General features: G+C 50.5%; 2 protein-coding genes across 3 annotated transcripts; one reads left to right on the top strand and one right to left on the bottom strand.

Annotated features, from left to right (window-relative positions):
* Nucleotides 1–118,640: 118,640 nt before the first annotated feature.
* On the top strand, nucleotides 118,641–129,512 carry S1PR3 (sphingosine-1-phosphate receptor 3). Its single transcript, XM_027615721.2, has 2 exons — nucleotides 118,641–118,832; nucleotides 126,188–129,512. Exon 2 carries the CDS (start codon nucleotides 126,326–126,328, stop codon nucleotides 127,454–127,456), a length of 1,131 nt encoding a protein of 376 aa, XP_027471522.2. The 5' UTR covers nucleotides 118,641–118,832; nucleotides 126,188–126,325; the 3' UTR covers nucleotides 127,457–129,512.
* A 7,461-nt stretch (nucleotides 129,513–136,973) lies between these two features.
* Nucleotides 136,974–230,341, bottom strand: SHC3 (SHC adaptor protein 3). Of its 2 annotated transcripts, XM_027616769.1 has the most exons (12): nucleotides 229,773–230,341; nucleotides 204,285–204,355; nucleotides 172,337–172,400; nucleotides 170,248–170,367; nucleotides 167,196–167,249; nucleotides 162,315–162,366; nucleotides 159,195–159,321; nucleotides 156,825–156,975; nucleotides 155,711–155,798; nucleotides 154,938–155,093; nucleotides 151,364–151,659; nucleotides 136,974–137,313 (listed from the first exon to the last, which is right to left on the bottom strand). In XM_027616769.1, exons 1-12 carry the CDS (start codon nucleotides 230,226–230,228, stop codon nucleotides 137,185–137,187), a joined length of 1,764 nt encoding a protein of 587 aa, XP_027472570.1. In that variant the 5' UTR covers nucleotides 230,229–230,341; the 3' UTR covers nucleotides 136,974–137,184. The 2 variants fall into 2 exon arrangements, with proteins under 2 accessions (XP_027472570.1, XP_027472569.1); XM_027616768.1 differs by lacking the exon at nucleotides 136,974–137,313 and having other exon boundaries at nucleotides 151,124–151,659.
* Nucleotides 230,342–288,358: the final 58,017 nt, after the last annotated feature.

The following is a 288,358-nucleotide window of genomic DNA, read 5'->3' as shown; positions in this document are numbered from 1 at the left end:
CTGGCCCTCCGTGCCCCAGCCGGCTCTGGTTTCACAACACTGTGATTGGCCCGTGCCACTCCTGCCCCACAGCTGGGCAGAAACCCAGTGTCTCACCTGGCGGGTGGGCGACACCGTCCCACTGGTTTCAGGCTTTGACCTTCTGTCTATAGGGACGGGGAGCAGCATTTCGCCCAGGTGTTGGGATAAGGGAAGCTTTTGCTAAAGCAGGTTCAGCTACCCGAAACTGCTAGTTTTCTGAGATATGGTAGGGTGACGGTAGCAATCTTGGTAAGGTATCAAATTCATATGAAACTGTCCATTTTTCCTCTTTTATGATAAGAAACACAGTTCTGGTGCCTGAAAGCGTTTATAGTGCCAACCTCATGGATGTTGCCAAGGACGTGGATTATAGGGTCACAGCGCTTCTGACTCCTCAAGACCATCAGGATTTCTGGTAGAGAGACAATGATAGGGTGGGGTTGTCACGAGTGATTTTTATTCTTTTATTTGGTACTTTCTGTATTCTCCACATCTTACTTAATAAACACAGCTGATTTTTACAATCAGAGTAAAACTAAGTTTAAACAAAAAGTTCATCAGATCTGGGTAAAAGGGTGACAGGTGTGTATGGTCCTTCATTACTTTCAAAATCCTATCTGACGGAGTTTGGATTTACACTTAATTCAATAAAGTAACTTTTACATGCTGTCATGGAAAGAAAGCAAGGAAAAGCAGACTCTTAACTGCTGGGACACATTTCACATAAATTCCATCTGGGCACAGCCATGTTTTGTTTGTTTGAGTTTGGACAGCTAAAAAGACAGGGTAAGTGGAAACGCGGACCGCTGCAGACCCCTCCTCCACAAGCCGGGGAGGCGTGGTGAGCTGTGTGCTGCTAGCCCGCCAATTAGGGTTTGCTCGTCTGGGCTGAGATCCAGGGTTACATGTGTTCACAAGATTCCTGTTTCCTCCCTTGAAATATTTTTCTTGTGTTTCAGAAGAGCCACAGGTCCCTCTGCTCTTGGTTTTCCGAATTCACGTGTGTCTTAGGCGGGCGCTGGAACTGCATGCTCTGCAGGTCACTGCTGGTATCAGGGCGCAGACCCCATCGGCTTGGGGAGTGACGGCAGATTACGTGGCTGTCTCTTGCCCCTCGCGGGTGTAGACAGCATGCTACCTTGCAGAGAACGTCACCCTGAGGGGGGTGGTCTCACTGTCTCTGAGCTGGGGGGTGTCTTGGGGCTCTGAAGGACACACTGTGTGCGGGATGTCCTGCAGCCCTCTGGGCCTTTGGCACATGAGACCGGTCAGAAGCAGGGCCTCACACATCCTGCTTGGCAGTTGCAGACCGCTCGCCCGCTTCAGTGTGGCCCCGATGGATATGGGCTCTTCTCGGGGGCTCCTTCCTGCAGCCTAGTATTGTCAGGGGAGGTGTCTTGCTGTGGAGGGAGACAGAACCTAAACCGCCTACCCAAGGCACGCAGTGTGTGACTGGAACCGGGCATTGGCTCCCACCCCAGAGCCTGCGCAGTGGAGGGAAGCCGGGGTGGCAGCTGGAGCTGACTTCAGGGCAGATTTTGCTGAGCGATTGGAATGTCTGTAACCCGATGTTTCTTAAAAGCTTGCTGCAAAACCGTAATTGTCATGTTGTGTACATTTTTTTTTTTTCTGTTCCCTGGAGAAATAGCACTGGGCAAATGCCACTTCAGAATCAGCGTTTACAGTGTGTAAAGTACCTCGGCAGTGAGTGTGCACACGTGGAGGGAGAGGACCTTTCTGGAAACCCAAGGCAGGCGTGCAACTGGAGGGCAACGTGGAGCCACAACATCACTATGATGGAAGCTCCCCGAGCCCAGTGGCCGGGGCGGCCAGGGGGCGGCCAGGGGGCGGGCACAGGCTGGGTCCTTGGCAGATGTTTGCAGGTGAAGGTCTATCGGTGTTAGTGAGGACACTAATGGCAGTGTCACAGGACGCAGATTTGGGGAGGACGGTTAGTTTGGGGACCACTGGGGTGCACAGCAAGCAGGGTTCTTGCTTGGAGTCCTCGGAGTGTCTGTACCAAAGCCCCAGATGGGGGCTGTGTGTGCACCCCCTCAGGGTCCCTGGCCACGCTCTCTCTGGAGGATAGGACCGAGAACTTTCTAGTAATGGAAAGGTGTTTTAGGCTCAGGATGCCTCGACTCACACCTGCCCCTTGCCGACTACTGTGATATTGGCAAGTCAGGCCCTGTGTCCATGTGCCTGTGTGAATTAGAGCTGAGGTGGTGAGAAGTCGCTTTCACTCGGTGTGCGTGCCCAGAACAAAGCAGGTGTTCAATAAACGGTAACTTTTGAAATTATCATCGGAAAACTGGGTCCCAGAGAGTACCAACTGGCTCCAGGCCACCCAGCTCTGTCCCTGGATGGCTCCTCTCCCCCCACGTCCCTTATCCTGCCCTAGGATGACTGATAATAGAAATTCTACCTGGATGTGCTCCTCTCATAAGCATAGCAGATGAAACAGGGTGTACCAGATGCTTCTGTTTCACAGAAGAATGAAGTTCGTGAACGTGTATCAGGGCTCAGACCTAAGACTTCCAGAGAGATTGCTGAACACAAACAGCCATAAAAGGTGTCTGGTTTGGCATTCTAGTATCCCAGAGCAGCCCACACGACCATTTGGTCACATCTGGTCTCCAACAGGCCTGAAGTGTTACATAAATACACGCATGGTTTATAGGGTGAGGAAGTCTACCGAGATGGCCCAGGCTTTGTTCTGAGCTCTGCAGATGGGTCCAGGGGGCGGCCTCACAGCCCAGGCAGTGCTGTCCCAAGGGACAGGGCTCTCTGCTCCCATCCATGCAACCCGGCAGAGACACCACACTCATGTGCTCATCTATTCCAGCTGCCGTCCCTCCCGTCAAACACACCCGGAAGTTCAGTCTTCCAATAGAAACTTCTGGTTACAGACAGCTGGTGGAGTTCAGTTGGTTAGACAAGAACAAAATGCTTCATGACCCTGTGAGCTCCACCCATCCATCCACCCATCCACCCACCATCCACCCATCCACCCATCCATCCATCCATCCATCCATCCATTAATCCATCTACCCATCCACCCATCCATCCATCCATCCACCCATCCACCCATCCACCCACCACCCACCCACCCATCCACCCATCCATCCACCCACCCACCCATCCATCCACCCACCCATCCATCCATTCACCCATCCATCCATCCACCCACCCATCCATCCATCCACCCACCCATCCATCCATCCACTCATCCATGTATCCCTGTTCCATCTACCTATGTAATGAGCATGAACTCTTTGCATGTGTAAAGTGCTATTTTAGGCACTGGGAATTTAGCAGTGAAAAGTCGAGTAGGGAGCTGACCCTTGTTCCCCATTGCAGAGTGAAGGACTAACACTAAATAATTGCACAGTTATTCATTGGCTGGGGTGATAAATGCTCAGAAGGAGAATTCCAGAGTGCTCTGAGAGCACAGAATGGGAGATGCCTCATAACTGGGAAGCCAAGCAGGCTTCTCTGCACTTAGAATGCGCAATGGGATAGCCTCAGAGCACTGGCTGCAGACCCCGTCCTGACTCTGGCCACTGGGTTGCATGAGGTTGAGTCCTGCTGGTCTGACTACTAATTCCTTTCCTGACAGATGCCCCCCAAACAAGGCTGTCCCTTCTCTGGGCAAAACCACTCAAGTGTCCCTAGAATCAGTTCCCTGGAGCAATCTACCTTAAGGATTGAATCCCATAAAAGCAAAGCAGAAGGAGGGAAACAAGGCAGAAGTCCCTGGTCCTGATGCCCCCCCAGGCTCTGCCGGACACTGTCAGACCACAGCCACAGAGCTGCTGACCACTGTGGGTGCCACGGAGTGGCCCAGGCCCGTGGCGGGGCGGTATTTCCTCCTGGGGCCTCATCTCTGTTTTATGCCCCTGTGTGGTCCTGACCCAGATAAGCTACAGAGGAAAAGAAGTCTCCCCGCTCCTTGCAGTGGGGGAGGTGGAGCTCTCTCCCCTCGGTGTGTGTTTGAGGTCAGGGTGGCCGCCAGGCAGGGCTCAGGCCTCTCCGAGGATGGCTGGGAATTACACCCGGGAGATGGTTACACTGGCCTTGTTTCTGCTTTCTGTGGCTTTGCCTGGATCTTCAAGAAAGGGACTGAAACCCTCTGCTTTGTGCGATGGTGTCATTTCTTCGTAGGGACAGGACTTTTCGGCTATTCCCAAACTGGCTACCTGTTAGCTATGGCCGCTCATTTCCTTGCACACAGAGTAGCAATTACACAGCCAGAGGGCATCCACCGACGGGTCTATTTTCCTCCATGACGGGCACTCTGTGAGATGGAGCGGACATCCTTTGCCTTCTGGAAGCAACTCTTAAAATAAATGCAGACTCCTCCCTCGGTTATCTGCCTGGGAACAGGACGAGGCCACCACCTTGAACTGCTCCGGAGCCTGGGCCAGTGGGTCCACCCGGGGACTGCACGGCACAGAGGGTGGAGGGCTGGGAGGGGGGAGTGTGTGCAGAGGTGAGTGCGCTCAGGGCACACTCCCTGCACGCGGAGTGGGGACAGGCTGTGCCCTGTTTTTTTTTAAACTTACCAAGAAATGGTTTCCACCCAAGCATCACAATGATAAGACACTGATGTGCATGAAGCTCGTCGCAGGACCAAGAGCCACATTGCTCGCTCATGCCAGGTAGCAAGACACTGCACAAGTGAGGAGAAAGTGAGTGTCCTTGAGAATTGGAGCCAGAAGGCGCCTTTGACACCCATCCCATAATTAATTGGAGGAAGCCGAAGGCCACAAGGTCAGCTGCATTGTCCAACGCAGTGGTCAACACCTCCTCACGCCCAGCTCCCATTTTACCTGAGACAGGCAGATTCTGCAGCTCAGCCCTGGAGTCTGGGAGGCCCCGGAACAAGGAGGCCTTGACGGAAGTGGAAGAGCAAAGGGCGGGGTCTTGTTGGCTCCTTCCTATAGGTCTCATGAAAATCGACCATGCTCTCCAGTGGGCTCAACTTCTGCCAAGCCCTCCGAGGGCCGGTGGGGGCTTACCACGCAGCGTGGGCATGCTCTGCAGGAAAGACCAGCAGGGGAGCCGGAGGTCCAACTGCTCACCAACACTCTCCACGGAAAAGCTTGTTCATGGTAATGGCGTCAGCTTCCTACGGGGTTTGCGCCACAAGAGTCCAGCCTGGGATGAAATCCTGAGAATTTCAGAAGACAGGAGCCCTCCATCCAACACCGAAAGATGCTCTCCTTTCGGACACGCCTGATGGCCCTTCCCTGGGGTCCGGCTGCGTGTTAGGAATTCCCTCTCTGTAGCGACCCACACTGATGAGCGTGGAGTGCACTGTGCTGGACGTGACGGTCCCTGCCTGTGCTCCCGTGTGTGGACAAACCAGCACCCGAGCTCAGGGCTGAGTGTAGAAAGATGACCAGGACGGGAATCCAGCCTTTGAGGGCTCAGAGGACACAGTCAGACAGACCCCACATTTTAGCTCAGCGTGGGGAAAGCAGGCGGTGGCCAGTCAGCATTCTGGGGGTGCATGTCCTCAAAGCTCCTTTCTTTCCCATGAGCTGAGTGAGCCAGATGGGGGGCACCGGGAGAGTGGGGGCTCCGGCTGGACTCCCATAGCCTGCACCCCTGCAGGGACCATGTGGGGAGGGGAAGGGTCAGGAGGCTCCTGAGGGGCCCGGAACTGCTCAGCGTGGACAGACGGTGGCTGCAGGATAAGGCTGCCAGGCTGGGAGGGGCCGCTTGCTGGGTCTTGGGGGGCATCCCAGCTTCTCCTGCTGCAGCACCCCCTCATCCAGTAGCTTCTGAAGCAAAGGGGGGCTGACTGGCTGCAAAGGAAAGACCCCAACCCCACAAGGTGTTTGGTTCTGGATTGATGATGAGTCCTCCCAGTCCAGCTTTCAGAGCTCCGTGCCCCCCCTCACCAGCCCAACTGGCCACCCGAGCCCCGCCTCGGCCTCGGGGCCCCTCACCCACCCCAGTGCCATGTGGTGAGGTGCTGTCCCTCTGGGAGCTGACGCCAAGGGCAGCCGAGGGGGCGGGACTGGCTGGGCTCCTCCCTGCTCCTCATCCCTTCTTGCTAATGCCAGCGTCCGTCACTGCACCGCCCCACGCTGTCTCCTCCCACACCTCGTCCCCCTCATGCTCGGGCCGGGGCCAGAGGACCCCCACTGTATGCACACAGCACCTTGTAGCTGGGGCGCATCCCCATCTATGACAATCGTACAGCACGTGTCTCCTATTTCACTGCCGCACAGGGCACCCCGTGCAGACAGCCCGACGGCTCCGGGCATGCGGCCCTTCAGAGCACGGTACGCTGTCCCTGGGTCCCCAGTGCCTGCTCAGTGTGGCCGGCGAACTCCCAGCAGACGCCCATGGGGGACTGCATCCGTGGTGGCCGCACAGCAGACCCCAGAGAAGGCTAGTGGCTAGAGACGACAATGTCATTGTGCCCATGGACCTGCCCTCTGGGCTGGACAGGGCCGGGGAAAATCTGTTGTCAGCTCCTCAGTGGCCCAGCCTCCCCCAGCGGGGGACGCCCGGTGCGTTCAGAACAACCACGTGCGCTGTGCTTCCTCACGCTGTGGCCGCTGGGCTCCAAGTGAGCTGGAGAGAGGGAGGAGACAGAGGAGACAAAGGAGGGAGGGTCCCACGGTGCGAGGCCTCGGTGCCCGCCTCATTCACGGACCCGAGGTCAGCCGTTCTGGGCCTCGCAATGGGAAACGCACGGCTCTCTGCTTTCGTGTGGGATGGTCACTCCACGTGCCAAGGTTCAGGTGAAACCGAGATCTTTTAGAAGGAACAAACTTGCCATACAACAAACCTTCCGTGCTCTGAAAGCTGGACAATGTGAAGAACAGCACTGGACGTGCAGAGGGGACATGATTCCATCCGAGCCGCCCAGGGCGGCGCTCTGGGAACCATGCACAGACAGCCACGCCCACAGAGCCGCAGGGGTCGTGGGGGCTTGAGGCACCTCCTAAAACTGTATTAGTTTGAAAACTGTGGGCCGAAGTTTCCGTGGACTGTGCTGGAAAGGGAAAATATGGCTTTCCTTCAGAATTTATCATCCTCCGTGCTCAGCCCTAGTCCCCATGACCCAGCATCCTGTTCTGCATTTATTTTTCTAAAGAGAGACCTCGGCGTGGGTGCAAATTCCCGCGGAGCCAGGAGGGAGGAGGTTTATCACAGGCTGTGTGGCTGCTGCTGCATTGGGAGGTCAGACGGGGGAGGGGAGTGAAGAGCTGGGGGAGGGGAGGGGGAAGTCACAGGCTTCCCAGGTGAGGAGGGGGCTCGGGGGGGCCTCATCCTGGGACCGGAGCCCCGGTCCCACCGCCCACTGTGGATGGTGCCAAGGTAAAGACACACCTGCCTTGCGGGGCTGGGGCCCAGACGCGAGATTCTGGGACTCTGCAGAGAGACCGGGCACAGAGAAACCCAGACCAGACCTCTGACGGTCACGGCCTCAAGCGATGGACCAGCTCACAGATATAAATCCCACTGCCTGCCCCCGCGCATGCACAGCTCTCCATGGACTTGCCTGGGGTCTGTGAGTTGGGGTGAGGCCCCCTCGAGTTCCCAGCACCCACGCCTCCGGACTTGGACGGCTGGTAAAAGGTCGACGTTCGAAAGGCCCTCCGGATCCTGAAACGTAAACACTGCATAATAAGAATGTTAAAAAAAAAGATGGTTTCCATCATTTTCCCAGCTGTCTGAGTTAATGGGCTGCTTCTCTGAGAACTGGGGAGATTAGCCTTAAGAGGAGATGCAGATGGCCAAGTGTGACCCTCGGGGGACCCAGCCCAGGGCCTGTCACACAGCTGTTTCCTGGTCCCCTCCCCTTCAGTAAACACTCCGTGAGCCGAGGGCCTGGACTGTCCCAAACCCTTTGATGTGTGCGGAGGACGTTGGGGGCCCAGATTTCAGTGAACTCGAAAAGCAGGCGGGAACCTCTGTGACCCCGGGGGCTCAGGAAGGCAGGCCGGGCTGTGAGCAGGCTGGAGGCCCTGTGGGAAGACCGGGGCGCAGCCCCCAGCCCACCCCGGCCTTGCCAGATCCTGTCTGTCTGAGTAGGTGGCGTACTGGGGCCCGTATGAGTGGAAACACTTCCAGTCTCGGTTTCCATAATTACAGGCCACGGCGCCCGTGCAAACTGGGGAAATGCTCCCACACAGGGACTGAACACCAAGCACGAGGAGGGGGTCTCGGGAGTGCCTGGGAAGGAGGGCCGCGGGTGGAATGGGCGTGTCGGTGTGCAGGCCGCAGCTGGGAAGGGAGCGCAGCCTCGGTGACACAGCCACGCCGGCGAGCGCCGGGCATCCACGCAGGAGACTACCACCCAGCTGAGCGGGGCCTGGCTCTGCAGGTCTGAGCTGGGTGCTGTCACGAAGCATCTCACGTCGTGGCCGGGCTGGGGAGAAGTGGGGGGCCAGGCCGAGGACGGGAGGGTTAGCTGCCCTTGCGTCTGAGTGCCGGTCGGTGTCTATCGCGTTGGGGGCGATAGTCCCCTTGGACAGCTGTCTAGAGGGTTGCAGGCGGGCCCGCAGGGCGCCCCTTGGGCGAGTGCCGCTCAGAGCGGACACCCAGTCCGTGAGGCCCCTTCCTGCAGTTTCTGTCTCCCGTGCCTGACTTGTGTGTCAGATGTAACAGCACAAACACACAGGGAACACAACACGATTTCCTGCTCTCCATTTTGCCTTCTTGCTAAACAGTCTCAGAGCATTTTCTTTTTCCTGAATCTACTGTAAAAGATCAACAAACTGGCCTCAAGTCTGGGGAACCCAGCACCTCTGCAGGCCCAGAGGAACGGAGATTTATTCTGCTTTCCCGAGTCAGGGCCAGGAGACTTCTGTGGCAAGCGGCTTAGTGCCGGCGTGAGCACTGGCAGATGCTGGCACACACCAACTCCCACTGGCCATGACACAGAGCTTTCATAAGCCCGAGGACCTGCCGGGCTGGAAAGGCCTCACCTGCTCATTCCAGCACCTTCCTTTCCCTCGTACAGAAAGTGAGGTCCAAAGATGTCACTGGCCCCTTGGAAGAAGCAGTGCCAAGGCCCTTCCCTAATCCCGCTCTGTCTCTCACCTGTACCCCCATTCGCAGCGTGGGAGTCTGTGCGGAAGGCCCCGAGGGCAGCCCCACCTACCCTGTCCTTTGCCCTGCTGAGTGGGCCCAGAAGCCAGGAAGGTGCCCTGGTTCTCCCCTCAAAGAAATGTGGGGGTTGTTTTACTAGAAGGTGAGGGAGGGGAGAGTATTGCCCCAGACTTCCTCACCCGAAGCGTGGTCTGTGGTCTGAACTCACCATCCGCCCCCCCGCCCCCACCGGCCTGTGTGTGATGCCAGTGGAGGACCTGGGCTTCTCGGCAACACGGGTCCCAACCCTATACCTGCCCAGACCGGCCAGTGGGAGGCGTGAGAGTAGAACCCTCTGAGGGGCAGCCCTGAGGTCTGTGGAAACTGCCGACATAAACCCAATGATGATTCAAACATTAATTCTGCCAGAATAACTCTGATGAATGAACCAAGGGGAAGACTAGGTGTTACCAAAGACACAGGCTTCCAGTGACAGAGTGAATAATCACGGGGATGGAAGGCACAGTTCGGGGAATAGCGTCAGGGGTACTGTAATCGGGGTGCATGGTGACCCATGGCAGCTCCCTTGTGGGGAGCACACGTAGCGTATAGACTTGTTGAATCACACCACTTGTTGTGCACCTGAAACTAGTGTAACATCGTGTGTCAACTATATCAAAAAAAAATTTTGATAATATATTTCACCTAACCCAGTTTATCCAAAATATCATTTCAACATGTAATAATATAAAAATTATTAATGAGATATTTTACCTGATTACTGTAAATCTTAGAAATCCCGTATATGGATAACTTACTTAGAGCACAAGTCAGTCCCCATGCTAAATTTTCATTGTTTAAGGGGAAATGTGGGTCTGCCAAAACAATAATGTCACATTTAATGGGAAAAAAACCCAAAAACTAGGTGCTACTGCCCTCCACCCCAAGCTTCTTGTCTTTTTTTTTTTTTAAGATTTGATTTATTTATTTGACACAGAGAGAGACAGCTAGAGAAGGAACGCAAGCAGGGGGAGTGGGAGAGGGAGAAGCAGGCTTCCCGTGGAGCAGGGAGCCCGATGCGGGGCTCGATCCCAGGACCCTGGGACCATGACCTGAGCCGAAGGCAGACGCTTAACGACTGAGCCACCCAGGCGCCCCCTGTGCTTTTTGTCTTTGACTAGCTATCAAACACCAAAAGAAGCCCAATTCAACAATTTATAATTATTTTTAGAACAGATATAATTCCATTTCAATGAAATTCATGGGATGTAAGTTTCTTGGAAGATTTCTAATTTTGAAATAATTCTGGCTTCACAGGAAGTTGCAAAAACAGTAGAGATGTCCCACATACCCTTCACCCTCTTCCCCTCAAGGGTTACACCTCCTGAAACTATAGTCTGTTATTGAAACCAGAAAGTTGACCTTGGCACAGCGTGCATGTGCAGTGCCATGTCATTTTATCACCTGTGTAGACGATCCCCGAAACCATGGGATGTCCCATCACCATGGAGATTTCCCTGTCGCTCGCTATCCTAACACCTGACACCACTGGTCTGCTCTTTGTCTCCACAGTCTTGTCATTTTGAAGTGTTCTGTAAGGGTTGCCCTGAGATCTCTCCACACCGGTTCACTTCGTTTTGCTGCTGAGTCATATTCCATGATATCCACAAGCCACCGTTGTTCAAACGTCACCTCTTGAGGTGGTTTCCAGTTTGGGGCTATCACACATAAAGCTGCTATGAACATTTGTATGGAGGTTCCCATGTGGAGATTTTTATATCCCTGGGACTGATGCCCAGAAGTGCGATTGCCAGGTTGTATGGTAAATGTATGTTTAGGTTTTTAAGAAACTGCCAGACTGATTTCTAGGGTGGCTGCACCACCTTACACTGACACCAGCGATGGATGCGAGACCTAGTTTCTCCCCAGCCTCGCCAGCACTCGGCATTGTAACTATCTCAGCTGTTGGAATATGTGATAGAGAGATAGATAATAGATAATATAATCTGATATCTAATATATATGTATTCGATATGTTATCTATGGAAACTTATGTGCTCGTTGGCCATCTGTGACTTCCTCCATGAAATACTTGTTCATGTCTTTTGCCCATTTTCTGATTGGGTTGGTTTTGTTTTTACTCTTGAGTTTTAAGAGCTGTGTAAATGTCCTGTGTGCAAGTCCTGTGTCATCCATACCAGTCCATGGCTTGTCTTTTCACCAAGAGTCTCTAGTGTGGCTGAGGTCCGGCTGAACTGATTTTGTCCTCTGATGGATACTTGTTTTGGTGCCATGTTTCTTCATCACCCTCGGCCCCGAAGATTTTCTCCTGAAAGTTTTATAGCTTGATGTTTTACATTTAAACCTATTACCCATTTTGGGTTAATTTTGTATAAGGTGTGAGGTTTAGCTCGAGCTTCATTTGCCTCTTGCATGTCCAATTGCACTTATACTGTTTGTTGAAAGACTGGGATATAAGACTAAAAAATTGTTTTAATTTGTCATTTCATTTATGACTACATAGGTGAAATTACGTTTCTTTGAGGTAGCTTTTTTTTTTAATTTCATTTATTTATTTGACAGAGAGAGAGAGAGCACAAACAGGGAGAGTGGCAAGCAGAGGCAGAAGGAGAAGCAAGCTCCCTGCAGAGCAGGGGGAGCCTGACGTGGGACTCGATCCCAGGACCCTGGGATCATGACCTGAGCTGAAGACAGTTGCTTAACCAACTGAGCCACCTAGGCGCCCTTTGAGGTAGGTTTTGACAGTGAAACTCCTCGTCAGGAAGGCTTTGGATCCAAAATGTGTGCACAGGATCTGGTGTCTATGCCTCCTCAAGGGCAGGGGTCTTACCCTGGGGCCTCGGTTTGGTGCTTTGTCGGTTTCCTATGGTGGGCAATATGTTAGCAGAGTGGCTATCTGCCACTGGTTGATGGCAAAATGAAAGATCTCCCAGTGCTCAATGCCACCAGCACGCAACCAAATTCTTCAACTAACACAGGGCCCACAACCTGCTTTCTAGGCATGTGGGTGCACATGGAGCTTGCCTGAGGCACAGGGCCACGTGGCTGCCATTGGGAGCTCTGGGTCTGGCCCCCGGAGAGTGAGAATCTGTTTTAGGAAACACATAGAATGGATGACTAAATGGCTGGGAGTTAAATCTAATAAACTTTGTCAGTATGAATCTTCTAGCACACGGCTTAAGTTTATAAGGCAGCAACTTTCATTGCATTCTTTATGAGATTTAACATAAATTCGGTTTTTTTCTTTCACCACCAAAACAAGAATGATTTTATGCTCCCGCTCTGAAGAACTGAGGTCTGGGCGTGCATATGGTGTTTGGGTTTGGTGTTGATAGAAAGTAATGAGAGTGAGGGCTTTTGTTCTATTGTCCTATCAGGCTCTCTGGGTCCTTCCCTGTGAGGGCGAGGTTCTGTTTACTTGTCGGCCATCTAGTTAGTTTATTTTCATATTTCTGCCCCTTAGGGGGTGAGTCTTCTTTTGGGAACTGGGGGGATGAGCATCAAGGCAGAGATCCAGTGACAGAACAATCCCCATGGCTGTGGTCCACCCCCGATCCGGCCTCCCCACATCCGGCCTCCATTTGAGACCACAGTGGGACAGGCAGGCAGGGAAGATGTACAGCACCGAAGCTGTCCTGGAGCCCAGGCAGGGGTCCAAGACACCCAGATGGGGTCCTGGTGGGATCAGGAGGTCACTGATGTTGGCTGCTGTTCAGTGAATCGCTCAGACCTGCAGTCAGCATGACTGCATCGTGGGGACACTGGGGTGTTGTTAGATGAGTAGCATGACCCCTCACCCCATTCTACCCACCACCCCAGGGCCAGCCACAGCCGTTGAATAACCTGTTATTTGTCTGGACCGCGTGGAACACAGGCACCCTTCCCACGGCCTTTTCCATCTTACCCCCTCTGCTTCTCCCCTACTAAGGCACTAAGAAGCCAGAGGACTTTCCGTGGGTACTTCTTGACTTTTTAAGTACCAAAACGAGTGGTATAAATGAATACTGCAAGACTTCTGGGATGAGAGACATGGTCTTGCTGTGATCTGGGCAGGAAAGCCTTCATAGATCATGGGCACTTAACTAGGGCCTTGAAAGGAGCATGTGATTTAAGTGGTGAGTCCCCCTTTCCCTTGGTACACTCACAAGTCTCCGGAAGCCCCTTCATGATGGATCGTATGTGCGAGCCAGCACTCAAGGGTTAAATAGCAGGAAGCCTGGTTGTAGACAATGAGATCCAGATTTAGGCCGAAATTCGAGTTGATACATCCCAGGCTCCATTCCCTGGGAAAATAAAGATAAAAAGGTGAATCTCATCTGGTGGTGCTGGAGAAAGTCCCCTTGGAGAGAGACCATCACACGGGAAGGGGCTGGGAGCTGGGCAAGGAAGTCATTACCATGACATTTCAAACTTGCAGCTCCAAATCCAGAGCAGATGGAGAGTGTTAGGTTGCATTTCTGAGCTGGATTATAAATCAGCTCAAGGTAACCTTGGCATTTCCTGAAAACCACTGCAGCCTCACTGGGGGACATTCAACATTCCACGGCAGAGATCTGCAACAGATCCTGCTGTTTAGGGCAACTTTAATTATAATTATAATTAAAAAGCAAGATTGGCAGAGTGGATTAAAAAATGACTCAACTGTATGCTGTTTATGAAAAACTCACTTTAAGTTCATCTGCATAGTTAGGTTGAAAATAAAAAGATTGGAAAAAGATATCCCATGAGACTATCAATGGAAAAAGGTCATGAGAAGCCATATTAATTTCCAATAATGTGGACTGCAGACCAAAGAAACTAACTAAAGACAAAGAAGGACAATTACAAAAAGATAAAAAGGCCGACCCACTCAGGAAGACACTACAATTCTAAATGTGAACACAAAAAACAGCAAAGCCCTAAAATACACGAAGCACAAACTGGTAGAGCTGAAGGAGGAATAAATAAATTCACAATATTGTTGGGAACTTTGACACCCACCTCCCATCGCCTGGAGAGAAAATCAGCATGGATAGAATATGAGCAACACAATCTACCAATAGCATCTAATTGGCACATGTATAACCCTTGACCTCAGAGCAGGAGAACGCACTTTTTTTTTTTCAAGTGCCCATGAACATTCACAAAAGCAGACCATATCCCGGACCAAAAACAAATATCAAGGGCTGTAAAAGATTGGAAGTCATACAGAGGATATTATGTGAGCATAATGGAATCAAGCTTGAAATCAATAGCACAGAGACAAAAAAAAAAAATCTCTGAACACGTGGAAGGTAAGCAGCACACTTCTGAGAAATCCATGGATTCAAGTGGAGGTATCACAGGAAATGAAAAAAATGTAGAACTGAACGATGAAGGAGAATGAAAACACAGTGTATAAAAGAACGTGTGGCTAAGGCATTGTGCAGAGGAAAAGTCATAGTACTAAGTGCTTATGTTAGAAAAGAGAAGTCTCACTTCATAAATCTAAGTCTGTACCTCCAGAAACTGGAAAAGAAGAGCAAAACAAATGGAAAGGAGCAGAAGGAAGGAACTCATCAAGTTCAGAGCAGAAATCAGTGAAATAGAAAACAGGTATACAGAGAAAACGAATAAAACTACAAGTTGGTTCTTCAAAGTAATCAATAAAATTGATAAACCTGCAGCAGGAGGGCTCAGAAGCACGAGGATGGAAACGAGACTGTCCTGCAGACATCCCTCAATCGTCAAAGGGATTACAGGGGAAACAAGGAAATGCTATAAATAGCTTTATGCTCATAAATTTGAATATTTAGAAGAAAAAGGCCGTCTTTGAAAACCTAACGCTGCTAAAATTCAACCAGGGTGAAATAATCTGAATAGCCTGAGAATGATGAAATAAATTGAATTCATAATTGAAGGTCTCCTGAAAAAGAAGTCTCCAGGCCCAGGCACTTCCACTAGAGAATTCTACTAAATACTTGGGCTTTTGGTTCAAGACATTATTTTTATTATAATGGTGCAGGAAAAGAATCCCTACTTCTGCAGAGTATTCTTAGGTACTGTTTCTTCTTCCTGGAGACCTTGGAGCAAAAGCAGCTATGCTGTGTGTGCCCGGCCCTGTGGGTTCCCCACTTTCCCGTCTCCCAGGGGCTGAACACCAGCTTCTCCTCCAGGGTTTGGGGCCGGAACCCATGAGTCTGATGTGCTGAAAGGCAGGTCCCTGGGCAGAAAATCCTGAGCTCAGAGAGACAAATCCCAGGAGGCACCACTGGAACCCTCAAGTGGGATTAGGGGCAGTCAAAAGGCCAGCCAGGGAGCTCACCGGATGGACAGTCATTTCCTGTTCTCAAAATTTCCTTTAGAATCTGCAGCCTGGCTGCCACGTGGGGAGGAGCGCCAGCCCTGGCGCTGTGGGCCTGGCTGGTGCTCCTGGCGAGACCCTAAGACCTCACACGGGGGCCTGTCCCGGCCGGGTCCGATCCCACACACAGGAGACATGGTGGGGCCTGTGGGTCAGCGGACGGGTATGCGTGTGTGTGCACATGAGGACATGTGTGTGAGAGCGTGTGCCAACATGCACGTGCATCCGTGTTTGAGTGTGTGCAGGAATGGGATGGTGTCTGTGTGTGAGTGGGTGTGTAAGTGTATGTAGAGAGCAATAGATAGATCTAAAATGTAAAGACCATTTTTAAAAAAATATAATCAAAACCCCATCATCACCTACAAATCCCAACAAAAATCCTTCACGGCATCCGCATCCGGTCAGAGTTCACTCCTCCAGCTGTCTCAGGGACGCTGATGGGGGGCTTGCTGAGTCAGGGTCCAAAAGAGGCCGTCCCTGTGCTGGTGGAAACGTCCCTCACTGTCTTGCATGTCATTTGCTGCGTCAACTACTCTTTATCCTCCAAAATCTCTCTCAGTTGGTCTGTTTTTGGGGCGCTCAGTTGGTTAAGCGTCTGCCTTCAGCTCAGGTCGTGATCTCAGGGTCCTGGGATGGAGCCCCACATCGGGCTCCTTGCTCAGTGGGGAGTCTGCTTCTTCCTCTGCCTCTGCCTGTGTTCCCTCTCTCAAATAAATAAATAAAATCTTTAAAAACAAACAAACAAATAAATAAATCTGCTTTTTCAGACTTTGCATCCAGAGATCGTCGTTCAGTGGGTTCCTCCGCCCGAGTGTTTCCCGAGGGCTGGTGCCTGGACCCCAGGCCTCACAGCCTCTGGGTGCAAATCTTTGTCAGGAATAAGCTAGAGGGTTGTGTCTTCTGGGCAAGAGGCCGCTGCGTCTGCTGTGTCCTCGTTTGGGGTCACAGGGGCTGCTGAGGTCAGGACCAGAGGGCTGGGGCTCCGGCTGGCCCTGTGTTTGCGGGCTGCACGCCCACCCTGCACTGGCTCACACAGTGGGGCCATGGTGCTGTTGCTTTTATGGGAATTTCAGTGCCAGGAGGAGGGTCCCTGTCCGCAGCCTGCCCTGGACGGGCTCATGGCCCCAGGAAGGGAGTCCCGTGAGCCTCTTGGGATTGGTGATGATAGCGGGGTCCCTGCTAGCCGTCGGGTGGCGTCTTTGGGTGACTCCTCCTCAAACGAGTGGGCTTCCCGTTACTTCAGCACTCTGCCCCATTCCCACGCTGGGCTACGGAGTGCCTCGCAGACACCGGGCAAAATCTGGGAGCTCTCCTGGCTGCTGAGAAACCACAGCACCGCGGGCAGAGCTGGACAGAGTTGCCAGATGAGTCTCAGGGCCTCGTCTTGAACGTTTCCACAGAAAGAGGTGAGACGAGGGCAGGTGGAGGCTGTGCACTGAGCTGGCGAGGGGATGGTGGGGGTAAGGCCACTGTGACGCCTCATGGCAGCGCCACCTTCCCCCGTCCCGGTGCTGCACCCGTTGTCACAGGGTGCTGCTGAGAAGCTGCCGTAAGCGAGGGGCATGCAGGGTCCAGCTCCGGCTCCATCCGTCACAGTGCCCACCCGGGCTGCTTCTCTTGGCTCTGCCACCTGCAGCACCGTATCCCCAGCCCTTAGTAAAAAGGGATCACAACAAATCAATGGCATTGTAAAACAATTTTTATCTGCTTTTAAAAGCTTAAAACCAGAGGCAGTATAAGCCGGGGGGAACCAGCACTGTCTCTCTTGCCTCGCGTTTACCTGCTTTGTACGTGGGAGCCGCTTCTGTGCGGAGAGATCAGGAAGTCTGCCGGATGCGGATGCGCTGTTGGCACTTTGAATTCACTCACTGAGACAGACAAGGGGGTGGACAACCCCAGGGACGGCTTGGGCGCCCGGCCGCTCGTGGCCAGCGCGACGTCACGGCTCTGGGCAAAGCCTCAAGGAGGGAGCAGCCTACGACCCCGTGCGGGCCGAGAGCTGGAATCCCCGAGCCCTGTGAATGCTCTAGAAATTCAGGGGACCACCCCCCCACGCCCCGCCGTTAGCCTCAGACGACCACCTACTGAGACTGCCAGCGATGTTTTCCCCCCAAACTGCAGGGATGTTTGCTGGAGGACTCCAGCGAGGCTCGGCTGAACATCATCCTACGTGAACAAACCACAGAAAAGCTCTGACCATTTACGGCCGCAGCCGCCTCTGTCCAGGGAAGCACCTGTGCGCCGTGCCGCTCCGGGTTTCCCGGAGCTGCTTTGAGCGGCAACCTCCCGTTCAGAAGTTTGCCAACAACCGTCAGCGGCGAGGAACAGGGGCTTGGGGAAGACGGAGAAGCTCCCCGCCAGGACACGTTCTCGCTCGCAGAGCTCTTCGAGGTGGCGACAGCAAACGTTTCCTCCCCACCCCAGCGCCCACCCCCAAGCCGTCCCCGCGCGCTGCCTCCGCCGAAGCCACGGCCCACCCGCCCGGCCAGCGCAGAGCAGAGCTCGGTCACGCAGGCTGTCTTCAACGACGGGAAAAGTCACCCTCTGCGGGAAGGCAGATGTGAATAGATCCTGTTTGTGAACGTGGAAGGGGGTGAGGGAGGCGTGCGTGTGCATGCACGTGCACAGTGTGCGGAAGGAGCAGAGCGGAGGGGAGCCGGCGGCCCCAGGGACACCCCCTGGGCAAACTGCTCTCTGAGGAGAAAGACGAAAAGAGCGGTAGGAGCTGTGTCAGCCCATAAAGCTCTTAAGCCTCGGGGATGGGGGGGGCAGGGAAAATTGGGCAAAGACTCAACAGTAACCTATAACAAAGGACGAGATAAACGCTCACTGAGGGGAGCACTTCAACCAATTATGTCGGATCCATAGGTGCATCATATTCAGTTATTAAAAATCAGATATGTCTTGCAGGCCATAAAGCAAACTCTACAAGTTTAAAACTACCACCTAGAAATATAAAATAACAAATACTGATGTAAATAGGGGGGCGGAGCAAGGCGGCGGAGGAGTAGGAGACCTGGATTTCGTCTGGTCTCAGGAATTCAGCTGGATAGGGATCAAACCATTCTGAACACCTACGAACTCAACAGGAGATCGAAGAAGAGAGTAGCGACAACTCTCTGAACAGAGAAGCGACCACTTACTGGAAGGTAGGACGTGCGGAGAAGTGAACCCGAGGTGATATTCGGGAGAATAGACGGCGGGGGAGGGGGCCTCCGTCGGCCGCTTCTGGCAAGTGCTAGAGCCGCGGAGCACAAAATCGGACCTTTTAGAAGTCGGCTCCGCGGAGGGACGTCGCTGCAGTGGCTAAGCGGGGGGTGGAACCCTCGCGGGACAGTGTGGTCTCAGGACCCTCGGGGTCACAGAAAGACCGGGGGTGCCTGAGTGCGGCAGAGCTCCCAGGGATCGGAGCGGGGAAGCCGGCTGCAGAGACGGAGCCGAGGCGCGGGCTCTCAGCTCGGGGTGGCCATAAACTGTGATCCGCAGCCCAGCCGGGCCACTGCTCCTGCAGCAGGGACCCAACAGGCGGCAGAGCCGGGGAGACTCCCCTTCCTCCCCCGGGAGGAGCGGCGCGGGAGCGCACCGCAGGGATCTGCTGGGTTTGGAGACTCCGCGCGGGGTCAGGTGCCAGAGATAGCAACGCTCGGTCACAGGCCGGGTGAGCATGGAGAGCGGCCGGAGACCGGGGACACGGGAGGGACTGCTTTTCTCTGGGGGCGCACTGAGGAGCGGGGCCCCGAGTTCTCAGCTCCTCTGGGCGGAGATAGGGAGGCCACCATTTTCGCCCTGGTCCTCCAAAGCTGTACCGAGAGCTTGCAGGGAACAAAAGCTCCTGAGAGCAAACCGGAGCAGCTTCCTTAGCCCGGACTCACAGGGCGGGGCAATTCCGCCTCCGGCAAAGACATTTGGAAACCACGGCAACAGGCCCCTCCCCCAGAAGATCAGCATGAACAGCCAGCAAGCCAAGACCAAGTTTACCGATCAAGGAGAACAGGAGAACTCCTGGGCTAGGGGAATACTGCACATAGAATTCAAGGCTTTTTTTTTTTTTTTTTTTTTTACCATGATTCATTATTTCATCAAAGTTAATTTTTGTTGACTGTTTTTTTTTTTATTTTTCTTTTTCCCTTTTTCAACCAACATCTTATCATCCCTTTTTTTTAAAAAAAAATTTTTTATTTTTCATTTTTAGAGTCATATTTTATCCCTTCATAGTAGTTACCCTTATTTTTGGCATATATATAGATAAGTTGTTCTCTCTTTAAAATTTTGAGATACAGTTTCTTCTAACAGATCAAAATAGACCCTAAATCACTAGTGTATGGCTTTGTTCTAGTCTCCTGCCTGATCACATTCTCTCCCCCTTTTTTTTTAAATCTTTCTTTTTTCAAACAACTTCTTATCTTATCAATTCCTTTTATAAAATCTTTTATAATTTTCATCTTTACAGTCATCTTCCATCCCTTCATTGTATCAACCCTTATTTTGTACATATATAAGTCTTTCTTCCTTTAAAATTTTAGGAGGCACTTTCTTCTAACAGACCAAAATACGCCCCAAATCCAGTTTGTGGCACTGATCTATGCACTAGCCTGATCATATTTGATCATATTCTGGTTTTTTTTGTTTTGTTCTGTTTTTATCTTTTTCTTTTTCTTTTTTTTTTCTCCTCTTTCTTTTTCTTTCCCTTTCTTTTCCCCTGGTTTCAGGTCTTTTCTGATTTGTATAGAGTATATTTGCTGGGGACGTTGTAAACCTGTTAGCATTTTGTTCTCTCATTCATCTATTCTCCTCTGGACAAAATGACAAGACAAAAAAAATCACCTCAGCAAAAAGAACAAGAGGTAGTACCTTCTGCCAGGGACCTAGTCAATACGGATATTAGTACGATGTTGGCCCTAGAGTTCAGAATCATGACTTTAAAGATACTAGCTGGGCTTGAAAAAAGCGTGGAAGTTATTAGAGAAACGCTTTCTGGAGAAATAAAAGAACTAAAATCTAACCAAGTCGAAATCAAAAAAGCTATTAATGAGGTGCAATAAAAAATGGGGGCACTAACTGCTAGGATAAATGAGGCAGAAGAGAGAATCAGCGATATAGAAGACCAAATGATGGAAAATAAAGAGGCTGAGAAAAAGAAACAACTACTGGATCATGGGGGCAGAATTTGAGAGATAAGCGATACGATAAGATGAAACAACATTAGAATAATTGGGATCCCAGAAGAAGAAGAAAGAGAGAGACGGGCAGAAGGTATATTGGAGCAAATTATAGCAGAGAACTTCCCCAATGTGGGGAAGGAAACAGGCATCAAAATCCAGGAGGCACAGAGAACCCCTCTCAAAATCAATAAAAATAGGTCAACACCCCAACATCTAATAGTAAAACTTATGAATCTCAGAGACAAAGAGAAAATATTGAAAGCGGCTCGGGAGAAGAGATATGTAACCTACAATGGTAGAAATATTAGATTGGCAACAGACCTATCCACAGAGACCTGGCAGGCCAGAAAGGACTGGCATGATATCTTCAGATCACTAAACGAGAAAAATATGCAGCCAAGAATACTATATCCAGCTAGGTTATCACTGAAAATAGAAGGAGAGATAAAAAGCTTCCAGGACAAACAAAAACTAAAGGATTTTGCAAACACGAAACCAGCCCTCCAAGAAATATTGAAAGGGGTCCTCTAAGCAAAGAGAGAGCCTAAAAGCAGCATAGATCAGAAAGGAACACAGACAATATATAGTCACAGTCACCTTACAGGCAATACAATGGCACTAAATTCATATCTTTCAATAGTTCCTCTGAATGTAAATGGGCTAAATGCCCCAATCAAAAGACACAAGCTATCAGATTGGATTAAAAAACCAGACCCATCAATATGCTGTCTGCAAGAGACTCATTTTAGACCCAAAGACACCCCCAGATTGAAAGTGAGGGGGTGGAAAACCATTTACCATGCTAACGGACACCAAAAGAAAGCTGGGGTGGCAATCCTTATATCAGACAAATTAGATTTTAAAACAAAGACTGTAATAAGAGATGAAGAAGGACACTATATCCTACTTAAAGGGTCTATCCAACAAGAAGATCTAACAATTGTAAATATTTATGCCCCTAACATGGGAGCAGCCAATTTTATAAGGAAATTAATAACAAAATCAAAGAAACACATTGACAACAATACAATAATAGTGGGGGACTTTAACATCCCCCTGACTAAAATGGACAGATCATCTAAGCAAAAGATCAACAAGGAAATAAAGACTTTAAATGAAACACTGGACCAAATGGACTTCACAGACATATTCAGAACATTCCATCCCAAAGCAACAGAATACACATTCTTCTCTGATGCCCATGGAACATTCTCCAGAATTGATCACATCCTAGGTCACAAATCAGGTCTCAACTGGTAACAAAAGATTGGGATTATCCCCTGCATCTTTTCAGACCACAATGCTTTGAAACTAGAACTCAATCACAAGAGGAAAGTCGGAAAGAACTCAAATACATGGAGGCTAAAGAACATCCTACTAAAGAATGAATGGGTCAACCAGGAAATTAAAGAAGAATTAAAAAAATTCATGGAAACCAATGAAAATGAAAACACAACTGTTCAAAATCTTTGGGATACAGCAAAGGCAGTCCTAAGAGGAAAGTATATAGCAATACAAGCTTTTCTGAGGAAGCAAGAAAGGTCTCAGATACACAACCTAACCCTACACCTAAAGGAGCTAGAGAAAAAACAGCAAATAAAGTCTAAATCCAGCAGGAGAAGAGAAATCATAAAGATCAGAGCAGAAATCAATGAAATAGAAACCAAAAGAACAGTAGAACAGATCAACGAAACTAGGAGCTGGTTCTTTGAAGGAATTAACAAGATTGATAAACCCCTGGCCAGACTTATCAAAAAGAAAAGAGAAATGACCCAAATCAACAAAATCATGAATGCAAGAGGAGAGATCACAACCAAACAATTATAAGAACATATTATGAGCAACTCTATGCCAGCAAATTAGATAACCTGGAAGAAATGGATGCATTCCTAGAAATGTATCAACTACCAAAATTGAACCAGGAAGAAATAGAAAACCTGAACAGACCTATAACCACTAAGGAAATTGAAGCAGTCATCAAAAATCTCCTAAGAAACAAAAGCCCAGGGCCAGATGGCTTCCCAGGGGAATTCTACCAAACATTTAAAGAAGAATTAATACCTATTCTCCTGAAACTGTTCCAAAAAATAGAAATGGAAGGAAAACTTCCAAACTCATTTTATGAGGCCAGCATTACCTTGATCCCAAAACCAGACCAAGACCCCATCAAAAAGGAGAACTACAGACCAATATCCTTGATGAACATGGATGCAAAAATTCTCACCAAAATACTAGCCAATAGGATCCAACAGTACATTAAAAGGATTATTCACCATGAGCAAGTGGGATTTATCCCTGGGCTGCAAGGTTGGTTCAACATCCACAAATCAATCAATGTGGTACAATACATTAACAAAAGAAAGAACAAGAATCATATGATCCTATCAATAGATGCAGAAAAAGCATTTGACAAAGTACAGCATCCTTTCTTGATCAAAACTCTTCAGAGTATAGGGATAGAGGGTACATACCTCAATATCATAAAAGCCATCTATGAACAACCTACAGCGAATATCATTCTCAATGGGGAAATGCTGAGAGCTTTTCCCCTAAGGTCAGGAACACGGCAGGGATGTCCACTCTCACCACTGCTATTCAACATAGTATTAGAAGTCCTAGCCACAGCAATCAGACAACAAAAAGAAATCAAAGGCATCCAAATCAGCAAAGACAAAGTCAAACTCTCACTCTTTGCAGATGATATGATACTGTATGTGGAAAACCCAAAAGACTCCACCCCAAAACTGCTAGAACTCATACAGGAATTCAGTAAAGTAGCAGGATATAAAATCAGTGCACAGAAATCAGTGGCATTCCTATACACCAAGAACAAGACAGAAGAGAGACAAATTAAGGAGTCGATCCCATTTACAATTGCACCCAAAACCATAAGATACCTAGGAATAAATTTAACCAAGGAGGCAAAGGATCTGTACTCAGAAAACTATAAAATACTCATGAAAGAAATTGAAGAAGACCCAAAGAAATGGAAAAACGTTCCATGCTCATGGATTGGAAGAACAAACATTGTGAAGATGTCAATGCTACCTAGAGCAATCTACACATTCAATGCAATCCCCATCAAAATACCATCCACTTTTTTCAAAGAAATGGAACAAATAATCCTAAAATTTGTATGGAACCAGAAGAGACCCCGAATAGCCAGAAGAATATTGAAAAAGAAAAGCAAAGCCGGCGGCATCACAATTCTGGACTTCCAGCTCTATTACAAAGCTGTCATCATCAAGACAGTATGGTACTGGCACAAAAACAGACACATAGATCAATGGAACAAAATCGAGAGCCCAGAAATGGACCCTCAACTCTATGGTCAACTCATCTTTGACAAAGCAGGAAAGAATGTCCAATGGAAAAAAGACAATCTCTTCAACAAATGGTGTTGGGAAAATTGGACAGCCACATGCAGAAGAATGAAACTGGACCATTTCCTTACACCACACACAAAAATAGACTCCAAATGGTTGAAAGACCTAAACGTGAGACAGGAGTCCATCAAAATCCTAAAGGAAACACAGGCAGCAACCTCTTCGACCGCAGCCGCAGCAACTTCTTCCTAGAAATATCGCCAAAGGCAAGGGAAGCAAGGGCACAAATGAACTATTGGGATTTCATCAAGATAAAAAGCTTTTGCACAGCAAAAGAAACAGTCCACACAACCAAAAGACAACCGACAGAATGGGAGAAGATATTTGCAAATGACATATCGGATAAAGGGCCAGTATCCAAAATCTATAAAGAACTTATCAAACTCAACCCCCAAAGAACAAATAATCCAATCACAAAATGGGCAGAAGACATGAACAGACATTTTTCCAAAGAAGACATCCAAATGGCCAACAGACACATGAAAAAGTGCTCAACATCACTCAGCATCAGGGAAATCCAAATCAAAACCTCCATGAGATACCACCTCACAGCAGTCAGAATGGCTAAAATGAACAAGTCAGGAAACGACAGATGTTGGCGGGGATGTGGAGAAAGGGGAACCCTCGTACACTGTTGGTGGGAATGCAAGCTGGTGCAACCACTCTGGAAACACTATGCAGGTTCCTCAAACAGTTGAAAATAGAGCTACCATACGACCCAGCAATTGCACTACTGGGTATTTACCACAAAGATACAAATGTAGGGATCCGAAGGGGTATGTGCACCCCAATGTTTATAGCAGCAATGTCCACAATAGCCAAACTGTGGAAAGAGCCAAGATGTCCATCGACAGATGAATGGATAAAGGAGAGGTGGTATATATACACAATGGAATATTATGCAGCCATCAAAAGGAATGAGATCTTGCCATTTGCAACGACGTGGATGGAACTGGAGGGTGTTATGCTGAGTGAAATAAGTCAGTCAGAGAAAGACATGTATCCTATGACCTCACTGATATGAGAAATTCTTAATCTCAGGAAACAACCTGAGGGTTGCTGGAGTGGTGGGGGCTGGGAGGGATGGGGTGGCTGGGTGATAGACATTGGGGAGGGTATGTGCTACGGTGAGCGCTGTGAATTGTGCAAGACTGTTGAAGCACAGATCTGTACCTCTGCAACAAATAATGCAATATATGTTAAGAAAAAAGAAAGAAGAAGATAGCAGGAGGGGAAGAAGGAAGGGGAGTAAGTCGGAGGGGGAGACGAACCATGAGAGACGATGGACTCTGAAAAACACACTGAGGGTTCTAGAGGGGAGGAGGGGAGGGGGATGGGTTAGCCTGGTGATGGGTATTAAAGAGGGCACAGTCTGCGTGGAGCACTGGGTGTTATGCACAAACAATGAGTCATGGATCACTACATCAAAAGCTAATGATGTAATGTATGGTGATTAACATAACAATAAAAATTTAAAAAATGCTTGTAAATAAAAGCATATCTTGAAAACGGAAAAATAAATAAAAAGGAGATTTTAAAGATCCTCAAAAAGAAAAAAAAAAGACAAATACTGTTCCCAGTGCATAACTAAGCAGAAGAATGGTACAAAGTGAGCATTCAGAAAGAGAAACAATGTTTAGAAACCAAGTATGTGACTGGTGTGGGTTTCCTGTGTTGGGAAATGAGGGCCCCCTGAATGGACTGGTCCTTGGGCCTCAGGACCGTGCTGTGTCCCCGTCCCCAGATCTGCATTGAGAGCCCGCATCTGGACTAGATCCACATCAGCCTGGGGCGTGAGCAGGAAGTCACTGTTGGTGATGTCCCACTTGCCTCTGAAAATCTGAGATCCGTGGCACTGCCTTAGTTTCGGGGGGGTGCAGGTGGCCCGGCAACCCACACTTGACCCTGGAAACAGGGAAATCCTTGTTGGTAAAACTGCTGCCCGTGAGAGTTGAGAGGCTTGTGACGTGCCTGCGTCAGTGGACTGAGCCGTGAACGGAGCTGGAGGTGTGTGGGGGACAAGCTCGGGGATGCTGGGCGGTGTGCAAGGAGAGGGTAAGGGAGCAGGGGCAGCTCACGGTGCAGTCCCTTGGGGCTGGACGTGGAAGACCAAGGGCTTCCAGGTCACGACAACGCGAGGTGGGACTTGGAGGAACAGAGGCCAGCAGGAGGGCAGCAGACCTTCTCCAGTGAACAGAGAGAAGAGGCCCACACGCCTCTGAGGGCCTCCAGCAGGTTGGGAGGCAGGAATAACATTCAGGGGAGAGCTCCGGGCGTGGTCCCTGGAAGCCAGCAGACCAGGAACCCCGTCCAGGTTTGGAGGGAATCGCATCGCCGGAGAGACCATGAACGGAGACAGCAATGGGACAGCAAACATGCTAAGACCCACAGACGACACATGGGCAGGCACAGCAGACGGCATCAGCAGCCCCGCCACCACCTCCCATCTGTTCACGCTCTTCCTGTGGGGCCAGCACCCCTGCCACCGTGGATGGAGCTGTGTTCTCTCCCCTGACTCTGGGCACGCTGGGGACAATGGCGGAGCCACCACCGTGAGACGGCCACAGCCAGGCTCTCATGGGACATCGGCGCCCAGAGCCCTGTCATCGTGCTGAGAGGAGACCCGGCATCCCAGAGACACGCCACCCCCCCAGCCCCCGGGAGGAGCCAGGCCATCTGGCCCCTTGCTCTGGGTGAACTAACTCCCGGCACCAGCTTGCCAGCCAGGAGAGCGAGCCACAGTGGACGTGAGTCCTTCAGAGGCCCTGGAGCCAGCCCAGCGCCACCACGGAGCCCTGCCCAAACTGCAGATTTGTTAGCTAAGTAAATGATGTTTGTTTTTAAGTTGCTGACCTTTGGGGTGTTGGCCACACAGCAGTGGACCAGCACAACAGCCCATGAGCAAGATGCTGGCCTGCATGCCGCCCCTTCCCAAGGATGAGTGCACCCATCCTTCCCTTCACGCTTCAGACAGCAGACGAGGGGGGCCTCCCAGGTGCTGTATCATCAAAAACAACGGATCAGGGAGCCCCCCACCCCGAGAGTGTAATTAAGGCCTAATCGAGAAATCTGCACTCCACGGGCAGGTGCCTTCCCAGGGACCGTCTAGTGGGAATCCATGACTTTGAACCAGTAACTGCCATGTGTCTCCCTTTCTTCTTTTTCTGAATGAGGGTTTATTGTAGGCACCTGCCCCACCCTGCTGCTTCCACAGGACCCATGGGGAGCAGGGCTGACTCGGCCTTCGAGTGCGTAGAGAGATTTCCCATCTGGTCCTAATTCAGAGGGATGTGCCTCCCAGGACTCAGGTGGTGCAGGGATGGCTTTCCACACGGTCTCCCTGGGGGTGGATATGAGAACATTCGAGGCATGGGCAGCGGGGGTGACCCGACAGTCTGTGACCAGCAGGGCCGAGTTCACGGAGACTCCTGGTGCTCATCCAGATCCATCTGTACCTCCGCATTCCCAGACTCTTGACGTTAGGTTGGTCATGTGACGAGTTCAGGCGAGCAGAACGTGGGCAGCCCATTGCAGGCCTGGCTCCTACAATGTCCCACACCATCATCCACGTCTGTGCTGTCTGTCCCGCGGCTGAAGGCAAAGGATCCTAAGATGCTTGAGTCACTCAGTGGAAACAGCCCAGATTCACACCAGACCAAAATTAACATTTTTTTTAAATGTTAAGCCACTAAGATTTGGGGTTATCTATTATAGTATTTAGGGTTAATTAGCCTGTCTGCAGTGATAAGCAAAGACTATGAATAGATATGTTAAAGTGGAAAAGACCCAAATGGCCTATAAAAATGAGAAGATGCTCATCACGATGAAAAGCAAAACAGCACTTAAATACCATTTTCCTGCCTTATCAGATTGGCAAGAAACAGTCCGCAGACAGTGAGGAGAAATAGAAGCTTTTCAACGTCGATGGTGGCAGCCTAGGGAGTCAGAGGTCAGGGCAGGAAACAGAAATGGATATAAGCACTTTAAGTGGAAAGATCTCCTGCAGATAACAGGGCACTGGCGAAATCAGCGGACGAGCTGGGAGGATGGGAGAAAGCGGCCGCAGGCTGCGCGTCCCAGGAACAGAGCCCCCGCCCGCCGCCCTGAGCGTGCAGAGCCCCACCAGCAGCAGGGGGCGTTGGGGGGGCCAGGACACTGCTGGATCTAGGGGCAGGGTCCTCCCCGTGTCCCCGAGGCAGGAGAGCTGGGGTGCTGGCCACGCCCAAGGCCACACAGACCGCCCTGGACTCTTGCTTGCCTCCGACAGATTGCCACTCAGAACAGCCCCCTCCACCCACAACACCCTCCTTCTCCTCCTTAGAATCACTTTCCTCTCCTGCGTTTGCTGGACCCTCCTTGTCTCTTGCAGGTTGCAACCCTCTGCCGTGCCTGCAGAAGCCCATCATTGCTGGTAAAATAGTCGGCAGTGTTATTTTTAAGCGTAACAATTCATACAATGGAATATTACAGAGCAATAAAAATAAATGGACCAGATCTACATATATTAACAAAGTAAACAGCAGAAAACATTGTAATTTAAGAAAAAAGCATGTGACAGAAAGATACAGGAAGTGTGGTATCAATGCTGCGTATTTTTAAATATATATATATATTAAGATTTTATTTATTTATGTGAGAGAGAGCGAGAGAGAGAAAGCACGAGAGGGGGGAGGGTCACAGGGAGAAGCAGACTCCTCGCTGAGCAAGGAGCCCGATGCGGGGCTGGATCCCAGGACCCCGGGATCATGATCTGAGCTGAAGGCAGATGCTTAACCCACTGAGCCACCCAGGTGCCCAATGCTGCGTATTTTTAAGAGTGCCCAGAGCAATAGATATACATTCATAGTGATTGTAAAAACATGGATTGGACCTTGGCAGTGGGTGTGCAAGTGTCTAGCACACCCTTACCTACCGGGTGGGTTAACAATGTTTGTTAATTAAAATGAAAATTAAAGAGTGGAGTTAAGGGATGAGAATGAAGGAGTGCACCTGTCGTGATAAAGCACCAGGTGATGTACAGAAGTATGACTTGAGTATGACTTGCTGTATCAGAAACAAAGCATTTCATAAGGGCTTTATGCAGCCACGGGACTCTGCAGAAATAGATGAATAGCATGGAAAGGGGAATTCAGAATCTCAATGCATGTTTATTTGTAATCAGGAGGAGAATAAACTCACTGGACAAAGCCAGACTGCTCAGAGAAAATGAAATTAACTTAATTTGCTGTCCATATGGAAACTGATGGTTTAGATTCCTAATTCACACCCACTGTGTCTTTCCATCCTCATTTAAATTGGTTTTTTTATTTACTAAGAAATAAATTTCAGTTGGATTTGAGAGCTAAATGTAAAATCAAAATTATGCAAATATTAGAGACAGTTTAGGGGAATATAAATGACAGAAGATAATCTTCAAACTTTATTGTTACTTCCGTGGCTGAAGAGAAATCACAGTGTGAAATATGTCACAGAGTATGTCAAAGGAGATGAAAAAGAAAAACCCAGGGGTGCCTGGGGGGCTCAGTCGTTTAAGTGCCCAACTCTTGATTTTGGCTCAGGTCACGAGCTCAGGGTCGTGGGATTGAGCCCTGAGTCGGGCTCCGTGCTCAGCAGGGAGTCTGCTTGGGATTCTCTCCCTCCACCCCTCCGCCTGTGTGTGCGCTCCCGTGTGTGCGCTCTCTCTCTCAAATAAATAAGTAAATCTTAAGAAAAATGAAAATTAGGAAGTATATTCAGCAGAATTATATACAAACAGAGAACGCTGAAAATAGCTCAGATTGTTTGTCCCAGGAAAAAAAAAGATGAAGTGTGGTTATTACTTTGTTTTCATACTTCCTTGCGTTTTCCAGGGATGCCTGTGTAATATTTGCGATCTGTGCACATGCGGACCAGCTAAGGGCATGCCTGCAGTTGACAAGCGAGATTTCCTGTGTGCACAAGCCGGGGGACCATGCCCCACGGCAGTTTGGTGGTGGGTGGGGCAGACGCCTTCCAGTGACATGGGGTCCCGGACCCTGGGGACAGTCGCAGGATGGTCTGGGCAGGGACTGGCCAAGTCTTGTAAATGAGGGCCTCGCCAGGAGAGTCCGTGATCCGATCCCCAGAACATTTGCCTTCATGTGCAGTTATGTTAGATGGGTTTGTGTGCCGTTAGAGAGTGTCCTGGAGAAGAGCCGCTGGTCACCGGGTGGCCGCTGCTGAGCTCTGCTCCAGACCGTGAGTAAGACCTTGGAGAAGGTGAACGCTTAACTGGGTCTGGTTTCCTCGTGTGGACTGTGGGGCTGTGTGGACGGTCTCCAAGACAGAGAGGCCTGTTTATGCTTCCTCTGTACCCCTCCACGACCTGACTCCTTTGTGACTCACCCACTGGGTATTTTAAAAGTAGCAATTAGCTTGTAGGAGCTTTTGCTTAGAGCCTATTTCTGATTTTTCTGTTCAAAGACAAGGACAGTTGAGTGGGAAAGGATGCTAGATTTCTTCTCACTTCATCTTGCTCAGGGCAAGGCACGGCTGACCATGTGGTGCCCACGTGTCCTTGTGAGAGGCACAGAATAAGCAGTGTTGTCATATGTGGTCTGGAAGGCAAGGCCCATGGAGTGACAGCTGCAGAGCCCAGACGAACAGTTTCCATGGTGCAGAAGCTAGATTCCCCAGCCAGCAAGTCCACGAGCAAGTCCCTCTTCTTCCCACGGGTACCTCTGCCACTCTCGAAGAGTCTCCACTGAGGACACCAAGCTCTGGGGCGGGGGGCGGGGGGGACTTTGTTTTATTTCATTGATTTTATTTTTTCATGGCAAAAGAATAGGCCCCTCACCAGGTCATTTCAGGCACCTCTAGCAAGCGCACCTTCACTCTCTGGCGGCTCCCCTGTGCAGCGCGGGGCCCCAGCAACCACAGGTGGTTTTCCTGGGGACCCAGGCTCATTGCCAGAGGCCAGGGAGAGGCTTCCTTCCTGTGCAAAGTGAACACGGGCGCGGTGAGGAGGGACGCGCCCAGCAGGTTGTGGGAATGCACCCCTTTGTGACCCTGGAGGTCAGCGGGTCCATCTGCTCGGCCTCCACCCAATGCCACTGAGTTCTCTGGGATGAATTCCATTATGTCACAGATCCCCGAGGATCAAAGTTTGAAGTTGAGGAACACCCCAACCCGGTATGTAGGAAGGTGGGATTAGAGCCTCCCAGGCTCCAGATCCGGATATTTGGGTATGACTTCTTGGTCAGGAATGTCTCTTGAGGGTTCGCTCCTTAACCCACATGGTCTCCAAGAAGCAAATCATCTCTAGGATTGCCAAGGAGTCAAAAGACTCGAGAAAGTAAGAGGTTGGCATCAAGCACACCTTCTATCCGGAGCCCATGTGGCCGTCCACCCTGTGGGCCAGCGTGGTGCTGCCGGCTGCCTGGCCTGCCTTTGGAGCGCCCACTGACCCCTCTGCGGAAGCCCCTGGGTGGCTGCCCCCGGCCTCCAGAGCCTGCATTGCAGGCGCCCCCGGGCATTCATCCCTCTGCCACACGTGCAGGGGCCACGGCTGTCTTCCCTGCCTGCTCCACGACACAGCCCCATGAGGCCCCTTCCCCACCTCACCAGCCTGGGACAGGCTGCGGCCAGCACAGCTTCGCCTGCCTGTGTTCTGTCGCCGGGGCGGCTGGGACCTCCCTGCCCTCCCAGAGCTGGCCAGGTGTGGGGAGTGCAAACTCTTCCAGGAGCTCGTGCAGAGCCTACACCCACCACCTTCCCTCAGCCCTCACGGTCTGGGCCACCAGCCCCCTGACCTCGTCACCCCAGGGCCCGGTACCGGACACTCGGGGACAGCCCCAGAGCTCACTGATGTCTTTCAAACTAGCCGATCCTAAGCCCGCTTCTGCTGCCTCGTCTCTTCCTTCCCGTGGAAACCACAGTAAGGTTCCGGCCCGTTCATCCGCTTGCTCCCTCTGCTGCCAGACTCCTGCTCCCCCCCCCACCCCATGCCCGGCCGGCGTGCCCCCTCTTCTCCCCTGGCGGTCATCTCCTGAGCTGCTGGTCTCGTCCCATCTCCGGTTTTCTATTAATACCCTCTACTTTTGAAGCACGGTGGCAGTGACCATGGTCCTCACGCAGATTCCCAGTTCCAGCCATACTTCCTGGGAGGGGCTCACGGTTATGCATCTTGTGTTTTAAGCTCCAGAATGTCTTCACTGAGTAGGAAGACATTGTTGTTCTTTCCATGTTTCTCCAGCCCGGGAGATACACATCAACCCAGAGTCTGGGGATGGAGTTGTTTATTATTCTTGGAAGAATAGGGAGAGAGGAGGCATCAGCGTGCTTGTCCCCGGAGAGTCGTTATGATGACGGTGGCCCCACGAGGAGGCTGGCTTGTGGGGGGGACTGCTGACCCGCTGCACCATGAATGTGCCCCTTCCGCAAGGGAAGGGAGGCAGGCGGCTGGGCCGGGGATGCTCCTGCCCTTGGGGATACAAGCCACTGGCCCTGCAGCCCCAGCCCAGCTGCCGCCCAGTCCCCCGACATGGGGGCCTCTGTGGGACGTGCCCCACTTCAGAAAGCCAGGATTGAAAAGGACAAAGTTCAAGTAGGAGCCAGCCGGGCCTGTCCACTTCCCGCACATCACTGAAGTCCACGGCAATGGTAAACTTACGTGGACGCCCAGGGACAGAGCCCGGAGGAAGCTCCCCACCCCAGCTCAAACATATTTTTCTCTGTTAGCACAGACACTGCAGTTTGCATTTTTATTACCCAGCTGCCAAACAACACCAAGATTCAAACACAGCAAACTTCCAAAAGACATCTGAGAGGCTGTTGACTTGGGAGCAACAGCGAAACACGACAAATCAAATGGAGAAAGCTGGCCCTCGCAGGGCTGCTTGCAGCCGTGTGACCGACTCAGAGAGACGGGGTGCATTTTGCACATCTTGATAAATCGTCCGTGTCACTTCAATTAATTGGCGCATAATGGTGAAACACGAGCACGACATGGAGGTTTTCCACTCTGGCTCCCCCATGAGCTCTGGGAGGACAGCCGCTGGCCAGCTGTGCGCGAGCGGCAGGTCCTCCCCGCCCGTCCACACCACCGCGCTGTGAAGCTCCACTGAAAACCGCCATCATGGACCATGGCCCCCCTTTCTACCCGTTAGCAAAGGGGATGAAACTGCGAAAGGCTTCTGAGGCGGCTTCCAGCCTCTGTGTGAGACGTCTGACACCTGCCACTAACTGAGGCCCACCCACCCACATACACACAAGAACCCTGGATCCTTACTTCGGGGGGGAGCCTGTGCCTGACTCAGGTTCACTCAATTTTCTCTCCCCTTTGTCAGGAAAAGGGGCCCTTTCCCTTGGGTGGCGACCTCTCCTAAAGAATCTGTTTTGGGTACAAGAGTCCTTCTTGGGGGCTCCTAAACAAGACAAGTTCTGTGCCCGTCACTGCCTTCCCCTCCATCCTGTGATCCCCACCCAGGCTCCTCCTGTGGTGTTTCTGATGACAACCTGCGCATCCTCAAACTCAACGCCGTCAGACTAATGAAAAGCTCCCTGACCTGCCCAGGCGGCATCGGGGGCCCCTTTTCTGTGCTTTCAAAGTGCGTCTGGGATACTGGGGTAACTGGCTGCTCTCTGTTTCCCTCGTGGGAGCTGGGAATGCTCCGGAACGTGTCCAGCCAGCCAGCCTCTACTCAATTCCTGGCTGTCTGACAAACGTTTGTTGAATGAATGAGTGAGTGGTTGTAGAATGCACTTTAAATTTAGCTGGATGGATCTGTTGTGACATTATTGGCTATTTGGTTAGATACCCCAAGGAAGCCCCCAAACCTGACCCGGCCCAATGCCCCTGCTCTTCGGGGAGGACTGTAGAAATGGCACCAGAATCTCCAGCTGAATTCATGAGTCACCCAGTGCGAGGCCAGCAGAAATCTGTGGTCAGCCCACAGAGTTGTGAGAAATAACAATCCTGGAATGGTCTGTTACACAGAGCAGATAGTTGATGTCAGATTCTTTCTCCCTAACTCCCTTTCCCGCCATTCACAGAGGTGACCTGAGCACTTCCCTGCCCCTGACAAGAAGGCACGGACACAAAGAACTGGGTGGGAGGTAAGCACCGCGTGGGACTGGTATCCGCAGAGCGATGCCAGGCATGGGCTCCACCTTCCTCTGGAGGCATGTAGTGACCAGCTTCTCTGGGCCTCCGTGTTCTCTGTCCACGGGCAGCCTGAGTTGGCGCGGTGAGTTTTCAAAGTGAGCTTTGAGGAGCAGTGGGGTGTGCAGCCAGGTGCTGGAGGGGCCAGGCAAAGGGCATCCCCGGAACTTGGGGTGTGAGACTCTCCCCACCCTATTGGAGAAGCTACTCTTGTGTAGGTTTCGTACACTGGGCTTCTGTCTAAAATTTTATTTGAGAAAAGCATTTAGCTGCTTTGAACATGTGAAAATCACTGGGCTAGATTATTTTCCAGAGCCTTTGGGGACCTCACTGAGTAAGCCGGAAGCCCATGGCTCCAGCAGGAGCTTGCTCTCACTTGGTGTCTGGACGCAAACATCCAGAAAAACCTAGCGTCCAGACACCCTGTGGTTTCACACGGAGCCGGACAGCGTGCAGGCGTGGATGGGAGTCAGCACGGAGACATAACTGGCTTGCGGGGTTGTATGCGGCACCACCGTACTCAATAGGTCACATTGCCCACATCACAATGACGTGGTTTTAAAGGAGAAAGAAATCAGCCAGCCATGCACGTGCCTTTATTTCTGGACTACAGCTTCTGCTAATGCTCTGTGCCACTCATTTCCTTCTCCATGTCCTGAGAGGCATTATTTCATGAAAGCATTAGACAGACGAAGCAATGAGATTTGTAATTTTCTTTGTCAAGCAAAAAAATAGGAATGTGCAAACCTCTGAAATATGACCACTCCAAGCCCGACGCTGAGCCAAGTGCATCCCCGGGACACTGACCACAGTCAGAGCTCCCATGGTTCCTAGGCACCTTAGCTGTTCTATCATCTATCCATCTATCCATCCATCTGTCCATCCATCCATCCGTCCGTCCGTCTGTCCATCCGTCCATCTGTCTTTATGTATTTTTAGGTATAGTTGACACACACGAATGTTACATTCGTGTTGGGTGTACAACATAGTGACCTCACAAATCTATACATTATGCTGGGCTCCCCACAAGTGTAGCTGCCGTCTGTACTATCTTTTGAGGTTCCTCAAAAAATTGAGAATAGAAATACCAGGGGCGCCTGGGTGGCTCCGTCGTTCAGCGTCTGCCTTCGGCTCAGGTCGTGGTCCCAGGGTCCTGGGATCGAGCCCCGCATCGGGCTCCCTGCTCAGCGGGGAGCCTGCTTCTCCCTCTGCCTCTGCTGCTCCTCCCCACTTGTGTGTGTGCTCACTCTCTATCTCAAATAAATAAAGAAAATCTTAAAAAAAAAAGAATAGAAATACCATATGATGTAATATTTCTACTAGTGGATATTTACCTAAAGAAAATGAAACCAGGAATTTGGAAAGATGCCCCTATTCCCACTGCAGCATTATCTACAGTAGCAGAGAAATGGACGCCTCCAGTGTCCTCCCACAGATGAATGCAAATCAATGTTCTATTGAGACACTCTCTGCTCTGGGGGCTTTTCTGGTGACCTAATGACCATATTCTTATACAGGAGGGGCAGCTTTTGGATTTAGATGAAAACTAGAGAAAACTGACTACGTTGTGAAGGAATTTGCAAATGGCAGTCCGGAGCTAATCCTGCCCCTCTGGGGCAGTCTGGATGCACCCCCCACGGTTCGTTCCTGCCAATGTGGTTTAAATCCAGAGCAAGGAATTCTGCAAACTTACATCCTGGGCCACTCCTAATAATAGACTGCCGCCGCCCACCATGCTGGCAGAGCGCACAGTCCCGGGAATGCTGCATCGATCCACTTTGCCTGTTGGGCCGCGGCCGGCAGGCAGCAGCTGCAGCTGATTACGCTTCAGCAGAGGGCTGTGTGTCCTTTGTGACCCACTGCCTCCCTTTCAAAATCCATCAGCATACACTCATGGAAGTCAAATTAGAGGCTCTGGCCAAGGTTTGGGCTTGGGAAATGCACTTTCCCCTCCTTCTGCTCAGGACAGCTGTGTCCAAGAAGGCCACACGGAGGGGGCGGGGGAGAAGGCCTGGTGCACGCCCGACCCCTGACTGTCTCCGTCCATATGCCAAGGCTGAGAAACCAGATTCTCTTAGACATGCAGTGCCTTTTTTGGTTATATTTGCCTTCTTCCTGCGGCTCGCCACCCTGCTCCATCCCCAGCTCCCAGGAGAAATTTCAGGTCCAGCACTTACCTCCCAACCATTTCTAGTTGGGCCCTTCAAAGTCACAGACTATCACCACCTACTTCCTGCAAACCCCACCCCCTTCTGTCATCTCAGTCTCTTCTCACCAGCAAGAGCCACCCTCAGACTCATGCTGACCCCTCCCCACCGATTCTCGGGGCCTGTTGTCCCTCGGCGTGTGTGGACCGGGACTGGCCCGTGGGCCCCCCCGGATGAGCCATCAGCTGGACTTCTCCACATGCATTTTGCATAAGATAACCCCGCCTTCTTTGTCCCTGGGAATCCATATTCACTTTCCAAGCCTTTGGCCCCCAGTTACAACAAGGAGACGACTTGGCGAAGGGCTTTCGGGGCAGACCGTGTCCGCTGAGGTGCTCTTCTTCCCTGCCCCGTGATGGCTTCGTCTCAAACACTAACGGTCAAGAGGTCTGTGCAGGGCGCTCACCCTGGGTTTAAAAGGAGAGCCAGGCAGGTCAGGAACAAATTAGAGAAAATTAAGAAGTGAGAGCATTCGGATGCTAGCGAGAAAAACAGCGGGGCCAGCACAATGATGCCCTCCCGCCCGCGTGGGCCTGGGCTGGAGAAGGCTCCCAGTCAGCTGGCTGCAATCAAGGATCCGCTTTTCCCTACACTCCTTGTCAGGACCCAATACCGAATGAGGGAGTGGAGCCCCTTGTTCAAAACTGGTAATAATTTCAAGACGGCGGCAGCGGAGCGTTAAACCCGGCATGAGCCCTTCTGGAGGTGTGACCCTGTGCTCCCGGCGGGGCTGTTACCTGTGGCTTCTCTTCTCTGCTCTGTGTGCTGATTTTCCTCATATAAGAACCTTGCTGTCTTTGCCAACCTTCTTTTAGCTCCCAGGAAACGGTCAACACCATGGCTGTGTGAGGAGGAAGGTGCCCGCCTGCCCTCTGAGGGCCAGAGGCCATGGGGGGTATGGAGAGGAGCCCCCTTCCTCACCTTGCCTGCCTTGCCCTTCATCTTGAGCCTGCCTTGTGTCACTTGGCTGCCGGCCCAAAGAGCTCGACTTCCTGCGCTCGGACTCCCGCAGGCTGCCTCTGCCGAGCTGTCCCTGTGCTCTGAGCAGGCTTCGGACCAGGGGCTGCGCTGGGCCACTCAAGGCACAGACCGTTCTTCCTGCCTCCGTCCTCAGTGTGGGGATGGCGGGGTGGCCTCCAGGGGCAGCGAGGGCCACCGCGGGGCAGGGGGTGTCACCAGGGATGAGGCCCCTGCAGCTCTGTGGACCCCAGGACAGGGGGGCTCATCACAGCAGGGCGTGGCCAGCTCTCAGAGCCTCTTCCCTGCTGTGCACGACTGCAGAGTCACCAGGAAGAACACGCTCGTTGGAAATACGGGGTGGTGGGAAGAAAACCTTGCAATATGTGTATAATTAAAATCACGTGATAACAAAACACAGCCGCCAGCTTTGTCAGGAGCACAGGAAAGATGGGGTGGGGGGGCCTGTGAGCTGCATCAGGCCCCCCAGCTCACGCTGCCGGCCTCCTAGGGAACAGGTTGAATGCGAGCCCAGAACTCTGACCCGGACTCAGTAAGCCCCGTGTTCTCTGTCTCTACGGCCCGTTGCACGATCGGCAGGAGCAGGAAGTGTGTGTGCACTGGTTCGGTTAGGTTGTACGCCGTGGGTGCTTGTGTTGGTTTTTCAGGGAAATACATGTTTGCAAATGAAGGATTGGGGAGCTGCACCCTAAGAAGGAAATAACGCCTCCAGCACTGGAGGTCGGCTGGGGGCACCGCCCCGTGTGTGGGGCGGGGTGGCCCAGGAGGTCCTGGGGGGCACCTGCCTGTAAGGAGGACACGCCCGAGCTGGAAACTCTCCTTCATGTGTGCGCACGGGGCTTCTGCAGGGAGCAGGCCCAGGGCTGGCGAGGAAAGCCACAGGGGAGGGGGCCTAACTGTGAAAACGCACGAGCTCGTTCTCTTGCCTTACAAGCATCCGAGCCCTCGTGGCTGCAGGCTCCGTGGCACCGGGGACACGGGCGAGGCCCACCCTGCTGTGACTGGAGCACACAGAGAGGGCACAGGGGGGTTCAGAGCAGCCACTCGGGCTGAGACCTGACACCTCAGCTGCTCTCGGACACAAGAAAGGGACCCAAAGTCCTCGGAGCAAGGGGAGGCCTGGGTCCCCCGGCGGCTTTCCAGGGCCAGGGAGCCCGGCCTCCGTGGAGGATGGATGCGCTGTGGCGCCACGGGTGTGGGCTCATCAGGCAGGCCTCGACGCCACCCCAGATTCCGCAGTTCAGCAGGTGGGTGCCCTAGGTTTCCTTTGGCAGGAAGTTGTCTGAGGGCCCGAGGGAGGGGCGTGCAGGGGCCCCCATGTCACGGGTCGGTGATCCTGGACCAGATCGAGGAGTCCGAGTGGCACCGATTCGGACGCTGGCGGATGGCAGCCCTGGCCTCGGGGTGCTGTGAGGATGCGTACCCTTCCTGGCAGCCCGCCAGCGTGTGTGGGGGGAGGAAGAGCAGGGGTCAGAGAAGGGGCATGGGAAGAGGGTCCTGATGAGATGCTAGGGGAGCGGTGGGGGGTGTGTGTGCAGGTGGTGATGAGCAAGCCTTCCGGGAAGGGCGCTGTAGCAGGGAGGAGAGACGGACCATAGCACGATGGAAATGAGGTCCCCAAATGCGTGTGCTGTGGGTGGAGGGCCGAGGAAGACACTAACATGGATGGTTTGAGAGGAACAGGAAGGGAGGCGGGAGAGGAGGGGGACTCACAGCCCCATCAGGAGCTAGGGCACCTTCTCCAGAGGCAGACCAGACTTGATGAGCATCACTCTGAATTTCTGGCTGCGATGGAGTCAAGCCGGGTGGTCATGTCCAGTTGTACAGGTTGTGAACTGCACAAAGATGGCTTGCATGGTGGAAGGCATCATTCTTGCAGCAGGTGGTATGGGTTTACATCATTTTATGATGAGGGGGACTTCTCCCTAAACTGCCGATGGGCCCTGAGTGAGGCAGGACCTTGGGTTGTCTGCTGAGCATGAAGGGAAGGGAAAGGTGGGGGTTTGAAGGAAGATGAAAACTTGGGAAAACCAGGAAAGAGATGGAGAAAGGAAAGGCTTGCAGCAAGCAGTGAACATTCTCCTCTTTCTCTTGCCCAAGTGATGCCAGGGTCTCCCTGCAACTTATCATCCTAGACTGTGACCCGACATCTTCCCCCAGGGACAGAGTCACAAACAGGAAACCTCAGAGCAGACCTCTGCCGTCAGAAAACGTGATGTGCCTGCCTAATTTTTTTGAAAATCAAAATGAAGTATTTAATTCCCTTGGTGTTTCAAAATACTCAGCAAAACCATTTCCTTCTAGACCTCATGTCAGATTTTTTTTTTTTTTTTTTTAAGTACGAATGAAATGCAGCTCCTGGCAACTTCTATATAATCCAAGCCCAGAAGGGCTCACCACCAGCCTACGGCCACCCCATCACACAGGACCTGCTGGGCCATCGGGATGATCTGTGCCAGCCACGTCCCCTTCCTGGAAAGGTGCAGCCTGCAGTCTCTGCTCAGGAGCTCACAGCATCCATTTCTGTGAATTCTGGGCTCATTCAGGGGGAAGGACCCCCCCACCCCGAGTGCACTATTGGGTTCACTGAAACCCACAGCCCAGTAGGGAATTATGGTATCGTGGACTCGTAGGCACTGACTCAAATCCAGTCTTCACAGGACTTGTGTGGCCATTAGTAACTGGTGCAAATTTTCTTTGTCACGAGTAGAGGGGGAGAGACAATCAGTCCCTCCAGGAGCTGATGCCCATTTAAATGAGATCATGTTTTTCAAGCCCAGAGCACACCCTGGCACAGAAGTCAGAAAATATTAGCCGTCATTGTTACCTATTTAGCATTTTTTCCCTATGTGTTGTATCATTACTATTAAAAACAACCACCACCTTTACAACACGAGAGTCGCTGAGTCCCCGTTGGGACGCGCTGTTGAGGTGCTCTTGAATCTCAGCACCAATGAGAGGGTCCAGGAACACCTGGTCTCCACCACGCAAGAGGACGAGAGCCAAGATAGTGAGGCTGAGAGCCCCCATGTTCCCTCAGGCCACATGCACGCGCACAGGAGGGGTGCACAGGCCATCTGGAGCGTGCAATCCGCACCCAGGATTATAGCTTCCCTTCCTCCAGTTCTGCTGAACGTGTCAGGTAATGAGATGCCAGAACAGAGTCATCCCCGGAACTAGGAGAACCCCAAACACTGAACAGTTCTGGACTGGCCAGAGTTGCAAGGCACACTCTCAGCCCCCTCAGAGCGCAATACCCTCCCCCTGCGCCCGCGAGCAGGGACTCTGTTATCACTTGTCTCTGTGCTCAGAACATTCTGATGAGCTCACCGTGGGAGCCACTGCCAGGGGCCCAGCTTGCTCTCCCTGCTCTCACTACTGCAGACAGCCATGGGGAAGGACTGCGGGGTCCTGGGCCGTCCCCCTCCATCACCGTGCGGATGACCACGGGGAAGGACTGCGGGGTCCTGGGCCATCTGTATGCCTAGGTCTCTTCGCCTGCATCACGAAACAAGCAACACCAGGCATGTGTTCCCCTTGTGGAAATGAAATGCACAGAAACAGGGAATTTTAACAGCAATGCTTGCTGAGTGCCCTAACTCCCCCAGTCCGCCGTGAGATGCCTCCCCGGCAGCTTGTCCACTGGCCTGAGTCATGAGCAGGCATAGGCTGCTCCTTGTGCTTGTTCCCATCTCTATGCCGTGGCCAAATCTCATCGGCATTTCTGCTCCCTCCCACCTCCTCCGCCTGGCCTCTGACGGATCAGGCTGTGCAGACGTCCCAGGCTGCTTTCTTCCTGCCGCAGTGCCTGCAGGGCCCATCCCTCTAGCTTTCTCTGCGCCAGTAGATCATGAGTCTCCTCTGCCTCCGAACCCTCTCCCGAGAAGCCCGGGGCACCATCCCTGTGCTCATCCATTGCTTGTGCAGCACCCACCCTGGGGGCTGTGGGGCTGGTGCAAGGGCCCCGGGACACGGAGTCAGACCTAGGCTGAACCCAATTCCACCGCTTGGCCATGATGTGCCTTGAATACCGTCTAAACTCTCATTTGTTGAGTTCGTGCTACGCTGAGCTCCTTCCAACGTTGACGAATGTGTGCGTCTCCATGTGACCACGGCTCAGGAAGAATCTTCGCAGGCTTGCAGACCCTGGCTGAGCTCACACCCGAGCCTCAGGGTTGGAGCCGGTGCTATGTCCTGTGTTCACTGTGGGTGACTTCTGTCCTGTCTTCCTGTATGAGGTGAGGTGGTTGCCCCTGCTTTTGACGCTGTCACGCGGCGCAAATGTACAGCTGCGCCCACTGGGTCGTGGGGTGGATGGGGCGCGTGTGTGGCCACTGCAGTGTCCCTAGCACCCGGAACCGGACTAATGTCCGAACGGGTGCTGATTAACGTGTATTTGAGTGGATGCTGTATGCAGACCCCCCACCCGGGACCCAGCCAAGCATGGACAAAGTGCAGTCATAGGAGGAGGGGTTTAGGCACGTGCTCAACCCCGTCATTCACCCTCCACCTAACCGTCATCTCTGCCCTCTGTCAACCACCCAGAGCCCAGGACGGAGCCTGGCTCACCCGCGTCAACTGGCAACGCCCGTCTGTGCCACTGGGGAGGGCGGTGGCCGCAGAGCAGACACAGCAGGAAGACTGAGCTGATGTCCACACAGGAACATCCGAATGTTTATTTAGTGCTTGCTGTGTGGTAGGCAGTAGAAGCTTACTTTTCTGTGATTTTTCTCACAAAAACCAAAGGGCCTGCTCCTCTTGCTCTTCCCATTGTACAGACGAAACTGGGGCTCTGGCGGTTAAGTTGCCCACGGGCATGACAATCACAGAAAAATAAGTGTCCTTTGATTAACACACAACAAGTACTAAATAAATGTTTTGGTCTTATTTACTTGGAAGGGCTGTTTGCCTTGCCCACTGGTCCTTGCAGCCACCGAGGGGGTGAGATCACAGGGCGCCCCCAGCCCCCGGGGATGACGGGAGGCCGTGCCCCCGCAGACCCTCCGGGGATCCCTCTCCCCCACACTGAGCAGTGCCCCAGAACGGCCTGAAGGAGGTTGTCCTTGCTGCATCGAAACAGAGAACAAAGAACATCTGGGGGTCCTTTCTTCTTTCCAAGAACAACACAGGCTGCAATTTATTTTTCCTTTTTAAAAAAAAAATTAATAAGAGAAAAAAATACCCCCTAAACTCCTAGGGGAAATCCAAAGACAGCTATTCCCACCACATTTTGAGGAAGTCTTGAACCTCTCGTTGGCAGACACAGATTCTCAGAAGGCGACTGACCTTCTGCAAAAGCCATTAGAAGGCTACATTTGGATGGGGTTTCCAGAACGAAATACTGTAGCCCCACCGGGCAGCACACAAACCCAGCCATCAGGGCCCATGCATGCGCCTGGAGGAGCCTGGATCTGCAAGTATGCTGCACTCGTGGGCCAGAGACCTCCCCACGCTGCCCAGGAGGGGCCCAAGCTGGGGACCCTGCACATTTCTACCTCAGCAGGCTAAGGTGAAGCTCGAGGGCAGTTTCATTTCCCGTATGGGCTGCTCCTTCCAGTAGAAGGGAGGAGGCCCGCACCAGGGCTGCTCCTGGGGTTTCCACCACAATTGGACGTGTCCCAAACAATGGTACAGGGACACGGTGCCTGGGTGGCTCAGCCGGTGAAGCATCCGACTCTTGACTTTGGCTCAGGTCATGAGATCGAGCCCCACATTGGGCTTCATGCTTAGTGGGTGGGGAGTCTGCTTGGGATTCTCTCTCCCTCTGTGCTCCCCATGTCTCTCTCTCTCTCTCTCAAATAAATAAATCTTTTAAAAAAATGTGTAATGGCACAGGGACGAGCTCCCATTTGCAGATGATTCTGGTGACTGACTGTGTTGTGGGAAATGAGACCACCTAACTAACTGGCAGACCAGAACAAGAGCCCAGGTCCTCCTCAGAGCCACATCCTGTCTGTGGCAGCGCGGGGGCCTCTAACAAGGCTCACTGCCTCATGCAATTCATCACCCACCAACACAACACAGGGGCACCTGGAAACACACCTGCGCTCTCACTGCTTACCCAGACTCCACGTGCTCGCTGGCTCAGATTAAAACTGAGCACTCTTGTGTGGCTCCTGATGCTGGGACCAGGGCAGGGGGTAAGGATGGTCCATGTCTCACAGGTCCAGACATGTTAAAGCCCTGGTCCCAGCCCAAAGGAGACCACAACCCAGGTGATTATGCCCAAAAATGTGGGCATACCAGCTGGTGCCTCCGTCTCTGGGTTAGCCCTTGGGGCCAGGGGTGCACATTGGAGGGGTGGTCAACCCCCGGGAAGAGACCTAGTGGAGGTGGGCTTGGGATGTGTCACAGGGAATTCTGTGGGTTAGGGTAACCCCAACATCATCTAGAAGGAGGAGTGGGGGCCCCGGGTGGCCCTGTGAATGCCTCTGCTGGAAGGGACCCAGCTGGGCAGGTCCAGCATAGGCCTCCGACTGCCAGCCCTGACCACAGGCCCCTCGTGCTGGGCTGAGGCCAGGCCAACATCTCCCGCCCAGCTCTATCTTCTGTTGCGTGACACCAGCCTTTCCAAGCCACACCCATCCCCGGGAGTAACATCTGCTTCACATCCCCATGAACATGTTTGTTATGGCCCACTTGCCTAGGATCCCCTCACCGTGGTCACCCATTGGACCCCCAACCTCCTCAGCTCTGGTATGGCTCTTACCACACTGTCTAATAGTCACTTTATGGTCTGCCTTCTGGACCAGACAGAGATTTTGTGTAAGCATGATACCCAACACAGAGTTGGTGTTTAATCAGTATATTGCCTTTGCTTGGTCCCCATCCTGGAGAAATGAGAGAGATCGGCTTCTGCTCAGGGTCACAAATGCCCGGGAAAAGGAGGTTAGAGCAATGTGTGCTTGGATTGTCTTCTCCCCAGCAGACCTCAGGCCAGGAGCCCAGCTAAATACCATGCTCCTGGGAGAATCCGGGAGAGATGTGTGAATGTCATGTAGCATCACCCAACAAACAGATGTGGGACACTTCCTATGTGTTAGACCCTGGCTGGACACTGACATACAGAGGAGCATCCAACTGGCACAAACGCTGGCGTCTGGAGCTCACACCTAGTGGCAGCAAACGGTCACTCGCCAACCTGTGCACCCGTGAGCACGGTGTCATCCTGACAGGCACTGTCCAGTCAGGTAGAGCAGGTCTGTGTGGCTGCTTTGTCTCTGGAGACCCGGGAGTAGGGGTGACATTATGCTGAGCCCCAGACACCAAGCAGGAGGCAGTCGTGAACACAGGACTAGAAGTTTAGGGGCAGAAGAAGAAGCCTTTCTGTGTACAGCAGGGGCACGGGGGATTTACAGCCAAGGAGCAGGGTCAGGGGATGGAAAATTACTAAGAGGAAACATCATGGGTTGGGGTGTTTCTTGCTGAACCAGCCTGACAGGAATGCTGGGGGCAGGCCAGGTGATGAGTCATCACCTGGAGGGTGAAGAAGGATGAGGGGACTTCATTAGATACTGAGGGTGATCAGACATTGAGGGCGGGGGCTTCTGGCTAAACTGACTTAGCAGGAATTTTGCTAAAATTGGGCAGCACAAAGGTATATGCAGAAGTCCGAAGCCTAGGTTTATTTGGAAAGACTGTTCAGAGGAACCAGACTGAAGTTTGGCCGGAGAGGGTCTTTGCCAGTAGCTCACTCCTGCTCAGAGCTCCTTCCCGCTGAGGCCTGGGCACAGAGAGCCGGGCAAGCCTGGCAAAATGGAAACACACTGAGCAGCCAAAGGAAGCACGTGAAAGTGTAAATCATACTGGTAAAGGCAACACTTTAGACAAATTTAGCATGCTGTCACACTGTAGTGGTCATATGTAAATTACTTTTAACCCTGATATAAAAGTCAAAATATAAACATTTGTTATTGACTGCACAAAAGTAAAAGAAGCAGACTCTGAAAACAAAAACACAAAGTTTTTGTTTTGTGTGATGGGGAGTAAAGTGTAGTTTTGTAGTTTTATATGCATTGTAAGTTAAGATGTTATCAGTTTAAAATAGATGACATATAACAATAAGATATTTTATGCAAGCCTGGAACGAACCACAAAGGAAAAAAAACCTATAATAGGTACACAAAAGATAAAGAGAAATGAATCAAAGCAAATCACTACCAAATATCATCAAATATTAAAGGAAGACAGTGAGAGAGGGAGCAAATGATCACAAAAGAAACAGAAAAGAACAAACAAAATGCAATAGTGAGTCCTTACCTATTAATAATTTAGTTTAAATGTAAATGGATTAAACCCACCGATCAGAAGACATAGCATAACCAAAGAAATTTAAAAAAACAAAAACAGAATCCAGCCACCTGTGACTACAAGACTCATTTTACCTTTAAGGACACACATCGGCTGAAAGTGAAGGGATCATATTCCAAGCTAATGGTAAGCAAAAGAAAGCAAGGATAGCCATACTACCAATAAACTTTAAGTCTAAAAGTGTTAGAAGATACAAAGAAGAATTATATATACATTTTATATATAGTATATAAAGTATATACAATATATATAATTGTATATAATTCAATATACAAAGAATTATATATACATTATATAATAATCCGAGTGCCAGTCAATAGGAAGATATAACATTTATAAATATACACACTCAACATCAGAGCGCCTAAAGTTGCAAAGCAAATATTGATGTATCTGAAGACAGAAAGAGACAGCGATACGATAGTAGCTGGGGACTTCAATATCCCCACTTAACATAATGGATAGATCATTCAGGCAGAAAATCCACAAGGAATCTATAATCAGGAGTGCTGTGGACAAATGGACCTAACAGACATATACAGAACATTCCATCCAACAGCAGAACACGCATTCTTCTCATGCACACACAGAACTTTCTCCAGGATAGATCCCTTGTTAGGACACAAAACAAGTCTTAACAAATTTAAGGAGACTGAAATCACATCAAGTATCTTTTCTGACCACACTGTGATTTCTTCTTTGACTCATTGTTTGAGTGTGTTGTCTAATTCCCACATATTGGTGAATTTTCCCATTTTCCTTCTGTTTCTGATTTCTACTTTCATTTCATTATAATCAAAGAAGATACTTGTTATGAGTTCAGTCTTCAAAAAAATTTCCCCTGCTTTATCAAGTTATAATTGACAAATTAAAATTGTACATATTTAAGGTGTACAATCTGATGTTTTGATATACCTATACATTGTCACCACTATCACCCCAATAAAGCTAATTAACCTATCCATCCCCTCACAGTCACCTTTTTCTGTCTTCATCTTGCATAAATGAAATTTTGTAACCTTTGGCCAAAAAAAATCCCACTTCTCCCTCCCCCAACTCCCAGCAACCACCAGTCTCCTCTCTGATTCTACAGGTTTGGCTATTTTAGGTTTCACATACAAGTATTTGCCTTTCTGTGTCTTGTTATTTCACTTAGCATAATGTCCTCTAGCTCCTTCCACGCTTTGCGATTGGCAGGATTTCCTCCTTTTTTAGGATTAATAATTCCTTTGTATGGACACACACACACGCACGCACACACGCACGCACACATTTTGTTTATTTATTTATTTATTCATCCACCCGTGGACATTTAGGTTGTTCCCATATCTTGGCTATTGTGAATAATGCTGTAATGACCATGGGAGGGCGAATATGTCTTGTATCAAGTAATCTTGATTTCCATTCCTTTGAATATATACCCAGAAGTAAGACTGCAGATCATATGTCGTCCTATTTTTAATTTTTTGAGGAACCTCCATACTGTTTTCCAGTGACTGTACCAATTTACATTCTCACCAATAGTGTGCAAAAATTCCCTCTTTTTTCTACATCCTCACCAACACTTATTTTTCATCTTTCTAATAGTAGCATTTCTGACAGGTGTGAGGTGGCATCTCACTGTGGTTTTGATTTGCGTTTCCCTGACGATTAGTGATGTTGAGAATCATTTTACATACCTGTTGGCCATTTGTATGTCTCCTTGAAGAAACTAATAGTCTATTGCTCTTTTAAAAATTGGGTTATTCGGCTTTTTTGCTTTTCGGTTGAAGGAGTTCCTTATATACTATGGATATTAACCCCTTATCAGATAGATGGTTCGCAAATACTTTCTACCATTCCATAAGTTGCCTTTTCACTCTCTTGCTTGTTTCCTTTCTGTGCAAAAGTTTTTGGTTTGATGTAATTCCATTTGTCTTTTTTTCTTTTTTTAACTTTTGTTCCCTGTGCTTTTGGTGTTAGATCCAAAAAATTATTGTCCAAGAAATTTTTTCTCTAGGCTTCATTTTCTCTAGTTTTATGGTTTCAGGTCTTCTGTTTAAGTCTTTAATCCATTTTGAGTTTGTTTTTGTGTGTGGTGTGAGATAATGTCATTTTTCTGCATGTGGATGCCCAGTAACACCATTTGTTGAACAGATATTCTTTTCCTATTTTGTGTTCTTAGCACCTTTGTTGAATATCAAATATCAACAAAACTACAATGATTTTTCACAAGGTAAACAAAATCAACACACACTTAGCTAAACTAAAAAGAGAAAATATTCAAATAAATAAAATCAGAAATGACAGGAGAGATACTACAATACCCATTATTATAAAGTGGGGGGTTGACTCTCCTTGCTATTCTTGTACTGCTAACTCTCTCTTCAGTTCTGTTAATATTCTTTACATATTTAGGTGCTCTGGTATTGGGTGCATGTATATTTATAATTATATTTTCTTGATGAAATGACTCTTTTGTTATTATATAATGACTTTGTTTCTTGTGACAGTTTTTAACTTAAAGACTATTTTGTCTGATCTAAGCATATGCAAGCATAGCCATCCTGCTTTCTTTCGGTTGCCATTTGCATAAAATATCTCTTTTCATGTATTTAGTTTCAGCCTTTTGCATCCTTAAAGCTAAAGAGAGTCTCTTACAGATAACATACAATTGGATCTTTTTTTTTTTTTTTTTTTTAGTCCATTCAGCCACTCTGTGTCTTTCAATTGGGGAATTTAACCCATATATATTTATAGTAATAACTGATAGGTAAGGACTTACTAATGCCATTTTGTTAATGTTTCTTGTGTTTTGTACCTCTTGTGTTCCTCTCTTTTCCTCTTGCTGTCTTATCCTGGTGTTTTGCGTACATTCTTTTACATCTTCCATCAACATATTGCCTTTTTCTTCAGTCTTGTCACTTGGTTACCACAAGATGACTGCCACAGTTCTGACTATCATAACCTCATACAAATATGTCCAAAGGCTGAAAAAAAAAAGGAAAAGGAGCTCTCCTCACATTCCTTTCTTCTGTTATCAGGGAGGACAACATCTAGAAATCTTCCAATGGATCTCTCCTTGGATCCCATTCACATGGCTATCTTTAGCTGTAAAGAAAGCTGGTAAAGTGAATATCTGATATTTTCAGCTTGAATTGTGGGAACTGGCCAAAAAAGAACAGTAACTAACAGAGTCCGACAGACCAACATCCACTATTTGGCATCATCTATTCTGACAGATTTGGGGGATTGCAGAATGCCAGGAATTCCCCATAAGACTTTCCCAAATTTCCTCATTAGTATAATAAGTAAAACCAAGACACTGGTTTCCAAATGACACCTTGAATTTAAGAACCCCAGCCAGAACATAACCACAAACATGACCATGAGTCCAATATTAGAGAGGGCAGGGAAGCAATATGCTCCCCAATTTTCCAGATGTAAAAAATGTTACAACTCAAAATAGGACAAATTCTCAAGAGTATATGGAATCAGATGCATGAAATATAAAATATTTCACAATGAGTTTATGCATTAGACAGCATGAAGTTCAAAAAATCATGTTGGCATATGCAGTTAGTTAAAAAGCCCTGTAATTGCTTTGAAACTCAGATAAAAATTTTCAACTTAGTGCCTCTAAGCTGCTGGTATTTTCACTACTTACATTAGTGAGCTCATTTGTTTCTATCAATACTCATTCGCAGCTATGCAAGTTAGTAAACAAATTTAACATCTTGATAACTGATTAATTGTGTATTTAAGTTAATGTCCATTCTCAGAAATACCTCCACGATCACAAATTTGGTCTGCAAAAATGACTTTGATTGCAAATGAGGTTTAGATTCTAATGTCAAGCATATTATGAGGAGCCCTAGCCAGAGAAATCAGACAAGAAAAAAAAAAAGCATCCAAATCAGAAAGTAAGAAGTAAAATTAATCTCTGTTTGCAGATAATATAATCTTGTGTGGTGAAAACCCTAAAGACTCCACAAAAAAAAAAAAAAAAAAAAGAAGAAGAAATCTGTTAGAACTAATAACTGAATTCAGTTAAGTTCCAGGATACAAAATCAGTTGCATTTCTATTTTTTTAAAAGATTTTATTTATTTATTTGATAGAGAGAGAGAACACAAGCAGGAGGAGCAACAGAGGGAGAGGGAGAAGCAGGCTCCCCCCTGAGCTGGGAGCCTGATATGGGGCTCGATCCCAGGACCCTGGGATCATGATCTGAGCCGAAGGCAGACACTTAACCCACTGAGCCACCCAGGTGCCCCCAGTTGCATTTCTGTAAACTAACAATGAACTATCAGAAAGGGAAGGTAGGAAAATCCCATTTATGATAGCATCAAAAGGAATAAAATACCTAGGAATGAACTAAGGAGGTGAAGGACTTGTACACTGAAAACTCCATCATCAATGAGTAGAATTAAAGAAGACACAAACAAATGGAAGGACCTACTATCATTGAGGGCATACCTCTCCCTTCAACTCTGTCAGTTGTCACCTCATGCGCTGGGGGCTCTATTGTGAGGTGCACATGTGTTTATCACTGTTGCATCTTCCTGGATATGCTGGGTGAATTCACTCTTCTATCCTTATAGAATGTCCCTCTCTATAGTAGCTTTTTTGTTCTAAAGGATTTTTTTTTTTTGCCTGATATTAGAGCAATGACACCAGCATTTTTATGGTTGCTTTTAAATGATATATTTTTCCTTATTCTCTAATTTTTAGCCTATTTTATATCTGTGAATCTAAGTTGTATCACCTGTACACTGCATATGATTGTAACTTGTGTTTTCTTTCATTACAGCTGAACAATTTCTACCTTTTGATTAGATGGCTTCATCCACTTAAATCTGATATTATTGATATGGTTAGATTTGTGTCTGCTGTTTTACATTTTGTTTTCTATATGTTTTATGGCTTTTCCCCCTTTCATCTTCCTTCATTGCCTTTTTTTTGCATTAAGTTAAATTTTTTAGTGTTAGGTTTTAGTTAATGGTTTTTTCATTACGTATTTTTTATTTACATTTTTGGTGGTTGCCCCAGGCATTACAATAGACACTTATCACAATCTGCTACAGATTCATGCTGACTTAATCCCAGGGATGTAGAGACCTCACTTCTCATTTTGTGTCATCGTTGTTACACGCATGCACCTGTCTCATTGTTACCATTATTACAAAGTGTAATTATACGTATTCTGAAGACATTCTGGGAGAAAAGAGAGCAGGGGTACACTTAGAGAGGTGGTTACGTTTACCTTATTTGCAATTTTTCTGGGTCACCGATCTTGTTCTTGTGGATGTGAGCCCCCCTGGCTTCACTTTCCTACCCCTTCCACTCCTTTGTGCTGTGGCTGAAAATAGATCACATTTCTGTACGCTACAGGCCCAATACTGCAATTACAAAACTCTGTTGTCATCAGATTTGGGGGGTTTTCAGCTGTTATTTTTTTGGACTCTTCCAATGCTCGTACGCATGGTGGTAGATGTTCATTTCTCTTCCCTCCTTGTTCTCTGCTCCTCAGATGACCTGACACCCACTGCGTACCTTCAAGTTTGCTGGCTCTTCCTTCTGTCATTTCAGAGTGAAATGTTGACTCAGATGTTGAGTCCCTCCAGTGAATTCTTCACGTCAGTTCCAGAATGTACATTTCATTTTTTCTCTAGTTTCTATCCCTTTGTTTGATTTTTAAAAAAATCTGTTTGTTCTTTATTTGATGAGATTGTTATCATGCCTTCCTGTTCTTTATGCATGGTTTCCTTTAGTCCCCTAAGGTAATTACGTACCTGATAGGCACATAAGGTATAAAGGCAGTACAAACACACATTTTTCTTTTTTCTTATCAACTACTTAAAAAACAATCACATGAAATATATTCATTATGTAATGAAGTGTAAATACATGTTACAATGTAAGTGACCCTTGAAAACGTTATGCTAGGTGAAAGAAGCCAAGTGCAGAGACTGCAGAGTGTGTGACTGCACTTACATGAAAATCCGGGAGATGCAAATCCGTGGAGATTTGTCTGCTAACTTTCACATTCGGGCTTACTCACAGGCTGCTTCTGTTGCCTGATGTCTTATCTGTGTAGAGTTCACATTTTCCTGTTTCTTTGCATGTTTTATAATTTTTTTGTTAAAAATCTAAAATGAGGATAACATATATCACCATTCTGGATACTGACCCCTCCACCTGCCAGGTCTTGTTTTTTCTATTTGTTTGCTTCTTTGTTTAATGATCTGGCTGGAGTATTTCACTGCAATCTCTTTCCAGGGTAGTAAACAGCTCTGATGTCAGTCCTCCGAGGGCACAGTCCTGGACAGTCACTCTGGGGCACAGGACTCTCTCAACTGCTCTCTCATCTCTCTGTTAAGCTGTCTTTCTCTCTTGGTATCATGCCAGTTATTATGTTCCACTGTCAGCTGATTGCTCTGTTGTTTCCAGGAATATTCTGAGGCATAGGTTACTCTACTATCTGATCCATTTAATCTCAGGCCAGGGGTAATTTGTGAGGCCAGACTTTAAAGTTTGTTCTAGTCTCTTTCCTGTTATTCTCTGTAACTTAGCCGCCCTACAGTTTAGCTTACTGCTGCCATGAAGATACCAGCTTCTGCTTTGTTACTTACTGTCCAAACCCTTGCTGTTTCTGAGAATTCCCTTAGGCTTGCTCTCCCTGCACACTGTTCCACATAAGTCCATTTCTTTGAGGAGAGTGCTGGAACTCTCTGTTCCCCTATGAGCAAAGTTTCCAGAGTCATTGACCTGGAACAGAGGCAGGGACAGTGATCTTCTCCCAGAATGACACTCCTGGTTTATAGGCAGAGCACTGGTTGGGGATGGTAGCCTCTGGTCTTCTCCACTTGCCCTTCCCTGCATGGAAATTCTGCCCTATGGACAAGCTTGGGTGAGTGTGACAAGGGCTTCGATATGCTTAGTCTGCCTGCCTGGGGTAGAGACTTCATCCTGTAAGAGAGGCTGGGGAGTGAAGCTACAAACCTCTCTGCTGTGCTCACCTAGGCTTTAGTCTCGACACACATAACCCAGAGGGCATGAGTAACGCTGAGGCCTGTCCCTCCCAGAGAAGCGCCATGGTCTTTGACGGGGTGGGGGCAGACGGAGGGACAGGTGTCCCCGTGGTCTTGGCATCCTGCCCAAAGAGAAGCTGCCATTATGCTCATCTGGGAGAAAGGAGAGAGCCCCAAACTCTTGCTGTTCTTACCAAAATCCGTTAAGTGTCTTAAATTACATTTCTTTATTTTCCATATGTCTTTTTGGAAAATTTCCAGAGACTTTAAATGGTTGAGTTTCTAAAATACTTTTCACTAGTTAAGGTTGTTGTATTGGGGAGCAGGTGTGTGGAGCTTCTCAAACTACAGTTCTGGAACAGAATCTGCCAATTATTTTTAAAAGTTCATCCAAGAGTTCTGGAAGACAAAGGAAAGGATTCTCTCAGAAAAGAGAAAAAAGACAGGGAAAAAAAAGAGAAGACAAAAGACCTATAGGGTAAATCTTGTCATCAAGCTACTGAGTAGCAGGAGTTCTAGGTGAAAAAGGCAGAAAAAGATTAGGGGGAGGAAATTATCCCAGAAATAATACAAGAAAATTTCTCAGAGCTGTAGGACATGCATCTGCAGATTGAATATACCTTCTAAAGTCTAGAGTTTACAATGTAAAATTTAAATAGTTAGTGATGTTGTAATAGTGTTGCAGGGTGACAGGTGATAGCTACACTGTAACTAGCATATGTAACTTATAGAGATGTGGAATCACCATGTTGTAACACCTGAAACTAATGTAACATTGTGTGTCAACTATACTCAAATAAAAAAATTTAGAAGAAAACAAAAACAAAGTTACATAATTATGTAATTTCAGGACATAAAAGCATAAACAAAATGGTTAAAAGTCAAAAACAGACTTAATGTGGTGATCATTTTACAATATCTAGAGTTACACTGTACACCTAAAATGAATACAACATTATATATCAATTATACTTCAATAATAAAAATTTTTAAATGTTAAAAAAAAACAACAGAAGATCTACCACCTTCAAAGGAACACAGTTATGAATGGCATTAGCTTGAAAACTGAAGACAATAGAACAATGCCTTCAAAACTCTGAAGGAGAATAATTTTGAACATATATTCTAATACCCACACCGAACATTGCATGTAACGACTGAATCAAGATACTTTAGACATGCAAAGACTTAAAATTTATTTCCCAAGTGACCTGTCTCTGGCAGATACTTTGAGGTGTATTCATCTGAAATGAGGCACTAAATCAAGTCAGAGCATCACGGGAGCCCGGAAGCAACGTCTTCAGCTGGGAGAGGGCGTTCCAGGACGCCTGCAGCAGCCTAGCGGTCCTGGAAAAAGGCCAGCCTGGGAGAATGGAGGGATTCCAGGAGGGACTGACCACTGAGGTTTGGGGAGGGAGCAGGAAGTGAGGGCCACTGAAGGGAAGGCATCTTTAGATGACAAGGCAGGTTAGAAGCAGCCAGCCCAGGAGACCACATGCACAGATGGGGAACTGTGGAACGCCCTAGTTGCTTGGGCAGGATGGCTCACTCCTTCCCTGCAAGCACTTCCACATGGTCCAGGGGAAGCAGGAGGCAGAACTAGCTCTGGGACTCTCAGGAGCTACATGATATCCAAGAGCGAATGAATCAAAAACCAGTATAAACAGTTATGTAGTTAGATAATGACTCAAAGAGACAGCTAAAACAGTTAAAATGTGGTTGCTGCTGAGAATCATGGTGGATTTCTTTCATCATCAGGAATTTTTGTTTTGCAGGCCTTTTGTGGGACTTAATATTTTAATGACCTAGGATTTTGATTTAAAAAAAAACTTTTTATATGTATTTTTAAATGCTCATGATTTTTGCTTGGCTCTTAATTTCTGTGTGGGTTTTTTTTTTTTTTTTTTTTTTTTTTTTTGGTTATGAATGCAATGTCCAGCATAGCTCCTGGAAAGCATCCAGGAGCCGCGAGGCCAGGCACAGAGACCTGTGCATTTGCCTGTGCCGTGTCCGGTAAAACTTCGGTTTATTTTCCAAATGCAATGATTTCATCTCCAAGTTGCTCCCTGACCATTCCCATTTCGTCATTGTTCCTCAGTATTAGTTGCAAACTTAGCTTTTCTCCTTCCTTTTGTGGTCTGTTAGCCAAAGACCCCAGTCCTTGTGCAGCAGCTGTATGTACCCTTTGGACTTCCGCACAGCCGGCGGGGCAGAGACCTGGAGCTTCTCCCTGTAGATTAGGAGTCCTAAACTCTTCTCTAGGACATGGCCTTTCCTGACGTAAGTAGGAAAGAAATAAGGCAAATCAGAAGCAGAAGGAAAGCATTCCCTGGGAAAACGGGAAAGTGTCAAACATCAAGAAGATTTCTAAAGCCTAAATACTCTCTACAATCCCTGTTCATTTATTCATCCTTGGTTGGTTTGTTCATGTGGTTGGAGCATCTGCTCTGTGCCTTGCGTTTTGGTAGCCATGGGGCTACTGATGTGAGAAAGGGACAGAGAGCGACGTCACGGGCTCTTTCCCCGTTCCCCCTTTGCCTGGGCTGGTGGAGAAGCTCACCTGCATGTGCTCAGGCAGCTGCTCACCCAGCTCACACCCACCACCACCGCACACACTTGCCCAGCTCTCACCTGCCACACCACACACACTTAGCTCATACCCACCACAACCACACACACTTGCCCAGCTCACACCTGCGACCACCACCACCGCACACACCCACAAGAGAGGGCATTTGCTCTGAGGCGTCCATCTTCCAAATTCCCAGTATGGTTTGCTTCCTACTCAAAACTTACAGAGTTCACAGTAGAAAGGAGTGAAGAGACTCCCACTAGCAATACATTTCTTATCAATTGCCCATTTCAGATGAAAGAAACTGAAGTTATTGAAAGTCCCAAGTTCCACACAAGTCGCTGAGCCGCGGGTAGTCAGCGTCAGGAACGAAACCATCACCACGAGTCTTGAGCCCAATCACTGATGTTACCAACCCAGAACCAGAGCTTAAAATCTCTTTTGATTTTTTTAATTAAATCTTTATTATTAAAATGTGACTAACCCAAATATTTAAGTTACAGTTACTACTTCTTTCCATTTTTGAAGAAGGACCCAGTTTCTTACTGTGTTTGGTGCTCCTGGGGTCTTTTCACTGCAGCTTTTGAAAGTGTGCAGCCACGGGGACACCCCAACCCTGGTAATCTCCAGAATTCCAGCACGTACCTGCAGGAAGCAGGGTGATTCATCTCAAGACTCACATCAGCCCTGAGATCTTGGGAAGAATGACCTACAAACAACAATATCTGGGTCTATGATATTTATAGTTTGAGCAATTACATCCACGTATTACCTCGTCTCCCCCCATGCTGCCTAAGGAAGCACATGCTGTCCGGGACCCAGGGCACCACCGTCCTGCTCCAGGGTCAAACCATGGCAGCCAGCATGCAATTCACTCCAGAAGACTGTCTCCATGCCTGTGTCTTCGAACAACAACATCGAAGAAGCTCTGTAAGAAGGACAAAAATCACATTTTTCTCTTTTACATTTGAAAGGATTTATCTTGTCATGGAGTGTGTCGGGATTATGAAAAGCTTGACATGATTCCAGGTTCCTTTTCTCTCACTTGCTCATTCGTTAAACAAAATAATTATGCGATACATCGCATATGCCTGGTCAGAGCTGGGATACCAGTGAGTGAGTGGGGGATGGTCGTAGCCTCACATTGCTTCCGGTCAAGGGCCTTTTCTAGTCGCTCACTTATGGTCCTTGATCTGCAGGAGACGCAAGAACACCAGTGAGCCAACGGCAAATGCTGAAGAAACATTCCAAGCACTGGTGCTGGTGAGTTATATTTTAAAAAAGAGAGACAATGGACGTTTAAGCCTTATAAGCGCCAGACCTCCAATCCATTGTTTGTCCCAAACCTTAAGATGCTTTTTATAAGCCAGTAGTTTCCTAGCAGGTTAGAAGATAAACTGATGTTTTTTTCTCTTGTTGGAAAGCTGTAGGAGGAGAGAAAAAATTTAGAATTTACAATCTGTTTTGGTAGACTATAGTTATAATCTCAACTCCTGGGAAACTACACTGTAGCACCTTGCAAAAAGCTCAAGGACATAGATCCTTGTCAAGGCAAAGGCTTGTAAAAGGAAATCCAGAGGTGCTCCCAAGATGGCCCTCACGCAGAGTCTCTTGTTGGGAATTTTTGGAAAGCAGCACCTTACAATAGAATCCTCTTCCTGGCGCCTCACCAAGGTGTGTGCTCTTCAGGAGGACGGAACGTAAGGGCTTGCTCAGTGGGATAAAAACCAACTTTATGTAGACCAACAACTGGTTCCTTTTCTTTTTTCTGCTCTAGAGAAGTTTGTCCAAGCTGTCAAAGCCGGAAACAGTAAACTTCTTAAGGACAGAAAATGTGTTTGGTCAATGTTGCCTCCCCAACACCTACCACAGAGTGTGTGCTTGAAAAATTAAAGCAAGGCAAGAAACTCGACACTTTCACAGGGAAAAAATGAAAATAACCTTATGTATAAACTTCTTCCCCACCCGTTGCAGGACAGTGTCTGGCAAAGGAACTAAGAGAGCAAATGAGTTGCATTGAGGAAGATGAGCCAGAACAGAGCTGCCAGTAAGACCTCTGGGGCCACGTGCAGAGAAGGAGGTGCAGAGGCTGAAGGCGGGGTCCAGAAGGGACAGTCGCGGGTCCTGTGGGGCTGGAGGAAGCCCGGTCACCCATTGTTGGAGGGAAGAGAAAGAGAAATGGGGCCTTGAGACAGGAGTGTCAAGAGAGGACTTGGGGGAGCTTTGGTCCTGTCTGTGCATTCCCTGCCCTGTCCAGGGAAGCCCAGGGTGAAGACCTACACAGGCGCCCAGGCTCTGGAGCTGGGGTTTGGATGCTGCTGGGGGCGGGTGCCTGGGGAGACTGTCCAAGAGCAGGAGCACGCTGGCCCGGCTTTGTGTGCTTATAATATTTTCAACTCGGCTGCTTCACCGTTGCCACCCCCAGACGTGTAGCCCTGTCACAGCCAAAGCTCACACGCTCCCAGCAAATAAGTGGTGTTCATGAAAAACATCTAGAGTCCAGTAACAGAAGAGTGTGCCCATGTACCTGCTTGAGCCCAGGTGATGGTCGGGTAAGTGCGTGAGGGCCTCCCAAGACAACGAAAGCTCATCGGGACCTGGAGTGCACTTTGCAGAAAATGCTATAGGATCTGTTTTAAACACCAGACCAATATGCTTGGACAAATACAGCAGTCCTGAGATGTCTGTCCATTAACAGTGCTCAGTATTTATTTAGCGTCTGAACACAATCAAGTTCCAGCAGATTCAATAGCTCCTGTTATAATAAGCTCCTCTAAAGAACACAAGGACTGCCCTTCACATCTCATTTTTCTTCACGGTGATAACCAAAGGAAAAACACACTGTGATTTCTAAATACGCGAAGAGCCCTCTTGCTTCCCTGCACATCTGGGGGCCTGGGCCCCTCGGCCTGACCGATCCCTCAGACCATGTTGCTGATGCATGCAGACCACAGGGGTTCTCCCCAGAAGGCCCAGGCTTTGCCGCCGAGCACCAGCCCGTTACTAATCCGCCCACCTGCCTCGGACCACACAGCTGCTGCGGGATATCCACAGCATCACAAAGGCCTTCCTGTGTCTGTGGTCTCTGAGCAAGCAGCTAGGAAGTGCAGCGTCTTCTTTTCCCAGAAACCAGTTAGTGTCCTCCACCTGACCGGGCAGTGCTGGTGGCTTTCTCAGCGTGCATAAGAGAAGCTGGTAATCACGCCCTGGTGAAGCCATCAGCAGGTTGTATGCAAACAAGGAATTACTCTCAGAGCACACAGCACCTTTCTTTAGAGAACTGCAGATAGCTTGCATTCAATTTCTTTTCAAAACACTACCAAAAACTAATGTATGGTGCACAGTGATGCCAATACTATATTTCTGTAGGATAAGTCCCTAGGCGGTGGAGTGGCTAGGTCAAAAACCATGCATATTTAAAATGTTGCAAATTATCGCCAAGTGGCTTTCCAAAGAAGGTGACACCAATTTATATTCTCATCAGAAAAGTTACTCATGCTTTTGTCAGCACTGGATAATGTCAAACTTTTTGCCTGATAGATATGAAATGCTCTCTCATCATTGTTTAAATTTGCATCTTTTCAGTGAGTTATGAAGTTTTGACCCTCAGTTCTTGAAAATTGCTACAGCTATTCCTGTATGGTCTGTGAACTACCTATTCAAGTCCTTCATAGGCCTGATCTAAAGGATTGTTCATCTTCTTGTTGATTTGTATGAGACTTTTATATATTAAGGAGCTCTGTGTTTCTTATGTGTAATGCAAGTGATTTCTACTTCCTGGTGGCATGGCATTCTTTGTTACTCTGTGTAAAGTTTTTACAGAGCCGAATGTATCCATCTTCCCTTTGTCATGTCTGGAGTTTATAGCATATTTAGAAAGTATTTTCACAATTTCTTTTGCTTTTGTTCATCTCTTTAGAGTTTGTTTTAACCTCTTATCAAGTCAAATTTTGTCATTTATATTTTCTTGGAAAATCACCTATTTAAATTTTTTTAAGCGGCACCAAACCGAGAGCTGACAAAAGGCACAGCGTCTCTTCCTGGAACCTCAGCTGCCAACCTGCTGGTCAGGACACAGACCTTTCACGCTCTTCCTGAGTATTGGCTTGGGAGTAACAAATACTCTTTAGCAAGTAGGGGAATTCACAAATGTGGAATGCACGAATTATGAGGATGAATTGTATCTCTGGACTGATTTCCTAAAACATCACAATTTTTGTGTCTATAATCATGGGTATGTTGGTCTGCAACTTTCTTGCGATGCCTCTATCAGGTTGGGTATCAGGAGATGGTAGCCTCACCATGAAGTAAAGAAGTATATCTTCTTCCTACTCAATTTTCTGGAGAAATTTCTGCACGATTTGCATTGTTTCTTCCCTAAATATCTGGTAGAATGCACCATTGAAGTCATCCTGACCTGGACTTAAATTTGTGGAAGGGATTTGTGTGTATATGTGTATGTAGGGGGTGTGTAGTGCCATATTATTTATCACCTTCTCTTAAAATAAACATTTCATTTTTGAAGAGTTTTAGATTGACAGAAATCTTGCAAAGATTGTAGCAGGAGTCCCCATAAACCTCACACCCAGTTTCCCCTCTTATAACATATTATGTTACTATGGTTTCACTTGCTACAATTAATGAACAAGTATTGATAAGTTATTAACAAGTAAATTCTGTGCTTTGTTCATGTTTCATTCATTTTTACCTAATGCCTTTTTTTCAGTGCTCCAGAATCTCATCTAAGATATAAAGGAAGGAGGGAAGGATTTTAATTATTACAAAATAAATGTCTGTAATAGATGCAGAGCTATTTTTATTTTTTAAGAGAGCGAGCGAGCATGAATAGGGGCAGAGGGAGAGAGAGAATCCCAAGCAGACTCCACACCTAGCACAGAGCCTGATGCCCAGCTCGATCTCACGATCCTGAGATCATGACCTGAGCCAAAATCAGAGTTAGGTGTTCAACCGACTGAACCACCCAGGCGCCCCAATGCAGATTGCCTGTTTCTCCTTGAATGACCTGAGGTGTCTGTGCCTTTCAGTAAATTTGTCCATTCATCTAAGTTGTTGAATTTATTGGGATACAGTGGTTCCTAGCATTCCCTTACAGGGTAGTATTATCTTTGGACGGTGTGCTGATAGGACATCTCTCCTTCCTGTTATTGGTAACTTACGTCATCTTTCTTATCAAGATTCAGCAAGATTCAAAGCTTATCAATATCGATTTTCTCAAAGAAAGAGCTTTTGGTTTTGCTGATTTTCTCTCTTATTTTCCTATTTTCCATTTACTTGGTTTGTGATCTGATTTTTATTATTTCTTTTTTATTTAAAGATTTTTACTTATTTATTTATTTGACAGAGAGAGAGATACAGCGAGAGAGGGAACACAAGCAGGGGGAGAGGGAGCGGGAGAAGCAGGCTTCCCGTGGAGCAGGGAGCCCGATGCGGGGCTCGATCCCAGGGCCCTGGGACCGTGACCTGAGCCAACGGCAGACGCTTAATGACTGAGCCACCCAGGTGCCCCTATTATTTCTTTTCTTCTGGTTATGTTTTGTTTCCTGTGCCCCACTTTCTCTGGTTTCTTAGGGCGGAATCTGAGATAACTCAGTTGCCACCTTTCTCCTCCCTAATATATGTATTTAATACTATAAATGTCCTTCTAACTACGGCTTTAGTATTATCCCACAAATTCTGATATGCAGAGTTTTATTCCCAATCAATTTAAAATACTGTCTTGTTTTCCTTTTGCTTTCTTCTTTGAATCATAGGTTATTTAAAACTGTGATATTTAGTTTCCAAAGGTTTGGTGATTTTCCAGATGTTTTTCTTTTGTTGATTTTAATTTAATTCCATGGTGGTCTAAGAATATATTTTGCATAAGGTTGAATCTTTTTTTCCCTTTAATTTCTTTTTCTTTTTTTCACATAAATGCTTATGTTCTCTTTATTTTATTTTGCTCGATTATTTTTTTTAATTTGAGTATACCTGACACACAGTGTTACATTAATGCCAGGTGTCCTACCTGGTGATTTGACAAGTTTATACATTATGCTGGGCTCACCACAAGTATAGCTGCCGTCTGTCCTGCTACCTCCCTGTTACAGTATCACTGACTGTTTTTCTTATCCCCTGCTTCTTAGTCCCATGACTTACTCATTCCATCACTGCAAGCCTGTTTCTTCCTCTCCCCTTCACCCATTTTGCCCAATCCCCACCCCCTTCCCCTCTGGCAACGATCAGTTTGTTCTCTGCCTTTATAGGACTGATTCTGCTTTTTGTTTATTCTTTTTCAATATTCCGTTTACAAGTGGAATCATGTGCTATTTGTCTTTCATTCTGACTTCTTTCACTTAGCATTATCCTTTCTAGGTCCGTCCGTGTTGTCTCAAATGGCACGGTCTCATCCTTTTTAATGGCTGAGTAATATTCCATTGTGTATTTATACCACATTTCTCCGTAAGTCTATCGACAGACACTTAGGCTGCTTCCGTATCTTGGCAATTGTAAATAATGTTACAGTGAACAGAGGGGTGCATGTACCTTTTCGAGTTAGTGTTTTCATTTTTCCTGGGTGAATACACAATAGAGGAATTATTAGATCCCATGGTATTTCTATTTTCAACTTCTTGAGGAACCTGCATACTGTTTTCCAGAGTGGCGGCACCAGCTTGCATTCCCACCAACAGTATAGGAGGGTTCCCCTTTCTCCGCATCCTCGACAATATCTGTCATTTCCTGACATGTTAGTTTTAGCCATTCTGACCGGTGTGAGGTGGTATCTCGTTGTGGTTTCGATTTGCATTTCCCTGATGATCAGTGAGGTTGAGACTCTTTGCACATGTCTGTTGGCCATCTGTATGCCTTCTTTGGAGACATGTCCATTCGTGTCTTCTGCCCATTTTTAATAGGAATAACCGGGGAATTTTGATGTTGAGTTGTATGAGTTTTGGTTACTAACCATTTATTGGTTATGTCATTTGCAAATATCCTCTCCCATTCAGCAGGTTGTCCTTTTGTTTTGCTGATGGTTTCCTTTGCTGTGCAAAAGCTTTTTATTTGGGTGTAATCCCAACAGTTTATTTTTGCTTTTATTTCCCTTGCCTCAGGGGACATATCTAGAAAAATATTGCTATGTCCGATGTCAGAGAAATTACTACCTGCGCTCTTTTATAAGATTTTTATGGTTTCAGGTTTCATATTTAGGTCTTTAATCCATTTTGAGTTTATTTTTGTGTATGGTACCAATAAGTGGTCCAGTTTCACTGTTTTGCATGTAGGGGTCCAGTTTTCCCAACACCATCTGTTAAAGAGACTTTTCCCCACTGTCTGTTCTTGCCTCCTTTGTTGTGGATTTATTGACGGTATAAGGGTGGGTTTATTTCTGGGTACTCTATTATGATGCATTGATCCATGTGTCTCTTTTTGTGCCAGCACAACACTGTTTTGACCACTATAGCTTTGTAGTAGACCTTGACATCTGGGAGGTTGATACCTCCAGCTTTGTTCTTTCTCAGGATTGTTTTGGCTACTCTAGGGTAGAGTTCCCCTTGTTACTGCGTCTCCCTCTCTCTCTCTCCATTCTCTGTCTCTGGTTGTTCACTAGTTGTCAGTCAGCCCTCAGTTCTTCCGGAGGAACTGTTCTATGAACAGGTGTGATTTGCCAGGTTCTGGGGAGGAGGTGAGTTCAGGGTTTTCCTACATCACCATCTTGAACCAGAACTCCCTTCCCTTTCTCCCTCCCATTAAAATGCAAGTAGCCTTTATTCATGATGTTAGATTTATTTTTCCAGCTTTATTATACCTCCAGCTGAGGTATGACTGACAATTGAAATGTATTCTTCCTTTCTTTATTTACCACCCCCTTTCTCCCTCTCCCTCTGTTCCTTTCTCTCTCTCTCTCTCAAGGAAAGTAGCAATGATAAATGTGAGGCTAATATTTATGTACAGATGTGTTGTTGAATATTTCTTGGCTCAAAAAAAAATTGGAAAGAGGGAAATTTCCTTCAGCAATTCTTTTCATGAGTATACTTGCCAGATGCTGGTGAGTAAGTGGGGTCAGATTGAATCTTCAGGTCTGTCTCTGTGGAATACTTTTGCAGGGCTTCTGCTGAGTCATCTGCCCTCAGGGCTGTGTTCCCGCCTCTAGCAGCCTACGGGGCAGGCCTGGCCAGCAGCAGCCCCGGGGAGGGGAGCATGCCCTGCAGAGTCCTCTCCTGCTTGCGTGCCTGCATTTTCTCGGACAGTGTGGTCCTCAGCTGCACAGACCAGTGTGGCCGGCCTCAGGACACTTGCGTCTTCTCTTTAGTGTTAAGTCAGCAGGGATACACTTACCCAAACCCTCTTGTACCCTCTGTCTTGTCCAGTTTTCTCCTCACAGCACTTCTGCCCATCATTCTCCCTGTTGGCTCATTCCTTTGAGTGTGAACACAGACGTAAGTACCCTCACTCTCTTCCTTTTATGGACCACATCCTTTCTGTTTTACACAGTTTTCCTGGATCCTGCACCAACCCCCCCAAGTTCTGAGACCGATCTGGATATTCACTTTGAAAAATACAGGTATTGCTCTGTCTCATCTTCATCTTCACATCTTGCCTTAGGTCATGAAATTTTGTTGGTTGCCCTTAGGTTCATAGTGGACTCTGGAGAATCTTCAAGTTGTCAAAAGTCTACTTATGAAACAATTGCTTCCGTGGGGTCAGTGGTAGAGGACAGAAAATTTCAGATACAAAGTTTACAGATATTTCCTCTTGAAGAATTTGTATGGACTTTTTTTTAAGAAAGTTTTTACTATTTTTACAGGTATACGTGCTATCAGAGGATGGCTTGCAAAATGACAAAAACAATTCTCCTTCAAGGACACAGTCAGCACTTGCCTGACCCGTTAATGGGTTAAGCAGCAGGATGACAAACATGACTCAGAGAAGTTAGATTTCAAGAAGAGATAGTTGGTGGAGGAAAGCCTGTGGAGTGAGGACTCCCAATTAGATTGGGGAAAAGAGGTTAACGCCCTACATAGAAACCAATGGAGCTGGAACTTTTGAAATTTTCTGTTAAAAGAAAAAAAAAAGCTGTAAAGAGATGTAATTGACATCAGATTCATATTTAGAATGTACCTTTAGGATTCTATTGACATATCACATATGAAACCCTCATCGTAGTCAAGATAATGATCATACACATCATCCCCAAATCCTGTCCTCTTTTAACAGGAAATCTATTGAGACTGAGCACTAAGCACAAGGAAGCTGTTTTCCTGGGTGGTTTCGGGCGCTGCGGCAGCCCTGGGCTCTAGGCTTCTGCTCTTAAGAGAGAACCACCCTCCTGGGAGGGGGTCCTGCCTCCTTTCTGCCGACACTCCTGTCTGAGCTGAGGTACTCGTCCCCCACCCCCAGGCGACCTCCCGGTACCCAGCTCCGAGGTGGAGTGCACCCTGGGCCCTAGGCTGGCAGGGATGGAGCCCTTTGGGAGGCCCTTAGCCCTTCATGTGGCTGGTTCAAGGCTGACAGTGGCCAAGCTCCTCGGAGACCATAATGTTGTTTAGAGGCACTACTTGCTCTCTTTTGGGGAGAGAGAGTTTTACTCTTTAGAGCAAACTTGGTCTTGAAAACAACCTGCCCACCCAGAGGTTGCACCTCGTGAATGACCTGCCCTCCTGTTTGCCTCGTAGAAATACTGGGCAGACGATTCCTCTGCAGCCCTAAGGGGTCCTGAAAATGATGCAGCCCATTCCTAGTGCTCATCAGGGGCTCCGAGAAGTCTCCTTGTGCAATCCCACCTAAAAACAACAGACATGCTGGTGGTTTGTGTTCTCCTTGATTCCAGAGGAGCCTGGAACAACTTCATGGAGGGGGACCAGTTACACACGGCATCCTGCAAGTGTTAAAGCCTTCAGCCCTGTGAGCTGTGGCGGCTGGACACCCTGCCAGCCAGACAGGACACTTCCCTCACCCCAGATTTCCTCCTGCCACTGCTGCCCACCCCGCCCTCCGCCCCAGGCCACCGCTGACCTGCTTTTTGTCACTAGAAGTCAGTTTGCATTTCTGGGGATTTCATGTTGCGAGAAATGAAACAGTATGTGGCTTTGTGACTGGCTGTTTCCCTCAGCACCACGGAGACACTCAGCGTCTATCAGTCGTTTGTCCTTTCCGTGTTGGGCATGACCCGTCATGCGGGTATACCTTGTTTGGGTTACTATTCACCTGCTGATGGACACCTGGGTGGCCCCCAGTTTGGGGAGATGATGAGTAAAGTTCTAGAAACTGCCTGCTTTCCCAGGTGGCTGCGCCATTCCCGTTGGCCCACAGTTTCGCCAGTACTTGGAGCAGAGAGTGTCTTTCCTTTATTCACCCCCGTGGCGAGGAATGGATCCCTTCCCGACTTTGACTTGCATTTCCCTGGTGACCAGTGATATCGAGCAGCTCTTCCTGTGCTCATTGGCCACCGTAACTCTGCTTTTGAGAAATGCCTGTTCCAATTTTTTGCCTATTTTTTGAAAAAATCGGTTACTTGTCCTCTAATTCCCCCGGGCACGCCACATAGTTGTGTTTTGTATTTTATACCAAGTCTATAGTTACTTGCAAGACTTTCAGTGTGTTGGGCGTCCACTCCACCATATTGGAAGCAGAACTCCCCACTCCCGCATCCTTGTGCAGTGATTTAATGGAACGCCACATTTAAGAGATACGTTGTTTCTTTATAATCAAGTCCTACATTCAAGAGATACATTGCTTCATTTCTAAGAAGAAAAGTTTCAAACAGTGTAGTTTTTCCTTCTGGTCAATTATAACATCAAGGTGATTTTTTTTTCCCCCAGAAAATACTGGAACACACCTTTCTCCATGTTCTTTCATTATATTTTGAATCTTATTTATATATTAATTGGTTAATCACTAGTAATTTAAATAACAACTCATTGTTTGACTCCAATCGTTGACATAAAAACAATGTATTGTTTTTATGTTTTAAATGAAAGCCCCGAACGAATTTTAGAGTCAAGCCTGTCTATTTGCCCTTTTCAAATGTGTGGTTTTGCTCACCTAATACTAACTTCTTTCGTTCCAATGCCCATCCCGGGACTAAGCAGAAGGAAACTCTGGAAATATATTCTTAACTCAGGGTTTCAAATTCGTAGTCTTACTGCTGTGTACCACATCCTGATGCAGACCAACCACCAGAAAGAGGATTCTACCACCATGACTGTGTCTTTATCAGCAGAGATCAGGGACACAGACACGCACAGAGGGATGACCCTGTGCGGCCCCACAGGTGAGAGGCCTCAGGTGAACCAGGCCCGCTGACGCCCTGAGCTGGACGTCCAGCCCCCAGGACTGTGGGGGTCTTTCCGTCTAAACTGCCCACCCTAGTGCTTTGTTACAGCAGCTGAGCTGACTGAGACCACGTCCCCAAGTCCGTGCTGCCCCGCTGGTCCGTGAGGGGCCTGCTGGGCCACCTCCTCATCTTCACTCCGAGGGTCTCACCCCTGCCGCCCCCAACTGGGGCCCCTTCATCAGTCATCGAGCCCTGCCATCTGGAAGTGAGCACCTCACCTTATTTTGAGAACACCACCACGGCTCCGAACAGCTCTGAAATGTCCTAGCAGAGCCTGAGTTACTCTTGTCTGAAGACCTTGGCGCCGGGCAGCCTACCTTGAAGGGTGGTCTGAGTTTCAGAAACAGGACCCCTGCCCTCTCTCCGGGGCCTCCTATACCTGCAGCGCCCCAGCCGCCGGTGATGGGCCGCTGTAGGGCCACAGTGCATGTGTGTCGGGGAAGCGTGTGTCGTGGTGATAGAGGGCTGACCCCGCGTCTGGCACGCCGCCCCCACAGTTCGGGAGTTACTCCCGTGTTGCAGTTGAGGAAACAGGGTTCGGAACGTTTAAATGGCCAGCCTGTCACTGGTGCCTACACATCCCCTTCTGTGGCCGCTCATGGTCCGCTGGGCACTGTGCCAAGGGATTTAATCCCCCAAGTGACCTAGTGAATATAGAATTGCTGTTACCACTTTTAGTGCTCTGGTTCTCTAGGTTAAGCAATCTGCCCAGAGCCATGTGGCTAAGAGGCTGCTGACCAGGGTGCACAGGACCCTCCCGCCACGGGTCCCGTCTGCAGACCCTCCTTTCGTGATGCTGTTCTCAGGGCGCAGCTGGGCCCTTCTCGCCCGCTCTCCTGCCAGTTCCCTCCCTCCCCCAGGGAGGGGGCGGATCCCAGCTGGGAAAGGGCTCCTGCCCGAGACTTGACTTTCCCGTCCTTGCAGGGCCCACCCCCATGGAGGAGAGAACCTTTTCAAACTGTCTTACTGAAGACACTTGAGGAGCTCTTAGAAGCCATAGCTTGAGCATTCAGCTTAGAAATATTTACAAATACTTCCCAAGAAATACGACTAGATCCACTGGAGATGTGAATACCTCCGGCTCTGCTCTCATTGCAAAAGATGCGCTCCCACATCTCAGGATCTGCAGAGTCCCCGGGAGCCCAGTATGCAAAGCCATGCAGGGGAGCAGTCTGGGGTTTGCAAATGCTCTCAGGAAACAGACGTCTTTTCTTCTATGTACCTTCCATGCACCACCCAACAGGAAACACTTGCTTTTCCACATTCTCACTACATGTACAACCCAGCTCATCCTGGGGAGCAAGCTGTCGTGTTTGCCTTGCTACAGGCAAAAAGTTTGGCAGAGCAATCATCAGAAATATGTCACTGCTGAAGTGGCTGGTGATGAATGTCCTCCATGTCATAAAGTAGATATTAAATACTTGATGGAGTAAAATGTGCTCTGCATGGCTCATCCTTCTTTCAAGACTGGGGCGTAAATGACAGGGCTGTGTGGGTCTGCAGACGGCAAGGCATGCATGTTGCCCTCGGCCCCCGGGACAGGTGTCAGGAAGTAGCAACGCCGCAGGGTGGTGGCCGGTGCAGGGAGAGTGTGAATGTCTCCCTCAGAGAGTCTCGAGGAAACGTCGAATGCTGGATGAGGAGGTCTGCGGGCTGCCTTGTTGCTGGCACAACCTCATTGCGGGTCCTGCAGCCGACCGCCGCAGTGTGCTCGCTGTGTGACCACCCTCGGCACCCCACTTCCCCCACAGGCAATGATAAACCCTTCATGAGCCAGGACGGAGCCACAGAGCAGAACCTCAGCAACATGGGGCCTGCTGAACCCGACAGCTGGAGGGTGCTGAACCCACGGTGTCATCCCGCCCGCCGCTCGCAGTGTGTCCTGAGATGCTTCAACTGGAAGCAGCAACCCCTGTGAGTCACTTCCACCAGGGTGGCCACGGAACCTGGCTTACACAGTCTCCAGGAAGGGGAACGCCAGCTCCACAGTGCGATTCTGTCTGCGTCCTCCAACCTGGCTAAGCGTCCAGGTTCCTTATCTGTAAACTGGACATTGGAAAGCCCGGACAGGATTAAATGAGACAGCAAGTGCGGAGCCTGCCCAATCGCTAGAGCGTGGCGTGGACGGATCCGGAAGCCTGCTGCACCAGAGGGACGGGCGTGGTGCAGTGTACGCGCAGGGGTGTCCCGCGCCGCCCGCCCCAGAGACAGCTCCAGGGCCTGAGCGCAGACACGCCGCCTCCCCTGCTTCCAGAGGGGAGCTCGCTTTGTTATCACAGGGCGTTCTTGGTTCGTTTTGGATAATTTTGTCTGGGAAAGGATGCGGGCACAGAGGAGTCCCTCTGTGATCCCTGGGGCTGCAGGACGGGAAGCAGGCTGGTGCTCACGCTTCTCTGGGGCCTCGCCAGCAGAATGGGAGTTTGACAAACCCGTCGGTGGAGAGGTCGTGTATGAGCTCGCGATGTTGGGAAACGGCTCTCAGAGAGAGCTGAGTAAATGATAGGAAATTTCTGAAACGCAAACTTTTCACCAACCGTCCCACCAAATAAGTGCAGCACACTAACTCTTTCTGGTTCTTGACTTTTTTTGCGCAGGATTTTTTGTGATGTAAAATGTTAATTGTAGAATGTTTGGAAAGTGCCACAAGGTATAAGGAAGGATGCTGTAGGGAACTGCGCCTCGGCGCCTGCACGTGTGGGGCAGGTGCGTGACACCGGGGACCCGAGGTTTGCCTCTGCTCAACCACTGGACGGTGGCCCCGCCAGGCACCTGTCTGCGGGGGCGATTGGCAGGAAGGCTTCACTTTGGCTGCGGGGGGAGGACTCCGCACCTCTGTTGGGGGCGGGAAAGGATGGGAGGGTGAACGCCCCTCCCAGCAAGCCCCCCGCCGCGCTCGGAAGCTTGGCTCACCAGGACCAGAGGCTGCAGACCCTTCTCCGAGGTGGTGCAGGGCGGCAATATCAGGGGTCTTGTCTGGTCCAGGCGCTGTGGGAACTCGTTTTTGAGGACAAACCCAAAACCAGTCGGGAAATGAGGCAATCGGGGTCAAGATATGTCCTGCGCCGGTGAGGGCGCCAAGCCCCAAGTGAAAGGACAGCCGTCCGCAGCCCCATTTGACCTCGGGGCTGGTGAGGGGTGGACATTCCACCCTTTGTTCTACTCATGGACACAAAATTGTTATAGCTCTGTTACAAAGTTGTAATACTTTACATATAATTTTGCCTCCATTCTCTTATTTTGAGGTCATGGCTTTGTTTTTATACTGTTTTTTCTATTCTAAATTCTCTATGACAAGCATGCATTGCTTTTATAATCAGAAAAATTCATGTTCTTAATAGAAAGAGGAGGTTGATGAGCAGCAGAGTGACCACGCAGCACCTGAGGAGAGCAGGTGGCTGGGAGGGGGCAGGTAAGGGGGGCTGGGTGGCAGGTGAGTGGTTCGTTCAGGTACCACAGGATGGTGAGCTGTCTGCAGGAGATAGCCCTCATTTTTATTGTTTTTAAAAAACAACTGTAGGTTTTACCCAATTTTTTCTCTCACTAACTCCAAGGTGTGAAACTGAAGACATCAGCAAGGCGGGGGGCAAGCTGCCAATGCCTGGAATGGTCAACAGTCATCAACCCAACTGAGCGCGTCTGGAGAGAATGAGCAGCCTGGCATCTACAGTCAGCTGGGAGCTAAGGATTCCTGCCCTCCTCTTGAAATGCCTGCTCTCTCGACAGAGGCAGCTGAAGCACTTAGCTCCGTTCGGTCACATTTGGTCATGTTGGAAGCATCAGCGGCCCGAGGTCCTCAGCCAGCAGAGATCGCCCTGCAGCTTTCTGGAGCCTCCCTTGTCTGTCTGTCGTCCCCATCCCTGCGAGGCCCTGCCACGCCCGTGCCCCGCACCCTGCCACCAGTGCAGGCTTCAGCTCTTAGTCTGGGCTGGTGCAGGTGCTGCAAGACTACCGGCCGTGCCAAGAGGAGTGTGCCCTTCCCGTCCAGGGCACTTTCTCCTGTTCTGTTGAGTTATTCTTCACATGGCAGCCACTCTTACACTTTTTCATTCTATCGCCGCTTTGAAAATCAGATGCATCATGAACTGTCTTCCCGAGGGAAGAAAATGCACATTCGTCCTGGGTGGACAGACGTAGTCTTGTGAAGATGTCGGTTCTGCAGAAACTGATCTATAGAATCAGTGCAATCCCAACAGAACTTCCTGCAGGCTTTTGCATATTTGATAAATGAATCTAAAAGCCCCACCGAAGTGCACAATACCTACAACAGCCACGATAACATTTAAACATAAGAACTCATTTGGCGAGCTCACATTATCTGATTTACAGATTATGGCGAGTTTCCAGGAGTCAAGGCAGTGCACATTCTTTGAAAGTATGGACAAACAAGATCCGTGGAATGGAAAGGGGTCTGGCGCCAGAGCCACAGAATTGGGACAGCTGATTTTGACCAAACTTCAAAGGCACTTTACTAGAGAAATAGTAGCCTTTTCTGTAACTGGTGCTGCCACAGTTGGACATTCATTCTTTAAAAGATGGCATTGTATTTTACAAAGTGAAGATGTGGTGGGGATGTGGGCCCACAAGGGACCAGCTGGCCACCACACCAACCCAGGACCTCGAATCCTTGGTAGAAACTCGCCAGCGCTGTTAGGTCGACATGAATAAAGGAGAAACGGAGAACAATGATCATAAAACACTGCAAACAAGTCTACAGTTTCAAAATAACTGTTCTCAGAAGTTCACATCAGGTGAGATATATATTTGAGGAAGATGGGGGGCTGGTGGCTTATCAAGACTCAGAGAAGCTTCTGGAATGGGAGGCGGTCCCGTGGGGAGGCGAGGCACTGAGGGCAAGCTGGGAGCCTGTTGGCAAGACCCCCAGCCTGGAAGCTCACTCTCCCTGGACATGTCCAGAGGGCCCAGCTGCAGAGCCTGAGTGCTCCAAGCTGGAGGGCTGGTCTCTCGCTTCCAGCCAACCTGTTCCTGGCAGAGAAATCCTAGGGCAGGGACGGCCTCAGACTCCTCCCACCCCTCACCCTCACCAGGTTCACTAGTGGAGTTCAAAGGCAGAGGCTAGCACCCCCATTTTGCAGAGAAAACTGGTCTCCCCAGGAAACACATCTCATCCCTCTCAGGCTAGTCTGCCTCTGGGCGTGGAAGGAAACCATTTGGCACTGTAACCCCTCAGAAGACCCCCTCTGATGAAAGCTAGTTCACCTGCCCCCCTGCCAGAGGCACGGGGTGAGGGAGTTCGGCGTGAGCTTTGCCACTGGGACTTGGCACCTGTGCCAGTCGCCCCTCGGGGGCCCTGAGCACTTGTGCCAGACCCCAGACTCAGCTTAAATCTTGAGGGGAAGGGAAATGAGGCGGTGAGTCCCCATCCTCCTTTATGTCTACAAAGTTGTTAAAATGAGAGAGACCTTGGAGGGGTTACAGGAGCAAATATAAACTCTGCCCCACGAGTAACCGAAACCAGATTCTCCAGAGGAGGTCGGGGAGAGAGGGCAGGGATGAGCCGGAGAGCGGAGGGTGGAGAGTGTTTTCTATTTGATGAAGCGGACAAATAGGAGCTGGAAGTCCTGAGTCATTTTATTAGGATAATGAGTTGGATTTATGGGGTGGCTTTCTTCTGAAGATCTAAAGCCATTTCCACACCTACTATTTTGTTTCTGTTCACAGCAACTTGAGAAACACAACCCTGTTGTGAAATAAATGTAGAATGCGGAGATGCTGCCTGAGGGGAAGACACAGGGGCCCGCAGAGGACTCAGCAGCTGCCGGGCTGGGAGCAGGGACATGCACGGTGGCGGGTGCTCCCCAGACCTGCTCACTGCCGGCTCCCGGGTCTTCCGTTCCAGGTACCTTCGTCCATCCTTTTTCCAAAAAACAGATTTTAGTCTAGGGCAGTTTTAGGTTCATGCAAAACTCGGGAAAGAACAGAGATCACATGCCCCCTGCCCACCACACACAGCCTCCCCCCATCAGCACCCCCACGGGAGTGGGCATTAGTGAGAAGTGACGAACCTACGCGGGCCCGTAGTCATCACCCAGAGCCCACAGCTCACGTGAGGCTTCACTCGGGGCCGGGCCTTCTGTGGATTCGGACGGATGTCAAAGGACACGTATCTACCGTGTAGAGTCCCACAGAGTCGATCCACTGCCCTGATCAGCCCCCACCCCTCCCCTCCAGGGAACCCCTGACTTTTCACTGTCTCCATAGTCTTCCCTTTTCCCAAACAGCTCCCACACCATGTAGCCTTTCCAGACGGGCTTCTCGCTCTTAGTAAATGGACTAACGCTTCCTCCATGTCTTGTCATGGCCTGAGAGCTTGTTTCTTTTTAACACTAAGATTCCATTGTCTAGATGGACCACGGCTTGTCTATCCATTCCCCGGCGAAGGATGTCGTGGTGAACCTTCGTGAGTTTGGATGATTGTGAACAGAGCGGCTGTGAACACCATGCGCAGATTGTTGTGTAGACATCAGTGCTCACCTCTGTGGGGTAGATGCCCAGGACTGTGATCGCTGGACTCCACGGGAAGAACAGGTTAGCTTTTAACTGCTATTTCCATCTCTAGGTTCCTAGTTCTTTTTTACAAGGTTTGTATTGAAGTGTAGTATTGTAATGCAATACCACGTTCGTTTCAGATGTATGACATAATGAGTTGACAGGTCTGTGTGTTATAAGAGCAGTTCGGTTGATAAGAAACCACCTGTGTTCCATGCCGCGTTCCCTCCAGCCACGAAGGGGAGTCCCCGTGGCTTCACTCACTCCATCTCAGGCAGATGTGGCCAGGTCATGGCAGAGCCTGGACAAGCCCGGAGCATAGTCACTACCTGCGTCTCAGACCTGGGCATGTTTGTGGTGTCCAGGAGAAGGCGTCTGTGTCCTGGATCTGCAGCGGGGCCCAATGTTGCTCTGGGGCTGCGGACACAGATGACTGGTCCTGTTGTTTTGCTCACTTGTTCATGCATTTATAACAGTGCACCTAATACGAGCTGGGCACCCCTGCTCGCGTACCAGCGTCCCTGCCAGCCCTGCAGAGATGCAGCCTCGATGCAGAGATGATGTGGGTCATGGTGCCACTGGAAGCTAAGGGGGTCATGGTGTGGACCGTCACTCGTGCCTCACAAGGGCATTAATACTCGCTCCACTCCCACAGAAATACACGTCACCGGGCTGTGGGCACAGAAGTGCAGAGACTTAAAAGCCTGACCACATGGGACAGTCTATAGGAAAAAGAGCCTGTTTCCTCCCAACCAACCAACAAACAAGTAGAGAAATAAATAAATAAATTTTGGAGAGTAAAAGAATTAAGCGCCCTCACAGTCTGTGCCTCATAGTATTGGGCCTCGTTTGGTTCCAGATTTTAAAAGCCACACGTAAAAAGGCAATTTAGGGATAATCAAGGGAGTTTGAATATCTGCCGGGCATTTGTTAGAGGTAGTGACGTCATGTCCGTGATCTCAAAGGAAAATGTCCTGTGGTTCAGAGAGGCACAGGGAAGGAGGTCGCAGTACAAGCAGATGGAGTCTGTGGTGTGCTCTGGTGAACGTCAACGAGAACAAACCATCCGACAAACGGGGTGGAGGGAAGAGACGCAGTGGTTCTCAAGCCTCACGGTCCTGGCTGGTCCCCCAGAGCTTCTGGTCCCCCCGGGTGCTGCCCACGCTGCTTCGCACCCAGACAACCCCCTGCCTAAAGGGAACGGCAAGACTGCGCATGATCACGGCAGCCAGGCTTGGGGTCGCCGGGGGTCCTTATGCTATTACCTCTACGTGTCTCTGCTTGCCATAGAAGGTGTCCGGACGTCTTTTAAACAGTGTATTCTCTACAGCGTTTTGGAGCTGAGAACACACTGGCAGTTCAGAGATCAGATTCTGGCCCCACATCTTCCTCCACCCCAAGCTTCCATGAGAAATCCAGCAGCAGCTCCAGGAGACCGGACACCCACACGGCCCCAGGGCGTCAGTCTCCCTCTTTTCACACCTGTGGGCAGAGGTTGTGGCCAGAGTGGCCCAGACCCGAACCCTGGGAGGGAAGATAGCAGGTAGCTGGTGCCGGCCACTCGCCACAGTGGGTGACGTCGTTTAGGATTGACTCCCGTTCAGATCCGTTGGCGGGGGAAGCATTTGGTGCTGTTGGAGCCCTTGCTCCTCCCCCAGCCTCCCTCCCCAGGGAAGAAAAACACAAAACAGTGGTGTAAACGAGAGAAACGTCTGCTTCTCTTCCCTCTGAGGCCTCCTGAGCTGCCGAGGGGCCAGCGTCTACTACGCGGGCCTCACAGCCCGTGTGGCAGCGAAGGTGGGTGGGACGCACGAATCCGGAAGGCTCCCAGGCTATGCGAGCCCTCGGCTGACGTCTTCCCTGGGACCCGGTCACCGCTCCTGCAGGGGTGGCAGAGACACAGTCGGAACGGGGACAGATGGGCACAGAGCAGAGAGCGTCATGAAGGACCATACTTCCGTCTTACGACTCGGCACCCAGCCTTTCAAACCTGTCCTGACTCTTCTGTCAAGTCTCTTGTAAGGCTGCCCACGGGCCGACTCAAAACACAGGACCAGAAATACCACGTCACCCGTCAGCAGAGTGGGATTCGAATTCCCATCTCCCAAACACGAAGAAATGCGGAACCCATGGCCTATCCTGTTCAGTGACAGAAGTCCTTGATGCTGGGGGCAGAGGTGGGCCCCTTGGCTTGCAGGAAAAGCAAGCATGAGTTTGCATCTTGGCTCCTCCCAAAATGGATTAAGTTGGCAGTTTCAGGAAAATCTACTTCCTGCAATTTGGTTACCTAAAAATAGCTTACACTTTAGCATATAGAATCCCTCTGAGACCGACATCTCTCAGGGTTGACAAGGCAGGAGCCGTGATCCTCGGTGTAGGTGGCAAGTCTGGAGTTTGCCGAGGGCCTCTCTGCAGGTGTACGGGTCCTCCGGTCTCAAGGGGGAGGTACCCTGGTGAGGGGGAGGCAGAGACTCTCTGTTTTGTTCTGCAAGTAGAATTTAGTCTCAAGGCCTCAGAGAGTTTTGTTTATTTGAAATGAAATGACAAAATCAATACATACACCTGTTGAAAAATCACAAAATGTAGCTAAGAAAAAAATATATTATTTTCGCATAAGGTCTGCTAACCCTGTGTGTGTGGGAAAGAGAGACTGCATGTGTCACTAGGTACATTCTCCTTTTTTGCAAGTGTGTAACCGATTTTAGAGCAAGAACCTGAAGTGATCATTTTCACACCTTAAGGAAAGATTTAAAATAATTGAGATTCTGGAGACAAGCCTTGGAAACTCACCCTTTGACTCCACTGGGCAATTCGGGAAGACACATTTTAGAAGGAATCTCTAGGTATTGGGACAAAGCAAAGCCCCGCACAGTGGAAACCCCGTTCCCCCCGCCAGTGGCTCTGGGGTCACTAAAACCTCAGAGTTTGGAGGAGAGCTGGCCGGAGGGCTCACCCTGCTTGTGGCCCCTCCAGTGGGGACCAGGGGCTCTGTTCCCACAGCCCGTGCTCCTGGCACCCCTTCCCAGGGCAGGTTGGTGAGCCCGAGCCCTGCGTGTGTGACCCTGTCCTCTCTCCTCTGTGCAGACTTGGGGAGAGAAGTTCAAAGGCCTCCGGGGAACGAGTGGCAAAGGCAGATTCAAGCCCAGGCCTGTCTGCGCCCCAGGCCCACGTGCAGCCTGAGAGCGGGGAGGGGGGCCCCCCGCAGCGGATGGCCGGCTGCCGCCCCACGCAGGAAAGCACGGAGCCGCCTCCCTCATGCGCGTTCCAGACCAGCACACAGGCTTTCCTTCAATCACACCATGCCGCGGAAATGACCTCACAGTCACAGGCAGACGGGCAACTTGACCGTTTAGGGGGCCCACCTAGAAAACCAGCCACACATACAACTGTGTCTCTAAGAAGATGGGCCCGAGTTCCAAACAGCACACTTGGAAACGAGCCTTTGAAACCCCGCACATTTGGAGGTGGGGGCTGGGATGGAAACACAAAAGCACGTTGGACTGGTTCTTCGCTCACCCCGTCCCTCTCCCTGGCCTGCCCCTGCTCTGGGTCTACTCTACCCTGGTGCAAAGAGGAACAAAGAGGAATATGGCAGCCTGGCGGTCCCCGTGACCAGCAGTCCCAGGGTCCATGTCCCTGAGTGGCCCCTTCCCCTCACACGTGGGCTGGGCTGCAGACCTGCTTTAGCCAGTGGAATATGGCAGAAATGCCGGATCCCGGACTAGACCCCAAGAAGGCCTTGCAGCTGGAGCCATGCATTTCTGGGTGGCTGGGCCACCCCGTAGGAAGTATGGTGGTCTCCTGGGGAGACCCCGCGGAGGGGCCTGCGATGGCATGGAGGGAGATTTCCCCAGTCCCCACCTGCCCACGCGCTGGATGAGACACCGGCTTGTTCTGTCCCAGCTGCTGGCCACTGGAATGCAGCCCCTCAAACCTGGGTTTCCCACCCACCTGTGGGTCTCTGCGTTTGCTTCCTCAGTCCTGACCCGGCTCAGGGGTCAGCTGTGCCTTTACGGTTGTGGTCCTCGGAGGAGAGCCGCCTCCCCACCCTGCGCCCTCCCAGGACAGGGCAGGGATCAGATAGTCTAGATTCAGACAAGGCACGCCTGAAGCAGATGGCTTACCCTGGGACCCAGAACCTCGGCCACTCAGGGAAAAGGTTAATCGTTGAAGATAATTATGAACAAGGTCAGCAAGACAGCCATCACTTAAATACCCTTTGTAAAAAAATTTGTCTTTACTTTTTTTTTTAATTGAAGTATAGTTGACGTAAGTTTCAGGTGTGCGCCATAGGGATCTCTGTGTGTTATGAGATGCTCACCCCAAGTCTAGCGACCAGATGTCCCATATAACACTATCATCATCCTACCCACTGTACTCCCCAGGCTGGGCCTGCCATCCCCCAGACTTACCCCGTAACTGGAAATCTGGACCTCCCTCCCCCTTCACCCACCCCCCAACCCCCTCCCTCTGGCACTCATCAGTGTGTTCTCTGTATTTTTGGGTCTGATTCTGTTTTTCGTTTGTTCATTTGTTTTATTTTTTAGGTTCCACGTATGAGTGAAATTGTATGGTGTTTGTCTTTCTCTGGCTTATTTCACTCAGCGTAATCCCCTCTGGGTCCGTCCACGTTGTCCCAAATGTCAAGATCTCATTCTTTTTGATGGCAGCGTAATGTTCCTGTGTGTGTGTGTGTGTGTGTGTGTGTGTGTGTGTGTGTGTGTGTGTGTGGTGAACGCACATGCCACATCTTCTTTATCCGTTCACCTACCCATGGACACTTGGGTTGCTCTCATATCTTGGCTATTATAAATAACATTGCAATAAACACAGGGGTGTGTATATCTTTTTGAATTAGTGTTTTCATTTTCTTTGAGTAGATACCCAGCAGTGGAATTATTGGATCATACCATAGCTCTACTTTTCACTTTTTGAGGACCCTGCATACTGTTCTCCACAGTGGCTGCACCAGCTTGCGTTCCCACCCAGAGTGCACGAGGTTCCTTTAAATACTTTGAATAGCAAGAGCGCTGTCCATGCTGCTGATGGCTGAGTTTTCTTTTTAAGAGCTGAGGGGGACCACATTGATCCACAATCCTGGCTGATGGTTAGAATCACCAGGAAAGCCATTTCCGGAGCATTTAAGGGCTTTTAAAAACACAGGTCCCAGATCGGAGGATGAGCATCTGTGTGTGAGAGCCCTTGACATTGGTGGCTTGTCAAGATGCCACCCCTCAGCTGGTTCTGTGATTCTTCGCTGTTACTTCTGTTTTTCTCACCAACTCAGAATGAGCCTCTACCCACAGCAGATCATCAGACATGACTTTTCCAGGTGTAAAAGGAAAATTATGGGAAACCTTCTTGTTATCAGTCACCCCATATTTGAAACTTGTTAAGTTTTCACTGAAAAATAATTGTTCTGTACAGATGCAAGTCTTGGTTTTCACATAAGTCAATCTTAATTGTTGCTAATGCTGTTTCTTAATAATAGTCAAAAGGAAAGTACTGTTCATTTGTATTTAATATAAAGTATGATTTAGAATTCACTTTCACAATAAAAACAGCTCCTTTTTATTGAGCTGTGGCCGTTACTCATGGCCAGCTTCTGTGCTGGGTGGGAAGCATTTACTTGGGCTGGTAGCCGTGGGGTCGATCCCGCCTTCACCGCGGTGATGGGGCCATCGGGGCCAGGAACAGCCCGTTAGTTCTCTCTCCCAACTTGTGCCGTGCGCTGACATAGAAGAAGAGAGAAGCCAGACTGCAGAGCTTGCGAAGAGGAAGCCGTCCTGTGCTCCGTGGGAGTCTGGGGGAGAACACATACCCCGGGGGGCACGCTCGCCACGAGCCCAAACAAGCCTAGAGCCCAATAAATGTTCGCGGGGCGAGCACCATGGCGCCACCAGCATGGTGACGTTAAATACAGCCTTGGCCAGCGAGCCAAATGCCCCCAAGCAAACCCTCCCCAGCACTGTCCCTCCAAAAACCCGCTGTGCTGACTTCTCTTCCCACACTTTGCTGGGAATGCTAGAAACGCAACTGCTCTGTGTGTGCTCTCCTGTGTCTGGATTCTTCTGCTCGGCATCACATCAGGGGTGTTCTTCTGCCTCCAAAGACCTCCGCTTATGCGGACATTCCTCCCTGGGCTGGCGGGTGGCAGGTTCCTCCTCGGGGCTCATTGCCAGGGCTGGAGGGGCCGGGTCGTCCAACAGGTGTGCATTCAGCTGCACCAGGTGTTGACAAACAGTGTTCCCAAGTGGCTGTGTATCTACCCTCCCACCAGGAGTGTGTGAGCTTCCATACACTCGTTGTTCATTGCTCATTCCTCCTTATTGATTCATAGGAGCTCTTTACATATTCTGGATAAGAGCCCTTTGACAAATATTTGTATAAACTGCAAATGGCTGTTTTATAATCTTCATGCTGTCTTTTGATAGGCAAAGCCTGTATTTGCCATCCTTCTCTGGTTTGCGGGTTACCCCGGTGTCCCCCGTCTTTTCGCCCCCAGGCTCTCTGAAGATCTATCAACTTTATCCGTCTTTTTGCATAACTGGCCAGTGGTTCTGTGGGTTTTCTGTGTCCCATGTACGTTTCTATTTTCCTGGCCCCTCATCAGGATTCCCTTCCGTCCAGTTTGGTCGACTTAAACTTGCTATTTTTTTTCTACCTTCTTGAGAGGCACACAGGAGTCATCAACTTCAATCTTTATTCTTTCTTGATCAATACCTTAAGCTATAGCACTAGCAATGAACCATGTGCAAGTCGCTCCCGAAACATGCAGGGGGGCGGTCAGGAAAGAGCGCCTCCTTCTGCACGCCGTCAGCCTCCGTGTGGCCCCGGGCCTGCCTTCTGGGGGGCTTAGCAGTGAAGAGCATCATTTCCTTTCTCAGGATTTCAGTGGGGCGGTGCCTGTGGATCCCCAGACCATCATGTCACTGCTCAGGGGAACCCTGAAGCTCCGCATGAACACAACGGCTCCTCCAGAAACAGGCCAGTGCTGAGAGGCAGGGCCCGGGACCCAGACTCACTCTGAGGGGTGTCAGCTCGTTCGCTACTAGCTCCTGAGTCCAGGTCGCTGGAGATGTCCCCCCACCTGCCCTCGTCTGATAGAACATTAGCACGAAATGGGGTGTTAAGAAGGGACTGCCCTCGTCTGATAGAACATTAGCACGAAATGGGGTGTTAAGAAGGGACATAACCCCCTGAATTGAAAGCAGGGTCTTCAAGAGATATTTGTGCGCCCACATTCATAGCAACATTATTCACAATAGCCAAGAGGTGGGAGCAGCCCCAGTGTCTGCTGATGGACAAATAGATAAATAAAATGTGGTCCATATGCACAGTGGACTATTACTCAGCCCGACAAAGGAAGGACATCTGGACACCTGCTACAGCGTGCATGGCCCTTGAGGACATGATCAGCCAGACACAGAAGGACAAATGTTGTGTGGCTGTCTCAGATGACGTCCCCCAAGGAGTCCCATTCATGGAGACAGAAAGCAGGATGGTGGTGCCTGGGGCTGGGGACAGGCAATACGGGGTTGTTTAGTGCAGACAGAGATAAAAACGTTCTCCGGCTGGACGGTGGTGAGGGTGCACTACCGTGTGAATGTGCTTAACGCCAGTGAGTCATGCGCTTGAAACTCATTAAGGTCACAAAGTTTATGTTGTCTGTGTTTTACCACAAACGTTTGTGAGCATTTTTAAGGATGCTGCAAGAACTGCATGGGTTCTCCCGCCATCAACCCCGTGCGGATGTTCGCTGCTGTGTTAGTGAAGGGCCCGGGGTTGCTGGTGGCAGGGACGCTGATGGGACTAGGGTTGCGAGCTGGCCTTGGGGTGGCCCTGCCCACACGCCCCCGGGCACGGCCGATGCTGCTGCTGGTGGTCGCACCCAATGGCAGCGACACGTCCAGTGCCCGAAGGAGACTGAAGTTCGGGACTTCATAGAGGCCACCGCAGCCGGGTTCCACAACTGAAGGAATGTGTGTGCAGAATGGAGCCGGCCCTCTCCGGAGGCCATCAGTCCCTCAGACACGGGCGTTTGTCCCCGCACCGTCTCCTCACCAGCTCCAACCTCTGTGTTCTCCAGGACTCAGAAGGCTGCGGAGTCCACGCCGCCCAAAGCCCACAGATTTCCTGGAGCCTGTTTGGGTCTCCGGGACATTCCAGGGCCGTCCCAGGTTGGATGTGCTCTGAAAAGTCTGACGCCTTCATCGGAGGTGTTCGACCCCGTGGTAGGTGTGTGGCCAGTGCCGCCGGCCAGGAAGGCAGGGTGTGAAGGGCTGGGGTCAGCCCGAGTCCCACATGCGTGGGGAGGAAGGCCAGCGAGCGTGCGGACCCCCTCAGGGTACAAAGAGCTGGACAGACGGCTCGGAGAGAAGGCGCCCTGGGCGGAGGGCCGCTCCTGCCTCACTGGCAGGGAGAAATCACAGCCCCGGGCCGGAACAGTGCAGGAAGAGGCCAGGCTGACACCCCAGCCGCTGCCGGAGGTCCCATGGGGGCGGCCCTGTCCGCACGCCCAGCCCTGCTGCAGGGACCCCCGTCACCTCCTCGGGTGGCATGTCCTGTAATGAGTCCCACGTGAATTCTAAGTTGAACATCTTCTCTCGTATGGAAGCCATCTCCAGAGATCTGCACACGTCTGCCTTTGAAGAGACCAAAGACCAAGGTGGGAAACTGGCTGATGGCGTCTGTAGGGGATGGACCCAGTGGAGGACTCCAAAGTGTGTGTGGGAGCCAGGCTCCCAACGGCACAGCCCAGCACCCGACCCCCTCGACAGCAAGAGAAGCGTGTCTTCCTGCTGAATCACAGATCTGTACTTCTGAAACAAATAATGCAACATATGTTAGGAAAAAAGAAAAAGAAGAAGATAGCAGGAGGGGAAGAATGAAGGGGAGTAAGTCGGAGGGGGAGACGAACCATGAGAGACGATGGACTCTGAAAAACACACGGAGGGTTCTAGAGGGGAGGGGGTGGGGGGATGGGTTAGCCTGGTGATGGGTATTAAAGAGGGCACGTTCTGCATGGAGCACTGGGTGTTATGCACAAACAGTGAATCATGGAACACTACATCAAGAACTAATGATGTAATGTATGGTGGTTAACATAACAATAAAAAATTAAAAAAAAAGAGAAGCATGTCTTCTCAATGGTTCAAACCAACCACATGTGTAACAGTGTCGTTTACCTTCATCTTTCTTTCATGCACACACACACCACACACCACACACACACACCACACATGTACACACACAGCACACACACATGTACGTGCACACACACACAGTCATACACGCACCACACACTCATACACACGAGGCACACACACCACACATATGTGTACACACATGCACACACGCAGACATGCACACACGCAGACAAACACACATGGAAGATTTAGAACTCCCATGACCAGCAAAAGGGGAATCCTAATGGAAATGTACAAATTCCCAACAAATTCTCACCAGCTACGCCTGGAGGCCCCACACCCGCTGAAGACCCACTCTCCCGCGGTGTTTCGTTGTATGAATCAGAACATGATGGTGATGACATTGGTGGTGCATAAGAAGCAAACTCTGAGGATGCTGTTTTATCGAAAACAAAGCAGCTTCAAGACCTCAGAGATTCTGTAAAATACAGTTGCTTCATGAAAGAGTTCCCTTCACTGGTTTCATGGTTGATGGTTGCTACAGACACTGAGTCCCTGTGGGCACGGACGGCGCCTCTGAGGCCCTGCACATGGACAGAGCTCCCAGGTCTGCGCACCTGCTTTGAGTAACAAAGGCCAAGGCATTGAATTCCCCTAAGTGACCCCGGGCGGGTGTCCCCGCATCATCCAGGCCCATCTGGATGTCCTCATGAGAACTGATGTGGTCACAGCGTCCCCAGGAGATTTGAGGGTCCACACAGGCAGTTCTGAATTCGTGGCCAAGGGGATTTAGTGCCATCCCCAAAAGCGATGAACACACAGGCAGAAGGAAGGGGAGGTGGGACGCAGGAAACCATGTCTGCCCCCGCCGCCCAGGCCCAGAGCAGGAGCTGCGAAAAAGGTGCTGCGAAAGGTGCTGCAAGGTGCTGCGAAAAAGCACCGCAGGCTGGGGGAGAGGCTGAGACAACAGAAACCCATCGTCCCCCCTCGCTCTGGAGGCGGGCGGTCCCGGGTCCCTCTGCGGCCAGGAGGGAGGTTCTTGGTCCAGGTGCTCCCGTGGCTTGCAGCTGGCAGCTGGCTGTCTCCACGCTCATACTCCATCCTCCCGGTGTGCGTGTCTCCGCCCACACTTCCCTTTTCTGTAAGGATGCCAGTCCTATTGGATTAGGACCCACCTTGATGACCACTTCTTAACTTGATTGCTTCTGCAAAGACCCTGTCTCCAAATAATGGCTCGTTCTCAAGTGCTGGAGGTTACGACTTCTGCATACGAATTTTGGGGTGGGGGACAGACGCAATTCAGTCCATAAACCTGCAGAAATGAGGTTTGGTCGGGGCAGCCCAGAGATAGTGCATGGCCCGAGTGCTGGAAACCTCTGGAGCACCCCCAGCAGCTCCTCTGGGACCCTGCGCGACCAGACCCCTTCTTTCTCCATGGCTGGGGCAGAACAAAGGAACCGCAGTGCCCACTGGAGTGGGCGGCTGGACAGGACCTTGTCTGTGGCAAACTCTGATCTCTGAGGTTTACCTGCAGAGTGTCACAGGCTGGGAAGTTCACAGGCAAGAGTCCTGTGCGTTCCTAGCACCCGAGAAAGCAAAGGGCCTGTTTCCGTCCTGTCAGCAGAGCTCTTGCCCATAAAGTTTCCAGCCGAATGAAGATGTAGAAAAAGAGCCAATTTTTTCTTTATTCTTAAGCTCTGCCGACAGGACCTCCTTGTCTCTTGGTGCGTTCCGTTGCCGTGGTTATTTCCTGTCTGGTTTGTTCCGTGTGGACTTACTGCATGTTGATAACGTGCTCTAATCTTGGACCCTGGCTCATCCATATACTCACACGTCCCCTTATGTTTGCTTCTTCTGAGCACATGCTGGTTATGAGAGTTCAGAGCAGGAAGGGTTTTTTCTTTTTCTTTTTGGCGTTCCACGTGTCCGCCTCACTGGGCTGGAGACGCAGGAATGCGGTGGCGTGGTGTCCACTCCCAGACGTGGGCAGGCGTGCAGCCCCAGGAGACACTGGCCACACTGCACGGCGCCCTGGGGGCCGGCGCTGCCAGTCGTGGGGCTGGCGCAGGTCTGCGTCCTCTCGTGCACCCTGACTGCCGGCGTGCGCCCGCTCACCGGCGTCACTGTGCCTCGCGTGGGAGGGCAGCAGAGGACATGACATCTGCGACATTCTGCCGGCTTCCCTCTGCATCCCTAACTCGGAGCCTCGAGCGGGCACGCTCCCTGTCCCTTGCCCTCAGACATTTTTCTCTCCCTGATTGCAGAGAACAGATTTCTTCATCTTCAGGAATGTTAGCATAATCCTGGATCTCCAAAACGGGACATTTTCCATTAATTATGAACAAAAGGCCAAGCTGGGCTCCCCGTGTGTGGTTTTCTTACTGCTCTGTTTGCTGGGCCCACGGGGTTAACCATGTGTGTGCTGGCTTAGCTCCCGGGGTGGTGGGGGGATGCTGGCCCCAGGCTGCTCACTCAGCACCATGGCCTCCCGGCGCTCACGGCGCTGGACAGGAGCTGGTGTCACACGTGTGACGATCGGATGGGGAGCAACGTGGCAGTGGCCCAGGCCGGTACGTCGCCGCTGCCTGTGAAGGGTAGGCTCACCCTGGCCGGGGTCCAGACGTGATCTGTGTCTGAGAGACCAGCTCCCACGTCTGTAAGGCTTCTGGGACTGGAGTACCCATGGGACCTCGGGGGGCTGGTGTCCGTGTGGCCACTCACGTCGGCTCAGCCATTGTGCCGCACGGAAAGCCAGCCATGGCCAGAAGCCACGCGACTGATTCACCACATATACACGACTATCAGAAAGGCTGGGAGCAGGTGTGCCGTATGCCTCTGAGCAGTCAAGCTACTTCCCCGGGGCAGGCCAGGAGTTGCTGCAGGGCTGAGGGGGGGCGGGAGCCTGTGCTTGGGGCTGGCACTCGCCCTGTCTCCTGCGGAGCTCCCATGCTGGCTTGGCACCAATCCTAGACGTGTGTCTCTCATGTTGATACCCGGAAGCGACACCTAAAAGCCTGATGTCGGTGACTTAGTGGGTGCGCCGGCTTCCCTTTGGTTCAGAGTGTAAGAACTAGGAAGGGTGGCCACAGGGCCGCATCAGGCTCCAGCCAGCTCGGCCGCGGACCAGCCGCCACCAGAGGCCTGCAAAGGCAGGCAACCCCGTGTCGATGGTCAGATGAGAGCGTTCGATGGCTCGGTGTCTCCTGGGGCCTCGTGGCTGAGTCACAACCGTGTGGTGCAGCAGGCTTGCAGTTCTGACAAACCCTCCCCAGGTGATGCCGTTTCCTGTCCTTTGACAAACCCCACCCAGGTGCCCTTGTGGACCCTTTCTGTGGCTGATGGACTATTTGGGGGGCACCCCACATATTTTGGAACGTGAGAGCCCCCAAGTATTTGAGTTTACAAAGAACATGCACACAAGTCATCTCATTCTGGGGGGAAGTGAGACACCAAAGGTCCATGGTTCATTCCCCAAAGGCATGGAGCCAATAAATGCCTCATGGACCCCAAGCCCAGGAGTCCCATGCCCACCCCCCAAGAGTGGGGCTTCTCTGCTGGTGCTCAGGTTCTTCCCGCCTTCCTGACCACGGCATCAACACCCCACCTTCAAACAGTGGACAAAACCACGTTCAGGCTCCATCAACCTAGATTTTCATTTTTATTCCAAGGTTAAGCCCGTTCATGTCAAGGTCAAGAGCATCTTGGTTAATAAATGTCTTAAACTTAAGATAAATAAAATCAAGTTCCCTTTGGCAAAACATGCTTTAGTGACATTCTCAGTGGGACTTGACTGGACAGCCGGGCTGTGCGTTCTGGGGGGGCAGTCTCTCCCTGGAGAGCCCACGGAAGGACAAAGGATGCTGGCTTTGGGGACTCAGGTCAGGGATTGATTCTGAGGCTGTAAGCACCCCCCAGCCCATCCCCACCTCGCAGCCTCATTCTCTGGCTGGGGAGAGGGAGGCCAGCCGATTGGCTCCAGCTCTATCTCATGTTTTCTGTGAGGATGAGACTGTTATTTAGCAAATCCCACCTTCCATAACCCGCTGTGGGAACACGGTCTACTCCCCATGCGTGCCCTCCTCGGACTCCGACAGCTCAGCTCTCTTCCCAGCTGGAGGCAGGTGAACAGTGTTGGTGACGAGAAGGAGTCTCTCCCTCAGCAGACACTCACCGGCAGCGTCCACCCGGTCCGTGCCCGGATGTCCCTCGGGCCCTGCAGGGCTTTTCTGCCGAATGCTATGGCCTCCAAGCAAGGGCCTCCTTCCTGGGGACATCTGACAGCAGTTCCAAGCTTGCCCGGAGGCTTCCCTCTCCGAGGAGGAAAGAGCCCGGCTGTGCACGGGGCTGATGGTGAGCTGAGGGCTGTGCAAATGAGAAACTGCCTGCGCCCATCCCCCAGGGGAGCCACCCCAGCTGGCCCTGGGTCCGTCTCCTGTCGACCAAGGACAAGAGTGCCTGAGGGCATCTCCTTCTGTTCGGTTCCCACCCAACACTGATCTCATGTGCAGAGGTTGGAGCGTGCCATCTGTGGACCCCTAAGGTGGTGAACCACGTGAGCTCATTCTCAGAAAGAAACGTCAGCTGGGCCAACAATAGAAATAAAAAAACTGCTGATTCAGAGAGTGGCTGAATCAGGGGTATGTTTCGGGAGGAGAAGAGTAGAGGGTGATTATGAGGTGTGCAGAGGACAGCTGTGTGCAAGTGTGTGCTGGGGGGCATGCAGAGGACAAGTGTGCCGGCGTGTGTGCAGAGGACAGGTGTGCGGAGCGTGGCGATGGGCTGTGGGGTGGGGGGGCGGAGGGGGACGAGCTGCAGCACGTTGTCTGTGGCGTTTGATGTGAGACAGGGCACAGAATGAAGGCTTTCTGTGGTTCTCCCGAAACTCACACAGTCATTTCATGTCTCCATAAACATGAAAACCCTCACATAAAAACTTTCCCTAATTAATTACGAGAAGCCTCTAAGAGGCAAGGGAGGTTTTATGGCAGCGACAATGGGAAATGCTTTGGGGGCATGTTATTCCCCCACAACCGTGAAAACTGTAAACGCACTGGTCTTAGCTGGCCTTTAGGGAGGCTTGTCACGAGTCTGCCTCATCCCAAGGGGTGAAAATGCTGAAAGGGAGAGCCTACTGAGGGAACGCAGTGGGCAGGGAAGAAAGAGAAATCGGCCCCTTTAAGAAGTTTCTGGCAGAAAATTTGGTTTAAAACTAAGTGGCTCCACTGGGAAAAACAATGTCTCCATGGAGACCCCAGTAGGGGGCCTGGGACATGGGTGAGCGGGGGAATTCGGGGACCTGCAGCTCCGGGGGGGGCACGGTGCCATCCCCTGCCGGGGTGTGGGTGCACCTGGGCCTGCTTCCCCCCAGGAGAGCCCAGCACGGGGGATGGACCGTGCCGGACCTGAGGCGGTCACAGTGAGCCAACAAGGCTACGTCGTCCTGCCTGAGAGACATGCAGGCCCCAGCCACGAGGAGCCAACTTCTGCCCACAACCACGGGAGCGTGGCAGGGGGCCCCGAGCTTCAGAGGAACACACAGCCTGATGGGGACCTTGTTCGCAGCCCTGTGAGATCCTGAGCTTGGAACTCAGTCCAGCCGAGCCAGGACTCCTGACTCCTGACTCGCCAGTGCCGTGGGATTATGAATGGTGCGTTTTTTTGTTTTAAAAACAACTGCATTGTAATATATTTCACATACCTACAACTCATCCATTATAACTCACTGCATTTTAGTACATTCACAGGGTTATGCAGTCATCCTAGAACGTTCTAGAACATTTTGATCCCTCCTGGAAGAACCCCCAGACCCATTAGCTATCACTCCATATCCCCCACCCCCCACTGTTGCCTAGCCCCTAAGTAACCATTGATCTAGTTTCTACTTCTCTACACTTGTCTATCCTGGACACTTCATATATATGGAATCATATGGTATGAGGTCTTTAGTGACTGTTTTTGTTCACGTGCCCTATATCATTTCAATGTTGTCAGACTTCTTTATATATCCTAGATACAAGTCCCCAGTCAGATATGTGATTTCAGATAACTTCTCCCATTCTACGGGTTGTCTTTTCATCTCTTTGATGTACGTTTGGGGGCACAGAAGTTTTTAATTTTAATGAAGTCTAACTTATCTCTTTTTTTCTTTTGTCACCTGTGCCTTGGTGTCATTATCTAAGAAGCCATTGCCTAAGCTAACATGAAAATCACTCCTGTATTTTCTTCTAAGAGTTTTATAGACTTAGCTCTTACATTTAGGCTGATGATTCATCTTGAGTTCATTTTTGTACGGTGTGAGGTATGGGACCAACGCTAGTCTGCAGCATATAGATGTCCAGTTGTCCCAACACCGTTTGTTGAAAAGTCTACTCTCTCCCTCCTTGAATTGTCTTGGCACCCTTGTCGAAAATTGCCCATACGTGTAAATACTTATTTCTCATCTCTGAATTCTATTCCATTGATCTATATGTCTATCATTATACCTTGATTACTGTGGTTTTGTTTTAAGTTTTGACACTGGGCTGTATAAGTCCTCCACCTTTGTTCTTCATTTTCAAGATTGTTCTGGCTATTCTGCATCTCTTGCATTTCTATATAAATTATAAAATCAGCTGGTCAATGTCTGCTTAAAAAAATGCCAGTTGGGATTTTGATAAGGATCACATTGAATTTGTAGATGATTTGGGGGGAGTATGGCGATCTTAAACAATATTAACTCTTGTCAACTGCGATATGGAACGTCTTCCCGTGTATTTAGATATTTAATTGCCTTCAACAAGGTTTTATAGTTTCTAGTCTAAAAGTTTTGTGCTTACTTTGTTCCTAAGCATCTTATTTTTTGATACTATTGAAAATTGAAGTTTATTTTCATTTCTTTTTCACAATGTCCATTGCCAGTATATAGATATACAATTTCCTTTGTATATTGATCTTATGTTCTGATACCTCACTGAACTCCTTTATTAATTCTAATGGTAGATTTTTATGGTAGATTCTTTAAGATTTGGTATATACAGTGTCATGCCATCCGTGAATATTGGTTTTATCTCTTCTCCAATCTGGATGTATTCTTTTCTCTTCTTTTTCTTTTATTTTCTTGGTTTTCATGGTCTTGGCTAAGACTTCCAGTACAAGGTTAAACAGAAGTAGCAAGAGTAGATATGCTCATCTTGTTCATGATTTTAGAAAGAAAGCCTTTAGTTTCTCAACATTAAGGTTATGTTAGCTGCGAGTTTTTCATAAATGTCCTTTTTATCAGATTTAGGAAGTTCCCTTCTACTTCTTGTTTGTTGAGTGGTTTTATTATGAAAGAGTCTTGGATTTTTTCCAAGTAATTTTTCTGCAACTATTGATAAAATCTTTTTTTGTCTTTATTCCATTATATATTGCATTACACTAATTTTTGGATGATTAAATCAACTTTGCATGAGTGAGACAAATCCTTTATGAGGTTTAGTCCATTTTCTTAAATAAATGTTCCATGACTTGCTGGATGGCTTTAGGATGATTTTCAGAGACTTTACAGGACTGTTGGTTTGTTATTGAAGTTGAAATTGTGGTTTTGTTTGAGAAAGAGTCCACGGAGCTCCTTATTGGTCATTTGGAAGTCCTCTAAGTTGTTTTAAAAAGCTACCAAACATGGCGGCCATCTGTTACATGACATCAGAAACTGGTACAAGTGTGACTTGGGTTCTGACAGCCAGTCTATTGAGAATGGAAAAGCAGTTGTAGGAAGGTGTAGAAATATACCTCTCCGAAAGGCTTCTCCCATCTGGGCCACCACCCAAGGGCAGGGTGGCCAAGGGCATGCAACCCAGAGACCCCCCTTGCCCTCTGTGCCAGCTCAAGGGCACTGGGATGGAGCGCAGGTGCAGCATGGGCCCCAGGGAGCAATGGGGGTCCCTCTACTCCTGCCCACAGCACAGGAGCACCCACGGCCCCATTTCTGACCTGAAGCATCTCTGTTCAGAGCACCTTACCCCCAGCTTATCCCCGAACATCCGGGAAAATATTCAGGGTGATGTAACTGCTAACCTGAGACATTAAATGCAGATGTGACTTTCACAGAGACTAGATAATAGTTCAATTTAATTTAAAAAAATTCTTAGCAAATAATCATCCTGTTAAGGACAATGGGTAAATTATACCTAAGTACAACTGGATTCACTACAGTCCTGTGTTTCATATTAGGAAAAGGCTCCCATCTGTAGAAGTAGGACTGACTTCTTCCAGTAATCCAACCACTGAGAAAGACTCGCGAAAACTTCTTGTCAAGAACTGTCCCAGGCTGATCAGCAAGGTCAGGAACTGTAGCGCCAACCCTACGGGGGAATTGTTAACTTATTCTGGGGAGCTGGTGTGAATCTAGACCTTCAGGGGAAGCAGATATCACAGAACATGTGGCCCTGATTCCAAACAGAATCAGAAGCCCAGACAAGACTCAGAAGCATGTGGTTGCTGCCGCCCTTCTTGGGAGAGCCGAGGGCAGAAAAGGGCCTCCACAGTGGGGCTGCGTGGGCTTCACAGAAGAGGTGCATTGCAGGAGTGCTGGTACCCCTTCGCTGTCAGGTGGGAGGGGCATGTGACAAGTAAATGATCACGATATGGTGGAAGACAACCATTGAAAATGGTGTTTCTGATGTTTTATGCTGTCTTTTAATGGCAGAAAGAAAAAATACAAGTTATTCTAACAAGCAAGACAGACGTTATGCTGTACAATCCTAACTGTACCACACAATACCTGGTGGTTCCCCATAGATTTCATTTACCTGTGCTGTGTGAACATACAAACACACAGACAGGACATGGGATCTTCCTACGTGCTGCACACATGGACACACACACACTTTCTAAGGGCCTACTGTGTGCCCACAATGCACAGTGCTAAGTGATTTAGAAACAGCATCTGGTTTACTGCTTGCAGTAAGTCTGTGAGGGAGGTACGTATTGGGTTGAGTAGTGTCCTCCCAAATTCATGCCCACCTGGCACCTCCGAATATGATCTTATTTGGAAACAGGGTCTTTGCAGATGTCATTAGGTTACAATGAGGTCATACTGGACTAGGGTGGTCTTAAATCCAATAACTGGTGTCCTTATAAGAGAAGGTGATGTGGGCACAGCCATATAGGGGTGGACAGGCCGTGCAAGGACGGAGGCAGACCCTACAGTGATGTACTGTGAGCTCAGGAACACCCGGGATTGTGGGCTACCGCTGGAAGCTCAAGGAGGCAAGGGAGCTTCCTCTCTGGCATCTTCAGAGGGAGCATGGTCCAGCTGACACCTCGATTTGAGGACTTTGCTCTCCAAAACTGAACAGACCAAACTTCTGTTGCTTTAAGTACCTGGTTTGTGATACTTGTTATGGCAGCCCTAGGAAATTAACACAAGTGTATTTATCCCCATACAATAATACATTAAGACGATGATCAGAACTAAGGGTTTTGTGGGAGCCCCCACATTTGTAGTTGGACAGGCAAAAGTATGGGTGCTCTGGGCGCCCCATTTGCAGCTGGTGTCAGAAGTGGGGGCAGCGTTGCCGGGCTGAGCCCCTAACTGTGGGATCTGCGCTAACTCTTGGTCGAAAGCAGCAGGATCAAATTGAATTGAATTGTTGGACACCTAGTTGGTGTCAGAGATTTGGAGGTTGTTACTTATAAAGTGCAAATTAAGACCAAAATGTGATACTAAACTACCCATATTTGCTTGGCCAAAAAGTAAGGAATCTGGGAATGGCAGCAGTGGGGAAGGCTGCGGATGGCCAGGGCTTCAGACACAGTCTCGGGGGGTGCAGATCAGAGGACCCCGCTTTGGAGGTGAGCTGACTGTTATGTCTCAAAGTTGGATAACCACATACATATGACTCAGCAGCTCTGTTTTTCAGTGTGTGTCTGTGGGAAACTCCTACACACGTGCCCCAGAGCATCCGCACAAAGATGTCAGTGCTAGCTAAGACTCTGAGACCATGAAAAAGTCCATATGTGGAAGAATTACTCGGTGGTCTATTCCAAACGACTGAGCATAAGCGATGCACAAGAGCATGGGCGTCAGTACAGAGTTGCATGGCAAGAAGCAAGACCCAGGGGACACTATATATAGATATAAGATGGTATCCTTTTCTGAAGTTCAAAAATAAACAAAATGAAACTGTGCATAGTTGGGTCATACAAACAATTCATCACAAAGCAAGGATCGGCCCACATAAACTTCAAGGTAGTAAATACAGTTCTTGAAGAAGTAAGCAACACTGCTAATATCTTAAATCAGGTCCTCAGTTCACTCTTTCGTCCTTTCCCAGGGAAGTCGGGCATCACTGCAGTTGGCAAATTACAGTCTTAGGCAATGCTTTGCCCCGAGTTTTTCTCCACCAAGAAGATGTATCATTTCGGTTTTTATTTACTTGCTGACGGGTATGAGAGGGTGTTCTCAGTAAATCCTTGGAGAATAGCCTTTCCTGTCCTGCAGAAATGTTACGATATTTTGTGGTATAATGACATGAAAACATTTTGTTTATACAAAACAATTAAGATTTTTACAGGGTCATTTAACAGGGGATTTCTTTTTCCCTTTTCGTGGCAATAAACCTAGCTAAGCAATTCTGTTGTTCCTCCGAGTGCCTACCCTTTGGGAGTGGGACTCTGTACACAGGAGGGGGGATGCCGGGAACAGCACAGGGACGGAACATATAGCCCATCGGCTCTGCGAGCCCAGCTGGGGTGAGGATCCCTAAAGCCCTGGTCACGTCCATCTGTGGGATGAAGCCTTAGTTAGAGAGAAGGCGGGCGGCTGGAAGGATTCAAGGTGCAGCAGCTGCGGCAGCTGGACATGGAGACAAGAATCTGGAGGGGTAGAGAAGAGGTCAAATCAAGCTGTATGAGATCTGGTTTGTGGAGAGAAGGCCGTGAAGCCATGGGCAGGGCATCAAAGGAGCAGGAAACTCTTCAAAGTCAGAGAGGCCCTCACAGAGGGAGGAAGCAGAGGGCTGGGGATCTGCTCCGAGTCAGAAGTGGCTTTAAGCCATGACAAGATGGCCCCATAGCCTGGGTGCCAAGTGGGGTGGGTGAGGTCATCACAGGATGGTCAATCTGCTTTGAGCACTGGTGCTCACAGACACTGGAGCAATCCAAGATGCTGGCAGGGGTATCCTTGGCTGGAGGGAGGATTGTGTTTAATGTGGCATTTGTCAAAGTCCAGATATCTACAAAGAAACAAAGTGAAAACCATCAATCTCTTTTTCTAATCATTTTAATTCTAGGAACTTACACCTTCCAAAAATATTATTAAGAATAAGATTTAAAAGGCACCCCATATGGCCTCCTGTATTCAGGGTTCTTGGGGCCATCACATAGCTTCTGAATCAACCCTTACCCGAACCCCACTCCTATTGTTTCAGGATTCTGATTCGGGGCCTCTGTCATCTACAGCTGCAAGTATTCCAGCAGACATGGGGGCTTTTTGCACAGGGGTGGTTTATGTGTTTCCAGCTCTTCCCCCAGTACACTAACTCAGCTAGAATAATTCCGCTGGCAGAGATTAGCCATGGATTTCTCCCCCCCAAAATTTTTGCATGCAAATCAGCGGCACCTTCAACTTAGGAAGCCCCAACGGTTTCCTTCTGAAAATGATATGCTAGGGCAACATGGAAGACAAGAGAGGGAGATCCACTTAAAGACATTTTCTTAAAATTTCACTGTGTGGGAGGCTAGGAACATGAATATTAAAACAACAATCACGAAAATGGAATTTGTTTCTATTATCGAGACCAAGCTACAGGTCATCAAAACAACTGGAAGATCAGCCATGCAGGGGGCAAACGGACATTCGCTGTTGGCTGGGGGAGACAGTGGGGGGCAGGAGATTCCAGGCCTCCTGGTTCTCTGAAGCCCGGGAGCACAGAATTGCAGAGCCAGACCTCAAGGAAAACAAAGCAAACCTGAGTTGGCTTTCTGGAGCTCAAACCCTCTGCTGATCAGCACACACATGAGCTTTTGGGTGTGGATTAGTCTTTTCTTGACTAGAAAATCAAGTATGCAACAAAAAAGGTTTCTGAGAAGCATCATTAGTATGAACCCCCCAAACGCCATTTTTAATTCCCTATCCTAAATCCAACCACAGAATCAACAGGTTGATGATGCAATAAAACTGAAGAGGCTGGCGCGAAGCCACGTCTGCCATCATACGAGGGGGACCACGGAGACGCATGAGCACATGCAGGGTAGCCAGTGCTGTCCACCACCAGGGTCAGCAAGCGGATCCAGGCCCCTCTGTTCCTAAATACCAATTTCCAACCAAAGGCGCCACAAGCCCCAGGAGACACGGCTGATCCTAGCACGGGGGCAGAAGACACACGATGAGCCTGGGACATCTTGTTGCTCCAGAAACTGAGAAAGTTCTCAGGAAAGAATGAGAAGACAACAAGGTGGGGCGTTCTGATGGCACAGGGGCCCACCTGGAAAATCCCGGAGGCCAACGCCGGAGTGAGTTGAGCAACAAAATAAATGAGGAGAAGATCAGATTGTAACCCAGAGAAGAAACTCAATATCCGTGAGTGCGTGCTGGCACGAGTAAATGACTGGAAGATCAATAAATGGGAAAATGGGACAAATCTTCTGTCAAGAATTCCAAATAATACACATATTAGGACGAGGGGAGAGGAAACCACCCTGAGAACCACAGTCAGAACTGCTGTTGGCGAGGGCCACGGCCGATGCTGAATCAGCGGGCCCTGGCTCAGCCTCAAAGTCCCTACCACAAAATGTTTATTAATGACCGTGGTGGTTTTGACATACGTGCAGATTCTTTGATCTGCCTCCAGAAGGTGGGTCCCACTTCTCCCCCCCTTTAGTGTGAGCCGGCCTCTAATTCATGGGAGAGAAAACCGACACTTCACGGAGACCCCGCCTGGACCTGGAGATCCGGGGTACCAGCGCCAGGGGGGCTGTTGGGTCACACACAGCCCCCAGTGTGAGGCCATGAGGATGCACCTGTGAGGGTTCTCCCCCCAGTACATAAGCCTGGTGTAACGAACGACCAGAAGGCATCAGAGGGACATTCGGCAGAATAGGGTGGTCACGGAAACATGACCCCAGGGGAGTAAGTCACACAGCAGATGCCATGGGGAACCCTGGATGGGATTCTGGGGCAGAAGGAGGGCATCACCGGAAAGACGGGTGGCGTCTGAATATTCTGGACTGAAGTGAATAATGTGTCCCGTGGTTACGTGGGTGGTTACGTAAGATTGCAACATCAGGGACAAGGGGTGAAGAGTAGAACTCTCTGCACTGTTTTTATGACTCCTGTGTAAATACAACATTTTATCCAAATGAAACATTAGAACATTTCTAAAACAAGAGGGTGGACCATCAGAGGCTTATTGAGGAAACAGCCATATAACCTGGTACATAAGGGACACCCAAAGTGCTGGTTCCCTTCCCAGCTCAGGGTCTCCCTCTTGCTGAGGAAGCACACCGTGTGTCCCACGTCCGCCTGGGCTGGTGGCCATTGGATGCATTTCTTCCTTAGAAGGGTTGTAACAGTCACCAGAGAGCTGTTTGAATCGGATATATGGTCAGAAGTGGCATTTCGGGCACCAGCTCGGGGAGTCACCAAAATGAAAGGCCAGTACCCCACGTAGTCACGAAGAACGTGCCTCCACCATCTGACTCGGCAATCCCATTTCCACTTGGAAATGTATCCTAGGGGAAAAAATCAGGTACCTACGAAGACACTCACTGCTGTGTGGCTTCTAATAGTCCAACAGCAGAAAGAAAGTGAACATCTATATATGAATTCCCCAAGAGAAACTGAGGTCAGACTTTCTTATTGCAAAACACACCTGGCCAACATTCCAGCACTTGTCCACATCGGTGTGCTCGGGCTCAGATGCTTGCTCTGAACAGGTTTATTTTACACCCTCCATCCAAAAAGCCACCACACCTTATAAATACTCTCAAAACTGAAGCCATCTGCCCACCGAGCTCGCATTTCTTTTAGGAGTCATCTAATCCGTCTTCGCAACATGCAGACTTGAGTGTGAAGTGACTTGTCCACATTCATACCTGTCCAGTAGAGGCCAATAAACGCTGGAAACGTTCTCATTAACTGGCTTGCCCATTCTGAAGAGGCACGTCCAGCCACCGGCCGAGGGCTCAGCCAGAAGCTGAGACCCTTCCCAGCATCATCGGCATCGGCACCCGGGGCCCATTTCCACATCCACTGCAGCCCCAGGGCTCACTTTCAACTCCACTCCTCCCTATGGCTGTGAAGTCCACCTGCCAGGCCAGGGGTCCCTGGAGACGCTGGGGAAAGCCAGAAGAACAAAGCACTTGTCCGGACACGGCTTCCATGTGCCTGTCCTGAAATTGCCGGCGACATCCCCCCAGCCAATTTCAGCAGCTGGTGCTTCTCCTCCCCTGCCCAGCAGAGCCCCATTCCCTCTGACTTTGCTCAAGAGACCACCTTCGCCTGAGAGGCTCCTGCCCCCTCAGAGTCCTCAGAGCCTCGCACGCTCCTGACGCCCAGGGCTGTCGCCCTCCCCACCCTCTGCACAACCAGCACCAATGGGACCCTGAGGAGCTGGTTTATGCTGTTCTGTGATTTGTGCATTTCACAATAACACACGTGTGAAACATTCTTGAACAAACACAACTCAGAGGCAACAACTTTCTAAAATGTCACCCACGCATACTCAGTGCTGTTATCAGTTTAAGTTGGTCCAAAGCTTTGTGAATGTGGAGCTCCGGGAGACCCATGCTCCCCCATCATTTGGCCACGAGAAAGCGTGCCCCTGCAACAGGCCCCGTTCGAGTCGGGAAGAATTCCACCGCGGAGCTCTTGGATCACTGTGGCTTTTATCCGCATCTTCTCCAAGAACGAGAGAACAGCTCTGGTGGAAAGGAAGGACCATGGCAGAAATCACAGCCCTCTAAAGGTCCAACGCTGAATTCGAACTCTTGAGATGGACGTATGTCAGACAGAAGTACTTTTTGGGAGGTGAGACCCGGAGGAGAAGACAGACAGATGCCCTCGTTGGGGATGGCCCACACGTGGTGCATCAGCGGCAACTATGAGGGTTCATGTCTCACAAACTAAGGGATTCTTGCCCAGCTCGCCTTCCACCAGTTAGGAGGGTCCAAGCAGAAACTGGCGAAACTCTGTGGGCTTTGCCTTCCCAGACCTGGCCGGGGTTCCCAGTGGTGTTCTCTGGGCTTGGAGTAACTCAGTGTCGCTTGGGACCCGCTTTGGTGAATGTGTAGCAATGTGTATATAGGAGGTGGTGCAAATCAAAGCCTCAGCATGATGATTCTTTCAGCTCAGGGAGCACTTGGGTGGACATTCCTACATCCTGTGACCCACGTGTGTGTGCGTGTGCGAGCGTGAGTGTGAGTGTGTCCCTGAGCAAACGCACATGCATCCAGCCCCGCTGAGCAACCACTGCCACCAGCTTCTTCTCTGCATGGCTCCGCGGAGCACCGTGCCCCCCCAGTGGCTCTGCTGTGGTGATTAATTTTATGTGTCCACATGGCCAGAGCAAGCATCTGCTGTGAAGGCATTTTTAGATATCCAGTCTCCACTGTACCGGTTCTTGGGCCTTGGAAGCCCTGAGGACTTTTCAAAACCCTCAGAGCTCCTGACCCAGAGGGCCTGGGCTGGGGCCCAGGAATCTGCATTTCTCTGGTGATGCAGATGCTGACGGTCCTGGGGCCACACCTTGAGAACTCCTATCTGTTGGGAGAGATTTCTGAGGGTCCGTGGTGTTCCTGGACAGAGGGCTGGGTGAACCATTGTGTATGCTCGCTGGAGGGACCAATTAATCGTCAACTTAACCTAGAATCCAAAAGAGAGCCACCCAAGAGAGGAGGCGTGCCAGGCGTTCACAGGAGGAGCAGGCAAGGGCGAGCCGTGCCCGTGCCCTGACCGCCCCCTGCCCCACCCACCCAGCCTCTGCAGTCGGGGCAAGAGATCTGGTTAGAAGGCGATCCTTCCCCTGGGACAATCCCGCAGCCCCAGGAAACTGTTCCCAAAGGTGTGGTCAGCAGGATGCTGAGGAGCAGTGGTGATTTTCCTCCCTCTCACCGCCACCTTCCTGCCTCCTCCGGGCTGCGTCCGGCTTTCCCTGCGGCGGCCACGGTGGGCGGGTGGCTGGTCGGAGGGGCCTCTGTGCTCGGTCTGTCTCCGGGAGGGCGTGCTCTCACATGCCACAGCGATCCGGGGCACCCCTTCAGCCTGCTTGCCTGCTCTCCAGTCTGAGGATGGAACCCCACAACTAAACAGCCATTCTCTGACCTCACAGAAAAATCCGTGATGCTCCTGCTTCTCAGAACACTGTCCACGGACAAGCTGGGCACATTTGCTTAAATACAAGAAGCTGCTTCCTAGGACCACGGGGACTTGTACTCGGCGTTCAGCACGTGGAGGGTTGGGACCCGGGCATCCTCACCACCTCCCCCGTGGCTCCAGACCAGGCTGCCTCCACCCATTCGGCGGACACGTTCACTGCCACTCCGGGAGTGAGACCGTCTTAGGGACAGTGGGGGAGGGAGACAGGAGAGCTGACGGGCAAGCCCACCCAGAGATGCCCAGAAGCGTCTCTGTGAAGAGCCGGGACCTCAGGCAGTGTGGGGGTGTGTGTGCCCAGGTCCCTAGGCGGCATCCAGGGGTCTGAAGTGATATTCATCCATGGGACAGTGAGCGCGGATGGTTTCTCGTCTGTGATGCGCTCACCCTGTCTTCCATACTGAATCTGACAGATCCAGGACGGGACAGTGTCCTCCGTGCATTCACACCCCTGTCTGTATCGAGCCCCCTGTGAACACCGGGATACCATCTGGGAAAGCCTGCTGAACAGGGAGTGTCCTTGTCTATGCAGACACATGTAACTGTCCCCTGGGGTCCCGGGAACTGGGTCTGGGGTCTGTGCCTGCTTGGGGGGAGAACAGGAAACTCCCCCAGCGTGCTTCCGTTCTAAGCCCTCTCTGAGCTGTCCTGGGAGGCAGCCCAGACCCCAGCGGGGCCACACACGCTCGTCGTCCCTGGGGCCTGGCCCAGCCCATGTGGAAAACCCACTGGTGTGGCCTGGAGGCTGCCCATGGCCTGCAGCTGAGAAGGGGCAAGCCTGTGGCTTCGGAAACCAGCCACGGTGGTGGGGGGACTCAGGCAGGTTCAGCTCTACTCTCTCCCACTCCGCCCTTCTAAGGGACCCCCACGTAAACTTGCAGCCTTGCGTCTGTGGGGTCAGCGTGCGACCAAGGAGCTGGGACACATTCCTGTGCAGGGCACCCGGGTCAGCGAAGGGGCCTCTGGGCCAGCCCCACACACATGGTCACACCAGTGGCAGTATACTTCTGGGTGTGTTCTGGAATTTTGATGTTATTTCCAAACTCCTTCAGAAGATCTACATCAGTGCTCCTCAACCAGATGAGACTTGGTCCCCCAGGGGACATTTGGGAATGTCTGGAGACATTTTGGTCGTTACAGCTGGGAAGACAGGGTGCTACCAGCATCTCAGGGACAGCGTCGGGGACAGAGGCCAGGATGCTGCCCCACCCAACAGTGCACACAACAGCCCCTGGAAGGAAGAATTATCTGACCCAAAATATCAGTGGTGCCAAGGATAAAACACCCTGCTCTATGGGCTTTTGAAAAACCACTGACTTGTGGGTAAAAGATTCAGTTGAGAAGCTGTCCCAAGCTTGCTGTGCTGTCTCGCCTCTGTTCCATGCGGCTTTCCCACCACCCCCCCGCCTGCTGGACAGAGCCACACACCTGGCCCCCACCTGGCCCCCCTGGATCCCACCTGGACCCGCTGGACCCCACCTGGACAGTACCCCCCCTGCCTGCTGGACAGAGCCACACACCAGGCCCCCACCTGGCTCCCACCCGGACCCAGGCTGTTAGTGTTTGTGTCTTAGTTTGGGTCCTTCCCAAGGCAGAGGCCGAGGCAGTGTGGTGGCAGTCATTCATGTGGAGGAGATTACAGGAAGCTCTTGGTGGGGGAGACAGGAGGGGTGCCGATGGAGGCTGGGTCCCTCAGCTCAATCCTGCCCGCATCCACCCACCCAGCCCTGTCCCCCATGGCCGGGCCCCTTCTCCAGATCCTGACCACCAACTGCCCAGCCTGCTCTGGAGCTTTTGCAGAAACGACAGGGTGGGTGAGGGGCAAGGGCAGAGCGCTCGACGGGTCTGCTCCAGCAGACCTCCTCCAGCAAACGTGGGCACTATAACCATTGCTGTTTCCCTATAAATTCCTGAGACTCGGTGATGGCCTTTGTTCAGCTTTGTTCCCAGAGCCTGATCCCTGGTAACCCCCAAGAAATACTTGTTGCACAAGGAAGGAACGGAATGCCTACAACATGCAAGAGGCTGAGGGCAATGGGTCACTCTGCTTCCGCTGACCCTGCCCTGGTTTGCCAGCAGAACGAGAAATGCACCGGGACAACCGATTGACCAATCCACTTTGAAATTGTTTCTGGGAATGCACTCTGTGCTCAGCATTGATCTGGACAGTCAAGAAGAGGAGAGGGTTTGCAGTGGGATCCTGGCCAAGGAGGACAGACATCTCCTCCAGAAGCCTCACACCTCACAACTCCAGGTGCCCCTGCCCGCTCCGTGGCCGAGGCTCAGCTGTGCACGACCAGCTGGGGGAGAAAATCAAAGTCATGGGGGATTACAAGGTCTTGAGCCCCCATCCCACCTCCCTCTGCCCTTTCCTCCCCAACATACTGTTGTGAAATGTTCCCAATAAACAGAGAAGCCGGAAGAACTTTGTGGTGAACATTGATATGTGTAGCACCTCGGGTCTACACTCGCGCTGCCCCCTCACGTCCCTCCCCCATCCCCCGCTGCAGCTACTGGCACCCCACCCTCCACCCCACAGCTCCTCACAAGCTCCAGCGTCCTGCTGTATTTGTTCAGGAAGACAGGGCAACGACATGAAGAAAACAAGCCTCTTATGAGAAAATTTCCTGGCAGGACATGGATCGAGAGCTTTATGCATTTTCCAGTGAGCACACCATGCGCAGCTTAGAGCAGAACCCGTTTCAGGACTTAAGAGAAAGGCCGGGCCGGTGGTCACTGATGGGACAAGCGTGTCCCTCCGTGCAGGGCCCCCAGCATCACCTGCCGCCTGCCATTTTGGGGACGGTGCCCAAGAAACCACGCCAAAAACTTACCTGTGTGCACTTCAGTTGCTGAGAATTTATTTGCTTAATATTTTGGAAATCAGCTTCTCATTTCTATGAGTACTAAGCGCATATTATTGAACTGAGTAAGATGAATGCAAGTATGTCACAGTGATGATTTCTGAGCATTTATTTACTTAAAGAAGCTTATGAATTCTTAGCAGTTATTTACCTTAATCCAAGGTTTGAGAGAAAAGAAATATGTGAGACATCACAGAAGAAACATTAAAAAGAAAGAAAAGTAGGGAAGGACAAATAGATCACAGACTAACGTGACATTTGAAATTGATAAAAATAGAGGAATAAAGAAATTGATAAAAGTTGAGACAGAAGAGTTAAACACCAGAAAAATATAGGTCAAAAACAAAAAAAACAAACGTGTAAGTAAACAACAGACTGTGGAAAATATGAAGAGCTGGACAAAGAAAACACATATGCTACCACAAGCACCGGGGAGGGCAAAATCAAATGGTTTTGTTGTTGTTAGGCGGCGGGCTGGGAGTGTCCCAACATCAACAAGATTGGCCGATTTTGACCGAGAGGGTCCTTGCAGGGAGCAGCAGGAATCCAGAATTGCAGAGTGGAAGTTCTGTCCAGTGGGCACCAGCACCCCTCCACCTGGCGCCTGCGGGAGGCCCAGTCCACACCTGCCCCCCAGCTGGACTCAAAGGCAGCAGGAACCCATTCTCCTGGCTTCCCAGGAGACTGACCTATGATGAGGCTTGGGGACCACGGTTGGTGACTGTCTCCAGGTGCACCAAAACCCACTGCACGTGTCATCCGCTCCCCTAAACAGGGATGAGGTACCAACCGAGGGCCCTCTCCAGCTCTGGACCCTGGCATCCTTGAAAGCAGCCTCCTGCACTGTTCAGGGTGGTTCTCGAACAGTGTAACAACTTCTGCCGAGTAAGACCGAGTGTGTGCCTGAGGGCAAGCTGCTGGAGCGAATTTCTAGGTTTTGGTGAAGATGATCCCTCAAACGATTTTCTTGTTTTACCAGTGAGCTCATTAACCTGTGCTAATTTACAAAACCAGTTTGCTATGATCATAGTCATTACCTGGCGCAGCCTGTGCCGGCCTCTGTAAGCAGAGGGACAGGCCAGACATCTGCACTCCCTCTCTGAAGACCATCCACTGGACTTGACGTGAATGATTCGATAGTGTAGGGTGACATGGATGACCTTAAGCTGAGTGGGAAAGCAAGCGAGACAGACAGTTGCCAAAAACAAAGCTGGGAGCCGCGAGGTTCTGGACTTCTCTCCCGTAATGTGAGGGGAAGCGGACTTATGCCACACTCTGAGGTGTTTGGGGTTCTCTGTGGAAAGCCCACCCTGCCACTCTCTGCCTGGACAGGTAGTGGGTTGGCATCCAAACCTTGCCACGTTCCACGGGCTCCCTAAGCCTTACCCTGGTAAGGACAGACCTTCCGCTCACTGTAACTCGCGGGTACCCAGAACGGCTTCCCATCGGGCCGGGAATGGCACACCCGGGAGGTGTCTCCTAGAGCCCCTGGCACCCCAGCCTCGCCTGCCCAGGGCATCAGTGGGGCCACGAAACCCAGTGTATCTGTGTGGAATCACAATGGTTTTACTTCCCAGAGGTGGTTCTCTTGTAACGGCCATATCTGAAATTAATGCCTTGTACTTAAACACTTTTTAAAAAAGCAACAAATATGTTGAAGTCACCCAGTCTGCCCCCGCGGGTCTCCCCTCGCCCTGCAGGCCAGCAGGTCCTGGCCTGGGTGGGGGTGTCTAGCTCCCACCCCGCAGACAGGAGGACAAACTTCCCCTCCCAGCACTCCAAAACATTGGATCCCGATGACTTCAGTCAGAGGCAGAATCAATCGAAGGAGAAAAATACGGTCAAATCCAAGGTAAAAGTTTAAGACATTTAGTAGCAGGGGCAGGTGTTTCACGAAATCAAGTTGGGTTATAAATGTCAGTGGACTTTCAGGGCTTTCGTGAATAAGGAGAGGTGAACTGTGGCCCTGGCGGGGTCTCCAGCTTCCCCCCTTATCTCGGGACTCCTGGGGAAGGGTCTCGGTGGGCCGAGTGCAACATGGTGGGCCTCACGGAGTCAGCGTTCTGGACACGCTGCGGTGGGTGGCCTCTCTCCAATTCTGCACCCTGACTTGGGACACAGTTTCTTCTGCCTGAGTCCATCAGACAGGCCGCCAGTGAGTGCAGACTGCCACCCGGGCATCAGCCCCAGCTCCTGCTTGCTGCGCCGTGCCGAGCAGGCTGTCTGCATGGAGGGGTCCTCCCTGCTCTGGGGGGTTCAGCATCTCCCGAAGGCCTCCTGACACACCAGCCCTTCTTCCTCTCCTTGTGTTTCTGGGTCTCTGTTCCTGCTCGCTGAGCTCAGATCTATACCGCGTCATGACCAAGAGCTGAGTGCCTTCAGGAAGGTTTCTCATGGTTCAGGTCCCCACCCCGACCACGTCCTCTGCAGTCTAGCTCCTGCAAAGGGATTCGGGAGAGGACACTACTCAGAAAGCCTAAAGCAGAAAATGTCTGCATGTCAGAGAGACAGAGAGGGAGCTTGCTAACCCAAGGAAGGAGGACCCCATCTATAAGCCCGCAGGTGAAGTTGAAAGTCAAGTGTTTGTCTCAAAAACCCCATGCCAAGCGTCACAAATGCTCTTGCTTTGAGGACACCCTTGAAAAGTGCCTGGAATGGGAACTGTGCTGGGGCAATTGACTCTCTTGCTGTTCATTTTTCCTGATGGCATTGTCCTTGACCGTCTCTCCAAGGTGCCTGAAAACAAAAAGCTGCATTCACAGTATCAGAAAGCGGGCTTGAGCTTTGCTTCGCTATGATTCTGCACATTAATAAGGCGCTGTGCACAGCCACTGTGGATAAGCGTTCTTCCCGCACTAAAAGGCCAGAAAAGGAATCCATTTTCAAATCGTCATTAGAAAGACGGGATTTCCCCAGACCACGAACCCAGGGGTTAGCCCACTTCCCCCTGCTGGCCTCCTCGGGAATTCCTGCAGAATCTGCGGGCCACCACATGGTGCGCAGGGCCTCGGGAGGCAGACTGGCCTGGGCTCCCACCCACACGGCCTGCCCCACTGACCGCATCCGGCCCTGGCCCAGGCTGTTCTGGGAGCCTCTGCTGTCTGTCAGGCCCTGGCAGCCTGGGAGGGGAGTCTCCTTCTTCTGCCCCAAGGTGGGGTACTGACCCCTACACCTTCCTGGGAGCCACCCAGGACCCTCACAGCCATGCCCCCTGTCACCTTCACTCGACCTGAGGATGCACTGGCCCATAACACACCTCAGAGCCAATGTTTTCGCCCTAATTAGGACAGCGGGGCCCTGGCTGTCACATTCCTGCTCAGGAGCAGGGTGGTGACTGGGCCCCGGCACCAGTAGGCGGCTGGCGTGGGCAGCTTCTGGAGCGTTCCTCCCTCCCAACAGGAAGGAAGTTGGGTGTCCAGGGCAGGGCTGGTGGGCTGGTGGCTGTGACGTGGGAGCACGTCTGTGTCCCTTCTGTTCCTTCTGTTTCCTAAGTGTAAGAACAAAGCAGTGAGTGATGCGGAAGGCCAGGGCATTGCGTATGGAGACGCACCGTGACAGGGTTGTCTCTGAGCAAGGTGAACAGAGGACCAGGGATGCAGGGGCCGCTCAGGGCCACATGGTGGACGTGAAGTGGACTGATCAGCTAGAACTGTGGAATTCTCCTGGCTGCCTTCGCCTGCTCGGGCCAGGAGGGCAGTCTGGACAGGGTTTGGTGAAACCCTCGGGGATTTGCCCAAGACGGCATGGGCGGCTGGCAGAGAGGGCAGGAGCTTTACAGGGCTCGAGCAAGGGCTGGGGGTGGGGGCTGACAGTGGGAGTGGACTCCTTCCTCCCCAGGGAGAGGCTAGGACATGCAGGAGATGGACCCAGCCACCCCACAGGGCATCCTGACACAGTGCTGGCAGGAGCCAGCAGGATGAGCAGGAGAGCAAGGGGAACCCTCCAAGCACCCTGAGCCAATGTCTCCCTATCGAAAGGGCGTGGGAGACCAAGGCCAGGCAACGTTGATGTCTGGCGGCTACACGGCGAGATGGGGATGCAGGCTCAGGTAAGCCAGACCCACAGGCCTGGCCAGCTGGTTCTGCTGCCGGCCTGTGGCTGGGCCAGGAGTGTGCAGTTTCCTCCAGGTGCTGCTGATGCATCGGGTGGGGTGGGATCTGCCACTCAGGACCCTCAGCCCCGAGTGTGCCGGGCCGCCTGTTGGTCGGTTAAAGAGCAGATCCCTGAGGTTCCACATCTGCATTTCTGTGGACCAGAAGTGCAAGTCACAATCTCTGTGATGTTCCCCCCAGTGACCGGTCACGGGGCTGTCCCTGCCCGCCAGTCTGCCGGCCGATTCCCTGGCTCAGAAGTGAAAGTTCTGGCAACCCCCAGTGGCCAGCCCAGGCCAGCCCCCCTCCAGGCCTCCGCCTTCCTGCTCCTTCGAGGCAGAGCACCTCCAAAAGCAGAAAGCATGGCCAACATGTGTGCTCACATGCCCACTGGCTCAGGACAGCCACCTGCTTCAAAGTCTTGTCGGGACAGCTGGAAATGCTCAGCATGGCCACCGACAGGTGTGACCCTTCCTGCCACTCTGCCGGCCCGAACTTCCCGCCCCCATGCCCACACACCCACAGGCCTCAAGTCATTTCTAACTGCGTGTGATGCCCAGAGGGCACACGCTCTCCAGGCTTGGAGCCCGCTGCCCAGCCCTCCACTGCTGGGGCCTGTGTGTTGTATCCATTCTGTAAGACAGATGGCAGGCCCTTCCTTCTAGAAGCCTCTGCCCACCTCCCAGGCTGGGTTGGGAGCCCCCACCAAATCTCGGCCCGCTGTGCCCTGTGGGAGAGCCTCCCAGGAGAGTGTCGCCCCCACTCTACTCGATCGCTGGCTCTTTGAGGAGAGACATGTGGTCCTGTTCTGGCCTGGCGCCATGGTGGTAGCTGATTGATTGACTAAAACATCAGTGAGTGACAGGTAAGAGGGAGGGGAGCATTTAGGTGTCTGAGTCCTATGTTCTAGAGCTTTTCAAAGCCCTGGAATTTACTCTGTACATGACACGGTGCAGGGAAACACGGGCCTAGTGATGTCTTTACCAAAGTGAGTCCAAAGGGGCCAAGTATGAGCCTGTGTTGGTTGGTTAATGCAAGGACCTAATCTTCAAATGCAGGATGTTCGCAGGTGGTTATTATCCTGGAGACTCAGGCCGGTGTGGTATAGATGCCACAGGAATGTTGGAAAATTCTAGGTTAACACAGAAAACACTCTGCTTCATTGTAATCCAAATCAAGTCAGATTCAGAGGGGTAAGCAAATAAGGGAGTTTTCTTCTTAAATTGTCTTTCAACACTGGTAACAGGACACGGGGTAAAGATACGAGAGACAAAGTGGTCACTGGCATAAAAGATTTAAAAATCATCGTCAGGCCCACCAGACACCAGAGATCACTGCTAAGCAAGGAGCTTGGAGGGACGACAGGGTGGCCTGAAAACTTAGCCTCCAGAGAAGGGGTCGTCTGGACCAGGGAGCTCTGCTCCACATGTGTGTGCACACACACAGACATGCACAGACACACATGTATAGTCACACGCAGACACAGGCACACACATGCAGACGTACACAGATATATGCATGCACACACAGATGTATACAGACACACGCACACACAGACACGCACGCACACGCAGACATACACAGACACATGCACACAAACAGACATGCACAGGCACACATGCATAGTCACACGCAGACACACGTACACACATGCAGACATAGACACATGCAGACATACACGTACACACATGCACACACAGACACACACACACATACACAGACGCACACACATGCAGACATACACAGACACATGCACACACATGCAGACATACACGTACACACACGCACACAGACACACACGCACACACATGCAGACATACACGTACACATGCACACAGAGAGACACACACAGAGAGACACACACACACAGACACACACGCACACACAGAGACACGCACACACATGCAGACATACACGTACACACACGCACACACACACACGCACACACATGCAGACATACACGTACACACGCACACAGAGAGACACACGCACACACAGACACACACGCACACACAGAGACACGCACACACATGCAGACATACACGTACACACACACACAGAGACACACGCACTCACACACACACAGTCACGTAGACACACGTACTCACACATACACTCCACGCCGCTCTCAGGGTCATGTGGAGCTTCGGGACCGCAGAATTACTGGGCCCACATTCTCCCATCTCCAGGGTTTGGAATCCATCCATAGAGGCCGTCTCTTTTCCCAGAGCCCTGGTTCCAAGTGCAGATCTGCCTCCTGCCCACTTAAGTTGCGCAACTGATGGTCAAACTTTCTAGCTTGGTGAATAAAAGCCTCATGACCCAGCAGGCTGTAAAGTCAATGAGGACTTATTTTGTCTCTGCACATTTGGCCCACATCCGGGGCTCTGATTGCCGGGGGAGTAAGTGGTCGGCCCGGCTGTGGGGTGACTTTCCAGGGACTCAGGGTGCTGGGTCCCAGTGTGCAGGTCACAAACACTCCCCATGTCCTGAAAGTTGACAGCCTTTATATGTGCATTTTCATCCTGTGAATGTAAAAAAAAAAAAAAAAAAAAAAAAAAGTATCAGTTCACGGAAGAGATTGGAAAAGAGAGAAATCTCAGCCTCTTCTCAAAAAAGTGGGCTTGGGAACTGCGCACTTTCAAAGCGGGCACAGTGCGTGTAAATGGAGAGGAGAGTCCTCCACTCACAGCAGGACCCTTTTGAAGGACACGGAAGCCACAGAAACGTATTGCTCAAATGCCACGGAGACTCGAGGCTTCTCAATAACGAAGCTCAGGCTCTGGTGGAAGCTGTGGAACCCATGTGGGGAGGACGATTAGGACCATTTATTTCTTCAGTGGCCGGGAGGGGACACAGAGCAAATGTGGCAGATCGAGAAAAACCTCCCTCAGGACAGGGCCCTCACCTGGAAGCCAGAGTGTGGATTTAATGAGATGCAGAGGGAGGCAAGCACTCAAGGGAGGGGGCAGGAGCAGCATGTACAAAGGCCCTGCGGTAGGCAGGCAGCCACCCCACAAAGAAGAGGCTTCCGCAGGCGGAGAGGAACCGCTGAGGGAAGACACGCATGGCCAGGTGGGGAGGTGGCAGGAGCAAACACGCTCGGGGCACGGGGCCGGGCGATGGGAGGGCTCTGCCCTGGATGCTGGGGAGCTGGCGGGGGCGAGGGCCAAGGAGAGATGTGATCTCATTTTCCCTTTCAGAAGATCCTCCAGGCTACAGTGTGAAGGGTGGATTAGGGGAGTTGTGCGTGACTGTTACAGAAATTAAAAATGGGATGGCACCAAGTCTAGCCCCGAGGAAAGCCCAGGGTGAGGTTCTTGTAAAAAGCCAGATTTCCCTGCAAAGAAGAGAGAGGGGACGTCAGAGGGGAGCATAAATACATGGCCACGGAAAGAAGGGCCACCAAAGGGTGAGGTCCACACTGACAGTTGGCCGAGGGGCCGCCGTGACCGAAATGGGTACTGGACTTAGCAGCATGGGCGTCCTCGGCGAGCCCTGCTGCAGGAGCTGTGGTTGGGGCGATGGCTCATGTCTCCTCTCCTCTAAGAGATGAGACGGTAGCTGTGGGGAGGGGGAGGGGGTTGTCAAGGGAGCGGTTGTTGTGCTGTTGTTTAGAGTCAGAGCCGTTTCCCTGCGCGTGAATGCTGTCGGGCTCTCCAGCTGGGTTTATCTCACTGAGCACACTCGCTTCTCCCCCACAGCCCCCACCAGGGTGGGGGCGCACTTATAAGCCTCGGGGGCCAGGGACAGAGAGCAACAGAGCAGGGCGCTCAGGGAAAGAGACACTTGAGCAAACTTTCAGGAGAGGATGCCCGGATGGAGCACGGAAGCTGCCTTAGCAAGGGCGGGGGAGCCACAGAGAGGGGGCTGCCGACAGGAGTCAGAAGCCTTCGAATGGGGAGCTGGGCTGAAGCAGGAGGGTCTAATTAACCACCTCCTTACCCGTGCCCAGAGGCTTGTTAATGACAGCATTGTACACCATGTGGGCATAGCCTGGCAGGTGCCCGAGGCGAGATTCCGCTGCTGGTCGGACCCCTGTAAGGTGCCCCGTGGCGTGAAGGCCAGGGCCCTCCCCAGCGAGCCTCCCGCACCACCGCCATCCTGAGACTTCCCTTGTCGGGCAGCCGGGATTCGCCTCTCGCTGGGTTGCATTTTTCACACTCAGAGCCCGTGTTGCTCTCTTTCTTCATTTCCTCTCTTCTTTCACCGACGGTCTTCCTCAAGTAGTTTCCCAAGATGGTTTGAACCCTTGCTTTGTCTGAAAACATCTTTAGGATTCCCTCAGACTTGGTGGTCAGTTTGGCTGGGTGTAGAATTCCAGGCTCCACCCAGGAGCCGCTTTCCAGAGCGGCTGCACCTTATTACATCCCCACTAGAGTGCCTCAGTTTCTCTGCACCTTCACCAGCACTTGGCTTTGGCACTAGTTTTCGTGTTAGCTGTTCTCATAGGAATGTAATGAAATTTCATCAAGGCCTGAATTTTGCATTTTTCTAATGGCTAATCATGCGCTTTCCACCCATATTCCTCTTCATGCCTTTTGCCCATTTCCTATTTGAATTATTTTTAATGTCAAATTTCTAGAGCTCTTTAAAAACTCTAGATATGGGTCCTTTGTCAGAAGTATAGTTTGCAAATATTTTCTTCCAGTGCAGTTTGTCTTTTCTCCCTCTTCGTCTTTTGCAGAGCAAACGTTTTCATTTTGGTGGAGTCCAATGTATTGGTGTTTTTCTTTTATGGATCACGCCTTTCTGTCATGTCTAAGAACTCTGCACCAGGCCCCGGGCCCAAAGATGCTCTCCCATGTTATCTTATAAACACTTTAGGTCCAGGCACGTTTTTTGCTTATGGATATCCAATTGCTGCAGCATCATTTGTTGTAAAGATAACTGTTGGGGTGCCCGGGTGGCTCAGTCGTTCAGCGTCTGCCTTCGGCTCAGGAGGCTCCTGGGATCGAGCCCCGCGTCGGGCTCCCTGCTCCGCGGGAAGCCTGCTTCTCCCTCTTCCACTCCCCCTGTTTGCATTCCCTCTCTCGCTGTGTCTCTCTCTGCCAAATAAATAAATAAAATCTTTTTTAAAAAAAGATAACTGTTCCTTCATTGAATTGCATTTGCAAATATATGTCAAATATCTATTGACCATACCTATATGGGGCTATTGCTGGGCTCTCTGTTCTGTTCTATTGATCTACCTGTCTTTCCTTCTGCCAACACCTCAGCCTTGATTAATGTAATAAAATAATAAGTCTTACAATCTGGAAAAGTGACGCCTCCCATTTTATTCTTTGTTTTCAGAACTGTTTTAGCAATTCTAATTCCTTGCTTTTCCATATAAATAGAACAATTTTGAATATTTAGGATAACTTAGAATAATTTTCTTTATTTCTGCAAAAAATTTACTGGGATTTTGTTAGGAATTGTGTTAAGTCTTTCGGAGAATTGAGTCCTTTATTATGTTGAGTCTTCTAATCCATGAACATGGCATGTCTCTCCGTTTATTGAGATCTTTGATTTCTCTCTTCAGCACTTTGTAGTCTTCAGCATGCAAGTTCTGTGCATGTTTTGTTAGATTTACACTTGAGAATTTCATTTTTTTTAGTGATTGTAAGTTGTACTCTATTTTTAATTTCAGTTTCTGTATGTTTATTGCTAGTATATAGAAAAACAATTGATTTTTATAAGTTAATCTTGTATCCTGCCCCATCTTGTTTATGAGCTCTAGGAATTTTTATTTGTGTATTTTCATAGATTCCTTAAGATTTTTAGGAAGACCATCATGCCATCTACAAATAGGAGCACTTTTATTCCTTCCTTTCTGATCTATATGCCTTTTACTGCCTTTCTTTTCCTTATTGTGCTAGCTAGGACTTCTAGGACAATATTGAATAGAAGTGGTGAGAGTGGCACCTTGTCTTATTCCTGATCTTAGGGGAAAGCACTCAGTCTTTCATCAAGTCTGACGTCAGCCATAGGTTTTCTGTAGATGCTCTTTATCAAGTTGAGGAGGATTGACTCTATTCTTAGCTTTTTGAGAAATTTATCATAAATTGATGTTAATTTTGTCAAATATGTTTTCTCCACCAATTGATATGATCATATGTTTTTTCTTCTTTAGGCTATTCATATTACGGATTGTATTGCTTGATTTTTGAATGCTAAACCCGCATTCCGTTCCTGAACATTCAACTTGGTTACAGTAATCTTTCCTTCTGTATATTTCTGAATGCTGCTTGTTAATATTCTCTTAGGAATGTATGTATCTGTATTCACGAGGAATATTGGTTTGTGGTCTTCTTTTTTTGTACTGTCTTTGCCTGGTTTTGGTATAGGAAAATTCTTGCTTTATAAAATGATTTGGACAGTGCTTTTATTTTCTGAAAGAGATTGTTAGTATTAGTGTTAATCTTTTTTATATGGCTTGGTAGAACTTTTCAGTGAAACCAGCTGAGCTGGACGTTTTCTTTTTTGTGAACTCAGAAACCATGAATTCCACTTCTCAAATTGTTTACTTCATATTGGAAGAACTGTGGAAATGTGTACTTTTCAAGGAATTGGCCTGTTATATCTAAGTTGTGAAACATATGTGTGTAGAATTGTTCATATTTTTCCTTTATTATCCTTGTGATGCCCTCAGGATATGTAGCGACAGCCTCTGCCTCCTCCCCAAGACGGCCTTCTGTCTGATCCCTTCTTTACTTTGTCCATCTTGCAAAAGTTTGTCAATTTACTGATCTTTCAAAGAACTGCCTTGGTTGCATTGATTATTTTTCTGTTTTCATTTCATTAATTTCTACTCTTATCTTTGTTTTACCGTTCCTTTATCCTGTTTTGTGTTTATTTTGCTCCTCTTTCTTGTTTCATGAGATGAGAGGCTAGACTATTCATCTGAGATTTTTTTCTCTTTCTAAACTCAGCTTTTTAAGACATTTTTTAGGGGGGCCTGGGTGGTTACAGGTCTGACTCTTGATCTCAGGGTCATGAATTCAAGTCCCGTGTTGGGCTCCGTGCTCTACATGGAGTCTACTTAAAATAAATAAGTAAAACACTTTTTAATGAAGGAGAAAGGTTTGTGCATAGTTTCAACTAAATTAATATGGAAAGAAAGCTTTTCACACATATGCATATTGTAGAAAGTTGTAGAACTTCTGTGACCCATTTAAGTACCCAGATAGTTAACACTGTACCCATTGAATATGGCACAATATACCATTCCCCAGATGGGGACTCTGACGCTCAGAAATTCAAGTTTCTTTATTAAGAATTAAGAATGATGATAGAAGCAAGATTGCCCATTCCTCTGCCCACCACAGCGGTCCAGCCTTCCCAAGCTGTCCTCATGGGCTAGAGCAGGGGCTGTCGGTAAGGGATCTGGGTACGTTCCATCCAGTCTCCCCAGACCAGCCACTCTTAGCCCAGAACCGAGAGCAGATGTGGGGGCTGGCCAGAGGGAGAGTCTGTGGATGGTGTCCCTCCTCCTCCCCTTCCTGTCCTCCAGCTTAAGCCAAGAGTGGTGGCAGGAGCAGTCCCTGGGCCACTCCACAGGCACCCCAGGTATTGGTCATTCATGCACAAAGTTCAGGCCAATGCCTTTAAGGAGGCTTGCAACCTCCAAAGAGCCCAATTAGATTAAGAAACTCCAAAGGGATGGGGCATCCCAAGTCTGCCACTTACCAGCTGGGTGACTTTGGGCAAATGTATGATCATCTCTGTGCCTTGGTTTCTTCATCTGAAAAATAGGATGATACCAGTGTGGGTCACATAGCATAGTTGAGGAGTGATTCTATGTGAAGCTCTTGGACAGTGCCTGGCCGGAGTGAGCATCAGGTCAGTGTTGATCTCTGCTCTCACAGTCCCGTCCAAACTCCTCCAGTCCTTTCTGCCCCAAACCCCCGGGACTCTGATGTTGGAGGAGTGAGGAGATCAGCAATTACTGCTGCTTTTCATGGTCACCCTGTTTCCCCACCCCCACCCCGAGCAAACCCTCGCTCAGCCAAGGAAAAGCAAAGTTATTCAGTGATGTTGCAGACACTTGTTCAAAAAGCCAGGAGCGCGGGAGGAATACACAGAACCAGTCCAAGCAGAATGCAGACAGGTTTACGCACAACCTCCCCATCCACCGCGAGCTCTGTGAATGACCGGATAAACACAACCCGGCATTTTTGTTGAGTTACGCCGCAGACGGAGTGTGCAAACAGTCTTCCTAAGCAGAGGGCACTGCTCCAGCAAGCCAGCCCCGCCGCGGTTTCCCAGGTGGGGCATCTGAGAAGACAGGACACTTTTTTGGACTAATACAACTGAGTCATATTAGCACCAGGGCTGTTGCAGACAGAGTTCCTGAGTTCGTGGGATTCAGAGGCAGGCATCACCGCCAGCCATCAGGCCCCTCTCAGGACCAGGCTCAGAATCCACGGTGCCTCCCCCAGCCTGTCCTTTCTCCTCTGACTCCCAGAACACACGGGCTTCTACGGAAAACACAAACACACCAGACCCTCGCCACCTTCCCAGGCTGAGTTCACATTTCCCCATCCGCTCCCACTGAATCTTCTGCCCAACCAACCACAAATTCGGAGTTTCCCACACCCACTTCAGAACAACTGAACAACTCCCAGAACTAGGGTAACGCTTTCCTTGTGTTCGCTGGTTTATTATAAGGGGTCCAGGTCAGTAACAGCCACGTGGAAGAGAGGCACAGAGCAGGGTGAGGGGAAGGGGCCCAGAGCCCCTCTCCCTGCACATAGATGTGTCCAGCCACCCAGGGTCTCTCCAAACCTCCCCGGAGTCTGAGGGACTGGCTGGAAGTGCCAACCCTGCGGTCTGATGGTTGGTGCCTCTGTCAACCAGCCCCCATCATGAAGCTGTCTGGGCCCCCAGCCACCAGTCACCTCGTGAACGTACAAAAACAAATAAACTCAAGAATTGTAGGACCTCTGTGCCAAGAAAGGAACAAAGACCAAATATGTATTTTGTATTTTACCGGAGGGTCCATGTGTTCATTGTCCATGGAGGGTAGAACATATTGCCTCCTTTACAGTACAGTCCCTCTGTGACACACACACGTGTTCACACACATACACCCCACACACGTGTGCACAACACACCCCCACACACATGCACTTACACCCCCACTCGTGTGCACAATACAACCCCACACACACCCCACACACGTGCACATACACCTCCACACGTGTGCAACACACCCCCACTCGTGTGCACACATACACCTCACACATGTGTGCACACACAACCCTGACATGCGTGTACACATACACCCACAGACCGCACATACACCCCCACTTGTGTGCACATATACATCCCACGTGCGTGTGCAACCCCACATATGTACACACATGTTACGCACTTATATGAACATATACACACTACTCAGGTGCCCTTACAAAATAAGAAATGTGAACAGAACAGTTCCTGGGATCTCCGCTGGCTGCCGGTGGATGGCGCAGCACGGGCGGAGACGGGGAAGGCGCAGGAAGACAAGGTGGTACCTGGAAGTCACAATTACAGTTGTGAGGTTCAGCTTCGGTTGTGTCTGTCAGCGAGTGAATACTTATTGTGCAAGAATCCAGTGACTCAGAGGCTTCCCTTGGGTCCAGTCAGGGTTATTGTACAACTTTGGATTTGCAAATCCATATCCAGACTGATGTATGAAAGCCATTTCTCCCAGCGCTGCACGAATGCCTCCATCATGGCGAGCTGTGGGGCAGCCGCGAGACCGAAGATCCTCAGGGCTCCTTTCCTCCTACCGGACACCCCTCCCTGGGGCTCACCCAGCCGTCCCCCACCTCCCGCAGGGCTCCGTCCACAGTGAGCTCACACCACACCGTCCTGAGTGCGCGCCAGAGGAGTGGCCTCTGGAAACCAAGAACGGTGGCATATGCAACATTTACCCAAGCTAAGAGCCAAAGCAGAGCTAGGAACAGGAGTGGTGCCCACTAATTCTGACCCTGAGGGTGGAGAGAAGCACCCGGGATCCAGGAGGCAGAGGCTGGGAGAGGGAAGGGAGGCGGAGAGGAGGCGCATTTACAGGCCCAGGTGTCCAGTGTTGACAGCCACTTCGCCACAATCCACTCCCACAGCACCTTAGCTCTGCTGGGGACGGCCTCCCTGTGGGTCAGAGTCCTCCAACCTCCCTGCACCTGCCTCCTGGGCTGGAGGCACCACGGCGCTCGGAAAGTAAATGTGTTTCCTTTTGTAAAATTATGAACAAGTATGTATTACACATATGTCATAATATGTAATACCTTTGTTCAAATGATAGTCAAGTTTGGCGCCAGATGGTTTTTCAAAAGCATTCACATATAAATCACGTTATCTTTTTATTTTATTCCTGTAAGCCTGGATTTGATTTGACAGCCTGAGAACAGAGGTGGAGAAATTTTTAAATTATCCAGTACCTGACATTTTATTTTTCTCCAACTTTTTATTATGGAAAAATTTCAAACATCCAGAGAAGGGGACGCATTGTAAGCTCCCTGCTGTCCCCCAGCCAACTCCAACCACTGGTTTTGTCCTATCGACTTCACGTGCCATATTGTTTTTGCCGAGTCATCTGAAAACAAGTTTTAGACACCAAGATACTGGTCTCCTAGAAATAAGGCCATTCTTCCAGGTGAGCATCGTGCTATTATCCACTCAATTCATGCTACCAGTGAGTCAGTGACGTCATTCAACACTCCCTCCATCCCGAGATGTCCTCCCGATCTCTCCTGCTGCCAGCTGTCGGCCAGGCCCATGCTGGGTGTTAGAAACGCTGCTTCTTTTGGCTGTTTTTATCCTCGGACCAATCCTACCCTTCTCTTGACCTTGCCGTGTTTGAGGGATGCCAAATGCTTGGCTCTCTGAGCCCGTCTGGTCCTTTCTTCCAGTGTCCTCACCAGATGCTCTATCCCTTCACTTTCCTGTAAACTGGAAGTGAAGGCTACAGGCCTGGCCTTTGACTCAAGGGAAGTGTTTTCCGCAAGAACACAGCATCGGTGATTTCGTGTGCTGGATTTTGCATCCCCTGATGTCAGGCTGGCCCCGCACGGGTGATGCTGAGTTTGAATCCCTGTGAAGGTGCTGACAGATGTCTCCGATGGAGGTGGAGAGTGTTCTTTCTTTCCCAGGTAGCACTGTGTGGTTGACATGCTTTCACACTGCCTCGTCGTTCCGCTCGGTAATTTCATTGAGGAATCCAGAACGCAGAGCTCCAAATTCCCCCATTCCTTCTACATTTATGAGCTGGCATTCCCTGTAAAGAGCTTTCCCTCGTTAATTAGGGAGGCAGAGTGGGAGACTTTTATCCAACAGACCCTTAGGGAGGCCTGGTTTTCTGGAGAGAATATGGTTTCTCAGGGCTGTGTGGGGGCGCAGAGGGCCCCCCAGTCAGGGTCCAGTGTCTGATCCTGATAGCCCAGGGAGGGAAGAGCAGGTGGGGTGGGGCACCGCTTCAGTGAGAGAGGTGTGTGTGGGGAGAGCAATCAGGAGGGGAATCTTTGGGGGAAAGGAGTATTTTTGAAAAAGGATTTTCCGGAATGCCTCTATGTCAGATGCTCGTGTCTCCCTTGGGGCGCCTGCAGTAAAAAGCCCTGTTGTTTTTCAGGCTTCGGGAGTCCCGTTCTGAGGCTGGTTTTGGAGGCATCCCCAGACCTCAGGTTGTTCTGTTCAGTCTGGATTTCAGAACCTGCCCAGTGAACGGAGACGGGGCGCCAATCATGGCAAGCTTCAGCCAATAACCAGTGATTTCACATATAGCGCAAAGCAACTAGTTTAAAGAATTACTGATGAACCAACTGACTGGTCAGGAGGAGACATGGAGGCCAGGGCGCTGTACTGTCCCCTGGCTCTGGCAGGTGGCCAAAGCAGCAGGTCTCTCTTCTCCTTCGCTTGGCTTGAAGCTGGAGGAGGCGCGGTCAATCCCACTTACAATTTGGGACGGAAGTGGCTCCCCAGAGCTTGCACAAGACACGCTGAGTCCATTTGGAAGGCCACCGCGCCGACGGGACTCACGGCAGATATGGCCCACTGGATTAAGTGGCAGCAAGGACAGGGCAGGGGCAGCCTCCTCTGAGCCCCAAGGGCAGGCCAGAGCTCTGTGGTGCCCCTGCCCCGTGTTCTCCAGGGCTCCGGTTTCTCCACGGGGAAAACACACAAGAGCAGCAAAGTGCCAAACATGCCAGGCGCCCATCAGGGTTCAAACTCGCCCTAAATGAGCATTTGCTCCCAGCTCTAGGGGAAGGTGGGACAGGGTTCCTTCCCTGGAAGCAGGAGGGCTCCAGATCTGGGGCAGGTGCCTGGGGGAGACCCTCCCCCGCATCCTCCGGCCTGGCCCCTGGTAGCCCTGCACCCCTATTCTGTCCGCCCAGGAAGGCGCACCCTGGCTGTGGGCAGCGGGACTGGGGTTCACTCTTGCTTCTCTCTCCTTTCCTCCTTCCTCCCTCTCCCCACCATGCCCCAAATTTCCTAGGGTTGGTTGCCGTGTGCATTCACCTGGCCTTTACTTTCTTTCTCCAGTGGAAAATTCTGCAGTCTAGTTGCCTCCCTGGGTATTCTTCTTTGGAAGCACTTTGTCAGGGCTCTTTTATGCATCCATGCAAGAGGGTCCATCTCTGTGGGGACGGCAGCCCCAGAGATGGGCCCACAGGGCCAGGAGCTGGGTTGCCCTGTGTGGGGTGGGCCTGGGGGCCACAGCCAGCGCCCACGCATGCTAACCCAGGAATCAGTGGAAAGGCAATTTGAAAAGGAAATGATCAAGATCACTTTCACAGTAAGGATGATGATGATGATGATGATGATGATGATATCATCATCAGCCCAAACCCTTGCTTGGAGCTCACCCAAGGGGCGCAGGGGCAGGACGCCCGCCTGGGGCAGGGGCTTGGGAGCAGCTGAGACGGGGGTTGGGGGTTGCTGATGGGGCGGGAAGAGGAGTGGGAATGGTGAGGGGGGCGAGCGGGGGGAAGCGAGGAGGTGGGACCTGGGGCAGGGAGATGGGGGGGCGCGGAGAGGCCGGGAGATGAGGAGACGCGGGAGGCGAGGACCTGGGGCAGGGAGGTGAAAGGGGCCGCGGGGAGCACGGTTCGGGAGCGCGGAGGAAGTAGGGAGGGGGCGCCGGGAGGGCGGGGAGCTGGGGGCGGCGGGGCGGAGCACCGCCCCGCCCCTAAGGGCCTCTGGAAAAGTTTGCGCTCTGGCTTGCGTGCGCAGAGACTGAGCCAGCCGGTCCTGGGGACACGCGACGGGGGCGCGGCGCCAGGAGGAGCCCGAGCGACAGCCCCCGGCGGGGACCGACTCCCCCCTCCAGCCCCAAGACTCTCCCGGTGCCCCGGTCCCCGCCGCCTCTGAGCGGAGGAAGGGTCGCCAGGATGCGGGTGGCCCAAGCGCCCTTTCCAGGCAGAGGTGAGTCGGTGGGGCAGGGATTGCGAGTCCGGGGCGCCCAACCTGGGTGGGTGGGCTGGGGGCCGCTGGGCCCATTTTTCTCACCAAATTCCAGCCTATCCCTGGCGTGACTGTGACCTGGCCCAAGAAGACACCACGTCCCCATCAGCCCCTCCTCCAGGCCATCCATTCCAGTGACGGCCCCAGCGGGGGAGAGGGAATGGTTCCTTTTTCCACTCTAGTGACGAGAACCATTGACCAGCCAGAGCCAGGGGAGAGAGAATGGTTCCTTTTTAACTACAGTGGAAAGGTCCAGACTGAGCTGCACCTCAGGACCTGAAGGAGACATAAGTGGCTCTTCCCAGAGAAGTCCCCTCTGTCCTTTTTCTGGAATAACTGAAAAGTTAGGCACCCTCACCCTCCCAGGATGAGGACCTGGGGGCTCTGGGAGTGTGTGGTTGTCGTCGTTCTCCTGGGGAAACCGTTCTTTTTAAATGATATTTGCCACAAAATTCCATTGCTTTCTTCCGTTTCTTGAAGTAGGCAGTCAGGACTGTCAGAATCAGGGCTGGAAGATAAAGCCCCTACTTTTGCAATCATGAGGTTCCCATGTGCTGCATTCGCAGCTGGATAAAGCCTGGAGAAGGGACGGGACATGTCCTTCTTGGGCCCCATGCTAGCTTTGCCGCTTCTAACCACCCTGGCTCCAAACGGTCTGTGTCTCTCTCTTTCTCTTCTGGTGCTGGCCACTCCCGGTGACATATTTCTTTGTGGGTTTTTATATTTAGATGTAAGAGAGGAACTTGTTGGGAGTTTAAAGGGAGCACATTTTGTTAGGAAGTTATAGCAAAGCGAGTGGCACGAACTCGGGGCTCTCCTGGGCGATTATTTCAAAAGTGGAGGGTCCACCCTGCCCACGGTACCCACCCCCAGCTGGAGCACTGACGACTTCCAGAATGAGGCATCTTTCTAAAGTCTGGAAGTCAGAGGCTGCAGACACACATCTTCCTCATTCATCTTTGCAACATTCTTGGTCAGAAGTTGCAAACGCTCAATGCACACATTTTAGTGACATTCTTGCAGGCGTGGTTAAGGAAAACAGTTCCTAGAAGTACCGGGGCAGGATTAGGTCCCGTGGGTGTGTGATGGACACGGCGGATGGCCATGCTTGTGGCTGGGGGTGGCGGCGGCAGGCGTGTTGTCCTCGAGAAGTCGTGGAAGTGTCTGGCTCTGTAGGAGTTCTCAGGGAACTGAGATGCACAGCTCCATCCAGAATGACTAATTCTGTGGCCATAGGAGGACCACACAGTGGGTTTTCTCAGTCAGCAACCTTCACATCCTGCCGGTCTGGTTGTTCTGTCACCTGCCACCAGAGACTGCACGTCAGCCCTCAAGCTTCCTGTGAAGATGCGGCTGGAGTGGATTCTCCCTCAGCTTCACCTTCATAAACGCTGCTTTCCTCTTTATGTTTCTGAATTTCGTAAAGTGCGTGGCTCTCCTAATTTTCTACCACGTGTGGATGGTAGAAAACTGGCATCTCCTGAAGAAGGAGCCTCACATGTTGGCCTAACAATGTTCTCAAAATGCAGGGACTTGATTTTCCTCCTTTCTCTGGAAATGACGGCACTGATGTGACCCTGTGGTGTCTTTTCCCTACTCCTACACACACTTCGATACCTACAGTGTGTGCATATGTTTCTATGATGGAAAAATGAGAATCTGGGCATGCCGTCATCTTGAAAATTTGGGGGTTGCCCTACTGTGAAGCCCCCTGTCCTTCTGCAGGACTCGGTGCTGTGAGCCGGGCGCTGACACCACCAGCCAGGCCAAGGGCCGCCTGTGGTGGTAGCCGGGACCACTGTGCTGGGCTTTCTGGGGACCTTTCTGTTCCCTCCCATGTGGCTTCCTCATTCCTGTCTTATCAGTTTGGAGCCACTTCTTATGATTCCTTTGCACCCATTTTCTGTTGAATTAATTAATTGCCTGAAGAGACGTTCCATGAGCTTTCAGAGGTAACAGGACGTGCTCGGTGAACTCCATCCAGTGCCGAGACTCCCGCGCTCCAGTGACGGTTGTGACTGTGCTGGGCATGGTCAGCCTCTGTTCTGTGTCATTTTCCTCCTATTTCTGTGGCTGCGTCTGTAGGAGGCCCGGCAGCAGGCCAGCCCGGTGAGCCCTGTGCGCTGTGGCAAGGCCTGAGCAGGTTGGTGCAGCTCTTGGGGCTTGCAGATGCTGCTTCATGTCCCCCCGGGTCAGGTTTCCGCTCATGTCAGCATTCCAGCTTTTGGCGAGCCTGCTGGTGACACTCTTGTCACCGCTGTCTAGGTGAAGACCATTGGGGGGGTGGACACTCTAGAAGAGTGAGCCCCTGCTGTGGTGCATGGGAATCAGATGACCCAGCCATCCAGCCCAGCACTGCCTCGGCCAAGCTGTGCCACTGAGGATGCGACCCCCACAGCCCAGCCTCGGCTTCCCTCTGTGTACACTCGAAAGGCAGATGCCGCCATGAGGACAAACGGGGTGCCTGCAAGGGACATTGTGGGCTGCATCAGCGTGGCTCCAGGAACCGGCGGGAGGGACCCCACAGTTAGGACTTCTTGGGCCAGATGTCTCTTATTTGCATAGGCCCTTAGCTGCCCGGAGGAGCTCATTCCCACACACCTTCACTCATCCCACGGCAATCTGGGCAGAAGTCCAATCCCGTCACTAAGAACAGGCAGAGAAGGGAGAGTCTGAAAAGTCTGGTTGAAGAGCAGAGGGTAAGGTCTCTTGTGTTAAGATCGGTTGCCTTACAATGGACAAGTCTGGGCACCCAGGCGAGCGAGCGCAGAGGCAGCCCCTGGGACCTGTGCCTGGACTCCTGCTGGCCACCCCATGTCCATGCACTCGCAGGATTGCACCCGATCCGTGTTAACACCCTCACCTTCCCTGCCCGAGAGAGTCCCGTGTGGGAAAGCCACCAGGGAGTGGGGAGCCTGCTCATCCCAGCGACCTCACGGGGGGCTCCGGGCCTGGGCTCCCAGCGGAGTGCAGGCGTGCGGGGCCGTGTGTGTGTGAGGCCTCTTTCCGGACGCTACCTCTGAAAGCCCCGAGGGGTTGCTCAGAAATCTGGGGCAAGGGGAAATATTCATTAGCAAAGGAATTTCCTGGGGCATCGACATGAGCAGCCCGGTCTTTCTTTCCTAAATCTTGTAAACAACAACAAAACACTGCTTTCCAGGAAATTTTGCTGTTTGGCAAATGCTTGGTGTTTCAGTTCAGTTTGAAGGATGGACTCGTTGGTTTCCCTGGGAAGACGTGCCTTTGACAAACAGCACCTTGTGTCTGACCGGGAGAAATTCCTCACTGTCCTCTCACACTTTTCTTGTTCTCTGTGACGGAGAGGGAGAGAGACCCCAGACTTTGTGGAAATATTTCCCTTTACTTTTTTCTCTTCCTTCTTTTTATAGTTTGTTTATTTTTCAAGTTGACATGTGTAGAGAAAGTGAGTCACTAGCGCAGAGAGCACATCTGGAACCCATCGGCCACCCGGGCCGCCCCTCCCTGCGGACGCACCTCCTTGGAATGGAGGGATGACGGCCCCACTGGTGCGACGCGGTCTAACCTGGGTGACGCATGGCGGAGACACCTTCTAGAAGGTGCTTCTCCCAAGTGTCCGTCCCACGCAGCAGCTTCTGCGTCAGGCCCGGCGCTCCGAGACATACAAGACTACCCTCCTCAGCACTGGCCTCTATTTCTAACTTGTTCGGGGGGAAATCAAGCAGTGATCAGACTCTTGCAATGAAAAGTCAGATGGTGGTCCCTGCCAGGCCCCAGATGCTTAACTTTTAAAATAAAGAAAAACGTGAGCATTTGTAATGTGTACGTCTTGCCCCCATGGGGACTTCTCCAGCTAGCCAAGTGCCGTTAGCCTCTGCAGGGACCCTCTGCATCAAAGCCCCTCCTAGACACCAGCCCGATGCTCAGAAATCTAAGGCAGCCCATGGATGCACTGGCACAAGCTCACAAGGATGCCCCCACCCAGGCCCCGTAGTGCTTGTTAGGACAGCAACCTGTAGAAACCCCCCTGTGTCCACAGACAAGGGTGGTTTTGCATCTGTTTCCTGACAGGAGCAGGAATTACCAGCATCCAAATGCACCTCCGCCTAGGACTCGGGTGAGCATCACGTTGGCAGAAAGACGCCAGGCACATTTGTAGGCTATGGGGCCCCTTTTACGTGGAGGTCAGAAACAGGCTCCTGCCCTCGAGGGGGTGAGAAGCCAGCCAGCGGTCCCTTTGGGGTCAGTGGTGTGGCTGGGAGGGGTGGAACAGGCTGGCTTCCCAGGAGCTGTGTTCGCAGTGCCCAGCACTCCTCAGGATGGATGTGGCCCGAGAGCTGATGCCCCACCTGGTCCCGAGCCAGGCTGGCCGCTCCGAGCTGGCGGGCGGGAGGGGCAGAGTGTTCCTTCTGCAAATTCAGGTCCTGCCGTGCCCCTGAGAGGTGGGGGCAGAACTCCTCTGTGATGCTTTTGACCACAAGTAACAGCGCTCAGACACATCCAAAATCAATCTGGCCTTTGGCCCAGCACGTAACTCTTGGGATGGAGTCTACGGTCTAATGTTGGTAAACCAAAGAAAATAAGCTTTTAGATTGTAAAGAGAGCCAGATGTCTTCCAGTTACAAAAAATGCGGAGAGTAGCATTTAGCAAGAGATGTTCTGAAAAATATGTGCTCTTTGAGTGATGAATATTTAATCAACGGAAATGATAAATCAGGCATTAGTAGGAAAAATACATTCACCCTCAAAACGCATGGTTTGGGTGGCTCTCCGGCATGTCTTACACTATTTTCATTGGGGTGGTTCTGCTGCTGGGTATCGCCTTCATTGTTGGCTTGTTTTCCTGCCCTGCTCAGTTCTTTCAAAACCCTGCCTGTGCCGCGAAGAAAAGTCCTTCACTTCTCTGTCCTTGCTCTTTACGTCCAGGAGGTCCAGGTCCAGCGGGTTTATGGGCACATGCGTCCCTGTCCTTGCTTATGGCCCCTGCAAAGGGGTGGGGTGCGTGCAGAGGGAAGGATGTACGTGGCGGGGAGTTATCCTGGGGAAACAGTCACAGCCGACAAGCCGAAGTTGTACTGTGGTTTCCAGACCTTTTGGATGTGGCTGCTTGGAGCCCTTTCTCCCCGTTGTGGGTGCAAATTCACGAACAATTCACATTCCTCGCCCTTTCAGGTAACACGTGTGTTTCTGCAATTCAGACTGTGTGGGTGGTCACTCACTCATGATTGCAAGTCATGCAGGACTAGTGGACAGAGTGGCTGCTGGCGCCTGGCACCGGGCTGCCTGGCGTGGGGCGTGTGGAGGCCTCGGGTCTGCTGCTTTCTTTCAGTTCACGTGCACGGCTTCAGTTTTGGGGGTTCAGATAGTTTGATCTGAATTCTGAGTTTTCAGCCAAGTCCAGAGTCCAAGTGGACCCAGCGCCGGCAGGGAAATAGCCGTTCCCCGGCCGCTGCTCCCTCCGACTCTCGGTGGGGCTGGCTGTGCTCCAGGCTGTGCCCAGGGCCCGGAGAACAGAATGAGGCCATGGCAGCTCCATTCGTGGCTCACAGATAAAGACTCAGCTGACAAGCAGCAGGAAAGAGCAGCGCCTTCGTGGGGCACCCGTGAGCGGACAGGCGCGGGGCCCCGATGCGGTGTGAGTATGAAGCAGGCCCCTGCAGGCGGCGGGCTCAGAGGTGGTCAGCCGCGGCATTATTTATACTCCTTAAACGACAGCCTGCGATTTGTTGTAAAAAGTGTCGAGTGGGCTCAGGGAGGTCTGGAGGGGCTGGGCTGACTCCAGAAAGTGTTGCAGAGCAGGAGGAATTTGACTCAGGGCGTGAAGGACAGGCCAGAGTTAGAGAAAGGTGCGGGAGCGGTGGTGGCAGGGGCTGGCCGGACAGCAGCCCACCGAGCTGACCCGTGCGTCTTCAGGGGCATCTACTGACCTGCATGCACTGCGCAGGCAGCCCCTGGAGGCCAGGGCCCACGGAGTTTCTGGAACAGCCGCACATGCAAGCTCCAGCACATTGGGAGAAGTCTCTGCAGCAAAGGAACGGAGCGGCTCTTTCTGACCTCAGAGAACCCGAGCCCCCTGATGGAGGGGAGGGTCTGACAGCCTCCCAGGCTCCAACCAATGCCCGCAGGGCCGGGAAACAGTGACCTAGAGGGAGCGGGGGGGCCCACGGAGTTTCCTCTCCTTCTTGTCCGAGAGCAGCCGCCCACACTGTGCCCCCGAGTCCTTCCAGGACTGAGACCCTCTTGGGCCCTCTTGGTACCTAGCAAGATCCCGCCAAACCCCAAAATGCAGACCCCATATCATTTGGGGAGCTGTCTCTGAACCCAACTTAAGGCTATGGCTTAAACGTTGTAAAAGTAAAAAAATACTCATCACTGGACACTCAGAGGGCTGTTTTAAGCTGATCTCATTTGATTGTAGCAGATATTTAATCATATATTTCTAATTTAAAATCAGTGGGTCCACTGAAAGCCACATCCAGCTGTGACGTCACACGAGGTGATGAGCACGGCCCCAGGTGAGGGTGGGAAGTATCTGGAGGGGAGGGGAGATTAAATCTGGGGCCGTCGAGGGTCTGGCGCTTGGCTTCTGACAGCGGTCTGTAGACCCCCAGGTGGGTCATTTCTTTCAGTTCACATGCACAGCTTCAGTTTTGGGGGTTCAGACAGTTTGATCTGAACTCTGAGTTTTCAGCCAAGTCCAGAGTCCAAGTGTTCATCCCTGCCTTTCCTCCCATCACCCCCGGTGGAGGTATGGGTTTGGGTTCTGCTGTGCCTTACACTGCCCTTCCTTCCGTGGCTGCGTGGCCCTGCCTCCGGCCTCTCCTGGAGGCCGTCAGGACCCGACTCTTTCCCCAGGCCTGGTCCCAGGGATGCCATCGGGGCCACGGGTGGTCACCATGTGGCTTCAGGCTCACCGGGGGGGCTTCCTGGAGGCGTCATTCTGGTTCCATCCTACTGCATTGTCCTGGGATGATTCCGTTTGTCTCCGGGTCACGGGGAATCATGGTTTGGCGGCTCCCGCGTGGTGGATCAAGGATGCACAGTTAGCACTCACGAGTGCCTTGGGATTCCCTGATGGATGTTTACTCGGTCTGTGTGTCATTGTTACATGAGTGAACGACCGTGGCGCTCACGCACTGATCTCCCTCCCAGAGGCTGCAGACACCAAGTGGCTTCCCGTGGCCGCCTCAGCGCCCGGGGAGCTCTGGGCCCCTGTGTGACCACCCTTTTTCACGCTTGCGGAGTTCGGGTGCCTTCCTCCAACTCTGCTGTGGCCGCTGCCCCTAGGTGGTCTCGGAGCCCCTTAATCGCGGGGCGCCCCTCTTTTCTCTTTGCAGGCTGCTGCTCTGCATGCCCTGGCTGGGGTCCAGCCCGGGCCACCCCTGAAGCCTGAGCCAGAGCCTGTTCTCTGGAGATGGACATGCCCAGGGCGCCCTCTGGTGGGATCCGGAGCTGAGCCTCTGCGCACCCGAGCCATGGCCACGGTCCTGATGCCGCACCCCAAGCCCGGGAACCAGACCCTGTACGAGCACTACAGTTACGTGGGCAAGCTGGAGGGCAGGCTGAAGGAGGCCCCCGAGGGCAGCATGCTCACCACCGTGCTGTTCCTGATCATCTGCAGCCTCATCGTGCTGGAGAACCTCATGGTTCTCATTGCCATCTGGAAGAATAATAAATTCCACAATCGCATGTACTTCTTCATCGGCAACCTGGCTCTCTGTGACCTGCTGGCCGGCATTGCCTACAAGGTCAACATTCTGATGTCAGGCAAGAGGACGCTGAGCCTGTCTCCAACGGTCTGGTTCCTGCGGGAAGGCAGCATGTTCGTGGCCCTCGGGGCGTCCACCTGCAGCTTGCTGGCCATCGCGATCGAGCGGCACTTGACTATGATCAAAATGAGGCCGTACGACGCCAACAAGAAGCACCGCGTCTTCCTTCTGATTGGGATGTGCTGGCTCATCGCCTTCTCGCTGGGCGCCTTGCCCATCCTGGGCTGGAACTGCCTGCACGACCTTCCCGACTGCTCCACCATCCTGCCCCTCTACTCCAAGAAGTACATCGCCTTCTGCATCAGCATCTTCACAGCCATCCTGGCCACCATCGTGGTCCTGTACGCACGTATCTACTTCCTGGTGAAGTCCAGCAGCCGCAGGGTGGCCAGCCCCCACAACTCGGAGCGCTCCATGGCCCTGCTGCGGACTGTGGTCATCGTGGTGAGCGTGTTCATCGCCTGCTGGTCCCCGCTCTTCATTCTCTTCCTCGTCGACGTGGCCTGCAGGGTGAAGGAGTGTGCCGTCCTGTTCAAGGCCCAGTGGTTCATTGTGCTGGCCGTGCTGAACTCGGCCATGAACCCCGTCATCTACACACTGGCCAGCAAGGAGATGCGGCGGGCCTTCTTCCGGCTGGTCTGCACCTGCCTGGTCCGGGGCTGGGGCGCCCGCTCCTCGCCTGCCCAGCCCACTCTCGATCCCAGCAGAAGCAAGTCCAGCGGCAGCAACAACAGTAGCCCCTCGCCAAAGAGCAAGGAGGACCCTCCGCAGAGAGTCACCTCGCCCTGCATAGCTGACAGGAACAAAACGGTGCAGAATGGGACCCTCTGTAAATGAGAGCAGCGGCCTCCAGGAACGGGGATCCTTACACATCCACGGGACAAGGGGCACTCTGCTCACAGCCACGGTCTTATTTATTGCATGCCTCAACCCTGGGAGTTCCAGAGCTGGGGCTCGGGAAACCTATTTGCCAATAGCCTGAGTAGCGTGGACATCACTAAGAGGGGACCCGAGGACTTGCCAGCTTATTCCACGGTAGACAACGTGCTTTGTCCGCTTCGGCTCCTGAGTCTTCCGAATGTCCCCGGCTGCTGACGTGGTCTGCTGCCTTCCCCCGAGTCCCAGCGGCCACTCTCCATGGTGCCTGCCGAGGGAAGGTGGTGGTGGGCCACGCAACGTACGGCGTGCTTCCCCAGACGCCACAGTGAGGTTTGGGAACTTCACACTGCATTGACTGTGCACAGCGTGGATGCTGGTGCATTCGTCACGTCTGGGCTATGGAGCCCTTGTGTTTCCGATGTCGGCCATCGGTACGTGGTACCAGTGGGGGCACGTGGTGCAGCGTCCTGCTTGAACCACCAGGTGTAAGGATGTGGCTAGAAACTAGGTACACACACCGGTCCCAGTCTCCTCAACTGACATGAAGTCTTGTGTTCAGCAGGCTTTGCCTGAATTCTCAGAAAGGGCTGCTCCCAAGTGGGGCTCGGGTGTATAGGGCTGACCCAGAGGGAACGGAGAACCAGAGAGCTTTGGGAGCGGCATCCTTGTTTCTCCTCTGTCCTGTGTCCCTGTGGAGTCTTACACACAGCCAAAGCCCCGTTCCTAAAGATCCCAGAAAAGCCAGCCAGGGTCCTTCAGGAGGCTGTCCCTAGGCCAACCAGGAAAAGAACCCACATGAGCAGAGGACAGACACCCTAGCCAGAAGCCGGAGGCTGCGGTCTCTTTAACGTGATGGAACGTTTGTCCTGAATTAGGAGAGGTTTACTTGATCCTGTGTGGAGTCTGACTCACTTTGATCAGAGAAGCACTGAGTCAGTGACCCCATGCTGTCCCCGTGGAGAAGCTGGGGCGGTTGGCAGCCCCTGCCCCCCCCCCAAAGCTGACCCTGACCGTGCCGTGTCAGGAGCACATCTGGGATCCGGCGGTGTGCACATTCTTCAAGGAAATGTAATGATGCTGTACTTCCCCTCTTCAGTATAGGTTGGCCGTGCGTCCCCGTTGGTAGGGAGTTACTTAGAAGGCGTTTCTGTGCATGCCTCCCCCAAGGATTCCACCTGCAGGACAGACAGACGAGGAGAACGTGCACACGTCTGTAGAGATCTCATAACCACAGAGTTGACATGCTCGGTTTCTGGTAGAAGCAAAACAGAGCAACCTTCAGAAGGACTCCTACTTGGGCAAGCCCACATCAGAGCCCCTGAGGTTTTCTGGTTTGCTGGATGTTTCGGCTGAGTCAAGACTCAAGAGACGGCTCAATACGTTAGCTCTCTCGAGGAGAGGTTGACTCCTGCATGCTGTCCGATGCACATTCCCCTGACGGAGGAACATTCCTGTGGGTCCTGGGGGGTCTCCACGTACCCACCAAAGACTTCCCTCACTTTTGTTATTGATGAGAGAAGTCCTGTTTGTCAGGAGACACTTGGCATGCTTCCTCACATCACTGAAAAGAGCTTATTCTCTACTCCGATAGCGTGTCTGGAAACTAAAGCGTGGAGAAAGCGAGGCAGTGTTTCGGAGCCACAACCTTGGGCAGTGCGTGTTCATGTAGTGAACAAAGTGGCCGCAGGACCCCTCCGCACTGGCCCTGAGGGGCCCGGGGACCCTGGGTCTCTGGAGTTAGTATTAGTGACACTTGCACCATAACCCAGCTTCCTGTTGTGAGAACGCAGAACTTTCAGGCAGTCTGAGTGAAAAATATGCCAAAAGAGTAATTGTGTTCGTTTGAGAGATACAGAAAACGATCAACCTTAATACCGCTGTGTACGGTATCCTCAGCAGGTGGCTGGGGGCGTGTGGGAGTTTCCAAGCCACAGAGAACTCGTGCATTAGATACCACTCGGTCAGTAACCTTTCCCTGTCCCGTGTGTGTTTGTTAACAAAATAAAACCAAAAGCCTGCTTATAAACCTGTCTCTGGGGGTCGGCGTGGGGGTTGTTTGCACCAGAGCCCCTGGTGGTGTGGAGGGTGGTGGCCCAGGATGGAAGCCACTCTCGGAAGCCCATGACCGTCCCCCCTGCGCATCCCCCAGGCATAGCTGGTGTCCAGGGAAGCTTCGGTGGCCAGGTTTTGGTAGGCCGGGCCATTTTGAGGCGGTTGAACCCTTCAACAGGGAGAAAATGATGCGTCCTGGCTGAAAGAGACGGGCCGTTTGGTTCTGCTCCATTTGCAACAGGAGGGAAGAGGTCAGAACTGGCCTGCTGCCCAGCATCCTCGTTGACAGAGGACAACTTCTAGCCTGTGTGTGTGTGTGCATGTGTGCGTGTTTGTGTGTGCACGTGTGCGCGTATTTGTGTGTGCACACGTGTGTGCATGTTTGTGAGCGTGAGCGCATGCGTGCGTGTCTGGGTGCGTGCGTGTATGTGCGCACACGCATATGCGGGTGTGTGCGTGCGTGTACGTGTATACACGTGTGTGCATGCGCGTACGTGTGCATGCGTGTAGGTTTGTGCATGTGTGTGCGTGTACGTGTGTGCATGTACGTGTGTGCATGTTTGTGTGTGAGAGCACATGCGTGTGCATCTGGGTGTGTGCGTATGTTCGCGCACGCGCGTGTGTGTGTGTGTGTCCGCGCTGCATGAGGCCTGCATTCGGCATAACTAGCCTGGGGCTGATGTTCACGGAGAGATCTCGCAGACCGCAGCCTGCAGCCACCACCCTGCACTCTGCCCGACGCGACCAGGCAGACATGACCGTGAAGCCCGCCAGGAAGACTGTGGCCAGGCCGCCACTTTGACCCCCCCGCCCCGGCAGAAGGGCGAGGTTTGGCAGGTGATGGTGGTGTAACAGGTCTGGGGATATCAGAGTACCTGCTGTCCACGGAAAGGTTCCAAACTCCCCCCTCCCTCGTGAGGCAACACAAGATCCAGCACCCAAGTAAGAGGCTTTTCACACAATCCTTTATTGCTCCCAGAGTTACACTGACAGTCGTTTAAACGGCAAGCCAGAGAAAGCGGCTGTCTCTCTGCACCCCTGACTGGAGGTTATTCCGCGCTGGTGAGGAGCCTTTCGCACACATGTAACTTGGTGCATTTTATAGAAAACGTCTAATTGAATTACCAAGTCCATGCTTTGAAATTGTATCCACGAGGACAAAACCTCAACACCCAAATGTTTTCAGCATCTAAGTCAAAATATCAAAGGGTTTGCTACCTAGTCAGAAATGCACACACCACTATCCCGAAAATGAAGGCACGTTTTCTGATAACCAGTGAGAAGGAGACTTGTGGCATGGCCCCAGCGGGGGTGACCCCGGGGGACGCTGTGCAGGGGCCTGTGCTCCGCGGCCGCCAGCGCGCAGGGCTCGGACCCAAAGCCACGTCGCTTCCTAGAAGGGTGGGGCGTATGCTGAGGGCAAGGAAGGCACGGGAGCCGCTCCCCTCCCTGCCGTGCTGTGGGGCCTCTCTGTGTCCCCCACATTGCTCAGGCGCTCCCAGCTTTCCCGAAATAGAGCTTAGCAAGCTCCAGGTTGGTTTGGTAATTCCACTCCCCAGAATCCAAATGCTGTCCCAGCATCAAAGCAGAAAGTGGCAAATTGGCAACATACCCAGACAAGAGACCTTCATGGTAATCCTCGTTTGTTCCACAAAACTTAACGGAAAACAAAACACAAAGCTCTCGAATAATATTTATCAATATATATAATTTGCCATCCAAATACTTTTTAAAAAGTAATAAATATCTCATTATTACACATGAAATTTACATGGAGTTCTCTCCTGATCCTTGGATTTTCACATCAGATGTTTAATTCTTATCTAATTCTGAATGCAAACAAACATTCACATACTTAATTTTTTACAATATTTATTCTGGAACAAATTTTATTCAAAAGGCAAATGAACAGAGAACATTCCACTTGCCACCAACACATAGTCATTACAGAAAAAGGTAATTCAGTGTTCAAAGATGGATATGCCCATTTATTTCTGCTGTGTTGATTGCTGCTTGATTCGGTTGGATAGAAAATTTGGTGGTGGGAGAAACAACCCAGGTGAGTGTGAGCTCCTTGGCTGTGACATGCAGGACCACATGTGCTCTCCCTACACACTGATCTCTACCTACAGCATTGCAAAGTGAGCCGCAACGTAATCTGGCACTTTCGTCCATGAGAATGGTCCTCCCAGCCCTCCAGGACGAGCTCAAGGGACTCCTTTCTTCAGGGCATCGGGGAGGCAGGAGGAGGCCTGAGGGGGGCACCGCCAGCCCCCAGTGTCCCTGCTGACACCAGCCACTGTGTGTGAGGGCGCCCACCCCCCCGGGGCCCCCAGCCTGTCCGCCTGCTCTGGCACTCCCACCCCACCGGCATCCACCCGTCTTCCAGCTTGCAAAGCCTTCAGACTCTCCACATCCACCTGGGAGCCCCCGCCTCCTCTGTCCCGTGGAACGTGACCACATCAGCCATCAGGCTTGTCACACTCTCATGCCCCGTGCGTGCTTGTTTCCTACGAGGAGCCCAGCACCACGCCTGCTAATAGGAACCAACGCACAGATGAGGCCAAGAGAAGCCTGGCTGGGAATGCCCACAAGCCTGGGCGGCCAGCTCACCCCCAGCACACCTGGGGGTCAGCCCCGCCACAACTGCCCCTTCGCGTCCTTCCTCCCTGGCCTCTGACAGACGCTGCACGCTGACGAAGGAAACCCTTCTTACCTCCGTCGTCCGCTGTCCCCCTCCCGTCCCTCTGTCCCTTCCACAGTGCCCCGCGCCCCGGGGTCCTGCTCCCTTCGCACACGGATCCCATATCCCGCAGCATCCAGGACCCTCCTCCATGTGTCTGCAGATGCCAAACTCTTCACAGCTGCTTAACTTTCTGCTTGTCTTTGTTGGCTGAAATACCAAGATGCAGGGGCGAGTCTCGAGGTGCACAGCCAGCCTGCACACACACGCACACACACGCAGGTGCGCAACTGTCCTAATCAGTGTAGGTTGACATTCAAAGTCCTGGTATAAAATTGCAGTTTTTCTGGCTGCTATAAAGTGTGCCAGTTTTAAAACTGTGCATTTGTTGCTTGCAAACTTATAAATATGTATAAACCCCATTATAAATAAATTGTGCCTGGCAGATGGCATTTTATCCGCCAGCAGTGATTGTATGGAGTTCTAAATGCTTATTAATGCTCCACTTTTAAAACTCCGAGGATGGACTCTGGGATCTGTGACATGAGATGGTGGGAAAACAAAGTCATAAATTGGACGGGAAAGCCCTCAGTAAGGGAGGGTTAAGGGCCGGCAGCTCACACCTGATGGTGGTTCTCCAAGTCTCCCCTTCCCACCGGCATCGCTCAATTTATTAGAAATGCAAATTCTTGGCTCCTGTGCAGACCTCCAGGGGTGAGGCCCGGGCGCCACCTCGCTGCCCGTCCACTCGGGATCTGCGTAGCCCGGAGGCCTGTCGCCCCACCGGACCCCCCGCCCCGGGAGTGTGCACAGGTGTGCACAGGGCCTGTTTTCCACCTGGGATGGGCCAGTGGCTCAATGCCGCTGGGTAAGCACTGACGTGTGTCCAGCCCCGTTTCCCGCTGCCCCTCGGCACCGTCAGTCTTCCACATCACGGTGACCTGCCCGATCACGCTCTCCTCCTCAGCTTTCTTCCCTTCCCCACCCCTGGGGCGTCACCCAGAGGATCGACATACAGTCAGACCCTCTTGGGGTCTGCTTCTGAAGGCCCTCAAACAGAAACACTTCCTTGGCGGTGTAAGACTCCCGTCTTTATGCCTTTTGCAAAAAGAATGAGCATAAATGCAAACCCAAGGAGGAGGGAAGAGCTATGTGCCATTTTCCATCAGGCGCTGAGCTTTATACCCAAACTGTAAAGGACCCTAATAAGTCCTGCGCTCTGTCCGAGATTCAGCCACTGTCGCCACACTCCAGCAAGTCACCTGGCCCCAGCTCTCGCACTAAAAAGGGGGTTCTGCTGCAGCACGATCCTAGAATGCTCCCTTGCTTGTTATCCTCTGGGGGGCCCTGGCGCGCCCAGGTTTGCAACACCTTCCTGTAAAGTGGTTTTCCCAATTCATCTCTCTCAGGACCAATTTTTAAAATTTCACTACAGACCCAGATATTATTCTGAAACTCAGGACCGAGATTTGTCTGTGACACACAGTGACCTAAGTGCAGTATTTCCACAATCCCTGTCCCCTTTGCTATTGGGCTGTCACCACCCGCAGAAAGGTGGGGATGGACTGCAGGTGTGTGAACACGGAGAGGGAGCCCACCACACCTGCTCATGAGGTGTCCCAAGAAGCAACTGTCCTTCCTGTTTCCATATATTCACCAGCACCTCCCCGCCATCTCACGGGGCGGGGGGGGGTGCAGCGGTTGGGCCACCGCTCAGAGACACCCAGCAACAAGCGTGAGGCCACGTGGCTCTGGGGGAGGCCTGTGATCTCGTGGGAATCGCCTTCACCTGGGGACCGATTCAGGGAAAGAAGAACCAGGACATTCGTCGCCACGTGTCACTTCTGAGAAGGAGCCATGTGGCATCTGGAACCGCCTGAAAGCAGCGCTGCATCCCTGCACCTGGGCTGTGGTCCACCCACCCGCCCCAACACCCGAGATGTGAACACAGGTCACTGCCACGCGGCCGCTGGGCCCCTTGGCCTCTCGGGTGTAAAAGTCCGGGAGGGACTGTGTCTGCACGGAGTCGGGGCGGGAGATGGTTGAATGTGTTACCAGACAGTGCACAGGGCGGTTCAGGGCCTCGAGAATCAGCGCTCGCTGAAACCAAGGGTGGGCAGTCCCGCATGGACCCGCAGGCTCTAGGGGGACGAAAAGGTCATTTGGAAGTCCTGCTCATTCACACGCGGTGGTGTGGGTCGGAGGGGCAGTGGGTGGGCGTCTCCGGGGCCACACCACAGCGGGGCCATTGTGGGCCTGTGGGACCTGCCGTGCACTCCCAGCACGCCCAGAGGTCTAGGCGGAGAGGCAGCAGGTCCGGTACACCGTGGGCTCCGGGGGGACCCGGCACAGTGAGCAGCGAACGTACCCGGGGATTCGGGGGTCTGGGAACACAGCCCTGCCTGGCAGAGGTGCCGTCCAGGTCCAGGCGAGGGGGGGACCCAGGCTGGGCAGGGAGGGGCCCTGTCTTTGCCTGGGAATCCTGAGCTCCAGGTGCAGCAGAGCCCACCCACCGTGTGGCTTGGGGGGGGCACTGTGCCTCAGTTTCTCCCCCTGTGAGTGGGGCTCCCCATGATGCCCATCCCACGGCCTTGAAAGGGAGCTGCGGTGACCTGTGGAGCCCCAGGAAGATGAGAGAATGGCAGCCATCTGCTGGGTCTGCTGGGCGCTCCAGCGGCTACAGGGGTTCCCACGGGCCCTGTTGTGTTGTAAGCAATCCTGGAATCTGAACTTAAAAATGCATATTTTGAATTAATATTGAAACAAATGTGATCTCCCCTCAATATTTCTAATTTTCTAAATCGATTCTCATGCAAAAAAACAGGATATATATTGCTTATCACCACTGAGATAATCACTGACTTCACAGCAGAGAGCTCTAAACCCTGCAGATGACCGTTTCTCATATCCCCAGGAGGGCAAAGAAAGCAGGTGAGCTGTCCAGGGGCTCAGGGTCCCTAACCAGCCTACTTTGCCTTTAAACATTAGCATTTGGGGTGTGCCCTTAAGATTACCCAGCGGGGCCCTGCAGGCTGTCCAGAGAAAAGTCATTTTTACCCATTTTTTTTTATATGTGTGGACACTGGCACACAGGGCTGGGACCTCTATGTATGTCTGCAGGGATGCAGGCCTGCAGAGGATGGGGCACAGGGGGGGTTCCCACAGCCGGGCCCCCACCGAACCAGCTGCTGCCCCAGCCCCGTTCAGCCCCCACTGCTTCTGGGTAATGTGGAGTGCGGTATCCACACTGCGACTGAAACCAGAACCGCACCAGGAAGAGACGGTGGTCCTACATTAGTGCCAATCTATGACAGAACATTCTAGAAGATCGAAGCCACTGTCTTCTTGGACTCACGGGACCCTCAAAGGACGAAAACTCCTAAGAAGTCCCCACACAGATCGTCGGACCTGCCCAACCCATCCTCACCCACGAGCTCCACCCCATCTACCATCCTGGACACACACCCACCCCTGAAAACAGAAATGGGGCTCATTTAACATTAGAACTTTGCAGAATCATTACTCCTCAGAGTTTGCAAAATCTACCCTTAACTCCTCGTTCCTGAAGCATTGAATTTCCTCCTGCCCCATGCCAGTGTGCAGAAAGTTCCACGGCCCTGATCCAGGGCCGCCGCGGGCTGTGGGACGGCACGGGACAGGAGCCTGGGCTGTGGTACCAGAGACGGGGTGCCAACCAACGGGTGAGTCCTTCTAGCTTTTAAAAGACGGCATCTGTTAAATCATGAGGTAACCTCAACCCAGATGTTTTTTTAAAAGTTGGAAACACTGTTGACCTCCTGACACCAAATGACCCGGTAAGAAATCCTGGGCCCTTTCCAGGGAGCAACTGGGAAATCTGTTGCAGAGACAGCCAGCCACTTTACCCACCAACCACTCAAGAGGCAAAACCTCAAACCGATCCCCCAGACTCCCGAGTCCCCCGCCTGAGGCAAACGTGGAGCAGGAACAACAGCCATTGTGCGAATGTCTCAGGACCGAGCACGCGTGTTGACAGCGCGTGCACATGCATTTTTCTCTGCTGGATGTAACGGGGTCGGGGGGGCAATTTCCCAGCAGCTACCCCAGCAGCCTGCGGTCAGCGTACTGGCTAGCAGGACACAGAAACCAAGACTTTGCCCCCACCAGCCCTCCGCACGTACTGGTTTGTCGTTATACAGGTGAGAATGAGGGAAGCATGCTCTTGGTCACTGAGGCTCACTTTGTGCCACATCTGCCTTCAAACAGACCCCTGGACAACAGCGCTCAAGGCGGACGGCATTCCTGTGCTCGGCACCACCCGAAACAGCTGGGGCACCACCTGCTCCTTAGCGCGGCAGCACCGGCTGTCGTGCGCCGTGAGCACACAGGTGTGAGGCCGACAGCAGGGGAGGGGCGCCGGCAACGTGGAGTGGCGGGCGCTGGGACCAACCGTTCATGGAGCGATACGCGCAGAGCTAAACCGCTCTGGGGAGCATCCTGCCTTCTGCTACAGCTCCACGGTGATTTCCAGCCCTCCTGCTTGCTTCTCTTCCCCGAGTGGGGCTTACCAGGTAAAACCCGCAGGTAACACATTCCTAGTGGAATTTCTCAGTAGAATGGGTCAGCTGAATTAAATTTTTGCCCGGACAACTACAGTCAAACTTTTTTTTTTCCATTAAAAACATACAGCACAGAACGTTAGTCTTACATCTTTCTTAGTCTTAAAAAATATAAATATAGAGGGATAATTTGTACAGGATGTATAGGTATGTACACCTTTAATATGCACATGAGAAAATCAGAACAAGTTTATGAAACTTGCACTTGACGGACACCTTCCTCCTGGGGCATTTGGACGAGGCTCTGAGCCCGCAGGCAGCGGCCCAAGCTTCTGGAGCCCCCATGCCCATCTCCCGGGAAGACCCAGGGCTCCTGAGCACTGGTGCGGGGTCAGGACAGGGTGGCTGGCGGCTCACAGGGTCTTCTCCACCGGCTGCTGGAGGCAGAGCTCGCTTCCGGCTGAGACGATGGGCAGGCTGTTCTCCAGGTGGTGGTTGATGAGGTGGCTGATGCTGTCAAAGACCCTGTCCTTCGTCCGGATCTGGGAGAGACACAGAGGGCAGGAGCGCGTGACGCACAGGCAGACGAGAGAGAACACGAGGTCGGAGCCAGCCAGACCATGGGAACCCGAGCGGCGCCTCCCCGGGGCCCCCACACTCTCAGAGACACATCTGCCTGGTCCCACCACTTCCGTCTGTTCCCTGGGCCTGTGCCCTGGTCCCGGAGCTGCTACACTCCCCGTGTAGACCACCCGTGAAGAAGGCAGAGGAGGCCTGGCCTGGAGCAATCTCCCAGTCTGCTCTGGATAGCAGCCCCCCGCGGCCGGCTCTTTTGGGGGGGGTGAGAGATGGGGCGGGGAGCAGGGGCGTGGCTACACCTGCTGGTCCTCCAGGCCCTTAGATGACCCTCATGATGGCTGTGGGATGCCCTGGGGGGCCTGGCCCCTCTCTCTCTCTCTCTCTCTCTCTCTCTCTCTCTCTCTCTCACACCTTATTGTTAGAGGCCACCCCTGCCCTGGGGCAATCAGCTCTCCCGACCTTTCCCCCGGAGACTCTGAGGGCACTTCTCTTCTCCTCCTCCCTGATCTGTCCCATATTCTCACTCCCACCCCCAATGTGGCCCTCTTGCCTCTCCCCCTCTACCAACCCACCAATGGGATGTCTATCTCTGGGCCTTCAGCCCTGACCTCATTCCCGCCCCCAGTCTGTACTCCAGGTGGGCCCATCGAAGCCCCCAGGCCATCTGCTCTGGGCTCTACAAACAAAGGCAACAACAGAAGCTTTGGAATGAGGATGTTTTCCTCTCCTGGGGTCCCACTCTGAGGCAGGGCCCCATCGCCACCAGTCTCTGTAAGCCCCCAAGGGGGAGGGACCCACTGGGCCATGGGGCTCCCAACTCCTGGGCATTGAGCCTCATGTAGGAGGCAACCTGATGGGCACGTTCAGAAAGAAATCTTTTTGCAAGACTTTTAGGCATTTTTTCATTGAGGTTCTTTAATCTTCCCAAGTTCCTTAGAATTCCCATCCTAGAAAGATCCCAGGGTGACATGGGCAGGCCCCTTTCTTAGGGGTAAGGGACACTAAGAACTCAGCTTGAGACTACTGTTGGGGTGTTGCCTTGATGTTGACTTCTTTTTCCCACTTTTTATTTTTTATTTATTTTTTTTATATTTTTATTTATTTAACAGAGAGAGAGAGAGAGAGAGCACAAGTAGGCAGAGCAGCAGACAGAGGGAGAGGGAGAAGCAGGCTTCCTGCCGAGCAGGGAGCCCGATGCGGGGCTCGATCCCAGGACCTTGGGGTCATGACCTGAGCCGAAGGCAGCCGCTTAACCGACTGAGCCACCCAGGCGCCCCTTTTCCCCACTTTTTAGCAATTAATACTCATTTAAGTTCTGGGGCGACAGGGGTGAATGAAGGTTCATGACGGGAAGTGTCTGGGACAGTAGTGTCCACCTGGGCTCACATCCAAACCACCTGAGTGCATTCAGTAAGCCCCATGCCCAGGTCAACTCCACCAGGAGCTCGGGGTGGGGCTCGGCCACCAGGGCGTTTCTCAAAAACCCCGTGATTCCAAAATGCCGCCCAAGCTGAGAGCCCACTGGTCAGCATCTTTGGAGTGTGTAGGCTGGCCACCATAATAAACACACGCACATGCAAATAAAGGCACGCAGAAGAGGTAAGTGATACAAATTTACTGCCTAAAGAAGTAGGCCAGTTTACTCTATTCCCATAAATACTTGCTGAAACTCCAGTCTGGCTCCTGCCCAGAGAACTTGCAGCCCACAGAGCTATGTGTACGGACGGAACCCCCTGCCATGTGGTTCAGAAAAGAAGAAAGATCTGAAATCAATAATCTAAGCTTTAACTTTGGAAACTAGAGAAAGAATAAAAAATCTAGAGAAACCAATGGCGTTGGAAACAGGAAATCAATAGAGAAATCGATGATCTCAAAGCTGGTCCTTCAAAAAGATAAATAAAAATTAATAAGCCCCCAGCCAGGCTAAGAAAAAAACGAGAGAGGACACAAATTACTAATATCAGAAATGAAAGAAGGGCCATCACTATGGATCTTGTGGACATTAAAAGGATAATAAAGGAATATTAGAAACAACTCTAGGCCCACAAATTTGGCAACCCAGATAAAAATGGGTCCATTTCTTGAAAGACACAACCTCCTAAAACTCTTACAAGAAGAAAAAAACGGTCTGAATAAGCCTAGGTGTATTTAAAAAACTGATCAGTCATTGATAACCTGCCAACACAGAAAGCACTAGGCTTAGATGGGTTCATTGGTGAATTCTACCGAACACTTAAAGAAGAAATTGGACCAAGTCCCTACAATCTCACTCAGAAGACAGAAGCAGAAGGAATACTACTTAACTCAAGGAATACTACATAACTCAATACATCACTCTTTGAGGCCAGTATTACTCTAATATCAAAAGCAGACAAAGACACTACAGGAAAAGAGAACTACAGGCCAATATCTCTTATGAACACAGATGCAAAAATCCTCAACAAAACATTAGCAAATTGAATCCAACAATGTACAGAAAGAATTACACACCATGACCGAGGGGGATGTGTCCTGGGTGTGCAAGGCTGCTTCTACATTCTGAAATCAATTAACGTACTCCATCACATCATTAGGCCTAAAGACAAAAAACTGCATGATCATATCAATAGATACAGAAAAGGCATTTAACAAAATTCAACCGATTCCTGGTAAAAACTCTCAATATACCAGGAATAGCAGGGGGACCTTTCTCCATTTGATAAAGACATCTACAAAAATCCTACCACTAGCATCCTCCTTCACGAAAAGAAACTTGAACAAGGCCAGGACGTCTGGTCTCACACTCCTTTTCAACACCACAGTGGAAGTCCTAGGTATACAATAAGACAAAAAAAGGAAATAAAAGCAAAGATAGCATTTTCAACAAACGGTGCTGGAATAACTGGACATCCACATGCAAAAAAGAAAAGGAAAGAAAAAGAGCCTAGACCAGACCTTACACCCTTCACAAAAACGAACTCAAAATGGATCACAGACCTAAATGTAAAATGCAAAACTACAGAACTCCTGGGGTGCCTGGGTGGCTCAGTCGGTTAGGCATCTGCCCTCAGCTCAGGTCATGAACCCAGTATCCGGGGATTGAACCCCACATCGGGCTCCTTGCTCTGCAGGGAGCCCGCTTCTCCCTCTCCTTCCCCCTTGTACTCTCTCACAGTCTCTCCTCGCTCTCTCAAATAAGTAAATAAAATCTTTAAAAAAAAAAACCTACAGAACTCCTACAAGATAACACAGGGGAAAGCCCAGATGACCGTGGGTTTGGTGATGACTTTTTGGATATGGCATCAAAGGCCTGATTCATGAATGAAAGAAATAATAAGCTGAACTTTATTAAAATTAAAAACTTCTGCCCCACAAGTGAAACAGTCAAGAGGGTGGGAAGACTAGCCACAGACTGGGAGAAGACATTCGCAAAAGACACATCTCATGAGCTGGTTATCCAAAACATACAAAGAAATCTTAACACTAACAATGAGAAAACAAACAACTAGATCTCACCAAAGAAGATGTACAGATGGCAAATAAGCACATGGGAAGATGCTCTGCATCACCCGTCATCAGAGAAACACAAATTAAAATGAGACACCACTACACACCTATTAGAATGGCCAAAATCCAGAGCACTGACCACCCCACACGCTGGTGGGGATGTGCAGCAGGAGAAGCTCTCCTCAATGCTGGTGGGACTTGCCACTTTGGAAGGTGGTTTGGTGGTTTCTTATAAAACTAAACATGCGTGAGGAGGAAGGTGCTGGTGGCTGAGGCTCGGGGGCGGGGCGAGCCGTGGGAAGGAGTCTACAGGGCAGTGGGCAAGGGGGTGGAGCCATACCTTCTGCTTTAGGCATGGTGGGCCCGAGTTGCCTGGGGAACATTTAAAGTAGGTGCCTGGCAGTTAGAAATACCATTTAGAGATTATACATTAACAAGTACACTCCACCAACGACAGAATGATTATACCTGTTCTCTTCCAAAAGGTCACACTGGCTCGGGCAAAGCCATCCGACAGAGATGCTTCCTAATTAAAATCTGGTTCCATTGGAATGGGCTGCACACTCAGACCTGCTGCCCTTTGTCCAATGTCTCAGCTTGGGCTGGATCCACCGGTAGACCCTCCACACCCAGAGGATCCAGCTCAAATACGACTAGCTCAAGTGGGATATAGACCCACCCAGCCACATTGCCTGGCCTCCCCCAGATTTGAAATTAAGGTGAAGTTCATGTCCTTCTTAGACCCAGTGGACACAGTGCCAGAGAATGCCAGGCTCACATCAGCCCCCAGGGGATGCAATGTCAAGAGTCAACCTTGCAACCTTGTATGCCAATTGCTTACATCCTTCCAATCAATACCTCATCCCACATGAGCACTCATTTTCCCCAACAGCTGGAGGAAAATTTAGAAACTCACAAATAACTTAACCTCCCTTAAGACACTAAAAACAGGAAGCACATTAACCCTGAAGCAAGCGGAAAAAGGACATCATAAAGATTAAAGCAGAGATAAACAGAGAATAGGAATTATAGGAAATCAATGAAACCAAAAGCTGGTTCTTTGAAAAGACCAACAAATCTGACAAAGTTGGAGGACCCACACTTCCTGATTCCAAAACTGATTACAAAGCGACAGTCATCAAAGCCGTGTGGGATGGGTATAAAGATTGGCATACAAGCCAGTGGAAAAGAACAGAGGGCTTAGAAATGAACACTGGTGTATACGGTCAAGTGATTTTTGACTGCAGTGCCAGGACCATTCAATAGGAAAGGGACAATCTTTTCAACAAATGGAGCTGGGAAGACTGGATCCACATACGAAAGAATGAAGTACCCAGAGCTAATGCCACATGCAAAAATTAACTCAAAATTGATCAAAAACCTAAGTGTAAGACCTAATATTCTTAGAAGAAAACATGGGGCAAAAGCTTCAAGACACTGAATTTCCAAGGGTTTGTTAGATATGGTACCAAACACACAGGGAGCAAAAGAAAAGCCAGACAAATTGAGCATCATGAAAATCCTAAGGTTTTGTGCATTAAAAGAACTGTCAACAGAATTAAAAGGCAACCCACAGAGTGGGGGGATAAATTTGTAAATTGTGCATCTCGTGTAATAAAGGATTAATATCCAGAATATATAAAGTTCTAAAACTCAACAATAAAAAACAAACAACCTGATTCAAAAATGGGCAAAGAACTTGAATTGGCATTTCTTCAGAGAAGATCTACATATGATCAACAAGCACATGAAAAGATGTTCACCATCACTCATCACCAGGGAAATGCAAATCGAAGCTACAATGAGGTACCATCTCACACCTGTTAGGATGGCTACAGTCCTAAAACCAGAAAACGGCAAGTGTTGGCAAGGATGAGGAGAAATTGGAACCCTCGCGTATGTACTGTTGGCGAAAATGGTGCAGCCACTGTAAACTGATGGTTTCTCAAAAAATGTTTGTTAATGGATTATCATATGACTCAGCAATTCCACTTCTAGGTGGCTGCCTGAAAAGTTGGAAGCAGGGTCTCAAAGAGATATCTGTGTATTGTGTTAATAGCAACGTTTTCCACAATAGTTAAAATGTGGAAGCAACACACGTGTCCATCAACTGATGAATGGGTAAGCAACATGTGGTCCATCCACACGATGGAACCCTATGCATTCTTGGAAAGGAAGGAGATCTGACGCCTGCTACAGTGAGGATGAACCCTGGGGACACCATGTTGAGTGAAATGGGCCAGGCACCAAAGGACAAATACTGTGTGATTCCACTCACGTGAGGTCCCTAGAGGAGTCAAATTCATAGAGATGGAAAGTAGGACAGAGGACGCCTGGTGCAGGGGGTGGAGAGAACAGGGGATTATCTAATGGAGACAGAGTTTCAGTTTTGCAAGAAGGTAGAGCATTCTGGAGACGGCTGGTGGGGGTGGCTGTACCGCTACACGCACACACTCCATACCACTGGGCTCTACACCCAGCACTGGTTTCGGTGGTAAATTCTATGTTATATGTGTTTTACCACAATAAAAAAAAAAAACCTGAAAAGAAGGAAGAAAAAAATTGACAAAGGATTTGAATAGACGTGTCTCCAAAGAAGATACATAAAAAGCCAACAAGCACCTGAAAAGATGTGTGACATTACTAGTCATCACGGAAACACAAGTCAAAATCACAATGGTGTCCCACCTCCCACCCACAAGGATGGCCGGAAGTGAAACGGTGGACAATGAGAAGGGTAGGAGCAGTGTGGAGAAATCGGAGCCCTTGCACGCTGTGAGTTGGAACAGAAAATGGTTCAGCTGCTTTGAAAAACTGTCTGATGGTTTCCCAAGTGACAGATTATAGAGTTACCCTACAACCCAACAAATCCACTCCGAGGTACAGGTCCAAGAGAAATGGACACACACGTCCCCACAGAAACATGAACATCATATCTGCGGCAACATTGCTCATGACAGCCTAACGTTCACTGGCAGATCCGTCACAAGTAAATGTGGTCTGTCCGTAGGTGGAACGTTATTCGGCCACAGGAAGGAACGAGCTGCTGACCCACTGTTAATGGATCATCATATGATACAACATGGATGAACCTGGAAAACACTGTCCTCGGGAAAAGAGGTTAGTCACAAAAGTCTACACAGTTATATGATTCTACTCCGAGGGAATTCCAGAAGAAGGGAGAACCCGGAGATGCTAAGGGACTAGGGGCTGGGAGGCTGGCGAGGTGAAGGACAGACGCTTGCAGGTGATAATCATGTTCCAGATCAACTTTGGTGATGGATGCACACATCTGTGAATACACTAAGGAGCACTGAATCATACACTTGAAATGGGTGTGTATGTGAATCATATCCCACTGAGGCTGTTTTTAAAGCCTCTGTGTCTATCAGTTTATAGAAAATCTGGGGGTCAGAGAAGCAGGGAAATGAAGCCACAGGGGACACAACAACCCAAATCATAATGTGGGATATTCTACAGACAAATACATGTCTATTCACTCAAACAAATCACTGGTGTCAGGGGAAATGGAAGGAAAATAGAATAAGATGCACCACGTGGACCACGTTTGAATTCTGATTCCAACACACGTACTATCCAAAGAACATCTTTGAGATACTCAGGGAAATTTGAATATGTGAAGTCACTATCTTTAGCTTTGTCGGCTATAACAATGATGTCGTGTTGTTGTTGTAGGAGACCACGCTGAAGTATTCACGAGAGGGACGGCAGGCTGCCTGGATACGCTATCGAAAGCTCTGAAAATCTCCTCCCTCCCCTTGCTCTCCATTGCCTCTCCTTCCTGAATGAACAATCAGTCCAAACGCCAAGGAAGACAGATGTCTGTGCTTAGGGTGGGGGCGCCGTGGCCCCCCACGGGAGGCCAGAGTCCGGGCCGAGTCAGGAGCGAGCCACGAGACAGGTGCGGGGTGTCAGAGGCAGCGGTGCCAGGCGGGGGTGGGCGGCCTGAGCGGGCATCAGGGCAGGGAGGGGGTGGTCAGAGCATGCTCAGGGGGACAGGGAGCCCACGGGGAATGGCTGGGCCGAGAAGCTGGCGCTCCCACAGGGTGAGGGTGGCGTCCGCGGGGGGAGGACCAGCGGCTGTGGGGGGGGGGCGTGTCGTACAGATGAGTTAACCAAAGAAAGAGGTGAAAATACTAAGGCTAAGGGGTCAGACTTCTCATTGCTGGAGAAGAGAGTTACAAATGTAGAAAAAGAAAAAAGTAGGATGAACTCTGCGATATCAGAGTGGAACTGGAAGAATTATTGTGAACATACCATTTCTAACACATGCAGACACAGAAATGCACACAGATATGCACGAGTGCATGCACGCCCCTGTCTGCACCAATCTGTCCATCTTGAGCTGCAGGTGCTCCACACCCCCAAGTGCAGATCTTGGTCTCCCTATGAAAAAGAACCAGGCCGGGGTTCCTTTGGACAAGTGGCTGATCACAGGACTGCGGCAGAGGCCATTGTGTATTTGAAGGAAGAAGGTACAAAAGAATGAGGCCACGTCAGAGGGGCACTGAAACCCGCTCGAAGGAGCAGGAAGCAGATAGGGCAGCTGGTGCTAACCCCCTGAGCCACACAGGGAGCCGTGAATCCACACGGGTGAAAACAAATTCATTAGCAGGGTGAAAGTTTGGTTGGATAGAGGGGGTATACGTAACTTCACAGTGCCTCCCCACCCCAAATATTTAATAATTACAAGGCAAGGAGAGAGTCTGCAGAGGAGAAGCCGGCCCAAGGCCCCCTTTGTCCAGCCTCCAGGTGAACGCTCGCGAACACCACTTCCTGGGGCAGCTGGGGGGAGGGGTGCAGGAAGGCAGAGCAGGTGGCGGTGGCCCCTGGGGGTGGAGAGCCAATTCTGGTAGCTGCACGGGACCCTGGCCGTGAGTGCACGACACTCCCATTTGTACCCAGGCCGATGGCGCATTGGAGCAAGGTAGCCTCAGATCATTCCGGAAAAGAGAGCTGTCCTCTCAGAAAATATCCCCCCCCCCAAGTGGATGGGGTGAAGCGAGATCCGAACAATACTAGTAAACTTTGCAGCGAGTAATAGGTACATAGGCGTTCAATACTCTTGTCTCTACGTCTGTGCATTCAGAAAACACAGAAGGAGGGGATGACGGACAGAGCGGGAGGACGGAGAGGCGAGACTGAAGGGACGGACGCTCTGCTGGACCAACACAGGCTCCACATGTTTACATGCACAGAGACAACCTGGAAAAACGGAAACACTTGTCAAAAATTGAAAAAGAGGCTAAGCCTTTCATTTTTTCAGAGGGAACATCAAGAAATGACACTGTAAGATATGAAATCTCCGAAGAGCCGCTTGAGCACCAGGAGGGCACCTGCAGACGGAGCCTGGTGCACCTGCCGCTCGGGATCCGGGTCGGATGGGGTGAGCGGCCGGGGCTGTCGCTTCCCACCGAAACCTCATAACATCTTGCTCAGTTACACTTTGCAGGTGTTACTTGATACAAAGTTAAAAGACACAACGGCCCTACCCACCAGCTGCACCTTGCACGGCTCTCGTGTCTCCTGCAGTCAGGTCCGTATGAGCCGAAGAGTCCCTGGCGAGGCCACCGACAGCCCCGCTTTCTCCACCCCTCTCTCCTCCTTGGAGACCCCAGGTTAACAAGGCAGACCCGGGAGACAGAGGCCCCCCAGGACCCGAGTCACCCAACCAAGGACCCGGGGGGCAGAAGAGCCTCAAACCAGTGAGACATCCCATGTCATTTGTCAATTCAGCATAGCCTAGTTGGCCTGAGACAAAGGGAATTTTAAAATAACAAGGCTTTTTTAAGTGGAGGGATGGGGGGATTTATTTTCTTAATTACTCTCAGAATAAAATAAAATCCTAATAAATGTGGGGTGTTGGATGGTTGCCATTGTTTTGTGATTTCCCAAATGCAAAGCCGACTTGTGCTTTACAAAGGTGCCACGCCCTGAGACCACGTTCGGGAAGCCCATGGAACACCAGCCATGGTGCAGGTGCCTCTCATTCCAACGCAAGCATGTGCTTGCCCCGCTCTGCTGGCCCTTCCCGCCAAAGGGATGAATCCAGGACGGGGGCCTCGGGGAATATCTTAGGCTCAAGAGGGCTGACTGAATGATGGTGAAGATGTTGCAGAAATACCCAGCGCTCCAGACTCCACCTCTGGAGCTGCTCCTGCAGAGCCTGGCGCCGGCGTCAGCCCAGCTGCGGCCCCACACCTGCCTGGGGGCTCAGGAGCCCTGCTACTGCCCTCCTCGACCCCCGAGGTTCCAGCGACCCCAGGAGCCCCTGTCTTGCACAATCAGTGTGCACTGGGAAGGCGCACAGGTTGGTGTACTCTGCAGTAAATTTAGACTCAGAACTGTTTTTGCATCCTTCTTTCTCTGAGTAATCTGTTCTGCCAAGTTTCCCCCTTTATAGTCAGGGACCAACCAATTACCATGAAAATCAGATGAATAAATATTGAAGAGAATGTGTTCATCGTCTATTTTGGTGTCCTAACAGCAAGAAGCGACATTACATTTGTGATTAAGTCTTTCTCAGCTGAAGCCCTCCTCCACTGGATCAATTAAACTAGATCAGCAGATCCAGCAAAAAGCCTCCCAAAAGAACAGTTATTAGGAGGTGGGACTTACAGTTTTTCTCAGCGGCACTACAAACTTCTCCTCCGAAATTAAAGCCACGTGGACAGTACAGCCTGGGGTTGTGGCTCGCTCCAGCACCTGGTGTGAGCTCACGGCCGCAGCCTGGCCCCCCTCACCCTTGGCACCTTCCTGCCCCCCGTGTGTGCGTGTATGGTAGTGGTCGTACCTGCCCTTCCTTAATCATCCTTGTGTCTATAAGGACTGAGTAAATAAAACATTAACTGTCTTCGCTCTATGAGATGGTATAATTTAGGTAAACTATGAACTTCTCATCCTTAAAAAATACCTGAAAGTTACAACTACAGTTTTTATCTTTTCACAGATTTGCTTGGGTATTTTCTCTCAGAAAACAGAGATGCATTAGTAGCAGCCCTTGCAAATGGAAATCGCTCTGCATGGATTCTGTTTAGAAAAGCTTATCTGTGATGACATCCCCATCAGTAGCTCGGGCCCCTTGGCACCATGTGGACTCTGGGGCTCTCAGCTCCCGTGAAAGCCCCATGTCCCTCTGCGCCTCCCTCACCTGCCACATGCGTGTCGAGCACCCGCTCTTCCAGGTGCTGGGGTAGCGCGTTGACTAGGGCTGCTCGCCTCACAGAGATGACAATCCAGGGGGGAAAACCACTTAATAAGCAGGTTAGCAAATAAATGAGCGCCTGTTTGTGATAAGGGCTTCAAGGTGAAAATAAATCATGGTGCGTAAATAGGGGCCCTCCAGGGGATTCTATGTAAGATGCGATGGGGAGGGAAGGCTTCTTTGATCTGGGGTGAGCCTAGCTTGTTGTAAGAGGTGAACATAACCCTATAATGTTGACACCCCAACCAGATGAGTAACACAAGCAAAAGGCAGCAAAGACCATGAAGACCAACCTCACCTAGAAAGCACAGCTGGAAACACCCTAAAGTTACTGTTAGATCCCCAAATCCGGCAACGCAGCTTGTGAAGACTATGTTAGGACCAAGCAGGGCTCATGCCAGGACGTAGCATCAGAAAAACCTGCCTGTGCAAATCCCCACATTCATGGACTCAAAAAAAAGACATTATTATTACATTATTTCAGGCAATGCTGAAGAAGCATTTGATAAAATCCAGTATCCCAAAAGTAATTAAGAAATTAATACATACAAATTCCACACAAGCAGAGGGTGTGTTTTGTAATGGGTTCTCGGCCGTAGCCCAGGCGTCAAAACCAATGCCTGGATTTGGTAGCTATTCGGTGCACCGTTGTGCAGTGAGCGAATGAATGAGGGAATGACATCCTTTGGGCTGATGAAGACAATCTACCCAAAGCTTGCATCATTCTTAATGGAACAAAGCCTCCAACAGCCCCTTACAGGCTGGGAGCAAGACAAGGGCGCCCTCTCCCGGTCAACGCCCAAGGGCGCCCGGTGAATGCCATGGGGCGAGACCATCCTGCAGGCTTGGAAGCTGGAAAGCAGGAGACACGGCTGTTGCTGTTTGCCATGGCACGACCACCGTTCTGGAAAAAATGCTGCCATCAGCAAGATTTCTGGGCATGAGATCACACTACATTCCTCTTCCCGCAGCAATCACCGTTGGGAAAACGTAACCAAAATAACACACGACTTACAAGATTAAAACCAGACACTCTAGGATGGAACCAAACAGAGGAAGCACGAGAACTTCCTGGAGGGAATTTTTAAATTCTAACAAAGGACATCTTAACACTAAATAAGTAGAGATCATGCCATGTTCATGGACGTGATGATTTAATGCTAAAATCTATCAGCACTCCCCCAAAACTCATCTGTAAATTCAACGCCAGTCCTACCAAAATCATGCATTTTCGGTGCCTGGATAAACTGTCTGAAACCAGAACAAAGAGGAATAAAGGTCTGAGAAAGCTACACTAGAGAATACAAAAAGGAGTTTCAAGAGGAAGGTGTTAAGACAGATGTTAAGGATGTTTCAAAGCCATAATGACCAAATGGCATGGTACTGGTACCAGGACTGAATGGTCAGTTGGACAGAACAGGGCAGACACTCGAGAAACAGCTGGACTTGCAGAGCGCAGAGTGCGTAACAGAAGGACCACCCATATGACCCAACGTTGGCTCACTGCCTGGAGATCTAAGCAACTTGGGCTCCCTATCTTAGGTCATCTTTGAAGCACTTCTAGTGAGAATTAAAACATACATGTGAAAAATAAAGCTTTCAAAGCCAAACGAAGAAAACATAGAAGAACACAGTATGTCCGTGACTGCAGGTGAGGAAATCTTCTAAAACTCAAGACCGTAAACCTTTATAAAAGGGAAACTTCTATTTGGTGGAGAACATCACGGACAAAATGATCAGATATGTGAAAAAATGGGAGCATTCATTTGGAAATTCTATGTCTGAGAAACTCAGCAGAAGGGTCCAGGTAGAAGATCAGAAGAAAAGCATGGTGGAAAGGTGGGAATGTGACGTCTCCAGGAGGAACCTGTGGATGCGGGTTGAAGGACGACACAGCCCACAACGGAGACATGCTTTCCTCCTTGCCGCATCCCCCAGATGGGCCATGCTGGGAGGACAACATGGAGGAGGAGGCGGAGGAGGGAACCCTGGTGTTCGGCTGCCTCGCCCCCCAGTAGTCCAGCCATTCCGGAAGCAAACACCAGCCCCTGGTGACACTAACTATACGCGTATCCTGTGAGCAAAAACCCCAGTCCTAGGATGTGCCCCAGAAAGACCATCGTGGGGAAACACGCAGAAGGCTTCCTAGTGCCTTCAGCCCTCCCCAAGACATTTCCACAAGTGACGTGTGGCCGCGGACAGGGGACGCCTGGCAGCCCAGCCAAGTGATGATTCCGCGTATAGAAAGCACCACAGACAGATCTCAAAAACATGTGTGAGAGGAAAAACGAACGAAATGAAATGGGACTTGAGAGGCACTATCATGATTGCAAAGACACAGACACACAGTATCTGTTTTCCCCAATGTATATCTGTGGGAAAAATTCCCACGACTGACCGAAGAAGGTGGGTTGGAAGGATTCACATTACGTTCCCAGGGAGGGGTTGTCCAGGTGCAGGGAGGAGAGGAGGCACAGAGCCGAGGTGCAGCCACCTGAAGCCGTAAATTAGGTCAGGTCCCCCACCACCAAATTAAATTAAATTGCATTCAAGTCCAACTGAAGACTGAGGCTTCATCCCTACCAGTCAATCAGGACAAGCAATGCTCTTAGCTACTATTTGATCACGCTACTTGCATCTTTGTTTTCACTGGATAACAGGTTTTAAACAACAATCCTGGAATTTATTTAACGGTTCAGTTAATGTCATTATATTTATTAAAGTTAATAATTCTTGGACTGTGCCAAGATCAAGTTGAATCTCTTTATTGGCTGGAGGATGGGAAATGCAGGCAAACCCACAGAGCTCTTAGACATGACTGTGCTGCCAGGAAAGGCCAAACTCACTGTCATGAGGCATGACTTCCCCGAGTGGGAAAGCAAGAGGCTAATTAATAGGGGCTTTATGTAGGGCCTCATCACAGTGTGCACTCTAGGAACAGAAACTCGGTGACTCAACTTTTAGAGATACTTGAGGTAAATACTAAAAGCCCAGGACCCCTGCACTTCCGTATCCACTAAGAATGTATTGGACAGGAAGACTTTCTCAGTATTTGTATTTATTTATTGTAAAGGACATCAGCGTTAAAGCTGGAAACTCATGCCTCGTGATTTTCCAAGCGCAAGCTGGGTGCTGGCCCGAATTCACAAGCCCTCTGCTCCTGGGCTCCCGGGTCCTGGAGGAGTGGCCGCCAAGACCTCAGCCAGCCCGTGTGGGCAGTGGAGGGAAAGTGTGGTCACCCAGCACAGAGACCAAGGGGAGACTGTTGTCAGGAGGCAGGCCGTGTCCCGCCCTGTGCTCACCGTGCCTTCCGGGTCCACAAGCAGCAGGTGCTTGGCCTGGCCATTGTGCATTCCCGTGAGGACGAAGGAGCCTGGGTTGGTGGCACTCTTCCTGACCAGGAAGTCCCCATCATTCTTCAGCAGCCCCTCGGCCTCCTTCCGGCTCATCTCCCCTTGGTACCAAGGCTCCCCTTCCAGCTCCACCAGCATCTTGGCATCTGGGGCTCTGGGGGTAACGGGGCTGATGCACTCCACCGAGGCTGCTTTGCTCAGCGCAGGCCCCAAGGACTGGTTCCTGAGAGCATCTTCAAAAGGTTCTGTCAACAACAATCGCCAGAAACAAGTGAACCCCAAGAAGAACAAATGACAGAATGCTCAACGTGATCGATGGAAATGCCAAGGCAACTTCCACCAGAAACAAACCTACAGAAAAATGACTGGCTGGTAATATTAACCACAGCCCAAACCTTGGCATGATTTTCTGACGAGTCTGCCTTCCCAAGACAGCTGGGCGCTGTGCCTCACGCCAGGGATTCAACCACACCCTCTGTCTAGCCAGTTAGAATGACTCCACTTTTGCATGCTGCACAAGGCCACACATATTGGAGGCCATCTACTTCTTCTGGAACATCAGCTAGCCTTTTAATAAATCGGTTTTCTTCTGAATGAAAACCTGCCAATGCTAATGGAACTACACAAACAGGAAGATAATCTGCAAAGTTAGATTTAGTGCAAAACCTATACCCAACCATCAGATGTTTGTTTCAAAATTCTTGCATCAGTCCAATTTTTAAAAGAGAAGAAGACTGACATTTTTCGGGGCCCTTTTGTGTGACTTGCCCCAGGTTAGGAGCACCACCTCCCCTTGGCCTTCGCTTGTTCCTCTTGTGGAAAAAGGCTCTGTGTGAGTGTCTGAACTCAAGCATGACTGCACGCCCTTCAGGACACACTTTCCACCAAGGGCAACAGACAACAGCAGCACAAAAAGTCCCCAGGGACACCTGATGAAACCCCAATTCTCCACTTTCAAATGAGGTAATATGTACAAAAGCACTCGAAAATGCACACGGTGCTGCAGAGCATAAGGTGTGAGGATGGCGACACATTGCCAAGCAGCACAGTGCCTGAACCCCGGGAACGGGTCGGTTCTCTCCTGGGCACAACTATGTCCCCAGATGCAACACTGCTCCTGGGATGGAGTCCATACCCACAAATATTCGACAAATGCTCTAGAAGGAGACCAACTGTTAGTAGAGGATGGGCAGGGGTCAGGTGAATAAATGAAACCCAAATCAGGGCATTTTGATACTTGTTAAATTGCTCACAAATCTGGGAATAAAAGCAGGTTAAAACTATTGCCTAAAAATAGATTTTCTCTTTTTATCCTATTTCTTCCTGATTACCTGGAGTAGTTGAAAAGATTTATTGTAACGTTTCTATACCATCACCACCACCACCATCACTATGAAGACCATCACCATTGTCACCATCATCACCCTCATCATCCCATCACCACCACCATCGTGACCACCATCAACATCACCTTGCCACCATCATCAGCGTTACCACTACCATTACCACCACCATCACTATAACCATCACCATCATCATTATCACCACCCTCATCACCTTCATCACCACCATCACCATCCTCACCACCATCACCATTCTCACCACCATCAGCACCACCACCATCCTCACCACCATCACCACCATCATCACCATTGTCACCATAATCATCACCACCATCACCATCATCACCACCATCACCACCATCATCACCATTGTCACCATCATCATCATCATCACCATCACCATTACCATCACCATCATCACCACCACCAACCTCATCACCATCACATCACCACCATCACCATCTTCATCACCACCATCACCACCATCACCATCATCACCATCATCACCACCACCATCCTCACCACCATCACCATCATCACCACTACTACCATCAGCACCAGGAGCAGCACCATCATTATTTAGCTCTGGTGGTTTAAGAGAAACAACACAAAGTGCTGGCTTAATTCTTTTTCCAGACTTTTCAAAATAAACTACCTTTTCCAGGCCCTTTCTTCTTCTTGTCTCCCCTTCTCTGGTTTGGGAGCAGGAGGAAATTGATGGTGACAAAGGGTGGCTCTGGTTCTCACTTTTCCCATCTCAAACCCTCGTCCCTTATCTACCTCTCCTCAGGCTCTGGGGCCAAGAGCCACTGGTAAATTGACTAAATTAAACAGTGAAAATTGACCACAAATATTGCTTCTAAACTGCTGTTGGGAAATATCATTAGAGATGCAAGAGACGCTCAGAGAGCCGCCACTTTGCTCTGTGTCTTGGGAAAGTCGCTTCATACTTCTGAGACTGTTCCCACATTTTTTAAGAGACAGGATTTGATCCAATGACTGTTAAGGTGCCTCCAAGCCCCGAGAGTCCCCAGTTCTTCTGTCAGTGGTGATTTTTGCAAGTCAGACTGGAAATCCACTGCGTGGGAAACCAAAGTGTCTGAGGAGAAAGAGACTTTTGTGGTCAGGAGGCTGCCTGATGGTAGCAGCACTCAAGCACATCCTCATTCACACACGGCACCACAGAGAGCACGCGCCGTACCAGCAAGGCTGCCCTGACCAGCCTCTAGGAGCCTGTGTTTTTCTCCTCCATGACAGAGTGACAATAATGGTAGTTACCCGCAGGACTGTTGCAGAAATTAAAGTAACAGGTGCCTAGCACATGGCAGACACTTGTTAAATTCTCAAGGGATTTCTCTAGCCTGTAAAATTCTCAGGGAGCTGACAAAGCAATATGGAGATGTAAAGCTCTTTGGGAACGCGAGAAGCTCCTTCAAAATTCCTTAGCAACAATTCCCACTTCCATTACCACGTTCATGGATGATTTATGCGTCCCAGTCCACACGACAAATCGAAGGTCCATAGAGCACATCTCTGCACTGCTGAGGAGCTTCCTGTCACACTCCTCATCCTGTTTTGGGGTTCCCCCGGGCACTTGTTGTTACCCACGAACACACCGTGGTTACTTACGCTCCACGAGACCCTCTGTTTGGCTTTTCTGCAGACCCCAGTGAGCCAAATGGTATGTGAATACCAGGAATACGGGAGAGCGAGCGAGTGTGTGCACGCGAGGTATATCGCCCTTTCTCGCGTACGTGTTGGTCCTGCTCAACAGACCGAGGGCTCTGTGAAGCAGGGTCTTGCATGTCACCTTGGCATCCTTAGCAACTGATACGGTATTTGGAACATAACAGCTGACTAATATTTAAGTGAATAAACGAGTGCTTTGTGTGTGTATCATTTGCCTCAATGCACGGGCAGCTCTTCAAGAGGAACGTCGGTTCCAAAAAGAGGGGAAATTACTCTGCCTCCGGACCTCAGAGAGGGCTGTCATCCCAAAGCAGAGGTCAGCCGAGTTCAAAGCCCTGAAAAGCCCAATCACAACCCAGAGAAGTGCAGATAGTCATCCCTGTTCATCAGCACCCTGCTAGCAGAAAGCATGCTAACTGCACAGGTTTCAGCACAAGGCATGGCAGAAAGCAACCTCAGAAGATAGGAAACCCAGACAAATGGCAACCCACTCATGTCGAAGAGGTCCTTCCGCGGGCTGCTCTCCGCGCTGCTGCCTGAGGCTGGCGTGGCCTGTGGCGGGAGGTGCTGCGCGTTCACGTAGGTGGGGGCTTCTCCAGGGGCCGCGGGCGCTCTCCCCTCCGGCATGCCGTAGATGTCCAAGGACCCTGCAACAAGAAAACAAGCCCCCTCTTCTCTTACAATGGAAAGGCTGGTCATGGGCGCAATGCCCATAGCTGCCCCACCCCGCACGGGGACGATCCTATGGGCTGTTAGATAAATCCTCTTGCGGGTCTAATGCCCCTCTTCGGACCCTGGCACTGCTGTTGTGTTCTGGCCTGGACGATTTCCCAGCCTTCATGTCAAAATGTGACCGGGCAGCCTGCGAGGGTGGACACGTGATCTCTAGGGCCTGGCCGAGACTCTGGCCCTGACCTGGGTGGGGGAGCGGAGCAGGCACAGCGGGGAGGCTGCCCGGGTCCCCTTATCTCCTTTACAGAGGCCCCAAAGCAAGGAACGGAGCAGAAGAGCCACAGCCTCATTTAAATTGCCCTGTTTTGCCTTTAAGTCTAAGTGGGTGCTTTGTAAATCGACTCCATTCTAGCAATGCAATGCCAGGCACCCTTCCTCACAAACAGAGCAGACCTTCGTGCCCCAGGCTCCGCGAAGGAGGCCCAGGGTGAGCGCTTGATCGAGGACCCCCACCCACAGGCAGTGCCTCCAGGGGACCTCCTAGCTGGGCCAAGGGTGCCCCGAGGCCCGCCCGCCTCACCCTGCCTCTCACCTTGCCTGACAGGTGTTTGCTGCCAGTCTTCGCCAAACGGGTCTCCCAAGTGTCTCCCCTGGTAGTAAGTCTGCTCTTTTCCTGCAAACTATAGACACATGTAAATACATAAAGAGAAAAAGCATCCTTGCCCCCTTCCCCATCTCTAAAAGCTACAGTGCAGTACAAGGGTCCCCAACGGGGGGTCGGGTACTTTCCAATTACTCCCACTTTCCCTTCATGCCTCACAGTCGGCATTAGGATTTGGGAAATAGGTTTGCGTGGGTGTGAGGAAGGGGCTGCATCGCCTCAAAACTACACGTGCCCATCCTGTTTTCATTTTCCAGCATCAACCCGCCCTCCGTGTGGCCGAAAATGGAGCCCTCTTAACGCAGCGCCACCCTCGTAAAGTCAGCTTCGGCTGGTGCGTTTGTGTCAGATCACGCCCCCCACTTCGGCTGCTGCATTTGTGTCAGATCACGCCCCCCACTTCGGCTGCTGCGTTTGTGTCAGATCACGCCCCCCGGCCCCGCGCGGCTGGCCACGCCCACCCCATCCACCTCTGCGTCAGAGCCACTGCGTCTTGATGTCACTGTTATTTTGCCACTCCTATCAGTGTCATTGTTATTCGCACAAGGTAGGTGACATCAAAAAATTCTCCGTAATGAAATAGAGATACTGCAACTCTAAAAAACAATTGCCTTACTGGAATGTTGATTTGGAGGAAAAATCAGGGAAAGGGGTGAAAGAGAAGGCTCATAAAATTCTCATCATTTCAAGGGCCCACATCCACTCTCCTCTCGGGGAATGCAAAGCGCGCCCAGGCCTTTTAAAAGTCTTGAGCTCTTTCTTCTTCTCATTGAGCTCCCAGTACAATGGGATTTGTCCCAGGACGGAGAGGAGACCCCCAGACTCGTTCCTCCAGAATCCTAATACAGTTCCAAGACATCTGATTAACACCCTGGGATGTTAAAACAAAAGCCTCCCCTACTTGTCTGCTTTGTGTCATCCCAGAGAAGAAAACAAGTGAGTTTTTCTGTCAAAGACTGGACAGAACACAGCCCGTCCATCAAGTGGAAGATGAAAGGAAATAAAGCTCAGGCGGCCACTACCCAGGCAGAGGTACAAGACTCACCTGGGCTGTGTCGGGGGCCTGGGGCCTGGTGTGCAGCCGCACATCTATGAAACCCCCTGGAGGAGGTGTCTTGCTTGGGATGCTGTTGTAATATGGGTGGTCTGAGCCGTCCCCCTCCTCTTCCGTCCAAGGCTCATCCAGACTCTGCATTCTGTTAGAAGAGGATTTTCCAGAGCTTTAGCCAAAAGCGGAGCTTGTTGTCAAAACCAACAAACCTAATGTGAGGATGTGCTACCCCAGAAAAGAGAGTTAGTCACTGTCTCCTCACTCTCTAGATCTCAACCCTAAAAAGCAGATGAATGGTTTGGCCAAATACTTCTCCCTTATCTGCAGTTCTACTTTCCGGAAAATTCCAACCATATTTGAAACACGGAAGAACTCCTTTTTCAAAAGGACATTTAATTAGGAAAGAAAGGATTTATATCTAGAGGTAGCCAGATCCTCAAGGCACATTCGTTTCCCTAAGTCAAAGCATAATCAACTAAAAGTGGAGACTTTAGTGACATCAGAGAAAATGACAGAGTAAAAATCTCTGAAAATTCTCTCTTCCATAAAACAAACAAGAAAACTAGAAAAAAAATGTTTTTCAAAATCAACTTTTTCAGAACCCTGGAAATTAATCAGAAGCTTGCAGCAAACTAATATTTGTGTGTGTGTGTGTGTGTGTGTGTGTGTGTGTTTAAGCCATCAGCTGTAAGAACAGTGGCTTGTGGCATTTTAACTTGCCCTATTCCTGTCTCTATGGTAGCCTTGAAAACCAACAGCCCACAATCACAGTGAAAACCAGCAGCCTGACAGCCATAGGAGGGGGCAAAACGGCTCTGAGACCCTTTCAATGTACAATATTCTTACATGTTTTTGTACTCTTCATACACACGCATTTATCCATAAACTACATGCACAATTTTATTTATTGGTTTTAAAACTTCCATAAATGTTTCCTATCCTTTTCCATTTAAGATTTTTGAGATTTAGGGGCGCCTGGGTGGCTCAGTTGGTTGAGCGACTGCCTTCGGCTCAGGTCATGATCCCGGAGTCCCGGGATCGAGTCCCGCATCGGGCTCCCTGCTCGGCGGGGAGTCTGCTTCTCCCTCCGGCCCTCCCCCCTCTCATGTGCTCTCTCTCTCTCTCTCTCATTCTCGCTCTCTCAAATAAATAAATAAATAAAATCTTTAAAAAAACGATTTTTGAGGTTTATTCTGGTAATACACCTATACCAATCTACTCTTTCTAATGACTATGTCCCATTATATATAAAACTTAAAAGTGGCAGGAGAATAGTGAACAAACTTACAAATTTTATATACGGTGTATACATTGTACAGAGTATGAAAACATGCCCTGCCACACTGTAACTAACTGCTCTTCCCGCACACGGGCCCGTCTGAGCTCGGGGAAGCTTCTACCAGCTGGGAAGAGTAGGGTCTTCCCAGGCACCTCCCAAACGGATGTCTTAAAAGCCATTTCCCGGGAGATGAGAGAATGGATTAAAAGCCTCAGTCATGAAAGGGGCAGAGCTCAGAGGGGTGAGAGACGCCTTTGTAATAATGAAGGTGAAGGTAGACACCGCCTTCATGCGGAAGCCACAGAACATGGCTGTGGACGCTGGAGCAAGAGTGGAAAGCAAATTCTGGAGAAATAAGGTTTCATTGACAGCAAACACACTGTCGGAAGAGGCTTTCGTGATGCGCGCCCGAGCAAGGACAGACTATTGACATGCCCCCTGTGACTTTCTCTGGGGCCTTTGTGCTGCGCAGAATGCTCTTCTGTCCTGAGGAAACTCGGTGGTACATTCTGAAGGTTTCCTCCAATTCCTAGTCGTATTTACTCTTTCATTAGACACTTGAAGGACTGATGAGCAGGAGCTGCCGGGGCTCATCCTGGCTACGGGCGTGCGTGCCCAGGGCGCAGGAGGCTCGGTGTCCCCAGGCCACCCAGCCCAGGGCCTCGTGGCGGGGCCCCGCGTCATGGCCGTGCTAACCATGACGGCGAGGACAAGGCGTGTGTCGCACCTGCGCCGTGCAGACCCAAGGAGGAGACACGTGGGACCCGCACCTGGTTGCAGAGGAAACGGCACCAAACATATTACACTGCATCCCCGTAACCTTGGCTACCGTCTCTATAGTTTCTAGAAAATGTTCTCCTCAACATTCACAGCATCGCCCATATGTCGGCCTCCATCTGTGGGGCTCCTGAGCCTCAGCCCGGCCCCACCAGGTGCCTCTGAGCCCGGAGCCCTGTGATCAAGCACGTCTATCCAGACCACGCCCTGTGGAGGCCGTTTCGTGATTTTCTCCTCTCAAGTGGCTTTAAGAGGAAAGACTGTAAAATACAGAAGGCCACTGTGAAGGGTGTCACAGCGCTACTCACCGGTCGTGGAACGCGGGCACCTTGGAAGGACACTGCAAATATTGCTTAAACCGGAGTTCAAAGGCCTGTCCGATGGAGCCGATGACATCCTGGGCCAGCCCGTCGCAGCACTCCAGAATGTGACAAGCTGTGAGCGCAAGCGGCAGGGCCCGTCAGAGACACCGGGGCCACCAGGCTCCGCCACAGGAGGGGCACGTGTCCCTCACAGGCTGTCCCCTGCAGCCTGCCCTGCGCCACCGCGGTAGAGCACCACCACGGGGACGCATCTCTTAACGGCTCTGCTCTCTAAACTACTGGGTCTATTTGTAAATACATTCAGACATTTGTCATTTCAAATTGATTGCTCTTAGGAATTTCTTAACAGTCTATAAAGTACAAACACTGAGCCCAGCAGAACAAACCAGGGTTTGGAAGGAAACGTTGGTGGGACAGAGAACCTAATCGTAACAAGAAGTGAGCCCCGTGAAGGCCCCGTGGGCCTGGGAATGGACCTAACCTGGCTCTCGCGGGGAGAGGCCTAAGCTACTCCGTGGATGCGGAGCAGCTTGTTCGCTGACCTCCCAGTGGGAGTTAAGTGTCCTCACTGAATGTGGCAACTCAAACAAATTAAAGATGAGTTTGAAGGGATATTAATTCACGGGTCCCTCCCACCGCACACCACCTGCACCTGCTCCAATGTGAGGCCAGATATTCATGCACCTTCTCAGAAAAGCAGCTTGTGCTAAATAGTAAATCAAAGTTGGGGTGTCGGTGGCCAGAAGAGGGCCCCTCGGGGGGCCTGGAGCACCTCTTAGCCGCGTTGCAAATGCACCCGCCGGCCCAGTGAGAAAGTAGGATGTCTCCTCCCAGATGCATGTCTGCGGGGGCCACAGGGGTCCCCGCCCTCCCTGTGTGACCCGCAGGGTCATGTCACTAATGGGGTAAAGGAATTCTCCCCATGGAAAAGGGCCAGTGTGGGTGTCATACTCCACCTGGCTCCTGCCAATGGTTAGGACGTCACTGTATTTTAGGAGGGTTCCCTAGAGGCACTGCAGGGGCAGGTGGTGGGAGGAGGCATTCCACAGGGGAGCTGTCCCTGCACCTGCAACACCACCAAACCGCCCTCTTGCAGCACAAAGCCGGCCGGGCACGGTGGAGCTCCCTCCGATGGCCGCTGCCAGGCCCGGGGTCCCCAGGCTTCTCGCCACCCCTCAGACTGGAGAGGGGTGCACTGAGGACACAGGTTAGCCCGAGAAGAGCAGAGTGACTGTACAGCAGCTCTGGATCGCAGTGCAAGCCCTTTGGGAACACTAGGGATGGCCAAGAGGTTTGTCCCAAGGACACGGATGCCTGGCTGTATTTTTGTTCTTGATTATTGCTATTACTTTATTTTACTATTGGTACTGGTTTTTCATTAAACATCAACCCGGGAAACACAGAGCAAGCCCGTATTACGTAGCTGTTTGAGGCGCATGGTTGTGTGTGATGCGGTAGGAGTGGAGGTCTCCCTCCAGCCCGTAAAGGAGGCAGGAGCCTGGGCGGGAGGGAGGGGGACACCCGGTCCCCACCTTCCTGTTTCCAGCCACGCACACACACCCCTGCGTCCCCACCAGCCAGGCGAGGTGCCTGGTTGGTACTTTGGAGAAGAGTAGGCTGGGGAAGTGTCAAAAATGAGCCATTTCCCTCCCTTCTGAAAAGCAGAACAGCAGAAGGACACGGTTTCTGCAGAGGGGGCTGCAGGATCCATCCACGGGGCTGCTAGTCTACATGGCAGGGAGCCGGAAGCCTGGACTGGGCTCTCTTTAAATCGGTTCCTCCGGCATCTGCAAGGGGCAGGGCTGCAGGGGGAGCTCCCTGTTGGCTGAGGGCTGAGCCCGTTGGTCGGATAGAGAGGGCGGCAGAGCCTGCAGATGCAGACGTAAGCCACGTCTCCAGGCTCCGGTACCTCGCAGTGTTGCCTGGAAGGAGCACTTACATAGGAATGCAAATTTTTACAACCAGACTGGGTGGTGATTGGCAAGGTCCCCTGACCTATCCCTCTGCAAATGCCTCTAGGAGGGGCCACACAACGTCGTGTGGAAGAGCAGGGAAGGAGTCTGTACACGGACCCCTGGGAGTCTCTGACCTGGCACCTGGCAGACACATCTCGTCACGGGGCGTCACCCCACGGACAGTAACCTGTTCTCCGTGGGCTGTCCTGGAAACATGTCCAAGAGGCAGTATGGGGGAGGGGGCCGAAACAGAACGCTAGGCTCTCCTTCGCATTGGAATTTTAACAGAAGGGAATATATGTAGATAAAAGTCCTGTAAAGCAAACTAGAAAATGTTAACAGGTGGTACCTGGGGTGGAGGGTGGGAGGGGAGGGGAACCAGCCGGCTGAGGCAGAACGGCTGCTTTGTATTGCTGGAATGCCCAGCCGCGATCTTCAGCAGGGAGTTCTACATGGGGCTGTGGGATGACCCGTATTCGAGCGTAGCGCACTGTACTCAGCCTGCCCCCACCCAGGCTATTAGCCCCCATGGGTGGGGCTTGGGTTTTGTACATGATCAAAGGAATGGGGTTGTGGCTGTGGAGGTAGGGTCTAGGAATAAAGGGTCTGGGAGGATGGAGAGTGCTCCAATGCCTCAGATCCCCCATCCAGGCTGCGTCTGAGGCCCTGGCAGCATTGTGGGGTGTGGGGGGACGGCACAAGAGCTTGGCCCCCGTGCTCCAGGGCTGTGCCGGGCAGCGGAGGCTTCTCGGGGTGGTGGAGCTGGCCTCGGAGCTGGAGCTGGGCAGGAGGACAGGCGGGCTGGAGAGGGTCCGGGTGTCACCGAGGCCACGTTCAGGGCCTGCGGGGGATCTGTGATGCACAGGCCAGGTGCACCTGCATGGGATCTGTGATGTGCAAGCCAGGTGCGCCGAGCTACAGCCATCTGCACGCAGGTGCGTGTTTGACGCTCAGGGTCGTCCAGTGTCTCCCAACCGGGCCAAGGATGCTGCTGCACCTAACTGCCCACAAACCCCCACGGTCATTAACAGTGCGCCAGGACACATGCTCGAGTCGGCCAAGGGGGCAGAGATAATGAGGAATGTCTGGAGACCGGCTTGAAGCCTGGCTGCAGGTGGCCAAGAGACCGTAGGAGTCAAGCACTGCTTACCTCTGCGATTAACAGGGTCCTTCGCCACGTACGCCACATAGTCCGTTGTGTCCTGTAACGAGACATGCACGTCACTAATCACAGCTGGATGCACAGCGCACAGACCGGCTCAGGACTCCAACAGCCCGGTCAGGCGGCGTTCCTCCAACCTCCACGGGCAGGAATCCCCGGGCCTCGTGAAATGGGGACTTTGGCTCGGCAGGTGCAGGCCGGGGCCTGAGTTCTGCGTCCACCCCAGCTCGCACTGACCTTGTTGTCCGTGCCTGCGCCCTAGCAGCAGGGAAGTGACGGGCACCCCGTTCTCTGTGTGTTGGACCCCCCACGGGCTCTAACAACACTGATGCCCGAAGCCCCACTCCCAGATAACCTGACCTAACTGGACTGGCGGGGAGGGAGGTCGGGGGCTCTCCAGACGGTTCTGCTACGATGGAGGCTGACGTGCCCTTCCCTCGGCTCTACCCAGCAGTAGTCCTCGATTGGAGCGGGCCGAGGCCTCCTTCGCAGGGCTTGTGGAAACAGATTGTGGGCCCCCACCTCGGGGTTTCTGATTCTGTGGGTCTGAGGTGAGGCCCTAAGTGTGCATTTCCAAGAAGTTTCCCACTAATGCTGGTGCTGCCGGTCTAGAGGCTGAGAGGAAACCAGAAGCTGGGTGGGAAACACCTTCCTGGGCGGAGGAGATGTGATGGTGCTTTTCCTCTCGGACAGAAGCAGTAATTTTAATCTTCTTAAGACGTTTCCAACACATGAGCTCCATGGACTAGTCTGGCTGTAACAGGGGACAGCGAGTCCGCTTGGCCGCACGGAGGAAACTCTGTCCTCAGAAGTGGGCTAGGGCCACCACATGGGTTTTAGTTTCTAAACCGGCAGAGGAAACATAATTCTCCTCGTTGTTGAAAGCAGAAAAGACGTCCCTGCAAAGTTGACATTTGCAACATTCAAAAAAGTCTCCGGGAGGCAACTGGTAAAGGCGCACCCCATTGTTGCCGATACTTCCCAAATGTCACTGCTTCGAAGGCTCCAGAGTTACAGATGGGCTCCCGCTGCATTCAGCATCTGACAGATTCTGTGCCGTGAGTTCCTCCATTACTTCTCTCCATGGGCAGCACACCACCTCTTCTCTCTCTGCTCCAGGACAACACTCTGACAGGAGGGAGAGGACAGTGCATGTGGGGGTGTACAGGGGTCATGAGCACCCACTGCTGGAGGTGCCAGGTGCCGGGCACTTGTCTGTACACACCGTTTCCCAGAGTTCATGGTGAGGGCTCTCTTGGCAGCTTCTGACATGATGGGCTGCTACCTGGGGTCCCTCTGGCATGCAGCCTGCCTATGCTGTTCCATCCTCCTGCTCAGGCCACTGCCCACTGGTATATTCATAGACCGAGCTGGGAAGGGCATGGACCCAGCTTCCGGTCATTTCCAACAGGGAAGATCTGTCGGGATCTGAAGCCATATGCAGCTTGGAGTCACAGATGTTCTTCATGGGTTCAGGGGCTAACAGCATTAGAAGGGTCCTATGACAGCACTCGTGTCTCTCAGTCTGTGATCCGTGGAACCCTGGGGCTGGGCAAGTATAGTCCCCGTTGTTTGAGGTGTCATCAGAATTTTTTTTTTAAATTCGTGTTTTCATTCCCATGATAATCTTAAAAATTAATACAAGAATATCTGGGCCCACCCGTGTGACCACTGTGGTGTCAGTTCTGCGTGTGCTGTCAGCACCAAGGTTCTCTGTTGGGTTTCTGATATTACGGGTGCCAGGTTTGTAAAGAATTAGAGAAAAAAGAACACTCAGACTAGATGATTTTGCCCCAATTCAAGCAATGAATGTCACATTTGTACATAATGATGTATCACTGAAGGGCTTGCTTGAATAGAATAAATTAGTGGAGGGACTGAGTCATCCAGGCACCCAAGGTAGTGGAGAGAGGCCGACCTTGAAGGATCCTGCACTATGGTGGCAGGTTCCAGAGGCACGCTGAGAGCAGAGACCCAAAACCATCCATCACAGCAAATTAATGTAACTGAATGCTGTCAGCTTTCCCGTGTTTATCGGTATTAAACGTCTGACCTGGATTGGGGTTTAGTGTTCAATAAGAAGTCGAAACAGAAGGAGTCAATACTTGATTTATGTTTGTGCATATTTGGGTAACAAAATCAATTTGAGTCAGCACAAGTGGAAAGTGCAAGGAAATTCTTCTTTTTAAATTCTTACTCCAGCCTGAGAAATGCTGCTCTGGGAAAAGAAGACCAGGAAGGAGCTGTGACACGTGTCCCGTCCCCCAGATGGACCCAGAGCTGAGCTCTTCTAATGTCAATATTGATCATTTTCTGGCACACTGTGGGGGCAAGGGTGTATTGCTATTCAGGACATTGTTCTAGACATCACACAGCCACACACTGGACACCCCAAGTTCTGAGATGGGGCTTCCAAGTGCCTGTCCTGTGCCCACCCCGTCCCTGTTCCCACTCTCCGGGACTTTCTGAGCCTGGCCAGCATTCCGGCACTCCTTGGGGGCCTTGGAACAGTTAATTACAGTAGATTAGAATAATAGTGCACCTTTTGGGGAGTTTGGATTAACAGTGTTTTTCACTGTCTTATTTGATATTTCAAAATGCCATTTTCTTACTGGGTAAGCCAAAGCACAAAGCAGTAAATAGATACACACTTAGTGGCAGAACCAGGAATACAACCTGGAATTGTTAGTTTTACTTAAACATCTACCAATTATAGTGGTGACAAACCAGTTTGGAATGGGAACTCATGCACAACATGAACACACATTTGATTGGTTAAAATGGAAAGTAACTGGGTTTCCTGTCCTCCTAATGACATTTTCAGCATCAGAAGAAAATATAAAAAGGTTATGAATTACTTTAAGGGTCACTGAATGCTTCCTCTTTTTTTTTTTTTTTTTGTTAATGATGAGATGATGAGGAAATTTGAAAGCACCTCATAGACCTGTGCACATCCTGGAGAGTAACATAATTTGAACACAAGCCAATGTATTTGGCTTCCAGAATTTTCCATCTCTGTATGTCCACTCCTAACATCAGCATTAGATGAGGTTTGAGACAAGTTCTTGGAAGAATCTGTTGACTACAGGTGTGTTCTTTTCTTCCTTTTACTTTTCAGGCTGGGTTACCTCCCAAATTTCAGAAACTATGGCTCCAAGCAGCATATTGGATCAGCAGTTAGAGCCCCTGCAAGTCGATTAGAGCCGATGCAGACACAGGGGAAGATGTGAGGACAGCTAGGCGTGCGCGTGCAGCACGGGTGGAGAATGGCGCACCTGTCCCTCCACATAGCACCCTCAGCGATGCCCTTCAGATAGCTTTGATTGTGGCTGACTCCCACGGTCTAGATGTGTGTCTCAATGAGGTCTTTCACTTTACAATTAAACATAAGAAATGAAGGGACTAGAAAGAAAGTAGAAGGGAAGGCAGGGGACAGAGGAGACCATGATGGGAGACTTTTGAGGATAAGACCCTAAGTGTGGGGGACAGCGTGAGTCAGTGGAAGTACTGAGGGGTGCTCGGATGGTGCCCTGTCATCCTCTGTCAATTAGGTGGGGGTTTGAGGGCAGAGAACCATGTGCAGGGCGGTAAATCCCTCTCCTGCCAGCACCCTGGGCCCCATGATGCCTCCCAGGGGGCTGCAGCAGCTGGGGTGGGGGTGGCGGGCGCAGGCTGTCTGCAGCCCAGACACCCGGGCCCGGACGGTACTGTCCTTTGGAAATGTGGAGACCAGAGCCAGCAGTGGAAACCGCCCCCTTGATTTCACCTTCGGGCTAGAGGCAGGTTCCCCAGGTAAAGGGAGCAGGGGGAAGAGCGTGCGGGATCAACACAGACCCTGGGAAACACTCCCTCCCCGGGCCAGACCCAGACACGACCTCTGGCACCGGTCACGCGGGCTGCCTTGGACCGTAGACTTCTACAGAACAAAACGCCGCTTCTAAACCTCCATTCTGTGATGATAAAAGATTATTTAACAGCAAAGGGATGTCTTGCCAGGATATAGAACAATTTTTCTTTTTGAGTCAATTTAGGTCCAAGAAAATACTCACCTGTTGTTGTCCTAATTTTTAAATATTTCCCCAGATCGGTGAAAATGTTACTGGGACCAATGCGAAATGGTATGATAACAGTCTTGGGGGGAGGGGTGCTTTCCTCCCCTTCGCTGCGGGAAGGGCTGAAAGGCTTTCCTTCCCTGGAGACGATTTGCTGCCTGGGTTGCTCCAAAGGACTGGTGGGCAACAGGGAGCAGCAGTCAGTGGGTGGGGGAGAAGGGGGAGGCTTTCTGATGACCCTGAAACTGAGCATGTGGACACCACCTCCTGGTGCTCCTGACCAAGGTAGGGGCAAATCCCTTTGTGACCCCACCTTCTTAACAAAAGAGGCAATGCAAAAATAGAACATTCTCATTCTGCGCTCTCTCTCGCTCTCTCTCTGCACTCCTTCCCTGCTGGCAAAGCAAACCAGTAAGACGACAGCATTAAATTTGGGGAGAAGAATTCTAATTCCAAACATCTATGAATAAAGCAGACTAAGTAAATTCACAGCCTTCCAGTTGACTTCAAATAGGAAATCAGAGGGCCCTCGGGGAGGCCCAACAGAAGGAAGGAACGAGGCAGGACTCGCAGTCTCCAGACTGGGACCCTGTCGGCTCCGAGACTAGGGATGGCCCCAAGAGCTCCTCAGAAAGCCAACACTTGAAGGATTTTGGACAGCTTTGGGCTGAGGAAATGAAAATTCATGGTCGTCGAGAAGAGCTTGTGGAATCGGGAGGGGGCAGCCGGCATCCCGGTTACCTTTCCTGGTCGTGAAGCTAGACCCCTTCTCGGGGACTCCCAGCGAGAACAAGGAACACAAGCCATGGGCACTTACCGGGTCTCCCCCGGACGCGAAGGAGATGGACTGCATGTGGTGGTTCGCGATGATCTGCCCAGAACAAGAAACGAGAGAGGTCGTCAGTACGCGGTCCTCAGCTCTGAAAACCAACTGCTTGTTGGCAGGCGGGAGGAGCCTGCAAGGTGTCCTGAAGATGGGTCAAGCGGGTACCCGACGAACACGACAGTGATCAGTCGTGACGGCCACCCACCGTTAATGGGCTTTTCCCAACGCTGCCCCTGCTGGTCTAGCCGCTCGGCCCGAGCCATGTCACGTGGGTCTGATGGCAGCCCTCAAGGGAGGAAGGAGGGGCGCCCACTTCACAGACGGAGAGCCCAAGGCCCAGGGGCGAGAGTGGGCCGTGGGCAGCACTGTGACCACACACGGGGCTCTCTGACAAGGAGAGCGTCTCAGCCCCACGCCGAGACACGTCCATGCTGCAGTGTCTGTCTCCAGAGACACACGCGGCCTGCAGCGCCGAGGGGAGCGTGTCACCCACTTGAATCCCGGGCACGTACAAATCAAGAAAGCCCGCATCAGACGTGGGGCCGTCTCAGGCACCCTTGTAATCAATGTGATCAACTTAAAGGCCAGCAAGGGCATCCCAAGTTTATTTTAAACTGGGAAATTTCCATTAGCATTGTAGACGGCTGCCTGCGGTAGGAGTCAGGAGACCCTGAGTAAATTAGGAGCTGCCCTAAATTTAAAAAGCTACATACGTTTTCCCTGCTATTTGTATCATTTTGAAGACAATGTAATGACACTGACGTAAATTCCAGGGGTGGAAACAGCAGTCCTGCCCCTACCCCAATACCGCCAACGTAGGGTTATCTCCGCACGGCCCCTCAAGCCCTCGGCAGCAGGCAGGGGGAGATTACGGAGGTGACACCCTACCATCCCAGGGGCCTCCCAGCCACGCTCCCGTAACCCTCAAAGCAAGACTATGGCTGAGCTGTAAGAGAAAATCAGACGGTTAAAATGCTTACTTGGGTTGTTGGCACTTGCAAACCGCTTGGGATCTAGAAAGACCTGAGCGTGTAACTGGATACAAACAAGGAGGCCGGCTCTGGAGCCCATGCGGACCCTGCCGGATCCAACCACCTGCAGCCGCGTGCAGCCTTCCGGAACCCTCCCGCCTCCTGCCCCGGGCCAGGAGGCCCCCAGCATGGCAGCGAGCACCAGCAATCCCCAAGTGAGGTTAAACTTCTAAAAGGTGTTGATTTTTGCTTAGTTTTTGCTCGTAAGGCGGCTCTCACACTGGGGTTTAAAACTGAAGCAGACGTTATGACTTGGGGGATACAATGGAAATCGTATTTGGTCTCCACGATCATGCCTGACCATTAGTGTGTGGTTGTTCTCAGCCCTTTGGGTAAGGTGGAAATTAAACGGAGAGCAAGAAGTCTGGAGATGGTGAACCGAAAGCAGGTGCTTCCACCCCTGGGAGGTTGATGGTGCTTCTCCTCCCTGTGCGCTCTGCAGAGGGGAGTGGCCGGGCCCTTTCATGGTCCCTCTGTGCGGGGTGGGGAACGTCCAGCCGGGCCTGCTCCTAAATTGATTGCAACAGGCACCCCGTGTACACTCCGCCACAGGAGAGCCAGGGGATGTGGCCGGGACACGCGCCAACCACCCCAGGCTGTACCCCTGTGTCCGGGAGGGCACCCCCGCTCCTGAGCCCAGCCCCACACCCATCCTCCACAGACAGTGAGGACCGGACACAGCCAACCAGCCCCCAGTGCCAGGACGGCCGCATCCCTTCCCCTCTTCCTGATTGCTGTTTTAAGGGAGGAATGAGGGAGAGGAGGGGACTAGGCGGTGTAGCCACAGAACTGAGGGCCACCCTGAGGGTCTCCAGAAACGGGAGCACCCATACATCATGTGAGGGTGCATAAGGGCGCGTGGTTCAGGGCCGAGGGGACCTGCCTCCTTCGCCTGCTGGGCAGGGTGAGGTTGCAGCCCGGGCCGCAGGTGCTCAGCCCTGAGGCAGCCCCAGAGCAAGGCTGAGCCCGCTGAACCCTCCCAACCCACCACCGAAATGACAGTCCTCCCCCCGCGTCGGTGCACCAATGAGAAAAGATGATGATTATCCACTGGGGGGGGCTAGGGAAAGGAGAGAGCGTGAGGCGTCGAAACAAACCCAGACGTTGCCTCTCGTTTCTACGCTGGATCTAGAATTTATTTCAACACTCAGGTGGGGGGCAGATGAATAAATGAAGCTGGGGTGCTGCTTGCTTACCTGGGAAACACTGAAATCAGTAAATATAAAGGTATGTGTGGTAACATAAAGGTAACCCCGGGCATCCCTGGGAACACACGGCCAGAGTCAGGGAGGGTCGTTCGGAGGCCTGGGGCTGGCCCATCTCTGGCCGTGTGGATGCGTCCGATTTCCAGCTCACACTGTCCGGAGGCCCGGGCGGAGCAGAACTCACGCCCCTGTGTGTCTATGAGCATTTGCACCTGTGGGCACCCGGGACAGCCCCTGACCTCTACCCACTGTTCCAGCTGAAGGAACTGAGGTCAGAGACGCCTACGACAGACGCTGCCGAGGGGCCGGCCCTCCCCCACTGACTTCACCCCTCGGTCGCCACTACTGTATGGCCTCGGCCTCGGCAGACCTCCCACTCCGGCCGGGCCATGTCCACTATCACGGGACGCTGCCAACCGCCAGAGGTTCCAGACGAGGAACCACGGAGACAGAAAAGACAGGGCTCATTAAGCCGCCACGTGCCATCCACTTCAGAGATGATCGAATGTGGAAGTAAGACGTGGGCTTGCAGAGCAAAGGAAACGGGACTTCAAAAGGAATGAAACCCGTAGCAGACACACGCACCTCCCCTTACGCTGCGAGTAAATCTATGACTTCAGAATTATCCTCAAGGGAAAGGTCATTTATAGCAGAATTAAAGAAAACCAATTCCGTCTATATTCTGTTGGTGACCCTTCAGAGGAGCTAAAGTTTGCAGATGAGTGAAGATTTTAGAGGAACGTGCTCTGCCCTGAACACCCGTCATGGGGGCTATGGGCGGGGCAGGGCACCCGAGTGCCTACAGACCTGTTTGGAGTCGGGCGTCCGAAGGTTCAGGCTGGCGGTGGATATGGTCAGGGAGATGCTCATCCCCGCAAACTGGAGGTTGCTCTTGCCCAAGATGCTGGACAGCATTTTGCTGGGAGGCTGTGAAATCAAGCAGCGTGATTTTAGCTTTGGATTCCCATTGTCTTGGCCTCTCCATGGTTCCCGTCTGCCACACCCCCAAACCTCCACCTTCCCGCCCTCACGGGGCTCAGGAAGGAGACTGTGCCACGAAGGAGCTGGGAGGCGGGATCCGACGCTAACACACAAGTTCTGCGGCACACAACAGGCGGCGGTAACATTTCCTGTGCACACGCTGGGACGTCAGCACCGAGTCCAGGTGCCTCCTGCGGGGACGCATCGCGTGTCCCTCCTAAGCCTGGGGCACGTGCACAGACCAGCGCCCACAGCTGTGAGGCCCAGAAACTGGTTTCATGAAAGGACTCAGGGCCAGAGTAGGAGGGTCCAGCTCATGGGGCGAAGAGCATCCTGCGGAGTCTCGAGACTGCTCACTGCTGAGAGGCATGGAGCACAAACCGTCTGGCGGGAACATCGTCCAGGCCCGAGCTCACAGACTTAGAACGTGCTGGGCCCGCACAAGGACGGATGACCCGGTTCGGCTTGACTAAAGGTCCTTCACATGGGCCCCGACGGACTGCGTTTTCCCACCACGCACCTTCCCCCAGGCACCGCCAAAACCCGCCTCCCATCCAGGGCCCACTGACCACCCTTCCCTTTCAGATGAGAACGTGCCCTCTTTAGATATGCCAATTAACACTAGTTCTTAACCAGGCATGCACTGCTTTTTAATCTCCTGAAAGAGCTATTTAAAAATAGAGACGCTCCCCGTTTTGATTAAGTCACACCTGGGGCGGAGCCCTGAAACGCACCTTACTTCCACCACCTTCGCCTGGCTCTGAAAGAGGAGCTTCCCGAGCTCTGTGCTCACGCTCCCGCCTAGCTACTGCATGCGAGATTCAAGACCCAAAGTTCTCTGCCGGAAACCCGGCTGCCCTGTGGCTTCACCAATGTCCCCAGGCCATGAAGACAAAACCCACCTGCAGCCCGGGAAGTGACAGGGGCAAACACACAACCTGCCTGCAAACCTCAGCCTCAGGACAGACTCAGAGACACCAGAGATGCTCCCCCTGATAGAGTCTGGGCATAGACAGGCCCGATGGTGAGCACTTAGTTATGTACCTGCTGGACTTTTAACCAGAGAGTTTTTCTGAGCTTTCTCTCAATCCATATTTTCCCCTACCGACCTAACCACCTCAGAGTGAAAAGGTGGAGTGACCTGGGCTTGAGCTCAGCCCACCACCTACACACACCATGGCTTCTCTCTCTGTGCCTCAGTTTATGCCATCTGTAAAATGGGAATATCCGTGGCATCCTGGAGCAGGCTCTACCAGCTAATGAGAGACAATTATTACATTTGCAGGAATTTTATGAGCTGGGCTTTAAAAGCAGCTGCTGTGAAAAACTAACTTATGTAAATTTGCAATTAAATAAATTACATTTCAAAAACAAAAAAACAATACTCAAAACTCATCACTTTCTAGCTGTCTCTGCTGCATTAACGGTCGTCTGTGCTGTTCTGGCCACGCGTGTCTACTGCACCTGGGCACCAGGTGGGGACCCGTGCAATGATGGTGCTGCTGCACGTCTTCAGGGATGTCACATTAGAGCTTGAAATCTGCCAGGCGGAGTACACATACCACGGAAACTGGCAAACACCACAGATTTTGCCAGTAATCTTCTTACTCTGCCCCCCCCAAGAGCTGCTGGTTAAATCTACCAGCACAGCAGTGGGACGTCTGTCCCAAATGTTGCCCCAGTGAAGTGAGTTCACGCCCCTAAAGGCTTAGTGGAGCTCGGGCCCTGTCTCACGTGTCTGTTCTCATCACTGTCTGTAGGTTTTGGCCCCTGGGGTGCAATGGGGTGCTGACTTGGGTCGGCCCGTGACAGCCAACTGTCCTGCCAAGCGCATGGCCGGGGGACCCTAACGGGGCCCTGATGGGTGGGGTGTGACTGAAGGTGCCACGTGGGGAGAAGACACAGGGGACAGTACCTTTCTCTTCCTGAAGGCTCCCTTGGCGCCAGGGACGGCTTCACACACACGGCTGATGGCTTCCCTTAAGGAGGCAGGAAGAGAGATCCATTTGTCACATTAATCAGGATTCTGCAACCCAGAGACCACATGTGCACATCCCCAGGGAAAACATCTGCTGTGCATTCAGTGTAGACAGCAGTCCCCCCGCCCCGCAGGGTTCACCCAGTTCCCTTTGAACAAACAGGTCATCGTGAACCTCTGACGGGCAGCACCCTGGCTCTTCCTGGTGCTACGGACGCATCCTGACCATGTGACAGGTATCGATGCCACGCCCCTCTGCTGTATGTTTGGTTAGGACGCCATCTAATAAACCAATACCCAGACTTGTGGCCTCCTGGTGTTCCCTTCAAGGTCACGGTCCTGGCACAGGCCCTGACCGGATCAAGTACTGCTACAGGTCAGCATCCTTCCAAAGTGGGTCAGAAGGTTATCAAAAGAAATTTGGTCCTCTGAGTGTTATTCTCAGCTTCTGCAGTTGGTAAGCGTCATCAAAGCAAGAGGGCTCCGAGGGAGGGGAGGCACTCCAGCAGGACACAGCTGAGCCAGACGTGAGGTCTGTGCAGGGCAGCTCCCCGAGGCGCGCGTTTACTGAGCGGCTACTATGTGCTGGGCGCTGCCCTGAGGAATGGAGGCAAGGAGACCCCTCGGTATAGGGGGTGTGACAGGAGGTCCGGCTGCAGAGGGGCCCCAGGGCAGGAGACCCCGGGAGGGTGGGGAACGTGGGGAACGTGGGGGCCGGAGCACACGGAGGCTGCTCTGGTCCAGATGCTGGAGGCAGGGGGTGGGGAGGACGTGGCTGGCGGCAGGTGCCTGGAAGCAAACAGATCACTCTGTGAGCTGGCCTCGGTGGGAAGTGACAGGGACGGGCCAGAGGTGGTTCTGAAGTCAGGAGCCCCGGAAGGAGCTGGGCGAACATGAATATCTCACCTCGCTCATGGGGAAAGGACAAAATAGTAAGAGGACACAGAAAGAAAGAAACAGGGATCTGGACACGCCAAATGACAAGCAGCACAATGGTCCTCAGAAACATTCTGCAAGCTTTCTACGCTAAGTACTTCTTGAAATTATTTTCTATCACCTAGAAAAATAATTGCCACCACAAGACAATGGTTTTGAGAGAAATTTGTCCTTGTGAAATGAGGTAAGGGACTATTCAGGTAAGCCTCATCTTTGCTGCTGAATTCACCACAGGGAGTGGGGAAAGACTGTTCTAGAAGTTCAGATGCCATGAAGACTATAGACTGATTCACCGTGACTCAGAAAAAGTTCATTTGAAAGGAATGAGTGTGTTTGATGTTTATGCTTAGTCATTTATTGTATAATAATGTTCCAACTGTGGTTCTATCAAAATGATTACCCAAGTACCTTCTAAAAGCAAATTCCTATTGAAGAAGGTCAAGCTGTCTCTTTAGAGAACTATATAAACCTCAGCATCTATATTTTATCTGTTTAATTAAAAAAAAAAGTTCAGTGCATCTCTGCACTGTGCTTGTTATATCAAGTGACAGATTAGGCTGAGCAAAGCCAGCCAAGTCTCTGATGGTCCCAGCAGGCCAGAAAGATATCACCCAGCAGGAAGCTTCCCATAAGTCTCTCCTTAAAATATCCATAATAAGCTTCGGATCTCTTTCCCGATCCGCCAATATGGACAATGAGAAAAAGAAATCAGCCTTGGGTGACAGTTTCCCAAGAGGATAACTGTCAAGTGTCTAACTTGTATGACTTCCGTGTCTGAGTTGGTGGGCCACGAAGCTTGGGCCACAGGCCTCCCTCCGGCCTGTGTGCAGTTCATGGGAATCACCCGTGGACATTAGAATGGGTTGGGGACAGGCAGTGCAAATAATAAACCCATCTGTCAAGCAAGTCCTCCCACTGAGAGTCAGCCAGCATCCCAGGGCGCATTCAGAGACTCAGTCTTTTGTCCTTAAGATTTGCAAATGTCAGAAATTCCAGAAATTTCTCAGAACTTGAGCACCCAATTAAGTCCAAAGGATCCCCTTGTGAGCTTTAGAATCCCCCAACATGGTTGCAAATCAGGCTGCTCTTGGGAAAAATGTCCTCTCTCCATCACCGGCACATACTTGCTTCTGATGCTCATGTGCTAACCTGTGTGCATGCGAATGGTCTCTGTGCCCAGGCTGATGGCATCTGTTTCCACTTGAAATAGGGTTGTGATGCAATGTAGTAACTGCTACCCTCAGATTGCCTGCTAACTCCATGGTCTAACTGCAGAGGTCACGATTCTCCTCGTCCCTCCTTATTGTCTAGCACAGTGCATTTGCGTGAGTGGTCCTATCTCAATATGTTCAGTTAGCAATAGTTACTTAGCTTTGTGTAATTCCACTGAATCCTGGTTTGAGTCTCAGGTGGCAGTAACAGGTGGTTCCCCCGTCACTAATAACAGAGATTACACCTCAACCACCTGTTCAGCATGACCCCACCTCAGTGAGCCAAGCCATGACCTCGGAGCTCAGCTAACAGGCATCTCTGGGACCTGTGCAATCACCCAAAAGTAACTGATGCCTCCCTTTGTCATGGTCCCACAACCTCCCCTCATTTAGCATGAAGTTCTCATGAGAGCCAGCACCGCCCCCCTTATTTCATAACTGCTGCACGGAGTGTAACAGGATTTGAGAACTGGGTCCTTTGGACTCATAGAGCACCACCTTTGTTCCCATTCATCCATCTGGTGCTGCCTACTCCCCCCACCACACACACATTTTACAGAATAAAATCATAAATATATAGGTGTCCCAAATGGTGATTTTGCCATCATGGGTTCGTATTCTAGCAGATGGAGGGTCATCAAACACATGTGATGGCAAAGTGCTATCCATTCCATGAAGAAACAAAAGGGAGAGATAAACATGGTGAAGGGGAGCAGAACACACCACCTACACAGACCGTGCAGGCCACACAGGCCATGCTGGCATTGGGATTATTCTGAGCTGAAGGCGGCCGAGAAGCAGCAGGTTAAAATGTTAAAAGATACCAACAAAGAGTTCACAAGAAATAGCTCTGCTCTTCCCCCCATTTGCCTAAAAGCAGGACATAAATTTGTAGAGACAGCCCCATTCCCCTGTCTGTGGAAAGGATGGAGGTGAATCACCAGGCAGCCCCGCCCCTGCAGCCCCTACAGCCCCCCAACCCTGAGACCCAGTGCAGGAGCTGACACTGCAGCTAGCTCTCCCTGTTCGTGGATTTCCCTGTGTACTTGCCTCCCCACAATCTGCCACCCCAGGAAACCCATAATTCTTTTCCTGGGCTTTGTCACTTCTGTCCGGATTTCTTTTTCTTTGTCAAGATGTGATATAAGCCCAAGTTCTAACCACTTCTTTGAGTTACTCATCACTGAGTTTCCCTGTGTGCATGTGTACTGCATGCACTGATCACTTGCCTTTCTCCTGTAAGTCTGCCTTTTGTCTGCAGGGCCTTAGCCAGAGAACACAGCAGGGCAGATTGAAGAGTGTTTTCCTCCCCTGGAGTGACAAATGCAGTAATTCATACCCAAGGGGGACAGAGTTACGTGAGTGGTGTTTCAGTGTCTGGGCAGCTATCCAGGAAAAAGAATCAAACTGGGTTTCTGTCTTGTGCCTTATATACAAATAAATCCTAAATGGATTGCAAGCCTAATTTCATCATAATGAAACCATAAAATACTTTAAAAAAAGAAGAAGAAGAAGAAAAGAAAAAAGCTGGGAGGAATTTTTTTTTTATTTATTTGAGTGGAAGGATGTTAAAAATCCAGAACATAAAAGAAAATACTGACACACTCAAGAGCATAAAAATAAGACTTTATGCAGAAGAAAAAAATGGTAACATTTCATACTCAAAAAGATAACTAATATAACTCAATAAGGAAAATATCAAAAGCCCAATGTAAAAATGTTAGAAGATACCAACAAAGAGTTCACAGAAAAAGAAATACAAGCGGCTCTTGAATGTATGAAAAGATTCTCGGCTTTACTCAAAATAAGAAGAATAAAGCCTGCGTTAAAATGCCACCTCACGGCCAAAGATCAGAGCTTGATGAGACATCGTAAGAAAGCCCTTCACATGGTGAGAAGCAGCACAGCACAGCCTTCGAGGGGCAGACTGGTGGCATCAAGCAAGACGGGCTGTGTGCAGACCCCTCAGTCCAACAGATCCACTTCTGGGCACGCACTCTCTAGCACGCTGGGAGACGGCCCAGGGACCTGTGTACCCCACCACTCACTGCAGCCAGCTTTTTAATAGGGTGGGAAGCCCTCCGTGGCTGTCATAAGAGCCAGCTCAATAAGTGATGGCACCTCCTCAAAGTGGACCGCCAACACCGTGCTGGTGATAGTGCCCTCTGCACTCACCCCCCTTCCTCCAAGCCAACTCTTGTTCCCACGAGCTGCCCCTGCAAATTTGCCCACACCGGCCATGGCCCCAAATGTGGTGGGCAACCTGCTTGCATGCATCTGCCCCCAGCAGACGCTTTGATCCCTTGCCACACTCCCTTTCCTTGACCCCACGCTGCTCTGACATCCTTGCCCTCCTGGTGTTCTTTGCCATTGTCTTGCCTTCTCTGGGACTCAGCCGCAGGGCTCTATCCTGCCCACCTCCTCTTTGTCCTCTGTGCAATTCGGACGAGCGGATGAGCAGGGGACAACCCGAGAACCAGCTCACTGCACCCAACTCCTGTCTCGGTGCACATGGGGGGGCCCCCCTCCCTGGCTCTGGATGAAACCCCAGACACACTCCATCTCTAACCCACCCATTTTCAGCCAAGAAAATGTCCCCAGGCACTTATAAGTCACTCCATTTTCCTAGTTCCAGTAATAAAGATGTCCAGCCCAGGTAACAGTAAATACCCTGAACATCACTTAAAACTAGGGCCATCCTCCCCCGCTTAGAGCTGCCTGGGGCCGAGACTGAAGAAAGCAAAGGACAGCGGGTGCCTCCCTGTAGCTTCTGACAACATGGCTGGGTCGGGACACATGCAGAGAGGAGGTCGGGAGCATGCAGCAACCCCACCAGCCCCGGGACTGGGCCCCCCACCAGGGCTAAGGGTTGCATCTGGCTCCTTGCTCCTTTGGAGGCTCCTCTCCCCAGAAATATCTGGGTGCCTATGCTGTGAAATGGATGGTGTTGGTCCTTCATCTGTGCACACATCTGTCCTCTGCAGCATCCACACGCATGGGGCAGCTGTAGCCCTCTTGCCACCGTGGATCCAGTGGGCTCAGGGCCCACACGAGGTGCCCCCTGCCTCCAGCCCCGGGCCTGGTCGTCAACAGGAGGCTGTCAGCAACAGCCACTCCTGGAATGGAGACCAACAGTGCACCGGGCGCCCCTCCCTCTGTCTGAAGCAAGAAGGAACCACCCCGTCCCTCCCCACTGCAGGGACGGGGGAGATCACAGGGCTCTCACCAAAGAAACAAGCTCCATAGTCCCCCCCTCATCCTGTGATTCCTCCCAGCTGGGTGCTGGGCAAATAGCAGCAAACTACAGCTCCACTCCATCTGGTCTTCCCAAGCCCTATCCAGTGGCCTTTGCCTGTCAGGACTGCTGGAGCTAAGCCCCCAGGGCCTCTGTGGTGCCCTCCACCCACTCCTGCCCTAAGGGGTCTTACTGTCTCTGCTCTGAATGCATCATTAGTCTTTATCTCAAGCCCCCACATCTCCTCCAGGGCTAGGATTTTGGAGACAATTCCCACACCCAACTGACAGCTCCACCCCATTGTCTCAAATCTTCTCAGACATCCTTCAAACCAAGCCTTGCCTGGCCCCACCATGGGCTTTCCGCCCCTAATCTTCCCATGGGGGAAAATGGCACCGGCCTCCACAGGGTCACCCCCACCCCACACCTAGAAGCTGTCCTTGATCCCCCATGGCCACCCCCACGCCAAACCCATCCCCCGCCCTGACCACCGAGGAAAAGTGTGCAAGACAGTGTGTTTTTAGGAAACCTGTGGAGGAGACCAGTGATACGTGGAATGGTCCGGAGAAGACGATGGCTGTTGTTGGACGTTGGGCACTGGTAACTACTGGATAGCAGTCCTGTCTTTCGGAGAAACTAGAGGCCAAGGACGCCCGTCAGCAAACAGGCCTCGTGCAAAGGGGGCTAGAGACCAAAGGGAGGAAGAAGGAGATGTCATGAGACAATACAAACTGGATCTGGGTCCAGAGAGGAGCGTGGCTTGTGGTGGGCGTGGGAGGTGTGGCCGCACAGTGTGGGCTGGATTTGCAGAGCCGTGGGCAGAGGGTCCAGACCTGGGGGTGGCTGAGGAGGGACATACCACAGAGGCCCTCCGCACAGGCTGACAAGATAGACGTGGAGCTGAATGGACATCAGTCGCCATGTGCAGGACCAGGAGGTTGCAAGAAGGGGGCAGGGAAGCCAGCCAGACATCGGTGGCAGAAGTGGCGAAGCCGACCATCGGGGAGGAAACATGCAGGTGCCTGGCCGTGGCGAGTGACGCCCCACGTGTTCGTGTCATGGGACTGCCTCTCTCCCTTCCCAAGGACACATGAAAGCTGGTCAGCATGTCCGCCCCAAAGCCACAAGACACCGGTGGGTGATGTCGCAGAGCCAGACACCCAGCCACACGGCGAGGACAGAGCCAGGAGCCTGCCCTCCCCTGCCGGGGTCAAGGGGTAGAGCAACTGGCTCTCGCTCAGTGCCATCCACAGGCAAAGTGAGACACATTCCCTGGCGCCTGGCGCCCAAACATCCAAATATAACTGAACCATCGGGCACACGCAGAGTCACACAGTAATCTTGGCCGTCAAAAGCACTTCAGACTTAATTTCTAAAAAGGAATTTCACTGGAACCGGTTGAAACTGCCTAAATCTTCCCAACGATTAGTATGTCGCAAGTGTAAGCGGTGCCGTGCGTTTGAAGATCTGTGCAGCTCTCGGGAAGTCAGTGGGGTGCCAAAGCGACCTCGCTGATGGCTCGTAACTTCCTGGACTCGCCCCTCCATCATGATCCCTACGTTCTCAGCGTTTGTGGTCCGCCCCCCGCACACACACACACAGTAGGTGCAAATAAATACTGGCTGATGACTACCAGACACAGGCAAACACAACAGATCCTGTAAGTCCCCATAAAAACCCCACAGGAAACTAGGAACGAGGACCCTTACCCAGGCAGACCGGTATCCCACAAAATGAAAGATGAACCCCCGGGGAAGGATGAGAAGGTATGGACCCACGAGTAAAGCCCACCTGCGGTACTACTGAAGCCAATATTCCGTTCGGTTAGAAGAACTAAGGTTAAAGTTCACTCGAGGTCACAGGGAAGTCGCAGACGTCTTCGACAGATGTGGGGCTTGCTTTAGTCTTACCAACGTTTTCCCTGAATCTTCTTTTCCCATTTAAAATTCTCAGCATTGGGTTAGAAAAAGTCTTCCACTTCCAACCCAACTGCTTTGCGACTTTGCTGATGAGCCAAATCCAAGCGAGAGAAGCCCACCTTGGCTGCTCTTTTAAGCAGACGTGACTTTATAAAGGAGTCACATCCTCAGGGGGCTGGATAGGCCCGCAGTGCTGCCCTGCAGGTCACACCGGGTGTGACGGCCGCTCGACCAGAGACAAATCCACAGACCCATGGAAACCCAGCCATAATGCCACCCCCCACCACCAGATTTTAGGAGCCACTTACCTGCTTAGAGAGATGCATCTTCTGAGATCAAATCTCACAAATGGAAACTAATTCCACTGAAATCTGCTTCCGGCTAGGAATGAGCAGGAATACCGGCGATGCAAGCGAACCTGACCCCAAAGTCTCTGGCCCTTTGGATACACACCCCAATAACAGCAGGGCACACCCTGTCAGGCCCTGTTCCCCATGCGTGCGACCTACGGCCTCATTGAATCCACACACACCTGGAAGGTAGAGCCATTCATGCTGGTGTCACAGTTGGGGAAATGGAGGCAGGAGAGCTAAGCCATACTGCCTAGAGCACGCAATCAGCGAGCGCCTGTCCCTCAGAGCCCGGGGAGTGGGGCACTGAGACCAGGAACCCACAAAGCCCGGCTGTGTGGGAGGTGCACAGACATGGTCCTTCTTCCGAATCCCAGCCCGTGGGCCTCCAGGACCAAGCTGCTCCCCAGGAAGGCCACGCACAACAGACTTAGAATCCCGGGGTCCTCACAGAATCATGAGAGCTTCAACACCCTAGAGGCCATTACAATCTACCAGGAGCTTGGGGTATGGGGACCAGAAACCAGCATCTGTCCTGGGGGATAAAGAAACCACGTGAATCTGTGCTCAGTGGCAAAAGGAGCAGGCCACGGATACGCCCTGCGAAGCTCGAGGCAGGCCTCCATCCCAGTGCCCCGTGCCGCTGCTCCACCAAACACTGGCCTCCTCTCAGCCTCCAATGTTCCTGTGTCTGTAAAACGGTGGCTCCGTCATCACCCGGCCGTGCCTGCCCTGACCCACTCGCTAGAGCACAGGAGACAGAGGGCCACCCCCATGAAGTCCTCCCCTTGAGGTCCTGCAGCTGGGAGGGTGCAGGTCTGAGGGCCACAGCTAAAGCCGGGCTCAGGCAACGGGAGGATGCCGAATGCAGCCCTGTTCAGCAGTCACGTGCCACTCAGCCCTGGCCTCTGGGGTCATTTTCTGTATATTATGAAGTTTGGACATCTTAAAAAACCTTCCTGGCTGGGGAGAGATGTCCCTCCTGGGCTGGCCGATTCTCAGCCAAGGGCCCTGCCCCGAGCACACCTGTGATGTGCAAACCAACCCACCGAGAGCCAGACCTCCTCTGTCTGGCCCGTCCGTGCACCCAGAATGCAACATTCCTCTTCTCGAATGGTCTGGGGGCCAGAGGCCAGGCAACTAGGGACACTGCATAGCTCGCTCTGAGCCCACTGAGATTATTCACGCTGGCCAGCTGTATGCCGGTCACCCTGCCCTGCCCTTCCCATGGAAACTGTCCCGACGCATGGACGCCTCCTCAGGATCTGTATTTTCTTCCGACTTCTGAAGCTAAGAGGTCCTTGATCAAGGCACCAAACTGGTCCCACCTGCTGACTTCCATTAAGAGAAGGTTTGAAGGACCAGGTGTGAGAAGCCGCCAGGCAGCAAGCTGGGGTGGAGAGGGGCTGGGGGCCTGTGGGCGGGCCGGTGCCTCTCGCTCAGCTCTGATCGGCTTCCCACGAGGCTTTCCCAGGGACATAAGCCCACGGAAGGTTAACACAGAACCCACTTCCCGAAGACACACACTCACTTTCCAAAACAGGGATGCATGGCTCCATCAACCCTCAAGGTTGTTAGCAATAGAAATGCCTCCCGAGTCCCTGCACCGTCCGTGCCGGCAAGGAAGAGACGTGTGTTTCTTCGCCAATAGCACCCCGTGTATCCCTGCACCCAAGGAGATTTACAGGCATAGGTTAGGGTGCAGGTGTGAATTCTGCCCCCGCCACCCCAGCCACATGAGATTATCCACGAGCCCACGGAGCGTCTTCACATTCACAGTGCCTGGCATGGGCCAAACACAGCATATGCCTGTCAATGTTGCCATCAGCAGTATTCACATCAAAGCTCCAAGGACGCACCTTCCTTCAGAACCAAGAGAGGAGCTTGAACTGATGGAGGCACATGAACTGATCCTAAAATTGATTATACGGTTGACCCCTGGAGTTGCGCAGGCTCACTCGTGTGTGGATTTTTTTTAAATAAATATGGCACAGTCCCATAAATGTATCCTCTCTTCCTTATGATCTTCCCAGTGACATTTCGTCTTCTCTAACTCGCTTTATTCTAAGAATATAGTATGTGATATATATAACATATAAAATATGTGCTAATTGACTGTTTATGTTTTTGGTAAAGCTTCCAATCAACAGGCTATTAGCAGTTATGTTTTTGAGAAATCAAGAGTTGTACATGGATTTTTGACTGTGTGGGGGATCCGTGCCCCAATCCCCCCGTGTTGTTCAAGGTCAACTGTCTATACATAATCACATACATGTGCACATGTACACGTGTAGACAGAGCATCAGAGACAGAGAGAGAAGGAGACAACTGTAAAGTCCCGGCAGCCAATTCTGGCTCCAAACACGACGCACGTTCACGTTGACCATAATCTGATTCATTTGCAGACATATGGTCCCTAGAAACATATGGTCTCTAGAAAACTACAAGAAAATAAGTAGACCCGTGTGTAAGCATATGAGCTACTGAAGCGTCCACTCTTGGATTTGTACTAACATCTTATCCTTAGTCTCACGCGCTGAGACGACATGGAGGGTGGGTGGGGTGGCGGGTCCCCTCCGGCACCGTGGGTCTGCTGTGCACGCGCATGCCCCTTCACGCACACAGACACACGTGTATCCAGTGGCTCCATTCTTGCCTGAGCTGCACAATTCCGCGGGAAGTTAATAATGCAACCAGAAACTAATTTTCCTGTTTTCCAGTTGAGGAGACTTGGACCCACATAATAGTAACGGGGTTGTCAGCACAGCCAGTGCCAGAGGCTCTTTCCCCAAAGGAAGGAAATCGTGTTTCCCTGAGTCCTGAGGGAAAAGACCTCCTCACTTGGGCACAATGTCCCCACCCTGGCCCTTCATGTCCGGAGGACCGTGTGCAGATACTCTGACACGGAGCAGAACAAAACACTCCCGACAGCAAATGGCACTCATGCCTCGTGGAAACTTGGGGTCCCGGCCAGCTCCCCACTCAGGGCAACTGGAGGTCGGGGGGGGCCCTGGAGTGTGGAGCCAGGCCACACCCCATACTCCTGCCTCTTCTGGGGGTGCTCCCTGTCACCACGTTATTAACAACGACAACCACAGGTTATCATACACACTAACTGTGGAAGACAAGAGACGTGAGATTTAAAAAACCGCAGAACAAAGTCCTAGGCATAGGCACTGGGCGCAATGGGATTGTCTTCAAAACTGCGTTTACTCTCAGGCGAAGAGCTGCAGGGCATCAGGCAAAGGACGATGGACGGGCAGAGCCGGCACCAAGGTGCGCATGACCGGGAGAACCGCAGACTTCAGGGTCAGGGGGGTCAGGGGCCCTGGGGGCGCGGCACAGGGCTCCTGGAAGCGCTCGCCCAAGTCCTGCGGGAAGCGGCCTGCAGGGAGAGAGCCCCCCTGCAAGGCAAGAAAGAAAAGGCTGGTCTGACCGTCCCTCATTGGACATGTTAATCGTACCCCTTGGGGCGCCTTGGGGGCTCAGTCGGTTAAAGGTCTGCCTTCAGCTCAGGTCATGATCTCAGGGTCCTGGGATCGAGCCCCGCATCAGGCTCCCTGCCCCGCGGGAGGCCTGCTTCTTCCTCTGCCCCTCCCCCTGCTTGTGCTCTCTCTCTCTCTCACGCTCTCTCAATTAAATAAATAAAATCTTTAAAAAAATTGTACCCCTCGTGTGGGCGGCCCGCACTCCTGGAGTATTTACTGAGACAAGCCTACCTCCCTCTCCTCCTCATTGCACAGTCTGCTCATCACAGACGGCTCTATCTGGAGAGGGGCGTCGGACGTTCTGTCCATACTTACCGGCTTCCACGAAGATGTGAGAACAGAGCCCTCTGACTGGGGAACAGGAGGGGCCCCAGCGAAGCACAGGAGTCACCGATCAGCCTTCGGAGAATGTGTCTGGCAGTCGCTGGGGGTAAAGGTGTCCTCGATCGAAAGGCAGCGCCAGGGGAGCATCTGGGGCCAGAGGGCAGTGTCCAGGCTCAATAAGACGGACTCCGCCGTGTAGGAGGGCAGCTCGCACACACACACACACACACACACACACACACACACACACACACACGTCATGAAGAGCCAGCACCCCGAGGGTGGGGAAGGCTGACCTCCGTCTTCATGCCCCTCATCAGCCTGAGCCACTACCCCTGAGATGTAGGAGCCATTCTTCCCATTTAGAAAAGAAAAGAGTAACTAAGATAAAAGGAATTAAGTTCAGAGAAGGCCTGTAAGTCTTCCCAGACCACACTGTATTAGAGGAGTCAAAATCTGGGACGCTGAGGGTGCTGTCGCAAACACACACCATCCTGTGACCACGTGTGAGGTGGCGGCGCCCGGCCCGGACGAGCCAGGCCAGCGAGGGCCTCGGATGCAGCATCTCACCCAGGCGACAAGATGCAGCTGAGCACAGACTCGTCCCCATCCATCTCGCTCTCCGCCTTCAGCCAAGACCACGGAGCCAGCACTGCCACGGGGTCGGCCGGGTCCTTCTCTCCGTGGGGCTGGAGTGTGTGCGGAGCAACCCAGACCCGCGGGCAGTGGGACCTGCGAGGAGAGGAGCCAGCCCCGCCCGTGGGCTCCGAGCTGATGAGAGACGGCGACACCAAACGAGTGGAGTCAGGAGGAGGGAGGACCACACAGCGGCGCCGGGAGCACCGAGAGAGGTTATGTTGTGGCAGAGACGCAGGGGAAAGCCGCGGGGACGTGTGTGAGGCCTTGGGGCGCAGAGAGAAGCAGGCAGGACGCTGTGCAGGAGCAGTGGGCGCTGACGGGGCGACGGCGCAAAGGGGGTCCCATGCGCGGGGAGGCCCAAAGCACGGCCACCGTGCCAGGCGAGGCGTGCCCGCCAGAAGCCGGCAGGAAGCAGTGCTCAAGGACGGAAGCGGGACCCAGACAAATGGAAACGCACGCCTCGGCCTGGACCTGAAGTCATGACTTCATGGAGCGAGAAGTCTCCCCACTACTGCCCTCCGCTAATCCCATCATAACTGTAAGCCTCAGGACAGCTTTTGCACGGACACGGCGAAGGATTCCTTTTAGCCGGCTGGGAAGCCCAGCAAGGGGCGGCGCGTCCCGCAGGGGCGGAAGCCCGGCCTCGGCACCACCGGGGTCGGAACCGCAGACCGTCAGCGGGCTGACGCGAGTCCAGAGGGATGGCCATGTGCCCGGGCGGAATCGAAGGCACGATACGGTGGCATTTCAACGCCACGGGGATTCCAGGCTGGGCCCACGGCCGTGTGATCGCACAGGGAACATCCAAATGTAAAAAGTAAAGGAAATAAAAGTATCAGATAGTCGGCATCATCCCGCCATGAGGGAGCTACTCAAGACAGGAGAACGGGCCTTGAATAAACGTGCTCTAATTTAAACCTTTAATCGTAATGCAGACGATTTCCAGCACACATCTGATGAGAGGAAGGACCCACGAGTTGATAAGGAAATAAAAGGAACCCAACAGAAAGCGGACAAGGGATGTCACCAGGGAGGTCATTACGGAGGAGATGAGACCGGCCGGTGAGTGCCAGGGAGGAGGTGCCAGACACCGAAAACAACAGCTGCAACAGCGTTTGACCATAAAACTGGTTACAACGCATGACATGAAGGCCCAGCGCCGCGGACTTGTGAAGAAGCGGCCGCTCGTGCTGGTGGGGACGTCAGCAGCGGCCATGGTGGGAGCCCTGCGGGACCCAGCGCCACACGCACGGGGACGGAGGCCCGCGGGTCCCCGCTGCGGAGCTCTGCCCGCGAAGCAACACGGGATGGGGCAGGCGACTGAGGGGCAGAGACTTCGGGATTCGGAGCTGCAACAAAATGAGTCAGACCCAAACCTCCTGACCTGCTCACGAAGAAGGACACCCAGGGAGTGATGGGTGTGGTGTTGTTAACAAAGGCGGGGGGGGGGGTCCCTGTGTGTGTGTGTGTTTGTGGGGTGTGTGTGTGACGTGTGTGTTTGTGGGGTCTGTGTGGGGGTATGCTTGTGTGTGTAAGTGGATGTGTTTGTGGGGTGTGTGTTTGTATGGATGCAAAAAGAGGTGGCTACTTGTCCCCTCACCTTGAGTGAGCATGTGGAATAGGGAGAGACTTTATCTTTCGTTCTGCACGTCTGCATCGTCCAACTTGTTGCAAGTTTTAATTACATTTTTAAAAAGGAAAAATATTTTTAAAATAGAACACGAGCCTCGTCCATATTGTCACACGCATCACTAAGTCATTCTGTTTTATTGCTGAGTGTACCACAGCTCGCACAGAGCAGAATGTGTTTGCCCCCAGCTCGGGTGCAGGTGAGCGTGCCGCGGGGGCGCTGACGTCCGTGGCGTGTGTCGTCGGGCGGGGCTGTACGTAAATGCACAGTTAGCTTGGTAAGAAACCGCGCAGCCGCGTCCCACCCACCCGCAGTCACACACACGACACGCGGGACCCCTCGAGGCGCTGAGCTGCATGAAGCCGGGGCGGCCGCAGACTGCCAACAGCACAAGGGAATTGGAGGGGAAGGGCGTGTTCTGTGTCTGCTTTGCTGTGGTGATTAGTGCCTATCTATACACAACTGCTCACACTCATCACAAGGCACACTTACGATGCTGGATTTTATTTGTGTAAATTGGACCTCAATGATGCCGGGGGGGGGGTGGTGGGCACTGTCATAAAAAAACTTTTAATGAGACAAGAAGCATAGCCTACCCTTTGCCCCGCAGTGCACCCGAGGGCCACGTCCAGGAGAAATTCGCGCACACGGTCCCCAGAAGATACACCAAGAGTGAGCGTGGCACTCTGTGGCCTCGCCCTCACTGGGCGCCCGAGCCGCAGAGAAGAACATGCTAGTGGGGCAGCCCGGAGCAGGAGTGAAGGTCGCATGCAAAAGGATGAGGGAGAGGGAAAAGGCAGGCCCCAGGGTACATGGCAACCCCCTGATTATGAGCAGTTCAAGGCGGGCCTGGGGGGCGTGGGGCGTGGGGCGCGTTCTGGGGCCGGGAACCATCTGAGTCCTGGGCTGGGTGACAGCTACCCAGTGTGTGCAGATGCCAGGGAGCCATACCCCTGAGATCTGTGCCCTCGGCCAGAAGCAATTCGTACCTCAGCAAGCTCATGTGTAAACACAAAACAAGCGTAGAAAGGACAAGAAAACCAGCCCACGGGATCGGGATGGGACCTGCTGTCCCGAGGAGCTTCTGAGGCTCCAGGAAAACGTGGGGAATGATTTGGGATCAGAAACGTGGAGGAGGGAGGGCTTGCTGGGCACATCCTCGGGGGGGCTGATGTGTATGGGAGCCCCTGACGTGGAGAGTCCCCGGGAAGCCCTGGGAGGGGGCGGGGAGGAGGAAGGGACCCAAGAGGCATTTCCAAGCAGAGCGCACAGCATTTTAGGCGATGACTCTGTGCCCGGCGAGGGGTGACGTCCTTGCCACGGGAGAGAGGACCGTAGAAGTCACAGTGAAGCCACAACCAACGCTTCCGGAGTATCGACCACGTGGTCCTGCTCTACCACCGTGAGGGTGTGAATCTTCTCATGTGGAAGGGGTCAGTGTGACCTCCATTTTGCAGGTGCGAACCTGAGACCTGCAGGTGGCCTGCCTGGGGCCTTACAGGTGGACGGGGGAGGGGTGTGTGTGGATCGACCTGCAGCATAAGCCCTGTGTGCGGTGGAAAGCTGCAGAGTTCAGACTGGGACTCCTGGCAGGCGAGTCACCTGCAAACACCCACCCCCTACAGCCCCAGGTGTGAACTCAGGTGCAGCGGGGCTCTAGATAAAACGGTGAATGCTATCCATGTGCAAATGATGATTTTGTTACAACCACAAGGAGACACCCCGTCACATCCATTAGAGGTATTTGCACACCCACGTTCAAAGCAGCCGAACAGTGGCAAGAGCCCAATTGTCCACTGACCAGAAGGATGGATAAACAAAACATGGTCCGTCCACACAGAGAAAACACTACTCATCCTTAGGAAGGAAGGAAATCCTGACCCTTGCTCCATCAAGGACAAACCTGGAGGATATTACGCTAAACAGAACAAGCCAGTCACAAAAAGACAAATACACTTGACCCTTGAGCAACCCAGGGGTTAGGATGCCAACCCCCACACAGTTGAGAATCTGTGTATAACTTCTGACTCCCCCCAAAACTTAACTGTTAACGGCCAACTGTGGACTCAAAGCCTTACCAGTAATGTAACAGTGGATGCACACGAATCTTGTAGGTCACATGTATTATCCACTGGCTTCTTAGAATAAAGTAGGCGAGGGAAAATAAAATGTCATTAAAATCATAAGGGAGAGGAAGTATGTTTACAGGACTGGACTGTATTCATCAAAAAAAAAAATCCACATCGATGCAAACCCGTGCAGTTCAAACCAATGTTCAAGGGTCAACCGTCCTGTGTGATCCCAGCTACACAGGGTCCCTGGAGTCATCAGGATCACGGGCCCAGAACATGGGTGGTGGACGCTGGAGACGGGTGGGGGAGGGGGTTGATCTGGAATGGGGACAGGGTTTTTAGTTCGGGAAGATGAGAAAGTTCTGCAGTTGGACAGTGGGGACGGCTGCACAACTGTGTGAACGTACTTAATGCCACTGAACTATAGACTTAAAAATGGTTAAAATGGTAAAATTTTAAAAAGTGGCAATTAAGTAGAAGCCAGCACAGAGTCGTTGCGGTCCAAGCCCAACGCCACACGCTGGGTGCCCGGGCCCGGCAGGAGGCCGACCACGGGGCCCGGACGGCCGACGGACATGAGAACAAATGTTAATCTTTCCTCCATTCTGGCCATGATTAAATCTTCAGTACTTCCTGTCAAATGCAACCCCGTGTTTTCCATGCACTCTCATGCCCTATAATGATAGAATTCTTGCCTGAGGCTCTAAATAATTGAGCTAAGGCCCTTTCAAACTTACACAATAATATGCTTCTGCGGGACATCCCTCAGCACATCCTGTGCTCTGCCGCTATTAAAAGGCTCTGTGGGCGTGTGGCCACACGTCAGAAAGCACTGCCTCAGATATAAACAAACCCCAGCTAAGAAATCATACATAACATATGTCTAGGCACGTACATTTCAGAGGACCGGGTTCTACTCCACCACATGAACTGATGTCGCATACGGACGAGAGTCACAGTCAGGTGAAAACAAGAATTTCACCGAGCATACAAAATGGGACATGCTAATAAGTGGGCATAAGAGACTCTTGCTTTCCGGAGAACCGGGGCACCATTAGTTGCTTGTGTCCTGGATTCGGGGAGCCAGGTGGAGACCGCAAGGCCAGCCCCATTCCTCCTACCCCTTAGAGGGGTCTGTGCTGGACTCCCCCCCACCCCGATGCGGAGGCTTGAGTTCCTCCCCATCACCAAGAAGTGAATCCACTGGACGGGGTAACCCGGAGATCACATGTCCACACAACACACAATTCAGTTACTCTGGGAGCCTGATGACTCATTAGTATCTGTCGGATCAAGGGAAGAGCGCAAAACTTTGCCTAAAGTGTGCTCGCGAAACGTGAAAGAAAACTGCCTCTTCTCTATTTTTCGTACTTTTGTTTTCTAACATTTCTCTGGTGGCTGCACACGATGTTTATCACGACACAGAATTGAGTTTGGGGGAATCCAGGTTAGTGGAGTGCAGTGGTTTTAACCCGAGGACACCGGGCAAAGCCTGAAGACTCTCGGTCGTCACAACGTCGGGAGCACATCTAGCGGGTGGAGGTCGGTGGGGAGAGTTGCTGAATGTCCTAAAATGTATGGGAGAGCCCCCACAACAGAGCACGACCCAGCCCCAAATGTCAGTGATGCCGAGGCCAAGGAGCCCCGGCGTGGAGCGCAGTTTTCATCTCTTGTCCAGGGCCCTGTCCCCCAGGGTCCAGCTCCCACGCCACCAACATCAACAGGGATGGCCCATGGATGCGCCATTCACACAAAAGAAGGGTGTCCCTGGAAGGCAGGCTGTGGGGACAGCCCCACCTTCACCGTCAGCTGGCTGTCCTGCAGGTCCCAGGGGTCACAGGCAGCAGGGAGGGTCTGCTGCAGCTGCGGACACCTCCTCGTGGGGTCTGAAGACCAGATTCCTGGGAGCCACCTGCTGGCTGCCCTCCCCAGGGAGAGGGGGCCTGGACTCTGGACAGAATGCCGGTGGGACAAGGGGTCTGGCAAAGCGAGGCTGGGGCCTGAGCAGGGAAGAGGCTTTGCTCAAACAGGAGAAAGCACCACGAGGACACCGCACGGGGTGGCGGGGAGCAGGGCAGCCTCCTGGCACAGGTGACCACCCCCCCGTGGGACAGGTGGAGTCAGAAGCTCCCCCAGGGGGGGCACCGCAGAGACCCTGGGTCCTGGGGAGATGCCCCAGGGCAAGGACACCTGCCCACCCCTCCGTGTACCAAGGGCATCTAACAGAGAAGGTTCACTGCCTTAAAAGAACACCAGCCACAAAGCACTACCTCTGAAAGCAGGGTCGGACCCACTGCTCAGCAACACGTGTCTCTCATCTGATGTTTTAGCGCATTTGAGTGAATGAGAACAACTTACAGACTGGCTCATGGAATTTCCTCTCCTGCAGTTCGAGGCTGTGCTTCACAAGCAGTTATAAATGGCTAATCCGGAAATTATCTACATCTTCATTCTTCCAGATTGTAAGCAGTAAATAAAAACTTGAAGAGAAAGGACATTATGCTACCATGTCACCCTCAAAGAAAACTGTTTTCTACATGTGTTTTCTACATGCTGCTCATCACATGCAGCCACGCTAATATTCCGAGAAAAGCACTGGGGGGCAGAAAGGAAGGAGAAATGATTTAATAACACCTTTTCCACACAGAGTTTGTCTCGCTAATCACATCCTCTGGGCCGCCACTATTAACAACCTGCTTTTTCTGATGCTTCATTTTTAGCCATTTCCCCAGACTCCAGCAAGTTTAAGATGTCAACAAATACTGATTGGCCACCGACAATGTGCTGGGCCATGAGCTCCTGGAGCGCCCTTCTGTGAGTCCTGTTGCCTCGGTGGGTTCTGACAGCACCTCACCCAGACCTCATCGAGGAAACTCAAACCCTGTGTTTCTTTTCTTTTCTTTTTTAAAATATTTATTTATTCATTTGAGAGAGAGAGAGAGAGAGAGCGCCCACGTGGGAGCGCAGTGGAGGGGGCAGAGGGAGATAGAGAAAAAAACTCAAGCAGACTCTGTGCTGAATGAATATGGAGCCCGACATGGGGCTCGATCTCCCAACCCTGAGATCACATCCTGAGCGGAAAGCAAGGGTCAGACGCTTAACCAACTGTGCCACCCAGGTGCCCCTCTTTTATTTTTATTTTTTAGAATTTTATTTATTTATTTGAGAGAGAAGGAGAAAGAGAGAGAGCATGAGTAGGGGGAGGGGCAGAGGGACAAGCAGACTCCCTGCTGAGTGGGGAGCCCGACACGGGGCTCGATCCCAGAACTCCAAGATCATGACCTGAGCCAAGGTCAGACGCTTCACCGACTGAGCCACCCAGGCGCCCCAAACCCTGTGTTTCGAAGGCAACGTGGCTCAATCCCCCTGCCCCACTGCATTCAGACACTTTAGACTTTGCCCTTTCTCAATAATGACCAACAAATATGAATAGATTTTGATGATGGGAAAATGCTTATGATTCTAAGGGAGGATCCGTGAATTATAAGCTTTTTTATACACTCTGAACATTATTATATCAAGAACGCATATGAAAAATATACCTTAACTAAATCATCAAAAGTGACATCATCGCTACTGAGACAAGGTGACATCATACACCTCCTAACAAGTGCTGAGAAGGACACAATTTCTATACAGCCAGAAATACATAACCTAAAGGCAACAGACAAATTAAAATTGAGGGAGATTCTACAAAATACTTGGTGTGTACTTTTTATAAATGTCAAGAAAGACAAAGAAAGGCTGACCGTTGTGCCAGTAGAAGGGAGCCCAGAGCCATGACAACTAAATGCAATGCGTGATTCTGGCTGGAGCATTACCTTGATACCTAACCAGACAAGGACACCGTGAGAAAATGACAGGCCAACGTCCCTGGTGAACACAGATGCAAAAATCCTCACCAGCCAACCCACCTCAAAAGGATCATTCACCAAGATCAAATGGGATTTACTCCAGGGATGCAAGATAGTTTGCAAATCAAGCAACGTGATACACCATGATTCAAAAAAATGAAGGATAAAAGCCATACAATCATCTCAATAAATTCCGAAGAATCACTTGACAGAATTCAACATACAGGCCTGGTGAGAACTCTCAACAGATGGGTATGCAGGAAACGTACCTCAGCATAATTAAGGACATATGGGGCAAGCCCAATATTACACTCAATGGTGAAAAACTGAAAACTTTTCCTCTAAAGTCAGAAACAAGATGACGATGCCCATTCTCACCACTTTTATTCAACATACTATTGCTTTTTCAAAATTATTTTGGTTATTCTAGGTTCTTGGCTAGTCTATGTACATTGAAGAACCACCTGATTGATTTCTACAAAAAGCTGAGTGGGACTTTGATTAGAATTGTATTAAATGTATAGATCAGTTTTTAAAGATTTTACATTTTTGCAATGCGGAGTTTTCTATTCTGTGAACACAGTGTATATATATATATCTCCATTTATTTAGACCTTTCTCTCATCAATGTTTAGTAGTTTGCTGCATATAAATCTCACATGTTTTGTTAAAATTAACACTAATTCATGTTTTTATGCTATTGTATATGGTCCTTTTAAAATTTCATTTTGCTGTTGATTTCTGCAGCCTTGTTAAACTCACTTATTAGTTCTAGAAGCTTTTATGTAGATTCTTCAGGATTTTTTGTATAGATGGCCTATGTGTCATATGTAAATAGAGACCATTTCAATTCTTCCTGTCCAATTTGTATAACTTTTACATTTTTCTTGTCTCATCACACTAAGATCTCTAGTACAGTGTTAAATAAGAGCCGCTAACAATGATGTTGGCTGTAGGGTTTTGTGGATGTCCTGTTATCAGATTAAGGGAGTGTCTTTCTATTCCTAGTGGGAGAGTTATTATCATAAATGTATGTTGAATTTTGTCAAAACCTTTTCTTCGTATATTAAGATTTTCGTATATTTTTTCTTTTTTAATCTGCTGATATGTGGAATGACATTGATTACATTGTTAATGTTGAGCCAACCTTACAGTCTTTGGATAACCCCTCCAGTATATGATGTATTATTATCTTTTTGATAAATTGCTGGATCCAATTTGCTACCATATTGTTAGGGTCCTATGTCTACATCACAAGGTTTTTTTTTTTTCTTTTTTTTCTTTTAATGCCTTGGTCTGGTTTTGGTATCAGATAATGCTGGCCTCATAGAATGAACTGGGAAGTTTCCCTCATATTTTCGGGAAAAGACTGTGAAGAACAGGTGTTATTTCTTCCTAAATGTCTGGTGGATTCTACCAGTAGAACCATGTGGCTCTAGAGCTTTCTCCATGGGAAGTTTTGCTTGTTTCTTTTTATGATGAATTTAATTTCTTTAATAGATATAGGTCCATTCAGGTTATTTTTTTCCTTAAGCCACTCTGGTAGTTCTAACTTTCAAGGAATTTGTCCACTTCATCTAAGTTATTCAATTTATCGGCGTAAAGTTGTTCGTGATATTCTGTTATTACCCTCTAGTGTCTATAGTACTGTGGGAATGTCCCCTCCTTTATTCCTGTTGTTGATGATCCAAATTTTCTCCCTTTCCATGACTGATGTAATAGTTTATCAATTTTAGTGTTTTTGTTTTTTAAAAACCACCTTTTGGTTTCAAATATTTTCTCTATTCTTTTATTAATTTCAATTTCATTGATTTCCAGTGCTCTTGAAATGGCTTAAAGAACAATAAAACTTAGAGAAAACATAGCAATGATTCTGAGTCAAGAAATGGTTCACAAAATTCAGACTCTGAGTTGGAAAAAAAGTTTTAGGGATATGTTTTTCATATTGTTTATATTTTCCTTTTAACAGTTGTACAAGATTTATAATGACAGAAATCTGTGCCTTCAAAAATACAAAATAGCTTTTTCAATATATATATAAATGGATATGATTTTAATATATATAAAATTGAAAAGTGTGTCATATTTTAATATTTTTAATTTTTTAATATTTTTAATATTTTCTTTTAGTGGTTTCAAAATAATGAGTTTTTTTTTAACAGGAAATGGTATTTTGGAGAGATGAAATACGGTCTATGTCTTCAGAAGTCTACTACAATGTCCAATGAGGTAAGAGCAATTCAAACAATGTGATCTTATAGCTCAGGGCTAAGTGGACACTTCTGTAGCTGAATGTTTGGCCTTGAGGCATGCACCACGGGCCAGGAGAATGAGGTGGTAGCAGGCCAGCGTGGTTGTGGAAAGGAAGCCTAAGGGGGCGTCATGAGAAATATATTTGGAAAGGTAGCTGGGCAGGTCAAGCAGAACACTAGCTGCTAAATTAAGAATTTTCCACTGGATTCTGCACGTAATGGATAAACACTGAAGATTAATGGGGAGTAGTATGTCTCAGGCACACTAACCCATGAGCAGTGTGCCCAGGGACTTGAAAGAGAGGGCAGAAGGAAGGAAAGTACCAGGGAGGTTGCCCAGGGAGAACCAACAAGCATTAGTGCTTGAACAAGGGAGAAAGATAAGGTGGAACAGTCCTGGTTTCTACTCTGGGAGAAGGTGCGGGCTGTAGTTACAGGAGCTGTGAGCTGGGCCCGATGGTACTGCAGGTGAGGTGGTGGGAGGAGGCAGAGATCCGATGCGCGGGACCTGGCCCCGGAAGACACAGGTCTGTCTGGCCACTCTCAGTGCAGGACTCAGAAGATTCAGGGGTGTGGACACAGGTTCGTGGCTTACACACCTGTATTATTTAAGGCCATGAGACGGCCAACCTAGACAGAATATCATGAACGTGGGAATATCGATATCCGCAAACATGTCTCGAGCTCTTCCGTGCACTAGATGGTGTGTTAAGCGCTTTTCAGATATTAACTCAATCACTTCTCGACCCTATGAAGGAGGTACCACAATGGTTCCCATTTTAAAGATGGAGGAACAGAGACGCAGAGAATTTAAGTCACTTGCATGGTGGCACAGCTGGAAGGTGGTTCAGCGCGCACAGAAGCCCAGATTGTCTGACTCCAGAACCTGTAACACGAGACTGTTCTCCACAAGGGCATATATATTTGGGGGGGCAAGTGAACTCAGAGAAAGAGACCGAAAAGGAGCAATCAGAGAGGTACATCCTGACACAAATGTGCTTCTGGCACGAGGATTATAAATATACACCATGCCAGATGGTCCTTAAGGAGAGTATAGAGTGAATGCCATATACTCATCTCATAGGTTCTATTTAAACCATGCTAAGCCACCAAGTCAACTATGCTCTCCATTTTTAAAATTTCTGGATGAGTGGGATCACTTGAAAAAAAAAATAAATGGACTCATTTTCAAAAAAGCTGTGGTTTCATAGATGGGAGTTGCAAATGGTTCAGAAGTTAAAGATAGAACGCTGCAGCACTGCTTCTCCAAGGCTGGTACCTGGCCCAGGCGCAGCAGCATCCCCTGAGGACTTGTTGCAAATGCAAATTCTCGGCCCCCACTCCAGACCGGCTGAATCGGAAACTCTGGGGGCGGGGCCCGGCCATCTGCCGGAACAAGCTGTCCACGTGATTTCAGTGTATGCCCGAGTTTGAGAACAACTGCTCCAGAAAATAAGATGATCCGTGCCTGTGCATCAAATCTTTGGGGCCCCCGCCCCGGGTCAGAGTGCTGCCAGAATGGAGACCATCCCTACGGCCCCTCTGTCTAGCCTGCTGGGTTCTGAAAAGAATCAGACTCCAGGGGAGCCCAGGTCAGGTGGGGCAGTCCCCTCCTTCTGGTGCACTATGGTAGAGAAAACACAAAGGTCCTCCATGCCCACTGCCTTCACCCAGAGATCTTAGCAGGATCACCTGCACCCAGGTCTCACCCCAACCCACCAGCCAGAATCCCACGGGAGGACATCATGGCCATTAAGAAAGCCCCTGCGTCCTCAGCATGCAAAGCGTGACATGCCTACCATGAAGAAAATTCTATCAGGAGCTAGCTTAGTAGGCTGCCAAAGAAGTAAGCTAACAAACAAATCCTGAGGCTTGCACTGGAGGCTCTGCAAAGTCCTCAACCTGCTTTGCTAACACTCCCAGACACCGTGTCTAATCTTTCTCTGCGTTTCAGTGACACCTGGGCTTACCCTAGTCACCTGCCCTTCCTTGCCACACATCCTGCGAGAGCCTGGCTCACCCGTGCGGCCCAGTGGCTGCCTGCGCCCATCCGTGCTGGTGCAGCTGACCCCGACCCTCCCGGCCAGGAGCCAGGCCCCTGGCTGGATGTGCTCAAGCCCGCGGGCGGTGACTGCAGCCAAACGTGAATCCCTGCTCTATAGCCGCCTGACCAGAGCGTTAGGACTACAGGGCCGGCCTGACGTGCTGTTGGCCAGGCCTTGGGAGAATAGGGGACACATGGAAGTACTTCTACTTCTAGGATTGTCCAGATGGGGAGAAAATGAGAACCAGCCTGGTTTACGCGGGTGTTCAGGGCAAGAAGAGGAAGACACTGTCCCGGGACCTCCTGGAGACAACGATGGCGGGGCTCTCTGCCCACCTCCCCCAGCCGGGCCCAGCCCACCCACCCAGCTCGCCCTTCCTCACCTGCTCTGACCCTGTACCCCCATTCCGCCCCACCCCACCGCGCCCCATGCTGCCCCCCACTCGCTTCAAGCTAGCTGAGGTGGTGAGGGTCTCACTTTCTCTAAACCATCCACGTGAAATTTTTTGTTAAGAACACTTTCATTACATTTCCTCCTTTTATTTGGAGAAAGCTAACGAGGGTGGCTGAAGCACAGGATGAACAGCCCCGGGATGGGCAGAGTAAGTGGAGCAGGGGCAGAGCCCCGGTTGCAAGTCCACGCTGCCTCCAAACGGACCTGCATACTCACGGACCGTGGGGCCTCCCACGGACCCAGCGCTCTGGTTCCTTGCCCTCTGAGCCAGCTCAGGCCATTGTTCCGTGGCGGCCAGGAGGGGTGTTTGCGATCCGAAGCGAGTCCCCTCTCCTGGCAGTGCCTCAGGGGCTCGCCCGGGCGATCGCGTGCTTCCTGAAGGACGCACCTGTCCCCGTCCCTCACCCATCGATGGGGCTGCGGCTTTGCTGGGGGCATACCGTCTGCCGCTGCCGCTCTGGCTCAGATCTCCACGGCCACTTCCCAGCTTGCACGGCTCGGTCCGCGAGAACTTTCCAATCCCGCTTCCTCACGTCTGGGAGCACACAGCCGGCCCCAGGGCTCCTGCGCAAAGCCCTGCACGCGGACGCCACTCTCTGAGATCACTCGCGGACACTCGACCGTGCTCACCTTTTCATCGACAAAAATGGCAAAGTCCTGTGGTGAAGGCAAGCTCTTCCCCCGCGCTCTGTTCTCAATATCCAAACAGCGGCCCGACGTGGCATGTGATCAACACGTTTGTTGAACGAATGAATGACGCACTCAGCACAAGGCCAGGCATGCAGTCAGTATTCAGTACGAGAGCCATGATTAGTATTATTATCAATTATTATTAGCGGTTGACAAAGCAGGGACACAGAACAAAATACTAGACAATATTGGCTCAAGTGAAAATAAACCACATTACTAAATATTTCACGCTTTTCAGTAACTTACGGTCTTTCTCTTCAGCTAGAAAAAATACCCTGGATCGAATTGATACTGGTAATTACTAATAATATCAACCAGCAAATAATATTACAGACTAATCATTGTATCAATTATAATTACAATAATTATATTATCAGTGTTAATACCGCACAGAAAATTGGAGAGAGGAACCCGAGCCCAGAGAGGTAGCAAGTGGGTGGGAGGCGGTGCTCGGCTGGTGCCCAAGGATCCCTCGACTTGTCCACTGGGTTAGGAGCCTCATCTGGTGTATGTAGGGTTCTGCCAGGAGGGGTCAGGACCAGCACAGCTGTTCAGAGGGGTTACAACTGAAAAGTCCGATTCAGATGGACAGGCCAGGAGCCATCATCCTGATGCCCTGAGCCCACTCTGGGGTCCATGGGCGGTGCCCATGACCCCGTCCTGCTGCCTTGGGGGTCCACTCTGGCAAGGCTGCTCTGATGGAGGCTCCTGAGGCATCCTCAGCCCGGCCAGGGTGCCCTTGTCCTCTGCCCAGGACAATCCTCAATTTCACTTAACTTAGAGGGAGGCAGTTGGTGGTCAAATGTGCCAGAGTCCCCATCCTTCCGTGGGAGAAGGAGGCCAGCCAGTGATGGGGCCTCTGTCAGTGACCCCTTCCCCTGCTCCTACCAGCCTCCCTAGAACGCCCTCCAAAATAACTACTTGCACCGAATCTCAGGGTCCGCCCAGGGCACAGAATAAGGTACAAGGGTGTGCGGGTCTGGTCAGGGGAACAGTCTTGGGCACCTTCACTGGGCACGGCCTAGGCCAGATGTTTCTAGAAGTAATGTCTCCTTTAAAGCTCACCAAGTGAGTGAATCCATTAGCATTATGGATGCAGACTGAACACACAAATGAGTCCTATAGGAAAGCAGACCCCACAACCCTTTGCCCCAGGGCCCTCCTGCTGTCCAAATAGCAGCCAGCTCTAGGTGGGACCTCAGATGGGTACAGACTGCCCCCATATTCCCTGCATGTCTGGCTCAGCTCCTACCCTGCAGCATGCACTGGAATCACTGCAGATTCAGATGGACAGAACCCCGTGTGGGGCCAGCTGAGGGGTGTTCAGGGGTGACCGCCCATGTCCCAGATGCCCCTGTGGTCTGGCCTCAGAGCCCAGCCCTGTGAAAGCAACAGCCCATCCTATGCTTCCTTTGGATCCATGTAGTTAGGGGAAGAATCTACTGGCTTAAATGCTCCCTCCTCCAGGAAGCCTTCCCGGACTTGCTCAGGCCCTGGGGATGCTCTCCCGAGTGTCTGTGGTACTTCTGCATGCTTTCACTGAACGCTTGTCGGAGTTTCCCGTGACTCCAGGCCTCTCCTGGGGTGTGGCCCCCTTAGCAGCTGTGCCCGTACATCCTCACACGCAGATGCTGACGCAGGAGACAGGGGCACGGAGTTGTCCTGGGGGTGACGGAGAAGGACTCAGCTGTTGTCCAGAGCCCAGGGAGCTCGCACGAGGGAGAGCTGGTGTTGTCAGACAGACTTCTAAAGTGGGAAACCACTAGCCCCCCCCCCCCCCCGGGGCATGTGTTGGGAACAAGTCAATTTAGAACGAAGCAGTCAGGCTAAAGTCACAAGGGAGCGGTTCTGCGTTCCCCAAATACGTAGGGACAAGTGGGCAGACTGTCACACCCGCCGTCGCCTTTCTATTTCTGACAGTCAGCCCGCCCTGGGGAAGAGCGTTACGGATTTGCTCCTCTTCTGGCTCACTGAGCTCCAGTCGACATTAGAGGTGTTTATTGCGTAGTGAGAAAGGAGCCCGGGAGTGCCATCATCGAGTGTTTCTAATTGGGAAGATGAGGCAGCCCCGAGGCGCCCGAGCAAAAGCCAGCCTTGCTTTCTATGTCGCGCGCCACGTGTAAACGCACCCGTGTTAACACCGCGGGTAGGGTGGGTTTTCAAATACAGGACCTTCCGAGTTACTCCCTCTGGGTTTGCAAAGGGAGAAAGCAACAGAAGCAAGTCCCGCCCACTCGGCACGGCGTGGGGCGATCACACCACTGTTCTCAGACCTGAGCAGATGTCCGGAGCCCACGGCCCCGGTGTCTCCGTCATTCTACCACGAGGGGTGATGCGATCAGAGCGTCAGTCCCTGCACCACAAGTGGCTGCCCTGTGCCTTCCGCCGTGTCCATCTCCGGCTGCCGCCACTGCTCAGAACCTGATGGCCCGTTAGCAGGTGCAGCCCTGCCCCACACTGCACAGTATGCTTGCTCCAATCCCCGAACGAGCTTGTGAGGAAATGGCTGGGCCACACAGCCACGTCGGAGGTGTGATGGGACGGGCTCGGGGGCAGGCGGTGTGGGCGGAGCGGCCCCTCCCTTGGAGGAGTCCGACCCGGGAGCGCGCAGTCTCAGGAAGGCCCTCACGCACAGGACAGGAAATGCACACGGATGACGGAAGGCGGGGGCTGGTCTTTCCCCTGGACTTGGTTTTCTGAGGGCACGTAGAGAACGCTGGGGCCGGAGGTGCCTGGAGAAGCCAGCGTTGCCCAGCCTCCCAGGTCGACTTGGAGAAGAGAAGGTGGACAGAGTCTCGAGGCCAGGCTGCGGGCATCTGGCTTGACTTTGGGGTTACCAGTGGGCCCCTCCAAGTACAGGACGAGCGGGAGACCACTCTGCAAGCCAGGTGGCATCCTCCGCTATCGTGAGCCCCCATCACAGTGCCACGTCCCCGGGCTTCTGCCCCCGGTCGTAACATCACCGGGGCGAGCCCACTACTCTGTTCAAATTCAAGCCCTTGCAGCCACTAATGGACTGCCCAGCAGAGAGAAAACCTCAGACAGAAAAGACGGCAACGTCACGGCATTCCCCCCGGCAGGCTGACGGCCAGTCCCGCATTCACTCCCCTCCCGCTGATGATGTGAGGAGCGCGTGGCTGGGCAGCAATGGACTCCAGCACCACGACAGACCGCATCAGCCATGAACACTTCCTGAGCCCCCACTCGGATGCTGGAGGAGAACCAAAAGGAAATACCTTCCCAAAAGAGAGGTGTTTTCCTTACACGGGTTTTGATTTTGATTTTTTACACTAAAGGGGCTTTATGCATGTTTCTGGAGAATCTTCCAGACACGGTGATTCTGGAGCAGACCGTTGGGTGTGCGCACCAGGGGGCATGCTGGGAAGTGGGTCACATCCATGTGATGGTGCTGGAGAAGGTCTGGGCCTAACCAGGGTCTTTGGGGCCCGTGGAAGCTACAGCAGCTCCTAAAACAAGGGAAACAAAATAACGAAACTAGAAAACACGGCTGACCACAGTTTGGAAGAATGAGTTTATTTTAGGATCCGGACAATGTGTCGAACATCCACGGGAGCTCACGGGGAAGAGTGGCAAAGTTGCACGTGGCTGAGTCCACCTGTCTACGTGACTGTCATCTGGCAAGTCCAAGCAGTGCAGGAGGTCAGCTGGGGTCACTTAGAGCCAACAACACGCGTCAGATGTTTGCACTGATGGCTGGAGAAGGGCCACCTCGCTGAGTACTCCGGGCTTAACTGTGTATGTATTTATAGCCTTTCGTGTCCTAAAAATGGCTTAAGATGACTTCCAATAATAGATACAATTTAACATGATAAATAACATAAAAATGAGCAAAGAAGAAATCAGAGGGAAGAAGGAAAGACACGCTGGTCCAGCGACCAAAGGCATATGGACAGCCTCCCATCACCGTGCACAGGGCAGGCCCGACCGGCAAAGCGCACGTTCTCCCCACGTCCTCCCCGTCTGACGTGGCTCGTCCCTCCGTAACACAGTCCAACCCCCCACCCCCACCCCCGGCGACAGAGGAGAGCAGTCCGGAGAGAAGACGTCTCAGGGAGGGGCATGGTGTGGTCCACTCAGGCGGGCAACCACTCTCGGGAGCACTGTTGGCCACCAGTACCTCATTTGGAAACCCAGCTCGGTCCTCCCTGCTTATGCCTCTCTCCCCAACCCCCTGCCCATCTCCCTCCCTGGGTGACGCCAACTGGAGACCCTCCCTCACGCCCCTCTGGGGCTATGCAGCACGTTTGGCAGGCCCCGCCCCATGGGTGTCAGATTTCCCACAACCACCACTGAGGTGGGCATTATCCTTGCACCCTGTTCACAGGTGTGCAAGCTGGGGCCAAGCTTACACAGGTGGAAAATGGCAGAGCGGGGGCCCCCCACACAGGACGTCCCTCCACGCGGTGGGCAGCCCCTAAGCTGCTCTGCTGCAAGTGTTAGGGGTGCAAGGTGATTAACTGCCATCACCGCAATGAAGTATATAGTCGCCAGCAGCTTCCCGGGCGGTTGTGAGTTATCTACTGGTAAGCGATCGGTAATCCACAGGTGGCTCTATGGAAAGCCTGACAATCAACCTAAACTCAGACCCAAGAACAGCATGACACTAAACTGACCCCCACGAAAGGACACGTTGGTTAGCCTCCAAAAGACACTTACATCTACAGCTTGAAACCATCTAACAGATGAGAAGGGGCTGGTTACCTGCTTACAGAAATATACATATATTTTTATGAAAGGTACGGTGGGGGAGCCTTTGGAAACACGTTTTCGCAGAGCCTGTTTACTACAAATTAATCACATTGAATATATACCCACATCCCATTTCCCGGCAACCTTTAGTGTAAAGAGTAAGGGCAGTGCGGGCTTGGTTAGCGCTGGGAGACCACAGCGGCCTCAGCAGCTCCACCACGCGCCCCCTACAGTGCTGGGCTTTCTTCTCCTCAAGCCAAAGGCTTCTTTCCGACCTTGGTGTGTCAAACTGTTTCCTATGAGCGGACTCCAGCTATTACCTAAAATAAGGACCGTGTCACGTGATAGAAACAAGGCAAGAAGCAGAAAGCATCGCGGAGACAAGCACAGATAGTTTTCAAAAAGCCTAACAAAGACAGAACTCAACACCAAGTTTCCTGAGTCCAAGAACGGCGCTCCCCCACAGCCCATTACGCTGCCCACCTTTGCTGGAGCCTGAATGGAACGGGATGGACACCTAGACCTCCTAATCCACTAGTATCTGTCCCACGGCTTCCTTCTACAATGTTATCGCTACTTCTGCCCCCAAGAGCGCTGGGACCCTGATCAAGGGAGCACCGGGATTGTTCACGCCCCCTGCCCACCACTGCTCCCCAGGCGTGTGCCCCTCCCGCGCCCCTCTGTCATTTGCGTATACATCTGTTTCCCCAGGAGCAGGGGCCCAGCAAAGCAGGACAGCCCAGCACGTGCACAGGTGGCACTAAACGTTCGATCGATACAGCAGGAGAATTTAAATGAAATGAAACCATCTCCGAGCTATTAAGGTAATTCCGCAGAAATGGCTGACAATTCTCTTTAACGAAACCACCAGCACACACAAGAGGGTAAACAGTCACGCAGTCCCCGTACCCCCAGACATGGGGCCCAGCGCTCTGCCCACCGACGCCGCCCTACACCTGCCACCTCATGCCTAGAACAAACAACTGGCTGCATAAACCTTCCCACTTCCCTTTGGAACGCTCTCTGTTCAGAATACTGTTCCTTTGCCTTGGCAACTTCCATAAACCATTTTGTACAAATCAGTGGAGATGGATTCTTCCCTTAGCGTGGATTATAATGTTGGTGCATTCCCACCATGTGTGCCTGGGGTCGCTTCAGAGAGAAGAGAAACATCGCTTCTTCTGAACACAGATTTCTTCAGCGAGGAAGACGTAGCACTGCAGTGTTTACCACAATTAAAGTGTGTACATTATTTAGCAGCTCATTACCACAAATAATTGCTTTCTAAAGTTCGATCATTAGACTTTGGCTTGCTAACCCAAAGATATACAATAGACCGATGTGAATGCCACAAGCACGAGGCATTTTCTGAGGTCACTATTTAGACAAAATAATTCCACAAATGCGAAAGCAAGCGAAGCTCATGGCCTGCAGAAATGAGCTATTTCACGAACCCCTCCTGGCTTTCCAGTTCTCCTCTTCCAGGTGCCCTGAAATGGGAGTTTTTCTAAAGGTTTAAGCCCTACAAGGCCATGATTTTATTAAAAACTATGCTTAACTACAGAACTGGCCCTCGAGGAGTTTAGAATCTGGTTGATGGTGGAGGATCTATACACACCTGCTCAACATCACTGACCCCTTAAACAACTGGTTGCTTCCTAAATTACTAGGGCCATAAATATCTCCACCTGCAATCCATGCATTTTATTCTCTGTGCATGTCTCTCCTGACACCTTCATTTTCTCTTTAGAAAGAAATCGCACAGTTCAGTGCATTTTGAAATACCAATCTGGTATTAGAGTTTCGTGTATAAAGAAACAATCAGCACTACACTTGTCTGCGGCATCATTACAAAGAGAACTTGGAAGCGGGAGTGTCCAAGGTACTTATGTCAGGGATGCGCATCACGGACGTGGACGAACACATGGAAACCCTGAATGCACCAGGTTCTGACTCTCTGTCACCATCACCAGTGCTCAAGGGGCAGACTTTCCCTCTGGAAATCTCTAGGCTGCTAACTCTGCGATCATTCCTTTCCGAAGTAAAATCACAGGAGTCCATGTTCAAGAGGGCTTACCTGGTAATCTGTGTTCTTGTGCTGAAGTCAAGAGACCTCATTGAGCGGAGAACTTCAATGCACCCCAAGTACTGCAAGGGGAAAAAAACATAAATCATGAGCCCTGGGGACAGAGATGAAGAGACAATTCCTAACTGCATCAAGGGTGTTCCTGGAAGCCATACACATTTCTTAAATCACATTTTAACTTTGTGTACATTGTGAGGCTTTGTTCTCTTTCTTTAAAAGCAATAACTCACACCCATGAGAAAGTATCCTCAGTGCCTACGTAGCGCCAGACTTGACTCTTCCGAGATCCACGAGTATTTGCCTTACATTCAGAAGTACATTTTTACAAACTTTTGTTGAGGTATAACATGTACCATAAAGTGCAGAAATCTGAAGTGCATAATTCAACTATTGCTTAAACACATACCTGCGTGTAACCACCCCAACATCCCAACATCGTATTTCTAGTCCTTTACAAGGTCTAGAGGTTTATAATTTCTAAAGAAAGAATGAAAACACTCTAATACCAACATTTTGACCAAATATTCATTATTTAACCAGTATATTTGGGTTCAACAAACTGTATATCCATTACCCTCATAGTTGCTTTATTTTAGTTTACCAGAAAACCGTCTTCTGCCTTATGTAATGCAAACTTTCAGAAGTTTCCATTTACACATCTAAATTTGTAGCTAAATCTTTAACCCATTTCACACATCTAAGTGTGTGTGCCTATGTAAAAACACGGACATAACAAGAGCTGTAGAGAAACAACTAGAACGGTAGAGAAACAATATTTGTGTGCCAAAGCCCTTGGAAGTTTAAAGGACAGATGTTTTATACCAATGCCTTTAAATTTAGACTTTGCAAGAAGAGGCCTCATGGTGTAGTACAGAAAAGACTGCATTTGAATTATTCAGAAAACCTGAATCGGAGCCTGACTTTGTAGTATCTTGTTATGTAACTTTAAGGAAAACTTTACCATTCTCTGAACCGAAGCCTCTATACCCACACACCGTGACTATTGCTCCAACCCTCGTGCAGCTACGTGACACCACCACCGCGGCCATGTGGATATGATGAACGACACGCAGGGATACACAAATCAGATGACCACTGACACTGCGGAGTCTCATGACTACAGTGACCAACATCACGGACTTCTGTGTCTGCCAGGACGGACATCGCAGGACTATACGACTCCCAGCACCACCAACATCACACGGTTACACAAATACTGTACCCACCACCACAGAGTTCCGTGAATGATCCCACTGATCACCCACAACGATGCCACAAGTCCCGTGAGAAGTAGGAACAATGGTGCGGGGGGCGTGGGGGGACCACTGCTATCACGGTTGTGTGGATGCCATCACCACCACGGCAGGGGCATATGAATACCTCTACCACTGTCACCTGGCTATGTGGAGACCACAGCCAACTTTGCAGAGTGATGGGATCGCCACATCCATCATTGCCATGGCATGGGGACATCACAACAGTATCCCAGAACTATGTGAATACCGCCGCCAGCAGTGTTACAAAGTGAAGTAATTAGTATGACCAAAGTGGCAGGATGGTGTCGACAACAACACCACTACTCCTCAAAGTTCTGTGAACACATCACCCCCACCACGCAATTATGCAATTTCACATCCACAGCTGCAGACTTATGGGAATACCCCATGACCATCATTGCAGATGTGTGACTACAACAAGAACCACTGCAGATATCTGAATATTATGCCGCCCGTCAGAGAGCTGTTGAATACCACAACCAAAGTTGTGGTAATGTGAACACAGCCACTCTCCATCACAGAGAAATGGGAATACTGTGAACACCATCATAGCTATGTGACTACCACCAGCAACACTGCAGTGATATTGAAGTGATCAAAGTCATCACAGAATTATCTGAATGCCACATCCAGTCTCACGGTTGTGTGCTACCATGACTAAAGTTGCAGAGCTATGTGAATACCAAGTCCACCAACGCTGCAGAGTTACATGAATACCCTGATGATCATCACAGAGTTTTACGGATAACACTCCTGGCTGCACATCAATATACGTATCCCCACACCACCACTGTAGTTATGGAAATATAGCACCACCACCACTGTAGAGTTATGCCAACAAATACCCAAAACCACAAGCACCACTGCAGTTATTTGAACACACCACCAAGAGCATCTCAGATTCATGGGAAGATGATCAAAGTAATTGAAGAGGTCTGTGTGTACTGTCACCAACATCGGAGTTTTGTGACTACAACCAACATAACCCTCACAGTTATGTGGATATCATGACCACCAACAGGGGGTTATGTGAAGGCCACACCAGCCCTGAAAAATTGTGTGAACACCATGACCACCATTTCTGAGTTCTGTGAAGACCATGAATGACTTTGCAGAGGTATTGGATTAGCACGTCCAACACCATCTCAGAGCTATGTGAAGATCACCACTCTGGCCATGTGGACTTGTCGGAATGCCGCAACCACCATGGCAGAGCTAGGAGAATAGCACCACATGGCCATCCCAGAGACACATGAACACCACAACCATCATCACTGCCACCACCACTGTTGCAGAGACCTACGAATACCATGACCACCAACCAGGAGAGTTATGTGACTCTCCTGACGGAAGTCACAGATTTATATGAATACCACCACCTTGCAGGGATGCATTAATGCCAACACCACCATCGTCACGGAGTTGTGTAGACATCATGACTACGTCACAGGATTGTCTGAATCATACCATCAGCACAGTCACAAGATACATGACTAGCACCATCAGTTTTGCTCAGTCTTGCCAATGCCATGACAGATGCTGATGGGTGGTAGGAACACCATGATGAGCTTCACAGACCATGTGAACACAACCTCCACCAACATCGCAAGGTCATGGGACGACAAGACCACCATCACATTGTTATTTGACTACCACCTCCACCATCATCCTGGTGGTATGTGAATACTATGACCAACCTCACAGAGTCACCAGAACAACACCAGCAACAACATCATAGAGTCACAGAAATACAACTACCACAGTTGAAGATGATGTGCACAAACACCAGCACCATGACAGGGCTATGTGGGTCCATGACCAACTCACAGAGCTATGTGAATAGATAGCCAATGATGCAATTATGGGAATACTACCACCAACATAACCATAGTGTTATGTGACTACTATGACCAACAAAATGCGGTTATGGGGACACCATGACCAACATGACCATAGAGTTACATGACTACCATGACCAACAAAATAGGGTTATGGAGACACCACAACCAACACAGCCGTAGAGTTGTGTGATTACCCTGACCAACACCACAGGGTTATGGAGACACCATAACCAACCTGACCATAGAGTTGTGTGACTACCATGACCAACACTGCAGTTATGGAGACCCCATGACCAACACCACAGTGACATCTGAATGTCATCACCACCACACAATCACAGGTATGGAATATCATGACCACCACAGCAGGCTTATGTGCCTACCATGACAAATTTCACAGTTATGTGGATACCACCACATGGTAGGAGAATTACATGAACACCACCACCACCAAGGTTGCAGAGTTATGTGGATACTGCCACTGCACTACAGGATTATGTCAACACCATGGCAAATGCACATACCTCCACCACAACCACAGTCATGTGGAAACCCCAATGTCATAGAATTACATGAACACCACCAACACCACCACAGTTTCATACGTACCACCACCAACAGTATGGAATTCTGTGCTCTCCATGACCGGCACACTTATGTAACTACCACCACGACCGCTGCAGTAGCATGTAAACTGACTTCTCAGTTATGTAGATACCGCCACCCCCACCAGCCATGTCATTACCCCCACTGCTGAGAGAGTTGTGTGAATACAGCCACCACCGCCGTCCCAGAGTTACACGAAGACCATGACGAGCTCCAGGGAGTCATATGAATACCAACACCGCCACCCTCGAGTACTAGGTGAGTGCCACTGCTAACATCACAGACTTGAATCAGGCCCCCAAGGTCTGTAGCCATTTGCCCTCTTACCATCAATGTCTAAGCTAATTTCTATCTTTCATAACACTATATAGCACTCATCTCTGAATCTTTGACGATCATGGGTGAAAGTACTTCATTTTCTTTTTAATTTGCATTTCCCTGATATCTATAAAGATATGTGATTTTTCTCGCATGTGTATTAGCCATTTTCACTCCTTTTTCTGTTAGCTAACTGTTGTTATCTTTGGCCCGGATTCCTATTATATTCCTTATCTTTTTATTGTAGATTAATGGGATGATAATCTCCTATTCAATCATTTTTCTTTTGATGGTTTCTACATTTCACCTGATGCAAGTTGTTACTGCAGGAACATTGTAGTAATTCCTGTAATCACATGTCTATCATGTTCTGTATGGCTCTGAAGGGTGCTGTGTTGCTCAAGAAGGTCACGATATTCTCCTAAATTGTATTTAACAATATTTAATTACTTACATACGCATTAAATTCTTTACATGTTTTTTTTAATTAATTTATTTATTTGAGGGGAGGCATGCACGGGCACAAGTGGGAGAAGGGGCAGAGGGAGACAGAGAATCCTCAAGCAGACTCCCCACTGAGTGCAGAGCCTGATGTGGGGCTCAATCTCACAACCCTGAGATCCTGACCTGAGCCAAAATCAAGACACTTAACCGACTAAATCACCCAGGTGCCCCACTTCTTTACGTGTTTTGTTTAATGTTCTTTATTTGGCTTTTTAACCTATTTGGAGTTCATCTGCTTGTACAGGACATGGCATGAGTTAACAAAGTCAGCCTCCAGATGGACTTTTATTTAAGTCCGTGCCATGGATCCATGTCTTCCTGTAGTGACACGCCAACATCGTGGTATATTAAATTCTATTTTCTGTATGGACCTTTACCTGAGCTCGATCTTATTACACCTCCTGAATCAATTCCACGTCTCTTATGTGTATTTCCTCTTAAGAACTTTAAAATCATGTTGTGAAGTTCCTCCACCCCTCAAAAACTGGATTCTAATGGAGATTTCATCTTACATTGCGAAGAACTTACATTTGCTATTAAATTTTTCATCCCTAATCATGAGCATTGTCTCCATTTTAGATATGTATTGCATTTAGTAAGACTCTGTGGCTTTATGACATATGTCCCATGCTTTTCTTCCCCAATGTATTCCAAGGCATTTTTTTTTATTTTGGTTACCATTAGGTATGACATTTTGATTTTTTCCTTTGCACGTCTATCTGGCCTTCACCAGCAGAGAGAAAGTCTATTGATTTAGGTTGTACACAGAAAATTCAATCAATAGGCCCAAGAGATGTACAAAGAACTATGGAAACGGGACAATGGGACCCAGAAAACATCCCAGCGGGGCTAGAAGACAAACGTACAAAAGAAACTGTAAAGTCTTGGAGTTTGGATCCAAAAGTTCCTGCACCTGCCTCATACGAATTCCAAAAAAAGGAAAGAAAGAAACAGAGGAGAAGAAATATTCAAGACCAAAGAGAATAAAATGTTGAATGCTGGACAAAACAGGAGTGTCTATTTTTAAGGCAGGCAGAAGAAATATAAAAAGACCACTTGTGGACACATAGCAACTCTGTTTCAGGACAAAAGGATCCAGAGAGAAACATCCTGCAAGCGTTCTGTGAGGGTAAGGGACACAGGTTACTCACAGAGCAAGTTCTCTCGCACACTCAATACGGGAAGACAAACGCCACCGTTGGAAGTCTGAAAAAGAGCATATCGAGCCAAGAATCTTAGATCCACCCAAACTGGCATTCAGGTGGGAAGACACGGCGAGGACTCAGAAAGTTAACCGCCCACAGACACTCCCTGAGAGGATTTTTCCAGAAGAACAATGAATACAAAAAACAGGAGGATGTGGGCTGAGAGAAAAATAATAAGGAACAAATCAACAAAAGTCACTGGTACGCCTGGTGCTTCATACTTTCTGACGCAGTAGTTTAAAGTTTTGTTTTTTTTTTTAAGATTTTATTTATTTATTTGAGAGAGAGAGAATGAGAGAGAGAGAGCACGAGAGGGAAGAGGGTCAGAGGGAGAAGCAGACTCCCCGCCGAGCAGGGAGCCCGATGCGGGACTCAATCCCGGGACTCCGGGATCATGACCTGAGCCGAAGGCAGTCGCCCAACCGACTGAGCCACCCAGGCGCCCGACACATAAGTTTAAATATTTTTTTTACAGTGACAGGGAGCTACATCTCAGAAGACCCCAACTCGGCTGGTCGGGGCAGACCAAAAGAAGAGGTTGGAGCTGGGGAAGCATGAGCTGGGGGAACATGCTGTGTTTTTGGAAGCAGCACAGAAGGGATTAACTGCGGCAGCAAAGACAATGTTCAATCACATACATGTAAAAAGGCTGTAAAACATGTAAACAATAAGAATAGCATGACTGACCTTCAAACTGCTAGAGAACAGGAGGAGGAAACATATAAAGACAGTCCAGCCAGCAGAGAGAAGGGGGAAAGCCAGAAATGCACAAATAAAATACATGGGAAAAATAGAAATCAAAACAACAGGAACAGGTGCAAACATCTCAGTAATCATAATAATCGTGAATCGATCAAACCCACCAATTAAAAGTCAAAGCTTTCACCCTGGTTAAAAATAAGGTGCATTACATTGAGTGACAAAGACAAGGCTGACAAGACAGAGCAGATTCTAGACCAGGCAAAGGCCAGCAAAAGAAACCAGGGATCAAAGGGGGTCATTGTCTCATTTCCGATTATAGGAAACACAACATGAATTAAGCTTAAGAAACATGCAAGATCAAATTGAAAAAAACCTTTAACGAAGGACAAATAAATGAAAGAAAACCTGCATCTGTGGAAAGACGTGTCATGATTTCTGGACTGCAAGATTTAATACTAAACAAATGTCAATTCTCCCCCAAATCAATCTATGATTTTACTGTAATGCCACCTGAAGTCTCAACAGGATTTTTTCCTAGAGCTTGAAAAATTAATGCCAAAGTTTAATCATACAGGAAGATTCTGAAGAACACGAGTAATCTTCTGAGGAAGATGGAAACAACAAAGAACTATGACAGACCACCTGCTGCTGATGGGAATAATCATGCAGTGAGAACGCTGATGCCACACGCCGGGTCCGGGACCCAGCGGGGCTCCCGCAGGACCAGCCAAGAGGGGTCCTGGCTGCGCACAGGATGGAAATCAAACATGAGCCAGCAGGAGGGGAGAGCAGAGTTTACTGAACTTATAGAAAGCAAGATACAGACAGAGCAAAGGGGAAAATTCAGCTTTTTCATTCATGGGGTCCCTTTGGTTTCCCTGTCTCAATGGGGCTGAGAAGAAAAGGGCAGACATATCTGTGGGAATCAGGGAAGAAAAGAGGAGGAGCCAATAAACATGAGTACGTGACGGGCCGCACACCCAGACCACACGGCTGAGCAAGGCCGGTGAGGTATGTGCTGTACCCACCACAGCATAGGATTGGCATGGCCTCTACGACGCGCTCCCCTTACCCCATCCCCAAAAATAAATCCCGAAAGGATTAAAGAGTGAAGGCTGAGGAACAAACGTACAAAAGCATTATCAGAAAACATAATATACTATTTCTGTACCAAGGCCTAAAACTCAAAGGCCATAAGGTAACTCATGAAAATTGATAATTTTTGTTAGCAAAGACAAGCGATGTAAATACCATAAAAAGACAAGTGAAAGATTAAGAAAAAGGCAATCAATTTAACAGGGAAAAAATTAATGACCAGGCTACTCCGAGAGTTTCTGTGAGTCATTAAGTAAGCCCATCAACTCAAGAGAAAACAATGGGCAAGAGATCAGAGCAATTAAAATAAACCCAAACAGAGAGATCATTTTTCACCCAGCTGAATGGTCAAACTGCATGAGGAAGCAGGAAAAAGGGCCCTCCCTTATGTTCCTGTAATTTGGTGAAAACTTTTTGGAAGACTCTTCGGAAGTATCTATGGAAATGGAAAACGCACTTCTCTTTGACCCAGCAGCATCATTTGTAGACACTTATTCATGTGTGAGTGCGTGAAATTGTACGTACATTCATTGCATCACTGCCTGCACAGTTACAATGTGAAGCCCCTTCTTGAATGTTCATCCATAAATGCTTGGCTAAACACTTAGGGCACATCCAAACTATGATTCTGAATGTGGCCATTTTTAAATGATTGAAGCTCAGAGTCTCCAGGAGACACTGCCACTTCCTCTACATTGTACTGGTTAAAGTAAGTCATGGGGTCAGCCCAGATTCAAGGGGAGGGGCTTGGTCTGCTGGGTCCACCTCTGGAGACAGGAGAGCAGAGACAAAGAGGGAGCCGGTGCTCCACGAGGAGCTGTGGGAAGGAGGCCCTACCTGTGATGCTTCTGCATTGCTTAAACTTTTTATGACAAGAACATATCCATCCATTACTTTTACAATCACAAAATGATGAAAAATTGTAAGTACTTTCTACCAAAAAAAAAAAAAAAAGACCATGCTTATAAACACGGACCTCGATGCGATGATGCAGGATTGGTAACAAAGCATCCACAGACATCTGGAGACTCTAACTACAGGGACCTGGGACCTCCCTCCTGGGCCCTCTGGGGCATCACCTCGCTCAGATGTGCCAGGGGAATGGAGGTGCTCAGTGAAACCAGCCATGCCTCTCAGATGGGCCTCACTGAACTCCATCCTCCCGCCTCGGCTACGGTCGGGGATGGGTGTGGGATCCCAGCCAGGGCAACGAGTCACAGTCCCAGGTTCTGGCAGGAACTACCTGGACCATCTACCACCCAGGAGTGGCAAGGTCCAGCGCAGCTTCTGAGAAATGACGGTTAACAGGAACTGCTCCTGAGCTGCCAAAACTTCCCGGCTGGAGAACCTTAGGAGACTTTATGAATCATTAACCCCGGTGATTTCCACCCTCATCGACTATTAGAGGCATCTTTAAAAAGACAATAGAGTCATAGCTTCCAAATTTTGAGGGAGAATAATTTCCTGAGCGAGACTTCGATGCCCACCTAACTACACAGTAGGAGTGAGGGAAGAGTAGAGAATACTCAGATATGCTCAGATTCAGACAGTGTACCACGCGGGAACCCTCTCTGAAGGAATTCCTTGAGGTTGTGCTCAAGCAGGAATTAAAATGAAGCCAAGACAAAGAAATGGGAAGCAAGAAGCTATGTGTAATTACCAATGAAATAGTTAAGTCTATGCTAAGTCTCGGGTTGTGACACGTGACGTGTGACATTAATATGACAATTACCTGAATCTAAAGCCCCATGTTGTCTGGCGGGTGGGCCGCGCCTGGAGGAGGGAGGGTGGTGATGGTGGGGAACTGAAGGACCGGAGCCTCTTGTCTCCTTTGGGCGAGGACACTGACTAGCTACAGACCTCAGAGCGGGTATTAGAGAAACACTAGTGGTTCAAGTTGTGCGTTATGTTTTAAGGTAACTTCGAGTGACAGATACACAGAGGAAAGGCAACTCCTGTCATCAGTGGCATGGTGAGTGCACGTGCTGGCCCAAGGGAGGATGGGGGCAAACTCTTGGGGAACTGTGTGGCCTTTCCTCCCAAAACGCCGAATGTGTGCCTCCCCTGCGACCCAGCACCTCCGCTCCGAGAGCGATGAGTCCATCTGCCCTCCAAACAAATGTGCAAGCACACTCACGTAGCGCTGCTGGTGAAACCCCAACACTGGAGAGACAACCCAGTATCCATCCGCAGCGTGATGAAGAAATCAAGAGCAATACAGTCACGCGAGGTGGTGGTGACACAGCAATGAGGACAGAAGAGCCACCACTGCACACCACAGCTCTCTCTGCAGCTGGCTCACTCTGACCACGTCATGTGGACCGAGCCCACACCCGTGCCTGATGCTCGTCCAGGGACTGGCAGGACGCCAGCGGACAGAGTCAGTGAGCTTGTGCACTGACTGAGGATCCGTCCTAGTCGGGAGAGCAGGTGAATCGATGTGAAGAAAGGGTCGGTCTGCTGTTCCCCTGCCATTTGGGCTTCACATGCCATGTCCCCACCCACGCTCCGGCCACACCAAGCTCTTCATGCGTCCCATGGCCTGTGTCCTCACATGCGATTTCCCCTGCCTGCAAACTCGTCTCTTTTCCCATCCCCTCCTCTGCTCCCCTTCTTGAACCCTGCCCATCCCTAATGATTGCCACTGAAGATCAGACCCCGAGAAAGGGCCCCTCCCTGCCTCGAGCAATAGCGCCCCTGAGCCCGTGAGCGCGCTGTGTTCTGTCTCCACGGAACCCGCACCCGTGACCGCGGTGCCTCCTCACCGTTTGACAACTCACAGTGCTCAGTGGAGACAATGTCGGGACTGAAAACCGAGAAAAGTGAAACCTGTCATGCCTCCCTTCTTGTCAATTCCCTAAGACCCCAGCTCGCCTCCAAAATGTGGAGTTAGTGCGCTGTGCCATCATCCGCAAATCTACTCCAGGCTCCAGCACCCACTCACATGACGTCATCCAGAGCACGCTGCCGGGCCGTGTCTTTATCCCTGTCCGCTTTCCTAATGCCTCACACGTAATGGGTACAAAATAAATGTTTGCTGAATGTATTCACCATGGGCTAACCAAGTTAGAGTTGCTTTCCACATCCCTCCAGTGGCCAGAAATAGACGGCTTATAACAATTCCTCGATCATGCAGGAATCTCGTGAACCATAGTTTTCTATTAACTTTTTGTTTCACTTATTAGCACCAATTTGTGCTGGTTTGTGATACGTAATGTATCTGGACATTCTCTGCGTCTCTGGAATTCAGACATCTGACCGTTCTGTGGGCCTTTCCCCCTAGTGAATTAGTCCAAGTGACTGATCAAGGGTGTGCATCTGCAGGTCATTAGCAGTGACAGAAAAATGGGGGATGCTGATCTCAGCAAAGGAAGAGAGAAGCAAAAGTACATTATATTTGCAACAAGTAGGTCTGTAATTATCTCAAAAAAAGTTTAAAAAATTTTTTTTCAGGGAAAAAAATGTAGACTGTAACACTACTCCTATAAAATTCAACATCTGCTCTCAGTTTACCTAGGTGCCTATTTTCCCCATCTAGAGTAGCATCTTGCAAATGACTGCAGGTCACCCTCAGTTGGGACTACAGGTGTATTCCCTAAAAGATCAGTAAGTTGACATTTTCCCAATTAAATCACATGCTTAGAGTTTCCCAACGATTCTTTATCATTTTAAGATGAATATATATTCTGTGAGTTAACTACGTAATCTTTAAATCTGAATGTTAACTGCCCTGTGGTTTTGAAGCCAAGTATACCATAATTCCACAATTCAACACTTATCCAGTGCTTTTATGTGCCAAGCATGGGGTATACACATGGACAAGAAAGACCCCTGGCTTCCAATTTCACGCCTGTCTTCTGTTCTGTGAAAAGCATGAGACAACAGTTGCTGGTCTGGCAAATGACAAAGTCCCGAAGAATGTGCATATATTTGTGCATTTTGCTGGCTAGTCAGGCAAGAGTGGACTTTGGATGCACACAGCCCTAGGTTACAGAGCCACTTCATGGCTGACCACCTGTGTGAGCCTCAGCAAAACCCTGGACATTTCTGAGTCCCTGTTTCTCCATCTGTGGAATGGGATGACTGTGAGAAATACCCAAGACGGCATGGGTTTTAAACAAGCAGCATTATGCCATGGGTCATCAACACAAACACTGGACTCCATACTCTGAGCATTGACTCTTCATCCACAGCACATTCCTGCGATAAGCATTTCCAATTGGCTTTTCATAAAACTTGTGCCAACGCGCACATCAGCTCACGTTTCCCCTCTGTCTCTGCCAACTCTGCAGGATACTATTATGGGTGATTTATTTTCATTTTGTTATTTATCTGAATATCATAATTTTTACAATAAACTTTACTGCTTCAGAAATGAGATTTTGCTGACAGTTCAATGCCCTGTCTCTTTCATCTAATCCAGGGCAATGATGAGGGGTGCAGTCGGAACAGGGGCTGCCCCTCTGCCGTCCCGAGACCCTTCTCACTGCCCCTGTTATCCAGAGCAACTTCCTCCCTCCTTTTCCAGACAACCGCTGCTTACATTCAGACCTCAGATCCTCCACGAAGTCACTTACCTCTGGCTCATTTTATTTAGCATGACTGCATTTTTTGTGATGATGTTTTATCGAAATATAATTCACATGCCATCGGAATTCATTGTTTTGAAGGGTTCAATCCTGTCATTTTCAGGATATTCACAGTACGGTCCAACCATCACGACTATTTAATTCCAGAACATCATTATCACCTTAAAAAGAAGCCTGGATAGAAGACCCCTCAGCAGTCGCTCCCCACACGCAACTCCTGGCAACCCCTAATCCACTTCCTGTCTCTGCAGAGTTGGTGGTTGTGGACGTTATAAGTGGAATCAGGCGGTATGTGTGTGTCTTTTTGTGTCTGGCTTCCTCACCCGTCACAGCTTTTCAGGGTCCATCCGTACTATAGCAGGTGTCAGCATTTCACTTCTTTTTATAGCTGAATACTAATCCATTGTATGGACAGACCACATTCTGCTTCTCCATTCACAGCTGGTGGACACCTGGTTGTTTCCACATCGGGGCATTATGAGCAATGCTGCTGTGAACATCCACGGAGGAGTCTCCCTGTGAACATGCGTCCTCAGTTCTCTTGGGCATTCCCCCGCGAGTGGAATCGCGTGGCAACTCTGTTTACCCTTTTCAGGAGCAGCGGCAGTGTTCTACGTCCCTGTCACAGGTGGAGGTGTCCCAGCTTCCCACAGCCTGTTATCGCCCATCATTTTTATTTTAGCTGACCTCGTGGGCAGGAGGTGGGACTTCACGGTGGTCTCGATTTGCAATTCCCTGATGACGCTGAGCATCTTCTCACATGTTTATGAGCCATCTGTATGTCTTTCTCAGAAAGATGTCTATTCAAATCCTTTGCTTATTTTTTAATAAGGTTATTTTTATTTTTATTGTTGAGGTGAGATAATTCTTTATATATTCTGGATGCCAGCCCCTCATCAGACAAATGACTTGCAAATATTTTCTCCCATTCTTCGGTTGTTCTTTTTACTTTCTTCGTGGTGTCCTTTGAAGCACAAATGTTTTTCATCTTGATGGAGTTCAATTTATCTATTTTTGTTGTTGTTGCCTGTGCCTTTGGGGTCGTATTTAAGAAACTATTGCCTAATCCAAGGTCACAAATATTTACCCCTGTGTGTTTTCCATGAGTTTTATGGTTTTAGCTCTCACAGTTAGGGCTTTCATCCATTTGGAGTTCGTTTTTTATATGATGTGAAAAAGGCTCCAACTTCATTCTTTCCCATGTGAACATCTAGTTGTCCCACACCATCTGTTGAAGACAATTCTCCATCGAATGCCCTTGGCACTTTTGTCAAAAATAAACTGACCAAAAAATGTATGGGCTTACTTCTGGTCTCTCGATTCTGTTTCATTGATCTAAGTGTCTATACTTAGGCCCATAATATATTTCTTTAAATCAGAAAATGTGAGTCCTCTAACTTTGTTCCTCTGCATCAAGATGGTTTTGGCTATTTTGGGCATTGATGTATTTTGTAAACTATTTGATTAGTGGTTTAATTAAGTCTCTATTTGATTAGTTTATTTATTTGGTGAGTCTGACTTCTTCACCAGAACATAAGTTGAAGGACAGAAGAGACCACATCTCCTTTTTTTATTCCCAAATGTGCCATCAGGACCTATATGGGGCCTAACACATAATATAAACTCAGTGCAATTTGTTGAATAAATGAATGAATGATCAAATACTCAATTTTGATAATGATAAATAGAAACAGCCTAAATATTCAAAAAAAAGGACAATGTTGGGGCACCTGGGTGGCTCAGTGGGTTAAGCATCTGCCTTCAGCTCAGGTCATGGTCCCGGGGTCCTGGGATCGAGCCCTGCGTCGGGCTCCCTACTCGGTGGGAAGCCTGCTTCTCCCTCTCCCTCTCCCCCTGCTTGTGTTCCCTCTCTCGCTGTGTCTCTCTCTGTCAAATAAATAAATAATCTTTAAAAAAACAAAAATAGGACAATGTTTAAGTAAGTTATAAAAGTTAATGGGAGAGAATATCATGCAACTATTAAAAACCATGCCTTCCAATAATATTTAACGATTTGGAGAATCACTGAGCCTGACCTCAATTTTGTATACGTGAAAATAAAGGATGAAAAAAGTCATGGAAATTTTAATAGAAGTCATCACGGAAGGCTGGGATTACAGCTGATTTTAATTTCTTCTTTTGCTTTTCTCTATTTTCGACTTTTTTCTGCAATTAGCATGTATCACTTCCATAAAAGAAAGCTAAGCATGGTTAAGTAACAGTATCCACAGGCACCCAGTTGTTGCACAGACGTCTGGATTTGCCGTCATAGTGATACCTCCTGCCTAGTGACTTGGATGGTTTCAGGTTCTGTCGTGGCGGGGGCCACATGTGAAATCAGGGTTGAAGCCGTGGGGTGTAAAATCAGTATAGACGAGCCTCTGCCCCAGTCTCATCCATGACGTGGTGAATTGTCACTCAACAACCTGTGAGAACCCAAGGCCAGGGCGGGTTGTGAACTTCACCTCTTCCAAACCCCCAGTGGGGACCCGTGAGCCTGAGCATGTGCAGGTGTTACCACCCACCCACCCAGAGTTCCAACGTCATCAACCTACAGAGTGTGCAGCAACCTTAAATTCAAGTAAAATTCAGAGCCTCCAAAATGACTTGATTTAGGGATACTTATTTTGTTATGACTGTTTATATATATTTGAGAATAGGCTAACTCTAGATTTCACTAATTTGCCTCATTTACTTTATATAGGATTAAAGATCATTGAAGGTATATACTTATAAAATTTCCTACAAAAATAGCCTCAAATTTGTTGAGAAGTTACTATTCACATGAAAGGAATGGCCATACCTAACAGCCCCAATTTGGCCAATATTGCTAAGTATTTTTTTCATTTAACGGGTCAGGGACATAAACTAATCCAGAATACTGGACCCCTGCACTTCATTCCCCGTACTGGCTGGGGAATGAAGGAGCCCAGCAGGGCCTGGGAATACGGTCAGGAGCCTGCATGGGCATGATATGCGTATATATGTGCTCACTGACCTGAACGTTTAAGGTGGCATGGTTTGCTACACACGGACCAAAAAATTATTTTAAAAAAGATCATTGCTTTTAAGGGAGCCTTTGAAATGATTTTATTTTTAATGCTCATCTTTTTCTGAAAAATAACGTGTGTTCATTCTATAAAAGTTTGGAAAATACTAACAAAATCAAAAAAATAAAATTGTTGCTAATCCACCCTCCACAACAACTTGGCATGATGATAAATGCCGCTTGAAGCCCTGGGACAGTTCAGCTCTGTTCGCTGCCTTACAGGGCGGCTGTCAAGCTCTCTACCAACACCGGTCAACTTGGACCCCGAGGCATCAGCTGCAGCCGCACAGACCCGCCTACCCTGACCATGTCTGCAGCCACCATTCAGGCTGCTTCCTCCCACCAGCTGAGGGTTACTACCCAGTCATTCGCTCCCCGCCCCCAATACAGGCCCGTGCCCACTCCTGCTGTGGCCCCAAGACCCTCTGCAGAAGCTGTGAAGCTGAGAGCCCGAGGCTGGGGCCAGGAAGGCCATCGGTCCCCTCGGCCATTCCCCACCCGCCCCCGCCCCGGCTGGACCTCCACACCTGTCCCGCGGAGCAGGTTCACCTGCCTCAGGAGGCGGGCTGACCAGTCTCGTCACAGGACAGAACTCTTCCTCCAGTAATGGAGTCACCAACCTCGCTCACACAGAGAAGGCAGAGGTAGGCCCTGACCCCTGGAACTCTGGAGAGCGGAGCCCCGGCCTCAAGTTCAAGGGCCACGGGCGGCCCAGCCAGCCAGCATTCACGTGCCACCCGCCAGGCCTGGTACCAGCCACCCTTCCGCCGTGCTCTGCCCCACGGCAGACGAGGGACCTGAGGCTCAGAGGCGCCCCCCAAGAAGCGGAAGACGAAGAGCTAAGTAAAACCATCCTCCTGTCCAGAGGCCCGGGGCACCCGGAGGCAGACACACGCTCCGCCGGTGGGCACGGGGCTGCAGGACTGCCTGGGGGGGACACGAGGGCTGGCCACCGAAACAGGTGATGACCCGCTTTTGGCTTGCCCGTATTCTTTGTCGGCTTTCGTCCTGCTGCCAGACAGGGAGGAAGCTGACCATTTGGGTTCAGCGAGCCCTGTATCCAAGCTTCCTTCTCTCTCCATCTTTCATCTCGTGGAGAAGATTATATTAACACAAGTGCCATCTCGGCTTTCATCAAAGCAGCCAGGAAGCCTCTGTGAGTGCTGGCTGGTGGCGTGTGTCATCCGCCTCACGTATGGCGAGGACGCTGAGTCAGAGGGAGGAAGGACGGCCGGGGCTCGGGTAAAAGCAAACCACTGAGCTCCGTTTCATCTGAAAATCACAGCAGTGCAAGAGGCCGCATCTGTTCTTCAAAGTCAAAGGGGGCGAGCGGAGCAACACTCCAGAAGCACATACCGGTGCTGCTGCTAAAGCCGCGTCACAGCTGATGTGTGAAGGACGCAAAGCTAACCGGCCCTTTCTATTCAGGCGTGTCCCCATTTACCACCAGGGTCCCCACTCGGACCCCGCACTAGCTGCTTGGTCTTAGAAAATGCCATCTGTCCCCTTGAGCAGTGGTTTTCTTCAGCCCTCCTTCCCCCTAAAATAAGCTGGCCTGGGCCCCGCTCGCTCGCGGTCCTGGACCTCTGCCACACCGGAGCATGCTCTGCACCACAGGTCCTTTGCACGGAGCCGGCCAGGCTCTCCTCGCCCTGAGGAAGCAGCCGTGGGCCGTGCCTGCTCTGGGGAGCACGGGGCCGGCCGGGAGCCGTGGCGGGATCTGCGAGACAGCCCCCATCCCATCCCTGCCACACCGATCTCTGTCTTCTCTCTTTTCATCTTGCTGGGTTTATCCATCTCATTGATTTTTTTCCTGTTGATTTTCTGTTTTTCATTTCATTGCTTTCTGCCTTTACCTTTGTGATTTCCTTCCCGCTGCTTTCTTTCCAGGTATTTTGTTCTTCTTTTTTAGCATCTTGAGAAAGACACTTAGATTATTGGTGGGAGAAATGTTCTCTTCTCCCGTGCGAGCACCTGGTGCCGCAAACATCCCTCCCTGCTCTGTTCCATCGCGTCCCAAATACTTTGATATGTGGTGCCTTCATGTTCATTCAGTTCTGTGTATTTTTAAATTTCCTTTGAGATGTCGCCTTTGTCCTTTGTTATTTATAGGCATGTTGCCTAATTTCCAAGTGTTTGGAGATTTTCCCGTTGTCTTTCTTCATGAATTTCTAATTTGAATCCATTCTGGATTTCGATCATTCTGCTTAGACTCGTTCTTTGGCTCCAGCTAAGGTCTATCTTGTCGGCCGCCGCACGGGCACCAGATAAACACACTTCCTCTGCTGCGGCTTCACCGAGTACTCTATGTGTGGCCCTGGCTCGTGGGATTGAGTGTCGCTCGGTCCTGTATCGCCCTGCTGATTTTCTGCACAGAGGCTGGCGGCGGCTCAGGGCAGGCTGCCGGAGGCTCCCACCAGCACTGTGCTTGTCCCCGTCGCGAGAATGGGCGCCGATGACACACATCATTGCATCATGCTCTCTGCTCGCCTGACCATCCCTCGTGAAGATCTCTTCCAGTCACCACGGCAGGCTCTGTCTTAAACAGCTGCATGTGGCCGCAGGGTGTGGACGCATCAGAATTCGATGCCCACCCTGCCCCCCACCCCGTCTGCAACGGGACATTCGCTTTGCTGGACAGGCGGCACAATGCCCAGGGGCCACTGCACTGGCTTTCTCCATCGCAGTTCTGAGCCCTGATGGCAGAGGCTGTGGCTGGAGGCCCGTAAGGGTCCTGTAGCTTGTAGCAGGCAGTGGACGTGGAGGGTGGTGGCAGAGGTGAGTGTGCCTTGAGCCTTTTAATAAAAGGAAGTGTGACTCCGAGAGTCATGAATAATGCTGTTGGAGATCACAAGGAACCAGCCGTAAGGAAAGCCCTACCGCCCTTTCTTGGATCTCAGGCCCCGTTGTGTGGGCATATGAACTAAGACCCAGATTATCCTCAGGACAGGGCAAAACGCTAATAACAGCCTGATTGGCAATTGGACCAGGTTCCTTCTATGGGTAGAATCTTACATGGGAATCTACAGGCTGGGATGTGAGCAGATCAGAGAAGCCAAGAAACACTGAGGTCGAGTCTGTCGGCGGCGGAGTAAGAGACGTTAGCTTAGAGAAACGGAGTCAGGGACACATACCCTCAGGGACCTCGCCTGGTGAGGAAGGAGATCCGCCCTGCCAACGCCGGCAATCCCCCGGGGACAGCAGCACATGGGCCCCTCCAGTAAATGGGGAGCGTCCCCCCGACTCTGAGGCGCCGCAGCCCGAGCCACCGACACATGGCAGCTGATGCCTCGCTGCCCTCTGACCTGGGCCAGCCTGGTGGAAGGTCGGCACCATCCCTGAGCAAACGCCGGGCCGCTCACTCCTCCAGTGGGTTTCCTGCGCTGACTCCCCGGCCTGGAGCATCCGCCAGCCCCCCGCCCGCACAGACCCGACAGTCTCCCAGGACCTGCACCCACCCCAGCCCTCCATGAAGCCTTCCTGCCAGCTCCAGGCCCTCTCCACCCTCCCCAGGCCACCAGCAGCTTAAAGGACGTGAACCTGTCTGTGTGTTTCCAGTGGAGCATCGTTCCCTGCTCAACGGGATCGTGCACTCCTTTTGGAAAATAGTCCCGAACCTCCTTCACAACCTAGAATCCCCTCCACGGGGGACTGATGGCGCCCGCAAAAACACTTCCTGCATCCACTCACCCTCCCTCATCTTTTTCATAAATCCGGTGCTTTCCTTGGAGGTGGGGGCACCAGGAAGTACTCAGGAGGTTAGCTTTCTGGGTGGAAATGTCCTGGTGAAATCTGGCTATACAATATTTAACTTCATAATGACCACTCACGGCTCTCATTAAAGCTGATTCTCTTACCGAAACCTTCCCATAATTAGCTTTAAAGAGAATTCGTGGGTCTGCTAATCACGCTTCCCATCTACAGAACAGCCTGTGAGGACTCTGGCTGGACCCTGCACACATGCCCATTCACAGAAAGAATAATTATCTAGCAATCTTTTAATAGAAAAGAGTCCAAAATGTGCCTCTTTGGAGTTACATTCTTAACAGCCAAGTACATGTAAGTAGGCCCCAGGTCACCCACCTGACTGGTCCCCTCTGCTCTGTCTGGTTTCCCCCTGGCCCTCAGCCACCTCTCACCCTGGTCTCTGTCACTGTCTGCCTACCTGAGGCTCTGCGCCCAGAGGGGTCTTGGGAAGAGTGGAGGACCCCCGTCCCCACAGCTCCTGGCCTCATCACACATGGAACACCCCCAAGGAGTGACTTCCCCCGTAAGGAGCGACTTCCTTGAGAGTGGGAGCCATTTGATTTCTCTTGGGTTCTCAGGAGCCCCCGCGGTAGGCACCTGCTGGGGATGGAAGTGATGACTACAAAGGCAAACCGGAGCCTGGGGCCCTTACGGAGAGGTCCTTAGCTCACAGAGCTTTATTAGAATAAAGGCCAAGACGGGGTAGAAAGAAGGGCCCAGATGGGGAGAATGTGAGTGAAGACTGAAGGCCAGAGGTGCAGCAGGTCTGGGGGGAACGAGCTCTTTCCTGTGGCCGCAGTGTTGGGGCTCAGAGGACAAGACAAGGGCCAGACCGTGAACGACTGTGTCTCCTGACGAGGAGCCGGACAGACATCTGCCCTCAAAGACCAGCAGCAGGGAGCGTTCACACAGGAAGCCGAGACACGTGTGTCACAAAGATAAATGATTCACCACATTAACAGAAAAAGGTGAAAAATACCTATTTATCTCACTAGATGCTGAAAAAGCCCTTGAAAAAATTCAACAACCATTTCAGATTTTTTTTTTTTTCTGGGGGGGAGCTAGGGTTATAGGAATTATTTCTTAATGTGGGTTCCACCTGTCCTTGTGCTGGGAGGGGCAGGCTGGGCACATCGGCAGGCCGCGGTCCCAGCCCTGGAGTGGGGGCGGGGCAGGTAAAACCTCACGGGCACGGCATGGTCTGTGGGGGTTTTAGCGCAACTGAAAATCGGTACCTGTGTGAGGCCCACCCACTCAGGAGGCCACCCCCGTGCTCAGTGCCCCCACCATAAAGACACTCCTTATCCACTGCATACTGTAGATCTTCTATGCTAAATTCAAATTTTTCTTTTTGTTCTTTACAAATATGTATGACTGGCCATTTCTCTCCATGTCATCTGAAACCATCTCACTTCTGAATTAAATAATTCAGTTTGACTTCATCAGTCCTTGACGATTCTCATTTAACAGGCCGGGTCCTCACCGTACTTCCTCTGAACCCATCAAACATCCTGGGCAGGAGCGCCGTGCAGTCTGGCCCTGACCCTGAGCAGCACGGCCCAGGCACCGCAGAGCAGGCCCCTCTCCACCAGCCCTGGGAGCTATGGGAGCATGAGATGTCCCGCCATGACACCTGCCACCTCCAGAGCCAGGCCACCATGCTGGGCCGTGTCCCTGCGCCAAGGCACCACATCCAAGAGAGGGGCTGTGGGCTTTGCACACCCTTCGGGATGAGCCTATTGGCTGGAAAGCCAGCCTCTCATGCGGGTTTGCACGTTCGCTGCCCACATTCTCCGTTACCAGGACTTTGTTTAAATAACACGTATTGGGCCTTCCTCACCAGTAAGACATAATCAAAGATAAAACACAGTGGGAAAGTAGAGAAGAAGGAAGTCTATGCTTTGCAGGATTAAAGTGTGATCAATAGCTTATCTCTCCCAGAATGATTTTCTCTTAAACATGAATAAGAAAAAATGAGATAATCAGGTATTTCTGTAAATATGACATTTAGTATTTTTCTCACAGGAAAGAAAATCACCCCAGTCCAAAGTCATCACAAGTTGTCTACCTGTTTGGTGTGCATGTGTGTCTGTGTGTACGTGTACATGTGTGTGTGGTGTGTGCGTGGTGTATAGTGCACACACATTTAACACACTTGCTATTACTGTGTCACATAAAAAGAGAGCTAATACACTTCCCATATTAAACTAATAATTTTGTCTATTAATCTCAAAAGAATTTCTTAAACTTTTTCAAACCATTTAGATAATATTTACATGTAAGCCACCCATATTATGAGATTGTTCAAAAAAAATTTACATCAACTTTGAAAGTTCTACTGCACATCGCAGAACAATTTTGTTCATCCAGAACTAAAACAAAATTCAATCAATCCCATCATGATAATGTCTCATGGCAAAATAAGTTTGCAATGACCTTAACTCATGGTGTCACAGGAATACAATGCTAAGACATGGAAGATTGAAGGTATTTTTAATGAATCTAAGGCAAGCGGATAGAATACCAATTTAAAATAATTTTTGGAGTAAGTGCAGTTTATAAAGACCATCTATAAAGAGCAATAGAACATTTATAAATAAAACGAATAATTTATACCACCCCAAATATCATCAGATTCACAAAGGGGAGAAACAAAATAATTTTTGAAAGAGTTTTTGTAAAAAGAAGGCTTCATTCCCAAAGAAAAACAGTCCAGTGTATCAGGAGAAAAGTCCGTAACTCTCTGACTGATAGAATCTCCTGCAAATAGCCCCTAACCAAGACTGGGGTAAGAGCAGACAGCCATCTGCAGATGTCCGAAGGGGCCACCACATTTAGCAGCAGGTCACCATCCCTGTCTGTGTTGAGAGTGACCAGTGAGCACCCGAGGTCACCGCTCCTCACTTGGTTCCCAATTCTTGCTGTGGGCACTGGAGTCAGCCCTAAATGAGGTCACCTCCTTGCTGGTTTTGAGTCTGTGGTGTAATGTGCTCTAGGAGAAGTCCTTCTTCTGGGGAGCCCGGGGCCGGTGGTGGAACCCCAAGCAGCCCCCACACTACTGCGCCCATCAGTCAGGGTCAGGGCTGAACCTCAAGGCCATGCTGGCCTTCAGATGGCCCTCCTACCTCGGCCAGTGGCATGTCCAATCTTGTCTCTCCTTCCTAAGCTGTTCACTCTGCAGGGCTGTGCGTGGAGCACCCCAACATCGCCCTCCAAACCTGCCAAAGACTGGCCATAGCCCCAGTGGACACTCAGGTGTAGTCGCCTTGGACTCCGAGGCAAAAGAATTTCAAGGTGGACAGCAGTATAATCAAAACAATTTCTACCCACCTTCCAGGTCCAAATGTGGTTTTGAGATGGAATTGTCATGACAATATTCATTGTTCTTTGCGGTTGTGTTACCAAAAGAGAAAAATGAGGGTCAAGCATACCTCGTGAGTAAGGGACAGGTGGGGCTGGGTGGCAAGAGATGGGTAAGGGGCGACAGGACCAGGCTACGAGAAATCCCTGATGTGGAGAAATGCCAGAGACAAGGGAACATAAGGAGACCCCCTCCTTGGTCTTAAATGTCATAGATGAGATATTTTCCTGATAGTTACAAATTGACCACTGAAAGTAACCAAAGGAGACAGTGATCATGGTGTTATCGGTGGTGACCTCAAGAAGACTTAAGTTCCCTAGTCAGTTTTCTGTAAAAAGACCAGCCCTAAAAGCCCACAGCGGCCACCCATTCGGGACCCTGCTCACTCTAGAGAGCTTTTTTCTTTCGTTTCTGTTCTCGCCTTCACTTAATAAACTTTCACTTCACTTCACCCTTATGTGTCAGCGAGATTCATTCTTCAGCTCCGTGAGACAAGAACCCTGCAATCCCACAACACTAGGAGGGTACAAAAGTCCTGCCAGGAAGGGCTCCTGACGGGAGGAGCCCAGGGCCCTGGTGCCCTATCAGCAGCATACTCGCTGGTGGCACGCGGGACGAGTCAAACCCGCTGAGCTTGGAATTCTCCTGTTGCTCAGGAGCCTTCTCCGTCTCTAAACTTCATATCCTTCATTAATTAAGATTACAACCTGCTGTTCAAATAGTGTGATGTTTCTTAGGTGAGCAAACCCCACCAGACTCCTGCACTTCACAGTTTCTACTCCCATGTAAGCAGATGGAGCTGAAATATTTTTCAATAAAAATCTTGCAGACAGCGTCCTCATAGTGCCATAGCAGGTATTTCTACGAGGGGGAAAACCTATAATTATACAGCATATGAATTTAGAAATAAGAAAACATTGTGGGGGGCTCCTTAATTTAGAAATAAATTTAAATCCAAGGCAATAATTAGTTCTTTCGCAAACCCTCAGCCTTTAGATTGACAGCCGATGTACAGTCATGTAAGAAACATTGCCTCTTTCTCTCTACCAGAGAGAAAAAAAGCCAAGATACTGGTAAAACTATTCACAGATCAGCAAATAATACCAAGTTAAGAGGATTTTTTTTTTTTCAGTTTTATGATTCTCCCAGAGAATAAGTCCATGATGTTCAACTCAACACGGGCAATGCGGAAATGCACACCAACAGAGCGCCATGTGATCCCGGGAATCAAGTGTGTGCACGAGACATTGTCCTCAGCGTCCGACCTCCTTGCTATGTGCTTCCACACTTCTCTGGGGAAGCCTAAGCTGATGTTCACCTGACCACCATTCATGGCACCGAATGCTAAGCAGGCAGGCTAGGTGCCCCGCGGGCACTGCCACCATTTACTGGAGGCACGATCATGTGACCCCCAAACCCAGAGGCTTGGGCAGACCCAGCTTCTGCTCACATGAGTTCTGCTATTGCCCGGGTTCACAGCCTTACACCAACAGGATGGCCCTGCAGTGCTGACTCGTTTCGCTCTGCTCTGAATCCAACCACAACTGACCTTTAAACTGGATCGCTCTTCGAAAAGCAACAGCAAAGCTCTAAGCCAAGGGAGGGATGCTTTTTCTAAAAGAAAACTTTAAAGGCGTTAAGTTTGAGAATTCTCCCTCCATTTGAAAACTACCTCCTATGTTCCACATGACAGGCATAGAGAGCGAGCTTTGCCAAGGTCTGTCTATTTTAAACGTAGGCTCTTTTTCTGGGTTTTTCTTTTTTTTTTTTTTTTGAGATAGCAATTATATTAGCACACTAGAAGTCATCGACTCCAGTGCCACGATTTCACCTCAAAGTTGTCAGGGTTTTTTGCTTGGTTTTGTTTTTTCTTTTTGTTTTGGCTCCTGGTTATATAATTTAAAGAAAGACCACAGGAAGGATATTCACTCTCTTTTATAAAAAAACTCAAGCAGACATGCATGTTTTATGCCGATCTTCATCCCTTCTGTAAAACAAATGAATCCATTTTCGGAAGGTAAGATGAAGATTCAGTAGAAAGCAGCCTCCATCGGATGAGAGGCCCCATTTTTAACAGTGAGGATCACATTCCTTTGTCAGTCCTGTTTAGACAGTTACAGATCATCCACAGTTAACTGCTTCTTTTAATATTTTGGTCCCCACACTGCCAAGACACAACATTTCACCTGAGGATGTGTCTGCTGAATTTCTAAACTGAATCTGTAGCCAATCCGTGGAGGCTAGACGCCCTGCAGGCTTCTCAGCGTGCTTGACGGCACAGTGGAGATACTGTGTGCGTCTCATTGCTTTTTAAACACATAGCCATGCCTTGGAGTGACCTGACAAATCATAGAGCTCCCACCCCTTCCCCCTGTCTGGCAGATGTCTGCCGGGCTGCAGGGCCCAGGGACAGCTCACTACTGTCCAACAGGCAGGAAGACACGAGTATGGGGCAGGCCGGTGGGCGGGAGCTGCGTGTTGGCTCTTTAAACATCATAAAATGTTTGTATAAGGGAGGAATTTTATGGACCACATTGGGCATGATTGTATAATTCTTTGTGTTGGAGGAAAAACCTCCTTTCCAGCCGGCAGCTCCAGGCCCCGTGCTCAGCCCCTTTCAGCCTATTTAAAGGGAAGGTTACAGCCCCAGGGAAAAACAGTCCTAAATTCGCCTCTGCTGCTGTGAACCAAAACCCTCAGGTAGGGAAGGAAAGGCAGACACACCAGAGAAAACCTTGCTGGGTAGGAAGTACAAGCGGCTTACATAAAGCAAGGCAGCGTTTGGCCTGCATGCTAGAAGCCGCGGGAACCGAACCACCCACCCTGCCTCTTGGGGCAGACACAGCAGAAGTAGTCACACCGCCTGCATTTCTCGGGGCAGGGCTGTCCGGTCCTTCTAAGTGTGTTCACTGCGTCGGCCTGGTGCCCACTTCCCAGGGACAGGGGCCCATGCCCTGAGGACCACTGGCCGGACACATGGCACAGTCAGTGGCCAGGGGAGTGGAGCCAAAGAGAAAGCAGGCCAGAGTGAGGTCACCCATGGCAAAGCTTTTCCCCACGGGTGCGCAGCGGGCGCGTCCGCAAAGCCCCATCCCCGCGGCCCCGTGAGTCGGCCGAGAAGGAGCGCGCGCCTCCCGGCCTCCGCGGCGACCCACCCTTCGGCCCGCGCCCGCACCCGCACCCACCTTGACGACGTAGGTGACTCCGGCCCCCAGCACCTGGTCGCTGGCGTGCGGGGCGCGCGGCGGCGGCTGATCGCCGGGCCGGCCCTTCCTGGCGGCGCGCATGGCCGGGGCGCCGGGGCCGGGGGGCGCGCTGCCGTCCGGGGCGGCCAGGCTGGGCGCGCTGCAGCTGCCCGAGAGCCGCGCGCCCGCCCGCGCCCTGGCCGCCGAGCGCCCGCGGAGGCCCGAGCTGGAGAGTTTCAGGTGGGACACCTTGTGGAGCAGGTGGCCCAGGCTGCCCGGCCCATCGTCGGGCGCCCTGCGCAGCGCGTCTCCGGACACCAGGTAGGGGGCCGCCGCCGGGGCCGCGCGCGCCGCCGAGACCTTGCCGCCGCCGCTCACCGACAGGTTGTGCAGAAGGTCGTCGACCGATGTCACCGAGTCATTCCTGAAGCGGTTGTACTTGGTGCGTGGAAGCATGCCCCTCCGTGGGCTGACCGCATCCGCCCGGGCGCTGCAGGGGCGAGCGCGGCCCGGCGGGACGCGGCGGCCGGGACAGCGGGGGACAGCGGCGCCACCTCCCCGGCTAGCGGCCCGCGCCGCCGCGGCCGCGCAGCCCCGGCCCCGCGCTCGGCTGCGGAGGGCTGCACGCTCGCGCCGCTCCAGGCATCGCTTCCGAAGGGGAGCGCCCAGCGGCTCCGGCTGCGCACAGCGAGAGCGTGACTCACTCCAGAGGAGACCCTTCTCAACAAAGGCCCGGGGAGCACTGCAAATCACTTCCTGTAGCGCACACACGCGCGCACACACACACACACACACACACACACACACGCACACACGAGAAAGAAAGAAAGAAAAAGAAAGAAAGAAAAAAGAAAAAAAATACATACACCCACTGACAGCACACTAGAGCCAATCAATTCTCAAACTGCCTTTTCTACCTTCCCAGAGATTTCCTTCCAACCTTTGGTTGCTCGCCTCCCCATCCCCCCCAACTCAGCATCTGTGCCGGAGGTCAGTCCAGTCCCTGCGGACGGTCAGATGAACTTTCTGAAACCCCTTCTTCTGTGCTAGGGCTTCCTGTCCCCCGCTCAGCCCTCCGTGGAAGCCCCTAAGTGTCTCACAGCCATGCGTTAAAATGTGACGGAGGCTTTTTAAGAATAAGATCTTCAGCGGATCCTCATGAATTCTGATTTGGAAAGCAGCAGAAATTGGTAAATAGCCAAAAAAAAAAAGAAAAGAAAGAACAGAAAAGAAAAGAATATTTACTCCCAGGTGAACATAACATACCAATTTCCTGGGTTTTTCTATTTTTTTTTCAAGGCAAAAGAGCAGCCATGACAAGTGTCTTTGTGGCAATGCAGTTCCTCCAAAAATAAATAAATAAATAAATAAATAAATAAAAAGAAGAAGAAGAAGAAAGAAAGAAAGATCTGCACAGAGCCAGTGAGGATGTGTTCCCTGCTACGGACAACAGCCTTCCTCAGTCGGGGTTAGGTTGAAAACCTACTTCCAAAAAAGAAGACTTCTCTGAGGAATGGCAGCCGGCTCCAGAAATCCATTCCAAAAAGGGGGCTGGGCTTGAAGCTTTATCCCAACTGAATGTGCTCAAGGTCTGGAAAAATGCCTACCAAACGTTACAAATACATTTCAGTGTCCCTTCTGTTGCTGCTTTTCAACCCTGCATTAAGGAGGAAAAACATGCAGCTGCTCTGGTTACACAGCAGATCCGTTTCAGGAGTCAGACTCGGCTGCAGGGGACGGGTGCAGGCCTCCTTCCTCTCAGCGAGGGGAACGGGCGTTGGCGGCCCCCAGAAGGTCAGCGGAGACTCAAACCCGCTGAGCCCTGGCACCGCGGGCCGTGCACAGAGATAACCCACCTGACACAGAGAAACCTCCCTGTGCAAATGGCCAGGCAACTCTGTGCAAGCAAATGAATTTACCTCTAGCACCCTGCCTTCTCCCCACCCACGACTAGGCATGTGTCCCAAGGGGCACTGAGCCCAGCAGAGTTTTACGGACCAAGTGCCCTGAGGGCTGCTCCTGGCCGGCAGCTGAGGCCGGCCGTCCGGATGCAGGAGCGCAGGGCCGCAGCGGCCCTCCCTGGGTGCAGGCACTCATTCTCGCCCTTCCCCTTGCTCGCTTAGCAACAGCAAGTGCACACCCCATCGACGATGGTGATGGAGAGCGGAACTCCCCCCAAATCTGAAGCAAAAACGCCCTATCATTCCCAAACCCCGCTCTTCATTAGAAGCAGACAAAAACAGCAAAATGTGAATGAGAGGCTGTTTGTGTGAATGGAAGGGCTAGCAGCGAGCCAGAGATTCTGTGAATGAAGCCGGGCCCTGCAAGCCGGTGCCAGGCAATCCCCTGGCTCCAGCGGCCTCAGCCAATGAGCAGCCGCCCCGATGACTCATTGAAGAAGGCTTGCTCAATAGTGGAAGATTCCATTTCAATCAAAGGCGGGATCTTTATTCCAACGGCAGTGTGGGAAAAAAAAAAAAAAAAGCCAGCCTGATTACAAAATGCAAGGAGGAAGGCACCGCTGTCATGGAGAGCGGAAAAACTAGTTTTTCAAGAAAATTCAAGAACCGTTGGTCAGCTCCCAGTGTGAACAGGACAGCTTCTGTTGGAGGTGAGCTGTGCCCCAAAACTTTCATTCAGCAGTTCATTTACAAGCAAGAAGCAGCCATGAATGTGCCATTTGGTTCAGCATTTATCATGAATGTACAGCAAACGCACATTCAAGCCCTAGGCATCTCGCCCTTGATTCTTTTTGTGAAAGGATCATCAAAGATGCGTGCAAGTTCTGAGTCTCCAAGGAGGAAAAAAAAAAAAAAATTCAAGCTCCACAGTTAACCCTTTAGCCAACAGGAGATTTTTTATTCCTCTTATTATCATGAGCCAAGTGGAGGGAAATTGGCCATTTTAAACTATCACAGTAATATAAATGTACTGCATGGGAGAAGATCTGTAATTAAAGAAATCTGTAAGCCCAGCAGGAAACCCACGCCCTCCCTCCCAGGTCATGCCGGGGCCCTCACCCAGGGCCTGTCTTGCCGAGTTTAGGTACTCTCAGACTGTAATGGTGTAGAGATCAATGCCTGATGAGATTTTCGTAGTCTGGTAGCACAGAAGGAAAGCAAAGGAAGGAAACCACTATAAAATCAGGCTTCAGACTCAAGAATGCCTGGGGTCATTGACAGTAGCTTTTCCAGAATATCGTGGTTTCCAGAATACTGTGGTTTCCCTTTTTAAATCTATTAACTTAAAAGTGTTGGTTTTCTATTGATGTCATAATCCCATGATTAGTGGTTTAAAATGACCCAACTGTGTTATCTGCCAATGTTGCAGGCACAAGTCTGGCATGGGTCACCCAGGGATAGAGTCCAGGGTGGGTGGCAGCAAGTTCCTTCTGGAGTTTCTAGGGGAGAACCCCTCTCCTCGCCTTTTCCTGCTTCTAGAGGCTACTGCCTCGAGTGCCTGAAGATGGGCCCTGGGGACGGTGGCTTTGCTCCCGAGAAGGTTTCGTTCTACCCCGAGAAGCAGAAAATCTGACATTTTCACAATAACCCAGTATGTTATGCAGCAATTTAAATATATGTGGGATACAAAACCCTGCACAGGGGAGTCTACTGACCTTGGCCTAAGGATGCCAGGGGTGACGTCAGCAGGGGTGACTCCGAAGCAGAGTTTTGAGGGATTTCTGGGATCTTCCAGTTACATGGAGGCGAAGAGACACCTCAGGAAGAGGGGTTATGTGAGGAGCAGCCCAAGGCTTGCACGACTCAGTGTTTCCAGAGCCCCGTGTAGATGGTTGGGTGGGGGCAATATTGGGAGGCCAGGTCATTAAGACAGCTGGACATGGAGGGGATCTCCCTCGCGATGCGGGATTTGAGACTGCATAGTATGGGCAGGTTTGTATTTTATGTGGACACCCTGAACAGTAACATGGGGTGTTCTGGGGAGTTGGGAGGGTAGCAGATAACAGTACAAGTGAAACATGATGGGGTCTTGAAGGAAGGCAAGGGCAGTGGGCTGGAAAGGAGGGGGTGGGCTCAAGATATGGTGAGAAGGCTAAATGATCTACATGTCAAGGGTGGATGAGGGCAAGTGAGCAGGTCGGCTTGTCGGGAGGCAGAGCTGAGATGGAGTTTGGGGTGCCAGATGCCCCGTGGTAAGCAGGGAAGGCCATAGGATGGGGCAGAGGGAGAGGTGGGCCTGCAGAGCTCCCTCCTGGCTTCCTGGATCCTCACTCGTCCTCACTCAGCATCTCCCAGAGTGTGGCCCTACAACCAAGCCCCTCTGTAGCTGAGCTCCTGAGGGAGGGGACCCTGGAGACCCCCACACCCCTGCAAGGGGGGGGGAATGCTGTGGAGGAGCCTGGGCAGGGTCCTCTGCAGCCCCCAGGGAGAGGGATGCAGAACAAAGGCCATGCTTCTGACTGAATGGTGAGGCTGAATGAGTCTCATCTGTCGGGACGCAGAGTGCAGGTGGAGGAAGGAAGGTGAGGGCTGGGTTCTGGGTGTGTGCGAGTGGTGGCACACCCGTGGAGAGCCACTCAACGCTGAGGAGTGGACCTTGAAGGTTGTTGGAGTGCAGGTGATGCTGAGCTCTTCGGTGACTGATGCACATTTAGGAAGGAAGAGGGGTGAGGAGGAATCCCAAGGAAATGCCAGGCGTCCAGGATGGGAGCTGAGAAAAAATGACCAGGAGCTGGAGACACACGTGGAAACCTGGTTGGATGAACCCCTGGTGTCTTAGCTCGGCTGCTATAACACAATGCTATAGACCAGGCAGCTTTAACAGCATTTATTCCTCCCAGTTCTGGGGCCTGGAAGCCCAAGATCAAGGCTCCAGCAGATTGGGCGTCTGGAGAGAGTCCACTCCTGGTTCCTAGGGGACTGTCTTCTCATGCATCCTCACATGTGGCTGATGGGGCCAGGGGGTTCTTGGGGGTCCTTTTATAAGGGCACTAATTCCATTCCTGGAGCTCCACCCTCAGGACCTACTCATCTGCCAAAGGCTCTGCCTGCAAGCGCCATCACATTGGGGGCTAAGTTTCAACATAAGAATTGGGGGGCCGGGGGACCCACCCTGGTTTCAAGATAAGATCAGTAATGGTTAACATGAGCACCAGCAGCAGTTGTAACTACTTGAAGCATCCCATGTTGAGCCGTGTACACCTGTCATGCCCTTCAGCTCCTGTGGCCTGTGAGATAGCACCTACACCCCATTCTTGCACGGAGAGAACCTGGGGATCAGAGGCTTATGAAGTGAGCCAGGGCCACACGGGGTTAGGAACTGGCCAGGGTGCCTGACTCCAAATCCACATTTACGGCCAGAACCTCACCTAATTCAGAGAGCTTGAGTCAGGCGTATACTGAGAACCATGACACTTTAGCAAGGAGAATGGAGGGGCTACGACTTAGGTCACAGGATGGTGCCAACCTCACAAGAGATGAGAAAATGGATGAAAAAAAATCATGCTTTCCAGAAGGTGGAGTGAAATGCAAGGGAGGGTCTGAGGCCATGGCTGGAGGTACAGCACGGAAGGCAGAGCAGGTGATGGAAGAATGAGGGGTGCGTTTAGGGGACAACAGGATCGGGGACAGACGGAGACCCAGGGGAGGGGGAGGGCCAGGAGGGTGGGCAGAACTATCACCCCAGAGCGCGGGGGGGAGTGAGGGAGGAACGGGGGAGCTGACCGTCGGGGTTGAGTAGGAGACAGGTATTCTAAGGAAGAGACCTGGGTAAACAGATGCTTCCAGAGACAGGGTTGAGGGAGTCCAAGGAATGGTGAGCACCGGGATTCCTTCCCTTCACCTTACTTTCTCACCAAGGGTTCTTACCATCCCCACCTTTGGGACTGATGGAGGACAATGGAATCTCTGGAGCCAGTGGAATTCCAATTATTTTTTTTAATATTTTATTTATTTATTCATGAGAGACAGAGGGAGAGAGAGAGAGAGAGAGAGAGAGGGAAGCAGGCTTCCTGCGGAGCAGGGAGCCCGATGCGGAACTCGATCCCAGGACCCTGGGATCATGACCTGAGCCGAAGGCAGACGCTTAACCATCTGAGCCACCCAGGCGCCCGAGCCAGTGGAATTCTAGCTGGAATTTTGGAGGAGAGCTGATTGGAAGGCAGAACCAGTGATGGGAAGGAGCGGGGAGGAAATGCCGCGTCTCTGTACCCCACTCTCCCATCTCCTGTAGGTGCCCCCTGTCGGCCAAACCCACGGGAAGCCAGAGGTGCAGGAGCCCAGCAATGGCGAGGTGGGCAGGGCAAGAGGAGCTGGACCCAAGATAAATCTCTCTGTGGCCACAGTAAGAAGCCAGAAGATCTTTATGCCGGATTTCGTTGTTATACCTGATTTTCTGTACAACATGAAAGTGAAGTTTGTACTTAAAACGTGAGAAGAGGGGATGCCTGGTGGCTCAGTGGGTTAAGTGTCTGCCTTTGGCTCAGGTCATGATCCCAGGGTCCTGGGATCGAGTCCTGCATCAGGCTTCTTGCTCGGCGGGGAGCCTGCTTCTTCTTCTGCCTGCCGCTCCCCCTGCTTGCAAGCTCTCTCTCTGACAAATAAATTTAAAAAATCTTAAAAAAAAACAAAACAAAACTGTGGTGTCCCTCAGAGTAGAGGGTTGGTCTTCTCTGATAGTGTACCTCTGCCTACACATGAGCTGGAAACAAAGTGAATCGTTGGACTGAGACTCATCCAAGGATGCAGGTGGGGGAGGGAGGGCAAGAGGAAGGCAGGCTAACAGGGGTGGGCAGGAGGCTGGAGAGAGGAAGGACAGAGATGGAAATGGCCACCGAAGGAAGAGAAAATGCAGGCCCAGTGGCCTTAAAGGCCTGGGGAGGCGGCAGCCCGGATTCTTAGGGATGCACAGCCCAGGGAGGTGGATGGAAGCAGGTCCCCCGGTGGTACCCCTGAGGCATAGGTGGGGAGAGGAAGCAGCCACACCAGAGGGCAGGGGAGGGGGAGGGTCTCAGTTTCACTAAAGCCAGAGGTTCGGGTCATCCTGTGAGGAGGCTGGAAACGGAAGGGAGTTTATTGCTGATGACAATGTGGAAAGGGGAGGATAACCGGACACTAGGGAAAGGGGGAATGAGTGCAGGGGATGCACAGTTGGGAAGAAACGCAAGCCACACCTAGAACTTGTAGAAGCGTTGGGCGCCAGAGCCAGGGGAGGGTCCCTGAGGTGGCAGACGTGCTCTCTGCAGGGACCCTCAGGTGCACACCCTCCACCTGCTGGGTGTAGGAATGTCTGTGGTAGGAGAATGCTCTGTAACAGGTCCCGGAGGGTGGAAACCCGGTGCCGAAACGGTTGAACGCAACGGTTCAGCACTACGGACAGTTCCCCCCAGCTTGGCCGGGACTCCCGTCCCATTGGCAGGCCTGCGTGGTGGCCAGCTCCCGGAAAGCTCTCAGGGCGTCAGCGCCTCTCCACAAGTGCTATCTCTTCACTTCTAAGGCCCAAATGTTGCCCCTCCATCCAGGCTGCTCCAGCCGCCCACCCCCGTGTGAGCAATGGGGTGAGGGCCGCTCAGCCTGCACCCTCAGCGGATGCAGCAGGCCCTGGACCCAGAGCCCTTTGTGTCGGTCCGTCCAATCCTGACGACCCGGTCCTGTAGATACGACTATTGCCCCGTTTGACAGGTGAGGACCCTGAAACCAGGAGAGGTTGAGTGACTTTACGGGGTGACCTGGCTAGTGGGAGGCAAGCAGGAAGGCCAGTGTGACCCCAGCACCCCACAAACACAATCCCACAATGAGGCAGGGGGATCCTAATTCCAGCCCTGCCACTGCTCAGTCCCTCTCTGTGGGAGGAGCGCAGGAATACCGTGCACCGTTGCCATGGTGACCCGGCAGCAAACCACAAGTCCATGCAGGGCTAGATCAAGGTGTTTTATTATTGCCGAGGTAAGAATGACGGGTCACCATCTACCGCACATGCAGTGAGAGGAAGAAGCAAACTTCTTCGGTGGGAAAGCTGTGGAAGTGCTGGCCCAGGCAGGGGAGATGGGGCAGGAACCGGAAGGCTTCAGTGCACGCTGAAAATGGACCCAGCAGAAAGCAAACCAGTTCTCACTTCAGAGAGAGGAGTCTGGGGGCCGAGCCTTGGGGAAAGGGGGAGAGAGAGGGCTTCTGGGACTGGCATGAGAAGGGATGGCTGGGAGGCCACCGCAGGCTGGGGAGAGGCACTCAATTAAAATATGTGAGAGCCTTACTTCACTTGTAGAATAAACTGTAGCTTTTCCTGAAGAATTCATTCATTCAGAAAAATTTCAGTGGATTCTGTATTCCCATCAATTCCTTGACCATATGCATGTCAGTTTTACATGGAAACTATTTCGTGCTCATGTTTCCTCAAAAGAATGTATTTTTATTTTTCTAAAGAGTTTATTTGTTTACTTATTTATTTATTTGAGAGAGAGAGAAAGAGAGAGAGAGAGATAGCAAAAGCGGGGTTAGGTGCAGAGGGAGAGGGACAAGCAGACTCCCCGCGGAGCAGGGACCCCCACTGCGGAACTCGATCCCAGGACCCTGAGATCATGACCTGAGCCGAAGGCAGATGCTTAACTGACTGAGTCACCCAGGTGCCCAAAAGAATGTATTTTTAGAGACATCTCATTTTATCACATGATCTCCACAAATGCATTTCATGGCTGAATAATGTTCCATGGAATCGAGAAGATGTAACTCCCTCAGGCTCCCCCAACCATGGACTCTGGTTCTTTCTAGTTTAGGAAGGTTGTGAACAGTGCCATGATGGGAGCCTTTGGACCTCCAGCTCCTTTTGATTCCCTGAATTATATCCCAATAGAAATCACAAGGGAATGCAGACTTCTGAGCTCTTGACTGGTACGGCCAAGTGGCTTCCTGGGGATCCCTGATAGGTTTTCACTGCCAGCCGCGATCAGTAAGAGCACACCAGGTTCACGGCAGCCTCACCAGTGTTGGGTTTTGGTACTTTGCAAACGGCTCCTTGAGGATCTGGGTCTAGATTGGTGGAGAGCATACCAGACTTTTGCCTTCAATCTGATTGGTTGGCTCCACACCGAAAGTGGTGAGACTTGCCCAGACCTCAGTGGGGGTTGTCTGCCTGTGAACTTGAGCCTGAGCAGATCTGGGCCATGCCTCTACCTCAGAGGTTCACTTGGAACCTCAGACTCATCCTTCAGGGCTCACATGATAGTTTTGGCTATTTTTAACTTAGATTTTTTTTTCTGCCAGACTCTGTGGCTTTCACTGTACTAGTCAAATGTCTACCATCTTAACCGTTTTCAAAAATATTTTAGCATATGTAAAATTATGTAGGATATTAGTTATATTATGTTATGTAGTTATTTACATATTATATGCTATATTATGCATTGTGATTTACACATAATTGTATATACTAATATACTTCTATAACCTTTATTGGTATAATATTGATATATATTAATTATAAGTACTATTCCTTTTATATGGATATGTGTTGATTTATACATAAATATGTAGCCTGTATTTGTATAATGTTTATATATGTTAATTATATGTATTGCTCTTTCGAATGGATGCATTATGTCTTGTGATTTGTACATAATTAGATATACTGACAACTCGTCCAACCTATGTTGGTGCAGTATTTATGCATATGAATTCTATGTATTGCTTCTTCTTCATGTGGAGACTCGGTGACAACAGAGGGATATCGTTATGAAGACAACTAGAACCCCAAAATGGCCTCCAATCTCTCAAGGCTGAGAAGCAAAGCCACCAGCGGCCACACCATGTCTGTCCAGGGGTCTCAGACTCCAGGATCCTCTGGTGGACTTGTTACCATGCAGAGGGCCAGTGTCACAATCCAGAGTTTCTGCTCTGGTGAGTGAGGGACGGCTCCCGGGGGACCTCAGTGCTGCCCTGTCAGGATGGAGCTGCATCATGGGAAGGGACAGCGGAGAGAGAGCAGGTTCTGGGGCAAGTCTGGTTGGGTTCCAGCACAACAGATGACCCACGGAGATGCCGTGGAGGCGGCTGGGTGTGAGTGAGTCTGGATTGTGTGGAAAGGTTTGGAAAGGACGAATGAATGTGAGTCAGGATGTTTCGATGTCATTAAAGCCACAACACCAATGAGGTGACTCAGCAAGGGGATGAGATGCTAAGGAAGGAAAGTGGTCCCACAACCAAATCCTGGGTCACAACTAATGTTGGGAGGTTTGGGAGAAAACCAAAACAGGAAAGGCCAGTGGGGCCAGAAGATTACACACACAGCAACAAAACCGAAGCATACAATTGTAAACACAGTAGAGTGCGTTGCTCTGGAAACGAAGTGATGGACATATTCCAAGGAGAGACGAGCAGACTTTGTCCAATGTAGCCCACATGGGAAACACGGGGGGATCTTTTCACTGCAATAGAATTGGTCCAAGATGGGACTGTTACTGAGACACAACTCTGTACAAAGGAAAGGATCAAAGAATGTATACTAAGTACGTGGACTGATGAACATAGGGTAAGGGAAGGAAAAAATAAAATAAGATAAAATCAGAGAGGGAGACAAGCCATGAGAGACTCTCGACCCTGGGAAACAAACTGAGGGTTCCTGGGGGGAGTGGGGGTGGGGGGATGGGGTCACTGGGGGATGGGCATTGAGGAGGGCACGTGATGGAATGCGCACTGGGTGTTATATGCAACTGATGCATCACTAAATTCTACCTCTGAAACTAAAAACTAAAACTAAAACGAACAAAAAAACAGGTTGCCAGGGCCCAGGCTGGTCACACTTCAATTGAAATCTTACAGAGGGCTCTTTTCTGTGTTAATGAATATAGTTTGTATATTGATAGAGTTTTTGGAAAATGTAAGGGGTTATACATTTCAAAAATTTGTCAAGTCATACACTTAAGTTGCGGGTTTTCACTATATTTTAATTTCATATTGATGCACAAACATAGACAAAGAGGTGAAGAAGAATTGTCTCTGCATCATAATGGGATGACCACATTTTATATGTAGATCTCTGCGCACTGCCAACCAGATGACTGACCTATCGGCGATGGCAGTTGCCATTTGGGCTCCGGGTGGAAAGTTGGGTGTTCTGCAGGGTGTGTGGTGGCTGCTGGCTCCACGGCGACTGGGCAGAGCCTGTGTGGGGACATGCCACGGAGGAGCTGCTGTCCTCCATGGAGCGTGGCTCTGGGCTGCTACTTGGGCAGCTGGGTGAGGGGGTGGTAGAGCTACTGCCCAGTGACCTGAGTGTACAACTTTGCACAGCTTCCAGTAGGAGACTGGGATGTGTCTGCCTGTCATGGGCTTATCGATGGGTCTTCTATTTACGCTCAGACTCATTCAGTCCGTTAGAAGTCGCCTTTACGTAAGATGTGAAAAGCAGCTTGCAAAAACCCTGGCTGCACAGATCGCGGAGAAATGCCAACTCACTGACAAGCTTTGTGCGGCCAAGAAGGAGTATGCAGGGCTGAGATGTCTCTAGGGAATGGCAGAGGAGGGAAAGGGCCATTAAATACACCCAGTCTTACAGATGCTTACAGAAAGGTGGGGAGGGCCAACTCGACGCTGGAGGAGTTAACTTCTGTGGTTCCAGAACAGAACGAAGAGAGAGCCCAACGCTCCCAGCCAGAGATAGATGGCAAAAGATGCCGGAAGCGTGAAGTCCCTGGAAGAGGCCCTGAGAACCGCCACACCCCACGGAGCTTTTCCTAACCTGCCCGGAGCCCAGGAGCTGAGCCCTGGCCAACCCTTCCCTCCCCCCGACTCGGGCTCCCGGCCGCCAGGCTGCCTCAGCCACCCCCACCCGCACCCGACCGTCCCTGAGGCCAGTGGGTGCAGGGGAGTCCCTCCCTGCGCTGGCGTTCCTCGAGCTCCATGTGCTGGGCTCTGCAGTGAGCTCCTTCATGGACCACGTCTCCAAATCTAAGCAAAATTAGGCTTCCCAGGACACACCAAGAAATGGGAGACTTTCGTTGTATTCACAGAATGTTGGGATTCTCTCCTATTAGCGGCGAGAGAAAGGTACTGAAGAGACTGATCGTTTACTGAATTTGAGTCATTAAATCACATTTCTCAAAGCAGATTTGGTGAATATTATTTATATATTAATCTTACAAGTGAACTATTTACATTTTGTTCTCTGTTTAAATATTGCATTAGAATTTGAAAATATACGCAGTCTACCGATAAAGACATTTAGCTGGCAATCGCGATGTTTTCTCTAGAGTGGACTTCCTGACCATTGTCATGAGCCGCGAGTCAAAGCTACTTTGTTCCTGAGCGTGTATCATTGAAAAAGAAAATATAATTGATCTCTTTTGAGATGGAGTTAAGTGGTACGCTCAGAAATTGTTATCATTTAATATTTATACTCTAATACAAAAATGGCTAATTTTTTAAAATAAATTTAATACATTACAGAGACATTGTTTTCTTTCCCTGCAAGAATGCTCCAGTAAGGTTCTCTGGCCAAGAGGAAACCAGAGGGACAATCTTGGGGACCCCGCATACTGCCACCTCTCTCCCTTCCCTCCTTCACCGGCTAATACTCCCCTGGAAAGCCAGGGGAGAAACTTTTCCCATGCAATTAAGCCTGAGCCCTACAGTTAGTATCATCATGATCGTAGGGTAAGGATCTGAGCCACCACAGACTCTAAGAAGCCCCACCAGCTTTCCTTTGTGCAAGATTGTCCTGGAATCTGGGTGCTTACCAACCCTGGGGCTGGGGTCAGGGGTGGAGGCTGGAAGCCAGACAAGGGCCAGGGCAGGGATGCTGGGGGCAGACACTGAACCACGGTGCCTGCTACTGGTCATGGGTCAGGGATGGGAGGCCACCTCCCTTCCAGGCCCAAGACCTCAGGGTGGGAGCCCGCAGCAGGGCCCAGGGTGTAGCGATTAGCAGAGGGGTGGTCACAACTCTGCAACCCCCACAGCAAGAGTGGAGCGTTTCTGGCAAAGACAGGACTCTCTGTTCCAGGCTCAAGGCTGAGGGGGGCTGCTCCCCGAGTTCTCCATCTCAGTACCAGGCCAGGAGCTGGTGGGGAGCAAGAGAAAGAGGTCTGTTGAACTGCATCGTGGAAACAGGTCCATCCATGAGGCTGGGGCAAGGTGTAGAAGCAGCAAGGCCCTATCAGGCCTTGAGGAGAGATGTGTCTGAAGCAGAGCTCAGTGGGGGCCCATGAGAGGGAAAAAGAAAGGCAGGATATTGGGGGGGGCAGTGAAATGGGATTGAAACAAACAAGAAAACAACTTGGAGAAGCAGGCTCTACAGAGAAAAGAAAACATTACCCCCCAAAATATATTAAAAATATCCTCAAAGGGATAAGGTTTGCATCTGTGAAATAAGACAAGATACCAAGAAAGGAAGGGAGGGAAGGGAGTGGAGGGGACCCCCGTTGCTGCTGAGCTGTGGGCAGCAGGAAGAGGGAGGGGGGCTGCCATGTCCCCCAACGTCCCTTCCGGAGCCTCGTGCCCATGGAACTTCCGCCCGCAGGTTTGTAGATCAAGTGTCTCGATCAGAAACGCCACCGGGAAAAAAACGTATGCACCCTGAAGCCTCTGATTTTGAGAGTTTTGTAACTTCATGGTCCTGCCAAGAGGACCTGGCTGTGAAATAGGCCTCCAGTGATAGAAGCAAATGGCCCACGGGACGAAATTTCCTGTGACCGTCAGCCTGCACTATGGGTGTCCACCAGGGCGGATGGCTGGTTTCAGGGCACTTGGTACCAAGTGGTTCTGCCAGTCACCGGCTTGGCTCATCTTTGGGCCACTCCTGGGGCAACCCGCACGGTGCCCGTCCATCCTCAGGGCCCATCCATTGTTGCTTCCTGAGGCAGGAGGACACACAGCACACCCATATGGAAATGTAATCAGGCAGGAATGCAAGCTGCCTGGTTTCCTACAAGGTTACCCGCAGCTTATTCACCAACCTAGCAAGCCCACTCCACAGAATCCACCCCAGAGAAATGAAGCTATAGGTTTACAGATGTTCATGGCATCGTTATTCATAACAGCCAAAACAGTGGATATCTAGCAAAGGAAAGCATCTGCAATTTTAGCAAAAGAGAATTATTGCCTGTTTTCGAAATGGGGCATACCGTATGTTGTGTCCTCCAAAGAGTTGTGCCTGTGACATTAAGTTTTGCAATGAAAGAACTTAGGGCACTTGTCAACATCAAAGGTCAGTCAAGGGCAGTGACCCTGAGTCTCATCTAGAGGGGGTGCTGGAGCCCACGAATGTGGAACGACTTTTACAAAGGTGTAAAGTTGAGAGAAGTAATTCGCTCCACAATTAGTGAGCACTGGTGTCCAACATCAATCTATTATGACCTACTATAAAGTCATTTCTAAGAATCTGTTTAAAAAACTGAATCATTTTTGTGTAGACATCTCAGAATTACAAACTGATTCTGTTTGTCTTTCTTCATGGGTTTCATGAAACCAGCAAAGCATACAGTGTTTAGGGAAGGTGGTGAGGCCTCCCCGAAGGGGCCAAGGGTGGGACCAGAGGTGATGTGCATCCTCAGAGCAGCGCCTGTCCGCCCCTCGCCCCTCACCCATGCCCCTGCCGCCCCCCACCCCCCGCCCCTGCCAGGGAGCACAGTTCCCAGAGGAAGTGAGAGCTGGTCCTGTGAGTGAAGCCACACTGCTGATTGGTTCCCTGCTCCAATGACCCAGTAGGGTAATTCACACCCATTAGGACAGCCATTATCAAAAAAAAAAAATATTTTAAAAGGGAAGTGACAAGGTTGGTGAGGATGTAGAGCAGTTGGAAACCTCATGCATTGCTGGGGGGACATAAGTAGGTAGTTCCTCAAAAAATTAAGCAAAATTTACTATTTTGGTCCCACGCTTGCATTGCTGGGTGTATATACCCCCAAAGACGGGAACAGATGTTTGTATGCCTATGTTCATAGCAGCATTATTCGCTCTAGCCAGAGGGTAGAAGCAACCCATGTGCGCATCCATGGGGGAATGGATAAAGAGAATGTGGCATATCCATATAATGGAATATTACTCAGCCTTAAAGAGGAAGGACATTCTGACACCCGCTACAACATGGATGAACCTTGAGGACATTCTGCTAAGTGAAGTAAGCCAGTCACAAAAAGATAAATATTCTATAATTCCACCTATATGTGGTCCCTAGAGGAGTCACATTCATAAAAACAGAGAGTAGAATGGTGGGTGCCAGGGGCTGGGGGAGAGGCGAGTGAGGACTTCGTTTTAATGGGTTGGAGGTTATGTTTGGGATGATAAAAGTGTTCTGGACATGGATGTTGCCAATGGATACACAATATTGTGGATATACTTACTGCCACTTTAACTGTACACTTAAAAATGGATAAAATGACAGATTTATGTTGGGTATATTTTACCACAATAAAAAAGTACATATTTCAATTCCTCCCTTGTCTTGTTGCTGCTAAGCATGGGGCGAGAATAGATGTGGCCTGAACACTTTGCTTGTGGCATATAGTGGCTTAAGTGATTTTCTCCTATAAAATGTCATAGCAATGCAACACACTTCCAACGTTTCTTCAAAGAAAAAGGACCCCAGGCTCTTATTAATGTAGTGACGGTTCATCATTACCTGATTTGTGGGGCTCTCTCCTAGGCCTTGGTTTCTAGATTGGGGTCTCCTTATTTTGTGTTCTGAGGTCTGTATTCTGATGACAGAGCCCGTAGAAGCCAGTGGACATGACACCCTCAGCCTCTGGTATGCCTACTGCTCAGCATCCGCCGCCAATTAGCCATGCTCTGGTCAATGCAATGAACAAAAGCCCCACACCCAGGATCCCTAGATGAGGGAGGAATTTGATCCAATGGTATTTTCTGCACAGAGTGTAAATGACGTTATTACTACAGGGGGTTACCTTGTTACATGCTTTACTCACTACTGTCTTCATATAATGTATTGGTTTCTAAGGTCCCCTGCCTTAGAAAAATCTGGACATTTGCACATCAAAATAGATGAAAACTGTAAGTCAATAAATGAGCATGGAGATGTGTCAGGGCTCCTGGCTCAGTGCCGACCCCGGCGTGGCAGAACAGGGAACCCGTCCCAGCAAACTGAGCCCAGCTCAGCCTGCAACCACCTCCCCGGGCGCAGGGGCCCTGCAAAATCGCCTTCAGAAGTTAACATGACAGCCAGCATCAATTTTAAAATAGTGTTCCCATAGTGAACGCTCTAATTAATGTCTCCATGGAGTACCATCTTCCTCCAGTAAAGAATGAACCTCTCTGTATGTTAAGTAACCTGCATGGTTTGTGCTTTGGGTTTTCTTCTCAGCTGAGGAGCTTAGCATTTTTTGCTTCGTAGGCTGAATGCATGTCTCCTAAATACTGTCCTGACCACAATCGCTAAACTGAAAAACAACCCAAAACGCCTAAAAATAAAGACTTCAAGGAAGGATGCCAAACCTTGATGATGAGTCTCTCTGAGGCGAGATTTCTGGAGAATCTATTTGTCTCTGGGCTTTTCTATAATTTTTTCCCTATAATTTCTAACTGTCCTATCAGGAACACAGAGCTATTTTTCACCAGAATAAAACGCTACTTTTTAAAATAAAAGTCAGGTCCTCACTACAAAGAATCGTTGAGAACGATTTACCAGTTCTGATTCAGAGAAGCACATTATGTGTTCTAAATAGAAACAGAATCTCTAATAGCAGCCCTAGAAATTTCCCCAAAGATCAGACATTCAGAAGGTTCAGTACTGGTTATAGTGTCCATACGAGATCCAACCCAAATAAATGATGATTCATTATAAATAATATCGGACAAAAGCGTGATTGGCACATAATCATTCAGTTAACACAAAATCAGGTCAAATCTGTTATGACCCTGTTATTAAAATGGGTTGCGCCCATACCCTTTCTGCCTCTCACATACATAACCCCTCCATGGCATTTTCACGCCTGGACAAATACTTAAATGCATATGAAATTCCATACCCTAAAACAAATAACTGACCACCAAGTGCCTCCCAAACATGGCTTTAAAAAATGCAATATTATATAAGATTTAAAATAACAAGCATTTGAGCTGAACTCTTCGGATGCAAGACTTGTCACAAACATGCTTTGAAAAGGAAAATGAAAAAAAAGTCACGGCGCATTCATTTCTTAAACACACTGAGAACTACTGTAATTATTTCAATGAGAAATTCCTGCAAACTCCTCCAGCTCTTGTTTGCTCCCTCTCAGCGAGTGACAATGTGTTTCCATGGCAACTCAGTTGCTAAGGGGGACCCGTGAGCATCAGCAAGTTATCTGCACTTTGAGATGCGGTTAGCCTGAGCGGTGGGGCTGGCTGGAATATTGAGATTTAATTTAGGGCCATTTCCCTCCTATCCTCACAATGAATTCAGCAGAAAGTGTTAGAGGCCGTCCCCATGGGAGGGAGAAGGGTAGATACTTCCTAGGGTCACCTCTGAGCTTCTATGCTCTCTGGATCACACTGGCCTTCCTTTTCACCACCCTCCTGTGACTTAAACCCCAGAATTCTAAGGAAAAACAATAATAGCAATTACCAATGCCACATGAGACTGGTTTTGTTGAATGTTTATAAATGCCAAATATAAACCAAACATAAGTTGTAGGAAATAAACATCATTTTGAATCAATAATCTGAAAGATTTTAAACATTAAATATTTAGAAAGCCCCAAATGAAGCAAATCAAAATATTTTTGAAGTTTCCTTTTCAATGTCTGTGAAATCATATTCTGGCAGATTGTAACATTTCATCAGAATCCTGATCAGAATCCAGAATCTTCCATCAAGCCAATTTTGATTGAATGTTTTATTTGTGGGGGTAAGTTTCATTGTTGTAAGTGATAATTCCTTGGAGTGGTCCAAGTTTCTTGATTCCCTTTTCTTTAGCTCTTGAGCTCTGCGCGCGAGGAGGACCTTTCTGATGGCACCAAGGTGGCTGTCCTTGGCTAAAACGGGGCTTGAGAACCTTGTGCAGCACGGGCCCGGTGCAACTGGAAGAACTCAGGAGCTGGTCCAGGCTGCCTGGCACCCACCGTTCGGAATGGCGATGCTGAACCCCAGGACAGGCGGCCGCGCTGGTCGGGGCAAGGCCGGGTGGCTGGGGACAAACCAGCAGGGTGTGAGTACAGGGTTTCCTGAGGTCCCATAGGAACCCCTTTCCCAGCTACTTCTGGACCTCTCGGTCAGCGCGGACACGGGCATTCATCTCTGATTGGAGGCCAGCGTGGCGGGGACCGGGTGAGAGCTCATCCCGCTTGCAGACAGGGCCCCTCGCCCTGTCCTCCCGTGGTGGAGCCGGGGAGAGCACACTCTGGTGTCTCTTCCCCCATCATGGCCCCAGCCTCATGACTTCCTCTTACCCTAATTATCCCGCGAAGGTCCCCTGCAGACGCCCAGCCCACTGGGGGTGGGTTTGGGGACACAGCATTCAGCCCACACCCGGACCACGCCTACACCCTCCGCACATGGCGGGGAAGCAAGATTTGGAGAAGAGCGGCTTTGGCCCTCAGGGTGACCAACCATCCCAGTCTGCGAGAGAGCCGCCATCCCCGGACGCTCCGCCCCGCCTGGGGGCTGGTGCGTGTGCCTGTGGAGCTGAGAATCCCTCGTGAGCGTGCTCTGCGCTCCGCCTGTGCCCTGGGTCCTCTGTGCCACTCAGAAGTCACCTCGGGACGCACATCCAACCTGATAAACTCATACTTCACAAGGGAAGAGAACCAGGTACGCACGACACCGAACAGCCCGTGTCTCTCTTCTAAGTCGTGGCCCTTCCACGTGTGAAAGGAGGAGATTCCCAGTTCCCCGTTTTACTCAGTGCGGCCGGGGACCGTCCACACGCGGAGCTGCCGTGCACGGGGCGGGCGCGGGACCTCGGGCCTCCGGCTCCAGCTGGTGCTCGGAGAGAGGCGAGTGGTGCTGACGTTAGTTAGCAGGTCAGGACGCACTGGTCACTCTACAGTTCCTTGTTCATTATTCTGTTTTCAAATTTCCTTTTATTTTATTTAAACGTATCAATTGTAGTTACTCTGTATCCTGTGTCTAAAAATTCCAATACTGGAGGACTTCAGGGACCTATTTCTGTCCCACACAAGGTAGCTTCTTTCTTTCTCTATGTGAGCTCTAGCTGAGGACCGCTCCCCTTCTTTCCTTAACTTCAAGTAGGAGAGTGTTCTGATGTTCGGGATAGGGTTTAGGTTTCTCCAGAGAGGATGCGAGTTTATTCCTCCAAGTTGCCTGGGAGCGCCGTCAATTAGAGACCTAGTCAAAAATAAATTCCAGGCATTTCGGGTCATCCCAGTAGGACTTCACGTTGAATGTCTGTGTGAACACTGGCTTGTAGTTCAAATGTTTGGGGAGGTTTTTTTCCTCATCTAAGGGAAAGCAGGCCATTCTCTTTGTATTTGCCAAGTGCTAAGGAAGGTTTATTCCCACGCCGCCCCTGCACTGATGGAGCGGACTTTCAGAATCCCAGCTCCACGTGGGAGGCTCTCTTATTAGCCCTTACACCTGGTCCAGCAAACGCCCTCAAGGAGAGAGCGAGGTTCAGTAACCAGCTTCCCTCTTTGGAGTCCTCATTTCAACTCCCCCTTGTCCTTACAATTCCTTACTTTGTGTTATCAGTCAGAGTTCTCCAGAACAACTGAGCCAAGAGATATACATCTACAACATGTATATACAGCTATACAATGTATCTAGCTAGGTAGATACATAGGAACACACTGTAAGGAATGGGCTCCTGCAATCATGGGGGCTGGTGAGTCTGCAGTCCGTAGGGAATGCTGGAAACTCAGAGAGGAGTTGACACTGCAGTCTTGAGGCAGAATTCTTCTTTTGCAGGGAATGTTTCTGCTCTTAAGGCCATCAACTGATTGGATGAGGCCCACCCATGTCATCAAAGGTAATGTCCATTACTCACAGTCAACCAACCGTAAATGTTAATCCTATCTGCAAAATACCTTCACAGCAGCATCTAGAGTAGGGGTTGACCAAACATCTGTATACCATAGCCTCGTCAGGCTGAGATAAAATTAACCACACTTTGTTTCCAGATCAGTGATTGATTTAAGAATGTTGTATTATTAATCATTACTTTTGGGCACCTGGGTGGCTCAGATGGTTAAGCGTCTGTCTTCAGCTCAGGTCATGGTCCCAGGGTCCTGGGATCGAGTCCCGCAGCAGGCTCCCTGCTCCTTGGGACCCTGCTTCTCCCTCTGCCTCTCTCTCTCTCTCTCTCTGTCTCTCATGAATAAATAAATAAAATCTTTAAAAAAATCATTACTTTTAGCTGTTTTCACTGACAGCGTCAGGAAGACTTTCTGGTCTACCGTATTGTCAGAGCAGTCCATCTTACTCCTTACAGCAGCAGTTGACAAGCTGTAGTTCTCAGGCCAAAATCAGCTCGTCATCTGTTCTTGTATATCCATAAGCTAAAAATGCTGTTCTCTAATAAATGTTATATTTTAAAACAGTTTTTGATTTACAAAAGAAATTGCAAAGGCAGGGCGGAGTCCCCATACACCCCATACGACTCTTGTTATTAACATCTCACATTAGCATGGTGTATTTGCCACAATTAATGAACCGATATTGATACTTTATTATTAACCAAAGTACACACTTTATTCAGATTTCCTCAGTTTTTCCCTAATGTCCTTTTTCTGTCCTGGGACCCCATCCAGGCTGCTGTATTCTGTTTAGTTGTAGTGTCTCCTTGGACTCTTCTTGATGTCACAGAACGGTTTTCACATTTTTATTATTATTTATTTATTTATTTATTTTTAAAGATTTTATTTATTTATTTGACAGAGAGAGAAAGAGCACAAGTAGGCAGAGCAGCAGACAGAGGGAGAGGGAGAAACAGGCTTCCCGCGGAGCAGGGAGCCCGACGCGGGGCTCGATCCCAGGACCCTGGGACCATGACCTGAGCCGAAGGCAGATGCTTAACCGACTGAGCCACCCAGGCGCCCCGGTTTTCACGTTTTTAAATGATTAGGGGGGCAAAGAATCAAAAGAAGAATACCATTTCATGACACACACAAATTAAATCCAAATGTCATTGTCCACAAATAAAGTTTTATTGGAACGCAGCCATGCCCACTTGCTGACGTGTTGCCCATGGCCGCTTTCGCACGGTGGGCAGAGCAGGTAGTGACACCAGCCCATGTGGCCCGCGACACCTGCAATACTCACTTTCTGGCCCCTCACGGAGAAAGCTTGCTGACACCTGCTCTACACCAAGCAAATGTGGTAGACAGTTTTGAGGACACAGTTCAGTGCCCAGCACCCCTTCTGCAGGCAGGTAGGTAGCGATCGGAGTCATTGTGTCCCTAGCCAGTCAGCCATGCTGCTATTAAGAGCAGTATAGGGTCTTCGCGGAAGGTTTATTGTATGTTTAGTCTGCTAATGGAATCTCTTTAAGAGCAACGCAGCTGAGACCCCACCCCCTCTGGTACGATGGTTGTTTTACACTATTAATATTCATCAGGAATTGCTCAGTTATAAGTGACAGAAACCCAATTCAAATAAACTTTTTTTTTTTTTTTTTTTTTAAATAGAGGAATGCGTTGGCTGGTGTGACTGGGAAGTCCTCAGCAGGTGGGGTGTTTCCAACATCAGGCAAGGCTGGATCCAGGTGTTCAAATGATACCACTACTCCATCTCTCTCTCTCTCTCTCTCAACCTGCTGTTCTTGCCCTTATTCTGGGGCAGACTCTTTCCTTCGGCTCCTAACTCAAGGGGTCCTTTCAACCATCTTCCTCCGGAAAGAATGACGGGTTTTCCCAGTTCACTTTCCAGAGAAGACAATGATTGGTCCGGTATGAGTGATGGCCAGACTCTAAGCCAAACACTGTGGCCAGAGGACGGGCACTCTGCCCAGGTGGGACCAACGCCACACTAACCCCATGGATAGAGTAGGATGGTTAGAGAATGGCAGAAAAGTGACATTGGGCATTCTACTCTTCCGGCACAGCCCTCTCTAGGATGTCACCTCTGTAAGTACAAGTCCACATCCTCACACTAGCTGGACATTCCTAGCAGGTTCCTGGGAACTTAACCGCCGTAGGCTCTCATATTTTCAGCAGAAAATGGACTCTTTTTTCATGTATTCAAAAAGGGCTATATAATGGGGGGAAATGTTTCCAGTGTGAACAATGGACTCACCTACTTTGTCCTTCATCTTTGAGGATGCAAATCTTTCTAAAACATATAAAGGGGGAAACTGTCTTCTGTAACAGTATGGGGAGCACACCATAGACACCCTCTGATGTCTCCAGCTGCTGCCCCTCTTCCTCCTTTGCAATCCTCGCAGCCTGGGACCCTCTCGGTTACCAGCCTGGAATTCCCTGCATGTTGAATCTACGGCTCAAAAGAAAGACCAAGGGGCTGCCCCTATAGCACAGAACACTGAAGAGAGTTTAGGTACGTTATTTCTCTCTTCCCTGGGTCACGTCTGTCCAGAGGCGGGCAGGTCCATGGGGCTGGAGGAGCTCTGGTCCCGCTGCTGGCTGGCTGGGCGGTCATGTGCAGGTGACCTGCCCAGGCTGATTCCACATTCATAACGAGGAGGACGCAGTCTCACCTTGCTGGGGGGCTTTTTGCCTCAAGGGGACATGAATACAATGTGAGTGGGCAGACTCCCAGCCTGTCCCCCCTCACCTTCATGCGAGAAGCACAAGACAAGTGAGCCAAGATCGCTTCCAGAACTCCCAGCCCACCACCTACACATCCCCCAACCCACCACCTGCACCCAAAACCCCCCAGTCCACCACCTACACCACAAACCCCACAGTCTACCAACTGCACCCACAAACCCCCCCCAGTCTGCCACCTGCACCCACAACCCTGCCAAGTGCACCACCTGCACCACAAACCCCCCAGCCCACCACCTGCACCCACAACCCCCCAGCGCACCACCTGTACCCACAAGCCCCCAGCCCACCACCTGCGCCCACACCCCCCCAGCCCACCACCTGCACCCACAAGCCCCCCAACCCACCACCTGCACCACAACCCCCCAGTCCACCACCTCCACCTACAGGTGTGCACCAGGGAGTCCCCTACTTCCCTGTCCTGTCTCCCCCAGGCTCCCTGCCTCATCCCCTTCTGAGGGGCTTGGAACCAGGGTGCTCTTCTCCTGATACCATTCATTTCATCTGCTTGGAGTTTATCAAATCCTAAGACTATTAGTATCAGGGGGTCTGTTGCCAGGGAGACTTCCCAGATGCCTGCTCAACCCAGCCCACGGCTCAGCTCTGGCTCTCAACATCCCTAAGGTCCTGAAAGCCGACCTTTCCCCCTGCTCACCTGCCATTCGCCTCTGCTTCTCTCCAAAGCCTGCTGACCTGCGGGCCTTTCTCTGGGTCTGCAAAGTGACCCTTTCTGGGTTAACTTTTGGACGATCTTCCCCTCTGTCAACACAGTGAATCCCCTTCTGGTATATTCCTCCTGGCTGGATGGGCCCCAAATCTCTCACAGTGTATGAGTCCAATTAAGTCAGTTCCCTGCCTTTCTAACCAATGGAAGTTACTGAAATCTGACCTCTCAACACAAAGGCTGTTACTGTAAAAGTCAAAAACTGCTAAGAATAGAAGGAAAGGTTAAAAATAAAGGAGCTGCAAGTGTGTGTATGCACTTGCTGCCTCTTTTTCTTGAAAGGAGAAAAGCCTATCCAGTACGTGTCGTCAGAGTGTCAGGAAGCCCAGGAGCGCAGCTTCCAGAACCAGAGCCCCGCGCCCACCAGGAGGGACTCCCTGGGGCTCCAGGCACCACGCCGACCTGCCCTCTGGCCCACCTCGAGCCTAGGGGTCAGCCGAAGAAGCCGTTCAGAGAAATCTACTCTTCTTAAAGGTTGTTTTTCGGGGGGAAAACTCCACCTCAATAAATGGCAACACATGGTGGACGTATTATTGAAATCTATCATCCAGGTTCTAAAAACGCCGTGCATCTGCGTTTCTCTCCCCTGTGTGCCAGGCGGGGCACTCGGGGCGTCAGCAGGGCCTGGACAAAAACAAGGAAAGCCCACTCTGTGGCCAACAGGAAAGGAGCAGAGGCCAGGGAGGGACCCCAACGGAGCCTTGTGAAAGGATGACCCGCAACCCCAGGGTAGCGGCGCCCCCGACGGAGGGAACCGGGCAACAGCAGCAGGCTGGGACCTTCAGAAATGAAAAAGGAGCTACAGAACAGCTAAAAATAGAGCTGTGCCTAACAGACCATGGCTCACCTCACGAGCTTCTGTACTTCGAGTTTGTGCTGAGGCAGAGCACCATCTGATGTGGTGCTCGGTGCATGCGGGGGGACCGTCAAGGTAAGTACATACTCAGAGCTGGGGAGGGTGAGCAGCACCTGGCCGCCCTGGGAGCAGCCCCTGCCACCTCAGTCCCCCCTGTGGGCCCTTCCGTTCTCATCTCCAACCTTCCCGCTGCGGCTTCCTTCCTATCTGCAGGTGGCGTGGGGACGAGATGGGGTAAGGAGCGCAGGGTCGACAGCCAGCTTCAGGCAATGCGGACAGGAGGCCCCCTAGGGAGCTCCATGGGACTCATGATCAGAGACGGAGGCATTAGGACCCTGGGCCAGGGCTCTTCCTAAAACCTGGCTCTCTGGGTGGGCAGGGCAAGGCAGGCAGAGTCCAACTCCACCCACCTCTCCTTCAGCCAGGTGCCCTTGCGCAGTGAACACCCTACCAGACAGCACATGGTGGCTCTGTCCTGAGGAAGACCCAGGCTCCTGCGCATATCATCACTTTATGTCCGGAGAAACCACAGGTAAAGACTGCATCCTGAGGCAAGGACCACCCCTGCTGCCTGCCTTCTCGCCTTTTCTTCTCCAGAAGACAGACTTTGCTGAGCCTTGTGCAGCCGGAACACCTGCCCGCCAGCCACCTCCATTCCCGAGGCTTTAAGCCTCTCAGTGACTACATCGGAACCTGCTACTGTCTCTGAAATTTCAAGGTAAAAAAAGCCCTCTGCGCATGGGGTCCCCAGTATGGAATCTACATTCTCTTCATTGAATCTGTAACTAGATACTCAATTCTTCATTGCGCTCTTAGGATCACTGCACACTTGAAATGTATTGGTTTGCATCTATCATGCGAATATTCTTCTAAATTAGTCGAATATTAGTTTTCCATATTGCTAAAGGCCACAGAGTACATATATCCCTGAGTGAAACGTTGCTAGAACCAGGACAATAAGGCAAAGGAGAAGCTAGCACCCCCAACAACTCGTAGACTAGGTTCTTATATTTCATTGCTTTTATTGTGCCTGGTAATCTTTAAATTATTTCCCCTGACCTGCCTTACATCTCACTTAAGCATCTTCTTGGGAGGGGGGCAGACAAATCATCCTCTCCTAGTTAGGTTCTGCTCTATGTAGGTGCCAGTAGCCCTGGGCCATGGCTCCTGCAGGACTGGAAACGCCTCGACTTCTTCACACATAGTGTTAGTTTCCATAAGCACTCTAATTAAAATTTGAACCAATCCCAGAAAGGCAAGTGTTGGATGTCAAGAATTTGTACTTTGTTTTTAATAAATAATTTTGTAACTGTGCTTTGTCTCTGTTTTTAACAATGGCCTGATTATTTGCAAGAAAAGGTCTCTGCACACAGAAAGGTGGATTGCAAAGAAAATGGGCAATTTGGGGAAGGCGGGGCCAGGGGAGTAGTGGGAGACTAGAGTAACTACACTGTAACATTTTCCCGTATCCTACTTAAAGACATTGGAAATGTTTCTCTCCAAACTTTAGAAAATGATCTATTGTCTTATTTAAAAGATTTCTGTGATGTAAAGAATTTTTAAATCATCTTAATTTGTGAATGAGCAGGTGGGGGGAAATGGCCACAAAAATTAAGAAGAAAGAATGGAAATTTGCACCTGGTAGAGACAAATCCTAAACATAGATTAAGGGACCAAGCAACCAAAATCACGTGGTTTTTATAGTTTACCTACGCAGGCTGCATTTTATGTGGATTATGCTTATTTTTTTTAATTTTTTTGTTTTATTGTTATGTTAATCACCGTATATTACATAATTTGTTTTGGTGTAGTGTTCCATGATTCATTGTTTGTGCATAACACCCAGTGCTCCATGCAGAACGTGCCCTCCTCAATACCCATCACCAGGCTAACCCATCCCCCCACCCTCCTCCCCTCCAGAAACCTCAGTTTGTTTTTCAGAGTCCATCGTCTCTCATGGTTCGTCTCCCCCTCTGACTTACTCCCCTTCATTCTTCCTCTCCTGCTATCTTCTTCTTTTTCTTTTTTCTTAAAATATGTTGCGTTATTTGTTTCAGAAGTACAGATCTGTGATTCAACAGTCTTGCACAATTCACAGCGCTCACCATAGCACATACCCTCCCCAATGTCTATCACCCAGCCACCCCATCCCTCCCACCCCCCACCACTCCAGCAACACTCAGTTTGTTTCCTGAGATTAAGAATTCCTCATATCAGTGAGGTCATATGATACATGTCTTTCTCTGATTGACTTATTTCACTCAGCGGATTATGCTTATTTTTAATATATCACTTATTTTGTTCCAAAACCACACACTAACCTCAGGCTTAAACTGAAAATGTTTTTTTGAAACTACAAATCACTCAGAAAGCTGTTTGTTGCAATGTATTTTAACACTGTTACATGGTGCATGTTTTTTAAATACATTGACAAAACAATTTGTCTTAGTTTTTTAAAGCATTGTTGAAAATGGTTTTACTAATGTTCTCATTAGGGGGAAAAAAAAAAACCCTGAGCCTGCAAAGTAGTGCAATTACTGGCAAGAAATTTGGACTGTTTAGCCTGCTCAGAGCAACATTGCACCTGTGTACAAATGCATGTTGATTTTAGGACGCTAATCACATTTCGGTAGAAGGAGCGATGTGGGGAGTGGGGGTGCCCATTCTTACATCTGCGCTGCTTTTTCTAAGCCTTGTCAATATGCACCACCCGCTGGCAGCAATTAAGGCCATATTTCACTGAGATCTGACTGCCTTTTTCTTTTCATTAGTGCACCTTTATCTTCTTGAAACGTCACTGCTCATGTCACCGAGGAAAGCGGGCTGGGAGTCGTGCGGGCAGGAGCCCCCTTCTGAAGGTGTGATGGGCTTGCATCCCTCCGTGCCCTTCCCGGGAAGTGGGCAGCGCATGCACAGTGCTTTCCCACTTCATGCACCTTTTTAGCAGCTCTGACGTAGTGCGGCTCATTCACTCACACGTTGCTGGTACTGCACATCTGAAATAAAATAAGTGCCCCTGGGTCACATGGCACCTGGGTGGAAGGACACTCTCACCTGGTCACACAGACTCTCCAGGGGTGCTGAAGACAAAGGCGGGGGCCTGCTCCCTGGTCACCTTTTGTGTGTGTGTGTGTGGGGGGTGCTCAACGTGCTTGGCTTGCTCCCAGCAGACTGCTCGCAAGGCACGAGAATAAAAGGCAAATCCCCCCCACTGGAGCCTTCCTTTCATGGAAACACAAGGTTTGCACGCTCACTTATCGGGGATGTTGTTCGAGACTTCTGTTACAAGATCACAGAAGAGTTCCTGGCGGCCACATGCTGCACCATGCCCCGTCACAGTCAGGATGGTGGCGTTCCTGCCGCAGATCCTCCAGGGTGTGTCCTCCCCTGTGGCTGGACACGTGCTCAGTTTTCTCTACCCTCCCACGCATGCAGGAGGGGAACCAGCACAGTAGAGTTCCTCACAGGGGCTGGCGAACTGCAGCCCACGGGCCAAATGCAGTCACCTGCCTGTTTCTGGTAAATAAAGATTTATTGGAATACAGCTCTGCCCTTATGCGCATACTGTCTGTTTGGCACCATGATAGCAGAGTTGAATGGTTGGGACAGAGACCCAACAGATGCCCTCTCTGGCCCTTTGCTGCAGCAGTTTGCCAAGCTCAGGTCTTGCAGAGAAGAGCTTGGACTCTGGTGTCAGACCACCTCAGATCCCAGCTCTGCCCCTTGCTAGCTGAGTGATCCTGCCTGGTCCCCCAGCTTCCTCCCTGCCTCAGTTTCCTATGTTCTGAGTTCGTGGGAGTCAGTCACACAAAGCACTCAGGATGCTGCCTGGCACCCAGTAAACCCTCCGCAAGTGTCCATTGGAAGGAACCGGGTAGAGGGTGTGTGGGATCTCTCTCTATTATTTCTCACAACTTTATGTGAATATACAATTATCTTAAAATGAAACGTTTAGTAATACTCCCGTGTTTGGAGCAGCATTATTCACAGTAGCCTAAAGGATGATTCACAGTGCTCATCAATAGATGGATGGATACATTTAAGTATGGTATACACATACAATGAAATACTATGCAGCCTTAAAAGGGAAGAGAATTCTGACACCTGCTACAGCATGGATGAACCTTGAGGACATGCTGCTCCATGAAATAAGCCAGACACAAAGGGACAAGTCCTATATGTCCACTTGTATGTGGTCCCTAGAGTCATCAGATTCATTGAGACAGAACGTGGAACGGTGGATTCCAGAGGATGGTGGAGGAGGGGTGGGGAGTTAGTGTTTATCGGGGACAGAGTTTCAGTTTGGGAAGACGGGAAAGTTGTGGGGATGGACGTGCTGAAGGTTACCCAGTGCTGTGAAGGTCCTTAACTGGCCCAGGGCTTCACGCAGGGCGTCAGGACGGACCCGCTCTGCCAGGGTCTGCCAGCCTCCCTGTCACATCTGTCTCGGGTTTGCCCACCTGCTGCCTCCAGCTGAGAGCAGAGACGGCCAGCAACACGTCTAGGTGGTGCTGTTTACAGTAACAACGTCCAGAGAGAAGACCGGAACCCTGTCTCCCACTGTCCCTGCCAGCCCGGTCTCAGGCTGCACCCCAGTGGGGAGAGGGGGCCCAGCGACTGACGCCCCCTGCCCCAGTATCACCGGGAAGGAAGGTCAGCAGGTGCGCCCACCCCAGTGAGGACACGAAATCCGTCACATTGAAATTGTACTTCACTAGGACAGCATCTTTGTCACCCGGGACTTCTCCCAGAACAGATAAATCCTGGAGCATCCAGACACGAGCGAAACTACAATTTTATATGATGCTTTGGTGACAACTGAATCACTAGGATTATGTAGTATTAGGATCATATATTATGAGGAGAGTGAGAACTTATAATCAGCAGAAGTTAAGAAAGTGTCTTGGAATTAGAATAAAATTTTTCCTTGCTTTAATAGCACATATTTCTGCTGCATTTGGGCAGGAGGCTTCATTTCTATTAAGATTCTCCCTGTAGTTTTTCTAGAAGGCCTCCCTGAAACAGGCTGCAGGGATCTCGATGGGCTAGGACACAGGGTGCACGGGGGACACCGTTCCCATCCACTTTCCAAGTGCAGCGAAGGTGCCTCTCTTGACCAGAAAGGACCCGTGTGGAGCCAACACTCGTGGGTGTACGTTTGAGTGTAGTGACAGAAACACGACCTGGTGGATGGCAGCCCTGGCCGACTCAGTTACTAGGAGCCCCCATGGCTCACACTTTGCTCGCCGTCCCTCTCCAGAGTTTGGATGTGAGCAAGAGAAGGGCAGCGCATCTGGGGAGGTCCCCAGACAGTTTGGGGGTGCGCCCTGGTACCGAAGTTCCCGGGGCAGGGTCTGGGACCATTTGGGACTCTCCGGGCCGCACTGTTCCGTGCCGTGTGGCAGCAGGCTCAGTGTTCTCCCCGGAACTCTGCTGGATACCCTGAATTACACTGGCTCTGGGGCTTCCTTGTCTGCAAGAGCTAACAGACCCTCGAGGGGCCCGATTCAGGGCCCGTTTGCAAGAAGGCAGAATGGGGACAGTGGCCCCTGGGGCCAACGTTACTTCAGTCGCCCTTAGACCCGCGGACGGATTGGTGGGTAGGTGAGCTATTTCCCTTCCCCAGAGGGATCCTGCCCGTCCTGGGGCAGAGGGCACTGGAGCCTCCCGGGCCTTCCGGGCACCTGGGAGGATCAGGGGCAGTCCCCCGGCGGTTCCCCGCCAGCAGGCCGGCCCCGATGACACACGGCGACCCATCAGCCCTCACCCCCCACTGTGAGTGTCCTGTCACGGCTCGGTTTTGAAATGGATGTTTGCTCCGGGGGCCGCACGCCTTCCCGGCCCCAGTCCCCCGGCTTCACTGCCCACCTGGCCGGGGTGTGTGATGGACAGCTGTGACCATGTGACCCCCGAAGTCGCCACCCCCTGCACGTCCCCCACATTTCTCGCTTACCACCGCGTCTGCGTGTCTGCGTTGTGACACCCCCAAACACTCTCGTGGGAAGCTCTTCAATATGTCCAATCGCTTCCAGCTATGCGGTGACAAAAAGCTCAAGAAACGATTGTTGGTGACAGATTCCACCAGGAAAAAGCTTGTGTTTGCTTTTGCTTTCTGTTACTTCTCCTTTAAATGTTTTAAATCTTCCTCATTTGCAAGCTGCTTTCCATTCTTTGCACCACTCGCTTCCATTTTTTACCATCCTCGGTTGTTTGGAATTTGCTTCCTGTTTTCAGAAGAAGAAAAGTGTCTGCGGAACAGTGCAGGGACGCTCCTAACGAGTCTGAGGCCCACGGCACCTTCGTCAGCAAAGCCCTTTACCCAGGACAGAAAATACCATCCAGCTCCCAAAGCCCTCCCCCGAAATGCCCCGGGAGGCGGCCACTGAGGTCCCTGCAGTGGGGGACCAAGTTCAAGTTCAGGGTCAGCACCAGTTCAAGTTCAGGGTCAGCCCACAGGTGGCCCTCCTGTCAGGCAAGGCCCATCACCCCACACAGGTGCTTCCCCGAAATGCCCTCGGTCTCGGCTCGCTGACAGCATGGGCTCTAGGCTCTGACACGTGCCTGTGTGAATTCGGCGTTTCGGGGAAGCACCTGCCAAATTCACACAGGCACGTGTCAGAGCCTAGAGCCCATGCTGTCAGCGAGCTGAGACGGAGGGCAGAACAGCCAGAGCATCGGGGACACACTTGCTTGCTCACACAAGCTCCCCATGGCTCACCCGTGCCCTGGGGCATTTCTTTCTTCACACATGCGCGCAGTCCAACGGGCCCAAGCCTCAGCAAGTAACAGGTCCGGGTGCCGAGGACGGTGCTGGCGTCAAATCAGGAGTCCAGTCCCTGGCAAACGGGTCAGCTGGGCACCCTCCCCACACCCAGTCGGCGCCAGATGGAAGCCAGATTTGAGACCCTCAGAAAGCACGCACAAAATTCATAACAGGCAAACATAACCGGTGCCATTAGAGGATTAGCAACAGAAAAGAGGCCAATGGTCCTGGCCGCTCAAGCTCCAGTCCTTCATCCAGTGCTGGGGGCGGGGAGGCTCACCTGTGAAGGCGCCGCGAGCGGCTCCGTGCGTGCGACCCACTTCAGTACAGACCCAGACAGGGGGACAGGGAGATGGGCAAGGAGGACAGAGACATAGAGACAGACAGGGGGACAGAGAAGGAGAGATAGAAACAAGACAGAGGGAGACAGAGGGACAGACACACAGAAGACAGATGGAAGGATGGATGGATGGATGGATGGATGGATGGAAGGATGGATGGATGGATGGATGGATGGATGGATGGGTGGATGGATGGATGGGTGGGTGGGTGGTGGGTGGATGGATGGATGGATGGATGGGTGGGTGGGTGGATGGATGGAAGGATGGATGGATGGATGGATGGGTGGATGGGTAGATGGATGGATGGATGGATGGATGGAAGGATGGATGGATGGATGGATGGATGGATGGATGGATGGATGGATGGATGGGTGGGTGGATGGATGGATGGAAGGATGGATGGATGGATGGATGGGTGGATGGGTAGATGGATGGATGGATGGATGGATGGAAGGATGGATGGATGGATGGATGGATGGATGGGTGGATGGATGGATGGATGGGTGGGTGGGTGGATGGATGGATGGAAGGATGGATGGATGGATGGATGGGTGGATGGGTAGATGGATGGATGGATGGATGGATGGAAGGATGGATGGATGGATGGATGGATGGATGGGTGGATGGATGGACAAACGTGAAGTTATAGCCTACTTCTTTCAGTCACTCCAGTGACTCTAAAATACCTGATGCATATGTAACATGGGGCTGGTTCCGGGCTGACACCAGAAATCAGAGGAAAAGCAAAGGGGCCTGGTCTCCAGAGGTGCTTGGTCTGGCGGGAGCTGCCCTCTGCTAGACCGGCAAATACGTCACACTTCCGCAGCACTGCCCATCTGTGCTCCCAAGACGGGGCAGGGAGACATTGTTCAAGATGCACTCAGTAACCGTGCACGCTTCCAATGACTCCTCCCTGTATTTACACGTGGGAAGACCTGGTGTAAAGCGGAGATCTCTATTGTGAGAATATGGGGATACCTGCCAATGTATCACATTGTATCTGCACAAGGGTGACGAGCTGGGGCAGTTGAGGCCTGGAGATGCCCATTTAGGCTATCCCTGTCCCCATCTCGCTCCCTGACACTGTAAATGAGCAGGAGGATGACAAATGTAGTAATGGGTGTCACTCACGTCTCAGACTGGGAACAAAATGATGAGCACAGACAGAATAACCCCTCCCTGAAAGCAAATCGATGTTGGGACTGTACCTCGTCTGGAGGGACAGTGCAGGTGCCCTGAAGAGGTGATGTGGGAGTTGAGATCTGAAGCGCCTGAAGCGCCTGGAAGAGGGAGCTGCATGTGCAAAGGCCCTGTGGCCAGAGGGGCCGGGAGCATGGGAAGAACTGAAAGAGGCCAAGTGGCTGGAGAGCAGAGAGGAGGGGGAGAGTTGGACACTAGGGGAGCCCTGGCAAGCCTTTCTAGGCCGTGGAAGGTTCTGGGTAGTATTCCTCTGTGGAAGCCTCTGAAGGCTTTTGAGTGGGGGGAGTGATGTGGTCTCCTTGCTCTGTGTGGAGGCCGACCAAAGAGACAGAGAGGACTGGAGGACCGCGCAGGAGGTGAGTGCCCCAGGCTGCAGAGCAGGGTGTGACCCAGAAATGGAGCAAAGAGGGTGGGCTCAGTCGGGGTATGACATGGGAGGGGACGTCTCAGACAGAGCGGCGCCCGATCTCCGGCTCGCCTCACGGCTGAAGACCGTCTGCAGGCCTCCGTGGGCTTGGTTTGGGATGCGTTGAGCCCGCCTGCAGCGTTGCAGCAAAACAGAGGCTCTGCTGAGTCACAGAATAAGGTGGGATGTGCAAAAGGGGCTTTTCTAAAGGGGTTGTTCCTGACCGCAAACGCCGCCATGTGGAATGGGAGCTCGCGGCTTCTTGCAGGCTCTTGGTGCCCTGCCCCCAAGCTCCATCCGGGTGTCTCGGGAAGGTGGGAGGGCGGGGGACGGCGCCAACCCCGTGTCCTGAGTGTCGGTGGTGACGGGAAGTGTAGGTGTCTGTGAGAACCCGTGGGGCCCACCAGCTGCTCCCTTCACGTCGCAAACCCACATCTGTGGAAGAACCCTCGCCCCTGGGATGAGGCTCCTCGCAAGCGACAGACTCCAGACGTGTTTGCTTCCCCCGCCCCCCCCTTCCCGGGTAGAGACTGATTTCGCTCACATATTCCAGAAAGCAAGAAGGAGAAATGACTAAGGACTGCAAGGTGTGTGGGTTGCTGCATCCTAAGAAAGTCTCCAGGACGGTGAATGGAGCCCGAGGCCTGGGACCCCCTGGAGCTGCAGGGGATGCTGGGAAATGTGGTCTTCACCCTGAGCCACGAGCCCCCCACGCTCCCCTCCCACTAGAATGGACCACCAGTCGTGACAAACCCTGACTTCAGACGTCACCTTGGCAGGTCCCGCTGTTTCAGATACTCTGCAGCATTTAAATTCTGGTGATGATTTCGATGATCTCCATTGGTTCATTTCAACATTTTCAAAACATTCCAATGGTTGATGATCACTCACAGTGAATTGTAATTCTGTACTTCATCTACCTCTGTCCAACGTTCTCCAGGTTTAAAAATATTACCGATAAAATTTTTAAAAATATCGTAAACTAAACATTAGTACTGAGTTCGCTAATCTTCATGATACATATATCAATCCAGAATGTTTAATACAATCATTAATGTACCACCATACTGTTGGCAGTCATTCACGGTCATTCTAAATAGCAGGGTTTTTGAAATGTGTTTATTTTAGCCTGAATGCTGCTCCAAATTTCTACACCAGGAAGACACTTCCCTCTCAGTAGCCCCATCTGCTAATTGAAATTTTGTTTTAAGAAACCATGGTAACACATGCTGTGCTATAACACAGTGGGGGAATGAATTCCAGGTTCTTTGGGCAAAATCAAGGCTTCTGTAAAACACGAATGAGATGACATTATCGGGAGAGAGGTTTCTTGAGACCCCCCCCCACACTCAGGTATTTCGTGCTGGGCGGTCCACCGTCGAGCAGCAGTCACAAGCTAGCAGACCGCGACAAAACGCTATTTTTCATCGTACGTAAAGTGAGTTGAGTTGATCACACACTCTCATTTGTAGAATATAATTAGCACCAGTCGTGTGCAAGACGGCCCTCTTGTCTGCTGTCCCCTTCGGGGCCCTCGCCCTCTGTTCCCCAGTCCGTCTTGTGGTGGCGCCCATCAGGCTCCCACGAGGTGGTCCCATTGCAGTGCTGTGTGTGTGTGTGTGTGTGTGTGTGTGTGTGTGTGTGTGTGTGTGTCGGAGGGTTGCATGAAAGGTTCTGTACCCTCTCCCTTGGGTTTTCCCCCTTTGACACCGTGGTTTTTCAGCGCTATCCATGTATTTCCGAGCATGACCCAATGCCATTTTCATGATCCCCCCTCCCCTAGATCAGCGTGCCCTCTGCCCCGACACCCTGCCACGCCCCACCACCATGAGCACCGCGGTATGTGTCCTCTTATCAGCCTGCACGGGGATTCCCAAGGAGGGGGAGGTCTCAGAGACAAAGCCAACATCCTTCAGCAGTGGTGTCCATCAGGAAGCAGATGACGACGTATCCACTGGGGCGGATGTGGTGGGGGCACACGAGAGCCATGGGAGGAGCCGCAGGACTCGCCCAGCAGGGTGGGGACGTTTTCAGTTTCCATTCATCGGGGTGTTTGGAACTGTGGCCGGGCCCTGTGGGTGGACCCCAGCTCCCGGAGTGCTGGCCGTCTGGGGAGGTAACGGGCTGGACACAGGACTGAAGTCCATTACCTTAAACATAGCATTCATGGGTCTGCTAAGTGAGGTTATGCACGTGATCTTTTGGACGTCACGGCGTTTCAGCTGACTCAGATTGCTGACTCGCCTGACGTCCCTATGACGTAGCCACTACAATCACCTGACCACTAAGGAAAGGGAGGTGAGCCAATTCATTGCCTTGGCCTGAGGTCCCATCTCGTGCCAGAGCTGGACCCAAGTCCAGGACATCCCAGGCCAGGCCGTGTGTTTCCCACCCCTAAGGATGCCCCCACTGCAGTCCCTAGACCTGTGCCTCTTACCTCACCTGACAAGTGTGCAGGCCCGGACCCTGAGATGGGGAGAGGGTCCTAGGATACCGAGCTGGGGCCAGTCTAGCCGCAGGAGTCCATGAAGGAGGAGAGCACTTCCCACAGAGAGAGGGATGTGAGGATGGAGGAGGGCAGGGTGTGAGGAGGATCTGCCGTGCTGGCTGTGGAGACAGAGGGAGGAGGTCAGAGCCAAAGAGCGCAGGCGGCCTCTAGAAGAGGGAAGAGACAGGCGTTCACATTCTCCCCAGGGCTCCCAAGAAGGCACGCAGCCCGGGACCCCTGACTTTAGCCCATGGGACCCAGATGCACCTGTAATCCTGTGATCCCTCTCCCCCTCTTCCTGGGGCCCCAGGAACCCAGCACCTACCCCCAGCTTCGAGGAGCGGGCTCCCTTCTCTTCCTGGGGGACCCCACACCGGCTCCCCAGCAGGACAGTGAATGTCAGTTTCCCTCCCGGCTCTTGGATGGCCCGAGCACAGCCTGCTGGCTGTCCTTGAATGCTCTCAGCGTGCGGCGGGCAAAGGTGACTGCCCCAGCAGAGCAGGCAGATGGGGATTTGGATCCCACGGCCATCTAGGACTCCCAGCCAAGCTAGATGCTGGGCTAGCCGGGAGGCGGGAAGTGGGGAGAGCCCCTGATGGTGGTGGATGAGGAGCTAGGGCTTCTCCTAGCAGAGCCGAGCATCCCCAAGGACCAAGACTCGTGCTTCCCCATGTTGCTCTCAAGGATGAGAAGTGCAGGGTTGGGTCTTCCTGCAGATTAGCTGGGATATCGAGTGTGTTAGTATAGACTGTGAGGGAGGCTCTCAACACGTGGGAAGCGGTGAATCCTCCAGGCAGATGCCCTTGCTGGGGCAAATGCTTTGTACGGTCAAGAGATGACAACGCAGGGATGGTTCTCAGGATTGGCTACAGCCTTATTTAAAAAACAGTGTTTAGAACATATATAAAGGGATATAAAGGTAAGCAAAAATAGAAAATATGGGGTTCCTGGGCGGCTCAGTGGGTTAAGTGTCTGCCTTCGGCTCAGGTCATGATCTCAGGGTCCTGGGATCCAGCCCCACGTCGGGCTCCCTGCTCCGCGGGGAGTCTGCTTCTCCCTCTGCCCCTCCCCCTGCTTGTGCGCTCTCTCTCTCACTCTCTCAAATAAATAAATAAAATCTTTAAAAAAAATAGAAAATACATATTAACTATATTTAACTGTTGGTTTATATCTGTCCATCCTTCTGTCTCCACCCCCACCCCCCACCCCACGTCTACACCACACACTTCTTTTTTTTAATTTTTTTATTGTTATGTTAATCACCATACATTACATCATTAGTTTTGGATGTAGTGTTCCATGATTCATTGTTTGCTTGTAACACCCAGTGCTCCACGCAGAACGTGCCCTCTTTAATACCCATCACCAGGCTAACCCATCCCCCCACCCCCCCTCCCCTCTAGAACCCTCAGTTTGTTTCTCAGAGTCCATCGTCTCTCATGGTTCGTCTCCCCCTCCGACTTACTCCCCTTCATTCTTCCCCTCCTGCTATCTTCTTCTTTTTTTTTTTCTTAACATATATTGCATTATTTGTTGCAGAAGGACAGATCTGTGATTCAACAGTCTTGTACAATTCACAGCGCTCACCATAGCACATACCCTCCCCAATGTCTATCACCCAGCCACCCCATCCCTCCCACCCCCCACCACTCCAGCAACCCTCAGTTTGTTTCCTGAGATTAAGAATTCCTCATATCAGTGAGGTCATGTGATACATGTCTTTCTCTGACTGACTCATTTCACTCAGCATAACACCCTCCAGTTCCATCCACGTCGTTGCAAATGGCAAGATCTCATTCCTTTTGATGGCTGCATAATATTCCATTTACACCACACACTTTTAAGTAAAGTACGATTATATGAAGCCTACCATTCTATAATCTAAGTGTTTCCACTTCACAGTTCTTCAGGATGTTGAATCTTCTTTTGTAGTACCGTATTTCATGGCCACCTAGGGTTTCAGCATGTGAACGAGCCATAATCTATTTGCCCACAGCCAGCAGCATGGTGCCAACCCTGTGAGTGGCCCCAGCCGACCCCGCACGGAGCAAGGATGGCCACGTCCTGCCTGGCTCTTTATTTGGGAGCAAGATAAATGGTTAACATTGCTTATTATTATTGAAGTGGAGTTGACAATGATTAGTATTTTTGAAGGAAAAATGAAACACCCCCTTGTAACCTTAGGACATTGACTCTCGTGTCCATTTCACAGGCAAGGTAACCAAGACTCAGAAAAAGGAAATAACTCATCTAAGGTCATCTACCGTGGTGGCACCAGAATCCCCACCCAGGTCTGAAAGTGCAGACCACCGTTCCATCCCTCATGCTTCACGTGTGATACAGCATCGGACGTGTGACCAGCCCTCTGACACACCGTGTCTTTAGGGACAGCAGTGTTCCCTGGGGGACCTGTGAGCCATCATGGGGATCCTTCAAAGCTGTCTCGGACCAAGACACGGAGCCCCAAACACACCACTCACCCCAAGCCCCCCGCCCTCTCACTGCTCTCTGTCCCAGGCAGGACTGATCACCTGCTCCTTGCCTTTCAAGGACCCATGAATTACCCAGAGTCCTACCAAAATGCTCTTGTCTTTGACTTTGCTTCAAGCCAAAATTGACTTCTCTCAAAATTCTCTCTGGGAACTGACCATTTTGCTCATCTTTAAATTCTTTTTTTTAAAGATTTTATTCATTTATTTGACACACAGAGAGAAAAAGAGAGACAGCACAAGCAGGTGGGAGTGGCAGGCAGAGGCAGGGGGAGAAGCAGACTCCCCGCTGACCAGGGAGCCCGATGCGGGACTCGATCCCGGGACCCTGGGATCATGACCTGAGCCGAAGGCAGATGCTTAACGACTGAGCCACCCAGGTGTAATTTTTTTATTATTAAAATATAACCTGAATTAATTTATCTGTCAAACCAATGCTCTTTTAAAAAATTATCATGAGAATGTGACCGTTTCTACTAAGGGTTCTTCGCACGTATACACGTGGCATATTGTTTAGTAGAGAGTTGTTTACAGGGTCTTTCAGATCCCATTCTGGGAAGTTACCCTCTCCTCTTCATTCCTGTGACTGTCAGAGTGAACGCCCCCGAGGGCAGGGACATCGCTTTGCTCACTGCTGTCCCTCTGTGCCTAGAACAGGACAAGTTCCCTGGGACGTGCTTCAGAAATATTCGTGGCATGAATGGTTTCAACCATGAGTCCCCATTAGTCAAGTGAGATCCCTGCCCTCTGGCTACTAAGTCAGGTCCACGAAGGTACCATCATTTGGAACTGGAACGACAAAGAACGGGTGTCTCTGTCCAGTTGACTAGACCCACAACATGTACCCTCAGGACCCCTGTCTCCGTCAGGAAGCTGAACTTCAAAGAAGACGAGAATCGTAGGAAAAGGACAATTTCTTCAACTAAATGGTGTTGAACTTGACCAAACGCTCGAATGTAAGAATTCCCACGAGTCGGCAACAAAGAAAACTAACAACTCAAATGAAAAATGAGCAAAGGACTTGAATAGATATCTCCAAAGAAGGTTCACAAACGGCCAATAAGCACAAGAAAAGATGCTCAACATCACTCTTCACCAGGGAAATACAAACCAAAATCACAGTGAGAAAAAACACGTCACACCCATTAGGATGGCTGCTCTCAAAAAAAACCCTCAAAACCACCGCCCCCAGAAACAGAAAACAACAAGTATTGGCAAAAATGTGGAAAAAAACAGAGCCCTTGTGCGCTGTTGATGGGAATGTAAAATGGAGCAGATGCTGCAGGGAATAGTACAATGATTCCTCAAAAAAATGAAACATAGAATTTCCCCATGGTCCAGCAATTCCACTTATGGGTATATTCCCAAAAAGAATTTAAGGCAGGGACTCAAACAGATGTTTGCACACCCATGTTCACAGCAGCACTCTTCACAACCGCCCAACGGCAGAAGCAGCCCAAGTGTCCATCCTTGGATGAATGGATAAACACCTTGTGGTCCAGCCGTTCTATGAGATGTTACTCATCCTTAAAAAGGAAGGACATTCTGACACCTGCTATGACGTGGATGGACCTTGAGGACATGATGCTAGTCAGATACACCAGTCACACAAGGACAGAGGTTATATGATCCCACTCGTGTGAAGTGCCTAGAGTAGTCAAATTCGTAGAGACTGAGAGTAGAACTGCGGCCCCCGGGGGGCCAGGGGAGGGCCAGTAGACCGTTGTCACTTAGTAGCCACTAAGGTGAGAAAGTTCTGGAGACAGACGATGGTGGTGGTGGTGGTGGTGGCAGAACGTGAAGGTTCTTAATGCCACAGAACTGGACACTTAAAACGGTAAAAACAGTACATTTTCTGTCATGTACGTGTTACTGCCACCACAAGAACAGAAAGAATGACTGGAAACCACAAAGAGAAGCTCACGTCCACCCTCCCAGGTGCCTCGAGACCCGTGGCAGCCTGAAACACCCTTTTCTCTGGTCGGTTTCTGTTGCTCGCAACCGGCGTGATTCTAAGACCCGCCCCCCCACCCCCCCCACTGAGATCACAGAGGAGGTGATCCCATTTCACGGTGGAAACGAAATGATTATGGATGAAAAGTAAACAGACGCAGGTGAGCAGACAGAAGGACTGCCATTCTTGCAGGCTCTCTGCGCCGGCCGCCTGTGTCTGCCTCGCAGCGGCTGAAACGGGAGACGGGGTGTGCGAGCCAAGGGTGTGCGGTAAGACATAACAAGCTCCCCAGATTAATCGAGGATAGGAAAAAAAAAAAAAACGCTTTCCCTGGAAACTAGTTCCCGCGATGGTGTGGTAAGCGAGAGACGGAGCCAGGGAAAGCACAGCACATCTGCAAGTTGGCGCTACCTGGACCCTTCTCAGTAACCATGGCAACTCCTGATATGTGGGTAAAAATGAAAAAAAGGCATTAACTTTTAATGCCTGTGTAGCTAGTTTAATCAGTCTTTGCCTGAGTACCAGCCATTTCTACAAAAAAAAAAAAAAAAAGGAAGGAAGGAAGGAAGGACTGAATCATAGACTTTTCATGAGGACATTATGAATTACCACAAAAATTAGAAGCTGTGGGTAATTAAAACTGATATGTTCCAGCCTCAAAACTAACCAGTCATAGGGACGGTGAGGTTGACAAAAATGAAATGTTTTTAAGGAACTGACTCATCTGGAACATTATGGAGGATGAGGGCCCTGGACGGGAGAACACAAACTGGAGGTTACGCCTTACACTAAAGTTATGGTGCATCCCGGAGACGGTCTAACTGATACTATGGACCCTAAAGTAATGAAGCCGAAGAGACATGAAACACCACCAGCGCCTCCCTTTCCCATGGACTCTGTCTCAGAAAGCAGCTGCATCCGGAAGCCCAAAGTGCTGGTACTATTCTAGTTCCTGATCGGGTGTTGGTTTCAGCATATCCTCCTTTTAATTTTACACATGCATTGATACTGTCTTTTGCATTTAAGATTTATTTTGTAACAAAATTTTATGTAAAAAATAAGGAGAAGTCCACATAGGGCCTGGGTCTCGGGCCAATCTAGAGTAGGGAGAACACATGTGGCTACTCGGGGCGGCGGGGGGGCCTCCTGTTGAAACACACAAGCCCTGGCGTTTCTAATCCCAGGGATCCAGGATGGGCCTGAGAATCTACATTTCTAGTGGGTTCCAGGGGCTGCTGCCGCTACTCTGGGCCACCCCTGGGGACCCGCCGACTTCTGCTTCCAAAGGCAGCGTGTTTCTGCAAATGACGAAATTCACTCACTCGGTCTTCCTTTTGCTCCAACGTCGTCCCGTGGTCTTCATTTTTGTTCTTGTTTTAGGTTTTACCCGACCCAGTTAACAGGCTGAAATCCCTGGAAAATCCAGGAATTACAGGATTTTCCTTGACTCCTGGAGTCCTGGGGACGTTGTGTTTATACCACAATGAGAAATATAGGTAACATACCACAATCAAACAGACATTCCAGCCTCTGGACCTGTTCCGTGGATTCAGCCATGTATTGAACCAGTAACAGAAATTCTGGAATAAGCCTGTTTATGACGAATTAAAACAGCGTTGTATTTCCAGAGAAGTCGATATTCAGCGCCCTCATCCCCAGGAAGGACACATCCTTTCCTAGGAAGTATATGTAAACCTGGATTCAAGTAAGGTGTTCTCCTATTTTCTGCTTTCCTGCTGCCTGTGATTTATTTTTTTTTTTCTCTTTTATTTGCTAGTTTAAGAGGTCTGAATGAGAAAAGCCCACACTTCAGCCTGACCCTTTCCCAGCTACGGCCCTGCGGCACGGCGGCTGTGTCCCTGGAGTGGCCAGTCCCCTCCCGGAGCCCCAGCCTCCTTGTACCCAGCACGGCCCCGCTCCCTCCACCCTCCCGACTTAGCCCTATGGGAAAGGGGGACAAATCCACGGCTCCTAAGCCACTGTGGGCAAGACCAGCCGCACGCCGCCTCGTGGCTGACGCCGGAATTGCAGAGGAGAAGTTCGCAGGATACGGAAGGCAGGCTTCGGCAGGACGGGCAGTGGGGATTGCTCAGTTCAAGGTCTTCGCTGGGGAGTGCCCCTGGCACATCTCTCAACAGTGCGAAATACCTTCTTATGAAGAGTAGGCTTGTCCCACATTCCTCTAAAAGGACCACCTGATTTCTTGATTTCTTTAAGAACATGCGTTTTCTGTGGGTATATGTGGGCATGTGGTCGAGGGGATGTGCCCTGAAATTCTCTGCACGTTAGCGGTGATCCGTGCAGTGGACCCCAGCGAGGAGTGCAGACCAGGCATTGCTACCCCATCAGGACTCCCTGCTCCCTGTGCCCCCCCAATGGTTTCCCCCTGTATCTACGATAAAACTCAAACTCCTCCCCAAGCCCCATGTCCCTGGGGACCTAGGTCCTTCGGTTCCCATGCTCTGCTCTGTCCTCCTCTCTCCAACTGTCCCCTTTCTGCTGTGCAGTGGTCAGTGTTATGGCTGCTGCCCAGTGGGGCCTTTTCTGGGGACCTGCTCTAAGCCAAATCCCACCCACCCACCCACCCACCCATCAGGCACGTCACCAGCCTGGTTTTCTGCCGACCATTACCTCTGCTTGGAATCACCCCCACTGTTTCTGTGTCTGCCATCTGACCAGCCAGCAGAACGGGAGCTGACAGCTCCATGGGAATAAGGCCCACGTTTGTCTCGCTCACAACGTTTCCCCCCTGGCAGGCCCCTGGCATGACTCATCGGCAAGGCTCTGGACGTCCGCAGACAAGAGAGCCCGGCACCCACAAGCCTCCCACGGGGCTGTAGGGTGACCTCATCGTCCAGCTTGCCCTGGGGCTGTCCCTGTCCGAAGCATCGATGCCGCCATCCCGGGAGACCCGTCCATTTGGTTATACGGTTATTTGGGATGATTGGGAAAATAAATGACATTCTGATACTTTATATACATATAACATCTTCCTCTGAATAACAGAATTAAACTTGCAGATTATCCTTCACACTCTGAAGAGAACAGGCAGTTGAATTAGCAGAATTAACCTACCTTCGCCTATCCGTTTGTTTTTGTCTTCCCATTTAAAATACATATGCAACATATTGTTAAAAAACAGGATCACGTTGCATTTCACAGGTAGTGTTTTTAATTTGAAATGTCATTGCAGAAATAAAGTGTTACAAACACTGCATGCGTGACTCATTGCTGGCAAGGCTTGAGACTTCCCACTTGAAGTCATTTCGGTTCCTAAAATAAGTTTATTCATGTTCTCCTTTTGCATTACATCTTCCTGGGAGAAGAACTCAAAATATTGAGTTTTTCATGTTTTATTTTCAAAAGGCATCTTCTCTGGCATTTCGATTCCTCCTCGACATTGGAGGGGAGACTACTGTCCAGGGAAGTCGTGGTAGTGACGACAGGTCCAGCTCCCGCAGCGTCAAGGCCGGGAAGGGACTCGGCCGCCTGTTTCCATCTATCAGAATGACTCACGGAAGGCACCACACGTTTCAAAAGATCAATCTCACATCTCTGTTTGGTGAATTTGGATACAGCCACGTGCACTCTGAAACCACCCACTGTGTACCAAAGAGCTTGTGACTTCTCTTGTGCAGCTGAACGTGTGTTCGAAGCCGGCCAAGGTTTCTGACCTTTGTTTGAATTGTCCTGTCTGTGCCACGGGGGGGGGGGGGGGGGGGGGGGGTAGGCAGGCGGGAGCCTCAGAGCACCGTGAATTTCCCCAGAGGACATCTGTCCCTGCAAAGTGCCACCCTCACCCTGCCCATGAGGAGGCCCCTCCCGACCTTCTCGGTGGAAAAATATCATGGGTCCTGAGGATGCAGAATTAAGTGCACACAGAGTGTCTCTCCCACCTCATCTCCTGAAAAGCAAAGAGCAGCCCGTCTGCCCAGAAACATCACGTATGAAATCTGCATGCCAGTCCTCTCTGCAGGACCTGGGCCCCTGGTGCACGTGCAGAGACCAGACCTCACCGTAGCCTGTCCTTGAGGCTGCTTTCCTCCAGCAGATAGATGATGAGCTGCTTGGCAGGTGCACAGGCTCTCTCTCTCTCTTGCACAAGGTCCCCCCAGGCTGACCACAGACACGGAGCATGTTGCTCTGAGGCCCCTGCCGACACTCCCCACTTCGGCAGCATCCTGGTAGGTGTTTTCAGAAGCAAGGCTTCACTGGCAAGAGTAAACAATGAAAGCATAAGTGAGTTAGCAATAACTAATTTATACCTGTAACATGGAAGAAGGCCATCTACGATGCAATGATCTAGAGGGGTGGATGTTAAAACTCAAAATGGATGTAGGCAAAAGAACTACCTGAGTGCAAATAAATTTTAAAATACATATCGTTTAAAATACTTTATAATGATTACAGGTCGGAGTTAAAGGGATGATCTTTATTGATGGTTTCTGCTTTGTGTTTTTCCTGGCTGCCAGAGGGATTTGGACTCTCTGTAAAGGCTATGGCTGCCTGAAAAGCACAACCAGCATTAACCATACAATAAGGAATGTTACCTGGCATGGAATCAGCCCTGGGCTGAAATCTAAGGCTGCCCCTTGGACAGCGGATCTCCCACTGGCGCTACCTGGGAAACGGGTGATGACCTTCTCCGGGGACATGGCTATATCCTCACCACACGCACCCCCTCCCCCAGGCTGCTCTGTACAACACTGTCGAGGACACAGTACTCCACCCTTCTGCAAGTTTCTGGAACTGCAAAATCCCAACAAACCAGCAGGCTGGTAGAAACTCAGAGTAAAGGAATCTGGACAGTGACAATAAATAGCACAAAATTCTTGCAGTTAACCTCGGAAGAGCTTCTCAGACCATCCTCGGAGCACGATGACTCTGCTCCCTTGGGTTTCTGTGGTCCTCCTGGTCACAAGCATGGATGGGGATAGAGGTGACCCCTTCCGTTACAGACAAGTGACTGCCCACGGTCAGACAGAGCAAAACCAGGAGCGACGCAGCACCCACCACAAACCAGGCGAGGTGTTGGCTCTGGGGAGATGAACATGAGTAAGACCCTGACCTTGCTTCGAGTTGTACACAAACTGTGCATGAAGACGAACACATAAATGATTAACTTCAATGTAATGAAAACAAAGTGCCAGTTACAGCACCCGGTACAGGTGTCAAAGTCCACCTAACTTCAGCAAAAATGGCACTTGCTGGAATGGGATTGGCTGACTCACAAAATTATTGGTCAATTGGGCAATCAGGCCTCAAAAGGGACAGAAACCACGGCAAGCCAAAGGTCTCTGTGACACAATTCCACTGTCACCTCTGGTCGCAGTCACTCCAACTGCCTCCCATCCCTGGGTGTCTCTTGCTAATACCACAGACGCACTCACCTATTCCCCAGTGGAATGCAGCCTGAGATGACATCTGGCCACTGCATCCACAGCAAGACACGGTGCCACGTTGGGGCTGCACGTGGATGTGCGGCTGGCAAACCGGACACATGGTTGTGGCCAGATGAGTTGCACAGATAGACGTTCATGTTTGGGAGCCCCAGAGAGCAGAGAAATGTTGAGAACTGGTCATCTGGCCCACGGAATTGGTGTGTCTCTGCTAGAGCAGGAGACTTCTGGTGAGCCTTCCTCCTGAGCGTAAATAGTCTGGGTGCTGCGTCCCTTCCAACAAGTGACTTAGTCTCATGCCCTTGCTCCTGACTTGCTGCTTTCAGGACACTCCAGTTTGGGTCCCTCCAAGTCTCTGGCCACCGGCAGGAGCCACGCGAAGCACTCACACAAAAGCAGGATGGAGGCGTCCCATGCCCCCCTTGTCTTCCGCCTTGGCCCCCTTCCGATCCCTGTGGCGGTGTCCGGCCCTTCACCCCACAGGCCGCCGCTAGCAGACGCGCTCACGGCTGTCAGGATTGTCGCAGGAACCGGGCTTGAACAGAGCCACGGCAGCCCCCCTCCAGCTCTGGTTACCACACAACAGCTGCAAGGATGCATGCCCCTCCCGCCTTGTCCTGTGGAAACGCTGACCCTTCTCCAGGCAGGGGCACGGGGTGCCCAGCAGCTGGGCGCGACGCTAACCTCCGCCTACTGTCTTGGTTTCTTCCTACGAGGGGCGCACAGGGCTCGGGAGCTCGGGCCACGTGGTCTGCAGAGGCTAAGAGGACCTTAGACCTTCTACTCCAACCGCTCCTCCTCCCTGTCTGCCGTCCCCAGAGCCCCTAAAATGGAGGCAGCGCCTCAGTGGTCGCTCTTCCAGGGGCAGCCACAGCCTTCCACCAGCTCCCTGCTGTCCTTCTGTCTGTCCTGGTCAGCCCATCACAGGGCTCCCCTCACACGGCTCTGTGTGCTGCTGGAGAGGCAGAGGGAGGGGGCCACGTGGGCGCCCCGACGGCTCGGGACTCAAAGGCGCTTCCGGCTGTTCTCGGGGGCCCGCCAGGCCCAGCTGCGCACTGACCACTGCCACGTGATGCGGCCGTGCTCCCGGGCACAACACCCCCCCACCCCGCCAACACCACGTGCGTCCCACACTCGCACCCACACCACGCGCACGCTCCACACATACACACAAAATACCACACACGCCACACATGCGCACCTGCACACCCCACATATACACATACACGGGACACAACATACATACAAACACAGCACACACACTCTTCAGGCAGGTTAAGTGTAAGATTGTCTTTTGCCCCTGGTGATGTGGGAACAAAGGCAGAAGAGAAATTCTGAAATTCCCTTACTCCCTTTGACAAGTCCTTGCAACAGGCAGAGTGACCTTCCTCTAGGGACTCAACTGCTTTGAGGTTGACACTTTGCTAAAGACAAAAGGCAATCCTAGCCCGACCCCCAGGATCCTGGTAAGGCTACTTTAACATATAAAAATTCCTGTGGAAACTTCCTTTATCTCTACCCCCCCCACCCCCGCCAAGATACCTGTTGGCAATCATCCCCCAAGCATACGGCCCACCGATATACATCTATCTGAAGGGTCGCATGACTCAGGTGTTATTAGATGGTAATAAATGACCTTTTCCCAACAATAGCTAGCCCCCTCAAGGTCCTGGAAACCTCACTTCCAAAATTCCTTAGAGACTTACCCTACCCTAACCCCCTCCCAACTTGAAAGTATAGGGGCGCCTGGGTGGCTCAGTCAGTTAAGCATCTGCCTTCGGCTCGGGTCATGATGCCAGGGTCCCGGGATCGAGCCCCACATTGGGCTCCCTGCTCCGCGGGAAGCCTGCTTCTCCCTCTCCCGCTCCCCCTGCTTGTGTTCCCACTCGTGCTGTGTCTCTCTCTGTCAAATAAATAAATAAAATCTTAAAAAAAAAAAAAAAGAAAGTATGGAATGGGCCACTTCTCCTGACCCCAATTGCAGTTCTTTCTGCCCACGGGTCCCGTCCCCTGTGCTGTAATAAAACCACATTTTTGTACCAAAGACGTCTCAAGAATTCTTTCTTGACCCCTGGCTTTGAACCCCAACATCTTTCCTACACCAGTTAGCAAAGTATTAACATTGAGGTAGCTGGGCTCCCAGAGGAATGGTCACTCCCTGTTTCAAGGTCTTGTCAATGGGATGTAGATAGTAAGGAAATCTCATAAATTTCCTTCTGCCTTTGTTTCCCACATCATGGGCAACGTGCATTTTGATTGCTTGGTTAAGGTGTGGTCCGGTTTTCCTCTTTATCATTATGATTTTTCTCTTTTGTAATTATTTGTGTGGGAAATTGTCACACATCCTACCAAACTGTCAGAACAGGGTAAAGACACTTCCCGTATGTGCTTCGGCACAGACATTACTTCCCTAAACATTTAGCCGGATCCGAAGCGGCGCCATCATGGCTCTCGGCAGGTACAGGGGCGAGGTCTGCCGCTCCCGGCCCCGGTGTTGTTGAGTCTTATGTTTTTGATCCAGACTTTCTTTCCTGTCTGGCAGAATCCCTCTGTCCCCTGGAGAAGCTCCAGGTACACAAGCACTTCCTCCACGGACTGGTCTCTGGACAGGCCTCCCTCTCCTCCAGTGAAATTAATTTACCTCCTCTTCCCACTTAAAAATCTAAACCCACGGTGCATGGCATTTTAGCTGTGAGCTCATAGTGATGTGGTTTGGAGCAGGGTCTGTGAGCCAACCACCAAGAAAGAATTCTTGAGACGTTTTTTGGTGCAAAAAGGGTGGTTTTATTAAAGCTCAGGGACGGGATCTGTGGGCAGAAAGAGCTGCTGCCCTGGGGTTGTGAGCAGTGAGGGATTACTTAAGATTTTCTATCCTATGGAGGCTGGGGGTGACGTCAGGTCTCCAGGAAACTGAGTCAATAGGTTTCTGGAGATTGCTTTTTTCTAGTAAATCCTTAAGACAGTGGCAAACTGATGGAGCTGTGATCTCTATCTGTTGGCCATTTGTTTTTCCCCTTTCCTTTGTCTTAGGGCCCCCTGGAGTGCCTGAGGAATGTCACACTCATCCTACCTTGGGAGGCGGGATGGTTGTGGGGTGTCAGCTCGTGCTTTGTCCTCAGCTCACCTTCTGCTCCCTCCCCAGTAGCAAAATAACTAAATGGAGTCCGTTCCTCAAACCTCTAGCATTTGCATTCTTCTAAAACTTTACTCTTCACCAAATACATCTCTGATTGTTAGGACTCTGGGTGGAATGTTTCCCCTTTGTGGGGAGGTTCGTGTGCCACACAGGGAGGCAGCCCGTGCCCCCGCTGATAGTCTGGCGACGGTCCACGCCCCTCCAGGAGGCACTGCCCCCCTGGACCGAAACACGCGGGGCAGCTAGCGGGGCCTGCCCCCCACGGTCTAGTGAGCTTCAGACTGAGAAGAGTACAGATCACTTGTAAAGGGAAGTCAATCTCCCAGATCCCCAGTGTCCACTCGACATCCACTATACTGGGGAAAAAAATCCCCACATTTTCATTATAATGTTACTTAAAAACAGACAAAACCAGAATAAGGTTTATATCTCTTTAACAACTAAAAACAGAAGTATTAATTAGATACAAACTAAGCTACCTTTCAGTTTAAAGACAAACTTAAACTGACTTACATTTAATGAGAGGGGCGATGTTTTGCTGAAACCGATCGTATCACAGATATGGGTAGACAAGCTCAAGGATGGGGCTTTTTGGAGGTTGGCATGACTTACCAGCACCACTGGGCTTTTTGGTACTTCAAATTGTGAGAGTGTGATTTACAATTTAAAAAAAAAAAACAAAACAAACGTAGTCCTGGCACAGAGCTCCTAAAATTCTTGGAATTTCCAAAGTGAGGAGAGTGCCAAAGGTGTCTTTTGTTTTGTTAATGGGACACTTTTGGAATGCCCCTAGGTCCCCCAAGGGCGGGGGCTAGTTGCCAGGAGGACCTACAGGTGGGGACAGGGTTGGAACTTTCAGTCCCACCCCCTGACCTCCGGGGAGGGGAGAGGGAGTGGAGGTTGAACCTCCAGGGGCAGTGATTTAATCAATTGCACCTGTGTAACGAAGCCTCCATAAAAACCCTAAGGGACAGGGATGGAGAGCTTCCATGTTGGTGAGCTCCTGGAGATTCAGGGAGAGAGGTAAGGAAAGCCCTGCGCCCTTCCAGGTCGCTGGCCCTGTGCGTCTCTTCATCAGGCTGCTCCTGAGTTGTGTCCTTCTAGGATAAACTGGTGACCCAGTAAGTAACATGTTTCCCTGAGTTCTGTGAGCCGCTCCAGCAAATGAATGGAACCGGAGGAGGGGGTGGTGGGAACCTGGGATCGGTAGCCCGTCGGCCAGGAGCACAGGGGACAAGGGGGTTGTGATTTTCATTCGGAGTTGGCGGAGGCTGTTGCAATCTCCAGCCTGTAGCTGGTTGGTCAGAAGCCCCAGGGGGACCACCTGGGTATGTGACTGGCATGTGAAATGTGGGGCAGGGGGTGGTCTTGTGGGATCTGACGCTGGGCTGTCTCCGGCTGGGTGGTGTCAGAACCAAGCTGAATTGTAGGACACCCAGCTGACACTCCTCCCTGCACCTTCACGCTGGAATGATCAGGAACAAAGACACACTTCTTCCAACTTTTCCTGATAGCTGCCAGACTGCCTGTGGTACACCTGTTGTGTTCACTTGACGCAGTCTAAAACTCGGTGGGATTCTCATTGGCCACAACAATTCACAAGCTTTCATGGAGAAGTCCTACAGATGATGCAGAATTAATCTGTTCATGGACCCACCCCAAATGTGAGCAGTCTGGCAGGGAACCCGAGGAACCCTCAGAACGAAGGAACCTGATTTGAGAAGCACTGCTCTTTCATAGATTCTTCTGTTCACACCTTGAAGAAACTTTTATAAGAAGGATTCCATGGGCGCCTGGGTGGCTCAGTTGGTTAAGCGACTGCCTTCGGCTCAGGTCATGATCCTGGAGTCCTGGGATCGAGTCCCACATCGGGCTCCCTGCTCATCAGGGAGTCTGCTTCTCCCTCTGACCCTCTTCCCTCTCGTGCTCTCTCTCTATCTCATTCTCTCTCTCAAATAAATAAATAAAATCTATAAAAAAAATTAAAAAAAAAGAAGGATTCCACAGTCAGATATGTAATGTATAAAAATCTTTAGCAGAACCCAATTCTTCGCCTATGAAAAATTAACGGAGAATGTTACAGTAAGAATAATAAGAACTTGATCAGGTAGTCAGACCTTCAGTTTACAGAGGGGGAAATGTGCTGGACCAGACAGATAGAGAACTGAATTAGTCACACTTCTCAGGTGATGGGGTAGTGTTCTCACTGGCCCGTGCAAATCCCCTTTAATTGTATTCTCCACCACCCACCCTCTCTGTTCCCACTTCATTCTTCCGTATAGGCACACACGATCACGTGTTACAGGTAGAACTTGGGGATATGAACATAAATCACATTTGTAAAATACGTAATGTTTCCCATATATTTTCTGTACGGAAGAAAAATTCTGATTTTCATTTACATAAACGATATTGAGTTTTGATTCTATTCTATTCCATATTTTTAAAACTTTTTTGCTTAACGCTCTCTAGATCGCGTTACGTTGGCACGTAGAAAGGCAGGTCGTAGATATATAAGCTATATAGAAACCTGAATCTTATGAATCTGGGCAGCTTGGAATCAGCCTGCTTCCAGAAGGGGTATACCAGCTTCTACTCCACCAATAGACCATGAGTGTTCCCATGCCCTAATGTCCTTACAAACACTTCCTAATATTGGATTTGCTGATTTCTGCCCATATGATGGATATAAGGAAGCACCTATGGTTGTTTTAATTTGTATTTTTCTTATTACAAATGAGTGTAGTCATATCTTCATACACTGTTAGACTTCCAGATGTTTCCCTTCTGTGAAATGCCTATTTATGTCTTTGGCCAACTTTCTGTTGGATTTCTGTTTTTTTCTTACTGTTTTGTAGATGTTCTTAGTAAAATCTTGATATTAATTCCACATTGGAATTATATTGCAAATATCTCGTGTCAAACATCTGATAAAGTTGATTGTAAACCTATCTTGTCTTCCATCGGATATTGTGGTCCAATCTAGGTATCTCTGTTGAACAGAATTAATCACTCTTCTTGTAGTCAAATCCATCAATTGCTTGCCTATGGTTACTGTTGCATAAATATTCCGCCTCTTGTGATCCCAAGGTCATAAAGACATCCTCCAACATTTTTATCTTTAGCCTCATAGCTTTTTTTTTCACATTTTCTCCACACGTTGGAACAACTTTCTTTCTCAGTTGCGTGCTTTCCCCATGGATATATGGCGCTATGCTTATCAAACATCCATTCCCACTGTACATGGATTTCTTTTCTGCCCCTTTGTTTTATTTGTTTTTTCCCAGGTGCCCTTATCATTTTCAAAATTGATTTAGCTATTTGTGGATCTTTATTCCTCCATATGAACTTTAGAAAAAATTTTTAACTTCCTTAAAACACTCTGCAATTTTTGTTGGTATTGTGTTGTTGAGAATACACATTTACTTGGGGAGCCCTAACATCTCCCAGTGTTACGTGGGCAGCCCCACAATTGTGGTACTTTCCATTAATATAGATCTTCCATTTGTATACATCTTCTGTTGTCTCCATAAAGATCTTGTGCATTCATTGTTAGGTTAAGGCTCAGCTACTTGGAGCACTGCTCACAACTTTTCCACATCGAGGTTCCCCTAGGAAATGTCCACAGGTGGTGATAGCAGGTGCTTTTGTGCTATTTCCAATCTTAAAGGGGATGTGTCTAAAGTTTCTCCATTAAACATGTGTTTGCTGTAGGATTTTGGTATGTAGCTTCTATCAGGTAAGAAAGTTGTCCTCTGTGCTGACAATTCTTATTATAAATCAGGGGTTAACTATATCAGATTTTTTTTCTGCATGTATTAACATGGCTTTTCCTTTTCCTTTGTCCGTCCTGTGTCAGTTACATTTGGGATTGGCTCACTGCCATTACACTCATTGCTGTTTTGTTTTTGAGACAAATTCTCCTTGAGGCAGTTTTTTTTTTTTTTTTTTAAAGTGAGGTTCATGCAGCTAAATTCACATCCACATTTAAAATGGAACGACTCTCATTTTGCTTTTAAAGTTCTCTTATTACCCTTCTCTGATTCTGGTGTAAAGATTATGTGAGCCTTGTAAAATGAGTTAGACTGTTTTCCTTCTTTTCTAGTGTCTGGGCCAGCTTGCTTAAAGATCCGTCTTAACTAGGTTTTCAAATTAGTGTATAGTTCAGAATTGTGTGCCGTGTTCATGATTGAGCCCAACATCCTTCCAGTGCAATGGAGGTTGGAAAACTAAAAGCATTTCATGGAGTTCATTGTAGCTATGATGCTGTATGTAGCTTAGTTTTCCCCGATCAGATTTACTGATGTGAGACATAAATCTAAAACAAAAAGGGGAGACTGTTGGTTGACTATCATTGCATAGTAAATTACCCCCACCCCCAAATTAGTGACTGAGAACAGTGATTTATTTTTTCTCATGATTCTGAGGGTTTGTTGGACAGTTCCCTTCCTCATTTTTGTTGGTCTCACTCAGATGCTGCATTCAGCACCTCAGGCACATGTTTGTTGGCCAGTGGTGCTGGATAGATGGATGGATGGATGGATGGATGGATGGATGGATGGATGGATGGATGGAGGGCTCGATGGCTGGATGGCTGGATGGCTGGCTGGTTGGATGGTTGGATGGCTGGCTGGCTGGCTGGCTGGCTGACTAGATAGCTGGCTGGATGTCTGGATGGCTAGATGTCTGGCTGGATCGCTAGATGGCTGGCTGGCTGGCAGGATGGATGGATGGCTGACTGGATGGATGGCTGACTGGATGGATGGCTGGTGGTTGGATGGCTGGTGGTTGGATGGCTGGCTGGCTGGATGGCTGGCTGACTGGATGGCTAGATGGCTGGATGGCTGGCTAGGTGGCTAGATGGCTGGATGGCTGGATGGATGGCTGGATGGCTAGATGGCTGACTAGATAGCTGGCTGGATGTCTGGATGGCTAGATGTCTGGCTGGATCGCTAGATGGCTGGCTGGATAGCTAGATGGCTGGATGGCTGGATGGATGGCTGGATGGCTAGATGGCTGGATGGATTGCTAGATGGCTGGCTGGCTGGCTGGCTAGATGGCTGGCTGGCTGGCTGGCTGGCTGACTGGATGGATGGCTGGTTGGCTGGCTGGCTGGGCCCCACCTAGTTCTTTCCCTGGCCTGTGGACCAGAGGATCCAGGGCAGCATTCCAAGAGCGAAAAAGCACAAACTGCAATGCCTCTTAAGAACTAGCCTGAGAAGTCCCATAATGTCCCTTTCACCACATTTTGATTGTAAAAGCAAGTCACCAGACCAGACCAAGGGTAGAGAAGAGGACTCCATCTGCTGACGGGAGTGTAGAGTCACACTGTGAACCAAGGGCATGTGTCCTGAGATGGGAGGTATTTCTGTCTATAAGTCAAGCTTTACGATGTGGTATTGAAGCATCTAATTTTGCTACTGCAGATGGTAGCAAGAACAAAGTGATTGTAGCAGACCGTTCTGGTGATGGGTTCTTAATCTCCTTCAACAGTCTAAATTTACCAACAGCTGCAAGGATAAGTACCTTGGCATGTACTCACTTCCCTCTGGTCCTGTCTACTCCAGTCGTGTTGGTTGCTGAATTGTTAATAAGTCTTGTTGTTGTAAATCCTCAATCAATGTACTAAGTTACTTGCTTTGCTTTATTTACAAAATATATTGTGAATTTCATCCTGAATTTATTTCTAGCCCTTCAATCAACACTTTGTACTCAGCAACCCATTTTCTCCCTGAACCCAGTGCCTCTTTTGAGACGGCCATTGTCCATGTATCGTTGCTTTGTAGGTACCATCTGGCTTTTTCCTGGAAGCTCCCAGAACTTTACTCTGTCTTTGGTGTTTGTGAATCGCACTAGAACCTTTCTGTGGCTATATTTTCTTATCTCCATTATTCAGCACTCTACAAGCCCTTCCAACCTGAAGTCTTTTATCTTTCCTTAAACTGGGGTGGAGGGGTAAGGATTCACAGCCATTTTTTGTACTAGTATTTCTTCCTCTCCTCTGTGTATTTTTTTTCTCCCTTTGGGACCTTTGTCAATGACAGTAGTCACTTGCCCATCTAGCCTCTGTGTCTTTTTACTTCATGTCTTCCCTCCCTTTGTCCCTTCCTGGGGTTTCCCGGGACTACCCAACCCTATCTTCCAGCTCGCGGATCGGCTCGCTGATCGTCAGCATCCACAATGCTTTCAGTTTATCGAATTTTTTATTGACTCATCCTGACGACTACAGCTGCTAATACCTTTTCATCTCTTTCGCGGCATTCACAGCTTATAGCCATAATTCAAAAAAAAATCAAACATGTACAAAATAAAAAGGTTTTAAAATCTTTGATGAAGTGGAGTTCTATTTGTGATAAATGTTTAGCAAGCTGGGAGGGAAAGGGCGTGTCCTCACAATGGTGAGGGGCACCTGGGACAGTAACAGAGCCGCCTCGAGCACTATGCTGGGCTGGCTGCCACTTCCCAACGGCAGCTCGCCTGTTTCCTGCCACCTTAGCTTCTACAAGCCCCTGCCACAGTCTTCATTACGACCGTTTCTTCATGACTCATGATCTCTGAGTAGATGACAGAAAAACTCTCGAAGGCCCTGATAGACAAGGGAAGAAGCCATTTTAGGCTTTCCAAGTCAGCATGACTGTACATAAACTTTGTTTAAACCCAAAGCCTGATTTATGGCCGGTCAAGCATGCGTTGTCCATCTGCTTCGTGAATGAGGAGCCTGAAGGAAAACATCTTGTCCTTAAGAAATCAATCCATGCTCCTACTTCCCATGACGTTAAAACTCGTGATTCCTGCCTACGTGTTCATCTATGGTCTTTTTGAATTTTTACAATAATGTACTTCTGACATACTGATTTATGGCTCTTTATGTAAAAAAGGATATAACCCCGTGAAAACTGTTCATTCTCCGCAGCACTTTGGTCCTTGTGAAGATCGCATTCCCCAGACAGCTGTCCTAATCTGGGTTCAAAGAAAACTGTTTTCTTCTTTATTAGAGTGTTTTCTGGTCAGTTTGCATCGACAGAGTCGGGAAGTGTCTGTGCTATTCTTGGCCCTTTTCTCATCAAAGGAACTTATTCCTCAAATGTGGTATTTTTATTGCAGTTAAACTGACAGTATGATCAGTTTGGAGAGAATTTATATCTTAACTGTGTTACGGCTTCCTGGGCATGAACATAGTATATCTCTCCATTCATGCAAGTCTATGTCCCTTAAAAGTTTACAGTTTTGCTTATCAGAGCTTTGTGTATTTTTTCTTAAGCTTATCCCCAGTATGTGACATGTGGTGCTGATGTAATCATATTTCTTTTTGCATACGTTTTCTAGTTATTTGTTCCTAGTATTGCAGAGTGCAATTGACTTGTACATTGATCTTAATGTCCAGATACAAAGATAATTGTATCAGTTGCAAAGAGAGTTTTCTTTCTTTCCAATTATTATGCCTTCAATTTCTTCTTTATTGTGTTGGTTCTGACTTCCAGCATATTGTTCAATATAACTGGAGATAATAGGAAATTTTAAAGAGAATACTTCTCATGTTTCTCCATAAGAATTATATTAAATGTTTTTTTATAGCTGTCTTGATGAGGTTAACAAAGCTTCTTCCTACCCCTATCACGAAGTGTGTGGTAGGTTTATGAAGTTTGTATCCTAAAAGAATGGTGAATTTATCAAGTGTTTTTTTTCTGCACGTTGGAGAGGATCATCTTTTTTCTCCTTTATGCTGTTCATGTGGTATATTAGCAGATTTTCTAATATTACACTATCTTTGCATTTGTAGGATGGCATGCCATCTTTTTCAAAAACACAATGGGGGTGTTGCCTGGGTGGCTCAGTCATTAAGCATCTGCCTTTGGCTCATGTCATGATCCCAGGGTCCTGGGATCGAGCCCCACATCAGGCTCCCTGCTCCGTGGGAAGTCTGCTTCTCCCTCCCCTACCCCCCCTGCTTGTGTTCCCTCTCTCGCTGTGTCTCTCTCTGTCAAATAAATAAATAAAATCTTAAACACACACACACACACACACACACACACACACACACACACACACACACACACACACAATGGGATGCAACTGGCCAGCATTTTACTTAGGGTGTTTGTGTGTTATCTGTGTGTGTGAAAGGGGCATTCCTTTCCTTTCTCATATTGTCCATGTTCGGTTTTTGAATCAACATTATTCTTGCCTAATAAACTCTTCTGCTCTTTGTACAAGTCTTCTGCAAAGCCGTCTGGGTCTAGTGTTTTCTTTTTCTTTTTCTTTCTTTCTTTCTTTCTTTCTTTCTTTCTTTCTTTCTTTCTTTCTTTCTTTCTTTCTTTCTTTCTTTCTTTCTTTCTTTCTTTCTTTCTTTCCTTCTTTCTTTCTTTCTTTTTCTTTCTTTCTTTCAAAGATTTTATTTATTTATTTGACAGAGAGAGACACAGTGAGAGAGAGAACACAAGCAGGGGGAGTGGGAGAGGGAGAAGCAGGCTTCCCGCTGAGCAGGGAGCCTGATGCGGGGCTCGATCCCAGGACCCTGGGATAATGACCTGAGCCGAAGGCAGACGCTTGATGCCTGAGCCACCCAGTGCCCCTAGTGTTTTCTTTAGAAGACTTTTAATCACTGCTTCAATTTAATGGATATAGGAATTTTCAGTCTTTCTTCGGCTTCCTGAGCCTGTACAAGAAGACAGTAAAGGGGAAGCAGAAGGTAAAACGGAGACCTAGCAGAAAACATAATAAAATGACAGACTTAAAGCCAAACATCAATAATTAACAATCAGTGTAAAAGGCCTTAAATAACAATGAAAAAATAAAGATGGGAAAATAGATAAAACTAGTTTACCTAACTCTATGGTGTCTACAAGAAATTCACTTCAAATATAAAGATATAGGTGGGTTAGAGGTAGAAGGATAGAGAAAGCTGTGGGACACAAACCCTAATGAAAATAGAGCTGTTGTGGCTATGTTCCCATCAGACAGAGCCGGCTTCAGAGCAAAGAGAATTTCCAAGACAAGGAGAGACATTACATAACAAAATGGTCTCCTCGCCAAGAAGACAGCCTTCTTAAGTGCACCAAATTAACAGAGCTGCAAAATCCATGAAGCAAAAATTGGCAGAACCACAAGGAGCAGCAGTCCGAGGACTGAGCCCTGTGGAGCTACCACATAGAGAAGGACCAACAGGGACCAGGAAAGGCCAGTACAGATGGAAGGAGACCATCTCAAACATCCTTTCAACAAAACACTGATGGCCTTAGTCAGATCCCCGGGATGATCATTCGTGTTATTGGGGTCCCAGGAAGAGAGTGAAAAAAGCAAGCTGTAGAATATTTTATAAAGTAAGGATGTACATACAAATCCCCAGTTCTGACAGTGACACATCTATATTAAGTATGCAAAAAAGTCTATGTGGATAATGTACCATACTGGTTAAATCTGGTATGGGATTGTTGAGAAAGGAACGAGCAGGCATCTTATTTCTTTTAACAAGTATTTTTTATTTTACTTCTGTAATTTTCAGACATAAATGGAATAAAATGGAGTAGGAAGCGTGCTAGAAGTTTGGTGGGAATTAAACTTTTAAATGAAGAATTATATACAGAAGTACAGGAACACTGACCAGCCCGGGTGTGGTCACTGAAAATGGCATAGCCAATCTGATTCTTCCTCATGCATAATTATTAGCACAGCTTCAAGAGGGCGGTGCAGAGTAAGCATCTGGAGCTCTAACTCGAGCTCTGTTCTGTGTGCTGTTCCAAATGAGTTCATGACCTCGTGCCCGTATTAGCGGAGAGAGAGAGACCCGTATTTTAAATTACACACTTAGTCATACTTCTTACACATGGAATGGACTGTTGGAAGTCTCTTCTGACACAGTGAACAAATACTTTTCATACAATAGGCACATTCAGAATCGTAACTTGTTTGGAGTAGGAACTTCGCTCAAGGAGGGCTTTGTAGCTGAACTGCTTTTATCCACCCTGCCTTCTTCACGGGATTGATGTGGAAGCCCAGGAGGGACAATGAAGAAATGTTTCTGCCAAATTGTAAAGTGCCTCCTCCAACAGGCAATATTAGAATCATGCTGTCTCCAGGAGTAAGGCGCTCCTAGCACACTGTTGGGCTCCGTGACTGAGTATGGACCAAGTGGGGCTACTTGTGTGCCGGTGGCCTCTTTGTCCGTGGGCTGCTGGCAGGGCAGAGCGGTTCCCCTCATCCTATCAA

Source organism: Zalophus californianus, chromosome 13, assembly GCF_009762305.2.
Source record: "Zalophus californianus isolate mZalCal1 chromosome 13, mZalCal1.pri.v2, whole genome shotgun sequence".
NCBI lineage: Eukaryota > Metazoa > Chordata > Mammalia > Carnivora > Otariidae > Zalophus > Zalophus californianus.
The sequence above is the reverse complement of the archived record's forward strand: the minus strand, read 5'-3'. Positions and strand labels throughout refer to the sequence as shown.

Coding starts and splice junctions, on each gene's coding strand:
- SHC3 (XM_027616768.1), bottom strand. CDS start 230,228: ATGCTTCCACGCACCAAGTACAACCGCTTCAGGAATGACTCGGTGACA. Junction 172,401..204,284: donor ACAAGAACACAGATTACCAG/GTAAGCCCTCTT, acceptor TGCCTCCTTAAG/GGAAGCCATCAGCCGTGTGT. Junction 162,367..167,195: donor TCGCGTCCGGGGGAGACCCG/GTAAGTGCCCAT, acceptor GTCTCGTTACAG/GACACAACGGACTATGTGGC.
- S1PR3 (XM_027615721.2), top strand. CDS start 126,326: ATGGCCACGGTCCTGATGCCGCACCCCAAGCCCGGGAACCAGACCCTG.